We start from the raw sequence: 242,902 nt of genomic DNA on the forward strand, positions 1-242,902 counted from the left end.
CTCCCTCTCCTTAGGTGCTCTCTCTCTCAAGTAAATAATACAATCTTTTTTTTTCCTCTCAAGTAAATAATACAATCTTAAAAAAAAAAAAAAGTAAATATGTGACCTTTATAAAAATATAAAATAAACATGTATCAAAGAGTTTACTTAACTTGTTAATTAAAGGAGGGAACCCTGTAAGATGTTACTATCAGTTCAAAGGAGAATCCAAAGGTCAGACACATTTATAGATCAGAAATATTGAAATAAACTTGCAAATGGAAGCAAAACTGACTTTTCCACGGTGGGGGAGGTTTGTCCTTATATAAGAACCATTTGCACTGCTATCAGTTTTCTACAATTTACAGAGTCGTAAAAGAGTTTGAAGACAATAAAAGGCTCAGAGCCCCTACAAAATCAGAACCAGATAACCTAGAAGAGGGTGTTCCAAGGACACATAGTTTTCCATTGGAGAATCCAGGAATCTTTGTTGCATCATGCAATTTTCCTTCCACTAACAGCTCACAACTGGAGACAACCCAAATGCCCATCAGTAGGAAAATGGGTAAAGCATGGTATGGTAAGTTCATACAATGGAACACTATACTGTAACCAAAATGTTATTAATTTTGCATGCCACAGATGTGTGTAACAAGATGGACGAATCTTGTAGACCAAATGCTGTGTGAAAGAAGGCAGAAAGAATACAGGTTTCCCTTGTAGTCTGAAAGCAGAATATTTCTTTTTTAAAATTTTTTTATTGGTGTTCAATTTTCCAACATATAGAATAACTAACACCCAGTGAAAGCAGAATATTTCTATGAAATCTTTCATACACTGAAATGGCACAAAGCAAAGAAACAATTACCATAATTTATACAGAAAAAATTTTTGCATGCTCCCAGGCCCCAAAAATAACCTCTTAGGCTTTTCTTATACCTTAGGACACATCTTGCTAACAGATGCCCAAAACAAACTGAGATAAAGCAGAAATTCTCACAGACACATTTCAAACCTATGGCAACTCAATGCTGGGATGCTGAGTATACTTCCCATAGCAGGAGTTTGGCAATGCCACTCTTGCTGCTCAGAGTGCCCACCTCCTCAATAACTGCTAGCTGTAAAACAAACATCGCTATTAATTGCTTTTCACCTTTTCTCATAAAAGCAGAAGTCCTCTTTGCATTTCTTTAGGTTAGCAAAAGCAGGTAATGATGTATCTGTTGTAAATGTGAAGCGGCATTACACAAACTTTCAAAAAGCAGGGGATACCCATACAAACTTGTAGTAGGCTGAATAATGGCTCCCAAAGCTATGAGGTCCTAAATCCTGGAACCGGTAAATGTTACCTTGTTTGGGGAAAGGGTCTTCACAGATATGATAAATTAAGGATTTTGTGATGGGGTTTATTCTGTATTATCCAGATGGACACTAAATGCCATCACAAGTGTCTTCATAGGAAAGGATCAGAGGGATATTCACACATACACACACACACACACACACACAAGGTCATAGACAGAGGCAGAGATTGGAGTGACACAGCCACAAGCAAAGTATCACCGAAGAATGCAGGCATCCAGCAAATGTTAGAAGAAGCAGAGAATCTGGAGGAAGCTCAGAGCTCCCAACACCTCAATATCCGATTTCTAGTCTCCAGAACTATGAGATGATACACATCTGTTGTTTTAAGCCACCAAGGTTGCGGTCAGTAGTCTGTTACAGCAGACCTAGGAAACCAGTATAGTATGATTCCATTTACTGAAAAGCTCAAGAACAGTCCATATTAATCTTGAGTTAGATGTCAGAATGGTGATTAACTTTGGTAAAGACCTAGTGATGAGGGGAGTGTAATAGGAAGACTGCTAAAGTTCTTTTTTTTTTAACCTTCACTTTTTACATTTCATTGAGTTGCACATTTATTTTGTGTCCTTTGTATTTTTTAAAGATTTATTTATTCAAAAAAAAAAAAAAGATTTATTTATTCATTCATGAGAGACACACACACAGAGAGAGAGAGGCAGAGACATAGGAAGAGGGAAAAGCCGGCTTGCTGGAGGGAGCCTGAGGCTGAACTCTATCCTGGATTCTAGGATCATGCCCTGAGCCTAAGGCAGACGCTCAACCACTGAGACACCTAGGCATCCCTATTTTGTGTCCTTGAATATTAAAAAGTATTTTGGGGGCATCTGGGTGGTTCAGTCAGTTAAGCGTCTGCCTTGGTCTCTGGTCATGATCTCAGGGTCCAGGATTGAGCCCTGCCTTAGGCGCCCTGCTCAGCAGGGAGTCTGCTTCCCCTCTCCCTTTGGCCCTTCTCACTGCTCATGCTCTCACTCTCTCTCTCAAATGAATAAATAAGACTTCAAAAAAATGTATATTTTAACACATGTGTGGCTTTTCAGTATTAGTGAGGTGATGGCAGGTGCTGGGAATCAGACAGTTTTCTCCTGTTTCTGCCATTTGCTGGCTTGGTGGCCTTGGGCAAGTGGTATAACAACCTCTTTGAGCCTCAGTTTTGTCCTTTGTACAGTTTTCACAGGGCTGCTGCAAGGATCTAAGTCATGCTGAGTCCTTTTTGAACTCTAAATGCCCACACAAAAGCAACATTAATGTCCCTCACATTTGCTGGGCATTTCTTGGGTGTTGGGCATGTGCTAAATCTTCCTCAAGCATTATCCCACTTCTTTCCCTACAACAACTCATAATAGCACTCATTTTGCAGATTAAGAAAACAGAAAGGCAAAGACAGACAACTAGTAAGTGATGAAGCCAGGATGTAAACTCGGGCTGTCTGGTTGTGAGGACCATCACCATCATCTTAGTCCTACACTAGGGTTGAATGATTATTTTCAGAGATTAAAAGATTGTGGCTATTCTCATTTTAAAGAGAAGAGCATAGGTCAATATGTATAGTGGGCTACCATTTATGTTAAAGAAAAGAGAGAAGCAAAAGAATGTATCTGTTTATTTTGCATATTTGTTTATATTAAGTATCTTTAGAAGGTTATCAAGAAACTGAATACAGTTAGTTGCATTTGGGAAGAGGAACTTTAGGAATGAATGCCTTCTGAAATAAAATTAAAATAAAAAATCATAAGGGAAATTATATGAACAATTTATGCTAATGATTTTGAAAACAGCCATTTTCTTGCAAAAATATAATTCAGCAAAGGTAATACAGGAAGAAGCAGAAATTCTGTCTTGTGGCCTTTGGCTGGTTCAGCGGATAGAGCCTGTGACTCTGGATCTCAGGGTGGTGAGTTCAAGCCTCATGTTGGGAATAGAGCCTACTCAAAAAAAAAAAAAAAAAAAAAATCTGCCTAAATCTAGAGCCATTAATGAAATGGAATGCTTAAAGTCTGCATCCCATCCCCTCAAATATCTCAAAGCAGACAAAACTGAAGAAAAACACCAGGCCTGGATAATTTTATAGGCAACTTCAACAAACATTGAAAACTCCTCTTAATATATAGAATCTCCCAGATGACAAAATTTAAATTATTATAAATTAATCCCAAACCAGACACGGACAGTACATGAAAGCAAAGGCCAAAGTCACTTATGCACAAAAATGCAAAAACGCTAAGTAAAATACTAGTGAAGAGTCCAACGATGCATTAAAAGTTTATCAAGTTCAGGTTTTCTTTATCCTGGTAAACTAAGATGACGTAATACAAATTCATGTAGTTCAAACTAAGGAAAAAAAACCTGTGAGACAATTGTGACCTAACAGAACTTCCTTAACTTGATAAAGGACATTTAGCCTCGCGTTTCTGGTTGCTCCCAACCCCCGTTTAGGGTCTGTGTTCCCTGCTGCAAGGGGAGCGTCAGGCCTGCAGGGCTTGTGTGTTTACCACCACCGTGTAGCTCAGGCCTAGCACCGTCCTTGGCACACTGTAAACACGTGCTGCATGAAAGGTGGACCTTTAGCTGAGATAAGGCTTTGGGACCAGGGGGCGCTACACTCATCACCCGGCCCCGCCGAGCACAGCATTTCAAGAGCATCCACCACCCGCAGCTCCAGCGCAAACCCGACGCGTGCGTACTGGCGGCTGAAGCCTTTTTTTTTTTTTTTTTTTTTTTGGTCGCTGGCCGGGAGACAGTGCGCCTGCGCTACCCAGAGATGGGCGGGACGCGGAGTGGGCGGGGCCGCAGGCGCCTGCGCGACGGCGGGGTGTGGGCGGGGCCTCGCAGCGCCTGCGCAGTCGGCGGCGACTGTCTGGGGCGGGACAGGGGCGGGCCGAGGGCGGGGGCCGCGAGGGAGGCAGGGCGGGCCGGGCGAACGGCGCCGTGGGGTTGGCTGCTGCCCTGAGGCCGGACTCAACGGATTCGGGCCGCGCCACCGGGCGAGCTCGCCGCCCGGCCCCATCCCGGAGCCAGCGAGCGAGCGAGGCGGCGCCGCGCGGTAAGAGCCAGGCCCGGGTCCCCTGAGCGCGCTGGCGGGCCTGTCCATCTCCTCAGCGCCGCCCGCGCGGCCAGGCCCGGGCGACCCCGCAGACCCCAGCGGGCCCGCGCCTGCGCCGTCCCCCGCCGGGGGCCCCCCAGCCCGTCCCGCGCCTGCGCCGTCCCCCTCCCGGGCCCCCGGGCCGACCCTCGGGTCTGCGGGCCGCACCTGGCGGGGTTGGGGCCCAGGTGCTTCTGAGGCCCTCCGCCTGCTGGTCTCTCTGAGCCGAGGGGCTGAGCGTGACCCTCGCGCCCCAGGAGAGGCTGGGGCCGGCGCCCCATAACCCTGGCCCCCTGGTCCCCTTCCCCCGGCGGAGACTGCGCTCCCGGGGCCCCGAGGTCGCGGCTCGCCGAGCAGAGCAGCAGGGCCGCGGGCGGCGGACCCCGGGCCTCCCGCAGGCTCCGCTTCCGCCGGGCACGCGCCCCCACCCTCGCCCTGCGCCGTGGGGAGGTCGCCCTTAAGCGAGGCGAATTCCCTTTTTTTTTTTTTTTTTTTTCCCCCCTTCTTGAGACCTGGTTACATCAGGTTGGCTAAGAATAATGTGCCGTTTTGTTTCGGGAATTTTGCATTTCCCTCAATCTGGCAATTGTGTGGGCATCCGTGGTTATGTTCAAGACCTTGTTCATTGTTGGGCACCTCTCCTGGAGACGACTAGGAAATAAAATCCGTTTCCACGTAGTTTCATCTTCTTTACGAGACCAAGTAAGAATTCCTGTGATCTTTCAAATGTAGATACAGAGAGCCTTGCTTTTTTGATGCTCTTGATAATTTGCCGGCTAGTACCGAAGCGCCCAGGAGAAATTCCCATAAATTCGCTGCCCTGTATTGATTCCTGGAAAAAGGTGTTGTAAAAGGAGCATCTGAAGCCACTGATTGTGTTTTCTAGGTTTACAACAGATTCAGGGAACTAAAAAATACTGCGGAGCCCAAGAGCATTCGCTGTCAGCCAGGAGATGTATCTTGAGATGAAATCAGAGCTTTGTAGACATCAGCAGACATCAGCATAACACATGTAGGTTATGAAATAGTCAAACCAATACTGACCAGTATATCTGTAAGGAGAAGTAGGGTATTGATCTGGGGAAAATGTTTTTCGGTAAAGAAATAGCTCACTGATCCAGTAATTTTTTTTTCCTCTTTAAAAAATACCTTCTTTCCCCCTTTGATTTAGTGTACACCAAGTAAGAGTCTTTAAAGACTCAGCAACCTTAGGCAGCTGGAGAATGTTTCTTTTTTTTTTTTTTTTAAGATTTTATTTATTTATTCATGAGAGACACAGAGAGAGAGAGAGAGGCAGAGACACAGGCAGAGGGAGAAGCAGGCTCCATGCAGGGGAGCCCCACGTGGGACTTGATCCCTGGACTCCAGGATCACGCCCTGGGCCGAAGGTGGTGCTAAACCTCTGAGCCACCCAGGGATCCCCTGGAGAATGTTTCTTAACCTGCATATACTCTACGCATGTAGGAATCTTCTTGACATTAATTTTCAGTAAGAAAGTGAATATTGTGACATAGAAAAGCTTTAACCTTGCATTTTTAGGGTGGGTATCTCTACATTGTGTTGTCTTGCAATGAGATTTCTGTGAAGCGGAGGTTCTCTTTATAACCAGTTTAACACAGTATATCATTAATTTTACGTGACTTAAATGATAGTATTGCCTCGGTTCAAAATTACTACCAGGGTTGGGTTTTCATAATGTATAAGACTTGTCATATAACTATATACATATTTATTTTTATTTTATTTTTATTTATTTATTTTTAAAAATTTTATTTATTTATTCATGAGAGACAGAGAGAGAGAGAGAGAGAGAGAGAGAGAGAGGCAGAGACTCAGGCAGAGGGAGAAGCAGGCTCCATGCAGGGAACTCGACCTGGGACTCGACCTGGGACTCGATCCCAGGTCTCCAGGATCACGCCCTGGGCCGAAGGCGGCGCTAAACCGCTGAGCCACCCGGGCTGTCCCTGTTTTTATTTTTTAAAAGACTTATTTATTTGAGAGCGAGCATTCGGCAGTGAGTGGGGGAGTGGTGGCATAGGGAGAGGCTCCCAAGCAGACTCTGCTCTGAGCAGATACCTGGGCCTTGATCGCAGAACCCTGAGACCAGGACCCCAGCAGAAATCAAGAGTGGGATCCCCAACTGACTGAGCCACCCAGGTGCCCCAGACCATATACATATTTAAATCACATAGCTAACTTGTATTTAGGATTACGCAAACTGTCCAGCTCAGTAGAAGACGGATGACAGGGTATCAGCAGGCTAGAGACTCTCTTGGTTTTATGGCTTTGGACAAATCAGTTTTCCTTTCTGGATCTTCCTTTCCCTATCTGTAAAGTGGGGGGTAGAGGGGTGGGGGGAAGAGACGGAAAGGAACTTGAGTTGTCACTTCTAACACTTAATGGATCCTTGTCTACGGAGTCCTCTTCAACTTCCAGTAGAACTGAATCTTCTTACCAGTTTTATGGCATTATTTGTGGTTTGTCAGCAAAGACGGGGAGTGAGAACAAATCTTGGAGACTGTCTGTCAGATCCATGAAAGAGAGTGTTGAAAACGGAGAAAAACAAGGACAATGTGGAGAGATTTTCACTAAACTAAATTTATTCAATGAAAAGACTGCCTTTTCTAAAAAAATACGTCATTTTCTTGGTGTTGAAATTAATCATCTTTAGTGAAATGATGGTGATACTAAATGGTAGTATATGGTGATTGTAACTAGCGAATGAATACAAGGTTGGTTGTTTTATCACAATAAGGTATTTTTAGAAATAAACAGAGCCTAAAATCTTTTGTTTTGCTATTGTTATTAGGGAGTTTAAGAAAAAGTTCCTGGGGCTTTTGGTGCTAAGAAGATTAAAATGTAGATTATTTTTTAAGAGTAAATATGAGTTTACTTTGTGGCCATCTGTCCAAATCTACAGACAACTGGGAAGTTTGTGTTATATTTGCTTAGTATTAAATATGTTAATATTCTGATTATTCTTTCCTACTGGATATAAAATGTCAGGGTATTTTTTTGTGTGTGTGCTTGTGCCAACAAAATAAGCCTAGGCAGGGAAATTCCTCCTGGTGGTTGGAATTGTTAGTGGTGAATAGACTAGCTGCTGAGGTAAAGAACCCCCATGGGGTTTCTCTGTCAGCTCAGAAATCTTTTAGTATTGTGGCCTTAGTGTTTTGCTGTGAAACAACATGAAATTAGACTTACAGATTGTATTTCAGATATGCCTAGAGGAAGAAGTGGCAGTGGTTTGTTCCAAAGTGAATGTAGCAGATGATCTTTGTGTCTGAGAGAAGTCTTTGAAATTCATCCTGGTGTGCTGTTAATACCAGGTAAGATTTAGAGTCATTATAATTTTTTTTTTTTTTTGCATTCACAAAACTGTAGTATATCAAAACGTATCAAACACATTTTAAAAGTGGCTCAGCGGTTTAACGCCACCTTCAGCCCAGGGCATGATCTTGGAGACCCGGGATCGACTCCTGTGTCGGGCTCCCTGTGTGGAGCCTCCTTCTCCCTCTGCCTGTGTCTAAGCCTCTCTCTCTGTGTGTCTCTCATGAATAAATAAATAAAATCTTAAAAAAAAAAAGTCCTTTGGGTTAAAATGAGTAATTCAGTCTAATTCATAATTCTAATTCTTTTTTTTTTTTTTTAAGATTTTATTTATTTGTTTGAGAGAGAGCCAGAGGGATCACAGAGGGAGAGGCAGAGAGAGAAGCAGACTCACTGCTGAGCAGAGTGCCTGATGCGAGGCTTGATCCCAGGGCCCTTAGATCCTGACTTGAGCCAAAGGCAGACACTTAACCGCCTGAGTCAACCCAGGTGCCCCAGGATTTCATAATTCTAATTTTTGTGCTCAGAGGACTGATTGCTCTTTGCTGTCTCTAAATGCTCCATTTTCAAAGGATAATTGGGTAACTCCCAAAAGGAAATTTGTCCACTAGAAAAGAGTGCAGATCTGTCAATAGTGTTTTTCCTTACCTTTTCTCACATCATCAGTGTAGTTCTTTTCTGGTTAAATCCAGAGGTTTGCTCCTGCCTCTGTCTTTCCAAAATATATCTGTTCATAGTCACCCCACACCCTTACCACCAATTGTAAGTCCTTCAATGGCTCTCACTATCTTCATAATCAGATTTACTAATCCTTATCTTGGTATCCAGGACACTTCATCACTGGGCTCTGGCCTCCATTCTCATTCCCCCATCCCCCTTTTTTGGTACTTCACTGAGTTTTGCTAAATATCTCTTGGAACTTTAACTCTCTCCAATCTCCATGTCTCCCTCTGCTGGAATGTTCTTTTCTCACTTCATCCATTATCACCTTCATACTCACCTTAGATATTACCTTGCCTTTAAGGCATCCCTTGACCTATTTCCTGCATACTTGTCCAGCTCCCTGTCTAGTGAGGATTTGGTGCTCTCTGTTTTGTCTGTTCTCTCCACTAGCTAGTGACATCACAGTGCATAGCAGAGTATGTGGCTTGACCAGAGGTTGTTAAATCTGCTAGCTGTGCTATGTGCTAGACATGTCAGTGCTATCAAGCTATCAAGCTGGTAGAGATCACCAGTCCTTGTCCTTAGGAGTTCCATTCCAGGTGTACTTGACCTCTTCAGCTATAAGACATCCCCCAGTTGTTCACACCAAATTTGCAAAGTCTACTTAGTTGTATCTTAGTGTCTAACTCAAATCTTATTTCTTGAAGGAGGGGACTATCTTCTTTCATATCTGCATTATAATCCAGAAACTAGGTGGGCATTATCTTTGTTCCAAGCTTTGGAAGGTAAACATGCATTTGTTCTCTATTGCTTCCTCTTTCCCCTTTGGATATCTTCCACCTTGGGTTTTTTGCTTTTGTTTCAAGTTGATGTGTTTGGACAGTAAAGGTTTAAGAAATCAAGATATTAAATTGCAAGTTCATCTGTTGTGCATATAGCCTAGGGAAAACACAAATGAGAAAGGGAGGGGCACCTGGCTGGCTCACTGGGGAGAGCATTTGACTCTTGATCCTTGGGTTGTGAGTTTGAAACCCATATTGGGTGTAGATTACTTAGAAATAAAATCTCCCCCCCTTTTTAAAAGATTTATTTATTTGAGAGAGTGCGTGCATATACGTGCGTGCACACAAACAGGGAGAGCAGAGGGAGAGAATCTTTAAGCAGACTCCCTGCTGAACACAGATTCCCCACTTGGGACCTCATCCCATGACCCATGAGATCATGACCCAAGCCAAAACCAAGAGTCTGATGTTTAACTGACTGAGCCACCCAGGTGCCCCAAAAATAAATCTTAAGAAAAAAAAAAAAAACAATAAGGAGGAAAGTACGTTGTCTCCTGTAAAAAGGCCCCATATTATATACTTCTTTTCAAAAGAACTGAGGTTATACAAAGAAAAATTAAAAAGACCCTGCTTAAGCTTAGCAAAGAGGCACGCAGAAAAGCTGGCAGCACTGGTAAGATTTATAAAGAAATACTGGTTAAAAATTAAAGTCCATTTCTTCCTCTCTCCCTTCTTATATTCTTGGAAAAAATCCCAAGGCAGCCATTTTCCATTTGTACCGAATTCTTGAGGTGGTCCATTGGGGCTCATTTTTTCCAGAATCATCACAATTGGTCACTTTCTCCCAAGAGATGCTCCTTTTCTCCTACATAGGAGAGAGCCAGTGTCCTGAGTCCCACTCCCTCTTTCCCTGGAGCTTCTCCTTGTGGTTTGGTTTTATCCTACCAGGCTCAATGATTCTTGAGCAGGACTTACTGGATTTTTCTTCTTGCACATTTTTCTTTTTAAACTTTGGTGAGTTTGAGCCAGTCTTAAATCTTCTCTCCCTTGTTCTTTCTTTTCTCCCTCTCTGGCAGTCTGCATTTTCTGCAGTCTCCATTGAATTGTTACAGTTACCCAGATCTGTTGTGTCTCCCCCGTTACCAATTACCTGCCTACCTTTTCAATCCTGGCTCTCTCCTTTTATTCTCGAAGCTTACCTCATTGCAGGTTTATTCAGCCTTGCCCAGTCCCCCTACACAAGGCCTCCAGCCTTGCATGTTTTTAGTCTTTGTTTTTTTTTTTATCTCCTGTCCTCTGTGCCTCAAGACTTATCTCCCTTTCCTTCCCATACTCAATTCTTCATCATTCATGTATTCGAGTACAAGAATACCTTAGTGCTTGTATTCATTTGAATACATGACTGATGTATTCATGTATTTAATCATGTAGTCATTTGCAAACATGTATGTTTTAAAAAAAATAACAGGTTTATTGAGATATAATTCATATACCATAAAGTTCACCCTTTTCAAAGTGTACACTTCAGTGGTTTTAAGTATATCCTTAGACTTGTGTGTGGATCACCACTATCTAATTCCAGAACATTTTCATCACCTCAGAAGAAGACTTGTTCTGATTAATGGTCACTCCCCATCCTCTACTCCCTCCAGCCCCTGGAAATCCCTAATCTGCCTGTTCTGGGTATTTCATAGAAATGGAATCATATAGTTTGTGCTCATTTGTCTGCCTCCTTTCTTTAGCATGATGTTTTTAAGGATAGTATTCATTCCTTTTATGGCCAAATAATAGTTTATATTTTGTTGATTGACATTTGGTTTTTTTCCACTTTTGGCAATTATAAATAATACTACTGTGAACATTCATGTACAGGTTTTTTTTGTGGATGAATATTTTCAGTTCGCTTGGGTGTGTACCTCGGAGTGGGATCACTGGGTCATATAGTAGCTGTGCTAAACTTTTCGAGGCACCACCAGCTATTTCCCAAAGCTGCATCATTTTACATTCCCACCAGCAGTGTATGAGGATTTCAAGTTCTCTACCTCCTCATCGTTGTAAAGTTTTCAAGGTATACTTTTTTTAAAATGGGATTTTTTTTTTTTGACACTCCTGCTTCTTGTTTTCTTCACTTAATACTTCTGGAAATTCCATTAAATCAGCTAGTATCACTTTGACTCACTGTGATTAATGGCTTCATAGTAGTATTCCATAGTAAAAATACACCATTTAGTCATTCAGTTCAGAAGATATTTATTTAGTTTTCTTAAGTAAATCCTATTCCCAACATGGAGCTCAAACTCACAACCCTAAAATCAAGAGTCACAAGCTCTACTGAATGAGTCAGCCAGGTGCCCCATCAATTCAGCAGGTATCTATTAAGTGGCTCTTAAGTGCCCTGTACTCTTCTAGGCTCTGGGACAACAGCATTGAACAAAACCCCCTGTACTCTTAGAATTTACTATCTGATAGGGGAGTGTGTGAGAAGTCAGGAAATAAGTAAGTAATACAGATAGGGTTTTTTTAGTGCAGTTTGAGTCTGTGGCAGCTTTCTTAAAGATTTTTATTTTTTAAATTTTTTTATTCATAGAGACACACACACACACACACAGAGGCAGAGACACAGGCAGAGGGAGAAGCGGGCTCCATGCAGGGAGCCCGACACGGGACTCGATCCTGGGTCTCTAGGACCACACCCCGGGCCGCAGGCGGCGCTAAACCGCTGTGCCACTGGGGCTGCCCTTGTGTCAGCTTTCTAAGTAGTGTATATGAAGTACCAAAGGCTAGAGATTAACCTAAATATTACAGACTATAATATTTAATATTGCATTAATTAATAATAATTAACTAATAATAAGTTATTTTAATTAATAATTAATTAATAATAAGTCTGTATTAATATTAATCACTTGGAGGTGGAAAGTAGAAACACTTTCATAAAGTAAAAAATAGAAAACAACCAGCTGTAAATGTGGATGTGGAGTTTTTCTGGGGATAAACTGATGGGTCTGAAAGGTCTTGGTAGCAAAGTTTGCTTTTTTAGAAGTAGGTTCTACACCCAGCATGGACCCAGCACAGGGCTTGAACTCACAACCCTGTGATCAAGACCTGAGCAGAGATTAAGTATCAGAAGCTTAACCTACTGAGCCACCCAGGTGCCCCAGTGTTTGCATATTTATAAATTGTGTCCAAGCCCTCTTACTCTGGTGATCAGTAATAGACATCCTTGACCAAAAGCCAGGTAAGATATATGTGTTAGAAGTTTTTCATGGGGGACACTGGTTGAGCATCTGCCTTTGGCTCAGGGCGTGATCCCAGAGTCCCGGGATCGAGTCCTGTGTCGGGCTTCCTGCGTGGAGCCTGTTTCTCCCTCTGCCTATGTCTCTGCCTCTCTCTCTCTCTCTCTGTGTGTCTCTCATGAATAAATAAATAAAATCTTTAAAAAAACCAGAAAAATAAAAAAATTTTTGATGGATGCAGCCAAGAGTTAATTTTGAGGGACATGGCAAAACTTCCAGGCCTATACAACAGTCTTATTTTCTTTCTGGATTTTTATGTATTTATTATATTGCCCTGTGAATTATTGAGGTTGTCTCTACAGTAAAGTCTACTCTAAATTATTCATGCTGATCCTTAGGGAAAATAATCTGGGTTATCTAGAGTTGTTAGGCCTAGAGGGAAAATGATGTCCTCTCCACAAGGACAGATTTATTTTGATGTGGAGCCTAGTTGGGCCTGCACTAACCCCTCTTGGTTCGCTCTAGAAGTAATGCAGTTAAAATAAACATTTCAGTTCTGATTTTGTTTTTTTATATTGGACTTGGAAATGAAGTTAGAAATGCACACTTTAGCTACACATTTACTCAGCCTTCCTGTTACCTATCCAGTTCAAAGGCTTGCTTGGCCAGACCCAGCTTGATCATAATGGAATGCAAATCATTTATTAATAACCAGAATTTCATTGTGATGAATAAAATGTTTTGCAAAAAAGTTTTTTGGCATTTCACTTACTAACGTTCCTTGTTTTTAAATTAAAAAAAAAGCAACCTTGAAGTTTATGTTAAAGTCATATTTCTGAAGGTGTAATATAGAATATAAAAGTCAGGATGCTGTGTAGCTGTATTGGGATTCTTTTTTTTTTTTTTTTAAGATTTTATTTATTTCTTCGTGAGAGATACAGAAAGAGAGAGGCAGAGACATAGGCAGAGGGAGAAGCAGGTTCCATGCAGGGACCCTGATGTGGGACTTGATCCCAGAACTCCAGGATCACACCCTGAGCTAAGGCAGACGCTCAACCACTAAGCCACCCAGGCATCCATGTACTGGGATTCTTTATTTTTGTTTTTAAAGATTTTATTTATTTATTCATGAGAGACATAGAGAGAGATCAGAGTCATAGCAGAGAGAGAAGCAGGCTCCCTGTGGGGAGCCTGATATGGGACTCGACCTCAGGACTCTGGGATCACGACCTGAGCCGAAAGCAGATGCTCACCCACTGAGGCATCCAGGCGTCCCTATACTGGGATTCTTAATCACTTTCTTTCCTGCCTTTGCTCTGACTCCCTCTCCCATCATACATGTGCTTAGTTGGGTTACATTCCCAAACTTTATTTATAAAACTAATTTAATTCATAAGTTTTATGTAGTCTCTGTTAATAGTAGTGTGGAATCTGATGAGCATCTATAACAGCAGAGCTGAAAAAAACATACATTTCTTGTGTACCTTTCATGAAATATGGTCCTCTCACAACACATCTTGAGGCAGTTAGCACAACTATTATTTTCCTTAATTTTATAAATGAGGAAATGAGATTAAGAAGACAGAGGTAACCGGTGGCCAAGCTTGGATTTGAGCCAGGTTTCTGACTAAAAGTCTTAGGTTCTTGTTGTTGTATTATGCTGCCTTTCAACTAGAATACATTTGTCATAAGGTTGAAGAAACGACAGTGCTATTTATTTAGGCTGGAGAATGGAAAACTTAGGTGGGCATTGTTTCTCTTGTAATTGAAATATTTGATGGAATTTATTTTGGTTGCTTTCGCAGGTATTCTGGTAAATGGTAGTTCCCATTTGCACTGACATTTGGCTACATAAACTGCCCAAGATTTGTAGGAGCTACCCTTTTCCAGTTACTACCTAGTAACAAAGGGTGTGGGATGTCAAGGGTTGATGGGTAGGGGGATTAAATTAGATGTCTGACCTGAGTCCTCTCTCCTCTCACTCTCCTTTGCTTCCTCCCTCAGCATCCTTACTTGCCTGACCTCTCAGTTGGGCCTCCTGTCTTCTCTTTCTTGCCTCTTTTTCCTTAAGGCACTCAGAGGCAAGTTTTAAATGTTGGATGATCTCTTGATAAAATTTAAAGATAATTCTGGGGATCCCTGGGTGGCGCAGCGGTATAGTGCCTGCCTTTGGCCCAGGGCGCGATCCTGGAGACCCGGGATCGAATCCCACGTTGGGCTCCCGGTGCATGGAGCCTGCTTCTCCCTCTGCCTATGTCTCTGTCTCTGTCTCTCTCTCTCTCTCTTTCTATGTGTGTGTGTGACTATCATAAATAAATAAAATTAAAAAAAAATATAAAGATAATTCTGTTTGCCTATTTCATTTTTCTCACATTTGGAATATATCCTCATTATTATTTTATTTTACTTTTTTTTTTTTTTTTTAAGATTTAATTTATTTGACAGCACAAGCAGGGGGAGCGGCAGAAGGAGAACAGATGCAGGACTCAATCCCAGGACCCTGATCATGATGTGAGCCGAAGGCAGAGACTTAACGGACTGAGCCGCCCAGGCGCCCTATTTTATTTCTTTTTTTTTTTTTTTAAGATTTTATTTATTCATGAGAGACACACACATACACAGAGGCAGAGACACAGGCAGAGGGAGAAGCAGGCTCCATGTAGGGAGCCCGACGTGGGACTTGATCCTGGGTCTCCAGGATCACACCCTGGGCTGAAGGCGACGCTAAACCGCTCAGCCACCCGCTGCCCTATTTTATTTCTTATAAACATTTTATTTTGGGGGCCCCTGGGTGGCTCAGTGGGTTAAGTATCCTACTTGTGATTTGCCTCAGGTCATGATTTTAGGGTCTTGAAATCGAGCCCTCCGTCAGACTCTAAGCTCAGTGAAGAGTTGATTTTTCTCCTCTCTCAGCTCTTCCCCTCCCCCTACTTGTATGTACTCTAGGAATAGTAGTAGAAAAAATTATAAATTCCAAATTTATACTTTACTGTCACTTTATTTAAAATGATACGGAAGGAAGGAGGGGAGCCTGCCTGGCTTAGTGGAGCATGTGACTTGATCTCAGGGTTGTGGGTTCAAGGCCCATGTTGGGTGTAGAGATTACTTTAAAAATAGAATTTTTTTTAAGATTTAATTTTTTTTTAACTGGAATTGAAAATTGAAGAGTGGATACTGGTATGGTAGGCTAAGGAGAAGTTTATTATGTAAGTATGAGATTCTCTCATGAAAAGCTAATTCAGTGTTTCTCTCTCTTTTTTTTTAAGATTTTATTTATTTATTTATGAGTTACAGAGAGACAGAGAAGTAGAGACACAGACAGAGGTAGAAGCAGGCTCCATGCAGGGAGCCCGACATGGGACTTGATCCCGGGTCTCCAGGATCACACTCTGGGCCGAAGGCGGCACTAAACCACTGAGCTACCCAGGCTGTCCAGTATTTACTTTCTCACTCAAGGTTTCTATCCTTGGAGATATGTACCCAAGGTTCTTACCCTATTTTGTTCCCAGTTGTAAGTGATTGTGCAAAATTTTATATAGAAAAAGCTACATAGGCGCTGTGTTTGCCTGGCCAAAGGAGTTATATACTGCAGATGGGCAGAGGGGGTGGGTGGTAAGCAGTAGTAAGTTCCGTATTGACGTGAGTGAATTTTGAGAAAGAATCATTAGAATTCTTAGTCACTGTACATCTTTGAGAGTAGTTTCGAAGATTAGTGAGGTCAAGAAGAAAAAGACCTGTTATCTCAGACAGCTGATGAATTTGCATAGCAGTTATTGGTTTCTTTTGTCTAAGTGCTTAAAAATTTTTTTGTCAGAAGCCCAAACTTTAGGTATTTGTTCCATGATTAAGTCTCTGTGCCATGCTGTGTCAGAAGCTCGGCAGATTTCAGATAGCAAGGTAGCTGAACTGAAGAAGAGATTGGGAGATGAGCAAGTGAGAAAGTGAGCTAGGAGAATTCTCCTGCAGAAGTACCATACAATGGTTTTTAAAATAACTAAAGTTATCCTTATCTCACTGCTGTCTGGAGCCTTTAGAGATGAACCATTGTGAATATCTGATATCTAGCTAACTGAGGTTAGTGTAGGAACTTCCCATTTCTGCTGATGTCTGATGATAAATCAGCCCTCCCAGATCCATTGGAAGGCTTGTGAAGAGTGAGAAGGAGGATCCAACTTTCTTTCTTTCTTTTTTAAGATTTTATTTATTTGAGACAGAGAGAGAGAACATGAGCAGAGGGGAGGGACAGAAGGAGGGAAAAGTAGACTTCCTGTTGAACAGTAAGCCTGAGGAGGGGCTTAGTCCAGGACTGTGGAATCATGACCTGTGCCAAAGACAGAAGGTTCATTTGGTGTAGGGGCATCTCTGATTACTAGGTATCACAGAATCTGCCTCTTGATAACTTGTACTCACTAGTCCATCCTGTTCCTTTCTGGATCTTTTCAAATTTGAAAGCAGCCATATTTTTTAAACAACCTACTGAGTTGAAAGTCTCTCTCTCTTTGACTTATTTCCAGAGCGCTATATATATCAGAATTTGAAGACTCCCATTTTCTAAATTGGGAGTAAGATGCTGTGACATTTGTATGAGAATCTATTGTTCTTAATATCCGCTACTAGTAAGCTTTTACTGAAATTCAGTTTGCTAATGTCATGTAGCTGTGTTCTAAAATTTTACTTTTAAAAAATTGGAATGAAACAAACATATTTTACATATTCTATTTTCTTTTGTTTCTAAAGATTTTATTTATTTGAGAGAGCACACGTGCACATGAGAGGGTGGGAGAGCAAAGTGGAGCTGGGCGCAGAGGGAGAAGCAGACCCCCTGCTTAGCAGGGAGCCCGACGCAGGGCTCTATCCCAGGACCCTGAGATCAGGACTTGAGCTGAAGACAGATGCTTAACCGATTGAGGCACCCAGGCACCCCTCTATTTTCTTAATACCCAATTGGCTACGTTATATTGAAATTCTGACCTGTAATTGAGCTTTATTGCTTGAACTTGCAATAATTACTCATGCAGTGAAGAAAAACAGTATGATCCTGAATTGGCAACAGCAAAACCAGTGTAATTGAGTTATATGGTGTATCTCAGCATTTTAACAAGGAAGTATGTACCATGACATTTTGAACTCAGAAGGAAGTGCTTTCCCCGCTGTTTTCTCTTTTTCCCTCTTACGTCCTTATCCTACCACTAATGAGTGAGCCGAAGTTTTACATTGTTACAGGTATGTCTTAGAACAGAGGTGAACTGTGTAATAGGTGGTTAACTGGCCTGTCTAGAAAGAGTTTACTAGGATTTACTTATGATACATGTCCTTTTCAGCCTTGATTTTTGTCTGTTTTTGGGTGTTTGGTTTCGTCCTCCATAATAGTTATTAAAAGATATCTTTAAGGTACTTACTTACCATGCCTTGCCTCATAAATGGGCATTTGCATCCTCAGCGAGACCTGAGGGAGCAGTCTGTATACAACTGCCATCTGAAGTTGTGTTGATAAGTGCTGGAAGAGTTATAGTCTAAGTCATGAGGAGGGGGAGACCACGTGTGAGTTTTGGTATTGGTGCTGCTATAGGTTCTCTGAGCTAGACCTTGAGGCGACTTGAACTACGCTCATCCTTTGAGATTGGCTTTGAAGGAGGAGGCACTTTCAGTGAATGGACATTGGAGTTGGAGGAAGAACATACCAGTTGGTGGGAGCTGCATGAATAAGGCAGAGGTGACCAGCACTGGTTTTATGAAAATGAAACAGACCAGCTGCTCTAAACTTAGGCTGTTTGGAGCGGACTCCCAGAGAGTGGTTTTGAAATTAGGTCAGGCTATTTTGTCGAGGACTGATGTGAAGCAAGGGGATTCGGACTTTTAATGTTCTCGCTGAGTATGGCACAAGACTTCTACCGATCTTTTTTGTCATGGTTCACTTTGTATATTATTCCCTTTGCTTCCTTCCCTACTGCTACCCTTCCCCACTGCTGCCTTTCCTTTCCTCCCTATTTGAGGATCTGTGTGCCAAGCCTGAAGTTTCCAGAGAAAATACAAATGCCCAATTACATTTGAATTTGAGATAAATAGCAATTTTGTTGTTTAAATTGTGTACTGAATGTTGATAAACTAGTGTGAAGTGAGTGCTGTGATATAAATACCAGAAGTCATTTGAGTGAATCTTTTTTAAATTTTTTTTTTTAATTTTTATTTATTCATGATAGGCACACAGTGAGAGAGAGAGAGGCAGAGACACAGGCAGAGGGAGAAGCAGGCTCCATGCACCGGGAGCCTGACGTGGGATTCGATCCCGGATCTCCAGGATCGCGCCCTGGGCCAACTGCAGGCGCCAAACCGCTGCGCCACCCAGGGATCCCTGAGCTGAATCTTGATATGACATGTGAGCAGTTATTCCTCAGGCAAGAAGATGGTAAAAGGCTCTCAGGGATAAGGAATAGTAGGAGTAGAAGTGTGGGTATTTCAAAGAGCATGGCTATGTTTGTGTGTAAAATGGGAAACCAGGTCGGGAAGGTGGGTGGGACCCAGGGTCTGGAGGGATGTGTATTGGTCACTGGGGCGTTTGGTCTAAGGCAGTGGGGCATTACTTGATGGGAGTAGCAGAGTGGGCTTTGTACTTCAGTATGGAAAAACAGTTGTTTCTCAAACAGGAGCATTGCAGGCAGGGAGGTCAGAAGGCTGTGGTAGTTGTGAGGCTATATGTTTTCCCTGACACAGTAAGAGACTGGAGCAGGGCTGGTGGGGATGGAGAGGAGAGAATGCTGTAAGCCCTACCTACCATTGGTTGCCAAGACATGTCCTACCATAGTTAAACGTTTCCAAACATAGAGTACACCCAAGGCACTCTGTAGTCTCACTGTACAGGCCACCCCTTGAGATAAAGAAAGACAACACAGGGAGTTGCCCAGTTGTTGTGGAGAGGTGGAGGTTTGGAGTCAGACCTACTCAAATCCCTGCTGTTACACTTCCCAGCTGTGAAGGCTCAGGTTACCCTTTTTACAGTGGACTGACGATCATACCCATCTCCTTAGGTGAAGGAGAATTGAATGAAATGTGTGTGAAATTTCCAGCATAGTGCTTGTCATATAGTTGGCCCAATAGGTTTTACTTTTCCTTCTTTCCCTCTTGCCAGTGAGGTTTCAGAGGGATGGGAGAATGATGGACTTTAGCCATCCATTTGGGGTTATCAGTTTTGACCAGGGAGCAAGGGGACTACAGAAGGAGATACAGGTAAGCAGTGAGGCCCTGTGGCTCCTTTCCACATTTCATTCTGGGAGATCACAGACAGCCCTTCTTTGAGTTATCTGTCCTTTCCCAGGGAATGTGGATGGAAATCCAGGGGAGTAATAGGCCTGTGGCAGAGACATTTCCTTCCTGTCAGCCAATTCTGTTGAGTTGGCTTATTCAAGTCAACAGAATGTCTGTGCAGATATGGCCCTGTGTGTGGTAAGGTACAGAAAGATAGAGATCTTCCCTTTCCAGGTTTAAACCAATCCCGGTACACCTAGGTTTCTGTCTTGGCACTATTGATATTTTGGCTCATGTGGTTCTTTGTTGAAAGGGACTGTTCTGTGCATTGTAGGATGTTTGACCATCCCCGACCTCTACACACTCAATGCACCTCCACCCCATCGTGACAGCCAGAAATGTCTCCCAACAGTCCCATTGGTCCCCTATGGGGCAAAATTGCCCACTATTGAGACCATAACCTTTTTTTTTTTTTTTTAAAGATTTTATTTATTCATGAGAGACACAGAGAGAGAGAGAGGCAGAGACATAGACAGAGAAGCAGGCTCTTGGTAGAGAGCCTGATGTGGGACTCGATCCTGGGACTGGGATCAAGCCCTGAGCCAAAGGCTGACGCTCAACTGCTGAGCCACAGGCGTCCCGGAGGCCACAACCTTATATTCAGTAGACACAAAGAAAAAAGGACTCCTTAGTATTTTTACTAAATTTCATTTTATAGAACTATAGTTTTATCTAACTATGAAATGCTTGTTGAAAAAGATTTCATTTTTATTAAACCATATTGAAATTCTAATTTTTTTTTTTTTTAAGAAGGGGGTTTGGGAGAGGGGTAAAGGGAAAGGGAGAGAAAGAATCTACAGCAGTCTCCACACCTAGCACCAAGCTGGATGCAGGGCTCGATCTCACAACCCTGAGATTATAACCTAAGCCAAAATCAAGAGTCAACTGTTTAACTGACTGAGCCACCCAGGTGCCCCGTCTAATCTATTTTAACTTGTTTAGTTTAGAAAGACTTCCTTTATGCTATTAACAAAACAATTCTCAAATCTAAATTATTGGTTTTTTTAGTTGAGCATTTAGGAACTTTTTTTTTTTTTTTAACGGTTTTATTTATTCATAAGAGACAGAGAGAGAGAGAGAGAGAGGCAGAGACACAGGCAGAGGGAGAAGTAGGCTCCATGCAGGAAGCCCGATGTGGGACTCGATCCCGGGACTCCAGGATCACGCCTTGGGCCGAAGGCAGGCGCCAAACCGCTGAGCCACCCAGGGATCCCCTGTTTTGTTTTGTTTTTTAATAAGTTTTTCCGTATAATTTATATACAACAGAATGCTTCCATTTTAAATATACAGTTTGATGGGGTTTGAAACTGTATACAGCCATATAAGCAGCACCCAGTACAGATACACAGTATTTTCATAACCCCCAAAAGTTCCCCTTATATCTTGTGCAACTTACTTCCCCTTCTTCAACCCCCGGGCAACCGCTGATCTGCTGTCACTATAAAGAAGTGTGCATTTTGTAGAATTTCATGTAAATGGAATGTATCAGGCTTCTTTCTTTTTTAAAGATTTATTTAGGGCAGCCCCAGCGGTTTAGCGCCATCTTCAGCCCAGGGTGTGATCCTGGAGACCCGGGGTCAAGTCCCACGTCAGGCTACCTGCATGGAGCCTGCTTCTCTCCCTCTCCCTCTCCCTCTGCCTGTGTCTCTGCCTCTTTCTCATGAATAAGTAAAATCATAAAAAAATAAAATAAAATAAAAAAGATTTATTTATTATTTGAAAGAGAGAGCGCACGTGAGGGAGAGGGCAGAGGGAGAGAAAGATAAAGAGAAAATCTCCAGCAGACTACCACCCAGCTGAGCAGGGAGCCCAATGCTGGGCTCAGTCTCGTGATGCTGAGATCACTACCTGAGCAGAAATCAAGAGTTAGAAGCTCAATGGACTGAGCCCCCAAGGTGTTCCCCAGGCTTCTTTTATTTATCATAATGCTTTTGAAATTCATCCAGGCTGTTCCATGTTATCAGTGGATTCTTCCCCTTTTTTTGCTGGGTTTTATTTCATTATATAGCTATGCCATAGTTTGTGCATTCTCTTGTTGACAGGCATTTGGTTGTTTCTGATTTGGAGGGTTTTTGTTTTTTTTTTTTAAGATTTTATTTATTTATTCATTGGAGACACAGAGAGAGAGAGAGAGAGAGAGAGAGAGGCAGAGACCTAGGCAGAGGGAGAAGCAGGCTCCATGCAGGGAGCCCGATATGGGACTTGATCCCGAAACTCCAGGACCTCGCTCTGAGCCGAAGGCAGACTCTTAACCACTGAGCCACCCAGGCATCCCTGATTTGGAAGTATTGTATGTATTTTTAAAGAGCTGCTGTGAACATTTGTGTATGTCTTTGTGTGCATATATGTTTTATTCTTTTCAATAAATACCTGGGGCGGAAATTACTGAGTAACATGGTAAGTATGTATTTAAATTTATGAGAAACTGCCAAAATGTTTTCCAAAGTAGCATTACTGTTTTATACTTCTAACAGCAATGTGTGAGAGTTCCAGGTGTTTACGCCCTCACTGACCTTAGTCTGTCTCTTTCATTTTGGTGGTTCTAGTGAAGTGGTTCAAATCTCAAATTTTAAGCTTCTTTTTAAAATTAATTATTTATTTATTTAAATTAAATATTTATTTATCTATTTTTAAGTAAGCTCTACCCCCAGTGTGGGGCTTGAACTCACAGCCTGGAGATTGAGAGTTACATGTTCTGACTGGGTCAGCCGGGCATCCCCTTAAGTTTTGTTTTGTTTTGTTTTGTTTTTTTTAGATTTTATTTATTTATTTGACAGAGAGCACGAGTAGGGGGTGCACAGAGGGAGAGGGACAGATTCCCTGCTGAGCAGGGAGCCCGACTCGGCTGGATCCCAGGACCCCAGAATCCCTACCTGAACTGAAAGCAGACACTTAACTGACTGAGCCACCCAGGTACACCCTCCACCCCCTTAAGCTTATTTTTTTTTTTTTTCATTTTTTTTTCTTAAGCTTATTTTTTAAAGGATTTTTTACACTGTTACATTTGAACAATTTGTGAAATGCAAAGAAAAGCTTTCATTTTGTGTTTTGGATCAGAGTTTGTTATAAATGTAAAAATATATCAAATTGATGTTTTTAATTAAAAATAAGGCTGATGGTTTATTTTATGAATATAACATTGTGCAGTTGTGTAACTGCCTGCCAGAACTCCAAGCATAAAGCCATGGCTTGAAGGGGTCCTGAATAAACGTTTTCTTTTTGTAAATATTCGCAAACCTTGGGTTAGGAGGGAATGGCCAGAGGAGACAAAATTTTTTGCATTCTGGGAATTTGAACTTTGGGAGCCAATTTGTTTTGGACTAAATCTGGAAAAATCATTTGTGTACTGTAGCCAGAAATTCTTTTAGGCTGTCCTTTTCCAGCCTTCTCACTTGTCTGGAATGTTAAGTATTGTCAGTTTAACGGCCTTTCAGCAGTTTATATTAAAAAAGAGAAATCTCCAGAAATGGATCTGAAGAAGTCTTGGTATAAGATTAGGTTTTTTTGAAAAGAGAGAGGCAAACCAAGAACAGACGCTAAACTCTAGAGAACAAACTGATGGTTATGGGTGTGTGAGGGGGTGTTCAATAGGTGATGGTGATGAAGTAGTGCACTTGTGATGAGCACTGGGTGATGTATGGAAGAGTTGAATCACTATATTGTATACCTGAAACTAATATTACACTGTATGTTAACTAACTGGAGTTTAAAAAAATTTTTTTGGGGGGAGTCCCTGGGTGGCTCAGCGGTTTGGCATCTGCCTTTGGCCCAGGGCGTGGGAGTCCCGGGATCGAGTCCCACATCAGGCTCCTTGCATGGAGCCTACTTCTCCCTCTGCCTGTGTCTCTGCCTCTCTCTCTCTCTGTCTCTCTCATGAATAAATGAATAAAATTTTGTTGTTGTTTTTTTTATCTGGCAAGCAATAAAAAGGAGAAGATTTATGGTTCTAAGTTTGAAAAATCCAGGGAGCTTCTAGTTTCTAAAGATTTCCTTGTGTTAAATATTGTAGAGTCATAGAAATCATAAGTTAATACTAGTGGGCTTCTCTCTGGCCGAAACCAAATGGACATAGAGTTGTGCCTTTGAATTTTTGTTGCTGATAATTAACTCCTTAGTATCCTATCAGCAGCTGTGGTTTAATGAGAAGAGCTCAGACTTTGGGCAAGCTATTTACCTCCCTGACCCCAGTTTCTTCCTCCTTTCCAGCCATGTAGGCTGATGATGAGAATCAGGTGTGCTGGTGCAGTGCTGGCCTTTCTTTTCTTTTCTTTTTTCTTTTCTTTTCTTTTCTTTTCTTTTCTTTTCTTTTCTTTTCTTTTTTTTTTATTTTTTATTTTTTTTAGTGCTGGCCTTTCTTGTTGGCCAGCTGATGGCTGATGGTCTCCAGGCAGCTGCTTATATTTATTATTTTTTTTAAAGATTTTTATTTATTTATTTATTCAGAGAGAGAGAGAGAGAGAGAGAGAGAGAGAGGCAGAGGGAGAAGCAGGCTCCATGCAGGAAGCCCAACATGGGACTCGATCCCAGGTCTCCAGGATCACACCCTGGGCTGCAGGCAGCGCTAAACCGCTGCGCCACTGGGGCTGCCCAGCTGCTTATATTTAAACACCAGCAACACCAACAAAGTATCTCTACCACCTCATGACTCTCCCTTTAATGAAGCTAAAGTTTGGAAAGGTCTTTATCCTTCATCTCCTCAATTTTTTATCACATTCCACTGCAGTCTGACTTGGCCCTTGACCTTCCTTTTGGGCTGTTTGCCCTTCTTGCTGTCAACTCCTTATGGCTAACTTCAGTATTCACTTGGGCATGGCTGGTCAGTATAGCCTTTGTCCTTTCGATGCCCCCTCTGCAGAGCATGGCCAGATGGAAAGGAGAAAGCTGGGAGGGGAAGTGAGGGGAAATCAGAGAGGAAACTGTTTTTCTCTTCTTCTGTGACCATAGGGGTGTTCAAGGGTGGTATACCCCTACGCTAAGGAGAGGACACTGGGGCAAAGTTGTTTCCTTCTCAGGGTTGAAAGTGGAAGTAGAGGAAAGGTGGATCTGAATGCCACATTTCTCCCTCAGTAAATCGTAATGTGGGTCATTGATTTCTGGAAACAATATCATAACAAGACAAACTACCATATTAAACATGTACATTAGTTGATAATCACACCCTGATTTTAGGCATGAAATAAAATCGGTGTGGGGCACCTGGCTGGCTCAGTCAGAAGACCATGTGACTCTTTTTTTTTTTTTTAATATTTTATTTATTTATTCATGAGAGACACACAGAGCGAGGCAGAGACACAGGCAGAGGGAGAAGCAGGCTCCATGCATCGGGATGCCCAATGTGGGATTCGATCCCAGGTCTCCAGGATCGTGCCCTGGGCCAAAGGCAGGCGCCAAACCGCTGCGCCACCCAGGGATCCCCCATGTGACTCTTGATCTGGGTTGTGAGTTCAAGCCCACGTTGGGTGTAGAGATTACTTAAATAAGTAAAAAAGCTTTTTAAAATCGGTGTTAAAAATGAGAAGATATTGTGTTACAATAAAAATAAACATTTGAAAATTGTCAGTAGGCATTATAATTGTCAGCTGCTTAGTAAGCATTGTATTTTGGCCAGTAATGGACTTTTGTATGTGGATTCAGACTAAGCAGAGAATTGTATATCCAAAGACATTTCACCGAGGCTTCTTTCCTTCCTCTCTCTGTTTCATGCATCTTGCTTACACGCCCACTTGCACATGTGACAGGGCTCACGCTTTTCCTCTGAGTAAGCCTTGACTTTTTCAATGGACTCTCACTCGAGGTCCATAAAATGTGTACATTTAAATGTACTTTTTTCAGCATGTGTCATAATTCAGGAAAGAAGGGTTAGAAACATGTATGTGTTGAGGAATTCAGAGTTGTATCAGTCTGTTGCATTAGAACTTATCTAATTAAAACGTTTCTTATTGAATTTGTTTTCGGCATTCTATTTGGTTTTTGTAGGCCACGTGGTATTTTCAGATTGGTTTTTGGTTTTGATTCATTTAGTAACATGTAGTTACTGACTCCAGTGTGGCTAGTTTCCTAAATTTCAGTTTTCCCTTGACTGTGTGATGCTTTTTCCTCAGTGTTTTAAGTCTGTACTTAATTTACAATTTTAATATGATCCCTCCATTTCAAATATGGAGTTTGTGAAATAAGAGAAAGAAATGTATTTAGATAGTTGGGGTTGAAAACCTTTTTGGATTTTTTAGTGGGATATTTATAGGCATAAAAAAAATCATAGCTAATCAGCAGTTTCCTTTTTAAAAGTAGTTTTGATTCCTGGTTCTGAATGGTATAAATTATGGAATAAAATTTTTGGATTTCTGGGCAGCCCCGGTGGCCCAGTGGTTTAGCGCTGCCTTTGGCCCGGGGTATGATCCTTGGGATCTGGGATTGAGTCCCATGTCAGGCTCCCTGCCTGGAGCCTGCTTCTCCCTCTGCCTGTGTCTCTGCCTCTCTCTCTCTCTGTGTCTCTCATGAATAAATAAATAAAATATTAAAAAAGAATTTTTGGATTTCTGAAAGATCTTAATCCATTCTCCTTGCCTTATAAACAAGGCTCACAGAATTTAGCATGACTTATCAAGGTCATGCAAACTTGTCAGGCTTGTGACTACAGTTCAGGTTTCTTGATTATCATTCTAGTGAACTCTCTACCATATATTTTCAATATTTCCTGATATATAATTTTCAGTGGGAGAAAACCAGAGGCAAGTGTTTGTTGACATCTATGTGCAATGGTATATAATTTAAGTAGTGAGTATAAACAGTCTTTAGTCATTCCTTATAAAGGGTTTCTCTTACAAAGTGTCTTTTGAATCACTGCTTTTACTTTAATAAGGCATTAGTCATACTTAGGGCATGCAGTGTGTTCTTCTCTACATTATGATAGCTCACATTTATCCCATCTTTACCATGGGCTGTCACTCTGCTAAGCAGTTTAGGTTCATTACTTCATTTAATCCTCTCAACATCCTTATAAGGGAGGTAGCATCAGCAGCCCATTTTCTCTATGAGGAAACTGAGATTTCAGAGAGGTTGGGTAGCTTGCCTGTGGATACAGATTTGTTAGTGCAAAGTAGAGCAGTCTCTGGGATCCTGATTGTTTTAAAGGAGCACAGATTTTTTAAAGTATCAATTAAATAACAAATTTAAATAGTTTTAAATAGCAATACATTTTGTATAATAGGAGAAAAAGAGGTTCTAATTAGAGGTGATTAGGAGGTGTTCAAAGGAAAAAGTAGTGACAGTGTTAAGATCCTGGTGTGACTGTAGAGGAGGAAGAGATAGAGGATGCCTCTGGAGTTGCCATCAAATTCCTGTCCCACATGCTGCCAGGGCTGAAGGTGCTTCTTGCTGAGGGAGGGGCCTCAGCTCTCCGGCAGTTCCCAAGACAGTGTCAGTATTCTCCATGCAGGGTGTATCCTTCATGATGCAGTATCATGACAGTTAAGGTAAAATTTCAAGGTCCTTTGGCATTATTTTTGAAACTTGATCGGTGTGCTCTTCATAGGTGGGTGGTTTCTGAATCACTGAGATAAAGTGCCACCCCTGATCTTGGGTTGTTGCACTGTGTTTCTGACTTCTGTGTGTTGGAGAAGTGAATTCCCCTGGAATGAGTGTATCAGGATTTTTGTCCTTTAAATTTGTCTATACATGTTATTTTGTCCAAGAACTCCATAGTTAGATTTTATCAACCCTTCTTAGAAGAGAGGAAACAGAGTTGCAAAGATACAGAGACGAAGAGATCTGCCTGCAGTCACACAGCTTATATGGCAAAGTCAGAGCTTGAACCTAGCTCTGCTGATATTAGTTCAGTACTCTGCTACTGTTTCTGAGACCCGGAGGGAGCCTTGTCATGGCTCTGACCTACGTGACATTGTCATCAGTTCCATGAATTTTACTAAGTTAGAAGGGTTTTGGGGTCAGAAGGTACCTTCGAGATTCCTTAGAATCCAACGTCCTTGTATTGAAAATGGGGATCCTGGGTGGACCTGTGACTTAGGTTAAAGACAGCACTTGTTTGAGAGAGAACTGTGGGTTTTAAGTCAAAGTCAGAATTTTAAGGTATCCTAAATGCTGAAGCCTTGAGCTAAATGAAAGTTTGATCAGATATAGATGTAAATTTTTCAGAATATAAATTACACAACTATGAAAAGGAAAGCAGTGAGGTGTTTACAATTTCATCAGTATTTCTGTGTGTTTGGAAATTTTTGTAATAAAATGTTAGGGGAAAAAAGAGAAAAAGCAGCTTAGTGACTGTATGAAAAAGACAGGTGAGTATTAGGTAACTGTGAACTTAGTGTGCCTCTGGTAGCTCCTAGAAAAGCAGTTTTTCTTTAAGAGGAGCTCAGTGTCTAGATCAAGAGGATAGTCACACTGAGCTCTGCTTGCCAGACCAGATCTGTGTAGCATCCGTGTCCATTTCCAAGGGCCTGAGCGTGTCCAATGCTGATGGACAAATGGTGCTGAATCTGGAGGTGTGGCTGGAGATTCATGGAGCCATTGTGGAAGAAAGGCAGGTGTACAGTAGCACCGTGGTGGTCTTCAGATCCTGGGAGAGCTGTGGGCTGTGAGGTTTTTTTTTTTTTTTTCTTTCAAGATTTTATTTATTTATGAGAGAGAGCCAGGAGGAGGAACAGAGGGAGAGGGACAACCAGACTCTGCACTGAGCGGAACCCAACTAGGAGCTCCATCTCACAACCCTGAGATCATGACCTAAGCTGAAATCAAGAGTCTAATGTTTAACCGACTGGGTCACCCAGGTGCCCCAAGAGTGGTACTTTTGAGTGAAGAGAACTTGGAGTCAAATCAGAGGAAAGAAGTGACAGGGAAGGAGATGCCAATGAGGCATTCTCACGCCTGAGCCCCACCACCATATTATGTCCTTTCAGCCCATCCTCCACAACAGTGCTGGGTTCATCTTTAGGAACTACAAATCCAAGTTAGGGCTGCACTGACTTTAGTCTGTAGTTTGCCATCCTGTATTGGACAAAGGCCAGGGCTTGACTGGCCTGCTGGGCCCTTCCCCACTAGCCCTTTTGACATTTCTGTGTTCTAGCCAGACCCACATTCTTAGAGTCCTTCAGGTGAGCTTATGCTTTCTCACACTTCTGTGAGGTTCCCACCCGGTTCCCCAGAGGTGGAACCAAGGACTAGCTCTTTCTATGGCCATTGTACTTTGTTTATCTACTTATCTTGTTTTTTCAGTAGAATTTATGAGGGATGGGGTCTTCTTCACTGTTTATGTATCTTGTTTCTTCTACTAAACTATGAACTCCTTGAAAATAGGTGTTTTGTTTTAATTATCTTTATTCACGTATTTATTTATGTCTTGTCTGACTAGTATCCTAGAGAACTGGCATTTCCCATGGTACAGAGTAAGTAATCAGTGAACATTGAGTAAATAATGACTTGCTTCATAACTTTTTAGTGGTCAGTTTCCTCCAGCAGTAGATGCTTGTAACTAAAAGATTTCTTGTCAGTGGTGTTGCATGCAAGATTTCCTATAAATGGCCTCCAAAATATTTACCATTTTTAAGAGTCTGTGGTTTGATTTTTTTTTTCTCCAAGTAATCTCTACGCCCCAACATGGGGCTTGAACTCACAACCCTGAGACCAAGAGTTGAATGCTCTACCAATTGAGCCAGCCAGGCCCTCCTGTGGTTTGACTTTTTTTTTTTTTTTTAAAGATTTTATTTATTTATTTATTCATGATAGTCACACAGAGAGAGAGAGGCAGAGACACAGGCAGAGGGAGAAGCAGGCTCCATGCAGGGAGCCCGACGCGGGATTCAATCCCGGGTCTTCAGGATCGCGCCCTGGGCCAAAGGCAGGCGCCAAACCGCTGTGCCACCCAGGGATCCCTGTGGTTTGACTTTTAAGTAGTATTTTGTCTACTATATCTGGCAGGTAAGAGATGGCCCTTTGTTTTTTATTGTTGTTGTTGTTTTTAAGATTTTATTTATTCATGAGAGACACAGAGAGAGGCAGAGACAGAAGCAGAGGCAGAGACACAGGCAGGGGGGGAAGCCGGCTCCATGTAGGGAGCCTGACATGGAACTCCATCCCAGGTCTCCAGGATCAGGCTCGGGGTTGAAGGCGGTGCTAAACCGCTGAGCCACCCGGGCTGCCCTCTTCTGTAGGTTTTAATTATGTGATTTCCTCGTAGATGTAAAGGAAATTCAAGCTTCCTGTGTGGCTGTGGATGTGTAATTAGCTTTAGGCAGGGCTCCTGGAGCTGTAAATCCTGTCCTGGGGAATCCAAGTACAGGGACATCCTGGTGAGAGTTCTAGCCACCCAGATTGCTGTCTTCTAAGTGCAGGATTATTTCTGTAAAATGAGGGCAGTTATGTCTCTGCCCAGGCCTAACAAATTATTATTTTAATTGAAAAAGTAGTAGGTATCTATAAATCAATATGATTATAGCTAAGAATTTTATTTTTGCAACTGAAACTTAATACATATTTAGAACTGGTGATAAATTTTCTGCTCTAAAAAAGATAGATTTTATATTAAATAACATGACAATTAGTACCTTCAAAATGAAAAAAAATTTGGTCAAGTATATCAGCACTGGCTCAAATGATAAATGGATAAATCTAGAAGGGGCAGATTGAGCAGTATAGTTTTAGTGTTATAGTTTGTTCATATCTTGTGAAATATTTGTTGCAATGAAAACTGCACATTTCTGAAGTTCTTGTGTATGGTTGCACTGGGGACCGTATGGAGAGGCAGGCAGGGTGTGGGGTTTGGATTCAGTCTACTGTCCCTGAAGAATGGTAACCCAGGGAGAGTGAGTTATACTCTCTGAGCCTCTGTCAGTGCCTATATGGGCTCTTGAGAGGATTTAGTGGACTGTTCCAGGTACAGCACAGCTGGGACACAGTCTGTCCTGTAAGAGAGGCTCAAGGCCTTTGGTGCCGTTCCCTGTTTTGGAGGCAGTGCATCAGTGTTGATGTTTTAAAGAAATATTATTTGAGGAATACATCTGACATACTTCCTATATTTATTGTAGCTTGAGATTATTCTTAGTATGTATAGGGAGACAGGATCCATACTGTTATTGTGAGGAGAGCTACTTTTTATTCCTTTCAAACTTTGACTTCTCTGGACTAGAGGTAATGACAGGTGCTAATGACAGCCCTGAGCAGGATTGGGGAAGGGATAGTAGTTACTTACACCACACCCCTTTTTTCAACTTTCAGGTACTTGAAGTGCTGTGAACTGTGCTCATCCTTTCCCTCCACTCTGTAGTTGCTCCAGTGCTCAGGGGACTCAAGGCTTTCTAGGCAGGGCCAGCAATTCCTCCTTCTTAACCAGGTAGGGGCCAAGATCTGGTGAATTAGAATCTGTTTTTGAGGATCTTTGCCCTTAGATAGGGCTCATTTTAGAAAATCATGGAAACTTTCCATGATCTCAATGGTTGGTGGTTGCTTTTGAAATGTAGTAGGTAGGGGCATGGAATTTTAGACTCATTGAAGTGTTGGTTCCATAAAATCAAACTTTCCTGTGATCTGCTACAACTTTGGAATATCTTGCTGAATAATTTATGTAGATAGAAAAAAATGTTTATTACTGATCCTAGAAATTTAATTCCATTTTATACAAAGAAGGCATTTTTTAAGTGGAGTTTTGGTATAGATGGAATTTTCCAGGAATGCAGTTACTGTAGGCATTGAGGAGAAATTGTTTTCTTCTCAGCTTTACCAAATGGATTAGTCAGGGTTGTCCAGAGGAGCAGAACCAGTAGGACCTAGACACACACACACACACACACACACACACACACACAAAGAGATTTATTATAAGGAGTTGACTCACATGATCATGGAAGCTGAGAAGTATCAGGATCTGCAGTCAGCAAGCTCGAGACCTAGGAGAGCCAATAGTAAGTTCCAGTCTGAGTCTGAAGGTCTGAGAACCAGGAGAGTTGATAGTGTAAATCCAAGCCTGAAAGTTGGTGGACTTGAGACCCAAGAAGAGCCAGTTTTTCAGGTAGAGTCCAAAGACGGGAAAAGACCAGCATCCCAACTCAGTGAGTCAGGAATCTCTATGAATTCAAATGTTAATCTCATTCAGAAACATCCTTACACAACACATACACACAAACAAAAACAAAAAGTAAAGGGCAGCCTGGGTGGCTCAGCGGTTTAGCGCTGCCTTCAGCCCAGGACCTGATCCTGGGGACCTGGGATCGAGTTCCACGTCGGGCTCCCTGCATGGAGCCTACTTCTCCCTCTCCCTGCGTCTCTGCCTCTCTCCCTCTGTGTCTCTCATGAATAAATAAATAAAATCTTTAAAAAAAGTAAAATAAAAATTACGGATCTTATTAAAACAAAAAGAGACGACCTTATACCCAGAATAATTTAACCAAATATCTGCATTCCATGGCTCAGTCAAAAATTAACCATCCTTTTAGTGATTCATCCTTTTAGAAAATCACATGGTTGATAGCATGTATGATAGATGGCATGGTATCTCAGTTAGAGTACTATCAAGTGTCCAAGTCAAGACTTTGTAGTCAAATTCACAAGCATTTAACTTAAAGGTATAGATTTCTGACTCTTATTCCTCATATGGTCTTGCTTGAAAATTCATATATTGAAATTCACATTTGTTTTACTTACAAATTACTTTTATTTTTTATGTTTTTTATTTTTATTTTTTATGCCAAATTATGTAGATATTTTTAGAAAGTACTTGTTTGTATTTAATAAATAGGTTAGTTTTGGATTTCACTTCAGTAACAAAGATGTATTTACATATTTGTTTAGAGAAAGGGAGCTTTGGTTCCAATGTGGGTGAGAACCAGTGGTTTGAGATCTAAGATCTAAGCTGCCAGTCTCTTGGACCAGTGTATATCTCAGCATTTTTAAAGTTTTTGGCTGTGCTGCTTGTCTTCTCTCTGATCTTTGTAAAACTGTAGTTCTCTTTATCTTTTTGGGTATTTTATAATATTGGGATTTGCTTTCTACAAGTCCTTGTCTGATGTTCTTTAGGTTTGATTTTTTTTTAAGATTTTATTTTTAAGTAACCTGTACACCCAACTTGGGGTTTGAGCTCAGCCCCAACATCAGGAGTCACGTGCTCTTCCAGCTGAGCCAGCTAGGCTCCCCAGGTAGTTTTTATTTTGGTTTTTGTAACCACTTTATTAAGATACAGTTCATGTGCTTCACAATTCACCCACTTTAAAGTGTAAAATTGAGTGGTTTTCAGTATATTCAGTTTACAACCATTACCACAATCTAATTATAGAATGTTTCATTCCAAAAAAGAAATTTTGTATCCATTAGCAGTCAGTATCCATTCCTGCTACCCTAGCCTCTGACAACCCCTAATCTACTTTGTCTCTATGAATTTGTCTCTTCTGGGCAATATGTATAAATGGAATCATGCTCTACATGATTCCTTGTGTCTGTTTTTTTTTAATCTGTTTAATATTTTCAGGGTTGTACTATGTATTGGTAGTTCATTTCTTTTTTATGCCCAAATAATATTCTGTTGGATGGATATACCACATTTTGTTTATCCATTCATCAATTGGTAGACATGTGGAATTGAAACAAAAAGTTATCTTGTATGCAGAAGGCATATAAACACAAATAGGTTGATAGTAATATGTATCCAGTACATAGTAATATGTATCCAGTAACAAATACATGTTGATAAGTAAAAAGTAATTTAAATGTTGTTTGGGTTGTTTCCAATTTTGTGGCTATTATAAATAATGTGTCTGTAGACGTTTGTATATAAGTTTGTGTGTGATGGGCACCTGGATGGCTCAGATAGTTGAGCATCTGCCTTGGGCCCAGGTTGTGATATCCAGGTCCTGGAATCGAGCCCCATGTCAAGCTCCCAGCTCAGTGGGGGGAGTCTGCTTCTGCTTCTCCCTCTCCCTCTGCCTCTCCCCTTGCTTGTGTTCTCTCTGTCTCTCTCTCAAATGAATAAATTAAAAAAAAAAAAAGTTTGTGTGTGGACAAATGTTTTCATTTCTCATGGGCTTATAAATCCAGGAGTAGAATTGCTGGATCATATGGTAACTCTATGGTTTAACCATTTGAGAAACTGCTAGGCTGTTTTCCAAAGTGGCTGCAACATTTTATATTCCTTCTAGCTGCATGTGAGGGTTTTATTTACTGCAAATCCTTTCCAACATTTGTTACCATCTTTTAAAAAGAAATTTTTTTAAAGTAATTTCTGTGCCCAACGTGGGGCTTGAATTTACAATCCTGAGATCAAGAGTTGAACTCTCCACTGACTGAGCCAATCAGGCACCCCTCTATCTTTCTGATTATAGCCATCCTATTGGGTAGAAAGTGGTAATTCATTAGGTTTTAAGAGGTAGTAGCAGGAAAGGGACAGTCTGTTACATTGTTCAGTGTGGTAGTTACCATGTACCTTTAAGTTTAAATCAGTTAAATAAATCAGTTAAACCAGTTAAATAAAATTGAAAATGCAGTTCCTCAGTCACACCAGCCACATTTTCAGTGCTCAGTAGACACAAGTGACTAATGGTTACTGTATTGGATAGCACAGATAGACATAGAACATTTTCATTATTGCAGTAAGTTTTATTAGATGGTACTTGTCCAGGAAAAGTTCATTTAGCAGGAGCTGGATGAGTTGGCAGAGAATGGTAGAGGGTCTGAGTGGTGTAGAAAGGATTGTGGGCGTGGAATTTGGAGAAGAGAACAAAGAAACCTCAGGGAGCTATCTAAAAGATAGGAGACTTAGAAAAGAGCTGGTAAAAAGAGTGAGAAACTGAAGGAAAGGTTCTGAGGAATTTGATTTTTCCACAGTACTTTGAGTTAGCGATAGATCCAGTGTCATTCCTTCATTCTGTAGGTGAGAAAAGCGTACACTTGCTGCTGAGGTTTCGCTGTGTTGTGGTTGCTGTTAATAACAGCGTTCTTTTAGCTCAAAGGCCTTATCATGTTGAGGGTGGAGCAGAGCCCCCCTTCACCCTGTCTTACTGTTCTTGCCACCAAACCAGTTGGTACAGTTTGTATTATGTCAAGGCAAGATAAATCTGGAGTGTTCGAGCTCAGTCTAGATAAAGTATTCATTAAGGCTAGCTATTAAGGGTATTGGGACAAGCCTTTTCTTTTCCAAAATGTTATTCAGTAAGTTTATTTTTATTAGTGTGTAGAAATATTCACAGAATACAACAGCCTCTTTTTGTGCTCATTGTTGTTTCTCAGAATCATCATACACAAACTTTCTTACCTTCAAATAGGGTTTCATTTTTGTGAAAGCCAACCTGGCCCATGACATCTTTCCAAACTTGATATTACTGTAGGGTTTGTTTTTCTAGCATAGTTAGTAAAGATATATTTAAGGGTTTATATGGGTGCAGTTTTGTGTGCTGCAGTGTTCTTCTGAGTCCTCTAAGCTATGAAATCAAGCACAAGTTGCTTAGGTGGTAGACTTGTCACATTCCTTATGGGTATATAGATGGCCTTGTTTTCTGAACCCAAAAAATTGAAGTTTATGTTCTGATAAGGATTTTTTTTAAAGACTTTATTTATTTATTCATGAGAGAGAGAGAGAGGCAGAGACACAGGCAGGCTCCATGCAGGGAGCCTGACAGGGGACTCGATCCCCGGTCTCCAGGATCACACCCTGGGCGGAAGGCAGGCAGTAAACTGCTGAGCCACCCATGGATCCCCTCTGATAAGGAATTTTGATGCTGCCTCCTGATAAAAGAGATATGCTGGGAAATATATTTAGGTCCTGAATGTTGGAGTTTCTGGGATGTTCTCCTGGCTTGTATGAGGCTATTACAACATATATTTGAAATTAGGACTATACCAGATAGTTTGGAAAATACTATCATCCTTAAATATCTGCAAAATGGCTAATTCTCAAATACCAGGATGGTTAGTGCTTCATTAAATGCTAAAAATAATGTATGCTGTATTGTATTTAGCCAGTTCCATTAGAAATCTAGAATTTTTATTTTGTTTTGTTTTTGTTTTTTAGAGAGCACATGTGCACACATACAAGCCCCTGCGAGTGGAGGGGGGGCAGAGAGAGAGAGAGAGAGAGAATGAATCTTAAGCAGGCTTCAGGCTCAGTGTGGAGTTGGATGGGGGCTCGATCTCAGGACCCCTCGATCCCAGCCAAAATCCGGAGTTGGATACTTAACTGACTGAGCCACCCAGGTTGCCCCTAGGGTACTCCTTTTAATGACTGAACTAGAATGCACAAAATAGTTTCAAGCTAGTAATGTTCAAGGAGAAAGACTTATATGTGGAGTATATTCTGATTAACAAGTCTAAGAGCTTTTCAGCCTTTTATTTTCTGTATCAACATCTAGCTTTCAGACATTTTTATGTATTGCATGGTAAAATTTTTCAGAAACAAATTTCTAAAGAACTTTCTTCTACTTGTGTTCTCAGTATAATGACATTTCTTTCCACAGATTTGCTTGTAAATGCATCACGAAGAGGCAACCCAGAATGAAGAAAGCAAGCAGGAGTGTTGGCTCAGTGCCTAAAGTGTCTGGGATAAGCAAAACGCAAACAGTAGAAAAAACTAAACCTGAAAACAGCTCTTCAGCATCTACAGGAGGCAAAGTCATAAAAACTGGAACAACAGCATCATTGTCAAAGGTATTAATGTGGCGGTGTTTGAATATGTGATGGATTTTAGGATGAGTGAATCTTAATATGATGTTTGATTTATTAAATAAACATTATTCAGGGTTCGCCCTCTGCTGGTGCTGGGAACACACAGTCTTCAGAGAGTTCAACAGTGTGGTAGACTTGGTGTGTTTGGTCTGGCTTTATAAATGAAACCACATAGTAGACTTGTTCATGAAACAAATATATCACTGAGCACTTGCCTTGTGGCAGGGTCTTATGCTAGTGTGAGCTGGAGGTAGAGTCTGTCTTCAGACTTGTGGTATAACGGGTAGAGATTGTCACCTGTGCGCATAATTCAAAATACATGCAAAAAAGTCAGATTTCCTGGGAGAGCCAGGAGAGCAGCGTAAGAGTTTCAGGAAAACATTGTTTCTAGCCTGGGAAGGTTTTATGAAAGAGCATGTGTGCTAGGTCTTAAAGGACGACCAACAATAACATTCCTGAAACCCCTAGATAGGGTTTTTTTATTCCCATTCCACCGCCTTGTACACCATAAACTTACTGATATCACCCAATTTTAGTGGAATTAATACAGGATCAGTTGTCAGAACTGATATTAATTTAGTTAGAGCATAACTGGTTTCCTTACACTCTTTTTGAGGCTGGTTTAGTTCTTGTTGGTACAGAATAGTGACTGTGGGCTTCAGGAGCAGACAGATCCAGGCTTTGTATGTGTGTGCTTCATGGTCAAGTGGTTAGCAGACAGTCTGGCACACGGCAGGTGCTTTGTAAATGACAGGTAGTAGTATTTTTTTCTTTTAAGATTTTATTTATTTATTCATGAGAGACACAGAGAGAGAGAAGTAGAGACACTGGCAGAGAGAGAAGCAGACTCCATGCAGGGAGCCCGATGTGGGACTTGATCCCGTATCCCAGGATCATGTCCTGAGCCTAAGGCAGACACTCAACTGCTGAGCCACCACCCAGGCATCTGGCTTTTTTTTTTTTTTTTTTTTTTTTTTTAATATTTATTTGACAGAGAGAGCACCAGCAGGGAGAGTGGCAGGCAGAGGGAGAGGGAGAAGCAGGTTCCTGGAGGAGCAGGGAGCTCAATGCGGGGGGGTTCATGACATGAGCTGAAGGTAGATGCTTCACCAGCTGAGCCACCCAGGTTCCCTTGTAGTAGCATTTTTATTGATTATCTCTAGGAACTTTTACCAGCTCAGGACTGATTTTTGAAGAGAAGAGTCTTTTCCTTTGGGTGCTCTCAGTGTCTCTGTTGGTTTGGACTGTCCAAGGGACAAGATGACTCCGGGCCATCTCTCTGCTGGTCAGATATTGGATATATTGCATAGGGATACAGAGTCTTGTTTTCCAGGGAATTTTGTATTTTGAGTAGAAACTTTGTGGAGAAAACCTGTAGAGTTTGTGCTAGTCTGATAGGGAGAAACAAAGCACTGCTTGAAACATGATCCATTCAAAAGCCTTTTGTTCAGGCAGGGCTTTGATAGATCGTGGCTTAATTATTTTAAGAAGCGCCTCAAAGAACAGCTGATGAGGGACTTCCTTATATGTGTTGAAAGATCTAGGTGGAAATGCTGGTTTTTCTGTTCCAGGGTTGCCAAAACTAAACCCAGACTTACTCCATAGGCTTGGAGGTGCCCCCAGATTTTTTCCTTGCTACAGCTTTGATAAGCTGCTGGGTGTCCTCCTATGGCCCAGAGCATGGTACCAGGAATAGACCTTTGCCCTACTTCCATTAGTCAGAATCAACACCCTGAATTACTTCCTTGATGACAGTGCTACCACTCTTTTGTGTAAGATAGCTGGCATTTTCTGACCTAACTGGTTACTCACTTGCTGGGGGCGTCTTCAGAGCAGAGTGCCTGTGTGACTGGGTGAACTGTTATTTGTGTGACTGGAAGAACAAGTTGAAACACTGGCATTAGATGCGTTCTACTGCTTTCCTTCTGTTGTGTCCTCATCAGTGGCAGTCAGGGTCTTTGAAGGTTTACTATGAAGTGTGCCCTGAGCAGGCATGTCAGATCTTCAGAGGCCTATATCTGAAGTTGATGGTAGTTTGGTTTTTAACAGTGAGTACTTTTTCATTGTAAAGCAAAACAACTGTACACCTGCTGTGTGCCAGAACATGCCAGCTGTCCACAGATTTGGCTTTTCTTTTTTGGCTCATTTAAGTAGGTTGCGTGTGTGTGTGTGTGTGTGTAGTGAGGAAGGTCTTAGAACAGGTGATTTTTTTTTTTAATTTTAATTTTTATTTATGATAGTCACACAGAGAGAGAAAGAGAGAGAGGCAGAGACATAGGCAGAGGGAAAGCAGGCTCCATGCACCGGGAGCCCGACGTGGGATTCAATCCCGGGTCTCCAGGATCGTGCCCTGGGCCAAAGGCAGGCGCTAAACCGCTGCGCCACCCAGGGATCCCAGAACAGGTGAAATTATTTGGGAACACTATGTAGACTGATGCAACTGCTTTTATTTAAGAAAAGGTCACTGAATAGAAATTGAAGTAAGAAGACAAAGAAGGAAAGAATAGTGAAAATGAACAGAAAAATTGAAAAGATCAAAAGGTTTTGGAGACCTCACAACCTTAAGTGTTATTTTATTTTCCTAAGTTTACATATTTCACTGTGCTTCTTTAACATTTGGACACTTCCCACAAATTAAATTTCTGTAACGGTGATGAAGCATTGATGATTAACCAGATAAATGAAGCCTTTCACTTTTAGTCATGTAGACACCATGTACACATACTCACCCACTCATGTGGACAGCCACATGTGTGTTTCTGTCACGGCACAGTATTCAACATTTTCTTATTGTGGCAGGACATGGGGATATACCTTTCTTTACCTCTCTCATTTCAAATGTTATTTGAGGCTAGATCTAGTTGATGTGTAGGAGAAAGGACTTTTTTGACAAGAGCACCTCACTGCTGTTTGGAGCTTTTGTAAATATAAAATACAGCACAACTGCCGTTCAGTGAGTTTTGAAGAAAAGTTTCCATTCTTCTGAGTAGCTGTGATGTCTGGTTTGGGGCCTTCATATGGTTATCTGTCACAGTGAGCAGAGAGGATTATTTGCCGCATAGGTATTGTCTTATATATGCCTGCACTTTGCAGGTTTCACACACTGCTCAGGTGTTCCTAGTTAATCCTTGTAGAAGTAATACACTTTTTCATTGTCCCAAGAATACTTTTTTCTAAAAGTTAATAGATGAGAATTGGTAAATAGCAGTTACTTCAGTTAGAATCTACCTAAATAATTCATGACTCAATGATTATTTGTGAGCATACCTTTCCAGTATGAAAATTAGTAAACTATATGATTGAACAATCCATCTCTGAAACTTGAAAAACAAAATTTAAAAACTAACCTTAAATTTTGAGTTGATGATGCAGACATGAAACTTGGGCTTTATGAAACTTAGAAGCATGTATATGTTGGTTGTATTATTTCATCATTTATATCTAGAAGGGATTTTTTTACATTCTTTTTTATTTTTATTTTTATTTTTTAAGATTTTTATTTATTCATGAGAGACACAAAAAGAGAGAGAGGCAGAGACACAGGCAGAAGGAGAAGCAGGCTCCATGCAGGGAGCCCGATGTGGGACTCGATCCCAGGTCTCCAGGATCATGCCCTGGGCCGAAGATGGCGCTAAACCATTGAGCCACCCGAGCTGCCCTACATGCTTTTTTTTTTTTTTTTTTTTTTTTAATTTATGATAGGCACACAGTGAGAGAGAGAGAGAGGCAGAGACACAGGCAGAGGGAGAAGCAGGCTCCATGCACCGGGAGCCCGACGTGAGATTCGATCCCGGGTCTCCAGGATCGTGCCCTGGGCCAAAGGCAGGCGCCAAACCACTGCGCCACCCAGGGATCCCCCTACATGCTTTTTTTAAAAAAGATTTTATTTATTTATTTGAGAGAGAGAGTGCACAAACAGCGTGAGCAGCAGGCAGAGCGAGAGAGAAAAGCAGGCTCCCCACTGAGCAGAGAGCCTGATGCTCAATTCTAGGACTCTGTGATCATGACCTTAGCTGAAGGCAGATGCTTAACCAACTGAGCCACCCAGGTGCTCCTAATCATTCTCTTAAAATTCTTTAAAATTTTATTTTATTTTTTTTATTAAGTAATCTCTATACCCAGCATGGGGCTTGAAGTCACAACCCTGAGATCAAGAGTTGGATGTTCTACTGGCTGAACCAGCCAGGTGCTCCTCTAGCTAGAAGGTTTTTACCAAATGATTTGCATTTTGCATCTGTTATTGAAAAGTAGGCTAAAAATCTCTTCCCTTCATCAATTTCATTTTTTGGACTGTTGTTGATGAGGAATATTTATGTGTGGAAGTGCATATGTATTTGCAGAATTGTGTAATAAACATTGAAATAGGGAAAGATACCAGCCTGCAAATAGCTTCATGTAAAGAGAAGTTGGAAAGTATAGAGTTGGTTTTTTTTTTGTTTTGTTTCTAACTTTTTTAAAGGGTATTTATTTATTTTTAGTAACCTCTGCACCCAGCCTGGGGTCAAACTCATGACCCCAACTGAGATCAAGAGTTGCATGCTCTTTCTTTTTTTTTTTTCCTAAGGTCGGCCTCTCTTTTCTCTTTTCTTTTCTTTTCTTTTCTTTTCTTTTCTTTTCTTTTCTTTTCTTTTCTTTTTTTTTCTTTTCTTCTTTTCTCTTTTCTTTTCTTTTCTTTTCTTTCTTTTCTTTCTTCTTTCTTTTCTTTTCTTTTCTTTTCTTTTTTTTTCTTTTCTTTCTTTTAAAGATTTTTATTTATTTATTCATGAGAGATACACAGGCAGAGGGAGAAGCAGGCTCCATGCAGGGAGCCCAACACGGGACTCGATCCCGGATCTCCAGGATCAGGCCCTGGGCCCAAGGCAGGCGCTAAACCGCTGAGCCACCCAGGGATCCCTCTTTTTTTTTTGTTTCTAAAGATTTTATTTGTTTATTCATGAGAGACATAGGAAGAGGGAGAAGTAGGCTCTGTGGGAGTGAACATACTCTGCAGCTTCCATCTATGTCAAGGAGGGGCTGAAGTGGTTGGTCAAGGAGAGGTCTGAAGTTGTTTTAATTTGCATTTGCATTATTATCCATGGGATTAAGCGCCTTTTCATGTTTTACCTTTATATGGTTTATGGGCAGTTATGTATCCTCCTTGTGAAGTGTCTATTCAAATCAGTTGCTCATTTTGCTACTGTATTATCTATCTTTTCAGCTTTTTTTTGGTGGTAGATTGATTACACATAACATTTTTCATCTTAATCACTTTTAAGTGTACTATTAGTACATTCACCTTGAGCACCCATCACCACCATCCATCTCCAGAACTTTTTCATCTTGCAAAACAAACTCTGTCCCTATTAAACAACTCCCCATCCCCCTCCCCAGCCCCTGGCAACTACTGTGGTATTTTCTGTTTCTGTTTAAGTACCTCATATGAATGGAATCACACAGTATTTGTCTTTTTTGTCACTGGCTTATTTCACTTAGCATAATGTCCTCAGAGTTCACATCTATACTGTAGCATGTATCAGAATTGCTGCTGCTGCTGTTTCTTCTTCTTCTTTTTTTTAAAGATTTTACCTTTTTCAGGTAATCTCTACACCCAGTGTGGGGCTGAAACTCACAACCCTGAGACCAAGAGTCTCATACTCCACTGACTGAGCCAGCCAGGCACCTTTTTAAAGACTGAATAATATTCCACTGTTTGTAAATACCACATTTTGCTTATCTCTTCTTCCATCAATGGACACCTGGATTGTTTCCACATGGACTTTTGGCTGTTGTAAATAACACTTGTGAACATGTATATATAAATATCTCCTAGAAGCCCTGCTTTTAGTTTTTTGGGCATATACTCAGAAATGGAATTTCTAGGTCATACAATTTTTTGAGTAGCCTCCATAACTGTTTTCCACAGCAACTTCACCATTTTCCCTTCCTACTAAGGAATTCTCTTCCCAACAATTTTTCCACATCTTTACCGATACTTTTTTTTTTAAATAGTAGCCATCAAAATGGGTATAAGGTGGAGTAGTGTGTTTTTTTTTTTTTTGTACTGATTTATAGTTCATTGCCTATTCTAGGTGTGAGCCCTTTGTCATTTATGTGTTGCACATATGTTCTCCCACTTTGTGCCTTCTCTTTCTCCTTCTTTAATGGTATCTTTTGATAAATGGAAGTTCTTAATGTTACTATAGTCCAGTTTGTTAATCTTTTGTTTATGGTTAGGGGTGTGTATGTGTGTGTTTATAAAATCTTTCCCTATCCCAAGGTCAAGAAGACAGTCTCCTATATTTTTCTCAAGAGTGTTGTTATTTTACATTTTATATTTAGATCCTCAATCTATCTAGAATTAATTTTTTAAAGATTTTTGTTTTTTTTAAAGATTTTATTTATTCATGAGAGACAGAGAGAGAGAGAGAAAGAGAGAGAGGCAGAGACACAGGCAGAGGGAGAAGCAGGCTCCATAAGGGAGCCTGACGTGGGACTTGATCCCGGGTCTCCAGGATCACATGCTGGGCTGAAGGCAGCACTAAACCGCTGAGCCACCTGGGCTGCCCAATTTTTTAAAGATTTTTATTTATTTACTTGAGAGAGCACAGAGGGAGAGGGAGAAGCAGACTCACTGCAGGGCTTGATCCCAGGACCCTGAGATCATGACCCGGGCCAAAGGCAGTCGCTTGACCAACTGGGCCACACAGGTGCTCCTAGAATTAATTTTTAAAGAGCTTTTTATTTGAATTAATTTTAAACTGAAAAGTTGAAGAACTAGGACAGAGAATTCCAGTATGCTCTTTACTAAGATCTCCTACCTGTTAACCTTTTATCATGGTTAGTCATTTTACCGTTATACTTGCATACTACATACATATATACACACATACATACATATATTTATATATGTATATAAATTTTTTTTGAACTGTTAGAGTGTAAGTTGTAGAGATGATGCTCCTTTACTGCTGAGTATTTCACTGTACGTTTCCTAAAAAACAAGAATGTTCTCCTTTATAACCATAATACAATTATCAAATCTGGAAGTGAATATTGATAAGATGCTAGTATCTCATCTCTAGACTTTAATTAAATTTCACCAATTGGGGATCCCTGGGTGGCTCAGTGGTTTAGTGGCTGCCTTCAGCTCAGGGCGTGATCCTGGAGTCCTGGGATCAAGTCCCACATCAGGCTCCCTGCATGGAGCCTGCTTCTCCCTCCGCCTGTGTCTCTGCCTCTCTCTTTCTCTCTCTCTCTGTCCCTCATGAATAAATAAGTAACCTCTTTTATTAATTTTTTTTTTTTAATTTTTATTTATTTATGATAGTCACACAGAGAGAGAGAGGCAGAGACATAGGCAGAGGGAGAAGCAGGCTCCATGCACCGGGAGCCCGACGTGGGATTCGATCCCGGGTCTCCAGGATCGCGCCCTGGGCCAAAGGCAGGCGCCAAACCGCTGCGCCACCCAGGGATCCCAATAAGTAACCTCTTTTAAAAAAATTTTTTCACCAATTGTGCTCATGTCCATTTTAGCAAAAAGAACTTTTTTTTTCAGGTCCAGCTTTCAGTCCAGGATAATGAGTTACATTTAGTTGTCACTCTCTTCTTTTCTTCTTAAACTTGGAATAGTTCTTCAGTCTTTGTCTTTTGTGACCTTGACGTTACTAGGAATGTAGGCTAGTTTGTTTGGTAGACTGTTCTCCAGATTTAGGTTTCTCAGTGTTTCCTTGTGATTAGGTTTGGGTTATGGGTTTTTGGCAGAAATCCCACAGAAGCCACATGTCCAGCATTTCCAGAAGCACATGGTGTCAATCTGTTCCATTCCTGGTGATATTAACTTAATTTGGTTAAGGTGGTGTCTGGTTTTTCTGCTATCAGGTTATCATGTTTCCTTTTGTAATTCAAAAGTATCTTGTTCAAAATACTTGGAGACTTTGTAAATATCCACTTTCTCATCAGACTTTCACACCCTAGTTTTAGCGATTCTTGATTCTTTCTAGGATCAGATATTAGTATGGTTTTTGTCAAGTGGTAGTTTTCAAATTCTATAATTCTCTTTTTACATGTAGTAGCTGGCATTTTACTTACAAGAAAGAGTTTTCACTTTTGCCCCACCTATATATTTGTTTGTTTGTGTGGAATAATGGATTCTTATTCAGTGGGCTGTTGATGGTTAGCATCATTTATTTTGATGCTCAGACTGACCCTATTTAGTGAATCAGGGGGCTTTGGTGGGAGTACCTTCAGGCCGGCTCCTGTGTCCTTTCAGTATGTTCCTATTCTTTTTTGAGCAACCCCTCAATTTCTGACGTGAGAAGTTTTTGTTTTCCAGCCGTAGTCCTAGAGTCAGCCTTTTCTTCATGAAGGCTTTGTTCCTTTTAGTGGAGGATGGCACTTAAAGCCTTTGGAACCTAATTGTGCTTGTTGCTTTTGAGTATATTGTGTTTCTTGTTGTTTTTAAAAAGATTTTATTTATTTATTCATGAGAGACACACACAGAGAGAGAGAGAGAGAGAGAGAGAGAGAGGCAGAGACACAGGCAGAGGGAGAAGCAGGCTCCATGCAGGGAGCCCGACATGAGACTTGATCCCGAGTCTCCAGGATCACACCCTGGGCCAAAGGCAGACGCTAACCGCTGAGCCATCCGGGCTGCCCTATATTGTTGTTTTTAAGCCTGCTCAGCAGACAGAGAGGAAACAGACACATGCACACACATGCAGGTGCACACACAAGTGCACACCTGCATATCTGTATCAATTTCTGTCTGTTTCTCTTCATATATAATAAAACCTGTGAGTTCACGCTATTACTTCCAGGTCCATTTGACATACAGTTTAGAGTAAGTAGCCTTTTCATTTTCTCTAATTGTAATTCCAGTCTTCTGACAGTGAGAAACCTGGCTTTCATTATGTTTATTTTCTCAATCTAGAATATGTAGGCACTAGTTATAGAATTGCTCACCATGTCACTGCCAAAAACAGATCTATCAGCTAGAATTCAGAATATATAATTTTTGGTCTTTAGCTTGAGAGTTTGAAGATTTATGGTCAAAATACAGTTTTCAGAAGATATTTGGATTCTTCATCTATCTTCCATCCTGTGTGGCTGTGTTACTTTATTTGAAATGTAGTTGGGTCCATTTGTTCCTCTTGTGTTCCATTTTAGGGTTTCCCCTACCCCCTTGTTTAATTAATTAACTGCAAGCGTGTGAAACACTACCAGGGTTCAGTAACACACGTCAGACTTAGGAGATGTGTTTAGAGAAGTGCCCCTCCACTCCCCTCCTCCATTCCTTCTTACTCTGTCCCCACCGAGCCCTAGGAGGTGAACAGTCTAGTTGGGTTTTTGTTTTTATACTTCCTGTATTTCTTTTTGCATAAATGATCAGATCCATGTATATATATTTATTGTGTTATTTCCCCTTTGTTACACAGAAGTTGCCATAGTTAGATCTGTTTCTACATTTTACTTTTTATCACTTAATGTATTCTAGAAATCTCTATACCAATTTATAGCAAGCCTTCTCATTCTGCTTAATGTATCTTTGTATGGATGTACTATAATTTGAGTTCTGTTCTGTGTATGGGCATTCAAGGTGTTTCAATATTTTGCGATTTTTTTTTTAAGATTTCATTTATTTATTCAAGAGAAACACAGAGAGAGAGGGGGGCAGAGACATAAGCAGAGGGAGAAGCAGGCTCCAACCAGGGAGCCCAATGGGGGATTCGATCCTGGGACTCCAGGATCACACCCTGGGCTGAAGGCAGGCGCTAAACCGCTGAGCCACCGAGGAATCCATCCAATATTTTGCAATTAAAGACAATGCTTCAGGGGTGCCTGAGTGGCTCAGTTGGTTAAGCATCTGCCTTCCACTCAGGTTATGACCCCAGAGTCCTGGGATCGAGCCCTATATCGGTCCCACTCCCAGCAGGGAGTCTGCTTCTCTCTCTCCCTCTCCCTCTCCCCTTGCTTGTGCTCACTCTCTTACTCAAGTAAATAAATATAATCTTAAAAAAAAAAAAAAAGGCAATGCTGCATTGAGTAACCTTATGTGTGTGTATTTTTGTATTATTAAAGGTATGTCTTCAGGTGAAATTCCTAGAGGTGAGTTTCTGGATATACAGTAAATGCATTAAGTAGTTCTGTTAGACATTATTGGATGCCTTTCATAAGGCCATACCAGCTCTGTTCTCACCAGCAACTTACGAGAGTGTTTGTTTCCCTTACACCCTTCACAAAGGAATGTGTGTCATAACTTCTCATTTTTGCCATTCTGAAAGGTGAGATGTATCTCAGTGTTGTTTAATTTGCATTTCTCCTATTGTGAGTTAGACTGGTTCTTTTTTTTGTATCGTGTATGCATTGATTATAGTGATTGTTTATTTTGCTCACTTTTCTTTTTTTAAAGATTTTACTTAGTTATTAATGAGAGACACAGAGAGAGAGAGGGAGAAGCAGGCTCCATGCAAGGAGCCCGATGCAGGACTCAATCTTGGGACTCCAGGATCACACCCTAAAGCCTAAGGCAGATGCTTAACCGCTGAACCACCCAGGCATTCCTATTTTGCTCACTTTCTGTGTTTTTTACTCCTTGATTTCTAAGAGTTTTTTGTAATTTAAGGATATTAGTCCTTATTTATTTATTTATTTATTTATTTATTTATTTATTTATTTTAAAGATTTTATTTATTTATTCATGGGAATACACAGAGAGGAGAGAGAGAGGCAGAGACACAGGCAGAGGGAGAAGCAGGCTCCATGCTGGGAGCCCGACGTGGGACTCGATCCCGGGACTCCAGGATCGTGCCCCGGGCCAAAGGCAGGCGCCAAACCACTGAGCCACCCAGGGATCGTGATATTAGTCCTTTATTTGTGAGATGTTGCAAATATACTCTCCCAGTTTAATTTTTAAAACTTTGCTTACAATGATTTTTTGGATCATGTACAGGATATTTAAATTTTTTAAAGATTTTAATTTTTATGTAGTCAAATTTATCAGTTCTTTGTTTCATCATTCAGGATTTTTTTTTAAAGATTTTATTTATTTATTTATGACAGACACAGAGGGGGAGAAAGAGAGGGGGAAGGACACAGGCAGAAGGAGAAGCAGACTCCATGCAGGGAGCCCGACGTGGGACTCGATCCCAAGTCTCCAGGATCACACCCTGGGCCGAAGATGGCGCTAAACCACTGAGCCACCCGGGCTGCCATCATTCAGGATTTTGAATCATAGTTAGAAAGCCTTGGGATTTATTTTTGATATGGTGTGAAATAGGGCTTGTTCATTTTTTTTTCTTTTGTGAGTATGCAATTGATCTAGTATCATTTATTGAAAAACTCTTTTTTTTCTGTATTCCTTCTTTGGTCATAAATCAGGTGTCTATATATGCAGTTTCTTTTTGGATTTTTTTCTATTCCACTTGTTTATTCATGTTCCAGTATACCATTAACCATAGTTATTATGATAATTGCAGAGTTTTTGACTTGGTGCTCTAATGTATATTTAACTTTGCCATTACCCAAAGACAAACTGTAAAAAGAAATGTGACGATTAAGCCATTTTTCACATGACTGTGTAAGGTGGTTTTCAGATGTAATAATTATGAAAGAAAACATATTTAATTTATGAAGAAAGATAAACTACCTCAAAGCTCATTTTAACAGAATATAAGAAGTGATTTGAAAATATTTGGTTATATTGAGTTTATTTACTGATTAATTGATGAGGGACAAATTGACAGGAAGGAAGTAGAACTTGATTTACAAATTTACATAGTTGATGACCAATTTCATAAACAGGAACTATTCTTTTTTTTTTTTTTAACATTTTATTTATTTATTTGAGAGACCAGGAATGAGAGCAAGCAAGGAGGAGGAGGGGAAGAGGGAGAGAGTTAGAAGGAGAAGCAGGCTCCCCTCTGAGCAAGGAGCCCGACCAGGGTCTTGATTCCAGGACCCTGGGGTCATGACCTGAGTGGAAGGCAGATCCTTAACCAGCTGAGCCACCTAGGTGCCCCAGAAACTAGTCTTAATGTGAACAGTCCTTAATGATCAATGTAGTATCCTCCTTTCTTGTTACATATAACTAGATTTTTTATAATGTGACAATCCTAAATTACCAAAGCTTAATTAGTTTAATTTGTTTAAAATATTAATCCTTTTCTACCCTTAGTAAGACAGATTGATGTAGCTAATGGTATTATAACTTTTATAATTGAATGATGAGAACAGAATCTACTCCACTGACATTTAGAACGGGAAGAAATTTTAGAGATTAGTAATTTATGGACCGTTTTAATCTGTAGAGATGAATTTATTATGATTGCCCAAGAATTTATTATGATTGTGTGGCTCCAGATAGATAACAGTAATAAATCAGTTGGCTAACTTATGCTTTCACCTTAAAAGGACAAAACTTTTTGGTTCTTTTTTATTAAAAAGTAGTTTTTCTTGGGGTCTCTGGATGGCTCAGTCGTTGGTTGAGCATCTGAGTCTAGATTTCAGCTCAGATTATGATCTCTGGGTTTGGGGACTGACCCTCTCATTGGGCTATGTGCTCAGTGCAGAGTCTGCTTGAGATTCTCTCTCTCTCTCCCTCTGTACCTCCTGCTTATGCTCTCTCTCTCAAATTTAATTAATTTTTTTAAAAGTAGTTTTTCTTTTTTTCAGTTTTTTAACTCCTCTATGTTCTTTCATTCCTAGAAGTAAAAAGATTTTTTCACCATTTTTCTTTAATAATTTTATACCCCATCACATTATCACCCCATCACACAGTATTTGTTTTGTTTTTGTTTTAATTGAAGTATAGTTGATGCTTATATTCTTTTTAAAAAGCTCGTATTTTCTTCAGTCTGTAAAATATAAATAAGTATTACAAAGGCTCTTTCTCAAGCAATATGATCATTTAGGCTGACTAACCCTCACTCTAACCTTAAATTCCCTAGTTTTTATTTATATATTACCTAAGCTTTAAAAAAAAAAAAAAAATCTTTCAATTTTGGCCTAAATTAGACTGCTAAAAAAATTAGGTCAGGTGAAAAGAGTAAATTTCAAAATAATGGCTCCATCAGTGCTTTACTTTATTATTATTTTATTTTTAAAGATTTTATTTATTTATTCATGAGAAAAACAGAGAGAGAGGCAGAGACACAGGCAGAGGGAGAAGCAGGCCCGATCCCAGGTCTCCAGGATCACACCCTGGGCCGAAGGTGGCGCTAAACCGCTGAGCCACCCAGGCTGCCCAGTGCTTTACTTTAAAGCAGTAAAAATTATTTCTGATTCCCAGGGGTATTTCTCTCTAGAAATTACAGGATGGCATTTTCTGTGGCATTATAGAACTTTTCCTCAGAGCCTGTGTGGTAATGCTCATATGATTTAAAAGTCCTGTCCTAGATGAAAGAGTAACAAAGAGGATGTCTTCACTGTTTCCTATCTCTCACTGACTGGCACGTGTGGGTGCCCAGTAGGCTTCCATAAAATCTTCGATTACATATATGATTTTCATATTTCATATGTGTGATTATTTATAAACCAGTAAAGAGGTTCTTTTTCTGAAGTGCAGTATGAAGTACTGCTTGGTAACTGTCAGAAAATCTTTATAGAGCTCTTGATCTTGAATTCGATGTAAAAACCAAGAGCTTTGTTTAGTCTTAAAATATTATTTACTTTTGCTTCATCATCTAGTCAATTTATTTTCTGTTGCCTCTAGACCAAGAGCAGTGATGACCTCTTAGCTGGAATGGCTGGAGGGGTGACAGTGACTAATGGTGTTAAAGGAAAGAAAAGCACCTGCCCTTCCACAGGATCTTCAGCCTCGGCCCCTGCCATGACCACTGTGGAGAACAAGTCCAAGATCAGCACAGGTATGGGCAACATTCAGAGTAAGAGTTAAACTGCTTTTTTGTTTGAATGGCAGAGTACAGTGGTATTTAAGGGGTTCTGTTGATTAAAGAAAATATTGGGCATGGACAAAAGTATTTGTATTTCAACCCCATGTACTCATCACCCTTATCAACTAATGGCCAGTCTTAATTTCTTGATACCCACTTCCCTCATTATTTTGAAGCAAATTCTAGGTGTCCTATAATTTTATCCACAAATATATAATTATTTTTGAAAGATAAGGATTCCCCTAAAAATATAATCATGATGCCATTATCAGCCCTTAAAATAATTATTAATCATTCCTCAAATCATAAATATAAAGAAATACTTATTCAAATTTCCAACTTTTTCATAAACCTTTCTTATGTATAATTAACTGTGGATCAGAATTCACTTAAGGTCCATATATAATAATTGTTACTCTTCCTTAAACCAATTCTTTTTCTTACAATTTAAATTTTATAGAAACTAGTTATTTGACTTACATTTTCCTGTGACTTGGATTTTGGTGTTATATCCCCTTGGTGTCCTTGATCATGTTCCTTTGTTCATTTACTGTTAATGTCGTTGGATCTAGAGCCTTGATGGGACAGATTCAGGTTCCTTTTTCTCCCCCAAAACTCCTTCATACATAGTAGTTGTCTATCCACCAGTAGCACCTCATTTTGCTGTCTGTCTTGCCTCAATGTTAGCAGCCTTTGACGATCAGTGCCTGGATCCATTCATTCCTGTTCTACCGTTTGTTCTTCATTCATTAGCAGCAGTTTGGCTTTAGATTGATGGAGTCCATAAGTTAACTCCTCCTGTAGTCTAAGGAATAACACTATCAAATTTTACTTTTCTTTTTTTTTAAAGGTTTTGTTTGTTTGTTTATTTATTTATTTATTTATTCATGAGAGACACAGAGAGAAAGGCAGAGACATAGGCAGAGGGAGAAGCATGCTCCATGCAGGAAGCCCAATGTGGGACTCGATCCTGGGACTCCAGGATGATGACCTGAGCCAAAGGCAGACGCTCAACCGCTGAGCCACCCAGGCGTCCCTATATTTTACTTCTTATACTTACAGAAAAAAACTTCAGAAGTTCCAGGAAACACAAGATCCACATGTTTGTTTGTTTGTTTGTTTATTTTTTAAAAGATTTTATTTATTTATTCATGAGAAACACAGAGAGAGCGAGAGGCAGAGACACAGGCAGAGGGAGAAGCAGGCCCCACACAGGGACCTCGATGCGTGACTCGATCCCGGGACTCCAGAATTAAGCCCTGGGCTGAAGGCAGGCACTAAACCACTGAGCCACCCAGGGATCCCCCTGTTTATTTATTTAAATGATTTTATTTTGAGGTAATCTCTACACCCAACATGAGGTTTGAACTTACAGCCCCAATATCAAGAGTCACATACTCTACTCCACTGGCTGAGACAGCCAGGCATCCAAAGATCACATATTTGTAATGCAGCTGATGGAAGCACATTGTCAAAAATGTAGCAGACCTTCTTTATCATCATTATTTAGGCTGTTAGCTCCTTGTGTGTGTATTAGACTTTTTCCTAACCCAGGTGTACCTACTGTCCTCTCTCCTGTTTTGACCTTCTGTGGACTCATCCTTCTATCTCAGATCATGTTCCGAGGTTAATTATATTAGTCATATGGTATGATCACAAGGAGGAAACATGGAAGGCACTGTTAACACCAGGCACCGTTCCATTTTATCCTCACTATAGCCCTTTGAGGTAGAGGCTGCTATCTTCATTTTAGAGATGTGAGAGCTATGCTTCAAGCACTTAAAGATACTTAAGTATCTTGCCTAAGGCCTTGCATTCATTTGTTCAGAAAATATTTATTGGGTACCGTAATAGTTTGTACCAGGCTGTAGAGCTGATGGAGTAAGGACTGTCCCTTGAGTCTTTTACTTTCAAGCCTGAGGTCATCGCCACACTTAACACTGCAGCTTTTGTGGTAAGAAGGAAGATAAGTACTCTAATACCATCTGTATCTTTTCCTATTTCCAGCTTTTAGAATCTACTGGGAGAGATACCTCACATTTGGACCCAGGTTCCCCACTGACAAATGCTACCTCCCCTCACAGTCTGAATTCACTTATCTCCTCCCTGTATGTATTGTCCTACCGGAGGCAGCTTTGTACCTCTGTATTAAGTTTGCTGGGGTCCCCTAACAAAATACAGACTGCATGGCTTAAATAACAGACACGTAGGGATGCCTGGTTGGTTCAGCGGTTGAGCGTCTGCCTTTGGCCCAGGGCGTGATCCTGGGGTCCTGGGGTTGAGTCCCGCATCGGGCTTCCTGCAGAGAGCCTGCTTCTCCCTCTGCCTATGTCTCTGTCTCTTGCTGTGTCTCTCATGGATAAATAAATAAAATCTTAAAAAAAAAAAAATAATAACAGACACGTAGTTCTCACCAAAACTGGCTGGGAGTTTGAGATCAAGGTGTCCGCCGGTTTGATTTCTTCTGAGGCCTCCTTGGCTTGTTGGTTGTCTCTTCATTGTCTGGTCATCCCTCTCTCTGTGTCTGTGTCCTGGTCTCCTCTCCTTATAAAGATACCAGTCAGATTGGATTAGGGCTCACTGTAACAAACCCCATGTTAATATAGGTACCACTTTAAGTTATCACTCTACTCCCAAATACAGTCACATTCTGAAGTACTGGGGGTTATGGCTTCAACACATGAATTTGGAGGACACAATTCATCTCCTGAAAACATCCTTAACTCTTCAGTGGATCTGCTGTACGTTTATGTACTCCTCGTGACTTCTCTAAGACCTGTTCATGTGTCTGTAACTCACATTCTTCATCTGCCCACTGGGCACACTAATCCCAGATGGGAAGCTTGTCTTTGTTATGTTCTGTCTCTTACTTTCTTGTTCTTTACCTCTCCTTTCCTTTTGGGGTGTTATCAGTCCCTCTCCTCATTACTGACTGCTTTTTCCTTTTTTCTCTCAGGCTTGCCCAGATCTTTTCCTTCTTAGGATGGGTTTTGGTTTGGAAAAGAAGGATGTTTGGTACTGTTTACAGAAATGGGGTAGAGAATGAATACTTCTGGTTATACCACCCTTTTCCTTTTTTGGTCTCCATTTGCAATTGTTTCTCATCTTCTTTCTACTGCGTAAATCTGTTACAGATGTATCATTCCTTCTCTATTCTTGCAGAGATCCCCATCTCACTCCCCAAATGTAGGCCCTCCTTTACTCTAACTGCTCTGCCTCACCCCCCTCCTCCTTGGCCTCTCTTCTTTCTCAGAGGTTTCACTTAGCAGCCTCTGGGTTCATTTTCATAAAAATGCCATTCCCTATATGTCTTCCCTGCTCCAGAACATTTATTGAACATTTACTGTGGAACTCACTAAAAGTTCCCTTGGCGTTCAGGGCCCCATAAAAACTTCCCCTGCTGCTTGCATTAATTGTGTGACCTTACTTTTCCTTACTATGTGTCTTGTTCACTTCTGCTTCCTCGTCCTGTCCTGTGGCTGGCCAGAATGCCCTCCCCTGCTTTACACCTGATCCTTGCCAGAATTAGTGGCTATTTCCTATACCATATCAATCTTTTGCTTCCTCATACTTCTGTAGCCTGGTGCCTGCCACATAAAAAACTAGCAGATTCTTACAGAATTCTTACTGAATAGGTCTAGATTTTATTTTTCAAAATAAAAAGCAGCAAATTATTTCTTAAATGTTTATAGGTAAGCATATTCTTGTTCTTTGTGTATTAAACATGTGACTATGTCAATTTTCACAGGTTTAGAATTTTAGTAGTCAGGTAATAGTGGTTCCTGTAGCATATTTGATAATATGCCATCATTAGTTAACATAAATAGTTATTGTTTTCTAACATTTTGGGAGGCAGCATAAAATACTACTTACTTAAGTTGCAGATTCTGGAGCCAGATTCCTTGCCTGTTTTTGAATCTTAGCCCAATCACTTATTACGTGTGAGATGTTGGCAAATTATTTAACATCTCTGTGTGAGTTTCTTCATTATGTTAACAATGAGACTTCTATAAATTAATGAATATGAGGTGTTCATCTGTGTTTGTAAAATAAATGCTAAGTAGCTATATTATAACTAATGTTATTGGTACTATTATGTGGCATTCTACGATGTGAAGAACTTTTTGCACTTATTTTTATCACACTTTTTAAAAAATTTTGATCATACTTTTGTGTTTATTGTAGGTAGCTTAGATTTTTGGTTTGTCCAGAGGCTGCCTTTCCCTTATTGCTCATCTCTGATCTTTCTTTACCATCTGATTTACAGTTAATTTGCTACCTGACTAGTTAATCCTAGCGTCCGCTTCATCTGTCTAGCTTGCCCTGGAATGTTAGGTCCCTGGCTACCTGTTTAAAACCATGGTTTAGGATTTGAGTTAATGTGTAACTTTTTAATTATAATTTTAATTTATTGAGATACTATTCACATTTTGTAAAATTCACCTTTTGAAGTGTCCATTTCAGTGTATAACTTCTTTTTCATTGATAATTAAAAGATGAATGATCTGGTCTTGAGGAAATAGAATTTTACAGTAACCAGAATATAAGACAAGATTAATGTGGGTCAGAATCCACGTGAGGGTCTCTAGATTTTCTCTGATATAACCTGTATGCCTCCTTGCTAATGTTTTTGCCTTACATTCTTTGTTTTAAACATTAAGGCACAAGTTCTTCAACCAAGCGGAGTACTTCCATAGGTAATAAAGAATCCAGTTCTACTAGAGAAAGATTACGTGAGCGAACCCGACTAAACCAGAGCAAAAAACTACCTTCGGCGGGTCAGGGAGCTAATGATGTGGCATTGGCCAAGCGTTCCCGCAGTCGCACTACTACAGAATGTGACGTTCGTATGAGCAAGTCCAAGTCGGACAACCAGATCAGTGACAAAGCTGCTTTGGAAGCCAAAGTGAAAGATCTTCTCACACTGGCAAAAACCAAAGACGTGGAAATCTTACATTTGAGAAATGAACTCCGAGACATGCGTGCTCAGCTGGGCATTAATGAGGATCATTCTGAGGGTGATGAAAAATCTGAGAAGGAAGCCATCATTGCTCACCAGCCAACTGACGTCGAGTCCACTTTACTGCAGTTGCAGGAACAGAATACTGCCATCCGGGAAGAACTCAACCAGCTGAAAAACGAAAACAGAATGTTAAAGGACAGGTTGAATGCGCTGGGCTTTTCCCTAGAGCAGAGGTTAGACAATTCTGAAAAACTCTTTGGTTATCAGTCCCTGAGCCCAGAAATCACCCCTGGCAACCAGAGTGATGGAGGAGGGACCCTGACCTCTTCGGTGGAAGGCTCTGCCCCTGGCTCAGTGGAGGATCTCTTGAGTCAGGATGAAAATACCCTCATGGACCACCAGCACAGTAACTCTATGGACAACCTAGACAGCGAGTGCAGTGAGGTGTACCAGCCCCTCACATCGAGCGATGATGCCCTGGACGCACCATCGTCCTCAGAGTCCGAAGGCATTCCGAGCATAGAGCGCTCCCGGAAGGGGAGCAGTGGCAATGTGAGCGAAGTGTCTGTAGCTTGCTTGACAGAACGGATACACCAGATGGAAGAGAACCAACACAGCACGAGTGAGGAACTTCAGGCAACTCTGCAAGAGCTAGCTGATTTACAGCAGATAACCCAGGAACTGAATAGTGAAAATGAAAGGCTTGGAGAAGAGAAGGTTATTCTTATGGAGTCTTTATGTCAACAGAGTGATAAGTTGGAACACTTTAGCCGACAAATTGAGTATTTCCGCTCTCTTCTCGATGAGCATCACATTTCTTATGTCATAGATGAGGATGTGAAAAGCGGACGCTATATGGAATTAGAGCAACGTTATATGGATCTAGCAGAGAACGCCCGTTTTGAACGAGAGCAGCTTCTTGGTGTCCAACAACATTTAAGCAATACTTTGAAGATGGCAGAACAAGACAACAAGGAGGCTCAAGAAATGATAGGGGCACTCAAAGAACGCAATCACCATATGGAGCGTATTATTGAGTCTGAGCAGAAGGGTAAAGCAGCCTTGGCAGCCACATTAGAAGAGTATAAAGCCACAGTGGCCAGTGATCAGATAGAGATGAATCGCCTAAAGGCCCAGCTGGAGAATGAAAAGCAGAAAGTGGCAGAGCTGTATTCCATCCATAACTCTGGAGACAAATCTGATATTCAGGATCTTCTGGAGAGTGTTAGGCTGGACAAAGAAAAAGCAGAGACTCTGGCTAGTAGCCTGCAGGAAGATCTAGCTCACACACGAAATGATGCCAATCGATTGCAGGATACCATTGCAAAGGTATTGTTTAAGTAGATAAAATGTTCTGGATCAGCATTATGCAGCTTCAGTACACACCACGCTTACTGAAAACTAGTATTGCTTGGGTGATATGTCATTCACTTTTTTAAGGCAGATTTTATTTTATTTTTTTGAAGGTTTTATTTATTCATGAGAGAGAGGGAGGCAGAGGCACAGGCAGAGGGAGAAGCAGGCTCCACGCAGGGAACCTGATGTGGGACTCGATCCCAGGACTCCAGGATCATGCCCTGAACCAAAGGCAGACGCTTAGCCGCTGAGCCACCTAGGCATCCTGCTGATTTTGTTTTAAAGCTCGAGAATGGTTTTTCTTTTATTGGGATACAATCGAAAGTATTTTTTTTTTTTTTAGATTTTATTTATTTGAGAGAGAGCACTAGTGAGGTGAGGGGCAGAGGTCTAGAGGTCAGAAGCAGACTCACTGCTGAGCAGGGAGCCTGATGCAGGGCTTGATCCTGGGACTCTGGGATCATGACCTGAGCTGAAGGCAGATGTTTAACAAACTGAGCCACCAAGGCACCCCCAGTCTAAAGTATTTTTAAAATAGTTCACTTTCACTCACTTGTGTTTTACTACTGTTTTCCTACCTCTGAGATAAAGGGACTAAAATGACAACAGAATTTTTCCTAGTCTGGGTGTGCCCAGGGGATCGTGTTGTGCAATTTTACCTCCTTATCTCGAATGTATTTTGACAGAGAAAAGATAGAGCTAGCAGTTTAGTCTTTGGGATCAGCAATGTCTACCCTGTCTTTTCCTGTGGTTATAGTTTTTCAAATAGAATTCTGTTGTGAGTTTAAAATATTTTTGGAGTACAGAGGCTCCTGTTCCTTTTTTTAAAAAATTATTTATTTATTCATGAGAGACAGAGAGAGAGAGAGAGAGGCAGGCAGGCAGAGGGAGAAGCAGGCTCCATGCAGGGATCCCATCGTGGGCCTCGATCCTGGGTCTTGATCCTGGGTCTCCAGGATCACGCCTTGGGCTGAAGGCAGCGCTAAACCGCTGAGCCACCCGGGCTGCCCGCTCCTATTCCTTAGAGGACTAGGTCTTATTGGTGGTGAGGACCTTAGAGGTCATGGGTCCAGCCCCCTTGTTTTACCCCTAGCATGATAATGAGGACTTATGCAGAACCTAGAGCCCGGGGTTGCTGGCACACCGGCCAAGGGTCTGTGCCACGTGTGATTGCCGGTGTAGTGTTTGTTTACATGAGTTATCCAATTATTCTATCTTACATTTTATTTCCTATTTTAGTGCAGTGATTTTTAAAGTAAGACACATTAATATATCTTTGGACAAAATTTAAATAATTTAGATCTTAATTTTTTAGTGATGACGTTTAGTGATACAGTTTAGGGGATATATTATTTGTTGGAGCATGTATGTTGGAGGGCACTTTGAGCTGATACTTTTGCAATGACAGTATTTGAGAATTTGAGAATTTTTTTCCATTTTTATTTTGGTAATGAAGCTGTCACACATCAGACATCTTTTTATTGTTGTTGGGAATGGATGTTAATTACTAACCAAATGCTTGCCTTTGGTCCAAACTTTGGAGAAGAGAAAATTTCCAAAATTTCCTCATAAATAATCTAGTTAAGTATAGTGTTATGTTAATATAATTTGTCAGTGATGTAGCAACAAATATGCTTACACATATTGCATAAAATCTTATATTATTGTACTTTTTCATACTTTTAAACAGTTATACAGGTGGTTTTAGTTCATACCTAGGAATTCATGTTTGGCTTTCTTTGGAACAGTGTATACTTCCATTCTAGAATTTATCTTAAAGAAGCTCTTAACTTTTCTAATCCATGCTATCAATTCTATATAGGTTGAAGATGAATACCGAGCCTTCCAAGAAGAAGCTAAGAAACAAATAGAAGAATTGAATATGACATTAGAGAAACTAAGATCAGAGCTAGAAGAAAAAGAGACAGAAAGGAGCGACATGAAAGAAACCATCTTTGAACTTGAAGATGAAGTAGAACAACACCGAGCTGTAAAACTCCACGACAACCTTATTATTTCTGATTTAGAGAGTAAGTGATAGGGGAACTTTTCATTCCTTTTTGTTTTGTCCTTCCCATGATAACGAGTGGGGATAGTTCTCATTCAGTAAACAGAATGAAAATTGGTCACTCTGTGCACTCTGGTGCACACACGGTGGCCCGCAGAAATATGCATGTGGCAAAGCATATTTCATACATTAGGTGATAGTCTTGTTCCTAAGGAGAAACTGTTAAGTGGAACCATTGCTTTAAAACTGTGCGTGTTTATGGAAAGTTATTTAACGGAAAAGCTGATTGTTAATATATTTTTCTAGGTCTTAGGAAAAGCCATTTATTGTTTACTTCTAGTGATTGCAAACACACGAAGACAAAAGAAACCCGTTCTTCATAATCTTATGTGTAAGGCATAGGTTTTTATTTATTATCTGATTTTCCTCCCTACCAAGGAGATTTTATGATCTGATAGAATTGAAACTCTGATTTTAAGTTGCTTTAAGTTTTTTCAAACTATTTTATCATTATTTCAGACTTATAAAAAAGTTGCCAGAATAGTACAGAGCATTTCTGTGTTGACAGTTTGATGAGGAGCAGAAATTCGGGTGATCTTAAAATGTCTTTCCACAGACTATTTATTATGTTGCAAGTGAGGAAAAAGAAACAACCAGAAATTATACAGTGGAAAAATTGGGCAACACTGGACTGAGTGATTGTGTAAGTGACAGAGGCACACAGAATTGGACTCAGTATCAGCTGGGCCATATTCTGGCTGAGGCATAACTTCAGCTAATCATAAAGAAACATGAAATAGACAAAAAATAAGAATGTTTTACTAAAAACACAAGATGTCATAAAAGCTATGGAAAATTCCGGATTAAAAGGGCCTAGGGAGACATGACAATTAAATGCAATACCTGTGCCTAGCCTGGGTCTAGTGCTGTAGGGAGAATGCCATAAAGGATGGTATGACAAAACTGTTCAAAAGTGGATGCTAGATAAACATGTATAAATTTATGAAGTTGATATCTATGCTGTATTTCTGTTCCTATACTTAGGAACCACACACAAAATATATCTAGGGGTAAAGGACCATGATGTATATCCTTAAAGGGTTCAAGAAAAACATCAGAGATAGATAGAGACTGATAAATAGGGATACAAGATAGCAAATAATGAAAACAGGTGGGTAAACTGTTAACATAGGCAAATCTGAGGAAAATGGTATATGGGTGCTTTTTGTACCAGTTTTTGCAACTTTTCGTAAATTTGGAATTATTTCCAAATAATGCATCTTAGATTCCTCAAATGTTAGCAGATTTTAAGTTGTAATACACTTTAATGATACCTAGGTGGGGACAAAAAGAATGGAAATGATTATTTTGGATACATTGGTTAAAGCTTTTAAATCTTGTGGTTCATGATACTGCTCCATTGGGCTCTGACAGTGTATTTTTCCTTGACAGCAAACACAGCATTGTGCCAGATCTCATGTGCTATTGCTGCAGAGGTGGGGAGGTTTGAACTAGTTCCAGGAGAGAGTGGGTCATCTGCAGGAGTCCTCCTAAACATGTCTTGAGGCAGTTCTGAGCTCTGGCTAGTTGGCCCGGCTTTTGTGGTTTGACCCCAGGGTTATTTGGAACATTCTGAGACATTTGGATACTGAAGTAGCTGACCGTAGACTGTTTTCTTGGAGACAGTGATAGTCCTACAGATAAAACTTTCTTATCTGAAATTTTTAAAAACTTCCAGTTTAACATTTATGTCTAGTCTGTATTTCATTGTTTCTGAACTGAGAGGAGTTATCTAACTCTATTTCCTAAATGTAAAAAGTTCTAAATTTTTTCAGATTAACTTGGAAGTTGAGTGCATTTTCCGTTAAGTACTGATAACAGCTTTTTCCCTTGCAAGACTTTTGATTTGAACACGGAAAGAGTGACATCATGTGGTTATTGGGGCAATAGGTAGAAAAATGTTAGCTGATCAGGATTCCTGGGATGAAAAATCATTGTGAAAATAAAAATTCTGTTAACTGTATGTGGATTTTAATTATGAAGTGGCTGAAAATCCTGAATGAAATTTCTTCTTAGCCATGTAGCCCCCCCCCAATTATTTTGAAATGAAAAGTTCAAATATCCAGAAATCTTGGCAGCATGGTACAGTTAGCACCCATTGCCTAGAATTGATAGTTATTAATGTTTTGCAATATTTGCCTTCCGTGTGTGTGTGTGTGTGTTAACAACCAGCTAACAGCAAATTATAGACCTCATGACATGTAGTATGCAACCCCTAAATATTCTTCTCCTAATCATATCTAGTAATATTTGGCATAATTCCATAATTCTGATAGCTCATATTCACATTTTCTCAGCTGTCCCCAAAATGTCTCTTCTAGTTTTCTATAGGAACCAGGATCCAAACAAGATTTATGTATTAATTGAAACTCGTTATTCTATCTCTATAGTCTGATAAGAGTTAATTTATTTCTTAGTGAATTCTAGCACTTGGGGATTGATGGATGCTAAGTCAGCACTTGGTATAAGGGACTTGATAACGGGGAACGCTGTTACTTGAGAAATTGAGACTTTCTTTTTTTAAGATTTTATTTTTAAGGGAGCATCTGAGTGGCATAATCGGTTAAGTGTCCGACTCTTGGATTCAGCTCAGGTCATGACCTCAGGGTCCTGGGATGGAGCCTCATCTCAGGCTCTGTGTTCAGCACCAAGTCCACTTGAGATTCTCTCTCCCTCTCCTTTTGCTCCTCCCACTTGTGCTGTCTCTCTCTTTCTCTCAGATAAATAAATCCTAAAAAAAGATTTTATTTTTAAGTAATCTCTACAATCAACATGGGGCTTGAATTCAACCCCAAGATCTAGAGTTGCACACCCCACTGAGTGAGCCAGCCAGGTGCTCTGGAAAATGGAGATTTTTCTCCTGTAGAATATTTTAGCATACATTACCATAGTTAATTTTAGAATTTTTTCATCACCCTAAAAAGAAACTATGCATTAGTAGTATTTTATTTTATTTTATTTTATTTTATTTTATTTTATTTTATTTTATTTTATTTTTTTATTTTATTTATGATAGTCACACACAGAGAGAGAGAGAGAGAGAGAAAGAGGCAGAGACATAGACGGAGGGAGAGGCAGGCTCCATGTACTGGAAGCCTGACGTGGGATTCGATTCCGGGTCTCCAGGATCGCGCCCTGGGCCAAAGGCAGGCACTAAACCGCTGTGCCACCCAGGGATCCCCCAGTAGTCATTTCTCACACCAATATGACCTTGACTTTGGAATTAGTGGACAGGCTTTTATTTATTTTTATTTTTATTTTTATTATTTTTTATTATTATTTTTTTATTATTCTTTTAAATTATTTTTTAAATATATATTTTTTAAATATATCTGAGAGAGAAAGAGTGAACAAGTGTCCAAGTGGAGTGAGGGGCAGAGGAAAGGAATTTGAAACAGACTTTCTGCTGAGCAGGGAGCCCAGTGTGGGGGATCAGTCTCACAACTGCAAGATCGTGACCTGAGTCGAAATCAAGAGTGGGTTGCTTAACTGACTGAGCCACTCAGGTGCCCTGTGGACAGGATTTTAAGGCAGCTGTTGTAACTGTACCCAGGACATTGAGGAAAATCCACTTGCAATGAATGAATAAATAGCAGATATCAGCAGAGAAATAAAAACTGTTAAAAAAGAACCTGATATGTATCCAGATAATGTCAGTGCCATATTGCTTAGACCTGGCCTGCCATACTTTTTCATAGTATTTGGATTTAACATTCCAAACTAGAAAGATCTGTTGTAAAATTCATTCAGCAATACTGTTGAGACTTTTGGTTCAAGACAATGGCCTGAGGCCACACATATACTTCCTTTCCCTCCCAAAGTCTTAGTGACTTGGTCCTGCCATGTAATATAAAAATTACAATGAGCCTAAATCAAAGATAGAAAGTAGGTGAGGGGTTTCATCAGTAGATCCACAATTTTGAGTAACTTCTGGAAGATATATAGCAGATGGAATTGGGAATATCGAGAACTCAAACAGCAGAAAAATCTGTGCAGGAGAATACTGAAGCTATAAGTAATGATGTTCCCAGTTAGACTTTGGGGATTGGGGTACTAAGACCTTCTCAGGAATCATAGGGCCTGGGACCAGGAGCAGTTTCAGGCTGTGGTATAAAGGATTGCCAGAAGTTGTACCACCCTCTCCTCTGTAGAGTGCTGGCTCTGGTGTTTGCCCCGAGGCTTGAATTCTTTTTCTAAATAAGTTGGGGAATATGGTGCCAGGGGCTCCTGCCATGACTTTGGTATCAGAAAGAGAAGTAAAGCCATGCCTGAGGTAACGACAGGCTGCCATGTTGTCTTGAAACGAAGACCACACATAGGGAAAGACAGTTTGGCCCAGCAGTGAAACAGGTGCACACACACACATACACCCACCCCTACCCGTTGCCTTTTTTGTTTGTTTGTTTTTTAAAGATTTTATCCATTTATTCATGAGAGACACACACACAGAGAGAGGCAAAGACACAGGCAGAGGGAGAAGCAGGCTCCATGCAGGGAGCCTCTTGTGGGACTCAATCCGGGGTCTCCAGGATCACGCCCTGGGCTGAAGGCGGTGCTAAACCGCTGGGCCATTGGGGCTGCCCCGCTGTTGCCTCGATTGAAGCCATCCATTGAATGTCCCTGTACCTCTGGAAGAAGATACCCTGTAGGCATGTGTCATCAGCAAAGCCTTTAGCCAGTCGTTGCATTGAGGAGAGAGGCCGATGTTTAGAACAGTAGCTTTCATAATTGTTGAGAAACATGTAGAAGTCGAAGTCACTAATATTAGTTATCCCTGTCCTTTGTAAGTAAGTAAGGCCAACCAGGACTTGGACATTTTAGTATCTTAAAAGAGAAATAGCAGAAGGAAGCAACTCAGCTGAGCCCAAAGAAATGAAGTTAATGATTTGACTCACTATTAGTCCAGCAAACCAAAGCTGATTGGTGTTGAGGGTAGTGGTACCAGGGAGATCGCAGGTATGGCTTGAGTGATGTACCCATCAGTTACAATGAATTTACTTACCAACCACTTAGTGTTTGTGTAGTAATGCTCTGTGTGTGCTTGCAATTATGTATAGCTTCTTTCATGCCTGCTATAGTTCCTGAGATTGGGGGCTGGGGCCTGACATCTAACACAGGTCTTGTACTTTCACATGGAACACTACTTACAGTGGTGAGCAAGGGTGGCTTGAGAGTAGAGAAGTAGCAGAAGGAACAGAGGAGAGTTGTATAATTCTGTGGTGGGAAAAGCTTTTTTTAAAGAATGTTAGGAGGAGGCACTTGGGTAGCTCAGTCCGTTAAACATCTGACTCTTGATTTCAGCTCAGATCTTGATCTCAGGGTCATGAGTTCAAGCCCTGCATTGGGCTCCAGGCTAGAGCCTACTTAAATGAAAAAATGTTAAAGAATACTGGGAAGCCATAAAGGAAGTCTCATATTTGACTGTATATAATTGAAATTTTCAGTTCAGCAAAATGAAAGTACCATAAATAAAGGACATTGGGAGAAATTGGTAACACATATCAAATATATAAGGAGATCCTATACATCAGTGATATTATGATAACCCATTAGCCAAAAAAAGTATTAATAGGTAAGCAGAAAAGGTACAAAAAGACCCTCAATTTCACTAAAAAAAGCAAAGAAACTCAAAGTAAAGCAGGATGCCAATTTTCACTTAGCAGGTGTGGAAAATAAAAGAGATTGATAGTGTGTAAGAGAGGAGAAAAAGACCCTCTCATGTACTGTTGGAAGGAGTATCAATTGCTTTCAGCCTTTTGGAGTATTGTTCAAAATTAAAGTAAGCAGTACTTTAGCAATCCACCTACAGAAATCTGTTCTTTTTTTTTTTTTTTTAAGATTTTATTTATTTATTCATGAGAGACACACAGAGAGAGAGAGAGAAGAGAGAGAGAGAGAGGCACAGAGACAGAGAAGCAGCCTCCGTGGAGGGAGCCTGATGTGGGACTTGATCCAGGGTCTCCAGGATCAGGCCCTGGGCTGAAGGTGGCGCCAAACTGCTGAGCCACCCAGGCTGCCCCAGAAATCTGTTCTTTAGAAACATTCTTATAAGTTTGCAAATATAAACTTAGATATGTATGTTGCAGAATTGGTGCTTACTACAAAAACTTGGAAACTACCTATACTTTCAACAGTTGAGATCTAGGTGAATAACCCATGTGCCCAGTGCATCCCTACTATGGCTGTCATTACACCAGTGAGGACAAATTAGGCAGGTGTGTGTGTATGGCACAAAGTGCCATAGATGGAATAAAGAAGGTAATGGGACAGTAGAGTATGAGATGTATTACTTCTGTAACTAAAATCATAAAAGTTGTAAATACAACATTATGCTGAAACGGTGGCCAGCATAATGTTGTTCCTTAAGAAATACTGATTTCAGTGTATTCTATGCATTAAATTTTATAACATGGTGACTTCTCAAAAAAATTTTCTGCATTCTTGAGCTGGAACCTTCTAACAGATTAACATGCATCCTGTCGATAGTTCAAACGGTCCATTACTTCTTCCTCTTCTAGAAATGTGCCTTCACGTAATATATGAACAAGTTTGTAAAGACATTTACCATGTTTATACCCAAAATTGTAGAACCATTCTGTTTGCTAATAGGAGGTTGTTAAAACAAATCATATATCTGACTGAGGGAGTACTAACACAGCCATCAGATAGTGCTGCAGATCTGTATTTATTGATAAATATCCATTTATCTGTTGTTAAGTTGAAAGGCTTATGAAGAAGTATTTAAATACTATAATCTCATTTTAAGAAAAAGATTTACCACATGAAGTCTGGAAAGATATATATGCAAATGTAAATAATGAGTAATCTTATTTATTTTATTTTACTTTTTTAAAGATTTATTTATTTAAGAGAGAGAACACATGAGCCAGGGGTAGGGGGGAGACCTAGGGAGAGGGGGAGAGAAGCAGATTTGCCACTGAGTTTGGAGTCTTAGGACTTGATCCCAGGAACCCTAGATCAGATCATACATGAGCCCAAACCAAGAGACACTTAAGTAACTGAGCCACCCAGCCACCCCATGAGTAATACCAATTTTGCAACCCTTTTCTGTTTCCCAGACTTTTTGTTGTGAGGATACATTACTTTTAGAATCAAAGGGGAAAAGTTCTATCTACTTTTCAGAGGATATGGAATAAAAACAAAAATAAAAGTAGCAGGGGTGCCTGGGTGGTTCAGTTGGTTAAGTGTTGCCTTCCGCTCAGGTCATGATCCCAGGGTCTTGGGATCAAGCCCCATGTTGGGCTCCCTGCTCAGTGGGAGAAGTCTGCTTCTTCCTCTCCCTCTACCCCTCCCCTTTTTTCTGCTCCCCTCAACCTACTCTCTCTGAAATAAATAATAAATAAAATATTTTTAAAAAATTCTTTTAAAAAAAGTAGTAAATGGTTCATTTTAAACTCATCTGTGTCCCCTTTTAGCATCAGGAATTCTGGTTTGGGGATAAAGCTGTGGCCTGGTGGGCTGGATAGACTCCGTGGTGCCCCTAAGGCATGATATTTTAATTGATTATTTACACTTGTCCTTTCCCTTTTTCTAGAAATTACACCTGATATTAGTTGGAGGGACTTGATTGGATGTAAGGGTATGACAGCACTGGGATATTAGTACCCTGAGGGTTTTCTTGGATTTGGAGGGCAGGAAAGGTTGCTTATGAGCTTTCATTGATTTTACAGACCCAGGAGTCATAGGTTGAGCTTGTGATTATGGTATTTGCCTAGTGGTAACATCAGCATGTGTGATAGGCATGTAACTGGGCCAGAATGAAGGCCTGGTTGTTTTTTCCTTCTTTGTCGGGAATGAAATGTCTTGGTGGTAAAAAGATTATGAATCCCATTATTAAATGGGCAGGGCAGTGCCCAGAATTGTTTGGAGCACAGTTGGTCTAATACCAATGAGAATAGCAATTACTTGATTTCTAGAATAAAAATAACATTGTAAAACTGAGTTTTAATTTATAATTAAAAATGAGATAATAGTAGTTCTTCTGTTCTTTGATAGAATGTAATGTTGCTTTTGAGTTGAAGACAGTAGATGGCAGTGTCCCTCATACTAGAAAAACTTGGAGGAGGAAGGAAACTGCATTTAGTGGCCCTAGACTTGAAGACTAACATTGCCCATTCATATGATCGTTAATTGGGCCAAACGGCAGTTTTGTTAAGCTAGTCTTCAAAACAAGAGCATACTTAGAGACTCCTTTGTTTCCGAGGAGGAAAAGCCTGTTGTCATTTTTAATACTTTATGTTACAAAGTGGAAATACAGTTATGGTTCATGAAGTTTAAGTCAAATTGCCTAGAGACACTTTAGTGTACTTTATTCTGCCTAAATATGTCCATTGGCTGCCAGCTTCCTTTCCTTTCTATTTAAGAGAATTAATAAGACATAGCCTGAGTACGGAAGAATGCTCTTTTAAAAGCAGTGATAATGTGGCCATAAATGTAGAGTTCGAGAAAGAGGGAAGAATAAGAACCAAAGAAATGAATGAAGTCTGGGATTTTATGACCAGTCTAAGATGGCCAAGTGGCTTAAAATGTCACCTGAGAATCAAGATAACACCAGATGTTGAAAGTGAGCCATAGTAAGATTTGCTGTCATTTGTCTAATGTGAATTATCTAAAGATAGATAGATATACATCCTTTGTGACCAGAAAAGGAACACTTTTTAGCCAAGGAGGAGAAATTCACTCTCTTTTTTGCTTGCCTATTTTAATTAGAAAAATTGATTGCATTTAAATATAGTGTAAATGAAAGGTGTAACTCCTATGTTCCCAACACTAGAAACTGTCATTCTAATCTGAGTCTGATAATATCACCAAGACTTTGAATTCATCTATATGTAGGTCATATGAGAGCCAAGGATCCATGCTGGTTTGAGTCATACTTGGCTCCAGAAGTAGGGGTCAGGGTATTGGACTCACTCACTGGTGTCCACTTTGCCCTCAACCAAATTGAATGGCCCTTCTGACCCTTAGTTTCTAGATTAAATGAGGTCAGAAGCAGCTTATACAGAGATGGACTTTAAAGTTTATTCCTTTTTGTATGAAAACATCCTCTTTTCTGTCTATAAGAGGGTAAGGATTGTATCCTTTTCCCCTTTCCCTTGTATGTTAAACATCTAGAAAAAAGCTGGCTACAAAGTAGGTACCTATAAGGTATTTATTGAGTTAATGTAAATTTTGAACCCTTTTTATTTCAAAGGCCCCAACTTTGTTGAACAGTTTTGTGATGATGAATGAGAGGGACTTAACTACTGGCTACCAAAATTGGCCAGTTTTTCCCCCATGTTTTATCTCCTTTATTTTTTTATCCAGCTTTAGAAAATATATCATCATTATATATTTGTAATAATTATTACACATATAATTACATGTATATAATATCTGAGGGCATCTCAGTGGCTTGGTTGGTTAAGCATCTGATTCTTGATTTCAGCTCAGGTCATGATCTCAGGGTCATGAGATCAAGCCCCGTGTCAGACTCTAGGCTGGGCACGGAGCCTGCTTAAGATTCTCTCTCCTCCTCTTCCTCTGTGCCCCACTCCCTGGCTCATGTGCTCTTTCTAAAAAAAAAAAAGAAATTAAAAACTATTAAAATATCTGAACATGAATGTATCAATATTGAATTAAAGGTATCATGTCACAGAGGTTACAGCAGAACAGGTTTTTGATGGAACTGAGAAGGGGAAGATGAACAGTCTAAGAAAAGACAACACACTCCTACTTAAGAGTGTTGATTAAAAGCTAATAATTTTTTTAGCTTAAGGAAGATTTTTTTAAGCTTTATTCATTTGAGAGAGAGCGAGAGAGTACATGAGTACAGGGCGTGTGCAGAGGGAGAGAGAGAGAAGCAGACTCCCTGCTGAGCTTTGAGCTGACGGGGGCTCCAGCCCATGACCCTGAGATCATGATCTGAGTTTAAATCAAGAGTCAGTCATTCAACTGATTGAGGCACCCAGGCACCCTAGGAAGATTTTTTTTTTTTTAAGATTTTATTTTTAAGTGATCTTAAACCCAACATGGGGTTTGAACCTACAACCTGAGATCAAGAGTCTCACGCTCCTCCAGCTAATCCAGCTAGGAGCTCCTTAAGGACAATTTTTTGATTGCATATGATAACCTCATGCAAGTGTTCACTATGCCTAGGTTCCTGCTACTAAGTAAGTATAAGGAATAGGAGGGAATATTTACTCAGACACACTAGTATCTGTGGTGGTGATATCCCTGATAATAAAGAGTACAGTTCTGTCAATGGAATATTTTTTTTTAAACCCTAGGTTCTAAAAACAACAACAACAACAAAACAACAACAACAAAAACAAAACAAAACAAAAACCCTAGGTTCTGATTTTATTTTTTTATTATTTTTATTTTATTTTTAAAAAGATTTTTATTTATTTATTCATGAGAGACACACAGAGAGAGAAAGGCAGAGACACAGGCAGAGGGAGAAGCAGGCTTCATGCAGGGAACCTGATGTGGGACTCGATCCTGGGCCAAAGGCAAGCACTAAACCACTGAGCCACCAAGGGATCCCCCTAGGTTCTGATTTTTGTATTGCTTCTTCTTGCTCCCTCCATTAGCTTACGTAGTTATACTTTATTCCATTTTGTATCTCTACCATGTGCCAGGTGTTAGGGCTGTGAAGTCACCACATAGCTCCTGACTTTGAAGTGTTTTCAGTCTAGTGGTAAAGACAGATGTGTAAAGAAATATAAGTGTTGGCAGCAACAGTCACAGAGTTGGAACACAGAAAGGATAGGGCTCTGCTGGAGTAGAAGGTGACAGGTAAAGTCAGAATATTTGTCACCAGATGTCAGTGCCTTTTCTGGTGCTTAGACCAAAAGAAAATGCTCAGTCCCTAAGCTGTCAAAGTAACCAACTGTGATAAATTTACTGGGTGGCAGTTACCAATGGGCACCTCCTAAAGCATTTCCTCTTAAGCATGGACTTTTGAACAGAACCTCCAAATAGAATGTGACTTCCCATGTATTTCTGGTTCCAGGGTCACTGGGCCTCACTGGGCCTTTTTTTAAAAAAGATATTTATTTATTCATGAGAGACACAGAGAGAGAGAGGCAGAGACACAGGCAGAGGGAGAAGCAGGCTCCATGCAGGGATCCTAACGCCGAACTCTATCCCGCATCTCCAGGATCAGGCCCTGGGCCACAGGTGGCGCTAAACTGCTGAGCCACCTGGGCTGCCCCTGACTGTGCCTTCGTGTTTGCATTCCCACTCGGTCTAGACCGGTACTTTGCATATTAGTGGTACTCATTAAATGTTTACAGTGACAATGGAATTGTTTGAGGAAAATTCATATTCAAGAAATAATTTGAGAAATTTTGATTTATTTTATGAATATATCACTTACTTTAGAAAAAGACTTTTCCATAGAATTAATGTAAATAGCTCCCCAGGATAACTAATTAAGCTTATAAAAATTTTGCTAATTCACTACTTTTCTGGAATTTATTCCAGTGTGTAAAGAAAGTTATGCTTTCATAATGAGTTTAGTTTAATAACCCTTTTGATTAGAAGTTCACATTTTAATAGAAATCAGTGTTATTTTGATTGGTTATGAGCCAAAAATGTGTGTGTTCTTAACAATTGATTTTACTTAACTTTTTGTTTCATAATTAAGACACTGAGGAAGGAAGCAATCCAGAAATTGTGATTTAAACTTGATATTTTCCTTAGAAAGTAATGTTGGTTAATACTTGGATTGAACATCCTTTTTTCTTTTTAAGTTTTGTATTAAAAGGTCTTTGGGCAGGATGACCTTTTTTTTGAATGTCATACTTAAATACCTCCTTCCTTTATATTAATCCTTGGGACACAGCTTTAAGAATAAATATTTAAACTTCTGTGCTGTTTTCAGATACAGTTAAAAAACTCCAGGACCAAAAACATGACATGGAAAGGGAAATCAAGACACTCCACAGGAGACTTCGGGTAGGATAAATCCTCATGTATTATCTCATTAGAATACCTAGGTTTCTGAAAGTTGAATACAGTGTAGTCCTTGACCATGTTAGGATTCATTTTAAGCTTCAGATACAGTTAAAAACACTGATCCCACTGGGCTTTGGACAGAAAGCAAATGCCATCATTTCAAATTGGGATTAGTGCTGGATTCTAAATAGAAGAATCTACGAGTAATTTATGAGTGGTAATTTTAAAAGGATGGACTTAGGAAGCAAATGTTTTATTTTGGAAAGAAAAATTATTTGCTCTTGATTAGAAAGTGTCTCAAACCAAACTGTTTTCATCTGGGTTTTTTGTCTTCTATGAATTTGATCAGCTTGCTGACAGCAATGCCACTCTGATGCATAGGTGGGAAGAGTTCATTAAGTTTGGGTCATGCCTCAGTTACTCAGGCTGTATGAATGGTGTCTGAAAATTGCTTTGAGGTGACAGATGCCGGACCTAGGACTAGCTGTGGCTCTGGTGGAGGTGATGCCCTAGGGAGGCTTGCCCACCTAGCCACACCCTCATCCTTCACGGCTGTGGGAAGTGGCAGACCGAACAGTTCTTAGCTCCTCTCTTTGTATGATTTTGTCTACCTAGTTTGAGTTGAGTGTTTTTCTTCTGGCTTCCTCTTCCTTTTCCTTTACTTTTGATTTTTTTTTTCCTGGTAGTTTTTGATGTCAAGATATTTATAGTTTTTCAGTATAAAATCTCACAGTATGGTTCACACACCATTATCTACTTTCTTCAGCTTTTCAGAGGTAAAGTGCTATAAATTTTTTTTTAAGTGCTATAAATTTTGAATGATGTGTTTATTTTCATTAGACTTACAAACTTGCATAAGGAAGAGAGGCTTGACATTATTGTCATTAATATTGATTGAGCACTCTGGTGCTTGATGCCTCAGCAGGCAGATCAACAGAAAGTCTCTTCCTCATTAAGAACAAGTTCACTACTAATAATTGTATTACCTGTTACCTATTAGAAATAATAATAGCAATTCTCTGGGATTTAAAAGAAATTAATCATTATTTGGGACCGTGCATTACAGTCCAATCATAAACAAATTTTATTATTTTTAAGTAAGTATTGCTCTCTTTTGGAAATAAAAATTTAGTTTTTTAATGTAGGAAGAATCTGCAGAATGGCGGCAGTTTCAAGCTGATCTCCAGACTGCTGTGGTCATTGCAAATGACATTAAATCTGAAGCCCAAGAGGAGATTGGTGATCTGAAGCGCCGGTTACATGAGGCTCAAGAAAAAAATGAAAAACTCACAAAAGAATTGGAGGAAATAAAGTCACGCAAGTATGTTTTGAAAAACCAATTGTGTACTTATATTTTCATAGAGAACACTTAAAATCCCAATTTTATGATGTGGTATTATGGAAAGAATGTGAAATTTGACTCTAGTGTGAGTGTGGATCCTAGTGGAAGTTATTCAACTTTTCTGGCCTCGTTTTATGACACCTGTAAAATAGCAGTCTATATGGATCTTTCAGAGTTGTTGTCAGTATCCATAATTAACAATTTGGGGGAGGGGGAAACGGCCGAATGGTCCCTGGCACAAGGTACCTTCTAGTTCCCTCCTTTCCTGTATCACCACACTCCAGCTGTTACTTTTCTTTAGATTGATAGCCTCTGATTAAGAATGTGTACTGTGGAGGCAGACAGGCTTGACTCCTATCTAGTTCTGCCTCTTATTAGCTGTGTGATCTTGGTTAGGACCCTTAACTTCCCAAAGCCTCATTTTGCTTATTGTTAACATGGAGACCGTACTACCTGCTTTACAGTGTTACTATAAGGCTTAAAGGAGATCTCTCTGCACAGTGACCAGGGCAATGATAAGTATACTTTAATAACTAATATTATTAGAGACCCAAGTAAAGAATGTGAAGTGAGTTTTTCTCCATTACTCACTTTGAGGAGTTTTCACTTGTTTTATACTTACAACACTCTGAATCTCCATAGTAATACTTTTTCCCATCTAACAGAAATCATTGGGAACCAATATAAAATATTAGGTGAGATGACATTTGTGATATGCTCTGAGTTCCTCAGTGAGATTCCATCTAATGAGTAGTGGGGAGTAGTTTTTGTGTTGAAGTTATTATTGAGAATTTAGTTATTCAGGGGCACGTGACTGGCTGAGTCAATACAGCATATGACTTAATCTTGGGGTCATGAGTTGGGGCCCCAAGTTGGGCATAGAGTTAACTTTATAAAAAAAGTATTTGATTATTCACCACTTTAACTAATTCTTAGGTAGACATAGGAAAAATTTTAGAAAAATATTTTTGGGGTGCCTGGGTGGCTCAGTCAGTTGGGCGTCTGACTCTTGATCTCAGGGTCGTGAGTTCAAGCCCCCATGCTGGGTGTGGAGCTCACTTAAAACAGGATATTGTTGGAAAGTTATCGTGTTTTATTGTTGCCTAGCTCTAGTGTATGGTCCAGAGAAAAGTATTACTAAACCATTTTTCAGGGACGCCTGGGTGGCTCAGCGATTAAGTGTCTGCCTTTGGCTCAGGGTGTGATTCTGGAGTCCTAGGATCAAGTCCCACACTGGGCTCCCTGCATGGAGCCTGCTTCTCCCTCTGCCTGTGTCTCTGCCTCTCTCTCTTTCTCTCTCTCTCTCTCTCTCTTTCTCTCTCTCTCTCTCTCTCTCTCTCTGTCTCTCATGAATAAATAAATAAAATCTTTAAAAAATAAACAAACATTTTTCTTTGGTTTCCTTAAGTAGAACATGGAATGCAGTGGAAGATTATTGTTTCTCCACTTGGTAAAAGACTCATATGTTACATTACCTTTTTTCCGTATACTGTTAAAGGAATGGTGTATCAGAAATACTTCATTCTTTTTAAAAAATGATTATTTGGGAGAGAGAGTGCTCGGCGGGGAGGGGCAGAAGGAGGGGAAGGAAGAATCTCAAATAGACTCTGTGCTAAGTGCGGGAGCCCATTTGGGAGCTCGATCTCAGGACCCTGAGATCACAACCTGAGCCAAAACCGAGAGTTGGATGCTTAACCGACTGTGCCACCCAGGCACCCCTGGAAATGTTTCATTCTAAAGGTAACCTGAGTGAGATTCTTCTCTTGAAGAATCATTCCATCAGGTCCTAAAGATATCCTTGAAGAAGCAGTAAATTAATTTTACTAAATCTTGGTCCTTGAGTATATATACTCTTTTTAGCATTCCTTTTTCTAAATTTTTTTTTAAAGATTTTATTTATTTATTCATGAGAGACAGAGGCAGAGACATAGGCAGAGGGAGGAGAAGCAGGCTCCAATGCAGGGAGCCCGTTGTGGGACTCGATCCTGGGACTCTGGGATCATACCCTGAGCAGAAGGCAGATGCTCAACCACTGAGTCACAGGCGTCCCTCTGTTTAGCATTCCTTGTGATGAATGAGAAGTATACATAAAGCACTTCCGCTGTATTATTGTATATCCAGGCATGAGGTTGTCTCAAGGAGAGTGCTCTGTGGTTATTTTAGTTTAAGCTGTTTTCTGACTAACAAACAATAGATATTTAGACTTTGCTATTTGGTGGATATTCCTTAAAAATGAATTAAGAGAGACTGTCACTCTTAGGGAAAGGAAAGGAAAACAACTGACTGTATTTGTTGCCAGTGCTAAAATGTGGGCTTTCAAGTCAATGTTAGGATTTTAGAAAACTTGTATCTGCCATCACAAGCTTGGCAGCTTCGTATATTTAAAGAGTTTCCTGATGAGATCATTGGTGATATTAACAAATGTGACTTTTAAATAATAAATCATATAATGACAGATGTCAACATTTGGAAAATTCGTGTAACTCAGTAAACCAATATTTTCAGTATGACTAATGCGTAATGTTACACAGTCACATGTCGGTAAAAGATCCATTTCAAGTATAAGATAGACTAGAGGATTTTTAATGGACAGAGTAGGAAAAGTTTATTTATATGGTTTCAAATTCCACATTGCAACTAACTTTTAAGTAATTACCACTTACTACATTTTGGTATAGTATCAAGGAAAATGGCCTCGGTTGTCTAAAAAGCCACAATTATTTAAGATCATTAAAACAGTCTTTTCTTTTTCAACTGCTGTGTATCTGTTAGCCTTGTTCTTTTTTTTTTTTTTTAACCTCAGAATAGATTGAATACAGAAGAAGAAATGAGAATGTAACAGTATTCTGTTAAGCCAGACATTAAAGAGATATGCAAAAGTGTAAAAACGCTGCTGTTCTTCTACTACCTCTTCTTCCTTTTTTTTTTGGTTTGGGAAAATAATTATTTTTCATAAAAATATTTTATACTGATAAGTCCTGGGTTTATTTTTGTTTTTAGATGAATTAAGTATTTTAAATATGTCTTAGTTTAAATTTCCATTATGATAAATGTCAGTAGACATAGGCTACATAAAGAAAAGCTTTTTGGGATCTTGAGTAATTTTTAAGAGTGGAAAGGCTGGGAGGTGGCTTAGTTGATTAAGTAGCTGCTTTTGGCTCAGGTCATAGTCCTGGGGTCCTGGGATCAAGCCCCTTGTCCGTCTCCCTGCTCAGCAGGGAGTTCACTTATCCCTCTCCCTCTGCCCCTGTTCATGCTCTGTCTCTTGGTCACTCTTTTCAAATAAATAAAATCTTAAAAAAAAAAAAAAAAAAGTGGAAAAGGGCTCCAAGGCCAAAAAGGTCTGATAATCACTGTTAAAGAGTCTTTGTTAAAACTTCTAAGCATGAGACCTTATGGTAGATCTGGAGGAAAAAAAAACTGTCAGAAGAGTCAAATAGCTACCAAATAGCTACCATCTTCCCAAGGACTGGCTTAATTTTGTCCCCCTATAAACTTACTTGATGGTTATATGACATGTACAAACTCTGCAACTGAAATCTCGTTCCAGATAAAAACTGATGTGTTAGTCAGCTCAGTGAATTAGAGTTGGCCAGAAATAAAATGTAATTGATTTTTTTAGATGACTCATGATCCATCACACTGAGCATCTCGGAGACTCATGTTACTAATATGGGCCCAGATTTTTTTTTTCCTTTGTAGAAATTCTATTTGGAGACTACAGCAGAGTTTTTTTTTTTGTTTTTTTTTTTAAGAATATGAGCTTTGATTTCATTTCTTTTGTATTTCCATATCTATGCATGGCATATTAGATAGGGACAGTATAAATAATCCGTATACTGGTGAATTTTCAGACTCCTTAGAGCAGGACAGAACCTCAAGATCCACAGTTCTGTCAGGATCTTTTTGGCTAGTCCACTTTCCATTTTACTACTAATTGATTACCGATGTCCTCACCTTACACTTACTCAGATGAAAATGGATTCTGATGGTTACTTTTAAGCCTATTTAGTACAACCTGATATAAAAATTTTAATATCATTTCCTGGAACTTATGAAACAAATGAGAATATTAGACTAGGTAATTTACTCAGCTTCTACTAATATTGTCTTTTTTAAAAGTGATACTTTTTAATGCTTTTCAGTAGGGAGGTAAAAATGTGTATTTGCTAGTATATGTGTAAAAATGCCTGATTTCACTATCGTTTTCAGGCAAGAGGAGGAGCGAGGCCGGGTATACAACTACATGAATGCTGTTGAAAGAGATTTGGCAGCCTTAAGGCAAGGGATGGGACTGAGTAGAAGGTCCTCAACTTCCTCTGAGCCAACCCCTACGGTGAAAACCCTCATCAAGTCATTTGACAGTGCATCACAAGGTAATTTCTTATATCTTATGCTAAAGGCAGGCAGTTGTCATTCACTTACCATCTGTTCTCTGATCTGGTTTGGTATTCTTTACCATCTTACTCTCTGAGCCTCATCAAATTTCATGTAGCATTAATGACTTAGTCTTACTATCAGGTGAATTTTAGGAGACTTGGGATCTATTCAGCTTCAGAGGATCTTGCTCTCAGACTTGGTGCCTTGCCTCTCACAGAAATGTCTTCATGTAGTTCTGGGGCTTTGAGTGTCTTCTAAAAGAAATGCCTGAAAACTCCAAATGTATGAATTCAGTCCTTTCCCTTCCTCTGAACTCCTGTAGGTGTATAAATCCAAAGGCCTCCTTAACATTGACACTCAGGTATCTCCCAGATGTCTTATGTCCAAAACTGCACTCCTGTCCCTGAGCTTCAGGCTTCCCCTGTGTTCCTGCCCAGTTACTTAAATCAGAGATTCAGGAATCTTCCGTCTCCCTTAAATCCTTCTTCTTTTCTCACCTCCACATCTAATCCATTAACAGGTCATGTGGATCTAGCCTCCAGCATGCACATCTTTGCTCTGTCTGCTTCTATCTCTAGCACACAATCAACTGCTAGTACAAGCCACCATCAGCTTCTAATTTCAGTGACCTCCTAATTAGTCTCTCCATTTCATTTCATGACAGAAAGATCTTTTGCTTAAACTCCTTTAATTGCTTTATTATAGTTACAATGAAATTCAGATCCCCAGATGCCTGCATAATCTGACCCTGCCTTCCTCTTACTGCAGTTGAGCCACTCTTCCCCTGCCCTTCTTCTACTCCCACCACACTAGACTTTAGGTCCCAAAACAGACCAGGGTTCATATAGCACAGGCTTCATATCTTCTCTACCTGGAAGCTCACTCTTCCCACCTTCAAGTGACTGGCTCCTTTTTATCTCTTTAACCCCTTCAGCTTTGGGAAAGGGAAAGGGTTGTCGTTTTTTTTATTGTTGTTGTTGTTGTTTTTAATAAATTTATTCTTTATTGGTGTTCAATTTGCCAACATATAGAATAACACCCAGTGCTCATCCCATCAAGTGCCCCCCTCAGTGCCTGTCACCCAGTCACCCACATCCCCTTCCACCACCCCTAGTTCGTTTCCCAGAGTTAGGAGTTTCTCATGTTCTGTCAGGGATGTCGTTTTTAAAAAAAACTAAATGGAGGCATCCATCTGGCTCAGTTGGTAGAGCACATTACTCTCGATCCTGAGGTTGTGAGTCTGAGCTCCATGTTAGATGTAGAGAATACTTAAAAAAATAAAATCTTGGGTTACCTGGGTGGCTCAGTCGGTTAAACGTTTGACTCTTGTTTTTGGCTCAGGTCATGATCTTATGGGTCATGGGATTGAGCCCTGCATCGGGCTCTGCACTCAGCGGGAGATTGCTTTCTTTCTCTTTCAGATAATTATCTTTTTCTTTTTTTAAATTTTTTTATTTATTCATGAGAGACAGAGAGAGAGAGAGAGGCAGAGACACAGGCAGAGGGAGAAGCAGGCTCCATTCAGGGAGCCGGATGTGGGACTCGATCCCCGGTCTCCAGGATCACACCTTGGGCCGAAGGTGACGCTAAACCACTGAGCCACCCGGGCTGCCCTCTTTTTTTTTTTTTTTAATAAATCTTTGTAAAAAAATCTTTTAAAAGTGGAGGGGCACGTGGGTGAGGTAGTTAATTAAGTATCCGACTCTTGGTTTTCGCTCAGGTCATGATCTCAGGATCATGAGATTAAGCCTCAGGTTGGACTCCACACTCAGTGCAGAATTAGCTTAACTCTCTCAAATAAATAAATCCTTAAAAAAATTTTTTTTTTCCAGAAAAATAACTGAATGTAATGTGTCCTAAAAGTTATTTTAAAAATTCTTTAAACTTCATGACAGGCTTTATTCTAATTCACTTAATAGTAGAGTTTCTATAATCTGTATTCTATGACTACACACAAATTAGTTTTCTTTGGCTTAAAATCAGATCAAAAGTCACATACTTACACTATTGATACAGATATTTTGGAAGACAGTAACTTCCAATTTACAATGCCATATTCATAGATCCTGAAGTTCTTATACATCATACAGGCACAAGTTTATAAAGATATATAGATATACATATAGATACAGATATACACAGAAAGTTTTCAGTATAGGATTGTTTGAAAACCTAGATATTGCTCAAGTGCCCATTAAAAACATTAATAAGTCAGTTATGACCCATTAGTACAATAGAATACCGTGCATTTTTTAATAAGGTTGAGGTAGATTTCGAAGTACTGATGTATAAAATACTGCAGTCCTTTGTAATAAGTTGTAGACCAGTATTATATAGTGTGATCTCATTTTGTTTTTTAAGTACATAGATTTTTGCATTAAAAGTACAAGAAAGATGATGCACTTGGAACTATTGTTAATGGCTACCTCTGGGTAATATGATGGGATAAAATGAAAGAAAGGCTCACAAAAATCTGTGCTTCTAAAATGAAATGATAATGGAGTGCTTTACTAAATTTAAAGTCATGTAGTTATTCAGAATATTAATGAAATGAGCTTTAATGCAAAAAGATAAATCTGCTCTATTCCGATCTTTTTTAAAAACATTATTTTACAAGATATATCTAAATGACTCAGCAGTCCCACTGCTAAATTATATACACAAAAGTAGTTAACAGAAGTCTTCAAATAGTTGTACGTGAGTGTTCATGATAGCATCATTCACAATAGCCAAAATGTGGAAACAGCCCAGATGTCCATCAATGGTTAAACAGAATATGGTATATCCATCTGATGGAATATTATTCAGACATAGGAAGGAATGAAAGAAGTACTGATGTATACTACCATGTGTAAGACATGCTAAGTAAAAGCAGCCAGACACAAAAGGCTGTGTATTATAAGATTCCACTTATATGAAGTATGGAAAATAGGTAAGTCTGTGCATAGAGACAGAAAGCAGTTTGGCTGTTGCCAGGGACTGAGGAAGAGATAAATGGAGAATGATTGCCTAACAGATACTGGAATATTTTGGAACTAGGTAGAAGTGATGATGGGTGTACAATATTGTGAATGTACTAGATGCCATTGAACTATGTACATTTTAAAATTATTTACTTTCTACTATGTGAGTTTTTTTTTTTTTTTTAAGATTTTATCTTTTTGAGAGAGAGAGAACGCATAAAACACCACAAACAGTGGAGAGAAAGAAGCAGACTGCCCATTGAGCAGGGAGCCCAATGTGGTGCTCAATCCCAGGACCCTGGCTGGGATCATGACCTGAGCTGAAGGCAGACCCTTAGCCACCTAGGCACCCCTATTATGTGAATATTATTTCAATAAAAGAATGCATCTAAAAATAGCAAATTAAATATAAGTACTTGGTTGCATAAAAAGGTCCACCATGATCTACTTCTTCATGTTTTCCCCACTGTGTGACATGCCTGATTTTGTCTTTGTGTCCCATTTTGATTTTAATTTAGCTTCAAACAAATAACCATTTTTTATGCACCCTCTACCAAAATCTGTGCCAAGCCTAAGTATCTGGAAGTGAATAAATTATGGATCTTACTTTTGCATAGTTTAAAGAGGGATACGGAGGAGTAAGTGAATAATTGTACATCTATGCATTAAATGCAAATCAGAAAGTACTTGTGAAGTAAAGTGATGAACCCCATAGGAAGAGATGAGAAAAGATGAATGGGAGCCCAGTGTTCCTTCATTTTTGTTTTTATTTTCCAGTGTTCCTTCGTGGAATGCACACCGACCGTGGGCTAGGCTTCTCGCCTGATGCAGTTACAGAAATACTCCTCTTGGGTTTTTTGAACTTATATTTCATTGGCTCGTGGAGCTCTTTAACTACCTAAATTAATGAAATGGCAAAAACGAAATGACTGGCATAATCAGGTTGGGAATCAACACAACTACTCTAAGGAACAGAGAGTCCACCTAGTGGCAGGAGAAGCATCACCTGCCAGGCACAGCTGTGAGTGTGCCATAGATGCTAGGCATCAGTCAGAACAGTTTCCAGGGGAGCCTGAGCATTGAATGGTCTGGGGGATCCTTTACGGGAGACCAGTTATGAAAGTTTCCACTCTACCATGATACATTCAATGTTTGTTTGTTTCTGTAGTACCAAACCCTACTGCGGCCGCGATTCCTCGCACGCCTTTAAGTCCAAGTCCAATGAAAACCCCTCCTGCTGCAGCAGTCTCACCTATGCAGGTAAGTGTCTGTTACTGTAGAGGCTGTGGGGTCCTTAGCATCTGGAAGTCTGTCCTCCGAAAAGTCCTTTGCACTTACATTAGGGGGGCACACCTTGTGAGGAATGTAGTTAGGGTTGTAAAATCATGTAAATATCCTTAATTGAGATATATTATGAAAATGTCCATTGTGTTACTAGTCTTTTGAAAGTCTCTAGTAATAATGATAGCTAACAAGTATTGAGCACTTGCTATGTGTTCTACACTCTTCCAAATGCTTTATGATGTGAATTCATTTAATCCTCACAACAGCTCTATTGGTATCAGGTACTATTCTTACCACTAGTTTTCACATGTGGCAGCTGAGGCCGAGAAAGATTAAGCAACTTGCTGAGGGTCATATAATGAAGAAGTGGTAAAATGGGATTTGAACCTGGGCAGTGTGGCTTCAGGCACCATCAGAGTATGTAGTTGGCATGTGTCAGCCTCCACTACCTAACATATCACTTCAAAGCTTAGTGGTTTAGAACAGAAATTTTCACATTTCTGTGTTGACTAGGCAGTTCTTTGCTGACTTTGTGTGGGCTCACTCTTGCAGCTGCACTTAGCCATAGGGTGGACTGGGGGCTGGGCTCAGCAGGGATGGCTGGGCCACTCTCTCCATGTGGTTCGTTCGTGGTGTGGTGTCTCAAGCTCCAACCACGTCATAATGCTAGTCCAGATTCAGAGTGGAAAGGTTCTGCAGAAGGTTCAATATGGGCCATTTTTCTAGCAGTCTAGCACAAGGGCATTGCTGGTCCATTTCAACAAATCTCTGAGGTCGCTTTTCTGGTCACTATGGAAATGGAGACCACAACAAGACAGAAGGCTATTGCTCTGTCGTGCTCATGAGGCCCTCTCACTGTGCCCTTGTTGGTCAGGTGCTTTTGGAAACAGTGGCTGTGGTAGAGTTTTTCCATGTAAGTGAGAGTAGCCAAAGAAAAAATGGCCTTAAACCTAGTACTCTTTGATACAGGGTAGTCTTGGCCACACCTCTTCCCTAAAACTAAAATAGGGTTTGGGGGCATTTTATTTTTCAGTGGAGATTTTTGTGCTTTGTTAACTAGTGGCCATGTATTTTACAAGTGAATCTGTTGGGGTTTTTTGTGTTTTGTTTAACCTTTTTTTTTTTTTTTTTTTTTTACTTTTTAACTTTTTCCTGTGTGCAGTTTAGGGTAAAAGTACAGTCCTTCTGCATTTGTAATTTACAAATCAATGGTTCTGCATTTGCATGTGTATAGAAGGTGTTTAATGCTCTTAATTTACAAGGAAGGCAAGGGAATTCCAATCCCACTATAGATTTAATGCTTTTTATAGGCTCACTATTAATCAAATTTTTCTGTAGACCCCAAGATGTAAAATATAAACTTCAAATAAGGTGAAATTTCTTTAAGTGGTATTTGTTGGTTAAGTTTAATATTCAAAGCATGACTTTGTATATCTTTGTAAAGATAGTAGATGAAAAATCTCATCTAACTTGAAAAAAGTTAACAATTATAAGTCACATTCAGTAGCTTTTTAGTACTTGGTTAGTTAGCACAATGCTTCTCAAACCTAATTGTGCATAAAAACCATGTGGGAGAGGTTTTAAACACATGGATTCCCAGGCTTCATCCTAGTGAACGAGAATCTCTAGGGAATAGGGCCTAAGATTGGGATTGTTAGTTTTTCAAAACTCCCTGAGTGGGAATTCTACTGCTGGTGGTGAGGGAGTGACAGGCTGGATTACCCTGCCACCTCAGGCAGCTCAAACACTGGCCAAATTATAGGAAGCAATTATATTCAGACATGTACAACAGGCAGTAGGAGACAGTGGTTTTTGAATAAAAGTTTAAAAATGGAGAAAGTCGGGGATCCCTGGGTGGCGCAGCGGTTTAGCGCCTGCCTTTGGCCCAGGGCGCGATCCTGGAGACCCGGGATCGAATCCCACGTCGGGCTCCTGGTGCATGGAGTCTGCTTCTCCCTCTGCCTATGTCTCTGCCTCTCTCTCTCTCTGTGACTATCATAAATAAAAATAAAAATTAAAAAAAAAAAAATGGAGAAAGTCCTGCTGGGCTCTTACTTTTCCTGTTGGGAGGTTCCACATGGTGGTGCAGTAGGGGATGAAGCTAGATGGGGCCAGGAAGGGGGAACTAGATGGGTCTGAAGAGACACAGATCATTGTTCAGGAAGAATGAGAGTGCTAGAACCTTCAGGGCAGAGGACCTGGGAGGAGGAAACTACACACAGGAAGGGCCTCCGCAAAGGCATCCCTGTGAGTCTTTGCTTGAATGCCAGTCTGCACGGGCACAGGGTGAACCCCCACAAGGCTAAGTCAGAACAGTTTCTCAGGAAAGAAGAATTACCAGGGAGCTGTTAGGTAAACACTTCCTCCCATAGTTGGTACAGGGCAGGGAATCATTTGAGTTCCTGCTGGTCACCATGGAGAAATCTTGGAATACTTGGAGTATTCCTTTGAGACCCCTTAGGGCCACACTATAAAGTAGAACTGCATTGCAGCTCACAGGTAAATAGATGCTAGACCTGCCCTAAAAGACCTTAAAAATTAACCTCCAAAGGGCCAAGGAGATCCATAAGTAACTGGGGTACTCAGCCTCTGAAATGCTTCTCAGTGACTTTCACTTCCTAGAAGTCACACTCTTATGGAATCCACTCCTCTTGAGTGTTGGCTGGACTTTGTGATTCACTTCTGATGAAAATAGAGTATGGGAAAAGGGGTGGAATGTCACCAGGTAGGGTTATAAAAAGATTAGCTTCTGTCTTGAGGATTCTTCTTGCTCTCTCTTAGATCTAGTCACTCCAGTGAACAATTGAAAATCAAAATAATTAGCAGTATATTTAATAAAATGCTATGCAATATCTGTATAACGGAAAGTATAAAATATTGCTGAGAGAAATTAAGTAATAAATGGAGAGATATATTTATGGACTGGAAGACTCAATATTATTATCTTACAGCTCTCCCTCACATTGATCTGTAGATTCAACACAATCCCAGTGACAGTCTTGCATGCTATTTTGTAGAAATTGATAATACAATTTTAAATTTGTGTAGAAATGCAAAGGATCCTGAATATCCGAAGCATTGGGGGATACAAAAGGAAACAACTTTGGAGGATGTATACTACCCGATTTAGGCACTTAGAGTAATCAAGGCAGTAGGGTAATGACTAAGTTTATTTATTTGTTTGTTTATATGAAATCTTCATTAAGCTGATAAACTCCCTATCCCACAAATAGCCAGAGTACCAGCAGCTGCACTTACTGATGTAAGTTTCAATGTAGACATCATACCAGTGGATTATATAGAAAATCCAGAAAATAGGTAAATGGATTTTCAGTAGAGGTGCCAGGGTAATTCAATGGGAGAGAGGTTGCCTTTCCAGCAAAGGATTCTGGAATAGCTAGAATCCATATGGAAAAAAAAAAATAACGGTTGAGGTAACCACAACTGTTATGTAATGGCATTTATAAAAATTAATTGTAGACCTACATGGGAAAGCTGAAATTACAGAACTTCTAGATGAAAACATTAGAGAAAATCATTCAAGAAGGCCAAGATTTCTATTTAGGACACAAAAAAAAAGGAGCCATGAAAGAAAATTAATAAATGGGCATCAAATTTGAAACTTCTCTGAGAGACATTAAGAAAATGAAAGATAAGTTCTAGACTCAGAAGAATGTAATCACAGTACACTTATCTGTCAAAACACTGTATTCCAAGAAGATGTCTTCAACTTGATTGAAGACAAACCAATAAATAGTGAACAAAAAGATTTTTAAAGTTTTTCTCTTTTTTTTTAAGATTTTTTTTTTTTACTTATCTGTTTGAGGGAAAATAAGAGAGCACAAGCAGGGGGAGGGGCAGAGAGAGAGAGAGAGAGGGAGAGGGAGAAGCAGGCTCCCCGATGAGAAGGGCGACCCCCTCGTGATGTGGGATTCAATCCCAGGACCCTGGGATCATGACCCCAGCTGAAGGCAGACACTTAACTGACTGAGCCACCCCGGCATCCCTAAAAGTCCCTTCCTAGGAGAAGATGCACAAATGGCCAGTAAACACATGAAAAGATGTTCAACATCATTAGTTGCTGGGGAAGGAAAAATTAGATTCACAGTAAGATCCCACTATGTACCTTTTAGGATGGCTAAAATTAAAGGCAGTCTTTAAGTGTTGGTAAGGATATGAAGAGGCTGAACCTTGCACTTTTCTGCTGGGAATATGAAATGAGTAGTTAGAGGTTGACTAGATAAAAAAGGGCTAGGGAAAAGCCGGGAAAATAAGCGTGACAGAAAGGACAGTGATGGTAAACACCATGGTCTGTGTGGAAGTGAATAGTTTAGTGGTATTTGAGCATTACACAGAGGTGGCAGGAGATGAAACCAAGGAACTGAGAGATTTTAAGTATTTGTGGCAGATACTTGTGGCTGCACGCAGAGGATGCATGTATCCGACCGGAGATGAGGAAGCCAGTGGCAAAGCCATCGTAGTGGCACTGAATTAGATGATATGTTTTACTGGGTCCCTTTTAGTAGGAACACTTCCATATTTCGCCAGTTGGTGCATAAGAGTTAAGAATTCTCTTTTTTTTCAAATTATTTTCTTTTCTATTCTTTTCTTTTTTCTTTCTCACAGACAGAGAGCACAAGCAGGCAGAGTGGCAGGCAGAGGGAGAGGGGGAAACAGGCTCCCCACTGAGCAGGGAGCCCAAGGCAGGGCTTGATCCCAGGACCCCTGAGATCATGACCCGAGCCAAAGGCAGATGCTCAACTGACTGAGCCACCCAGGTGCCCCAAGAATTCTCTTTAAACAAAATAATGAGATCACACTCAGAATACCAGTGGTTGCCAGGGGTCAGTGCTCTGGAATTGGGAAAGGGGGGGAAGGTATAATTATTAAAGGGCCATCCTTGTTCTGTGTCTTGACTGTATCAGTGTCAGTATCCTAGTTGTGATAGTGTGGTATAAACGTTACCATTGGGGAGAACTGAGTAATGGGCACAGGGGGATATTTCTGTATGAATTTTTAAAATAGTATATTGATCACATTATATCCGTGTGTGTGTGTGTGTGTCTGTGTGTGTGTGTTTTAGTCTTACTATAATAGTATGGAAAGAATGATGCAGATTCATAACTAAATATTACTCTCTGCAACACTGACTTTATTTGTGGGTCCCAGCTCTAGATTTATCCTAACATTGACACTGTGTATCTTATGATTTCAGAGACATTCCATAAGTGGACCAATATCTACATCCAAACCTCTGACAGCGCTGTCAGATAAGAGACCAAACTATGGGGAGATCCCTGTTCAAGGTATACCTCATATGTCACAGTATTTCACTTCTGCTTTTAATTTTTTGAATCTTCTGGCTTTTTTTACTAACTAAATTGTGATTTTCTTTGTTCTTGACATGACTTCAGCTGATCTGATATACATCTTTATCAGAAGCTTACTAATAATATGTCTTCTTTGCAGATAGGGAGTTAGTTATTGAATGCATCTTGGAAGACAGCTTTCTCATACTATTATGATAGGTAGTGGAGAGTGCACGCCATTACTAGGCACTTTATTTTCATAGTTCTTCGTGGGATATGTACTGTTATCCACATCTTATAGATACTAAAAATGAGATTTTAGAAAGTTAAATAAAATAGTTAATGAGCAGTAGACCCAAGCAGCCTGACTCCAAAACCCATTCTTTTAACCTCTGTGCTCTGTCCATAAGAGGACACTGGAACTCTGAAACACAAAGTCCGGATGAGGTCCATTCTTTTACGTACTTATAAAAGGGGCTTGGCCGTTTTCACACAGCTTTTATGGTAGAGCCAGCCAGCACCAGAACCCATGTCTCCTCCCTTTCAAGGTCAGAGTTCCTTCTCTGACTCCATATTGCCTCTTCCTGCATGGTGCTGAAGTACACTAGAAAAATGGTTTGTGGCATTGGGGCATGGTGCTGTGAAGTGCACGCTTAATTTGGGGTAGGTGTGGACGTGGTTAACAGAAATGTATGCCCCTCAGGAGCCTGGGGCTCCTCTCAGTTGGTGTAGACTGGTCACCTCCTTGTGTTGCTCTGTGCATTTTCTTGGTTATGGCAGTTAGCCTTGATGCATGTGACTGCAAGGTTTTAGCAGGTATGGGGAAGAAATAAGCAGACTTATGAGAATTAGTCCCTTAAATAACCTAGAGGATGTTCTGTGGGCTCCAGGGAGCACCTGTGTAAGAGGTATTCAGTTTGGCGGTGGGACTGGCCCCTTACCTGCCATTCACAGGTATACCTCATACTCAGATGAGTGCACACATTGAGGGATAATGGTACACAAGACAGTGCTGCTGCTACCTTCCCTGCACAAGGGCTTGCCTTCCACCCCTACTTCTTGGTTCTAGAACATTCGTCATTCATGACTTGAGGTCTTTTCTCCCCTCAGAAGGTGCTCTTGTTAAAGGAAAAAATAGTGGAAGGTGTCAAGTCTCTCTTTAAATCTTGACTGCATTCCCTCTCTTGCTTCCCAGATGGATCCATTAAGGATTATGTATGTGTCAAGTGTGTATATCACTGACCTCGTACGTCCTGTCCCCTGAGACTGTCTCCTCGCCTGTGAATTGGAAATATTCACAAACTTCTTAAATCCCTCTCTTCCCAGGTCTTAAACCCTGCAGTCAGACTCTTACCCCCACCATTCCACCCAGAGATGCTTCTGATGGAGGTTATCAGTGATGTTGTGCGCTAATCTAGCTCTCAGTCCTTGTCTGCTGTGAACTATAGGCAGCATGTGGCCCTGTTGAACACTCCCTCTTCTGGGATGTTCATCTCGATTGCCACAAAGCCACACTCTGTGTATTCTCCATCCCTCCCTGGCTGTTCCTCCATCTCCTGTGCTTGATCCCCCTTCCTGACCTGTAAATGGTGGTGTACCTCTGAGCTCAGTCCCAGGACCTCCCTTCTCTGTCTGCACTCACTCTGTTACTATATTCTTTCTCATGGCTTTAACTGTTATTGCCAAACTGATATCTCTAGCCTCTTTCTCTCCTGTAGACTCATATACACAGTGGCCTACTCGACAGCTCCATCTGGATGTCAAATAATCTCAGACTGAGTGTGTCCAGAAGATTTCTGCATTTTCTAATCTTGTCCTACCTGTAATTTCTCTTCTCCATCTCAGTTAATGGCAGTTTTATCTTCCAGAAACCTTGGAATCATCCTAAACTCCCTTCTTTATCTTAGACCTTATACTGCAAATTTTGGGGTTTTTTTTCCCCATGATCAAGTCAGAGAGTGTGTGTGTGTGTGTGTGTGTGTGTGTGTGTGTGTGTGAGAGAGAGAGAGAGAGAGAGAGAGAGATAAGTAGGCTCCATGCCCAGCGTGGAGCCTAACATAGGACCTGAACCCATGACCCTGAGATTAGGACTTGAGCTGAGATCAAGAGTCAGATGCTTTTTTTTTTTTTTTTTAATTTTTATTTATTTATGATAGTCACAGAGAGAGAGAGAGAGAGGGGCAGAGACACAGGCAGAGGGAGAAGCAGGCTCCATGCACCGGGAGCCTGACGTGGGATTCAATCCCGGGTCTCCAGAATCGCGCCCTGGGCCAAAGGCAGGCGCCAAACCCCTGCGCCACCCAGGGATCCCAAGAGTCAGATGCTTAACTGACTGAGCCACCCAGGCACCCCAATCAAATCAATTTTTTAGTTGAAATGTAAACAGCATGTAACATTATATTAATTCCAGGCACACAACACAATGATCCACATTTTTATACATGTTGCAAAATTATCACCACAAAAAGTATAGTTACCATCTGTCAGTTCACAAAGTTACAGAACTCTTTTGTTATTCAAGAAACTTCATTGGCTCTTCATCCAGAGTCCAAACATTGCTCTTCCCTCTGCCACCACCTCCTTGGTCAAGACACCATCATCTCTCACCTGGTTTCTGCCAAAAGATTCCTAACCCCTCTCACGATCTATTAACCCTACAGTCACCATAATCCTGAAAAATAGAAGTTGGAACACTTCATTCTATTCAAACCTTCCCCCAGCTCCCTGTTTCTCTCAGAGGAAAAGCTAGAGTTCTCTTAGTGGCCTGCAGCCCTCCCAGCATGGCCTTGGTTACCTCTCTGGCCTCCTCATGTTTCTGTCCTGGTCACTCTGCCGAGCCACACAGGCTTCCTTATGTTCCCTGGGCATTCTGGCACTCTCTCAACCAGGGAGCCTTGCACTGGTGCTTCTTCTGCTGGAGTTCTCTGCCACATGTCCACACGGCTCACTCTGGCCCTCCTTCAAGGCTCTGCTCTCGTCCCCCTTGGCTGGTGAGTGCCATAGTTAAAATTGTCAACCAACTCTCCCCCCATGCCCCTTTCCTGGACCCCTCTCCCCTTTAAAAAACTTTAACTAAGTACTTATCCCTTGGGGGATACTACATAGTTTACTTGTCTATAACGTTTATTGTCTGCCTCCCTAGTCAATGAATTCAGGGATTTATGTCTATCTGATTCACTGAGGTATCTTAGCACCTGTCGTCATGCTGGGCTCTTGATAATAAATTATGAGATGAGTGAATGAAATGCAAGTTAAAGCATGTAAAGGGCTTAGCACAGATTTTAGTCCACCGTAAATGCTCACTGTTAGATTTTATTACTGTTAATATAAGAAGTGTGAACTTCTTAGTAGCACAAGTAGCAGAGAAAGATGGCTCTCTATTGTCCAAACACAAGATTTTAGTTCATTGCAAGGCCACCAAGGTGTTTAGGATTTTGCTTAGCTGCTGACAAGTGGTTGTGAGAAAGCATCATCACTCATTACGTTTTGGACATATTAAGGCTGTAGGCACTGAGGACAAAAATGGAAGCCAAGGAGTAACCCCACTCAGATGCCTATTGTGTGTTCCCCTGTTCTATCAAGTCAACCTTTTGATCTGCAGTCAGCACCAAGTACAGTTGGAGCCAGGATGCCATAGCCTTTGAGAGTATATATAACTTTGGGCCTGTGACAGCTCTGTGGGAGAGACCCCTGACTGGAGAGATCAGATAAAACTGAGTCCTCAGGCCCCAGTTGGCTTCTGAGGATGGTAAGGATGCCCCATGCTCCAGTGAGAAATGACTCCGAGCCTTCTCCCCTTTCAGTAGCTACCTTCCAGACTCTTCTTGATCGGCTTACAGCAGGACAAGGTTTACTGAGGAAAGTGAATACCAGCAGCGTTTCTCGAATTTACCTGTCGATAAGACTTAACTGAGTCATTTCTTAAAGTAGGGAATCCTGGGCTTCACCTCAGGTCTATTGCCAAAGACTCTAGGAAAGGGAGCTTAGAAACTTCATTTTCAGAAACATCCCAAGTAATTCTTTAAAAAGGACAAATTGGGGAAACTGGGCAAAGATTACTATTTAATTTTTTCTATTACCTTGGTTTCGTGGGTATGGATTGGAAGTGTGGAAGATCAGTGTGACAAGGTTTTTGACACAGTAAATGTTTTTTCTGGGGCTCTGCTGAATGAAACCTTTCCCTGGCTCCCCTTGTTTTCTTATCTGGTAATGTACCAAATGATAATGCTCTTGGGGGTGTGTTAATGCTGGTCTGCTTCTCCACTTCAGTCCATTATGCCTTCATGGGACTTAGCTGAAGCAGTGCAAATACAGGAGAGAGCAGGAAACACTTAAGTGAATTTTTGTCTGAGAATTTGTTGATAGTGTGATTTTTTATTTTAAACAGTCATTAGAGAAAGAAACAACTTATGTAACTAAGAACAACCAAGTGATTCTTGGTTGGAAAAAACCACCATGGTTATCTAAACTGTGAAAAGAGAGTAGGATTTTCAGGCCCTCTCTGAAAATGCTTCCTTGATTGTTTCTTTTACCATGGCGTTAATCAAAGAAGAGTCTATAATTTTTATTTTGAAAGTTACAGTGGCTTCATTACTGAAAATTTAAAAGGGGCTGCCTTTTGTTTTACACTTAAATTAGAGAATTTGGTGTTTTTTCCAGTTAAGTATATTATAATAGGCATAGGGGTTTTTTGTTCTATTTTAGCGTCATGCTTTATATGTCAGTTACAGGAAAATATTTCAGAGCAGAGAAATCTTATTATAAATGAACTGATCAGATGCTCTTTTGTTGGTATTATTGGCTTAGGGTCATGATTGTGCCACCTCAGTGACACTTTGTAGATAGGATATGAATTAGTTTTTTTGACCTAATAAACAGGAAAGGATAGATCTGCCTGCTAGCTACATGGATACAGGTGGTTGAAAAAGTCTTTACTGATCCCTTGCACAGTGTGATCTTATAGGGTCCAGAGTAGAGTGTTAAGCAGAGACCTCAGCTGAATGTTGCAGATGGTTGGTGAGCCTGGGTTTTTGCCCTGTTTTAGGGTGACTTTGTCCTGTGATGTGGCTCAGACACTTGGTTATCTGAGAAAGTTGATTAATTCAAGTGTATTTATGTTTTGTAAAGAAATTCATACTCTTGGGGCACCTGGGTGGCTCAGATGGGTAAGCCTCTGCCTTCAGCTCAGGTCATGATCATAGGGTCCTAGGATCGAGCCCCGAGTCAGGCTCCCTGCTCAGTGGGGAGTCTGCTTCTTCTTCTTCCCCTTTTCCCTCTGCCCTCTCTTCCTGCTTACCATCCCCCACACACACACCGAACTGCTCGTTCTTTCTCTCTCAAATAAATAAGTGAAATCTTTAAAAAAAATAAATTCATATTCTTATCATCTAAATTGTATTACTTGAGGCTAGAGATGTAAAAAGTTTTAAAAACACAGTATTTTGAAGACATTGGTTTATGGTAATATTAGGTGCGTATAATGTGATATAAAGAAGATTTCACTAGAAAGCCAAATCTTTGTTAAATGTTATAGCCTAAGTTAAGTAAAAGAAAAATAGCTTTCTATTTAATATTTAAAAAGTTTCACAGCAATTTTCATTCTCTAGAGGGTAGATCTAAGTCAAATTCCAGCCCAGCCCTAGATCCCACCCTAGTGGGGAAATTCCTAGGAGAAATTCAGATAGAAATCCTACTCTTTTGTATTTATAGTCTAATGAATGTCTACCCGTTCACTTCTAAACCTTCCCCTCTCCCTAACCCTTTCCTTTTTTTCTCTGTGGTTTTGATATTTGTCTTGATAAACTAGAGTATCTAAGCTCCTATTTTTTTCCCAACATACTATTACTGAAACTTTCAAACATACAGGAAAGTTGGAAGAAACTGTATGGTGGGTATCCACATCCTACTGTTTAGATTCTATAGCATTTTGCTGTATTTGAGTTAACCATGTTTATCCATCCCTCTATCCTTTCAGTCCATCTAGTTTTTTTAAATGCTTCTCAAGGTAAATCTCAGTTGATGCACTTGAGCATGCATTGCAATATTTATTTAAGGTGCTCTCTCAGTCTTTAAACTCTTGAGGTAAGTTCAGTCTTACAGAAGAGTTGCAAAAATATTAAAGTGCCCTCTTACACCTTTCCCTAGCTTCCCTTACATGAACATCCTACACAGCCATAGGGCAGGTACAAAAATAAGAAATCACAAACATTGTTAACATACCATTAACTGAACTACAGACATTGTTTGGATTTCACCAGGTTTTCTACTGATGTCTTTTTTAAATTCCAGGATCAAATCCTGGGCCCCACTTGGCTTTTAGTTGTCTTACTGCCTATTAAAGCCCCTACCGGTTTATCAGTCTCTGTCTTCGTGACTTTGACACTTTTGAAAAATACTGGCCAGTTACTTTTTTAGAATATCTCTCACTATGCGTTTTTGTGGTATTTTCCCTTGGTTGCATTGAGGTTATGGGCTGTTGGGAAAACAGCTGTGTCAGAAGTGAGGTGCCCTTCTCAGGTACCATAACAGGGGCACATGAGTCAATACATATTATTACAGGCCATGTTGGCCGTGATCACTTGGTTAAAATGATTGTCTACTAGTAATTAATAAATATCCTATTCCTCTTTACACTTTCTCTCACTGATTTTAGCATCTGTTTGTGTATTTTGCCTGCAGGAGTTATTACTGTGGTGTTCCGTACCAGTGATTTTCTGTTTTCTCATTCTTTCTGTGGGAAATTATTTATATTATTATACTTACTGTTTATTTATAACATTTATTTGTATTAGTATAAGCCCGTGGGTATTTATTTTATTCTTTGGGTTGTAATCTCTTACTCTTACTTTCTTTGTTGCTCAAATTATTCCAGCCTGGGAGCCATTTGGAACTCTTTCACATTTGACTCTTTGCTCTTTTGATGCACCCCCCTACCCTCCAAAAGCACTTTCTTACTTTTAGGTACCCACAAGGTGATCCAGATTTATTCTTTTTCCTGCACCAGATCTAGAATCAACCACTTCTCCAAGGAGCCTTGGTTACTTTTATTAGAGAATAGTATTTAGAAAACAAGATCTGAGTGCTAGATGCTCATTGCTCCTGAGGTTTCACTGCCTCCATTCCCTCTCTGGATAAAGCTAGGAAAACTTTGTATGTATACCAACGCATGCATACATACACACAAGTAAGTGTTATTTCTATATCTATGAAAACCCATGACTACGCAGATGCCTCTGACTCTAGGTCAGCACCAAAGGGTGCGTTCTGACCTTTTCCTGTTCCTTATTTGTATATTTTTTCTCCTGACAATGGAAAACCCGGCTCTCATTGTCTATAATATACTTATTTGTTGAACCTCCTATACATGCCTAGTAGTTTCAAAGTTGCTATACCATACCCCTGTGAAAAGCAGATCTAGGGAATACAGTGAGTACAATTCATTTTGTGTTTACCCTTAAAGTATCCTGTCAAAACACCTTTTTTCTACTTAAGTCAGCCCCCTTTTTCACTGCTCTTTCAGTATGGTTATATCGTGCTTTTGTAATACAATTAGATTAATTTTGTTCCGTCTGCATTTCATCCCCTCATCCCCCAATTCTGGTTGACTTTTTAAAAAAAATTTGTATCTTAGTAAAATTCATTGTGTTCTGTGCATTGTAGGGTGTTCAGCAGCCTCCCTGGCCTTTACCCACTAGATGGTAAGCACCTTACTGCCCCAGGTATGACAATGAAAAATGCCTGAAGACAATGGCATATTGGCAAATTTGCCTTCAGTTGAGAATCAGAGACGTGGTTCTCACAGTTTTATTTGTCTAATTTCAGCAGAAAGGTGGAAACTCTAAGCAGAGATCAAATAGGAAAGCCTAATTAATCTTGTATGTTTGTCTACTATTTCTATCAGAGGCTAACATATTCATCATAGACTTTATTTTTTTTTTTTTAATTTTTATTTATTTATGATAGTCACAGAGAGAGAGAGAGAGGCAGAGACAAAGGCAGAGGGAGAAGCAGGCTCCATGCACCGGGAGCCCGATGTGGGATTCGATCCCGGGTCTCCAGGATCGCGCCCTGGGCCAAAGGCAGGCGCCAAACCGCTGCGCCACCCAGGGATCCCTCATCATAGACTTTAAAGGCCCTATTAGTTCCACATCTCTGCCATGTCTGAGTCTGGTTTTATTGATTACTTTGTGCCTTGACATGGTGAACTCAATATACTGTTTTTTCCTTGCTTTTTGTGTATTTTGGACGTCTTTGTTGAAAGCTGAACATCTTGTAGAGAGTAGTAGATTGGTTTTATGTCTTGACATGGGCCCCTCCTTCCGGTAGGTGTTTAGTGTGGGATTTTGAGTTGATCTGTTCAGGAGCTGAGCTGGATTTCAGTTTATTAAGTTGCTCTCCTCCTTAGTGCCACAGCAGTTTATTAAGTTGCTCTGCTCCTTAGTGCACAGAAGACTTCCGACTGTTCCACTGATCCTTGTGTTTAGAGAGGGCTGGTGTTTGGAATGAGTGTTCTCAGTGTCCACTCCAAGTTCAGCTTTTGGCTGCCTTTACATATTGCATCTCAGGGAGCACCCTTTTCACACTCTTGCAACTCTTTCAGCTGAGATGTCTCATTTGCTTATTTAAGCATCTTTAAAATTCTCTTTTGCTCATTCATTCCAACATGGGTCATCTTTGGGTAGGTTTCTATTTGTTTTGACTCTGGGTTGCTTTTTTGTCTTTCTTTGTATGTCTACTAGTTTTGAATTGGATTCTGCCTGATGTGAATCACATGTTGTAGAGATTGTTTTCTGTTTTGTTCCTCTGCAGAAAATTGGTTTTTGATAGCCAGCAGTTACCTTGGCTCACCTCAAACTCCATCCCACCTCTTTTTCTTCATCTTAAATACCTGTTCAGTTATTTTGCCCTTAATTCAGCTCCTTGGAATCTGAGTGCTTGTAGTTTTCAGAGGTCAGTGAGAGATTTGGGCAGTCTATATACAGAATTTGTGATTCTTTCTGCTGTCACCCTACTCTTCTCCCTTTTCAACAGTTTTGGTTGTCCTGAGATCTGTCTTCTGCTTCTCAAAGCAGTAAAGCTGTAGGCTTCCTACCAGCCCCCCTGTATGGCCTTACCCGGAGCCTGTACTCATGCCTATAGCCATAATCTGGGAAATTACCTGTGTTCTTTCATTCTTCCCAGTGTTTACTCTTTTCCTTTTCTGCCTGCTTTTGGATTCTCTTCAGTGCCTTGAAGTGGTTGATTTTTTATTTTTTTCAGATTTTATACTCGTTTTTGGCAGGAGCATCCATCCATTTGGAACTAGTCTGAGGAGAAGTTGGCTCTTTAGGCTCCTATTTTATTTTATTTTATTTTATTTTATTTTATTTATTTTTTAGGCTCCTATTTTAAAGCCCACTATTTTGCCTTTAAATTTGTTTTGGGAAATAATAAAGGGACAACTGCTTGTACCTGTTTATGTATGTGATTTCTAAAATAAGAGAGAATTAAATAGCAGACCCAGTATGCTTCTGTTACTGCTGCCTGTCTGTCAGAGGTGAGCAGAACATCTCTGTAGGTTTATCCCTTTCTCTGAGGCCTTGATCTTGTCCCCATAGGCTGTCACAGATGGTGTTAGCCTCGGGCTATGATCCCCTTCTCCTAGATCTTCAACTTTACCCTGTCTACTGGCTCTCTCCCACTGTCATTTAAAAATGCTCACATCTGGGGCACCTGGGTGGCTCAGTTGGTTAAACTTATGCCTTCGGCTGAGGTCGTGATCCCAGGGTCGTGGTATGAGCCTGGGGAGTCTGCTTCTCCTTCTGACCCTCTTGCTTGTGCTCTTTCTCTGTCAAATAAATGGATAAAATCTTTTTAAACAATACTCACATCTCTGCTAGGTTAAGAAAAAGAATTCTCTCCCTTCCTTACCTCCTGCAACTACTGTATTCTTTCTTACTCTTGTGCAACTTGTCTCCTTCCTCTCTGATGCTAGCTCCTCAACATGTTTTCACCTTACTTTTGTCCCCACCAGTGTATGAAATTGCTCTAATCAAGGTTACCATAGCCTCCATGTCATCAAGTTCATTCTCACCCCATCAGCTACATGCTGATAATTTCCAAAATACCACATCCCCTCTGACTTTTCTTCTGAACCTCTTGTAATTGCTTGCTCTGCGTCTTCCCCTGCATATCTCAAAGGGTTCTCAAATTCAGCTTGTTCTCATCTCTCTTTTCCCATAATACTCTTTGCCTTTCTTATCATTGTACCTGGCACCTCTTTCTTTGTCACTTTCATATCTCATTGGTCAGCAAGTCTGTTAATTCTGCTTCATCAAAGAGCCCTTGAACCTGTTTACTTCTCTCCATCCCCCCCTGGTACCACCCAAACCCAAAGCCTTCCTCACCTCTCCTCTGTACAGGCTAACATACCATCTTTCATGCAGTGTGGCTTCTTTACTCCACTGCAGGCAGCCACAAAGATGCTCCCCTAATAAAACCTTCATTGGCTCCCCATTGCCCACAGGGTACAGTCCAAACTCCTTAATTTGGCCTGCATTGCCTGCATACTTTCCTTTGCCTGCTCTGATCCTCCCAGCCTGCCTTTACTGCCTCATCTGCTGCTCTTTTCCCCTATCCTCTGAACATTGATGCCCTGGAGTTGTTCTGGTGTGTGCTGAGCACTTAGCTGGGAACACACTCTCCCCTCCAACCTCTCCTTTGCCTGTGTAAAAGCTATTAATTACCCTTCCCATCTGAACCAAGATGTCATTTCCTGAGGAGGCTTTTCCGGACCTCTCCCCAAGAGCAGGTCACGTCCCCTGTTGTGTTTCCAGAGCCCCATGCACTTGTTCTTTCCTAGCATCCCTCACTTGTAATGATTTTTTTTTTTTTTTAATGCCTGGTTTCTGCTCTAGATTGTAAGTTCCATAAGGGTAAGTTTCTTGCCTCCTTCCTCTGACCTTTTCACCAAGCCCAGTGCCTAGCGAGTAGTGGACGGCCAAATGATATTTGTTTAGTGAATGGATTAAAGACAAGAAAAGCTCCATATGGCAGTAGAATAGACTTTGTTACTATAAAATAAAATCTCTCCTGCTTGCCACATTTGTTTTCACTTTCTTTATTTGCTGTGTTCTTTGGGAAATGAAGATTTTAGGGAAATGACTAGGTGCATAATTGTAAAATGGAAATTTTGATTAAAAATGTTGACTTCTGTTTCCTACTATTTCCATGTTCTACTAATTTTGTTTTGTCTGTCAGACTTTGTGCATAATATGCTCTTCCTGTGAGGATGAATGCCAATTGCTCACGGGGTTCACAATTCTGATTGGTGCTTGCTTATGGGCTCTTCACACAGAGGTGATGTTTGTTCATGTTTGGAAAGATGTAGTGAATCTAGGCTGTGTAAATCCTATCTTCCTTAAGAAAATAAGTTCATCCTTCCCAAAGTTGTGTGTAATGACAACCAAATGTTCTTCATATACTTAGAAAATAGATTTTGGAATAATAAATGCTTGAAATCTATCCTTGAAAGATGTCATATGCCATTATTTTTGACATCATGATATTTGAGAGGAGCTATTTTTTAAATTAGTTCTTAAAAAGAAGTGGTGAATGACCTATTAACATATGTTTGCTGTGGGGCCACTCTTGGTCAGTGAGGCTAATAGTCTTCAGTAAATTTAAGAGATGGTTTTTTTCCCTCAGGCTAATCACACATCCTTAGCACATGGCAACCAGGCAAAGCACATCTAGTCCATCTGTCCTAGTGCTTGGCCTTGTTAGACTTGGAGCCCTAGGAACCTAGACCAGAAGGGTGATGAAGGTAGCCGGCCTACAGAGGGTATGGAAGAGGAGGATAGGAAGCAGGGGAGCAGCTTGTGCCAATGAGTGAGGAACTCCAGAAACTACCAAGGAAGGCTGCTTATGTCTAGAGAGCATGGGAAGAGTGGAAGAGAGCACAGCTGCAATTTGGGCAGTAGAGGCAGTACCTATCTGTGTCCTTCCCTCACTCACAGAACCATCTGGGGTTTCCTTGTTGCCTCAGACCAAAGTCCACATACCAGGTAACCAAGGCTCTTGTTAGCCTCATCTGCCCTTCAGAGTCCCTTTTCCTGCCACCCTCTCTGATTTCCATATGGCCCAAGTTGAGGCTACACTAGCATTTTATTGTTTTGTAACTCAGCTTATACGTTTGTTTGTTGTTGTCTAGCCCTGAAATACCATTCCCACTCCTCTCTACTAGTAAAGCCCAGCTTAACATCATGTTGAAGGCCTCCCTGCTGCCTGAAAGCCATATGAATGGCTTCACACGCTGCGGTTTGATAATCCTTGTCATTCTTATTCTAATTGTCCTTTCCTGATTTTCTCTGGTGGTGTATATGTATGGCTTCCCCACTGTTGGTAGGCACAGAAGGGCAAGGCTTTGATTTAGTTTGTACTTTTAGATCAACATACAGTAGGGGATCTTGAATTTTGGTTTTAAATTGTGTCAAAAAGTAGCAGTTGGTGATTTAGAAACATTCATCTATGTCAAATATCATCTCCAGAATCGGAACATAAATGAAATGTTTTCCCACAGTCCTTGTCTACAGAAGCTCTTTTGTAGATGTGGACTCTGTGGGGAATTGTTAAGAGTACCCTGGACTGAGAAAGAAGGATGAGCCTAGGAGGGGGAAGGAGGAAGAGGAGAAGAGCTCACTTTCTTGCTACCTTTGTTACTTTGGTTCAGTGTCTCTCTTTTTTTTTTTTTGACCATTTTGTGCAGAGCATCTATTACGAACCTCTTCAACCAGCCGACCTGCTTCTCTGCCAAGAGTACCTGCCATGGAAAGTGCCAAGACCATCTCAGGTGATGACTTTTTATCTGGAATTTCCTTTAGAAAAACTCTTCCAGAAGTTTTAGTAATGGTACCAAACACTTCCTGTCTGTCTATCTATCTATCTATTTTAAAGGTTTTATTTATTTATTCATGAGGGACACACAGAGAGAGGCAGAGACATAGAGAGAGAAGCAGGCTGCCTGCAGGGAGCCTGCTGCAGAACTTGATCCAGGACGCCAGGATCATGACCTGAGCCGAAGGCAGATCATCAACCACTGAGCCACCCAGCATCCCCAAACACATTCTCTTTAGACTTACTTAATTTTTCTTCCCTCTTTAGCTCTTGAGTTGATTATTTTTCTTTTTTTTTAAGATTGATTTATTTTTATTTCAGAGAGAGAGTATGCATGAGCGAGGAGTGGGGAGGGGCAGAGAGAGAAACTCAAGCAGACTCTCCGCTGAGCAGGCCTGGCATGGGGATCCATCTCACAACCGTGAGATCATTACCTGAGCTGAAATCAAGTGTTAGACGCTTAACCAACTGAGCCACCTGGGTGCCCCTTGAGTTGATTATTTTTCACTCTGAATTTCCTCTGCTATATCTTCTAGATTCTATAGAAATCACACTCAGGGTATGTACAGTTCAGTGCATATCCCAACTGCTGTACCTTTTTTACAGTTTTCTTAGTGAAAGAAATAAATCCTTTCAAGGTTACCAGTATGATAAAGAAAATGTTAGTTTTTCCTGCTGTATGATAATTTCTGCTCATTTTGGAATCTGCTGAAGAAAATGTCTCAAGAACTCAATTTAAAAGTGTTTTATAAAAGTAAATGTTTTTCTGCATTTATACAAAATGCATAATGACTATTTCTCACAATCAGTGTCTCGACGAAGTAGTGAAGAGATGAAACGAGACATCTCTGCACCTGAAGGAGCATCACCGGCCTCTCTTATGGCTATGGGAACTACATCTCCACAGCTTTCCCTGTCCTCTTCTCCCACGGCATCTGTTACCCCTACCACCCGAAGTCGGATAAGGTAGCGAACAGTTAATACTGATGCATTTCATGCTTACCTCTCTTGGCCTTTGGAGATTAATGATCAGGTTGTAAATAATGGCAATCAAGCACTGATTTTTCTTTTCTTTGTGTTATTAAATGTTTTATTCTTCTTTGCCCAGAATTGGGTAAGATGGTATAATAAAAAGCAAGGTAACAGGAAAAGGTGATTCATTTCCCCAAAAGTAAGTTTTGTAGAATCAGAATACTGGGCTTGGGTGGAGGGTTAGGGAAGGCTTCTGAGAGGAGTGGTGTCTGGGTGGGGAGGATGGGTTGGCGATTGGAGCCAAAGTACAGAAGGGTGAGTAACTGAGGGTTGGGGGAGCTGTGGATAGGTGGTACTGCAAATGCAAATGCACAAAGGATGGGTACAGAAGGCCAGAGAAAGGTGTGGACCTACCACATCCAGGGGCTGCGGAAGAAAAGATTGACAGTAGGGTATAACTAGGCATAGAACGATTTAAGTCACTTGGATATGGTAGTAGCTATGAAGTGGGATTAGTAAATCAACATGAGAAGGTGATTCAAGGATTCTTCTGTTGTGGACAAAAGTTTGGGAACACAACTAAAATAATGTGATGTTCCTGGACAAAGATACCAAGTCTGGATCTTTTTTTTTTTTTTTTTTTAAGATTTTATTTATTTATTCATAGAGATACAGAGAGAGAGAGTAGCAGAGACACAGGCAGAGGGAGAAGCAGGCTCCATGCAGGGAGCCTCTTGTGGGACTCAATCCCGGGTCTCCAGGATCATGCCCTGGGCTGCAGGCGGCGCTAAACTGCTGCGCCACCGGGGCTGCCCCCAAGTCTGGATCCTGATGATAGCAGTGGAAATGGTGAAGGGAGCGTGAGACTCAGGAGCCTTTTCAAAGGGAGAGATGATTGATTTTGGCAATAGATTTCTAGAAAAGGAATGAAAGAAGAACTACCAAAGGGGACTCTAATTGTTTTAGACTGGAAACTGAGAACATGACGCCACATTGATCACTGGTAAACAATATCTGAAAATGTAATAGTACATTTTATTCATATTTCTCATATGTCAGAAGTCATTTGGGACAAAGAAGTCATTATCATTTAGAGGGAAAAAAACATTTAAGAAACACAGCATATATTGTATATAGGGATGAGGAAAACTGTTGAGTTATACTGAGAAGAAGGAGGGATAGGAGTGAGTTTCAAAACTAATTTAGCTTTATATTGACTTAGAGGTATGAGGATAAAATGGAATAGTTGGCCTCTCAAACTCAAAATATATACTTACGTTTTGAGCCCTGCCTCTAGAGGCCCAGCCTCTTAGAAATAGTGGTCCCATAAACAGTGCACCATCAGAGCAAGTAGGTGTACAGTGATGAGGGTGGTTGTCGCTCTGCCCAGGCTGATGTAGGGAGAGCGCTCACTGTGCTTGTGTCTGTCCTGGGTGGTAGGCTACCTACAGTGTTCCTGTGGAAAGGGCACCCACTCTTCCTAGCTTCCCTACTCAGAAGCTTTGACTTCCAACAAGGCATCTCCTGGAAGGTGTCTTCATCTTACAATGAAAAAGTTATAAGAGATGACCTTCCAGCTCTGAGAGGCTCTTTTTCTGCTGCTTCCTATTATAGACCATAGAATTATTCTTTGATGCTTTTTAAGCTGTTTCTGTAAACAAACAGACCTGATGTGAGCCAGAGTAAACCGTTCACACTGATTATAGTAGTTTTAAGCATGATGGAGATTTATTTATTTATTTGGCTCGCTTTTTTGTGTTTGTTGACATATCTTAACTTTATGTTCATTCTCTTTTCCTACGTTCAGTGGTATTATAACAAACTTCTTTGAACTTTTAAACCAAAGCAGGTGTCCGGTGGGCTGGCATGCAAGCATTAAAGTATATTTCTTCAGGGCAGCAGTCTTAACTGTTTTTGGAAATTTTTGTATTTTATTTCTGGTTCTAAGATAAATCAAACTGGTGCTGCTTCAGTGCACCTCTCAATTGGAAAAGCTTCAATTCTAAGCTGTACTCTTTGATTTCCTAACTTTGAAGGGTGAATACAGATAGAATCAGTGCTAAAAATACTAAGCCACTTATAGCATAAGAACCTTTAGGTCAGTTATTGGACTAAGTTTATGGGGTGTGGGGTAAAATCTCTGCTTTGTTTATAAAGTAATCCCTAAAAAATACACCAAGCTTTCAAGGGCATGCCACTTGTCAATGAGCAGGTTATTTTAGAAGTACTCTCACTCCAGGTAATCTGAAGTACTTACCAACAGGAAGGATTTGGTTCAGGATATACAGGGTTATATACCTCCTTTGCATCAACACAAGTGATCACAAATCTTTTCTCTTTCATTGTCTCATCTAGAGCAAGATATTTGTTCTGCCTCTGAGGAAATTGAATAGTACCCAAAAGTACCCTAGAATTTTAAGAAATGAGTTATAAGTAACCATTTTGGGTTCGTCCGTCCTCCCTCCCTTCCTTCTTTTCTTTTTCTGTGGTATATCTATCTTATAGTAAAATCTGAAGTTCTTTGAGGGGGCAGGGCCCCTGTGTTTTCACTACCCATTGCCCAGTGTATAACTTAGCAATAAACACGTTTGAGATGTTTTATGGTTGTTTGTTGCCATCTGTGTCTTATCTGCCTTCCCCAGTTGTAAGCACCTTGAAGGTAGGAAGTATGCCTTATAACCCTTCCCCTTGCGTAATCTTGCCTTTTGTATTTATAGAAAGTGATTTGTTTTTTAAAAAGCGGAAATGAGGGATCCCTGGGTGGCGCAGCGGTTTGGCGCCTGCCTTTGGCCCAGGGCGCGATCCTGGAGACCCAGGATCGAATCCCACGTCAGGCTCCCGGTGCATGGAGCCTGCTTCTCCCTCTGCCTATCTGCTTCTCTCTCTCTCTCTCTGTGCGACTATCATAAATAAAATAAAAATTAAAAAAAAAAAAAAATAAAAAAAATAAAAAAAATAAAAAAAATAAAAAAATAAAAAGCGGAAATGAGGGCAGCCCTGTTAGCGCAGCGGTTTAGTGCTGCCTACAGCCTGGGGTGTGATCCTGGAGACCTGGGATTGAGTCCCATGTCGGGCTCCCTGCATGGAGCCTGCTTCTCCCTCTGCCTGTGTCTCTGCCTCTCTCTCTCGCTGTATCTCTCATGAATAAATAAATAAAATCTTAAAAAAAAAAAAAAGCGGAAATGATTGAGGACATAAAAGGAGACAAAAATGAGTAAAATAAAAAACTAAAGCATAAAGATCATGGAAGGGTAAGATACTGAGTGAAAGACAGCCATGACAGCTTTCAGATGCTGCTGTGTCAGGTTATCTTTCCTCCTTTTGAGCATTCTGGAATGTGTTCCATCAATTGTGGATGTGGATTCACTGTACTGAATCTTTGCCAGTTTCCATGTGGATAATAAGAGTCCCTCCCTTCAGATAGCAGAAACCCCCAACAGTGGTAGGTCTCTGAGGGCCCTGTAAAAATTGACAAGTAAAATCAAATGAATGAAAAGATACATCTTGCTATTAGATGCCTTACTGTGTGCAGTTATCCTATTCAAAAATGCAAACCAGCACTCTCCCTTGTGGGGTTTCTGGTTTATAATGGTGCTCAAATAAAGTATATTTTAACTTTCAGTTCCTTATTTTCACGTAGGGAAGAAAGGAAGGACCCTCTGTCAGCATTGGCGAGAGAATATGGAGGTTCGAAGAGGAATGCTTTGCTAAAGTGGTGTCAGAAGAAAACAGAAGGCTATCAGGTAATCAGTCATATCGGTTCCTTTGTCCCACTTGAGCAGTGGCCATACCAGGGCTCACATTAAATGGAAAATCCTGTACTGAATTTCAGGAATACATTCAACACAAAATCTATCCCAAACTTGGCCAAGTGTCACTTGGGTGGCATCAGTTTTTTACCTTTCCAGAGTAGCTAATCTTTCTAGTACTTTTATTCAGCTGTTCTATAATACTTTAATTAAGTCCTGTTAACTGCCTTCATTGAGGTCTCATCTGGACTAAGAGTGAAAATAGATTTATTTTACTTTAATATTTTCATTAATGGCTAAAATGATAAATTTTATATTATATATTTTATGTATATTTCACTGCAATAAAAAATTACACAGCAATAAAAAAGGTAAATGATCAGGATATAAGTAGATAGAAAATCAACAAGGACATGCAAGACTTGAACTTGATACTAGGTAGTATTTGTGTGCGTGTGTGTATGTGTGTATATAACTAATTAGACCTACCCAACCACAGCAGAGTAAAGATTCTTCTCAGGTGCACATAGAACATTACAGGATAGGATATATGTTGGGTCATAAAATGTCTCAATAAATTTGAACAAAGATAGAGATTAATCAAGTATCTTTTCTGACCACAGTGGAATAAAATTAGAAATGTATAACAGAAGGAAGATTCACAACTAAGTGGAAATTAAACACAATTAAATTCTAAATAACCAGTGGGCCAAAGAATAAATCACAAGAGGGGCACCTGGGTAGCTCAGTGGTTGAGCGTCTGCCTTTGGCTCAGAGGCATGATCCTGGGATCCTGGGATCCTGGGGTCGAGTCCCACATTGGGCTCCCCACAGGGTGCCGCCTCCTCCCTCTGCCTATGTCTCTGCCTCTCACTCCGTGTCTCTCATGAATAAATAAATAAAATCTTTAAAAAGAGAGAGCAAGAATAAGTCACAAGGGAAATAGAAAATAAGGAGAGTGAAAGTGAAGCACAACATACTGAAAATTACAGGAGGCACTGAGAGCAGCTCTCTGAGAGAAGTTTATAGCCATCTACCTTTAAAATGAAACATCTCAAATCAATAACCTGACCTTTCACTTTAAGAAAGTAGAAAAAGAGTAAACCAAACTGAAGCAATCAGAAGGAAAGACATAAGATTAGAGCGAACAAAACAGGCAAGAAGATTAATGAAACCAGAAATTGGTTATCTTAAAAAATCAACAAATTGACAAACCTTTAGCTAGATGGACAAAGGAAAAAGAGAGCTGGCTAAAAATCCGGAATAAAAGAGGGGATATCCCAAGTGACCTCACAGAAACAAGAAATATTTATTTACTTAGTAAATAATAGTAATCATAGGAATATTTAAAAGGAAATACTCTGATCAGCTGTACACTGACACATTGGGTAACCTAGATATGAAAGGACAAATTCTTAGAAACACATTGTCAAAAATCACTCAAGAAGAGGGTACCTGGGTGGCTCAGCTAATTGGGTGTCTGACTCAGTTTTGACTAAGGTCATGGTCTCAGAGTCCTGGGATCAAGCCTCATGTTGGGTTCTGTGCTCACTGCAGAATCTACTTGTTTCTCTCCTTCCCCCTCTGCTCCTCCCCCATTTGTGTGTGCTCTTTCTCTCTCTTTCATATAAATAAATCTTTAAAAAAAGTCTCAAGAAGGAAATATGAATAGATCTATAACAACAAAAGAGATTGAATTAATAATTAAAACACTTCCAACAAAAAAAAGCCCATGACCAGATAGCTTCATTGATGAATTCTGCCAAATGTTTAGAAGAATTAACACCAGTCTTTCTCAAACTTTTCCAAAAACAGAAGAGAGAACACTGCCTCATTCTGTGAGGCCAATATTACCCTGATTAACCAAGCCAGAAAGAAAGTCATAAGAAAACCATGTGTTGGGGATCCCTGGGTAGCTCAGCGGTTTAGCGCCTGCCTTCAGCCCAAGGCGTGATCCTGGAGTCCCAGGATCGAGTCCCACATCGGGCTCCCTGCATGGAGCCTGCTTCTCCCTCTGCCTGTGTCTCTGCCTTTCTCTCTCTCTCTCTCTCTCTCTCTGTTTCTCATGAATAAATAAATAAAATCTTTAAAAGGAAGAAAAAAGAAAACCATGTGTTAATATTCCTTATGCAAAAATTCTCAACAAAATACTGGCAAACAATCCAGGAGCAGATAAAAAGAATCCTATACTAAGACCAAGTGGGATTTATCCCAAGAATGCAAGGTTGGTTCAGGATATGATAAATCAGTGTAATATATATCTCAGTAGAATAAAGAGGGAAAAAAACAAGATAAACTTGTCAATAGGCAAAGAAAGAATATTTGACAAAATTAAATACCCAATTCTGATTTGAAAAAAAAAAAAAAAAAGCAGCGAGCAATTAGGAATAGAAGGGAACTTTCTCAGTCTGTTAAAGGGCATCTGTGCAAAACCTGCAGCTGATAGCATACTTCATGGTGAAAGACTTTGGAAGCTTTCCCTCTAAGATTAGGAACAAGAAAGGATGTCCCCCTCACCACCTTTATTTTTAAAGATTATATTTATTATTTATTTGACAGAAAGAGGGAGCATGCTCACACAAGCAGGAGGAAGAGCAGGCAGAGAGAAAGGGAGAGGCAGGCTCCTTGCTGAACAGAGCCTGACTTGGGGCTTGATCCCAGGATTCTGGGATTATGACCTGAGCCAAAGGGAGACACTTAACCATGTGAGCCACCGAGGTACCACCCCCCTTACCACTTCTATTCAGTGTTTTTTCTGGAAATTCTAGCTAGAACAGTTGGGCAAGAGAGAAAAGTTATTGAAAAGGAATAAATAAAATCATCTCTGTTTGTAGATAACATGATTTATGTCTAGAAGACCTTAAAGAATTAACATACAAACTGTTAGAGCTAATAAACGTTCAGCTAAATTGCAGGATACAGGTCAGTATACTAAAATCACTTACATTTCTTTTTTTTTTTTTTAAGAGAGAGAGTGAGTTTGGGTGGGGAGGAGCAGAGGGAGAGAGAAATTTGTAAGCAGGCTTTATGCCCAGCACAGAGTCCACTGTGGGCTCAATCACATGATTGAGAGCCCACATGAAACTCAGGTCTCTGAAGTCATGACATGACCCAAAATCAAGAGTTGGATGCTTAACTACCTGAGCCACCAGGCACCCCATCACTTGAATTTCCTATATACTAGTAATGAAAACTGAGAATGAAGTTTTGTTTTTGTGTGTGTGTGTGTGTGTGTTTTAAGGTTTTATTTCTTTATTCATGAGAGACACAGAGAGAGAGAGGCAGACACAGGCAGAGGGAGAATCAGGCTCCATGCAGGGAGCCCGATGTGGGACTCAATTCCTGGGCCCTAGGATCATGCCCTAGCCAAAGGCAGACGCTCAACCACTGATCCACCCAGGCACCCAACTTTCTATCTCCATATATTTGCCTATCCTGGACATTTCTTCCTTTTTTTTTTTTTTTTTTTTTTTTTTATGATAGTCACACAGAGAGAGAGAGAGAAAGAGAGGCAGAGACACAGGCAGAGGGAGAAGCAGGCTCCATGCACTGGGAGCCCGACATGGGACTCGATCCCGGCCAAAGGCAGGCACTAAACCGCTGCGCCACCCAGGGATCCCTATCCTGGACATTTCATATACATGGAATCATTTATGTGGGCTTTTGTGGACTGGCTGTTTCATGTAGCATTATGTTTTCAAGGTTCATCCATGCTGTGGTCTGTGTTGTCAGTACTTTATTCCTTTTTGTGCCCAAATAATATTCCATTGTTTGGCTATACCACATATTTTCAGTTCATCTATTGATGGACGTTTTGGTTGTTTTGACTATTATATTTATGCTGCAATAAACACTGTGTACAGGTTTTTGCATGTACATAAGTAATTTTCCTTATCCTCATGTCCATCTTCTACTCTGCTGCAAAACTGGTTTAAAATCGTGATCTGGGGATGCCTGAGTGGCTCAGCGGTTCAGCTCCTACCTTCAGCCCAGGGTGCAATCCTGGAGTCCCAGAATCGAGTCCCACATCGGGCTTCTGCATGGAGCCTGCTTCTCCCTCTGTCTGTGTCTCTGCCTCTCTATATATGTCTCTCATGAATAAATAAATAAAATCTTTAAAAATAAATAAATAAAATTGTGATCTGGAAGCTACTTCCTCTTTGCCATGCAGTTGTAGCCCAAGATCCTCAGTATGGAGAACAAGATCCCCTGTGATCAATTTGACCCTTGCACGTAGCCTTATTGACTCCTCATTCTTATGAACTCCTCAGTTTCATCTTGATCCTGAATGCTTCACCATCCCCTCACTCCACTCCTTCCATCTAGGGAGTGTCTGTTCCTTCGGATTTGAGAACAGCATCTATGCAAAATAGTTTGTGCACCTGCTTCACCGCTGCAGGGATTCATTCTTCACATGTGCTCTTCTCTACTCCCTCCTCACAGAAACCGGGGAGCCAAGTTCTTTCTTGACTTCAATCCAGGAGAATGTTTGCTATATTTTAGGGCATATTCTTTGGGGGTCTTTACATCTGTAGTTCATTTTCCCTGTGTTCCCAAACTCTACAGAATGTATCACAAGGGTACTAAAGTTGTTTGGATGTCTGTCTTCCTTTCTAGCCTATGAGCAATCTGCCATAAGGCTCAGGACATGACAAAGCTAATAAATGTCTGAGCCTGTATATTGAGTGTAATGGACTACAATAGAGGTTCATTTTTAGAACTGGGGTTCTCAACCCCGTGTGTAAAAACCTGTGAAGATTGTGGGGGAAAAGCAGATTCCTGAGAACCACAACTAAAGATTTATAATTCTAACGGTATAAAATGAGACCCTGGGATCTGCATTTTTACAAATACTGCAGGTGATGCATAGATCACACTGAGAATCACACATAGAATAGTGATTAAGACCGTGGATGTGAGTGTCAGGTAAGTTTGAGCGTCACCTCTGCCCCTACTACGTGACTTCATGCAAATTACTTAGCTTCTTTGAGCCTTACTTTTTTCTTCTGTAGAAATGGAGGAGTAACTGAGGCAGTCATGCACATTTTCTAGTTTAATAGATTTTTAAATTATTATTTTCTTTGATGGTAATCGGGTGCTGTTTGGTAATATAAATTCTACATTTTCCCAGACTGCTATGTAAGTTGAATAATTTGAGGTAATTATAAATTACTTCCCATAGGCTATAGAACTTTGCCATGTATAAAGTTGATTAAAAAGTTAAATAATCAAGTTGATTGAGAGGATTCAAGCATTAAATCAGTGGCTCTTAATTCCTTCCCACCTAAATTCTCTGGCTCTGTGATTTTAAGGGACATCATATTGGTTAAAAAACAAAACACAAACCTGGGGGAATGAGAAGAGAGGCTAATTGGGGATGCTTTGAGGAAACCTTCAGGGGGACCTGGAGGTTTTCCCTGCAAACTCCATGCATGCTGCTTAGTTTACAGTGTGGGAATCCCCACAAGAAAACCCTTGAGGCTTAGGTGAATGTAGGCTTTGTTGTGTAGCTGGTTCCAGATGGTTCCCCCATTAAGACTTTTAGAAATGGGCATACCAAAGAATTCCTCTTATCTTTCTGCCGTGTAAAGTGGACATTACACAGATATCCCGCACCTATTGCTGCTTTTGTAAGGAAACATTTATTAAGAGGTATTCCAACTGTTTAAAAAAAAAAACACAAATCAATTCAAAAACTTGAAAACTTAATTGAACACCAATAAAAAATTAATTTATTAAAAAAAACTTAAAAACTTCAATTAATAATTTCAAGTTTTTTTTTCCTTTAGTGGGTACTTACATACAGGAGGAAATATGGAAAACAGAATAGTTAACATACAGAAAGAAAAGCCTTTCTGGACACTAGACAGTCTTCTGCTACAAACCCAATTTCCCCTTTCTTTGCTTCCTATGGACACTTTTGTAATGATATATACGTATGGCTTTTTTGTTTGTCCTGCTTTTGTTTCCTGCAGACACATCTCTATTCTTGCTGTTCAAAAATAGGATGCTGGTTCTTTGATTTCAAAGTCTGTGAGTTAAAACTGGACAGTCTGAAATGCATAATCTTTTTCTAAACAGAAAGATAGATCTGATAGAGCTCTTAATTTGTCAAGAGCCACATAAGCAGCGCCAGAGCCTTTTCCTTATCTAGCTATAAATATGGATGAACATACCCATCCTTTGGAGGCAGCAGTTTGGGACCAATTTTTTTGGTCTCTGACTACTCAGAGTCCGCAGGAAAGGGCAGATTGTGACACTTGACTAGCTCACGAGAGCAGGAACTGTTACGTGACACTCAGCACATACTGCTCTCTCAGGCCCCAAATGCAGCATTAATGCTTGGACCATGCATGCTTTATGTCGTAGGAGCTGTCTCATCAGCAGAGATAGATTCCCTAATACCATATCATCTTCCTTTAACTCTCTTAGGAGTCATCCTAAAATAATTGTGCTAATCACTGTAACTTCATTAACCATCCATTACAAAATAAGCCCTTGTGAGTTTGCCTTTCATCTAACAAATACATTTTCTCTTTTAAATTGTGTCCTGCCACTTATTATTCACTGAAGTCTTAGAATACTAGAATCATTACTGTTGAAAGGACCTTGGCATTCTTATTTACTGTCAGGTTTACAGATGTGGGACTAAAAGCTCCACTGGATAAATGACGGCCTTAAGGCCATCTCATGAGTCCGTGGCATCACATAAACAACCTTCAGCACTATTGCTTTAATGATTAAATCTTCCTTGTTTTTTAAATTAGTGCCTCAGTTTGTACCCATTATGTTTTTATTTTTTCTACGGTTATGCTTTTAAATTTAATTTAAATATGCAGCTAACATTAATAATTCTTAAGTGCTTATAGGGAAAAGTGCTAATCCATTGTTCTATTTCATAACCTCTGTAATTTCTGCTTCCCAGAGGCAACTGCTTTCAGTTCTTCTGGCTGTTTGTTTAGGGATTGACAATATCAGATTGATAAGGAAAATAAGAAAATAATTTTTACTTTCAGTATATATTTTCTTCTAAAACTTATATTCAGCAGCTTCTGCTGTACCATTGTTTTCTTGTCTGGAAAAACTTAATTGAATACAGTCAAGGGGCCTCTAAAGGTTAATTTAAGAGAGCTTTACTTTGGATGAAAAATCTTTTTTTCTGATAAAATGCCAGACCTACAATTGGATTAGTTAATCCAAAGGATAATGAAATCACTTAATCTAGTACAAAATAGTTTTAGTAAACAACAACAAAAAAAGCTTTTAGAACTGCCTGAGGTAATTTAATCTCAAATAAGCATTAAGAATGCACAGTTTTATTGAGGGATTTGGTCACTAATGCTTGGCTAGAGAAGAAAAGATTGTACATGTCTTAAGTGGGGATAGGTGGAGGCAGAGGAACTGACAGACTTGAATGATTTGGAAGTGATGTTTTATGTGCTGTGCTTTGCTTGCTTTCCAGCAGTTTTTCCTGATAAAAAGTAACTTGTTACATACATACTAAGGTGTGTGCCAGATAGTGCTCTGGGTGTTAAAGCAGAATCAGGAGATAAAAAGACGTTTTCTCTTCTCAGGATGATTATGTACTAGTCAGTAAAAATATAGCAGTAATTAAAACTAAATATGAACTTCTGTTTAGGTACAGTATCAGTCTCTACTAGAGAACTATTATTTTGTTTAAAATAGTTTGTGTGTATATCTGTGTGTGTATTTGAAAGTATTGAGAAATAACCTAGGCAGCTAAGACCAATTTGGCAGGAGCCAAAATTGCAGAAAGAACACGTTGAATTGAGCCCTGTATTCACCCCTATTTTTTTAAACCCTTGGTTGGCTAATGAGGCAGAGACCAAACAGAAAGCAGTGGTCCGGAGCTAGACTCTCTGAGTAGGGATGCTAAGGTTCAAATTTAAAGCTACTAAGACAGTCATGATCTGGAGGTCCTAAATCCCAGGGAAAAGACAATGCCAGAGTAGCAAAGTCAGTGCTTGACTTAGCTTTTGCCCTCAAGTTTGCCTGTCCTGTCCTAAGGTGTGCTGAGGTCAGTTTAGATTCAGCAGAAGCTGCTGCCAGGAGGGTAACCACTTCAGCCTCATTTTATTGAAAAATCTCCTTTCCGCATTGAATGGTGTTGGGACCTTTGTCAATTCCTTTGACTATTACACAGTTTATTCACTTATTTCCTTGACTATTTAAAACGTAATGGTTTGTCTCTGGTCTCTTTATTCTACTCTATTCTATAGGTTTGCCTCTGCTGGTACCACACTATTTTTATCGCTGGAGCTATGCAGTAAATTTTGAAATCAGGAAGTATGAGTCCTCTAGCTTTGTTCTTACCTTTTTAAGATTGTCTTGACTATTCAGGGTTGCTTGAGATTCCGTATGGATTTTAGGAGGGTTTTGCTATTTCTGAAAAAAAAAAAAAAAAAAAAATGTCCTTGGAACATTGGTAGAAATTGCATTGAATCTGTAGATTACTTTGGGTAATAACACCACAATAGTATTAAGTCTTCCAACCCATGAATCTGGGGTTTTATCATACAAATCTTTTACCTTCTGTTTTTTTTTTTTTTAAAGAGCCAGGATGCTCTGGTCTTTTTTTTTTTTTTTTTTTTATTTATTTATGATAGTCACAGAGAGAGAGAGAGAGAGAGGCAGAGACATAGGCAGAGGGAGAAGCAGGCTCCATGCACCGGGAGCCTGACGTGGGATTCGATCCCGGGTCTCCAGGATCGCGCCCTGGGCCAAAGGCAGGCGCCAAACCGCTGCGCCACCCAGGGATCCCAATCTTTTACCTTCTGGATTAAGTTGGTTCCGAATTGTTTTATTCTTTCTGGTGCTCTTGTAAATAGAATTATTTTGTAATTTCCTTTTTAGGAAATTACATTGTTCGTTGGTCATTGTTACTGTATAGAAATGCAGCTGATTTTTGTATATTGACCTTGATTCTGCTACTTTGCTGAATTCATTTATTAAATCTAACTGTTCAGGGTTATCTACATAGAAGACATATCATCTGCAGACAGAGATGATTTTACTTCTTCATCTTCAATATGGATGCCTTTTATTTCTCTTTCTTCCCTAATTGCCCTGGTTAGAACTTCCAGAACTATGTTGAGTAGAAGTAGCAAAAGTAGATGTCCTTGGCTTGTTCTTCCTCAGTGTAGAAAAGAGCTTTCAGTTTTTCACCATTGAGTATGATGTTTGCTGTGGTTTTTTCATATATAGCTTTTTATAGTATGGAGGTAGTTTTCTTCTATTCCTATTTTTCAAGTATTTTTATCATGAAAGGTTGTTGAATTTTATCACATGCTTTTTGTGTATCAACTGAGATCATCACATGGGTTCTTTCCCTTTCATTCTGTTAATGTAGTTAGTATATCACATTAGTTGATTTTTGTATGTTGTGAACCATCCTTGCATTCCAGAAATAAGTCCTACTTGGTCATGGTGTATAATCCTTTTAATGTGCTGCACTAAATTTGGTTTGCTAGTATTTTGTTGAGGATTTTTATATCAGTGTTCATAATGGATACTGGCCTGGAGCATTGTTCTCTGGTAGTATCTTTGCCTGGCTTTGGTTTCAAAGTAATGGTGGCCTCATAGAATGAGATAGAAACTATTTCCTCCTCTTCAGTTTTTTGAGAAGTTCTTTAAATGTTGGGTAGAATTCATCACTGAAGTGATCAGGTCAAGGGCTTTTCTTTACTGGGAGTGTTTTGGTTTGGTTTGGTTTGGTTTGGTTTGGTTTGGTTTGGTGTGGTTTGGTGTGGTTTGGTGTGGTTTGGTTTGGTTTGGGTTTGTTTTTTTTTTTCTTTTTTTTTTCTTTTTTTTTTTTTTGGTTACCGATTCAGTTATCTTACTAGTTAAACATCTATTCAGATTTTTTGTTCTTTTTTTTTTTTAAGATTTTATTTATTTATTCATGAGAGACACAATTTGAGAGAGAGAGAGGCAGAGACACAAGCAGAGGGAGAAGCAGACTCCACACAGGGAGCCTGATTTGGGACTCGATCTCGGGACCCCAGGATCACGCCCTGGGCCGAAGGCAGGCGCTAAACTGCTGAGCCACCCAGGGATCCCAGATTTTCTGTTCTTTGTAATTCAGTCTTGATAGCTTTTGTGTTTCTGAAATTTTCCCATTTTATCTAGTAATCCAGTTTGTTGGCAGACAGTTGTTTATAGTACTGTGTTATAATCCTTTTCATTTCCATAGACTTGGTATAATATTCTCACTTGGTTTCATTTCTGATTTTAGTAATTTGAGGCTTCTCTCTTTTTTCCTGAGTCAATTTAGCTAAAGTTTGTCGATTTTGCAACTTTTGATTTCATTGATTTTTTTTTCTATTTGTCTATTCTCTTTGGTTTATCTCTGCCCTGATCTTTACTTACTTTCTTTTACTAGCTTTAGGTTTAGTTTGTTCTTATTTTTCTGGTTACTTATTTTAAAGTCAGTTTGTTGATTTGAGATCTTTCTTATTTTTTAATATGTAAGAGTTTATTGCTATAAACTTCCCCTAAACTGCTTTCTGTGTGTCCCATAAGTTTTCGTATGTCACGTTTTACTTTTACTTTTCCCTAATTATTTTCTAATTTATCTTGTGAATTCTTCTTTGATCCATTATTTGCTTAAGATAATTTATTTTTAGTGGTAAAGCAACCTTGCATTCCTTGGACAAACTCCACTTAGCTATGATGTATTATCCTTTTTAACAAGTTAAATTCAACTTGCTAAAATTTTGTTTTGAGTTTTAGCATCTGGAGTGCCTGGGTGGCTCAGCGGTTGAGCGTCTCCCTTCAGCTTAGGGCATGGTCCCGGTCCAGGTTTCGAGTCCCCCATCAGGCTCCCTTTGAGGAGCCTGCCTCTCCCTCTGTGTCTCTGCTTTTCTCTGCGTGTCTCTCATGAATGAATAAATAAAATCTTTTAAAAAGTAAATCAAATTTTTGCATATGTGTCTAAGAGATATATTGATCTGCAGTTTTCTTTGTTAATAATCTCTTTACCAGGATTTGGTATCAGTAATGTTGACTGTAGAATAAGTTGGTAGGAATTCTTTCTTCTCTAGGTTTCTGGAAAAGTTTATTTACAGTTGCTATTTCTTCCTTCTTAAATATTTGGTAGAATTCCCCAGTGAAGTCATCTGGTCTGGTTGTCTTTGTAGGAACATTTTAACTACAAATCCAGTTGCTTTAATAGAGACATAGGGCTATTCAGATTATCTATTTCTTCTTGAGCGAAGTTTGGCTGGCTGTGTGTTTCAGGGAATCTATTCATTTCATCTGAGTTGTAGAATTTATTGGCATAATGTTCATAATATTCCTTTCTTATAGGTACCAGTAGACTCTGAAGTGTTGTTTCTGCTCTCATTCCTGATAATGCAACTTGTGTATTTTCCCTTTTTTCCTTATTAATCTAGCTAGAGGTTTATAAAATTTATCTTCTCAATGAACCAGTTTTTTAATTTATTTTCTTTATTATTTCTGTTTTTCTGTCTCATTGCTTTTTTTCTCTGGCCTTTATTATTTACTTACTTCTGCTTACTAATCAGGTTTTATTTGTTCTTTCTCTTTAGTTTCTTATGGTAGAGTTGTCATCATTTGAAGCTTTTCTTCTTTTCTGCTGTAGACACTTCTTGCTAGAAATGTTTCCCCTAAGTACTCATTTGGTGGCATCCCACAAATTTTGATTTTGATTCATTTTCATTCAGTTCAAAATACTTTTCTGTTTTGATTTTTTCTTTGATCAGTGGATTATTTAGAAGTATTTCATTTAGTTTCCAAACACTTGAGGATTTTTCAGAGATCTTTCTGTTACTGATTTCTAACTTATTTTGATTGTGGTCAGAGAATGTACTTTCTTATGACTTGGATCTTTTTAAATTTATTGAGACTCATTTTGTGGCACAGAATATGACTACCATTTAAGAAAATGCTAATCTGCTGTTGTTGGAGAAAGGCTCTATAAATGTTAATTAGATACCATTCATTGACTATTGATCATATCTTCGTATCTATTTTCTAGCTACGTATTCTATCAATTTTTGATAAAAGGCAACATTACAGTCTTTTGATTATAGTTGTAGATTTCTCTATTTCTCCTTGTAGTTTTAACAATGCATTTTTTTCTTAATTTTTATTTATTTATGATAGTCACAGAGAGAGAGAGAGAGAGAGAGAGGCAGAGACACACACAGGCAGAGGGAGAAGCAGGCTCCATGCACCGGGAGCCCAATGTGGGATTCGATCCCGGGTCTCCAGGATCGCACCCTGGGCCAAAGGCAGGCGCCAAACCGCTTGTGCCACCCAGGGATCCCAACAATGCATTTTAAATTATTACTGGTACTTAAATATGAAGAATTATGTCGTCTTGAGAAATTTACCTCTGCCGTTATAAAATGACCTTCTTTATCCCTGAGAATATTCTGTGCTGTGAAATACTTTCTTTATATTAATATAGCCAGTCTGTCTTTTTCTTGATTATATTTAATGTGCTATACATTTCTCTAGTGTGTGTACTTCTTGCAGGTAGCACATGGTTGAATATTACCATATTTTTAAAGTTATTCTTCTAGTGAGTCTTCTGAGGATTACAATACACATCTTATCCCCGTTGATTTAAGGTTTTTCTGCCTTAATATGGTGAAATATAGCAACTTTTTCTCCAGTGCAACTTTTTCTTCCCTTTTCCTTTGTGCTATTATTATCATATGCATTATATTTGTGTTATAAACCCAGTAGTACAGGGTTATAATTATTGCTTTACTCAGTATTACTTTTTTTTTTTTTTCTTAAATAAAAGAGGAAGACAGATGCGAGCAATTTTAGGCATGAGGGCTATAGACTCCCTGTTCTTACCTGAAATTATTTGCCTTTGATTAATTCCCAGAGCCCTGAAATTATTATTTTTGACAATTTTGTCCAGTTTTATATTTGTTTTTTACAGGGAGGAATTGTGGACCTCTCTTCCCCCACAGCTGGAAGTTTCCTTGCATGCTTCCTTTTTGGATTTCTTTTCCCCCCACCCTCTTTCACTAAGCAACAACAACAAAGGAACACTTAGCCTTTCTTCTCCCAGAATTGTGTGTCCCCGTGGACTGAAGAATCAGTAGAGTAAGAACTAGTGGACAGATAAAAATAGCTCAGTCTCCCACAGCTTCCTTTGAAATATTAGACTGCCTGTAGACAAGTAGGAGAAAAGGAAGTTCTCTTAATAAATTTATGAAGTGTTCATATGATACGTGCTAGTGTCTACCTGGGTAGCCCAGGCTTCTGGCGTTTGCCACATTCCCTCAGGCCACTGCATTTCCAGCATTCTGAAACTTGTGGGGTGAGTGGGATTCTTTGTAGAAAGTAGCTTTCCTAACCTGAAAAGCTCAGATTTCTTGTAATTCCTCTTGTTCGCTGCATGCTGAGACAGGGAATAGAGAAGTGTCCCCTGCACACGCAACCCCCGGCCCCTGGTCTATCCAACACTGTCCAAATGGTATTTCTATTGATACTCCCATTCCTTTTCGGCGAGGTCTTCAATCTCACAAGCCAGAAACATCATGGAGTGCCTCTTCCCCTCCAGTCCTTCCTTCCCTGTCTTCCCTCTCCATTTTCCTAGCGCCCTGTCTTCATGATACCAGTTAGAACTGAGGCAGGGGAGGGTGGAATGAGAGAGATCAGGAAAGCCGGGAGTGCCGCCAATAAATAGAGTGCAGTTAAAATAATACATTTGGAATTCCTGATAGTCAACGCAAAGCTTAGATGGTTTCATTTCCTCTTCTATAACTGGAATCTTAGGTCACAGGAATGACTTCCCAGAGTTAAAAAATCAAAAAGGTGCAGGCAGTAGATAAGGGTTTTGATCGGAATTAAATCTAGATTGAAAGTCTAAATTCTTTTTTAAATTTTACATTGTCAGTTTGGTTGGAAACTTAAGTTTCATGCAGAAAGATCTTATTGTTTGTAAATACCACTGTGTTCCAGGGGTTAAAAATACTTGAACAAAGGGAAAGGGAATGGCAGGTTTGTTGTAGTCCTACCCGTTCTTTATGTGGACTTCCATATACTCACCCACTCTCTCCAGGCAGCTTCTCACACCTGCCACACCTGCCACAGCCTGGTCATTCATTCTGTGCCTTCTTGTCCAGGAAGCTAGCAGCAGCCTGGCATGAAGTTCACATGTCCACCGAGAGCTCACATCTCAGGGCTCTTCACAGGCCTGTGTCCTCTGATGCACACGGTGGAGGTTAGGCAGATGGCCTCATGGTCACAGTGTAGTAAAAGAGTGGTTTCCTGTTTTCAGGGGATTCCCTTTAATGCCAAACATAGCAGCTGGGAAACAAAGTTTTCCCAGAATCACAATGTACTTCTTGAGTTCTGTTTAAACATAATTTGACAGCCACTGTTAACATCTATTTACAGAAATGTCAAAGCTATAATTTTTTTAAATTAATTGCATAATACCATTACAATACATTAGTTTGATCAGCGATCTTGTGTGCCTTAGGTGACACTACCTAGTCAAGATTTATCTCCCTCCCCCCCACACTGACACCAGTTCTTAAGTGCTGATGTTTACTTTTCTCATTGAGAGCATCATTCAGAGCTGCATTTGGGGCCCGTGAATGTGCAAGGATACTCAGGCATGGTGGGCTGCACACGGCGATAGCAGTCTCACGGGTTCCTGTCATGGTTCCATTGACAGAATGGGCCTGTGGAAGTGCGAGAAGCGAGAGGGACCTGACGAGTTTGCACGGATCCGGAGAGGCCTGTCCTCCTCTGTCCGTACCTCAGCAGTCTGCTCCTCTTCCCCTCATCCTTTCCCCATTGGACTCCCAGCCACAGAGAAGACCTGCTGAATGTAGGAAACGGTTGATTGTCAGTGTTCTTGGTTAGCTGTAAGATGATGGTCTCACAAGTTCATTTGCTTAGATAAAATTTGAAGTACTTAATTTGAATTAACACCCACAATTCCACTCTCAGAAGTTGGAGAACATCAGACTTGCAGTGACCCCTGGGAGTCCTGCAGATGGAGGTTTGACTTCTTAGGTGATGGGATTGCAAATCAGAGAAGTGTCAGGCTTGCCTGAGATCATACATCTGGGCCCCCAAACACCCAGCCCTGTGTTCTCTCTACTGACCATCCTGCCTCCCTAGCAGGGTCCCAGGCTCTTCACTAAGTTTCCAGTAAATGGGTATTTTTATTATGAGTAATGCTGAGAAATAGAAGAGAAATCAAATAAGTAACATTTTCAGGAGCTGCTTAATTATTTTGCTAAAAGCAGAATCATTAAATTATCTGGGTCAAATAATCTTTATGTATCAGATAGCACACACGGTCCTTTACTGCCTTACATCATGAGAAAATTGTGTGTGTGTGTGTGTCTTTGTGTTTCATTCACTTTGGATGGGATGCCAGCATAACAATATGAAGTCTACAGAGGAGTTGAAATTTGACAGGTTAATTTTATTATATACATGATGCTCTGGCTTTTCACAAATGAGTTTAGCCTGAGGTCATTCAGGAAATTTAGGGTGACCTCTCTGTTTGTAGAAGCAGGTAATTTGTAAAGATGCTCTATTGCTGCCTCCTGATATATAATTATGGAAAGGGTAATTAACCATTAGATACTGGAGGGAGGAGGAAAGACACACTAGTTTCCTTTACAAATGGGCTCTTTAGATTCAGGAGAAAGGAGGCTGGTCTGGTTACCTACTGCTACATACATAACAAACAGCACCCCAAAAGTTAATGGCTTAAAATAATGATGACATTTATTTTGCTCATAAATCTATAGGCTTACTGGGGACATCTCCGGTCTACTCCATTCAGCTTCATCTGAGGCTCCTTCCCTCATCATGTCTGGTGGCTGACGGTGGCTGAGATTTTCTCTGGGCCGGGACCAGAAGCCTACACGCAGCCTCTCCCTGTGGCCTGGGCTTCCTCACAGCATGCTGGCTGTGTTCCAGGGCAAATGTCCCAAGAGAGAGAGATGAGCAAAAACCCCTCATTTTTTTTTTTATGACTTAGGAGTCACGCAACATCTCTTTCTGCCACATTCTGTTAGTCGAGTCAGTCACAAAGGCCTGTCCAGTTGCAAGAGGAAGGGAGCTAGATTCCACCTCCTGATGGACGCAGCAAGGTTCTAGAGAGGATATAGGGCCAGAAATACTACTGCTGTGGCCTTTTTTGAAAAATCCAATCTGCCACAGAGACTGTTGTCTTTTATTTAAGTAGAGCAGCTAATAACAGGACACTAACCTGGCATACCCTTATAATGATATTTTTTAAAAATACTGCCTCACAGGTGAGAGGGAACCTGGGTAGAGTAGGGACAGTCTGGCGAAGAAGTCCACCTTACGAAAGCTAGATGTGTTTGCCTGTACAGTTCTGCGTACCAAATCACTTGGCGTCCTGAGAACTCAGGGACGTGACCGTCTTCCTTCTCAGAGCCCACCCAGGGTGTGAGTGCCATCGGTCACTTGAACTGTCTGGTTCCGCCGTGGTTTAACTGTGAACCGCTTCACAGTTACAGCACTGTGAAACACTAGGAAGTACAAAGCTTAAAAACGGAGAGAACCTAGGTGGGCAGCTAAATGTGTTTGTGGCCCTGGGATCCCTTGTTTTAAAAAAACAGTTGCATTGAGGTAGAACTGACATATAATCAGCTGCACATATTGAAAGTTTACAATTTGATGATTTTTGACATATATATATATGCCTGTGAAACCATCCCCACCCACAGTGAGTATATCAGTGTCCGTAGAAGATTCCTTAAGCCTCTTTGTACCCCCTTCGTCCTACCTTCTCCCACCGCCACCCCCCTGGCAACCACGATCTGCTATCACTGTGTAGTGTTTGCATTTTTATAATTTCATATAAATGGGACAATAGTGTGTATAATTTGGGGAGGGTTCTGGCTTCTGTCACTTAGCATAATGATTGTGAGATTTATTCATATTGTGTATATCAGTAATTCATTTCCTTTTTTTATTCTGAAGAGCAAGTCCATTTTATGGAGACATCACCATTTGTTTATCCGTTCAGCTCTTGTTAGACATTGGGTAATCTCCAGTTACTGCTTTTAAGTAAAGCTCCTGTGAATATTCATGTGCAGGGAGTTTGCACAGACATCTAAAAAATGGATTGGCTGGATTATGTGGTAGGTATAGGTGTCACTTTTTTTTTTTTTTTAAGATTTTGTTTATTCATGAGAGACACAGAGAGAAGAGCAGAGACATAGGCAGAGGGAAAAGCAAGCTTCCTGCGGGGAGCCTGATGTGGGACTCGATTCCAGGACCCTTGGGATCATGCCCTGAGCAAAAGGAATGCTTGACTACTGAGCCACCCAGGTGTCCCTAAGTGTCACTTTTTAAGAAGCTGCCATACTATCTTCCAGAATGGCTGCACCAGCAGTGTGCGACAATTTCAGTTCCTTTACATCCTCACCAAGACTTTGTGCAGTCTGCTTCAGCCACTTGAATAACTGTGTGGTGATACCTCATCATGGTTTTAATTTTCCAGTCGCCTGGGAACTAATGGTGTTGAGCATCTTTCCTTGTGCTTTTTTTTTTTTTTTAATTTTTATTTATTTATGATAGGCACACAGTGAGAGAGAGAGAGGCAGAGACACAGGCAGAGGGAGAAGCAGGCTCCATGCACTGGGAGCCTGATGTGGGATTTGATCCTGGGTCTCCAGGATCGCGCTCTGGGCCAAAGGCAGGCGCTAAACCACTGCGCCACCCAGGGATCCCTCCTTGTGCTTATTTGCCATCCCTGTATCTTCTTCACTGAGGTGCCTGTGCACAACCAGAATGGTCAAGTACAAGGAAGGATATGATGCAGTCTAGAGCATGACCTTTGCCCTCAAGGAACTTTCAAAATTATTTCTGAAACATAATAATATTTCCAGGCCTTTTAAAATGATGCCTTTTCCTGGGCATAATTTAACCTTTTTAATGACTCAGATTTGTAATCATAAGCATTCATGACTGTACTGTGTAGAATCGTTTTGACTAGCCTTTATATTTATACTTTTGCTGCATCACATCCTTCCTTGTGACCCTCAACCCTCTCTATCTGGCTGTATCCTAATGTGTTTTAGAGCAAGAAACCACAAAAAGTGCTTGTAACCAACTTGCATGCAAAACAAAACCAGAAAAGTCAGTATGGGGTCAGGAGTAAAGTGCCACACACAAGGCCCTAATGGAACGCAGGTTCCTCCCCTCCCTCGTAACAGCATCATGTTCTCCCACTGGTGGTATCTGATGATATTTGGTCCAGAGTAAAGTGTTTCACCATTTCCCTTCACATTTACTGCACTAATGGGAAGGTAAGGGGCGCCTGGGTGACTCAGTTGGTTAAGTGCCTGTCTTTGGCTCAGGTCACAATACCAGGGTCCTTGGGATTGAGCCCTGCATCGGGTTCCCTGCTCAGTGGGGAGCCTGCTTCTCCCTCTCCCTCTGCCCATCCGCCTGCTTGTGTTCTCTTACACTCTCTGTCAAATAAATAAAATCTTAAAAAATAGGGGGGGGGTGGTAAGTAAACCACTGAGTTTGGCTGTAGGAGAGGGTGGTTCCATAGGTGTGATACCTGTTTTGAAATGTTTTGCCATTTTCCCTTGCCAAAATGGTAGATGTAGAAACAAATACCCTGACAGATTTAAAAGAACACTTTAATCCCTGCCATAAGCAATAAGATAAGTTCATCTTAAGGTGAGTATACGCTTGAGCATCCCTTTGCTCAGATCATTTCCTTCCCAAGCTACTGAAAGACCACAGCCACTTCGCAAACAGGCAGCCTTGCACTTCAGTGTTCTGGGTCAGACCAGATACATTCCCTATGAAAGGGAGGTGCCATGCTGGGGAAGACCAGTAGTCCTTCTAGGCTCATGTTCTGTCTAGGTATGTATCAGAGAGTGTTCTGAGGGGCAGGAGATTCTCCCCTGAAATGTGAGTACCGAGAGGATAATGATGCAATCAAATGCCCCCTGCTAAGGGCCCACTACCAGTGCAGTGGTCTAAATCTTTGCTCTGTGTAGAATTAATAGTGTCTTGTGGTCTCCGTGTGGTAGTATCCTTCTGTGCAAGAATTACATTTTTCAAATTTAAGGTATTTGGGTGAGTCTAGGTATACTTAGTGTCTATCCTTCATGCTTAAGTGCTGTCTTCTAGCAGCCCTCATCTTTAGAAGCTGAAGCTTTTTTTTTTTTTTTTTTTTTTTAAAGACCTACCTCCATACTGAACCTTTCAGATCCTCTGGACTCTTTTTCCCCCTGAATTTCTCTACTTTCCCTCAGAGCTTTCTTTTTTTTTTTTGTTTTTTTGTTTTTTTGTTTTTTTTTTTTTTCCTCAGAGCTTTCTTAAACGAGCACATTATTCAGCAGTATTCAACAAACCTTTGTGAAGTGTCTGAAGAGTGTGCTAGATCTTCAGGTCAGTGTTTGGCAAGAATATGCCTGAAACAGGGAAATTAAGTCATATAAGTGCTATTTGTTGCAATAGGCACAGGGAGAGCTGTAACAGAAGCCTGTGTGACTGTCACAGAGCCATCAGATCTTTATCTCCGGCCCAGACAGCAAGTGTCCTGAAGTTCCAGGTGTGAACTAGTAGAGTAGACAGCAAGTGTCCTGAAGTTCCAGGTGTGAACTAGATGTGAACGTGGAACCAGCATGGCTGGCTTCTGGTACTCCAGGGCTTCTCCTGGGCGGGAACAGAAGTCTGCTGTCTCACACTTATTTGTGGTCTAGAACGTGGGATCAGCACTATCTTGGGGGAGGTAGGAGAAGGGGACAGGATGTGCCAAGCTCCAGCCAAAGGCACTGTTTCATGTACCTCACAGACTCTGTCTTAGTAAATCCTCATAATTGGGTTATCTTTCCCATTTTGCATACGAGAGAGTGCAGATTTCTCCAGGTAAACTGCCCCCACAGTCTTGGAACTATTAGGGAGTGGCCCCAATATTCAAAGCCCAGGTCAGCGGGACTCTAAAACCCATGATACTTCTATAACACCACTCTGCTTTTCCAGAGCGGTGGCTTTCACATCGGTATAAAGAATTTCCTAAGACTTAAAAAAGGAGGAGCACAGTCAGCCTTGCAAGGTAAAGAGCTTATTCCTGTCATCTTTTCTCAGAGAAGGTATTTGAATAGGGTCTTTGTGTGAGCCATGGCTTCTTACATGGGGCAGCTTTCAAGGCCCACACCACCCAGATTGGCCTGCATCCATCTGTTTCAGAGCCTGAGTACAAAATTGGTGGCATTTGTTTTAAGGATAAACTAAGGGAAGCCCTCCTGTGGATGTTTTGGAGTGCCTGATTTTCTTGCCATCAGACACACAAAATCTCAGGAAAGTTGTTGGGGGTTAGGACGAGAAGATACAGCTTCTCTCCTCCTCCACCAAGCCCTTCCCCAGAGCACAAGCCATGGTAAATGTCGCTTGAGGATTGCTATGAGTGTGTCTCCTTTAGTTCAAATTGCATTTTAGTGAGTAATAACCCCTGCCAAGGCTAAACTAAATCTAGAAAAGGCAGGACTAATTCCTAATCTTCTCATAAGACTACTCACAACATGCCCAAGGCTCATGAATCAGTTATGACCTAGCCAGCAATTCTGGCCTACTGTCCATTCCTAGTGGCAGTTTTCCTAAATTTTCAAAAAAAACAGGCATCCTAGTTCCTGCGAAAAGTCTCCCTTTGGAAGGGTTTATGGGAATCATGGGGACTTAATCTCATCTCTTAGGGTGGCATTTGCTAACTTATCCTGAATTGTTCCCCCAAAATAGGTTCATTTGACTAAAACAATTTATAGCACATTAAACCCAAAATGTAATTATACTTTAAATTTTGTTTTTGTGAAGCTTCAGTATAGTTGGAGCTGTATCTTAGAAGTATGCTTGCTACTTTGGGCAGCATCATTGTGGTTAAATCTGGCTACCTCACCCAAGGAACCATGGTGGCCTCGCTCCTGTGACTTTGGAATGACCGTACACAGAGAATGCTGTATCATGTTCCTTTTTGGTTACCGCAGTTACTCAGTTTATCCTAGAGGTGAGGGGAGCAGCTTGATACCCTGCCTCCTATGTTCAGCTACTTGTTTGTTTTTAAGAATTTTTTTTTTTAAGTAGGGCCATAAAAATTCCCATAAAACCCACTCTTGAGTCGTTACATTTAAGCAATGTATGTTGAGTGCACACTCGAGGATAAGTTGGTTCCTTATGAGATTTACTCAGTGTATAGAGTTTATTGAGCATGAACTACTTCAGAACATCTGCCAGTTGTTTTTGTTTTGTTTTGTTTTACTGTGGTAAAACAGACGTAACCTAAAATTTTACCATTCCAGCCATTTTTTAGTTCACAGTTCAGGGGCATTAAAGTACATTCACAGTATTATGCAGCTATCACCACTGTCTGGTTCCTGAACTTTTCTTTACCCCAAAGGGAAACCCCCATCCCCATTGGCAGTCACTCTGTATTCCCAGCCCCTGCCATCACTCATCTGCTCTCAGTCTCTGGATCTCACTGGTTTGGATACTGCATATAAATGGAGTCATGCAATATGTGGCCTTTGTGTCTATCTTTCTTCTAGCTAGACACAAAGAATGTTTCAAGATTTATCCACGTTGTAACATGTATCAGCACTTCATTTTCTTTAATATTATATTGTATGGACATACCACACTGTGTTTATCTATTTTCTTCCTTGGTAGATGTTTGTTGCTCGGTTGTTTCCATATATTGGCTATTGTGAATAATGCTGCTGTGAACATTCCTGTGCAGGTATTTGTTTCAACACCGGTGTTCACTTCTTTTAGATGTATGCCTAGAGTGGACATGCTAGGTCACCTGACAGTTCTCTGTGTGACTTACCAAGGAACTGCCACAGCAGCTACAGCATTTTACATTCCCATCAGCAGTGTGCAGTTCTCATTTCTTTACATCCTTGCCAGCACTTGTTATTCCATTTTGTAAAATAATGTGTGTCCTGTTGGGTATGAAGTGGTAGCTCTTGATGGTTTTATTTGCACTTCCTCCTGACTGATGGAGTTGAGTGTCTTCTTGTGTGCTGTTAGCCATCTGTCTGTCATCTCTGGAATAATATCTGTTCACATCCTTTGCCAATTTTGCATTTGGGCAGTTGGGTTGTTTGTCTTTCAGTTGGGTTGTTGAGTTGTAGTTTGGTTTTTCATGGAAATTTTCAGATACCCCCTAAAGTAATGAGAGTGGAAAAGGGATCCTGTGCACACATCCCCCAGGCACAAGTCATTGCACACAGTCCTTGAACTCTCCACCCCCCACCTGGAGGCTTCCAGAACAATTCCCAGCTATTGAATGTCCTCTCACATTTAGTTTAAACTTCCCAGTTGAAGTATGGTTTTATAGTTGGTTTGCTAGAATTAAGGTCTAGATAAGGTTCACACATTGCATTTGGATAATATACTCCTTTTAAGTCAATCTAGAAAATATACCCTCTACCTCACCCCCTCCCCTTCAGTTTGTCTTCTTGAAGGAACATGTATCTTACAGAACTACGTCCCTGTGTTGTTCTCTCTGGTATAAGCTGAAGATAGCACTAGAAGTTAGATCTGATTCCAGTTTCAGTGTTTGGCAGAAACCCCTCAGCTGTGGAGTTGTGTCCGGCTCTCCAGGTAGAGCAGAGCAGGACCGGTTCTCTCAGGTGGCACTGGCCACTTATCATCGTTCTTGCCAAGCGACGCGTTTCCTTTTCTGCCAATCACTCTTGCTTCATTATAATTCCTCCTCATAGGCACACTCCTTTGTCAGCTGTTTAATGGCTTTGCTGTGCAGTTTGGTCAGGAAAGTTCCATGTGGTGCTTGCTCCTCTCCCTTGATTTCCTAGCACTGGGGATCGTGAGTGGTTTCTAGCTGGGCTGGGTGTGCTTCTGTGAGCATCACCATGGACTCCAAATTTGACCTTTTCAATGTTCCCATCTGCTGCATTTGTACCCATCAGTCTTCAAATCAGTGGTCCTGGCTCAGGTCATCAGGAGACCTTTAAAGAAAATAATGTCCAGACAGCTGGGTCGGCCTCTGAGGTAGACCTGAGCATGCTGCTTTGAGAAGGCTTTGCAGGTGATTCTGTTGCACAACAAAGATGGAAGGTCCTTGTTGGAACCTCCTCTCTGACAAGGGGCATAAGATGCAGGGCCGGGTCCTCAGCATTGTCGACTCACCCTGGGCTGTCTGCCCTGGCTTCCTTCCTTGCTCCCATGTTACCCCGTAGTTCCAACACCTGGACTTCATGATGAGCAAGGCTCACGGATGTGTGCTGCCTGCCCTCCCCTCCCCGGCTCTTTCCTCCCCTCCCCTGACCTAAAGCAAAGCTTGGCTAAACTTCATAAAGGAGACAGCACTAAAGTCCCCAGGGAAACACCCTTAGATCTGCAGCCAGAGTGGACCTGCCAGTTTACACCGAGGCAGCCTTGGGCACCAAGTAGGTTTTGCTTGTTAACTTCCAGAGTCTTCTGGGGCCTTCTGTATTTAACACTACCAGGAGTGGTAAATACTGTCTTTTGATGTCTTTCTCCCTCTCTTTTATTTTTATTTTATTTTATTTTATTTTAATTTTAATTTTTAAGTTTTTATTTATTCATGACAGAGAGAGAGGCAGAGACACAGGCAGAGAGAGAAGCAGGCTCCATGCAGGGAGCCTGACGTGGGACTCTATCCCAGGTCTCCGGGATCACACCCCGGCCCGAAGGCGGCGCCAAACCGCTGGGCCACCCAGGCTGCCCAATCTCTCTCTTTTAGACATCACATCCCCCTTCCATACCACCCAGAAAAAGGTCCCCCCATCTACTTTTCAGATTTCCCTCCAGATCTTGCCCCCATGGTCTGGGGCTGAGGCAGTTGGCTAGGGGTTTTGTTTCTAATGCACTTGTACCTCTTGAAGGCTGGGCTGTGACCCCCCAGCAGGTGGCATTCCCAGCATCTTCAGTCATGGGAAGGACTCTGCCTCTGCCTGTGTTTGGGCCAGTGACACCACTGTCAACTGTTGAGACGGGCCTAAGGAAATCGGTGTGAGCAGGAGGGTGAATCATGGTGTTTGGCTTCTTGCCCTATGCCCATAAAAGTGGCATTTCCTTAAATAGATCAGAACCTTAATAACTATTTAAATAACATGTGGTATTTGGGGGTGTATTTTATGGCCCTTAATTAAACAGACAAATTAAAACATTTCTAAGATGTTTTATGACTTTTTTCATCTTTTTCTGTGGAGATTTGTGTAACGTTTTCTGTCTCTTTCTCCACCCCTCAGCGCTCAGTGTGTGCAAGGGCACGAGAGTGGGCCACCTGAAGGCCGCATCTGATCTTAAGTCCTAGGAGCAGGAGAGGGATTGTGGCTCAGCTCCGGAAGGAGCAAGTGGGAAACGCCCAGCCAGTCCTGTGGAGGGGTGGGAGGCGTTGGGCGATTTTATGAGTCTAGGTCTGTGTTTTTATGATAGTGGAAAGGACAGCAGATGGGCTTGTGAAGCAGGCCACGTCCATCTGCCCCATCAGATCTCTCAGTGGACATTTCCTGGATGGGAGGACGTGCGCCTCAGTTGAGTCTGTGCTGAAAGCTTTCTTGAACTTTTGTTCCTGCACATATCATAGCCCTCTTGTTCTTGTCCGCCTAATCCAAACATAGACTTATCTGGGAGAGTAGAAAAGCCCTGAATTGACCTGAAAACCAAGTGCAAAATCTGAATTTATTAATTAGAAACTTGCATTATAATTACTAGTATGTTCCATTGACTCTATTAAAAAGAAAATTATTTTCTTCCTAGAGAGCTTGGCACCATTGCCTGTGAAGAATGACCAGTAGAAAGTCCTTCCATTAGTGTGCATATTCACCTCAAAACATCATGTTTTGGGCTTTAAGAGTAGTTTATTTTAAAGGTATTGGGTGGCCTGCGGAAGAAGCTGTCTGTGTAGGGGTGAGGCCCTTGACCCTGCCGCAGCCCTGCACTGATCTGCAGAGTGTAAATGGGTCCTTCTGCCCAGAGGGAACTGCACATAGGCTTTACCATTAAAGACTCTCCTTAGGCATCGAAAATGCCACTTTTTAAAAATAAAGAGGCCACTCCTAGACAACTTTTGTGAGAGAAACATGTCAAAAAGCATATCTGTGAATGTCAAGACCATTACAGATAATTGAACTTTGTGATGAAGTGGCTTCTTAAAACTAAATTAATAGCTGCAAAAGTAAGAGCTCCAGAGAAGCCAGGGGACCTTTTCTGTCTTCCCATCTGGATTTTCTAGCACTCTTTTTGGCCTCAGAGAACAAGCTTTGTTGTTTACATAGACTTTTCTCTGTTCAGTCTGCATTATTTCCTAGTAGTTTGCTTTTTTCAGCCCTGAGCATCAGAAACAATGAAACAAGAGGTAAGATGGGGAGCAGAGGGGGTGCAGGCCCTGCGCTGCTGTGGTGGCAGGGGCTGGCGGTGGTGGCAGCCTTCTCTGGGGCCTGCTTTCTCATTCTCAGCATTTTTCCACCTCCCTTGAGGCCCTGGCCTCATTTTCCCCCAAGGTCTCTCTGGAAGGCTGAGGAGGTGGAGGGATGGTGGCAGAGCATGCAGAGGTCTCACTTGGGTTCGGTACGGAGTGGCCTCTCTGTCCTCTGCTGGGTACAGCACCCAGACTGGCTCCCTCCAGCTGGGGGAAGAGTGACACCCGCCAGCCTGCCCGGGCTGGGACTTTGTTTTGATTTGGAAGTTTGGCTGTCAGGTACTTCAAAGTTAACTCCCCCTACCCTGGAACCCACGAAGCCATTGTTTCCTCATTGTTTAAATTTCTTTGGCATGTTTTGTAAATGAAGTCACTGCTCAGCCTGGAGGTTCCAGGCTTGAGGTTGGGTTTGTGTTAAGGAAGCTAGGGAAGGCTGGGGTTCCCACAGCTGGGGAGCTGGGGCGCAGTCGTTTCCTCTGGTGCAGGAGCCTTTGCCTCGTGGTGTGGGGAGGCCAGGCACGTAGGCGGCTCTGCCAGACACCCGCCTTTCAGCTGGAGAGGGGGCTGCGGCGGCAGGAAATGGAGATTTGTTTTCCTCCAGAAATGAATGTAGCCTCTGGGGGCAAGGGTTGAGAGTCCTCAGCAGCCACATGTTGCCGTTTGCCTTGCACAGGGCTTGGACACGATAAGAAGCTGCTTGCCCTGCCATCCATGCGATGGTACGCTGTGCCCTCGGCTCTTTGATCAGGGTGCTTGTCATGAGATCTAGTTGGGATGCTAGGAGGAGCCTGGACGGGCTTTGGACAAGCCTGAGTTTGAATAACCACGCAGATCAGCTCTGGAACCTGGGCCTCCTTGAGCCCCAGCCTTCTTACCTAAAACTGCTCCTGGGTAATGGAATTAAAATGACACCCTGTCCTCCCTGCTGCCAGCCCAGCACCTTGGACAGGTCACTTCCCTTCGCTGGTTCCAGTTTCCTCCCAGATGGCACAGAGGCCCCTGGCTGGCTGCTTCCTGAGATTCAGATGAGATGAAAGAGGCCAGTTTGCTATGGCAGCAATCAGCAGTGACTGTCGGACACCTCTGGTTGCACGGCGCCCTCGCAGGAGGGGTGACTATCATCGTCCACTGGAGTGAGGGCCTGTGGAGAATGAGACAGGAATGCTTGTTTGGACTGTGTCTTCACACCAGGAAGTGTGAGGACTACAGGCTGGAGGCAGGGAGGACCTGCAGGCCCTGGTGACGGGGGTGGGGGTGGGGGGGGTTGCTCTTAGAGGCTGAGTCAGATGGCCCTGAAAGCTTACTGAGACCTTCCCTGTGACTCTTGGCAGGTTTGCATCCTTTTGTGCTTTAATCTGGTAATTTTTCTCACCACAGTTTATGAACAATGCTTTCAGGCCAGATAGGCGAGACCGTCCACCCCAGATAATCAGGTTACAGAGGGGAAATGACCTCTGGAATAACTGCCCACAGAGCTGCTGCCTTTTTGAAGACTTGTATTTGAGTAGAAGCCCCCCACACAGGGCAGCATTCTGAGTGTCTGCAGTCAGGGGTCAGACCAATCATTTTGATGATGAAGCTGATGAGAAGTTCAGCCCTGTGCACTTCCACACTCCTTGCTGCTTTTGTAAGGGGACTGACGGAGCACTGGGAGTCTGGACTGAGGCTGTCTTCCTGGAAGGGCCACTTGCCAGCCCGGTTCTATCCTCCCCACCTGCCTCTTGTCCATGAGCCCCAGGTCCCCTACTTGGCAGGAGGACCTGACAGCTTGAAAACCTGGGGTGAGGGATTGCAGAGGTTTTAAACTCTATGCGTACGCATAGTATTTGTGTTGCTGTGATCACTTGTCCCCGGGAGTAGTGGGAACCTGTATCCAGGAGTGGGTGGTTTGCCTTCTCTAATAAAACGTGGGCTTTCCCAGCCCCTAGGAGCTGACCATTGATGCAGTTGAAGTCTGTGCAAAGGAAACTGGGGCCGCAAACAAGAGATACTTGGGAAGTGCCCTCTTGCTCAGTTTGCGGCATTTATATAAAATGTGTGAGTTTCCAAAATTTAACTGTGGAGTTTCAACTTTAAAAGAACTCTTGCAAATAAGGGTAAAGGCTACTTATCAGCCAGACTGTGTTATCAATTAGTCAGCTATTCTGAATATGTTACTTTTATAGTTGCAAGTAATTTACTATGAATGTGGAAAGTAGGAGGAAGTCCAGGTGGTCTGCGGAGCAGCTCTTTGGGAAAGCACAGAGCCCCAGCGTGCCTCGGCTCCCAGCGTCTCCTAAGGCAAGAAGGCAGCTGTTGACGTCCTCAGAACACACAGGTTTTGATGGACTGTAAATCTGCGCCTCGAGGCTGAATCATAACTTCTTAACATAGGACCTCTGCTCCCCAGGGCCCCACAAGGCTGCTGAGCTGCCAGACGAGCTCCCTGCGCCCACGGTCCTTCCGTGAGGGGGAGATGGCAGTGACCTGGGGGTGTGGGCAACTGCTGAAAAGGCTGCCTGTCCGTCTTGGGACGTGGCCCCCTTAGCCCACTGTGCCTTCTCCAGAGCCTCCCCTGCCTGGGGTTCGGAGGCCATGTGGCACTGAAGCCTCCTTCCCCTCCTCAGCATGCTCCTGAGAAGATCACAAGGTGTGTTACTTACATGTTTCTTTCCTTTCCTTCAGAATATTGACATTACAAACTTCAGCAGCAGCTGGAATGACGGGCTGGCCTTCTGTGCTCTCCTGCATACGTACCTTCCGGCTCACATTCCGTATCAAGAGCTGAACAGCCAAGATAAGGTAGGCTGGCTGTGAAACAGCCCAGCCCCTGGCGTCCTTACCACACAAGAGAGGCAGGTCCTTACAGCAGCAGGGCCCCACCATAGTGCTGGCTCACAGCAGCCCCATCCCAGCTTGGTCTTATTCTGGGATTGAGTTATTTGTGCTGAGCCAGCCCAGTCTGCAGTCAGGGGGGTAGGTCACAGTGTCCTGACCTACCTTGTGTGGGACATTTAGTGGGTTGCAGCATTCCCCAGGTTACTACATTCCCAGTGGGACTGGCCAGCCTTCCTTGATAATGACATTTAGGATGGGGGGTTTACCAAGAACTGGCCGCCTAAGGCAGGAGTGGTCTGGGTAGTGCTTCCCGCATCAGGCCAGCCTCCTGCCAGCCCCCTGTAGTCCAGTCCAAGTGTCTCACTGAGGGAGCTGCCCAGGGACAGGGTTGGGGACAGGGTCGGGGCAGCCCCTGTCCAGATGGGCGCTGGGAGAGGTCCCAGGCCTGAGCCCTTCTGTGGTCTGCTCTTGCCTTCAGATAACACTTGAAGATGCCCCCCCCCCTCCTTCCCCTGGGGAGAGAGCTCACCTGACAGGCGTTTCTGATCAGCTTTTGGGGTCTGGGTCCAGGCGGCTCAGGACTAATGTATCGAAAGTCCCCTTTTGCACAGTGAGGAAAAACCGAGTATGTAGAGACTGCTCCATGGCAGGTCACAGGAGGAGCGGGTAGGTCCTACAGAGAGGCAGTCTGGGTCCATGGGGGGTACTGGGGCTCCGCTGTAGGGCTGTTCTGGTACCAAATGGAAGTGGCTGTCACCTTGCCTAGCATCATGAGTGGCGAAAGTCACCTTCTCCTGATCTTGCTCGTCCACTCTGGTCACACAGTTTCTTTTACAGCGAAGGAACTTCACGCTGGCCTTCCAGGCGGCTGAGAGCGTCGGCATCAAATCCACACTGGTGAGTCACTGACCGGGCCCCTCCTTTTTGTTAGGAAGAGTTTCCTTCTCATTAAGGGAGATCCCGGGTGGTGTGGGGGCCTGATGATCAGGAGGCTGCTGGGTGGCGAAGGGGGTGCATGCAGGCCCTGGTTAGCCGAGTGAGTGTCCCGTCGAAGGGGCACAGGCAGGGCTTACCTCAGTCCTCTGGGTGTTTCGTGCCTCACGTGAAGCACCCTGAGATGGGTAGTGTCATCCTGACCACGGCCCCGGCAACTCTGACTTCTTTAGAGTCACCTTTTTTTAGTTGAATCCTGGATTCAGAAGAAAAATGCTAACCAGTTTATAAAAGTCATTGTCAGAGGCACATTCCCACAGGTGTGTCTGCCTTTTGTCAAAGTAGAGGGAGAGGGGAGGTGAGTGGGGCGAGGAAGGAGGCACTAGAGGCCGAGCGGGGGCTCCTGGCACTTCATGGGGGCCGTGGCAAACGCTGCTCACGGCGTGAGAAAGGAGTTGTGGAAAGCCTACGTGTTTCAGGGTCGTCAGGCCTCTGCTCAGTACGCGCAGTAGCTCACAACAGACGTGCTCCTCTGTCAGCTTTCGCCTCATCACGGTGTCCAGATGCAAAGCCAGTCCTTCCACACCCAGTGACACTTACTTTATGTAAACTCGGTCCTGCGGTGTCAGCCAGGGACACGCAGCCCGGGGAGTCCCGCAGAGTGAGAGCTCCACGGGGCCAGGTCACTGAGCCCAGGCACCCCTCACCTGACTTAACAGCTGGGTGGCTTTGAAGAAGTGTTTACATTCGTATTCACCCCATAGGAGTGTTCCCGTAGAGTTCCAGAAGTGTATCTTCTGACTTGATAGAAGAAATAGGCTTGTTTAGGGTGACCTCTGTTCAGTTGTACAGAGAGAAAGAGAAGTTCCCATTATTGGAATGTTTTCTGGGTTCTGGGTATGTTACAACACGTGTAAAGTTCCAACATAAAAAAAGTAGGCCATATCCCCACCCTAAAAAACTTTTAGTCAGAATCTTATATTGAACAAACATGTTTTCTTTTTTCTATACCAAGTCACCAGTGGGTGGCCTATTCCATCCTGCTGGTTGTGGCCTCACCCGTGGAACCTCTCAGAGCAGCGCCTTGGAGCATGGCTCCCCTGGAAAGTCACAGATGTTCTTCAGCAGCAGTGGTCTCTTTGGGGGGCTTCCCAGTCCCATATCCAAGTCCTGGGTTTCCCACGTTCATTTTCATCAGCTGCATCTCACAGAGGACTGTTACTCTGCAGGATACAATTAGAGAACAGTGTCTTTGATGATTTCAGATGGTTGCCATGGTGAAGGGCATTGGAAAGCTGAGTTCTGGGAGCCCTGGGCCCACAGAGACCCTCCTAGGACAGAGACTGGGGTGAGGGAGGCTCTCAGAAGCCACCAAGGAAAGAGGCAGGCAGGGAACAAGGCCCCAGAGAAGATGACAGCCAGCTTGGGAGGGCCGTGGCCAGAGACAGGGGCGCCGTAGGGTGGGGGTCGGGGCAGGGCTTGGGCACAGACAGGCATCTTAGGGACTGTGTGGACACTTAACGGGCACACTTGGTAGCAATGGAGCAGACATCTTGGCCAGGCCTTTGGCGGGTATGATCGGCTTGGTCCGGAGTCGGAGGCCCTGCCTGGTGCCAGGGCCTGTGCAGCTGTCGGGGAGCTTGTCAGGGTGGGCCCCGATGTGACCCGGGATTCTAACCTGGTTCTTTCCTTCTCCACCAGGACATTAATGAAATGGTGCGGACCGAGCGGCCTGACTGGCAGAGCGTGATGCTCTATGTGACGGCAATCTACAAGTACTTCGAAACCTGAGCACACCAGAAGGAGGACTCTTCCCCGTTACCAAGTGACACCAACACCATTAGCTATGCACCCCGTAAAGCTTTCAGCGACTCTCTGGGCTGCCCTGCAGCGTGTGAGCCTTCAGCCAGGGACTCTGAGTCAGGAGAACTCGGGCCTCCGTGGCCCATGGCTCATGGCTGGCTCCTCGCACTCAACCCACAGGTCGGTGTGGGCCCAGCGCACATCACACATGCTGTTTGCCACCAGGGTTTTTCTCTGAAGGGAATATCGAACTACATTAGTGCCGTGGGGTGTGAAACCCAGCCCACGCACAACTGAACTTGGGGAAGGGGTAAAATTATGTGGGCAGCTCACAGGGAGTTAGTGAAAGCTTTAGCCACAGCTCTTCTCGACTACTCGCCAGCACAGGGTCTGTCACCCGTGAGAACCAGACAGGAAACTCGGCGTCTGGCAGAGACACCCCACGAGCAGGCTGCGGGCCTGGACGTGGGCTTGCTTTCAAGGGGTGCATCACCACAGCAGTGGGACGGGACTGTCCTGGCCCACATGACCTAGGTGTTTGCAACTTGAGCTAACAGATTGCAACTCGAGTTCCCGCTGGCAGGTCCTCCGCTGCTGAATGGTTGGTTTTGTGGCCGGGGCCCGTCAACAGGAAACAGCCCCAGGGGACCCCTTGATGCCACACTGCGGACCTGTCCTTAAGCCCGGAAGGGGCTTGGAAACCCAGCTCTGGCTTTAGGTTTCTGGACAAAAGAATTGGTCAAAAGGAGTTCTAGTTAAAATGTTTTTCTCTTATGAGCAATACTGGGGGGAAATAGCCCCTGTTCTGTTAGTACCAAAGTTAAATCATTTTAGTAAATCTAGAGATAAAACACAAAATCTGGACATTAGCATGTTGTGAAAGCCAGAAATGAAGTCAGAGAGCTGAACAGCTGGAGGGAGCCCAGCAGGGTAATTTAAAGTCACTGCATCACTCAGAACAAACCCTCCTGGGCAAGAATTTAAGGAAGTGCCTTAAGTCTCCTTGCATGGGTACACCGGCCAGAGGATCTTGGAGGCCGCCAGGACCACAGCCACAGCAGGTGGTGCCAGGGCGCAGCCCAGCGATGGAGTTGCTTTCCTGCCACGCCACCCTCCGGGTTCCACATGACGGGCAGCCGCAGCAGCACCCCTTCCGTGCGGTGGAACCAAAGCCTTATTACGAGGGATTCTGGGGAGATGACTCTCAGGCTGGGACTCAGCCCTTCTTGGGAACAGGGAGCCCACGTCTCATGTGCGCCTAAAACTGGTTTGAACATTGTCAAGACTTGTTGCTTCTAGAATACAGCGTGTTTGGCACCGGCAAAGTAGCATGAGGAAGAGCTGCCACCAGCGGAAGCAGGTCGCTGCCCCCACCACAGGATGCAAGGAAGGCTGCCCAGCCAGCACGTGGGCTAGAGGGTTCTGCATTCGAGCATGATGTTCTAGACTAGGAGTTTGACGTGTCTGTAGCCTAGGAAAGAATGTGTTCGTTGTGAAATGGGCTCTGTGTGTGTGTGTGTGTGTGTGTGTGTGTGTGTGGCCTGCTGGCCCATAGCCCCTGGCTGGCTGGAAGTGCCCATCAGCCCTGCCCAGATGCCTGACCTGGCAGCTCTGGCTGCTGCCCTAACTGGAGGCTTTTTGTGAAATGCCTGTTTTCAGCTAAGGCGGGAGAGGCTCAGTGAGCAGAACCCAGCCCCAGAGCGCACGGGAAAACCCTGGCGGGGACCTGTCCCCATCCTCCCTGACCGGGTTCTGTTCTGGCCTCTCTTGCTCTGTTGACAGTTGCCGTGCTGTCAGACAAGGGACTGTTAGGTGAGAGTTCCTGTTTTTCACACGTCTCCGCTCGGTCTTCCCGAGTCCCACTGTTGCTCTCATTTGCCCTCATGGAAGCCTCCGCTCCTGATTGCACCCAGTGGGTCTGGTCTGCGGCCATGTTTTTGTTTATTTATTATTGTTGGGGGGGGGGTGCTTTTTTGTCCTATGAAGGAGAAGACTTTCTCGGGTCTGCAGTTCACACATCTGTCCCTTCCTAGCCAAGTGAGCCAGCCCTAGCAGCTCCTGCTGGGGGGCATGGGGCCATGCCCACAAGGCTGCCATTGGGGCCAGTGACGGGAGAGGGCGGCCACAGGGAGTGTCTGGACCAGGCCCAACCTGTTCAAGGGGCCCATCTCTGCCTCCCTGATAAGCTGTGCAGGCGAGCCTGGCTAGGCCACCTACATTTGCACGTGGGTCCGCAGGCAAGAAGGTTCTAGAAGCATAACTTCTTTTTCTAATAGGATCCTTTTAACACTATTGGCTTTATGGGATAATTCTAGATGGTCATATATACCTGAAAGTGCTACTGTGAGGTGCTTTTAGTCCAGTGGCACTTAACACAAAGCCTCCAGGAAGTCATTTTGCCTCTTCTCCCTTCAAGCACAAGCTTTACTGCAAAAGGGCCAGTTACATTTCTGTATCTCTGAACCACGGGCTTCTGCTGACTGACAGTACTTTTTAATTTTGTCCTATTAAATATTCTTGAATGTATTAAAATTGCTGAAACACATCAGGCGTGGGCTTTTCTGGCTCGACACGTCCAGCTGCCCCTCTGACATGGTATGAACAGGACCCCGGCCGCCTCTGGGACTGGCTGTGGCAGGACAAGGGCACGTGAGCCTGGGCTGCATGCCCTCTGGCCGCCCCTCCCCTGCAGCTCCTGGCCCCGAATGTTGTGGGGGAGGGACCTGGGGGGGGCAGTGCTAGTGCCTGTTAGGTCCCTCCCCGGGCTGCCGCGCAGAGCTCCAGGCCAGATGCCCAGGCCTGAGACCCCAGAAGCGCTGCCCAGGCTCCCCCACGGGAACAGAAGCCCTGGCATTCCCCAGCGGTAGCCCAGACACGTGCTGTTGCGGGGAACGGAGGGGTGGCCGCGGTTCCTTGAGGGGTTATTTTGTTTCTAACAGTGCATCATCTTGGAGATCGTTTTCAGAATATATAAAATCATAGAGGAAAAATCGATAATTACACCACTCAGAGCAAGCAAACCGGTCAAGCCTTTATTTCTTGTGCATCTTGTGTGCAATGATTATGAATCCACAGAGCGCAGCCCAAGACAACACGGGGCCTTGTCACATTGCACATTACATGTCACCTGCAGAAGGGCCTGTGGGGCCACCCCTTGCTATGCGCTATGTGACCTAGGGGGCCTTTCCTGGGCCCGACCCCTTCCCCGGGCTGGCGTCTATCCAGGAACTCAGCTCACACTGGGGAGCCAGAGTTGAGACGTGGCCTGGGAGAGCTGACGATCACGGGCATCTACCAAGGCCAGGTTTCTGGGGTCACAGCACGGGAAAGCCTGTGCTGGGACTGGGTGTTTCCAGCTTCTCCCCTCCCCGGCTGTGAGGCCTGGGGCGCTCGCTCAGACCCGGAGCTACTGCCCTTCGCTGGAGTGTATGGAGGTCATCCTACGAGCCGCATGTTGGGCTCTGTGCGGGGGGCACCAGCACCGGGCACGGCGGCAGGAGGGGTGCCTTCCCCAAACATCCCTCCTGCCTATCTGTCATGCCAGCTGCCGTCGGAGGGGGTCCTTCCTAGCCCGACTTCCTGGCCTGCTCACAGCCTGGGGCCCACTGGGGCCACCTGGGGGCTCTGCTTCCCTAGACATAGCGCTTCCCGTCCCAGGGCAGCACTGGGGGGGGGGGGGGAGTGGGAGGGGGGACTCTTTCCACCCTGACTTAGGGAAGGTCCTAGAACCCCTTTTGGGGAGAGTGGATGGCTTTAATGGGTGGAAGCAGGAGAGAAGAACCAGAAAGGATCTCACCCCCCTCCACAGCCTTGTAGGGCTGACGTCTTGGGCCATAGGTGGCCTTGCCCTAGTGACACAGTGACCACCTCTTCGGCCCTATCCTTGCAGGGCTGCACTTCCCACACTCTTGGCTCGGCCTGAGTTCTGTTTTAGGTTGTCCTTTAAATGGGGGACAAGGCAGGTAGAAGAGGTCTTCCACGTAGACCGTGGATTCTAGTTGGGCTGCCCCAGGGTGTTGGGAAGGCAGGAGCCTGAGATGGGGGGGGTAGTGCAGGACGCAGATGGGGCCTGGAGCGCGCCAGCGAGCTGGGGGGCTGGGAGGCAGGTGGGAGAGCTGGGGGAGGGACATCACAGCCTGGAGCCAGACCCGGAGCGAGGAAAGGCCCCCCGGCCCCCGGCGTCCCTGGAGGATGCCTTCATTATTGAGCGTGTGCCTCTAGGCTCCTTAGGGGTCACCGTCCTGGGAGGAGGGCTGGGGGAGAGCACAGGACAGGCATGTCACCAGGACCCACTGGGCAGGAAGCAGGTTGCGCCCAGCAGGAGTTGGGATACCGGGGTTCCCCTACCCCCAGGTAGGACCAGCCTGCCACAGACTGGGCCCGTCCCACCTCTGCAATATGACGGGCCCCCAAGATGCCCCTCCTTGGTCCCTGCTACCAGACCTGATCTTCGTGAAGTGGGGGAGGGAAGCGGCCGGCGGGGCATGGGACGGGGGTGCAGGGCGCTGGTCTGCCGCTGGCAGCTGCTGCCTGCTGGTGCCCGGGCTCCCGGCTTAGAGCCGTTTGTAGGGTGGTGAGTGACCCGCTCTGGCCCAGGGCCAGGCCCCACTTCTGCCTGGACCCTGTTCCCACATCTACCCAGATGTGCCCAGATCAGCTCAGAGGCAGAGCTCCTAGTGGGGCTGCTGGGTGGCCCCCAGAAGCTGGCGTGGGCTGGAGGGTCAGGGCTGCCCTTGGGCTGCTGTGCCTACAAATGGCTCGGGGAGCTTCCTCCACCGTGACTCTGGCCTCTTGGGGCCTGCTTTAGTCTCCGTGTAGACTGGAGCCCTGCGAGGTCCCCCACTTCCTCAATCCCAGAGACCCAGGAAGTGTGCGGTTCCCCTCCCATTCAAAGGAGAAGTTGGTGAGTACTTTGGGGTGGCCTCGTTGGTTCACAGGATGCTGGCCCCTGCACCCCAGGTGCTTGGTCCTGGGTCTGCCATTGCCTAACCCTCATGTGGTCCAGCTGGCCCCGAGCAAACGGTCAAGGTCCAGAGGCCACCAGGTGCATCCTGGACAGGAACAGAGCCTGCGGGGCGTGGGCGTGGGGTGGGGGGCGGTCTGAGACCACAAATCTGGAGCAAGAGAAAGCCCAGCTGCCCCCATGGCCGGGCCTGAGGAGCCTGGGCTTGGACGGAAGGAAGGCCCGGCGCCCGGAGCCCTCGAAGCCTGACCCGGGCTGGGCAGGGACACCAAGGCCCAGAGGTAGACAGTGGGGCCCGCCAGGGGCCTCCCCATGCCTGGGGACCGGCAGGCTGCGCCCCGCCCTCGGGGCTCCCTCGGGCCTGCCCAGGGGCCTCCCCTGTGGCCGAGACACCTGAGCTGTTCTCCAGGCTGAGGAGGGCACGACCCCGGAGGGGGTGCAACAAGGCCGACAGGGTGCTGGAGGGGCCCCGGTGTGGGAAGGCCGGGAGATGTGGGTCAACCACGACACGTCTGCGGCGGGGGGGGGAGCAGGGTTTGTGCCGGGCCCTCCCCCGAGCCGTTTCCTGTCATTGCTGAACCGGACGCTCCTGGGTGTGTGTGCTGTCTAGGCAATGGCTTCACTGGGGACCTGGACAGAGGCACAGGACAGATGACACAAGACCATTGGAGCAGCTCCCTCTGCCTCTGGCTGGGGAAGCCAGGGCTGGGGACCTGGTAGCGCTGGGACGTGGGCGGGGCCGCGGGGCCCCGGGAGCTGGCTCCGGAGTGGAATCACCGCCTGCTCAGCCACCTCTGGCCTGAGGACACATGTAACGCCGAGGAGTTGGGGGCTGGCAAGTGGCCCCCAGGAGCGAACTCAGGGCTCCAGCGCTCTGGCCCTAAGGACCAGCTGGAAACAGGAACCTTCATTCCCTGGGCGTGGGGCCCGTGTGGTTGCAGACAGGTGCGTGCAGGGCCAGGTCACGTGTGGGGAGGACTGGGTGGGCGGGGAGCTGGGCCCCGACTGAAGGGCAGGCAGAGACTCACGGGGCCCACGCTGGGGGCTGGAGGGGCAAGCGCAGCCACCACCCTCCCCGCCCACTTGCCCCATGAAACCCCACAGTCCCTTCTAGGCCCCCAGTGACTCAAGACAGCTGTTTGCTGGCATATTTGATGAGTGAGGACTTGAAGGATCATGGGCCCAACAGATGTGGGCAGGAGGCTTTGGTCTCCACTCCAGGAGTAGCTGATCCCACAAGCTGGCGCAGAAGCAAGGGGGCAAGCCAAGGGCGCCCCCAGCCGGCACCTCACAGTCAGACTCGGCTCAGGGGGCGGCAGGGCAGAAACCACACGGCCCGGCTCGCTGTGAGGCAATGAGGGCCTGGGGCAGAGGGAAAGCCACAGCACCTGCGGCCGTGGGCAGTCCCGGGGCAGGGTCCGGCCTCGGGGGGAGCTCCTCGCTTTGGTCCCCCATTACCCCTCACAGGAGGGCTACAGAGGCCTAGGCCGGCACGAGGGGCCACGGCGGGCAGGGCCAGGCTGCAGACGGGAAAGGCCTCCGGATTCTTCCCAATCTGAGAAATCTCCTCTGCGCCTCAGCAACAGCGGAGCTGTCCTGAGCCCTCCCACCCCACCCCGCCGCGCCCCGCGCCCCGCCGAACACCGTGGATTAGGGAGCGTGGGGACCAGGGGGCGGGAGCCCGGGCTCAGGAAAGGGCTGGAGGCTCCCGGCAACGCAGGCCCAACCGGCCAGTGGTGGGTCGGCGGCCGCGGCTGCTGCTGCCCCTGGGTGGCCGCCCCACCCCCCGCCCGCGGCCTGCACAAGCCCCCTCCCGCCCCACGGGGCTCCCACGAGCCCTTGGCCACCGGGCGGCCCTGGCTGGCCGCGGCGCTTCCTCCTGCGGCGCCCGGAGCGGGGCTCCCCGGCCTGCGCTGCTGCGAGGCTAGAAGGCGGTGCCCTTCCATGGCTGGACGGGGCCACTCGGAGGTTGCTCCCAACGTGGCGTCTCCAAAACGTGGTGCAGGGGGCACGGGAGGTGGATCCCCAGCCAAAGGGCCTGAGACTCCGGGTCCGCGGGTGGCGCAGAAGGCGGCTCCTTCTCACTTTGCTCAGGGAAGCGGTGGGGGCAGGTCCCACCTGGGCTCCGGAGGCTTGGAGATGGGGAGCACAGAGCCTGGGCCGGGCAGTCAGGGGGGGTCCCCGGAACTTGGGGTCAGGCCCCTGGAGGCATCCCGGAGCTGGGGTACACCCCCACCCCCTGGAGGGGGGCCTCCGGCCGAAAGCCTGGAAAGGCCAGGGAAGGAGGCTGCGCTTGAGTTCAGGACCGGGGGCCGGAGACTCGAGGAGCAGCAGGCCCGGGCACCTGCCAGATGACAGGGGGTCACGGGGATGACACGCAGGCAGCACCCCAGCTGGGCGGCGGCGGCAGGGGAAGGAGCAGAGCCCGGGGGCAGCAGGGCGGCAGGCAGCCCGGTCCCCGCAGGAAAGGCAGCGCGGCGGGGGCGGGGGCGGGGCGGGGCGGGGCGGCGGGACGAGGCGGCGGCCGTCGGCGCGCGGGGCGGCGCAGCAGGTGGCCTCGCCGGGCCCGGCAGGGCCGCCGCGACGTCCCGCCCGCCTCCCCTCCCGCGCGCGCTCGGGCCTCGGTTTCCCCGCTCGGCGGGGCGGGGCGGGGACAGAGGGCCCGGAGGCCGCCTGCAGGGGGCGCCCGTGAACGAGGCGGCCGGAGCCGAGCCCGAGCCGCGGCGGAGACAGCGGGAGCCGGCGCGCGAGCCGCAGGTCAGCCGGGGTCTCGGGGCCGGGATCCGGGGGGCGGGCGGGCGGCGGGCGCCGTCGAGGCTGCGGGCCGCGGGGGACGGGAGGCTCGGCCCCCCCGGGCGCCCCCCGGGCCGCCCCTGTCTTCCCGCCTCCGGGCCGGGGTCCGAGCTGCACCCCGCGCGGGGACGGAGCGGCGCGCGCAGGGGCGACTCGGGCCGGGCGCCGCGGCCTCAGCCGGGCCGGGGTCCGCCCAGCCGGGACCGGAAGGTGCGCGGGGCCGGCGGGAGGGCGGGCGGCGCGAGAGCCCGACGGCCCGGGCGGCGGGACCCGCAGGTGGCGCGGGGGACACCCGTCGGGCCGTCTGGGCGCCCCGGGCCGGCCCCTGGGCGCGGCCAACCTTCCGGACGCGCCCGGCGCGGCGGGTCGGACCCGGGCGAGGGCGGGCAGCGGCAGGTGGGGCGGGGGCGCGGGGGGCCCGGGGGCCCGGGGGCGCGGGGGCGGGCGCGGGCGGCCTTCCGGGGCAGCGGCGGGGCTCGGCATCCCCGTCCCGGAGCTGGGGCGCGGCGAGGGGGGCGTCAACGGCCGGACCCGGACTTGGGGGCGCGGGGCGGGGGGTGCCCGCCCCTGGCCCGGGCCGTCTGTCCGCGGGGCCGCCCCGAGCCGAGGTAGGAATGGCGGGAACGGTGGCGGCCCTCGAGGGACTTGGGCTCCATCCCGGAGGCTCAGGGAGGCGCCGCGGCCGGCGGAGCCCAGGTCCCTGCCTTCCCCGCACCGCTGCGCCGCCTTAGACTTTAATTTTCCGGGCGGTAGAACGGGAGGAAGGGGCGGGAGGAAGGGGCGGCGAGGCGGAGGCCGAGGGGAGCGGGGGACGGAGGAGAGGCCAGAGCCTGGGCCTGGACGTGCCCCCCCGCGTCGGGCCGCCCCGTCGGCCGCGCTCCCTCCTCCACGGGCCCCGGCCCAGCCCGAGCTTGCCCCCGCCCCCGCCCCCGCCTCCGGCTGCCTGCGCTGCCGCCCCGGCACCCTCCAGAACACGCCCCCGCCCCACCGGGGCCGCCCCGCTGGTCCCCGCCGTGGGGTGGGCCGAGGAGGCCGTTGCGGGGTCAGGGGCCCCCTCTTCAGTCCCGCGCTGGCCGCTTCCGAGGCCGTGGCCTGGCTGGGGGGCTCCGCCCTGTGCGCCAGCGGGTCGGCGACCCGGCTCCTTGCCGAGGCTTGTCTGCAGGTAGTGGTGTCAGCACCTTCCAGCTCCGTCCTCGCCCTTCAGGGTCTCCCCGGCCCTCCCCGCCGTCCAGGGCCCTCAGCGCACACCGGGCTCCGCGCTAGGCCCGCGTCTCCGTTCATAACCCCAGCGAAGCTGAGCGCAGCCCAGAGACGGCGGCGGCCCCGGAAGGCCTTGGGCCCCTCAGCCCTCAGGATGGTCCGGGAGGTGCAGGCCTCCCACACAGGGCTCCTGCCCCCTAGGAGCCCACAGCCCCGGGGGGCAATGGCTGACCTCAAGGGCAACCCAGTGACAGCAGATTTCGGAGCCCAAACCTGGGTTCTGGTCTTGCGTCCTCGGCGCGCTCGCGGTCTCGTGCCACAAGCATGATGGAGTGGCAGTGCTGGGCTGTGACGCCGAGTCCACGAGAGGTGGGCACGAGAGGGGCAGGTCGGAGCAGAGGACAGGTTGGCCTCCGTGCTTGAGCGGGGGGGAGGGGGGGGACCCCAGGGAAGCTGCGGTCCTGGTGGCATGGGGGGACACTGCAGGGGATCCCTGCGGCCAGAGGAGCATGGGGACTGGAGCCGGCTTGGCAGCAAGCGCTTGGCTTCAGGGCAGCACCCCGGGCTACATCTCGCCTGTCTCACTCCTGAGCTCCATCACCCCGCGAGCTGGGACTGCCAGCCCGACCATCTTGTGGCCTTTGTCTCGTCTGTCGCCGCTCAAACTGAGCACCAAGATGCGCAGAGGGGAGCTAGGGAAGGTGCGCAGAGGGACGGCCACAGCATGAAGTTGTCAGGGGCCGCGGAGGACACCGCTGCAGTCAGGTGCTGAGCCGGCCAAAGGAACGAGTCCCACCCCCGGGGGAAGGGGTCTGTGCCGGGGGAAGCATCACAGCCACAGAAGTGAGGGGTGACTTCGTTCCCCGGGGTTTGGATGCAGTAGTTGGGGTGCAGAGCCTGAGGGCAGTACCTGGAGGTCCGCACTGTGCCAGGTGGGGAAGGGAAGTGCGGAGGGCGCTTCGGGGCAGGCGGAGGCCCCCCGGGGCCTGGGGACTCTAGGGGGTACAGTAGTGGCAGAGATCCCCCGCCCCTGCCTGCAGAATCATAGAAGGGCCCCTGCGGCATGGGGTCCCCCAGACTGTGCTGGAGACGGGGAAAGTCTGCAGGAGGGGGAGACAGGGCTCCAGCTCTCCGGGGCCCCTCGGCCTTCTCCGGGGTCTGAGCCTCACGCGGGCTGCAGTGTCCGCCCGGAGTCCCTCCCTGCGTCCCTCTCGCTTTCCCTGTCCTCCCAGGCCCGCCCCAAGGGCCCCCCTCTGGGAAACCATCCAGATTGCCTTGCGCCCAGACCCTCTTCTGCAGGACGGCCGGCCGGTCTCAGAAGCTGCTGGGCAGGGGCTGGCGTGTCTTTCTGTGGCCCCCGCTTTGCTGCCCCCCCAGCTCTGCCCTGGAGGAAGGGCTGCCTTCCTGTGCCAGCGAGGGTGGGCAGCACCAGCCTGGGGCCTCTCCTGCTGTGGGGGCTGGTGGTCTCTGCCTGGCTCCACCTCCCGCCCTCGCGGCCTTTGCAAACCGTGAACCAGGTACAGGGGCCGCGGGGTGCAACGGGGAGCAGTGGCGGAGCCGTGTGGCATCTGGTCCGGCCACAGGCCGTGCTGCCCGTGCTGGCCGAGGCTTCGCCCTCTCCCTTCAGCCTCCAGGGCTGCGTCATCACGCCTTCACCCCAGGGGCCCCAGGTGTGGGTCAGCCTCTCTCCCATCCTCAGTGGGGCCACCCTCCAAGGAGCTCCTGCCCTCCAGCAGGCCAGCGCTCGGCCAGGACCCCACCAGGGCCATCTAGGACCCGCGGCCCCGCCCCCATGTTCCCTTCAGGCATCATAGTGCCTGTCATCCCACCATCAGAGGGCTCTTTTGAGGGAAGCGTGCGTACCAAGCCTGTCCCAGGGTGCCATCTCGCAGGAGCCTCGGTACAAGGGTGAAGACCTGCTCAGGATCTCAGAGAGTATGGGATGGAGCAGGACTGGGAGCCCCCTGAGCTCCTTCTACCACAGATAGGCACCCAGCCCCTGGTGTGTGGGGTGACCTCTAGAAGGGGGGCTGTCAGATGAGGTGGCCGTGAGGGGGTGAATCCTCAGGCTGGGAGGATACAGACTCTCCCGGTGTCTGGCCTGGATGCATGGTGATGAGAGAGGGACTCCAGCCGCCCACGGGGAAAAAGGAGCTGGGGCAGGCCCTATGGCCCAGGAGCTGATGGGGAGGCTGTGCTAGGGGCCAGATTCAGTTCAGGGAGCAGTAGCTCTCTGCCACTTCCTGCCCACCTCCTGCCCGGGCTGAGAGCAGCAGCCTCCGGAGAGGTGGGGGGGAGGGGACCACTGGGTGCCTGCCTGGCACTTAGGGCCCAGCCTGCCCCAGGTTCCCGAAGTTGTCCTGCAGGGAGAGGAGGGAGGGAAGAGGCACCAGTGCTTTGTGCTTACTCACCTGCAGGCACCACTGGAAGACGCTTGCCCCACTCCAGTTGGTGGCTTTAGAGAGGGGCTTTGTGGGTCCCCAGGCCCTGGGGTTCTGGGAGGCTCATGCCCAGGCCTGGGCCACCCCAAAGAGCAGTCATGGCAGAGCCAGTGGAGGGCTTGTGGTTGAGAGCAGGAGCCCAGCTGCCTGTCCGGCTGTTGCTTCTTTGCTTGTTGCCCTCTCCACGCTGACTGCGCTCCTGGGACCCCGTGTCGGTACTTCGCCATCTACCTTCTCTCAGCTGGATCTCCTCATGGACTTTGTGTCTTTGTGAAGCTGCTGTGCTAATTCCTCAGTGCTGATAATCCCTCAAACGCCCAGTTGTCTCCAATTGTGTGCACGCCTGAAGCGCATCATGTGGATTGTGTTCTCTCAGTCTCTTTATTTTTCATTTTGGGGGTTTTATATTATTTCTTGTTCACGTTCACCTGTTCTAGTTTCATTTCTGCCAGTCGAGTGATAAGTTCTCATTCTTGCTTGTGGACGTGGTTCCTTTTTTCATCTCTTTAAAGATCCTAAATGTCTTTGAAAAGCATTATTAGATTATTACCTTCCTCTCTTCCGAAATGAACGAATCTGCATATTTTGGGTGCTGTTGCTGATCTTTCTTAGCTTGAGTTTTTCTCTTGTGCTTTGAAATTGTGGTTTGCAGGGTCATCTTAAGTGGGAACTGCGGCCCTGGACATGGGGAGTGACCGGCACAGCAGGGTAGCAGCTGGCTCTCAGCAGTCTCCTGGGGCAAGTCCTCCTTCAAGGTCCCCTGCTGTAGGCTCAGGACTCTTCTGGGGCCAGGCTCAGCAGCATGTGGCACAGAGTAGGTATTTGTGTAACATCTGCTATGAGGGAGGAATGGAAGAGGCTCAGGCCAGGATCCTGGAGCCCAGGAATGGGCTGAGCATGGTTATGCCAGGTCCGAGTCCCTACACTGGGCCTGGTATGTTGCCCTGAGTGGCACCCAGGAGCAGAGGTACAGGGTCCTGCCTGGAAGCAAGCAGGCCCCTCCATCCAGCAGGCTCTGGGGGGTACAGCCACCATCTGGGCATGTGTACAGAAAGCCTCTCTAGTGTGACTTACAAGGAGCCACAAGTGGGCCAGAAAATATGTGGGTTTTGATTAAATGGAGTTTCAATTAAGGTGGCCAGGTCGGTGGGGGTGAGGAGGAAGGCCAGAAGAAGCAGCCGTTTTGAATCGACTGCAGGGAATCCTGCAGGGTTGTCCTTTCAAGGCTCATTGAGCACGTTCCCCAGCACGTGTCTCTAGTTTGTATGGGACAGCTTCTGCCCTCTGCCCTGTCCCCAACAAGGGATAATCAGAGGGAAATATTACATTATTAACATTTAATTTCCTTTCCTGGCTAGCAACAGATGACTCAAGAATTAATTAGATAGGGCCAACAGAGAGGGATAGGAAATTGCCAGATCCTGGCTCCGCCCCTGGCCCCCTCCCCTTGGGCCTCCAGACCTTCCTGTCCCTCTAGGAGGCCTCTGAAGGGAGGGAAGCAGAGAGGGGCCAGGAGGCCCCAGGAAATCTTCCTGCTGCTGTGTTTTCCATGGGCATTTCCCTCAGCTCTATTCCACCCTTTCATGGTCTCGGTAAGGCTGGGAGAGGTCAAGGCTGGGAGAGGTCGTTAACCTCTTTAGGACTTAGCTTCCTCATCTGTAAAATGGGGCTCAAGGAGACAACGGGAACACAGATGACCCCACTGTTACCATGGCCTCATATATCGTGAACTCCCAGGCAGGCTGCACAAGCTGAGAGGGTCTGGAGTAGAGTCCTGGCATCTAGGGAGAGCACAGGGCCTGGTGGCTCCGCAGTGGCCAGAGCCCAGTGTCAACAAACTCTCTTGAGCTTTGTGTGCTAATTCCCATTTCTTGTTAGTGACACATTAGTAGCTTGAAACTGGCCATACTGGGAGCATTTCTACCATGGAAGTCTGGCAAAGGCCACAAGTTAGGGTGCCCCCACCTCCTGGGTGGATTTGTCCACCTATGGCTGAGAAGCTCCCAACCTTACCACGCAGCAGCTCCAGTAGGAGGCTGTTGAGCCTTCTTCCTGCCCTGTCACCTGGTGCCTTGGGCTGAACTGATGTTCTCTGCTTGGGGCTGGCACTCTGGTTTGACAGATGCCCAGGTTGCCTGTGGGACCAGGCCAGCCTCACCCCAAGATATGCTGGCAGCAGCTGGAAATGTCCACACATATGCTGTAGGAAGAGCAGATGGGGAGCCAGTGTGCAGAGGCAGCCTTTTAGGACCCAGCTGTCAGCGGCATTAGCTCCTTGGGGCAGGAGGATCTGTGACCAGGAGGATCCACTGTATCCGGGGAGATTGGGAAGGCACCCCAGGCATGGTGTACAGCAAGGTGGCTTTAGTTCAGTCAGGAAGAATGTTGGTACCAGGTGCTGTTCACCATGGGAGCCCATAGCGCCACGGTAGGGCGGCCCGAGGACTAGGGGTACGCAGGCAGGTACCCGGGGCTGCCAGGAGAGCCTTACCAGACAGACGGCTGGCTGAGGGCCCTTGAAAGCCCTTCCACTCCAGGCTTCCCGGCTCACAGAGTCAGCCTGACCTCATCAGGGCTCTGGGCAGGTAGGGCAGCCCGGCCTTAGCTCCACAGAAATGTGATGTGTATTTGGGTCAAGTGGACCACACTGGTGGTCCCATCTCATCTCTCCCCAGGAAGAGCCCTCTGAATCTGGACAATGGTCTGGGACCAAGTCAGGCTTTTAGCCTCGGCTGATCTGATTGGCAGAGGCTGTGGCGCCTCTCAATGCAGATTTCCCTGGAGAGGCTAAAGTCTGGGTAAGAAGGGTGGCAGGTGATGGTGAAGAGGCTAGGAGGGCAGACGGCCCACTGAGAGGGGGAGGTGGGATTCCAGAGGCTTACTGGACCTGGCCTTACCCCCCTGGACAGTGGCTGCCGCTGCTACTGCTGGGCCTGGGAGGCCCCTAGGTAGGCCCCAAGGCAGGCAGTCTTGGACCTGTCACTTCCCTTCTGCAGAATAAAAACTAGACCCTGGACACACAGCTTCTGCGTTTGAGGGGTGCCTGGTGACTGCTGCTTTAGGCTGTAGGCCAGGGACACTCTATGGCCAGGGAAAATAGCAGGAGACTTGGTCTGGTCCTTCTCTGCCAGTGACAGGCTTTGTGTGCAGCTGGTTGGCAAGTACCCTGCATATGGAGGGGCTTGGGATTCATTCATGGTCCCTTGGTGGTGGGCCCCTGCCAGGCCTGGGAGAAGCCCATTGGATCTGCTGCAGGCTGCAAGAACTCTCCATTTCTCAGGGACTTTGCCGCCTCTTCTCTGTCCTGTTCCGTGGTGTTGGGTGCTCCGTGTGAGCCTCCCGGTGGGCACAGGGAATAGCCCTCAGGTACAGTTCCAGCCTCCGGAGGCACACTGGAGTTAGAAGGAAACGTGGTGCTCCTCCCTTGCAGCCCCCGTCTCCTCTTGCATGGGTGCAGGAGCCTGGCCCTTGGAACATGACAAGGGACCATGAGTTCACCTTCTCCCAAGGGCACCAGCTCTATCTGTTGTGTCCTGGAGGAGGGAAGGAGGACACAGTCTCCTGAGCCCACGTCTGGGCAGCTGAAAGGCAGTTTTGGGCCTCTTGTCCCCATGCAGGCAGCAGCTGCTGCCCATGTGTATCTGGGGCCCCGTGAGGGCCCAGGACTGGAAGAGGGGGTGGATTTGGCATGAGGGGACACCATGATGCAGCACGTGTATGATGAGGTGGGAGCAGAGGCAGTGGGGAGGCCCCCAAGCTGGTAGGGGGAGATGGAACCCTGGGGGTTTGGACTGGGGGAGATCAAGACCTCAACTTCTGCTTGCGCTCCTGCAAGTGTAATTCCTTACAATTCTATGATGCCTGGACTCTGGGAGAGCCCTTTAGATCTGTTTATTTCCTGCTCATGGAATTGTGAGTGAGCTACAGTGGTCCCCAAAGGCTATCTGGGGTCCAGCCTCCCCATGGTATCAATGAAGAAACAGGCCTAGAAAATAACACTGCATCCTTGCCCGCAGTTGCCCAGCAAGCCCTGGCTGAGCACCCTGCTGTCTCTCCAGCACCACACTGAACTTGTCTGTCCTGTCATCAGCCAGGCAGAGGAACAGGTTGGGGGGCGGGTGCAGGAGGAGGGAGGGGAGGGGGGGAGGTGAGGCCACTCCCCTGCCCAGACGTGCAATCAGCTGGCAGGGGCTGCTGAGGAGCGGGCTCCCTTTGTGCCTGTTCCTCCACTCGGTGCAGCATCACCGGCTAGGGCACGAGGGCTTACCTGCCGGCAGTGGGAGACAGCACCAGACGGGCCACCCCAGTCCTTCCAGAGCAGAACTCTAGGGGTCTCTGGGCCTCTCTTTAACCTAGCAGCTTAGGTAGGTACTGGCAGTTCCCAGGGAGAGCTCTTGGGGGATGGAGAGGACTGAGGTTGGTCAAGAGAGAAGGTAGGTGGGCCGGGGAGAGCCGAGCAGTGAGGGGGCCTTACTGGAAGGAACCTGGGGGTAGCAGTAAGCTCAGGGGCCCAGGAGAGTGGCAGGGCAGCCACCAAAGACTTAGGAAGCTGAGCATGGGGGGTGACACAAGCGACTTAAATTTAAAAGATTCCTGTGTCTCCTAGAAAACACAAGGGCTGAGGCTGTGTCCACGGCGGGAGGGCTGGGGCACCAAGGGTTGTTCTCTGGCTGATGCCTGGCCTGCAGGGCGGGCCTTGGTGACCGGCCCTGAGAGCTGCCCCTGGGATCTTCGACTTTGCTCCCTCTGCCTGCGGTCCAGCTCCTCACAAGGCTTCTCCCTTGGCAGGTGCCTCGGGGACTATGAAGCCGAGCTGAGCCAAGATGCTGCGAGAGCCCCTGAGGAGGGCCCAGTTTCTGGAGACTCAGACTTGGCAGTGAAAACGCCCTTGGGGAGCCCCCGTCACAGGCAGGGGCGCTCTTGGCTCCTGTGAAGAAGGGGCTCAGGGGCCTGGGCAGGGCCAGCGGCACTGCAGCTATGGACCGTGAGCTGGCCCGGCCCGTGTCCTTGCTGACCCTGCCCGTCTGCAGCCATGTCCACCATGGGCTCCTGGGTGTACATCACGGTGGAGCTGGCCATCGCTGTGCTGGCCATCCTGGGCAATGTGCTGGTGTGCTGGGCTGTGTGGCTGAACAGCAACCTGCAGAACGTCACCAACTACTTCGTGGTGTCACTGGCGGCAGCCGACATTGCCGTGGGAGTCCTCGCGATCCCCTTCGCCATCACCATCAGCACAGGGTTCTGTGCTGCCTGCCACAACTGCCTCTTCTTTGCCTGCTTTGTCCTGGTCCTCACTCAGAGCTCCATCTTCAGCCTCCTGGCCATCGCCATTGACCGCTACATCGCCATCCGCATCCCACTCCGGTGAGCTGGGCAGTGGGGGTGGTGGGTTGCCCGTTTCTTTTCCCGGCACGCCTCATGCTGGGGCTCACATCTCTGAAAAGGCTGCCTGTGCCCAGCCAGGGTCAGGGTGAATCTGGGGACAGGATTTGGTCTTGGATGTCTGGGTGTTGAGCTGAGGACGGGGCCCTGGGGCTCAGTCTGGGGCTGCCCGGGACTCAGTACACAGCCAGCAACCATGCCACTCCAGTCGATCCCTGTGGGCACAAGGCACCCCAGCCCTCCTCGGTCTTCTGTGTGGTGGAGGCTGCTGCTTTGGCTGTTGGCAGATGTGTGTGGCCCAGGTCTGGGCGGTGCATCTGGGTCATTTTCTCACACAGCACGATGCCAGGGTGGGGCAGGGCACCAAGGGAAACCACAGGCCCTCAGGCTAGAAGCCCGCGCGCCTGCCCACCTCCAGCTCCTCTGAGCCAGCTGCACAGTTTGCACATTAAAAAAAAAAAAAAATGACCCAGAGAGGGGAAGTGACTTGGCCAAATGCCACAGTGAGTCACTTGAACCAATATGCAAATTTTGTGCTCCTCAGGTCAGCCAGTACTCATGATCTTGGAGAGAGCCTGTGTGCTCAGCTAGTGGAAGGGGTTTTTACGGTGAATCTTTTGTGAAGTGATTTCAGCCCTGGATTGTGTAAATGAAGACTTTCCCTGAGGCTGAGTTCATTTAATGTGGCCGCCACCTACAGGGCCAGGGCAGATGGAAGCTAGGAAGTTACCTCCCTCCCCCAGAGTGTGTGTGGCAGGGAAACCTCCTGCCCCACCCCCTCGACCCTCCATCTGGGAGCTGGGTTCCACAGCCTGGGTGGCTGCAGACCCTGAGGGAGGTCTCAGAGGACCAGGGTACCTGGCCGTGTGGTGAATTCTCCCAAACAGGTGCAGCGCCTACCTATGCAGCAGGCCTCAGCAGCCTCTTGCTGGCCGAGTGCACCCCAGCTGAGAAGAAGAGCGGGTTCAATGAGGAATGGAACTTTAGAATGTCAAATGCAAGGAAGCCCTTAGAGGTCATTTCCTCTCATCTTCTGGATGGAAAAATGAGGCTCTGAGAAGGGAGCCAGCCCTCAGGGCCACACAAGTTGGCAGTACAGTTGGGACTGGGCCTGTGAAGAAATGTGGCCTGTCACCCACTGCAACTAGCCTTTGGGGAACGGGGTCACAGGGCGGCCCTGATCTCCCTGACCTGCACCAGGTGGCCACTCCTGTCACCTGAGCTCTAAATGGGAAGCAGGTACCCTCCTCATGCTGCTCAAATGAAGGAGGGAGCTCGGGCCCTGTGTGGCCCTACAGGATGCTCAAGTCTCAGGAGAGCTTAGGACTCTTGTCCAAGAGGCGACTGGCCAGCCTCAATAGATGACTGGCCAAATAGTGCAGAGCAGAGTCCGGAGTCCAGGCTCATTGAAGGACAGCTCAGAACACAGGGTCCCAGATAGACAGAGAGCAGAGAATTGGTGTCTACGTTAGGGCCAGGTTGAGCATCAACTGGGCCTGGACCAGCCCTGGTAGGAATGCTCAGTGGGGAAGCAGAGATGTCACTTTCACTTCCTTCCCTTTTTCAAAGGGCAACAGCATTCTAGGGAGAGATCAGGGCTCAAATGAAAGGGTCTTGACTTCTTTTTCTTATTTCTCTGTGTTCTGAGAGTCAAGAGAATGATTCCTGATGTAGGAGTATGGGACATGTTGTGTGACCATAAAGTCAGCTGTCCCTCTCTGGGCCCACTTCCATATCTATAGAAGGAAACAGGCTTCTCTGTCCTTCTGAGCTCACAAAGGTGTTGTGAGGGTCCAGCCAGCAAATGGGAGTGATGGGGCCCTGAGAAGGGAGGGTTGGTGGGATGGAGCAGGTGGGGGGATTCAGCTCTTTTATGAGCTGCTGGAGTTTCAGAGCTGGGTCCCTGATGGAGCCTGGACCTGCCCCCACCCCATCTGTATCTCCGGTTCCCACCATCTTCCAGAGGAGGACCTAGTTCCACCCAGACCCTGGCTGTTTGATTAAAGCTTGATAAAGCCTTGGAGGGTCAGTCTAGATCTCTTGGATCTGGGGTTTGTTGGGGATGGCGATGCTGCTGCTGCTTATCCTCCCCCTCAGGCAGAGCACTTCACAGTTGCCAGAGGATGTTAGTGTAGTTTCTCCTTTGATCCTCACTGCCTGGCATTGTGGCCAGGGCGGATGTTATGACCCTTGTGTTACTCATGGGGAGGCCAGAGCCAGAGAAAGAAAAGTGTCTACTGAGTCGGGGGACTCCATGGCCCTTCACGAAGTTCCAGGCTCCCTTGCGTCCCTCTACTTTTCTTATTTCTCAAGGGCCCTGCCCTGGGGAGAGCGAGGTGCAAAGGGGGATGAAGTGAAGACAAATGAGAACCCTGGCAGCTCTGGGGCCACTGCCTGATTCAGGCTGCTTGCTCCTGCCTCTCCCCCTGTCCCCTGCCAGCTAGAAATCTCCCCTCCTCTGCATAGTGTCTTCTACTCCACTCAGTAGGTGCATTTGGCTGCTCTGAGGTGTCCATCCCCTGACTGCTCACCTCAATGTCTAACCCCAGGCCTGTATCACTCACCCTTCATTTCTCTTTTTTTCCTTCTTTTCCTCCCTCCCTCCCTTCTTTTCCTTTCCTTGCTTTCTTTTCTTCCTTTCTCTTTCTCTTTTAATATTTATTTATTTATTTGAATGAGAGGTCGAGAGAGCACAATCCAAGGGAGGGGCGGAGAGAGAGGGACAAGCAGACTCCCTGCTGAGGGGAGCCCAAAGTGGGGCTGGATCCCAGGACCCCAAGATCATGACCTGAGCTGAAGGCAGACACTTAACCAACTGAGCCATCCAGGTGCCCCTCTCTCTTTCTTTCTTTAAAGAATTCAGTTTCAGAAAAATCTATGCTCCTTCCCAAGTGCAGGGACTCTGGTGGACTATGGCAGGGCTTAATCAGGAAGCCAGTGAGAAGCAGCCTGGCCAGAGGCAGAGATGGGAACCCTCAACATCCCCAAAGAACAGACAGCCTAGGGTGAGGGACTCTCTTATCCTAGGAGACTTTTGTGCCCCTTGTCTCCTGCCTCTCACATTAGACCCTGGTAAGCACTTGCTCTCCTTGGGAAACAGGCTGCATATGGAGCAGCACTTAGTGCAAAGACCCAAGGTATATGTGGTGAATCACCCCATGGGGAAAAAAACAAGTATCCTGGCTCCTAAGAGAGGGCTCCCTGGAGGAGGTGATGCTGGATGAATCTTGCAGGATTGGTATGCATAGGGGCAGGAGTTATAGGAGTGGGCCAAGCCTGGACAAAGGCCCCAAGTAAGGAATGAACATGTGGGCCCTGGGCCCGGGAGAGGTGAGACAGAAGACCAGGAGGTCAGGGAGGGTGTGAGGCTGGCTCAGGCCTGCCTGTGCCCAGGAGAGAGTTTGGGTTTCACCCCTGGGCCAGTGACTCTTCTTCAGTTCTTAGATCACTGACTCCTTCGCACAATTTAGGAAAGCTCCACCTTCTCTCAGCGTAGGGAAAATGCACATGAAGCCTCACGTGGAGTTGTGGGTGGTATTCCTGGATCACAGAGTGAGCCCCCAACATGGGTAATGGGGAGACCCCAGGAAGGGACAGCCTGTGAGCTAGGAGATGTAGGGAGGCAGAGGTACCTCCAAATGCGGTGAGCAGTGCTCTGGCACCCGCTCCCTGTGATGCCTCTAGGGTGCCCCGAATGCCAGAGTGTTGTGCTGGATGCCTTTGGCACCGCTTCCACTAGACACTCTATGTCTGGGGCCCAGGAGGCCAAAATGTGACTACCATCAGTCATAGACGCAGCCCAGGGGATGCCCCTCGGCCAGGCTGTGGCTTGGCTGTTGTTCTATTTGGGCCCTAATGCTGTTCCAGTTCCCTGGGGGCCTGGGTCCAGGGCTCTCAGCCTAAGGACTTTTCTTCTGAATAACAAAATTAATCTGTTTGATGTGTATCTGTGTGTGTGGGAGGGTTCTAAAATAAAGTATTACCTGCACGTACTAAAACATAAAAAAAAGAACAACAGGGTATATAGTGAAAAACTGCCCATTCTGTCCCCTGCCCTACCTTCAGTTCTCTTCCTGGAAGTCAGTGTTGGGAATCCTCTCAAGAGATATTCTTTGCACGCTTAGCCAAGTGCTATTAATGTGTTTGTTTCTGTCCCCACAGGGGGCTTTTGTTTTAAAATGCAGTGCCGGGGATCCCTGGGTGGCCCAGCGGTTTAGCGCCTGCCTTTGGCCCAGGGCGCGATCCTGGAGACCCGGGATCGAATCCCACAACGGGCTCCCGGTGCATGGAGCCTGCTTCTCCCTCTGCCTATGTCTCTGCCTCTCTCTCTCTCTCTCTCTCTCTCTCTCTCTGTGACTATCATAAATAAATAAATAATTAATTAATTAAAAAAAATAAATAAATAAAATGCAGTGCCACACCTTCCCTCATGGGCTTCCTGGTCTGTAAAAGCAGACAGTTGGACAGACCAGGGATTTTCAAACTGTCCTAGAAGCCTTTGGGCTGGGCCCTGCTGTCCCCACCAGCTCATTCATTCAGTGAATATTACAAGCTGCCTCCCTTCCTCACCAACTTACTTCTGTGATTTCCTGGGAATGCAGGCAAGACGGTCGGCTGCTGGTGGACAATTTGAAAATCTCCAAAACAGGTGGCTTCCAGGATCCTCTACAGCATCCCTGCAACTGTTTGCTTCTGCTTGGTTGCCTCAAATGACAGGAAGCTCACTTTGCCCGAAACAGCCCATTTCTTATGTGAACAGCTGAGCTGAGAAGTTCTTGCTTAACGTCACTAACAACCCACCTCCCTGTAATCTCTACCCACCGATTTTACATTATGCCCTCATGGGACAGCGCTCACAGGCCCTGGATTCTTTGTCCCATTTTACAAATGAGGAAACTAAGGCTCAGAGATGCAGAGTGACAGCACATGACCAAACAGGAACACAGCAGCGCTGGAACTCGGAGGGATACGCTTTTCTCAGGAAAAACACCAGCATTAAAATAGTCTCCTATTCAATGAGATTATATAAATTATAATTTGTAGGGTACTAAAAAAAGTGCCTGGCACACAGCAAGTGCTCTGTAAATATTAAGTGTGGGGTCAGGGGAAGCCTGAGACTTTGTGTTTGAGGCTCCAGAATAGGAAACAGGGCAGCGTAGGCTCTCTGTGGCTTGGTGGAAATGAGCAAGTCCAAGCCCCTTTGCAGCATCCAAGGCTCTGCTAAATGGGGTTGAGGGCTCCTGGGAGTGGCCCTTCCCAGTTACTCTTTGGATTCAAAACTGACATAGATTCAGAATTGACACACTTACCCTGGCCCAGGGTGCTCCGGGCTCCTGAACTGTCCACCACAAGTCTGTTCCTCTCCTTAGGCTTCAGTTTTCCCATCTATAAAATGAGTTGGTTGGATTAATTAAGAGGTCAGAGGCCACCAGATTTTTTTTTTTCTTAATTTGAATTTATGGACAAATGTAAACCATGGACAGTTTCACTGAGAAAATCAGCTCCCCAGCCCCTTCTGAGGCCTGGCAGCACTGAAGCTCACCCAGCCACTTGGGTAGGGAACTCCTCAAGATCATTCTCAGCCACGTCCTGAGGCGACGGAAGCCCTTCAAGGCAGGTGGCACCAGTGCCCGTGCCTCGGCAGCTCATGGCGGTGATGGAGAGCAGATCAGCCTCCACCTCAGCGGCCATACTCCTGGGGTGTGGGCCAATGGTAGCGCCCCCCCATCCTGGGGGCTGAGCGGCATCAGCCATCTCTTATACACATAGTACGTGTCCTGCCAGCCTGCCTCACACATTTCTTACCTGTAGGCCCATGTTTGCCACCCATGCACTAGATAGTTTCTGTGGATGCTTCTGATTCTGGAATTAAATAAAAGGCATCCACTGTATGTCCTTTTCTCAATGCTGGCAATGCAGAGATGGATGTAGAAAAGCCCTGCCCTCAAGGGGCCCCTGACCTGAGGGTCCCAGATGGAGTAGGGATTAGGTGCACTTGGGTAGGGAACTTCTCAGGGAAAGATACCCAGCCTGAACGTGAAGGATGGGTAGGGTTTACCAGGTAAAGGGGAGGGCAGTCTGGTGTTGCCCGAATCAAAACCATTAAGCAGATGGTCATCCCTCAGAGATGACCAAGGTCACCTTCTTCAATCAGGAAGATGATTTTTTGATTGCCTATTCTCTTTCTCTTTTTTTGAGAGAGAGAGAGAGTGTGCATGCACGCGTGGGGGGGATACGGGGTAGGGGCAGAGGGAGAGGGCGAATCTTAAGCAGGGCTCAGTTTCACAACCCTGAGATTGTGACCTGAGACAAAATCAAGAGTCAGGTGCCCAAATGACTGAGCCACCCAGGTGCCCCAGACTGCCCATTCTTTTAATAAAGTCTATGCCGCCTTTTCTGTGGGCCTGGGTCCACATCCTGGTTGGCAGATCTGGTCACACTCTGAGTCTGGGAATAAGTCTGGCTCTCTAGAGTCCTGAGTGATTTCAGGCAGATTACTTTTTCTCTCCGGACCTCAGTCCCTCATGCAGTTCTTTCCTCTTGAATGTTAAGACTACTATATAAATGTTAAGACATACTGATCTCATGTCTCTCCAGAGGACTGTGAGTGAATTTGGAAGGGAGAGAGGGTATTTGGTTCCCAACCTCTACCTCTCCTTGGGGGCTTCTGGAGACCCTAAGTCAAGTGGGAAGAGACATCAATCGTCTTCAAGTCTGGTCTGGCTGGTTCTGCCCCCAGCCATTGAGTCATTCCTGACCCATTCCCACGCTAAGGAGAAATTTTCTAGCATCAACTGAGACCAACATGAAGGTGATAAGTACTCTCACTTATAAATTCCCTCAAACTGAATTAATTGAGTCCTAGGACTATTTGTAATACTATTCAGTAATCATCTGAATGTCTATGCAGCGGTTTCCTTTCCAGGGGGCCTGCTCTCCTGTTATCTCCTATGGGAAAAGGCAGGGCTTGGACCTCCACTGAACAGAGGAGGATACTGAGGCTCGGAGGCAGGAAGTGACCGGTCCAAGACCTTATAGCCAGGGAATGGGGGCTGGGGTGCTTCTCTGGGTTTCTGACTCTTGGCCCCTCCTAGCCTTGATTTTTCAGACCTTTGATGCTGGTCTCCTTTCCCCAGGTACAATGGCTTGGTGACTGGCACAAGGGCCAAGGGCATCATTGCGGTCTGCTGGGTGCTGTCGTTTGCCATTGGCTTGACTCCCATGCTGGGCTGGAACAACTGCAGTCAGCCAAAGGAGGGCAGAAACTACTCACAGGGCTGCGGGGAGGGCCAGGTGGCCTGTCTCTTTGAGGATGTGGTGCCCATGAACTACATGGTGTACTACAACTTCTTTGCTTTTGTCCTGGTGCCGCTGCTGCTCATGCTGGGTGTCTACTTGCGGATCTTCCTAGCAGCTCGGCGACAGCTGAAGCAGATGGAGAGCCAGCCTCTGCCTGGGGAGCGGGCTCGGTCCACGCTGCAGAAGGAGGTCCACGCTGCCAAGTCACTGGCCATCATTGTGGGGCTCTTCGCCCTCTGCTGGCTGCCCCTGCATATCATCAACTGCTTTACCTTCTTTTGCCCAGAGTGTAGCCATGCCCCACTCTGGCTCATGTACCTGACCATCGTCCTCTCCCACACCAATTCTGTTGTGAATCCCTTCATCTATGCCTACCGCATCCGTGAGTTTCGCCAGACCTTCCGCAAGATCATTCGCAGCCACGTCCTGAGGCGGCGGGAGCCCTTCAAAGCAGGTGGCACCAGTGCCCGCGCCTTGGCAGCTCATGGCAGTGATGGAGAGCAGATCAGCCTCCGCCTCAATGGCCATCCTCCTGGGGTGTGGGCCAATGGCAGCGCCCCCCATCCTGAGCGGCGGCCCAATGGCTACACCCTGGGGCTGGTGAGTGGAGGGATTGCCCCTGAGTCCCATGGCGACATGGGCCTCCCAGATGTGGAGCTCCTCAGCCATGAGCTCAAGGGAGCATGCCCAGAGTCCCCTGGCCTTGAAGGTCCCCTGGCCCAGGATGGAGCAGGAGTGTCCTGATGATCCACTCAGTTTGCCTCTTCCTACAGGAAGGAAATCTTTCTCTTTGGTGGATAGAACCAGTCACATTGGGAAAAGAATGAATGTGCCTGGAGACCCTTCTCGTGGCCAGTTCCCACTTTGGACTGAGAGGAGGGAGCCCTGGCTGGAGCAGCATGTGGCCTAGCAGGAAGGGTTTGGAGTCCAAGAAAGTGGACGTTTCACATCAGAAGGCCCAGCATCAGGTCAGGGCCACAGCACAGAGCATCTTGGCTGGGCAGGGCCTGGTCCCCCACTCTGGAAGCATCTAGAAGTACCATCCTGATGTGGCAGGGCAGGCTAACTGGCCCTGAGGCTGTGGGGGTGGCTCCAACAGGCCCCCTACCACACACAGACAACACCCTCCCCAGACTTTTCAAGGATTCAGGAGCTGCTATGCCCAGAGGTGGCGTTTTTCATTTCTTTCTTTCTTTTTTCTCTTTTTTTTTTCCAGGAGAAAATGTTAAACGTGAAGAATGCCTTTTTTTTTTTTTTTTAATTATTTTCCTTCCCTGGTTGCCAGGTCTGTTGTCAGTCCTGCTGCTAACCTAGCTCCAGGAGTCAGCCCAGGGAGTCCCAGACAGCCCTGTCTGGCTACCATGAACTGCCACGCACTTCTTACACCATCAGTCCCAGGGCCATCTCTTGGGGTCACAAAGCTGGGCTCAAGGACAGGGAGCTGTAATGGATTTGCTGCCAGACTGTGGGCTCAGGGGAGGAGATCGGGACTGGCTCACCATGCGGTGTGCCTGGGTAGCTCAGAGCTGCCCGGTCAGAGGCCCTTTCTAACTGCCTTTCCTTCCGAAGGGAATGTTTTTTTCTGAGATAAAATAAAAATGAGCCATGTTGTGTTTTAAGTTTGTCCAGTGAGAACGGTGTCTGAATTCCTTTCCGTATTCCATAGCCAGGCCTGGCAACATAGATATGGGTGTGTATTACATGTGTGAAAAAGTGTCTGCATCTGTGCATATAGACAGACACACCCTGCCTGACCGGGGGTGCCTCCACAGGTTCCCATCTTCTGAGGGAAAAGGCTGCCCAGGATGCACCAGAATCCAAATGTCCATGAGCAGCCCCCAGACCTGTGTTCCTGTGAGAGGGGGTTGTGGGAAGATGGGCTCTTCCCAGCTGCTCTCCCTCCAGAGGCCATGACCCCCCCAGACCTAGCCATTCCTGCAGTGTGGGGCGTGGCTCCTCCCTTCCTCATTGCTTCCTAAAGCCCCCTGAGAGGAGTGCCCTACTTTCCCCACGCCCTGCTCCACCCCTTAGCTAATAAGAGGGCACAGAGAGATCTGGAAAGAGATATAGGTGAGGATTCAACTGCCTTTCCCTTCCCCTCTTGTTGGGAAAGCTATCCCAACTCCTGCTCCCAACCAACAAAGAAACCTATAAGGAATGGGTGTTTCCTACTCTGAAGCCTGTCTCTGGGGCCATGTCATCTTTCCATGTTGGACAAGTTTGAAGCCTAGGGGGAAGTTAGCAACCTGTCGCAGCCTGAGGGCCAATCTGGTCTCAAGTCTCATAGGTATACTCGGGCAGGGAGGGGGAAGGGGCGTTTGAACTTCACAGGTAATCCTCACAGAGCCCTGGGAGCCCCATTTTACAGATGACTAAACAATCTCTTTTGAACAGAGAGGTTAAGTAGTTGTCCCAGGTCACATAGCTAGTAAGTGACAAAAATAAATTTAAAACACAGGTCTGGGGACCCCTGGGTGGCTCAGTGGTTGAACATCTGCCTTCAGCTCAGGATGTGATCCCGGTGTCCTGGGATCGAGTCCCACGTCAGGCTCCTTGCGTGGAGTCTGCTTCTCCCTCTGCCTATGTCTCTGCCTCTCTCTGTGTGTCTCTCATGAATAAATAAATAAAATCTTTTTTTTTTTTTTTTAAGATGCATTACTCTTACACACACACACAACCCAGGTCTAACTACAAAAGTCATGCTCTCATGATGAACTCTTTCAATCAAACCAAAGAATATGAAATAATACTAGGCCCTTACCACTCTGGTCAAGAAATGAACCATTACAAATACAGTGAAAACATCTAACCCCTCCCCATAATATTACCCTGCTTCCTGTACCTGGAAACAACCACTTTCCTAGGATTTCATTTGATTTCACTGCAAATCTTTATACTTTTACTACACGGATGCATATGTGAGTATTTCTAAGCCAACACACATTTGCTTTAGCTATATTTTACTGTTACATCAATCAGAGTCCTCTAGACTGGCTGCACAGAAGAGACTCTTAGGGTACATTGAAAAGCACAAAGCCTAACCCCTTGCCCCAGAGATGATGAGTGGATCTAGGCAGTACCCCAGGGGTTCTTATGGACAACCAGGGCTAAGAAGCACGAAATAAATGCACAAGCCCATCCCTGTTCACTCCAGCTTCCTCCTCTTTCCTACACAGCCTTGCTAACTATGGGCTGAGGGTGGAACAGTGCCTGGGTTGTGCCTAAGGAGGCCAAGAGCATTGGATGCTATTGGTCTTCATGACCAGTTGGTGGGAAGAAGCCAGAAAGAGAACCACAACAGTAGAGAAGGAAAAATATTGTCTCTCCTGTCTTTACTGAGGCTCCTTAGGAACTGAGCTTTGGGTGCTGACTACACAAGTATAGGCTATGGGGCTAGGGAGGGACAGAACCAGGGGCTCAGGAAAGGTTCCCAGGTACTACTGATCCACAAGTGCTCTTAGGGACAGCCTGTAGCCTGGTTCTGGAGCCCAGACAATTCAACTTCCTCAGATCCTCACAGGGCCCGGTATCCATACCACCCCATGCAGGCTCCCACTGAGTCATGCCTAGAGGAGAAGAGCACATGCATAGACATAAACAGATGCATGTGTCACTCCCGGACCATAAGAGAATACACGTGTGTACACACAGACATACACATGGGTAAAGCCTACTTCAACAGAAGTAGGCACCCACAGCAGCAGCGTAAGGCTGACATGAAACCTGGCCCAGCCCTGTGGAGTGTAGACACATGTCTGCCCCGGGCCAGGCTGCCAGGAGTACTATGAGGGCTGTTCTAAGCCCTATAGCTCTGTCCAAGGGTCCTTCTGCCCTTTCCATGCTCTTCCCAAAGGGCTAGGAGTGGCCATGCTTCACTCAAACCTGTCCTGAGCACAAGGGTCCCATCACAGAACCTATCCTGGTGATGGCCCAAGCCCCTCTCCATTGCAGCAATAGCCAGAGTCTCCAGGGAGGCCTGTGGGCAGAAGTTTGGTTCGGGCTGGGCTCTGGTTCATCATCACTGGCCCTCATGAGCGACAGGCCCTCTGACAGCTTCCCCTTTCCCTCCTCCACTTGAAACCCTTCCTCTGTGGCTCTCCCCATTTGGATTAAAATCCTTTCCTCTAGGAGACCTCACACAAAATGCTCTGGGATCCAGAGATCCACTTGGGAAGTGAGGTAGAGCCTCAGTTCCAGGCGTGCTGACAAGGGGCAAGCTCTGGTGACAAACCACAGCACCGCAGGGATGAGAGACAACCTGGAGAGTAAAGGAAATGAGTGATGATGCCCTCTGGATCTATTTGCCTGAGACTTGGCATCCCAGAGCTGGGACCATGGCCTTCTTTTCCACTGTGGTGGGAAAACAGGGACCAGTGGCTCTCAGAAGCCAAGTGCCCTGGGAGAGGGAATGGTTCTGGGCAATCTGTCCCCATACTTGGGGCTAAAGGAGCAACATGGCATTCTGTGCCTAGAGTGCAGCTCCTATCCTGTTGCGCCATATAACACCTGCCATGGGTGCTCTAATGGGCAACCGCCAAGATACTGTGCTGGGCTCAAGTGCTGCCCAAGACTGGCAATACCCATCTCAGATAGGAGAGGTTATATAGGTGTTGGTGGCAACTGAGGTCTGCTGTGAGACAAGCTATTCCCTCTCAGGTCTTTACTTACTCTGAAAAGCAGACAGTGCTCTATAAGAGTATCAGACTGTCACCTCTCCCCCCACATACACCAACCACTCCTCTGTCCCTAGGCACCCCTCACTGCAGCTGTCACTCATCATTAGCCGTGACTGTCACTGTTGGGACAGCCCCTGTCAGGCTGCAGAGCCAGGAGGGGGCAGGAGAATGTCAGAGGATTCAGACAACCTCAAAGAAGAGGAATGGACACACAGAACCTAAAGCCTAGGTGCAGGAGGCACCTTTCTAGATGCTCTGCCCTGGCTCCTTATTTTGCCAGAGAGAAAGAGCAGGTCAGCAGAGCTTTCCCACAAGCCCCTCTGCCCTCCCACTAGTCAGGCTTAGAGAAGGGCTGGATGCTGAGAGAGGCCAGGCTGAGAGTATTGTCAGCATGAGGCTGGGCAGGTGACAGGTGAGACAGCCAGTGTTCTCTGACAGAGGGATTTCTTTCCTGTCAGTGGAAAAGGCTGCGCATGGAACCACCCATAATTCTTTGCCTTGCCTAACGGAAGTGTCCATGTGTGTATGTATGATTTTGCAGAATTAGCCATCAGACTAGCACCTAATGACCAGCTAACTTCTCAAAGAAGGCTGGGTTAGGACAGAGCAGGCTAGAACTTGAGCTCCATCTCCTGACTCTGTTCCACTCTCATGACTTAATGAGCCCCTACTAATGAATGCTAAACCTTGGAGGAGGTGGGCAGGGGTGCACAGGGAGCCAACAACCAATTTAGGAAACTAAGCTAGATGCAGCCGGTCAGGGCAGCCAGAGGTGAGGGCCAGGAGTGGGACATAAGCAGTGGGGGTTCAGAGGAGGAAGAAGTTTCATTCAACTAGGCAATCAGGTGGTTGAATTTGAGTTTGCCTTTTAAAGGCCAGCGGTCAGCTCCAGGGCCCGAATCTTCAAGGTGTTCAGCAGGAGATAAGAAGCAGCAGCAGCTGAGTAAATGTGCTCCTGATTTACATCTGCCTACACAGAGGCAATTTTCAAGTTAAAATGTTGTCAGAGGGTTGTCACAGTTTTGATCTTTCCTTTCTGTTCTTTCTCAATCCACCCACATTCTCTAGTTGGGTTGGAAAGGGGAGTGAGGGGGACAGAGCTTGGTTTAGATTCAGAGATTTTTTGGAATTGTTAAACAGGACTTTAAAAAAATGATCTAGTTTTCTCTTAAGAAAATTCCGGCCTAGAACTATCACAACTGTCCTGTCTGTCCATTGCAGAGCCTTCAGGGGGATTAGAGAGAGGAGGTCAGGAGTTCTGCAGTCATCCCCAGACTATTTCTTAGTGTTGTAGCTTGATTCTTTTTCCTTCCTAGTTCCTTCCTAGTTCAGGGATGCCAAATAATCCCACTCCTTCCAACCACCACCCTGCTCCACTGAGCTCTAATGGGGACACAGCACCAGGCTCTACCCTGGCTTTGGCGTTGACTTCTACTCTGACTGTGGGCAAGTCATTCTCTGAGCTGCCATACTCACTTTCAGATAAAACATGGCAATATTTTAGCATTATCATTAGTGCTAACCATTATCATTAGTGCTATAACAAAACCATTCTCAGTTCAGAAAACACAAGAAGGGAAGCAATCATAGCTTCAGTGTTCTGGACACCAGAGTAGAAAGGAGGCCAGAAGGGAAGAAACAGGGAAGGGGGAAAAGAGGGCTGCTTACCTGGTTTCGATACTCTGTTCACTGATATGGCCCAGCCATCGCCACATAAAGAAATATGGTGAGTGTGAATTTAAACCAGGCACCTGGTGTCTGTGAGGCCCAGGAGGTGGGTGTGGGAACTGCAGACAACTTAAGGAAGGGGCACGGACTATGGATTTCTCTGTCTTCGTCCCCATCCTGTCCCATATTTTCACTAAAGTCTTGATTCCCAGGAACTGAGGCTTATCAAAGAGGTGAACAGAGAAGGGATATAGTAAATGAAAGAATAAGGATTCAAAATTACATCAGGAGGCAGACAGATAATACTGAGCAAAGATCAGTGTAAAGTCCCACACTGAGTTTGAGAAAGCAAACGTGCAGGAAAAGACCAATCATTTTGTGTCAAAACAACATGGATATCTCAGCTGCTAAGTTCAGCACAGGCTAGCTCCATGGGAAATGCCTGAGAGAGGAGGGCCCATGGCCTCAAAGGGTATCACATCACAGTCCCTCGGGGCCCCAGGCAGAAGACTGGTGCTGTTCTCGCCAACACAGATGATCACTGACAAAATGAAATACCATATGTGACTGTGCCTACCATGAGATGGAAGTCTCTGAGCTACACCTAGCAGAAGTAACAAATGGCTGAAGGGAGGTGATCACAATGGGGAGGGTCTGGAAACTGGAAACTGAAAATGGGAGGAGAGGACCTAGTGCTGTGGCAGCAGGTGGGCGGACCAGAACAGTGAACAAGCTTCGTGCATGATATTCTGAAGGGTACAATTTGGCTTGTTTAGAATAACCTATTGGGAGTTCTGTGGCTCACAGAAGCTCTGGTGGAATAAGTAGGTCATGTTTGAGGCTACCCTTAACAGCTGGAGACCCATGGATAAGTCTTCAGTGTATTCCAAGAGCACTGAAGTGCTCACACTCCTAGAAGGGGCGTGGACACCCTTGCGGACCCTTGAGGCACCTCTCCTGAACCTCAAGAGCACAAGGCCAGGTAAGGATGGCTCATCTTTATTGGCCAGAATTGCCAGTTTTAGGATCCTAAAACCTGAAAGCAGGAATGGGGGATAGGACAGGTGAAAGAGGGAATGACAAAGTATTAAAAAAATAAAATGATTCCTTGAATTAAGTTTATATAGGTGGGAGGCGATTCCCTGGTTGTATCAATGGAATACACCCAAGGCCTGAATTCCTCCCACCAGAACCACCTGTGGTGATGGCATTGTCAACCCAGCTGAAGCACACTGCTGTCTGGTGGAGGTAGCATGAGATTTATTGGGTCAGCCTGTGGACATCTGGTAGAGAAGCCAGAGGGACTTGGACATGGGAGAGATAAGGTTTTGCCCAGCACAGGGTTAAGCAAACTTTGCCAAGTTACAAAATGCTCTCACCCAGGCAGTGAGTGCCAGGGGGTGAAGTATAGGAGGGTCCTTACCCACCTCCTCCCTTCTACCCTTGACTTCCCTTTGCCACTTCCTAACTTCCCTAATCCTATCAGTGTGGGGGTGGGGGGTGGGGGAGGTTGGAGGGGTGTTCCTTGCTTTATTTTCCCAAATCCAATCTATTGCATCCTTCCAATTCCTAATTCTTGCAAACGTCTTCTGAATCTGTTTCATCCATTCTACCCCCAAGTCACCCCTCAAGTCATCGTGTTAGCTGAGGCCTCATCATCTCTCACCCACCTGGATAAATTCCACACTGACTTCTCTGAATTTGTTTCTTTTGTCATAATTGATTTAGCCCACGAGGTCAGATAAATCTGCCCCCTTGGGACGCCTGGGTGGCTCAGTGGTTTAGCACCTGCCTTCAGCTCAGGGAGTGATCCTGGAGACCCGGGGCCGCGTCCCACATCGGGGTCCCTGCATGGAGCCTGCTTCTCCCTCTGCCTGTGTCTCTGCCTCTGTGTGTGTGTGTGTGTGTGTGTGTCTCTTATGAATAAGTAAATAAAATCTAAATCAATCAATCAATCAATCAATCAATCAATCAATAAATCTGCCCCCTGTATACCTCTCGTCATGTCCCTTCCTTGCTCCAGAATATTTAGGGAGCCCTAAATGTGTATCAGGTCAAGCCTCATTCTTTAGTATGGCATTAGGGGTCACAGCTTTACTCTCCAGCCTTGTCTCCCTAATTATCATTCTCCTAACTCCTTCCCTCCCCTTCCCTTTCAGGAAGGCCTCTGCCAGGAGTGATGTCCCTCTGAATCTCCCCTAAACACTTCTCATGTTTCAGCTACCACCTGAAGAGCCCTATCTACCACAGGGCCTTTCTGAACCCTCTGGCTACAGCCTCTTCTCGCTCTTCTGACTTTCCTTAGCACTAAGCGCCTGTCTTATGCACCAGAAGTTTGTCACCTACTTGTGGTTAACATCCCTTCTTCTGCTACAGTATGACTTAGCTTCTGAATAATATGGCTGTTTTTCACAAATGTCTGTTCTATCTCCCTACCTGGTCCATAAATTCTAATCTCAACCATAGATTCCCAGAGAGTAGAGAAGGGATGGTATCTCCTCCATCCCAGGGCTAACCATCGTGAGCACTTGATAAGGCGTGCTGACCAGATGTGGTGAGGAAGAGTAGCCATGAGGTCAAGAGACCTGGGTTTTACTTTTTCATTTCATGATGGTTCATGTGACTTTGGATAGAGCCGGCAAATTTCCTTCCTTGCAAAATGATGAAGCAGATGGAGAGATGCAAATGTCCCTTCCAGCTCTGGTATTCTCTGAGTCTAGATGACTGGGTCTGGCTAGGGAAGAAGCAAGAGAGGCTATGGACCAGCCTTTGGAGGGAGAGAGGGAGAGGGAGATGGGGAGCTAATAGCTCTGGAGGAAGGAAGGACATGCTGGGCTAATGGGATAATTGGATAATCCTCAGAGCTAGGGGCTGCCAGGCTGGGGCCAGCTGTTAGAAGCAGACACAAATAGCACAAGCAAAACAAAAGCGCTGGTGCAGGAAGCACTTTGCTGAGACATACGGGGGAGGGGTGGTGGTGGCTAGACAGTGGGGGAGGGAGAGGGAAGGAAAACTGGAGCCCCCATTCTGTGGGTCCCCCTTAGGGATCTTTGGTCTGATCCTATAACAAAGATTCCATTTAGGGGCTTTGGATCTATTTCTGCATTAGGGGACATTCTTGGAGATCTTGGAGTTATTCTGACCTCAAGGGTGTCCCTCCACCAAGACAATCCTTAGGGACCATGAAGCCCTCATCCCTGCCTATTGAGGGTCATCTGCAGATGGACCATCTGTTTGAAATATCTGTGAAAATATTGCTGGACTCTTGCAAAATAATAATTTTGGATGTAGGTCTCAGGGTTTCCTTCATTTCAGACTAGTAAGTAAGTGGATCTGTCAGTGGGGTTGGACATAAAACAAAAGAAATTTGAAAGGGGGTTCAGGTCTAGGAGTCAGAAGCCCAGCTTTTAGTCCCAGTCACATAACTCATGATGGGATCTCTCCGGACCTCAGTTATCCCATCCATAAATGGGGGCAATAAGCAATACCCTCTCTACAGAGCTGTTGTGGAGATAAAATGAGATCGTGAGTGGGAAGCAATTTGAAATTTGTAAAAAAACTACTTTAGTCTTGACTCTGTTTCTAACTCTATATCATTTTAGAAGGCTATTTCCTTTCTCTGAGGTCTAGTTTTTTCCACTATAACATGATGAGATCAAATTGGATGCTCTTTAAATTCCTTCCAATTCTAATGACTCTGATCCTCAAAAAAATTAGTATGTTTACATCTGTAGATATTTTAAGAAAAGCATGAGAAAGGAAAATAAAGCCAATATTATTCATGAATGTAGAAATAAAATACTCAATATTAACAAACCATATCCAGCAATGTATAAAAATAATATAAATCATGACTCATTAGGGTTCATCTCAGGAATGCAAGGATGGCTTAACAGTAGATAACAAATCAGTGTTATTCATATTGATAAATTAAAGAACATTGCAGGAATTTCTCAATAGATGGAGAAAGTGATTTTGATTTAAAAATCCAACATCCATTCATAGTGAAAACTCTTAGCAAACTGGAAATATAAAGGTGTTTTCTTAACTTAATAAAGGGTATTTTTCAAAACTATATAGCAAACATCATACTCAATGGTGGAATCTTAGAAGACTTTTCTTTCTAGTAAAGACCAAATCCACTGTTCTATACAATATTGTACTAAAGGTCCTAGAAATCACAATAAAACATGAAAAGAAAAGATGTGAGACTGGAAAAAGAAATAAAATGATACTATTTGCAGATGAATTAACTATCTATATAGAAAAATCCAAAAAACTTCTTTGGAGTATTAATGGAACTAATGAGACTTCACCAAGGCTGCTGGATAGATCAATATTTTAAAAAAATCAATAGTGTGGGCAGCCCGGATGGCTCAGCAGTTTAGCACCACCTTCGACCCAGGGCATGATCCTAGAGACCTGGAATTGAGTCCCACATCAGCCTTCCTGCATGGAGACTACTTGTCCCTCTGCCTGTGTCTCTGCCTCTATCTCTTATGTATAAATAAATCTTTAAAAAATATATCACTTATAACAGTAACAAAAAACTAAAAGGTACCTTGGAATAAATCTGACAAATATACACACAAAAGAAGACTCCAATCAATGAAGATGGGCCATGATCATGGATAGGATGAGTCAGTATCATAAAACACAACGATCTCCAAATCAATTTAGACATCAAGTACAATTCCCTTAAAAATCTCAATAGGACTTTTCATGAAATTTGACAATTTGGATCCAAAAGATTGTGTGAAAATAAAAAGGGTCAAGAAGACCCACAATAATTTTCTTCCTATTGAAGAGCGTTAAAGTTTGCCCTAACAGATACTTAAGCATAAAGCCCAAGTAATTAAAATAGCATGGTACAGGAACAGGCAGAGACCGAGCAAATGGGATATAAAGGTTAGATGCAAACTTGTATGTGTGTGGAAATGTGTCATATTGTAGAGGTCACATCACAAGCCACAGAAAAAGGAAGAAGTGTTCATTAAACAATTCTAAGAAAATGAAGTTTTAATATGGAATAGCAAAACTGAAAACAAAATACAAGTGGGAAAAAAACTGATACTTTTAAAAGAAAATATCAGAAAATATCTTTGTGATCTTTGGGCAAAGATGGATTTCTTTTTTAAAGATTTATTTATTTGAGAGAGAGAGTGTGTGTGCGAGCAGGAGCAGGGAGAGGAGCAGAGGGAGAGGGAGAGAAATCCTTGAGCCGACTCCCTGCTGAGCATGGACACCATTCCCACTCCCCCCCCCACCAATATGGGGCCCAATTCCATGCCCCCGAGATCATGACCTGAGCTGAAATGAAGAGTCAGATGCTTAACCAACTGAGCCACCTGCAAAGATGGATTTTTTAACACACAAAAGCAAATGCTATAAAAGCAAATGTTGCTAAATTAACTAATTGAACACTTTAAAAACTTTTTTCCCCCAATGAAAACAACATAAAGCAAGGGCAATGAAAACCTATAGACTGGGAGAAGGTATCTGCAATGCATATACTCAGTAATCACTAAAGGATTAGTGTCTATAATATATAGCTTTTCTGAAAATAAAAAACCTATTAGACAAATGGGTGAAATTATGATCAGGTAATTTAGAAGAAGAAAACTAAATGACCAATAAGCATATAAAAGTAAGTTCAAAGCCCTTATACATTATTTGTGGGGATGTCAATTGATGCAACCACTATGGAAAACAATATGGGGTTTCCTCAAAAAATTAAACATAGATCTCCCTTCAATCCAGTAGTTCTACTTTTGGATATCTATCCAAAGGAAATGAAAACAAGATTTCAATGAGAGATCTTCACACCCAAATTTTTTATCACAGTATTATTCACAATAGCCAAGATATGGAAACAACCCAAACACCCATCAACAGATTAATATAGAAAAAATAAGGCACATATACATAATGGAATATTATTCAGCTGTCAGAAAGGAAGATACCCTGCCATTTGTGACATGGATGGATTTTGAGCACCTTATGCTATGTCAAGCAGAGAAAGACAAGTAGAATATGATAACACTTTGATAAGTGGAATCTAAAAAAGTTAAATCTGTAAAAAACAGAGTAAGGGCACCTGGGTGGTTCAGTGGTTGAGCATCTGCCTTTGGCTCAGGTGGTGAGGGTTCTGGGATCAAGTGCCTCATCAAGCTCCCTGCAGGGAGTCTGCTTCTCCCTCTGCCTATGTCTCTGCCTCTCTCTGTGTGTCTCTCATGAATAAATAAATAAAATCCTTAAAAAAAAAAAAAAAGAGTAAAATGGTGGTTTATCAGGGGCTGGGAGTTGGGGGAGATAAGACTGATAGGGTTTAAGGGTACAAACCTGTAACAAGTAGTAAATAAGTCATAGAGATCTAATGCACAGTATAGTGAGTATAGATAATAAAACTGTATATATGATATAAATCATATTATAATATATAAATCATATTTCAATATATAAATGTATTGAAGTAACCAACCGTGTATCTTAAACTTATACAATGTTACACATCAAATGTATTCATTTAAAAAGAAGTTTAAAAAATTACAAAGAAAAGAAATTCAATCTCACTAGTAAGTAGGGAGAAGCAAATTAAAATACATTTTGCAGCCATTCATGTTACTCAGCAAATAGTGTTGGCTGCGTCCGATCGTGTGATTAGAGTGTTGAGGCTTTAATTGTGACCTTCAGAGAGTGGAGAGGGCTGGACACTGAATTCAACAAGCCTATGTAATGAAAGCCCAATAAAAGTAAAACACTAGACACCAAAGCTTGGGTGACAGTGAGCACTTGATAAGGCATGGTCCCGGGTTAATAATCCTCGGTGCATGCTGTTATACATTGATGTGTTGGAGGGCAATTCCTCTTGACTCTATGGGGAAATGACACAGAACTTTCAAGTTTGGAGCCCTCCCAAACCTCACCCTGTACATTTTTTCTTTTGGCTGGTCATGATTTGTATTATTTTTGTCATAATAAAACTGAAATTTAAAGTTTAAAAAAAATATTGGTGGGGACATGAGGAGATAGAAATATGCCATAGGTGAAAATGTGAATATCCTATGACCTGCCATTTTCCACTTCTAGGCTTCAATCTTCAGTAAAGACATACAATACAGACACACATATATATAAATAAATAAACCATGCACATGGATGTTCATTGTGTCAGTGTAATACTAAAAAGCTGAAGCAAAAATAAATAAATAAATAAATAAAAATAAAAAGCTGAAGCAACTCTCAGAGGTGGAATGGATATATATAAACTACAGTCTGTCCCTTTAAGGAACTATCATATGGAAGACAAGATGAATGAGCTTTATATATCAACACTTACTTTGTACTCCAAGTTAAATTTCTCTAGCTACTTCTAGACCATGCTTTGAATTTCTACCTTTTGTGCCAGTGCTCATGGCTGTTGTCCTTTTCCTCACTTTTAGCTCAACAAATCTTAATGATATAATTTACATGCAGTTTCCTTTTAAAACATTCCTGGGTCCTTTTAATTCTGACATTACAGATGAGAAACCAAAGACCTGAAAGGGCTGAGTCATGCTAAGTCCACATGGCTGATGACTGGCAGATTAGAATGGGAACCCTGGCCTTCTGACTCCTTGTATGATGTAAAGCTACGGATAATCTCAGAGAATGGTAAATACAGACTTATCCCACTTCCCAGTGTGGAGTACTTTGTTCCTCACATAACCCTAGATAGCTCTGGCCTCAGCTGCTACCACCTCTTCTGGCTGGTGAAGTGTTTGGTTCTGACTTTACCACTAACTCCCCATGTGACTCAGTAAGTCAAACTCTGCATCTCGATTTCTGCATCTGGTCGATGCCAATCATCTCTGCCTGGCTTCCACATGAGCTCATTAATAGAATCAAATGAAACAAAAGATAAGAAAATACAAATGTATGAAATAGTGAGAAATTAACTTTTTATTATTCTCCAGACGCAAAATGCCTGTCTTCTGGCTAAAAGGATCATGGGATGTCCAATTTGTAAAAAAATAAAATAAAATTGACGTGGAGGGTTTTGCCATTGAAGATGAATGAAGCATGGAGGTGGAGTAGGGGGGGCCCTGGCCTCATATCAGAAGCAGCCCTCTGGAAGCTCTGCTCCCTTCTCCTGCCTCCTCCTACTTATAGCCTCTGGGCCACTAAGTTCCCCAGCACAGGAACACTAAGCAGGCAGTCTGGAGTCCCTTGAGGCAGGGCTGGCCAGCCCTGACAAAATACTGAAGTTAGCCAAGTTGGTCTTCTACATTTCTTCCCTGTGCCTTTTCTCCTGGTCTAGCCTTTGATACATTTTTCCTGAGTTACTGAAGGAGAGGTTGTATACAACCAACTCTCCTTCTCCCAACCACCGTTAGGCTTCCCACTATTTAAGACCTGTAAGGACCTTGAGGTTGGGAACTGTGCCTGGCTGCATCTTGGCAGAGAGTCCATACTCAACAGATGTCAAACGGAGCCAAAGGGACTGCTGCCTGTCTTCCTTCTTAACCAGAAGCTTTGTGCTGAGCTGGGCTTCCTGCTCACAAGGAAATGTCTGAAAGGTCCCTTCCCACAGACTGTTGGGGACTATTGCCTTGCACTCCCCTCCTAGGCTAGTTGCCTTTTCTAACAGGCCATGGGAAGTGATGGCAAACCCCAGGGGGATGGTCACAAAAGGCAGTGAAGGAAGGAATAACCAGAATGTATGTGCTGGGGTACTCTGCTCCCTGCCCTGACTCCTCTGTTGTAGACCAGAGGTCTCACACCACCATGTTGCCCAACATGGGCAGGCAGGTAGCCAGGGGTTCCCCATGGACAGGGCTCATGCTGAGAAAGACTTTGAAGTTGAGCAGACTATGCTATCTCTCTTTTCTCATTTTTAAAATAGAGAAATATCTCCTATTCTCTTGCTTCACAATGCTGTTAAGAATTAAACATGAATTAATTAATGAAGAATTAAAAACTAAATGTGAAAATAAGGAAGAAGAGAAGTGAGAGATGCAAGACATCTTCAGAGCCAGGCTGATTTGCCAGGCTCTTCTGCCCATTATCCTTGGACCACTGCTAGCTTGGACTTCAGTCTAATAGCTCAGGGCCACCTCTGATGATCCTCTTCTCACCTGGACCAGGGACATGAGGACCATATACAGGAGGTCTTACCCTTATCAGTGACCTTTTATCTACACAAGACTGTTTTCTCTGCCAAACAGACCAAGAGGAAGGAAAGCCAGCAGGACATTAGTTCTTTTCTTAGCTCCTAAATGGCTGACATTTCAGGAAACCAAAATTCTGAATGGGACCAGAGGGGATTTCAATTCATCCTGCCTGTCTACAGGCAGAGTCAATCTTACACAAGGACTCCATTACACAGGATGTACTTTCAGAGGTTCAAGGGATTCCCTTGCATAAAAATCTCTTCCGAGGTGCCTGGGTGGCTCAGTTGGTTAAGTGCCTGCCTTTCGCTCAGGTCATGATTCTGGGGTCCTGGAATGGAGCCCTGTGTCGGGGCTCCCTGCTCAGTGGGGAGTCTGTTTCCCCTCTGTCTCTACCCCTTCCCTCCTGCTCATACTCTCTAGCTCTCTCTCTAAAAAATAAATAAAATCTTCTAAAAAATAAAATAAAAATACATAAGAATCTCTTCCAAATTTACTTGCTCATGCTTGAAAATGCATCATTAGAGCTTTATTTCTTTGGCACAAACCAAATGTAGGTTTTGTCTCCTATACAATTGCCCAAATCACACATATAAAATCATATCAGTCAGCTCAATGTGAATGGAATATATTGGTCTTTTCCTGAGAACAGGCATGGATAGAAAGGAGAGGACTAGAACATTGTAGGCAGCAGCCCCTAAGGCTGGGAGAGGGAAGATGGGAAGATATAGAAGAGAAAGGACATAGTAGGGAGGTAGAGCTGGTAAAGACTTTCTACCTGGACAGTCAGGTATAGCCTCCAAAGTACCCAGAAAAACTATATGTAAAAAAAAAGCCAGCACCTACCCTCCCTTCCCAAAGATCACACTCTGTGATCACACTTATATCTAGCAAATGCAAACTATAGTGACAAAAAGCAGATCAATAGTTGCCTGGGAAAGGTTGGGGGTAGATAAGAAAGAGGAATGACAAGGGGCATAGGGGAACATTGAGAGGTGATCAATAGCTTGATTATGATGATAGCTTCAGGAGTGTATACAGGAGCCAAAGCTTACCAAATCATACAATTAAGTATGTGCAGTTTACTTACTGTATTTCAGTTATAACACAATAACATTTTGGGGGAAAGAGTGAAAAAAAAATCCCAAAAAACTATGTGAGTGCAGTGTGTCACTGCAGAGTGTGCAGTCTGCCAAATAATCCATCTCACATACTTCTGGTAAATTATGGCAGAAACAAGTGTTTTCTAAGAGCACATCTCATCTGAGAATCAGGTAGTTCTTTCTGTAAACTGATAGAGATGAACTAGACAATACCAAGGTCCTATCCAGATATCATGGTCTAGATTGTAAGGGTCAAACATGTAAACCAATAGAAAAACATGATTAAAGCCTAAAGGAAGGGTGCCTGGGTGGCTTAGTGGTTGACCATCTGCCTTTGGCTCAGGTCATGATCCCACGGTCCTGGGATGGAGTCCACTGGGCTCCACAGGGAGCCTGCTTCTCCCTCTGCCTATGTCTCTGCCTCTCTGTGTCTCTCATGAATAAATAAAATCTTAAAAAAAAAAAAGTCTAAAGGATTTGATACAAATACAAGGCAGGAATTATTAATAACCAGCATATAGAGAGATATTAGTAAAGAATGGTGAATGAAATACATGCATCTAATTTCACTATATCTAAAACTCCATTAAGAGGGATCTTTTTTTCAAGGGAAATGGGAGCTCTTAGAAAGAAAAACTATGACATCAGAAATGAAAAAACTTAAGGGAAGGATTAGAAGACAGATTGAGGAAATTTTCCAGAAAATAGAGTATAAAGACAGGGACAGAAATACGAAAGAACAGATGAGAAATCCATCCAAATAGCTGAATCACAGGAGTTTTAGAAACACAACAAAGGATACAAACTAATTCAAGACAACACTCCAGAATCAAAGGTCATGAGTTTTCAGATTGAAAGGGCCACTGAGTGGCCAGCACAATAGGTATGTCACTGTGAAATTTCTTAATACGGGAGACAAAGAAATCCTACAAGGTCACATGCAAAGAAGGCTTGGCCTCAACAGCAGCCCTGGAAGCTAGAAGACAATGGAGCCAGGCTATCAATGTTCTGAGGCAGTCAGACACACAAGATTTCAAAAAATTTCCCTCTGTGAACTCTCAGGAAGTTCTAGGAAATATATGTCATCAAAAAGAGAGAAGAAAGCAAGAAATGAGAAGATACAGGATCCACAAACAGGTGATCCAACACAGGAAAGAGGCAAGGGAATTCCCCAGATGGTAGTAAAGGGAGGTTCCAGGGTGGCAGCTTTGCAGCCTTCCCCACCTCTAAGCAAAAGAGAAGGCTCCCAGAGACTTTCCCAAGAATAAACTGAGAAGATACCTGGGTAACTGAAGTGTTTAAGATTAATCAGTGGCAAAATCTTAGATAGAAACCAACGTGAATGAAAAAACAAAATAAACAAAAAGATATGCTGTTAAAGAAAAAACAATCATGTAGCTTAGCTGCAAGTGGCATTACATTGTCATAATAACAAGTGCACCAATTATTGATCTACCAAAAATAACTGTATAACTATATTGAGAATAAGGGGTCCTGGGAAGTGTGCATGTGCATAAAAGCAGGGAATGGAAAAAAAGGAGCTGAATCCTCACCTCCCATTGTGGGAAGTCAACAGATAACGCCTGAACTGAAAAATCAGGAAGTAGCAATACAAACATGTTATTTATAGATAGGTAAAAGAATTAGTTAAGTTGAAAATGGTCCCCCTAGGGAAGGGGAAATGGGGGGAGGAGAGTGGGTGGAGAGAGGCTGAGGATTGCTCTTTGTCTTAATTAACCTTGTAGAACTGGCTGGACTTTTTAAATTATGTGTCTGGTATGACTTTGATAAAATTTAAAAAATAATAAAAATATTAGTGTGGTAAATGAGTAGTGAAATAAACACTAAGGGCCTGTGTGTCACCAGGTGTTTCACACACACAGATAACCCACTTGGGGCCAGATTTTCTGAGCTACTGCAGGTCATGAAAAACAGATGTGTGAAGGTGCTTCCATTAGAAGAAGAAACATGGGGTTAATCCCACACCTGTGCTTACTACTGCCTCAATAAGTTACTTAGCCTAACTCTTAGCATCTCACCTTGAGAAATCCTGTGAAGGTTTTGTGTGAATAAATGACTATAGAATACCAAGTGGGCAGGGCCTAGATCTACAGCCTGGCTGTTTCAGGTCCTAATTTGGAGAAGAGCAAGGGTTAGAAATGTAGTGAGTGGGACAGAAAAATATGTGTCCTGCTAGTGACAAACAGACTCTGGAGTTGGCAGCATGAAAAGAACGGGGTTGGTTCATACCCAGAGCATCAGACTTTGATTCCTATACACTTGTGTCTTAAATTTCAGTGAAAACTGCAAAGTTTCTGCTTCTGGATGTTGAAATAGAGACTCCAAGGGGGTAGTTACTGAGTCCTATTGTCAGCTACCACCATCAGGGGTGATGGCACAGCATGGAACCAGATCTCAATACTAGGTATTGTGTAGTAGAAAAACACCCTAACCTAGAAAAGACCCAGCCTCCCAGATCCCCCTCTGACACTCATTGCTTTGTGACCCTAGATAGCTTGCTCACCTTCATGGCTCACTTTTCTCTTCAGTAAAAGGACCTGACTAGATGATTTCAAGGGTCTGTTCCTGGCACGTAAGAAAGTAAGCTCCCTGAGGGCAGGGACTGTGTCTGTCTTGTTCTTCGTGGACTGCATATTGCATTCTATAAACCTGTTGTGCTCCCAAAGAAGAACCTTTTGAGGGTTTTTCTTTCCTTTCTTATTTTTCATTCATGTTTTCTCTTCTGTTGTTGTTTTCTGTTGGGAGGACACACCCAAAGATCCAAACTTGTATTAAAAAAGAAATGGAGGGATCCCTGGGTGGCGCAGCGGTTTTGCGCCTGCCTTTGGCCGAGGGTGCGATCCTGGAGACCCGGGATCGAATCCCACGACGGGCTCCCGGTGCATGGAGCCTGCTTCTCCCTCTGCCTATATCTCTGCCTCTCTCTCTCTCTCTCTCTCTCTCTCTCTCTGTGTGTGTGACTATCATAAATAAATAAAAAATTTAAAAAAAATAAAATAAAAAAATAAAAAGAAATGGAAAAAGAAAAAAAAAGTACCTAGCACAGTGCTGGCACATAGTGGATACTCAATATCTATTTGTTGAATGAATGAAATGGAAGATAAAGACAGTTCATTAGACTCTTCAAACCAGAAAATGACCCCAGTCAATGAAATTAACTACAGATGAAGAAACAAAAGCCTCGTGAAAAGGAAAAAAGATCTTTGTGGTCACCCCAGCTAAAGAAGAATGGAACTGATCCCAAGTCCCAACACTGTGGGAGCTCAATAGACGGTAGGTCACCACAGATTAGACAGGAAAGGGAAGGAGCCACATCTCGGAATATTAGAGGAAAGCATCAGTGTAACAAGACACTATTCTGAACAAATTGGTAAAGTTTGGCAGTGGAGCAAGACAAGGTAAAAAGAGCACAGAGCATTTGGCTCAAGGTCCACCTGTGTGACTTGCCTGTGTGATTTTAGGTCGGCTACTTGATCTTTGAAGCTGTTTCTTTTTTAAAAAGCAGGGATAAAGATAGCCTTTACTTCACAGGATTTGGGTTAGAATGGAAGTATGTTAGATGTGGCATGTGAAGAAAATGTTTTGCAAATTATAAAATGTAGATTGTTGATCTGTTTGGCCAGAATCCTCCCTAAGTAATCTCTCACTAACACACATGGATCATTAACAATAGGGTGGTTTGTTTGTTTTTTTTATTTCACCCAATCTAGTTGTCACTTTGAAAATCAAGTGGAAGGATGAGTAGTGGATGAGGCAGATAAGTTTTGATGGAGGAGGGCAGGAGGAAGAAGATGCAGGCAACTAGAATCTAGGTAGGGATGCTTTCAGGGGTTGGGCCTCAGTGGTCAGGAGTAGATAATTCCAAGACTGAGTATAAAGAACCCCAGGAGCCAGAAACTGGATTCTAGACTTTGTGATTGAGAGAACCTGGGAACCCTCATCTGGATGTTTCCTCATCTATAGAGGAGAGGTTAATTGCCACCTCTGCTTTCTTGGAGGCTATTATAATGTCACATGACACAGCTGATGTGAAGAATTTTTAAGAATTATCGATCGTTATCTCTGTAAATGGGAGATTATCGTTCCTTCAGAGGAGTATGGACGAGGTGATAGAAGCACATATATAATAAACCTTGCCCACTGTCATGGACTGAATTGTGCCCCCCACCCCAGATTCTTCTAATGAGGTCCTAACCCTCAATGGGACTGTATTTAGAGACAGGACCTTTAAAGAGGTGATTAAGATTAAATGAGGTCATAAGAGTGAAGCCTTAGTCTAATAGGACTGTGTCCTTATACCATGAGGAAGAGACACCAGGGATGTGTGTTCACAGAGATAAGGACATGGGAGGGACGCCTGGGTGGCTCAGTGATTGAGGGTCTGCCTTCGGCTCAGGGTGTGATCCCAGAGTCCCAGGATCGGGTCCCACATCGGGCTCCCTGCATGGACCCTGCTTCTCCCTTTGCCTATGTTTCTGCCTCTCTGTGTGTGTGTCTCTCATGGATAAATAAATAAAATCTTAAAAACAAAACAAAACAAAACAAAAAGGCCATGGGAGGACACAGCAAGAAGGTGGCCATCTGCAAAGCCAAGGAGAGAGGATGCAGGAGAAACCAAACCTGCTGACACTCTGATCTTGGACTTCTAGCCTCCATAACTGTGAGAAATAAGTTTCTGCTGTCTAAACCCCCTGGTCTGTGGTATTTTATTATGGCAGCCCTAGCAACTAGTTCACTTACCTAACAGTTCTGCTTCTTTTACTCCCTTCCTCAGAACAAATTCTCCTTCAAACTGAAGAATAATGCACAAAAATGGTTCCTAGAGGCACTCTGGTCAGCCAGCAAAAGGAGGAGGCAGTGTGGCTAGAGGCCAGGACCAGGTGTTAGGAGCTTGTCCTGTCTAGTTGCGGATTATGCTCCTGAATTGCTGAGTGAATGGAAACCAACTTTGTCTGCTTTGCCTGCTCTTAGACACTAAATTTGTCTTCTTTCGCCTATATACCAAGATTCTGAAGGTCAACAGAATGATAAACTGTTCAAAGAGCTTGTAGTTGGAGAGAAAGATGTAGGCCCATGAATAAGGCTTAACTTTCCTCTTTGTTATGTGCTAGGTAATTTGAATAATGATACCTTAGAAATAGGAGACAAAGTTTAAATCTTGGTTGGGAGCTCCAGGAGTAATTATGTGGGCTTCTTTTAAGGTTGAATTCTGTCAGAATTAAAAAGATAAATCTGGCAATTCTGCATTACTCCTTACACATTAACTTCATAGGTTTATTCATTCAACAGGTTTTCTTGATCACTTAACTATATGTCAATTTCTATTCTAAATCATAGAGATATAATAAGAATAAAATAGACATAGGGGCACCTGGGTGGTTTAGTCGATTAAGTGTCTGCCTTTGGGTCAGGTCATGATCCCAGGGTCCTGGGACCAAGCCCCTGTTTGGGCTCCTTGCTCAGCCAGGAGTCTGCTGCTCCTTCTCCCTGTCCCTCTGCCCCTCTAGCCCCCCACTCGTGGTCTTTCTCTCTCAAATAAATGAATAAACTCTTTAAAAAAAGAATAAAATAGCCATAGCTCTTGTTCTTACAGAGCTTACAGTTGAGTGGAGGGGGAATAAAAACAAGAGCCTGAGGATAAAAATAAAACTCTATGTCCTGGCATTTAAAAATGCAGTTCAGGGCAGCCCGGGTGGCTCAGGGGTTTAGCCCTGCCTTCAGCCCAGGGCATTAGCCTGGAGACCTGGGATTGAGTCCCACGTCAGGCTCCCTGCATGGAGCTTGCTTCTCCCTCTGCCTGTGTCTCTGCCTCTCTGTGTGTGTGTGTTTCTCATGAATAAATAAATAAAATATTTTTAAAAAATTATAAATAAATAAATAATAAAAATTCAGTTCAGTCTGGCCCAGTCAACCTCTTCAGTTACCTCTTATACTCCTACTCAAATGCCTTGCTCCAAACAAATCATCCCAGTGAATTTCTAAACTCTGTACTTTCATTCCTATTCCCTATCTGGATTGCTTTCTATACCTTATTTTAATCCTATCTACCCAGTAAGGTGTGGTAGTTCACTCCTAAGATGACCCCCAATGATCTCTGCCTCTTGGTGTTCACACACTTGGATGTGGGCTGAACCAAGTGAGTTGTTTCTAGTGAAAACAATCAGCAACAGTGATGGAGTATCACTTCTGAGTAGGTTACAAAAGAACCAAAACTTCCATCTTGGTTTCTCATAAATCTTTCACCCAGGAGAAGCCAGCACCAAGTCTTAAAGCAGCTCTGTGGAGAGAGCTGGCAATGACTACTTCACTGGGCTTGAAATTATTTTCTCCTCTACCTTCCCTGTTCAGCCTTTAGGCTGGGAGCTTGACTGCAATCTCATGAGAAATCTTGAGCTAGAGGTGCCCAACTAAACTGTACCTGGATTCTTAGCCCACAAAAACTGTGAGATAATAAATATTTATTGCTTTAAGCCACTAAATTTTGAAGTAATTTGTTACTCAGTAATAGACAACTAATACACAAAGTTGGGTAATTTTTTTATGGTGATAGATAACTATACACAAGACCTGGTTCAAATTGCTTCCCTGAATTGGCTTTGACTTAGCCTTGCCCAGAGAAGCTTCTGCCTTCTTTGAACTTGATGTAGAACTGTTTATTTCACTGGTCATTTTATACTTGTGCAACATTAGTGAACTCTTGTCTGTTTCTGGTCCTTTCCAGATAACTCAAAAGTTGGTAGCTGCTTAAATTACTTGCTCAGAGTAAGTATTTGGTGAGGTAGAGAAAGGTTTTGAGAAGCTAGAATTTTGTATCAGAAAGGAGTTTTAGTTCATTTTGGTGGCTGACTGATAAATGTCTTATAAGGTGGGAAGCTGAAGAAGAAGCTAGAAGAGGAACACAGCTTGGGAAGAACTAATTTTTGGTCATCATCAAAGTGAGGCATCAGCAGCCAATACTAACAGCCAGTTCTCCTTGTAAATTCTTTCTAGTGATTTCCTTCTTATTGTGTAAGGAGCTCAGCTTTCTGTTGGCAGTTGTGAGAGGTAACAGGGGGTGGCTCTGGGGCACTGGGGTCACTTCAGAGGAGGGAAGCCAATTGTTTTCTCAGGGCCCCTCTCTCACGTTTATTCTTTTCAGGGCCTCCATAGCAGGACTGTGCTGAAGCCCATTTCCTACACGTAGCACCCTTTATTTAAAACACGCAGCACATATACACAAAAAATCAAATGCAAAGGAAGGGGGGGCGGGGAGGATGGCTGCTGAAGACCAGAGTCACTAAAAGTTCAGGCTAAGAATAGACAAGGAACTCTGAGAGCTGCTTGGCTATGTGACCTCCTGCAGGGGCTTGGCAATAAGCCCAATTCAGCTTTGTTTTTAATATGCCTTTACAAAGGAAGAGCAGTAGCTTGGGAGTCAGGAGACCTGGGTTCTAGGCCTGGCTCTGCCAGTGCTGCCATCTGTGAACTTGGGTGAATTCTTCTCCTTTCTAGGCCTCAGTTTCCCATTCGTAAAATGAAAGGGTTAGACTAGACCCCAAGATGTTCCAACTCCAATACTGAGAGAACACAAAGGAAAATAAAAAGAATGCTGTCTGGCCTGTGAACTAGGAGACCTGACTTCTTATCTCAGCTTTGTCATTAAGAACCATACCTCTTTGTGCCTCTGTTTCCTCATCTATAAAACAAGGTGATCTATTCATTCATCCATTCTTTCCACAAATATTTCTTGAATATCTACTATGTACCAGGCTTGGTGCTGGAGATACGTCGGTGGGCCAAAATAGACATGGTCTATGTTCTTTTGAAATTTCCAGTCTATTGAGGATAGAGGAGAGGAGAAGATGAACTGCAGGCAATCACATAAATGAGGCTGTTATTAATGGAAAGGTAAGTATGACAAAGGAAGGATCATACTTGGTTCTTGGTGACTGGGGGATGGCATAGTCACAACTTCTATCAGTTTCAATGTTTGGTGATCCAGTAGGCATTTCTGCTGAAAGGTGAAGAGAACCCCTTTGGAAAAACTTACATCTCAAAAAACAAAAACAAAACAAACAAATTATATCTCATACCATAGCTATTTTTCAACTCAATTAACCCAATCAACCATCTTATTGTATATTTACTACAAGGAATCAACCTCCCAATTCCTGTCTTCCTGGAGCTTATACTACTGGGCAGAATGGATTCATAAATTGACAGAGCTACAAAATGTCTCACATCATTCTCTGATTACTAATTATATGCTTTATTTTTTATATGCTTTAAATAATAATGTCTATAAGAGTTAAGAATCAAATGGGGATTTGGATGTGCTAAGGCAATCAGAAACATTTTCTTAGAAGTAAAAATTGAGATAGGTGAAGGTTTGCTATATGGTTTAAGATAACCCCATTCCCTACTAGTAAGCAGTATAGGTACATTGGACATACAAGAACAATCTAAAGTGGAAGACTCCTAAACCCCTTTTGCCCAGAGAGATTCAAGCCTCACTTTTTGTCAAGGGGCAAGAGACCTCTTCTGTGACCTACTCTGATTACCATCCCTTGGATTAGTAGGCCTGCTTCTGATTGGGCATCCTGCCTTGGGGTGGCTACCTTACCTCTGTGAGTCTGTTATCTCATTTTAGAATGAAAGGATTAGATGATATCCAATACCCCTTGTTGACTAAAATCTGATTTTTTATAAGAATTTCTATTATTTTATAATTATTATTTTTTTTTATTATTTTATAATTAAACTGGTGTTGCTGCCATGGAATACTAGCTATGGGATCTTAGACAAGTTAATAAATTTTCTAAATCTAATTTCTTTTTTTAAATTGGTTTTAAGAATAAAAAAAGTAACACATGCACATAATTTTTAAAAATCAAACACTATAGTGGCACCTGGGTGGCACAGTCAGTTAAGCTTCCAACTCTTGATTTTAGCTCAGGTCATCATCTTAGGGTTGTAAGATTGAGCCCTGCTTTGGGTTCTGCACTGGGCGTGGAACCTGCTTAAGATTCTCTCCCTCAGGGGATCCCTGGGTGGCGCAGCAGTTTAGCGCCTGCCTTTGGCCCAGGGTGTGATCCTGGAGACCCGGGATCGAATCCCACATCGGGCTCCCGGTGCATGGAGCCTGCTTCTCCCTCTGCCTGTGTCTCTGCCTCTCTCTCTCTCTGTGACTATCATAAAAAAAAAAAAAAAAATTAAAAAAAAAAAGATTCTCTCCCTCTGCTGCTTAAGATTCCCTCCCTCCTCCCTCTCCTCCCCTGTCTCCCTCTCTTAAAAAAAAAAATCAAATACTACAAGAAACTATTACAATGGTTACAAAGTTTCTGTTTGGGGGATAAAAAAGTTTTGGAGATAGACAGTGGTGATAGTTGTACAACTTTGTACAACAATAAAATGTTTTTATTTTTTAAAGATTCTATTTATTCATTCATGAGAGACAGAGAGAGAGAGAGAGAGAGAGGCAGAGACACAGGCAGAGGGAGAAGCAGGCTCCATGCAGGGAGCCTGACATGGGACTCTATCCCAGGTCTCCAGGATCACGCCCTGGGCCGAAGGTGGCGCTAAACCACTGAGCCACCCAGGCTGCCCCTAAATCTTAAAAAGAAAAAAAAAATCTATCTATCTATCTATCTATCTATCTATCTATCTATCTATCTATTATCTATCTATCTATCTATCTATCTATCTATCTATCTATCTCTTGGGTTGTTGCATATCAGCACATGCAGATCTACTTTATTCTTTTATGCTCCTGGATAGAATTCCACTGTAGGGACTTACCACAATTTATTTAATGAGCTCCTTTATTGATGAAGATTTTGATTGTTTTTAGTCCTTTTTATACAGCAAAAAGTGTTTCAGTAAATATCCTTGCACTAATGGCTTTAAGTACATGCTTGAAGATCTCATCTACAGAATAAATTCCTAGTTCTGGTGTCACAGTGTCAACATATTAAATATGTGTATTAAATATTAACATTGCAAAAAAATTAAATAAATAAATAAATAAATATTGACATTGTTAAACTGAGTTCTCTAGAGTCTATACCAATTTATACTCTTACCAACAATGCATTCATTCAACCAATATCTGGGTGCCTACCATGTGCAAGCCCTGGAAACATCAAATGAGCAACAAGAACATAAAGACAATATCCATTTCTTAATGGAGCTTACTAGTCTTGTAGAGGGAGAGGACAAACAAAAAAAGTAAAATATGTAGTATTTAAGGTAGTTAAGAAGTGCAACATCTAAAATAAAGTAGAGAAAGGAGTATTGGCTAAGGGTGGAGGCTGATGCTTTAAATAGGGTGGTTAGGGAATGCGAATTACGAATTCTAAGCTTCAGTTTTCTTATCTGTAAGATGGGACAATTAGAGTACCTATCTCATAGGACACTACTGAAAGAATTCAGAGAGATTATGTCCAGTACATAGTAATGAACGTTTCCCAAATGGAAGCTATTGTTATTATAAACAAATGTATAGTTAGGAAAAACTGTGCCCTAGGGAAGAATAATTTGCCCACAGCCCCAAGGAAACTTGTGGTTGGGTAAGAATCAGAACCCAGGCCTCCAGACCACCAGTGTACTTTCAAATACACCAAAGGACCAAAAGCACTAAGAAGCCATCCCCCAAGGATTGCTAATTGGCAACATGGTTTTAAATTGAAGAGCTCTCTGAGAATGTGATTTTTGACATTAGAAAGAGGGGAGGGAAGATGTGGGAGTACATTAGGTTCCTCTTCAAGGAGAAGCAGGCCAACTTCACTCTGGCCTAAGGCTGAGCCTGCTGGGGTTTACTCACAAGACATTCTGATCCAGGGTGGTGCTCTCAGCCAAAGGCAACAAGCTTTCTGGCTGTTGCTGGCCCATCTGCTCTGATGAGACTCTTCCAAATGCTGATCTCCCACTGGTTTCATTCCAAGGAATCTCCTGGAGGAAAGATAAGCAGCAGTTATTTCACAGCTGTAGAAATAGTAAGTTCTAGAGGGACTTTTGTATCTGTTTGGCTGGGTGGGATTTTGAAGTAGGCCAAGGATGCAGTGGTGGTCTCTCAATTCTCCCTGTGCCTTTTACTCACCCTGTGGCACTTCCTCTCCTTGCCCACAAGCAGGTACCCACTGCTTGACTGGTTCCTCTGCATATACAGAGCCTGCTCTCTGCCTGGGTTCTATCCTTTCTTCATTGAGAGTCTCATTCCCTTCACTCATCCTAACCCCTCCTTTAAAAGAAGATGCTCGCTAGTTTAACAGAGTCAGTAGGAAGCAGGATTCACAGAAATCAGCATTCTGGGCTTGACCTTTGTTAATGAGTGTTTGTACAAACTTGGGCAACTCAATTATCTTTCCTGGGGATGCCTTAGTAGCTCAGCAGTTAGGCATCTGCCTTTAGCTCAGAGCATGATCCCGGGTCCAGGGATTGAGTCCCACATTGGGCTCCCTGTAAGGAGCCTGCTTCTTCCTCTGCCTGTGCTCTGCCTCTCTCTCTCTCTCTATCTCTGTCTCTGTGTGTGTGTGTGTGTGTGTGTGTGTATGTCTATGAATAAATAGGTAAAATATTTTTTAAAATTTTATAAATAAAAATAAAATAAAATAAAATAAAAATAAATAAATAAACTTTTATAAATAAAATATTTTAAAAATTATATTTTCTGGGCCTCAGTATCTTTATCTACAAAAATGCTATATGTCATATGGCATTTCAAGTACCATGGAGTAGATTATTTTGCAAAGGGCAGAGACCCCAGTGATCTACCTAAAGACAAAAAAGTACACAAAGAAATAGTGAGGCCAAGGGCAGAAATTTTCAGAGTGGAGATGCCAGGACCCTTAAAACACTATTAAAAGTTATGTTGGGGATCCCTGGGTGGCTCAGCTCTTTTGCGCCTGTCTTTGGCCCAGGGCGCGATCCTGAAGTCCCGGGATTGAGTCCCGCATCAGGCTCCCAGCATGGAGCCTGCTTCTCCCTCTGCCTGTGTCTCTGCCTCTCTCTCTCTATGTCTATCATGAATGGATAAATAAAATCTTAAAAAAAACATTTAAAAAAAAGTTATGTTATGATGACCAGTGTCTAGTGAATGGCATCTAGGATCTAGTCCTGGGTCAGCAAAACGGAGTTCTTCCCTAGACAAGAGGCCTAGATTTTAAAGTCTATTCTTGTATTGAGTAAGCCTCAGGGCAAGGAAAAATCCAGACCAGCTTTGCACCATACCATGTCCCCTCTTGAAAGTGCAAACATAAGAAGGAGAAAGAGTTTTGGCCCAGATTACCAACGGTTACTTGAACATCATGGTGGAGGATTGGTTGCAAGTTTCTTCTGCAAGGTTAAAAAGAAGAAGAGTGAGAAATATTTGATCAATAATAGAAGGGATCTTGAACTCAAATTGGGAAAGTGACATAAGAACGTTTCAAAAGAAATTAGAACTATAAGCAAATGTGTGGGTGTTTCCACTTTTGTTTAAACTGGGGTCAGTTACATTAATAGATGAAGCTTCTGCTGGGATAACTTGGGAAAACGTAAAAATCTTAGTGACTATCCCTAATATGTGCTCTCTCTTAAGGTAGCATCCATAATCTTAACTTTACACACAGAGAAATGCATGGAGGATAAAGACAAATTCTGAAAATCTGACAGTCACTACATCATTGTTCCTGCCTGGAAAAACGATACACACCCCCAGCTTTTCTTCTTTGGTGCCCCACAGTTGGGTTGACCACAAACTCTCACAGGCTTGAGTCATGCAACATTCTTGGCATAGAAGAAGCACCTGCAGACACTGAGTACTTGGGTCGGTAAATCTACCAAGCCTTCTTAGATCCTCTTCCTGCTGGAATGCTAATAGAGTTAGACCTCCAGAGTCAGCGGTATATCCCAGCAGAGAAACACTGAAGGAGGGGTGGCACTGTTTTCACGGAGTCTTCAGTGACTTTCCACTGAGCTGTGGGAAAATTTGACAGTTGACTGTGGCTGAATCATAACTCAGAGGTCCTGACCACTCAGATCTTTGAAGATTCCTTTCATTCCTTTCCCAAAAGGGGAACCTGGCAAACTCCAATTGGTTAATTCCATCTACTGAGGTTGCAAGGAACATAAGGTAAATGGAACCTTACTGTTGTCAGATATTTTTTATAGATTTTTTCACTGAATCTTTGTAACCATTCAGTGGGTTATTTACTATTAGTATTCTTAGTTGACAGATGAAAAAAACTGAGGCCCAGAGAGGCTAATAACTTGTCCATGGTCATACAACTTGGGTATGAGATGCTGAGATAATGTAGCATCCTGACTCCAGAATTTGTGCTCCTAACCACTATGTTATACCATATCTAAAAACCAGCACAGATACTCCAAGCTCAAAGATACTTCAGATAGCATAGATTAACCCCTAGATTTTGCAGCTGAAAAAACAGACCTAGTGGGATGATGGGAATTGCCTAGCGACAGAGTCAGGATCCAAGGCAGGTCTCTTCACTCCAGGGTTCAATGCTCTCCGTTGTATCAGAAGGCCTTGGGTTCTCTGCACCATCTTAAGAATGTGGAGTTCTTTGATACTTCATCCCTTATTCTTTAGGGAATAGGAACTTCAATTTATATAAACATAAAAATACTTTCATATAGTTTTTCTAACATATACTGATCCTCCAATTCTTCATATCCCTTTTTAGAAGTCTTTTTTTTTTTTTTAACTTGGCTCCTTTTTGCCTTCTCCTTCTTTTTTTAAATCCCAAAAAAGTGAAAGCATTTTCAGATAGGATTAAAAAAAATCTTTAAAATCTTTTCAACCTTCCCTTCTTTTGCCAAAGCATTTCATTTCACTTTATTTTTTTGAGAGCAGGGAGAGGGAACGAGAGAATCTCAAGTAGGCTCCATGACCTCCAGTCTTTACTGTATCCACCATCATTACCTTCCTTTTTTTTTTCCTTTTTTTTTTAAAGATTTTATTTATTTATTCATGAGAGACAGAGAGAGAGACAGAGAGAGACAGAGACAGAGACACCAGCAGAGGGAGAAGCAGGCTCCTTGCAGGGAGCCCGATGAGGGACTCGATCCTGGGACCCCAGGATCACACCTGGGCCGAAGGCAGACGCTAAACTGCTGAGCCACTCAGGGATCCCCATCATTACCTTCCGACACAACTCCACTTCACAACCCTGAGATCATGACCTGAGCCGAAATTAAGAGTTAAATGTTCAACCGATTGAGCCACCCAGATGTCCCTACCAAAGCACTTTAAACACTGCTATTCAGGGATCCCTGGGTAGTGCAGCGGTTTGGCGCCTGCCTTTGGCCCAGGGCGCGATCCTGGAGACCCGGGATCGAATCCCACGTCAGGCTCCCGGTGCATGGAGCCTGCTTCTCCCTCTGCCTGTGTCTCTGCCTCTCTCTCTCTCTCCGTGTGACTATCATGAATAAATAAATTAAAAAATAAATAAATAAACACTGCTATTCAATGATTATTTCTGTCAATTATCCAATTAGCATTTTTTAAATCTCCTCACACTACCCTCCTCTGTTCCCTCTTCTTTGGAGATGACCAATTAAGGCTTGGTATGTCCCCTCAGCTCCCTGTGTCCATCTCCAGGCCTTACTCTTCTTCACGTCCTGCCTCTTGTCATTGAGATACTATCCTTACTGCTTCCCAGGCAGTCTCAATACAGTGACCTTGGCCTCATTCTTTCCCACCTTCTAAATCTGAACCAACAAATTTTAAAGAGGTCAGAATGAGCCTGGAAACAGCAACATGTGGCAGGCAAGTGTTTGGTCTTTATAGTCTAACAAATACTCATCCCTCTGGGCAAGTTAGTTAGCCTTGCTGAGCCTCATATGTCAAGTGGAGAGGAGACCCCACTTCAAGGGGATTATGAGAATGGAATGAAAGAATGTATAAAAGTGTTAGGAGATAGCTTAGCACACAACAGACACTGCCTTCTCCCTCTTCTGGCTCTTTCCCCCTTTTTTCACAAAAACATTCAAAAGAGCTTCATTTTTTTTAAAAAAAAACAGATCTTATCCCCAAACAATGAACTATTCTTTCTCCTTCCTGTCATTCCAAGCTTATTCAAAGGTTTCTCCTCACAGTTGGTCCTTCCTTCTCCCTATTCAATTCATTTGGCTACTATATATTGGACTACTAGGGACAGCTTAGCCCATTTCAATGCTCTCCTAAACCCTGAATTCAATACACATTTGTGAATTGAACCCTCAAGTGTTAACTACTACGTGACACTCTGATCTTGGTGGCCTGCTCATTTCTGCATCTCCTCTAACCTCTCTGAACATTGCTGTCTCAGTCACTTTTTAACTCTCATCTTCCTGCATCCTGTGTCCAGGTGATCTCTTCCACTCCCATGGACTCAACTACCACTATTTACTAAGATTCCCAGCTCTCTCTTTCTCTAGTCCAAATTCCAACCCTTAGGCTCCAGACCTGAATTTCCATCTCACAGGGCTATCTCTATTTGGAGGTTCCATAGGTATCTAAATCTCCAAATTTGCCTTTTTTCCCCTCATGGCTCATGTTTCCTAAATGACTCCACCATCAAACCAATGTTCAAACAAGAAGCCTGAGTCATCTTGAGTGTATCATCTACACTCCATACTCTGTATTTGAGTGGTCACAAATCCCTTTTAATTCCCACAATGCCTCCTGAATTCACCCTATTTCCAGTGCCTTACTTCAGGTCTTTGTCATGCCACAACTAATGCTCCAGACTGAAGTCCCTTACCTCCGGTCACTCACCCAGTTCACCCTCTGCTCAGATCCATGATTTATCTAATTAATAGATCTGAGCATTAATCACCTGTTCTAAAGTCTTCCATAGCAGTGACCATACAAAATTCTGTTTATATCTCTAGCTCCCCATTAGAATTGAGGCACCTCTTATTAATTATTGTATCCCACTGCCTACTAGAGTCATTAAATATGCATCAAGAAAGCACAGTAAATGAATGAACACAAGCCCAGAAAATGCCATGGATAGTAGAGAATATGAAAGAAGTTAATATGATCCGGATCATCTAGGAACTTATACTCTTTTTGGGGTGACTGAAGAAACATAAGAAACTACAATATTAAGTACCTAGACTGAGATATGAACTCCAAAAGCCAGAGGAGCTCAGAAGAGAGAGGTGAGTGTATGGTGGAACTGCCTAAATAAATACCTAAAACAGGGGGAAAGACTTCCTGAGGACTTTAAAGGATGGGTGGGGTTTGTGAGGGCATGGTGGAAGGGGCAAGATGCTCCAGGGTGGAAATGGCTAGTAAACAGTATGGAGTACTGGTTGGATAAAAAGGAGCATGGCCAACTGGAGATGGGAGACTATGTCAGGGGACAATGAGGCTAACCTGGAGAGATAAGGTGGTCCAGAAAACAGAAACCCTCAAAGAGTCAGGAAAAAGGGAGTTTACCTCGAATAACAAAGCCATATTTTTTGAGTGTTCTAATAATGCAAAAACAATCATATACAAAAGCTACTGTTACATAAAAGCTACCTTTTGATAACACACACATACATACTCTTTTAAGGCAGCAAGACTTTGAGAAAGATACTATTATCACCATTTTACAGATGAGGAAATAGAAGCACAGAATAGTTATATAACTTACCTGGGGCCACGCAGCGGTGTGCAAGGCCCTGTACTAAGCACTGCTGGCACAAACAAAGAACATAGTTCCTGTTTTCAAAGATTTCAAAATCCAACCAGATACAGGTACTCAAATTAGTACCTCATAAATAATTATTTATAAAACAATGTGTTAGGTATTGTAACAAATACATATACAAGATAGGAGTGTTATTTTAGGAAAAGTAATCTGTAACACCTCTATTGGGAGACAAAAGAAATCAGAGAAATGAACTTTCTAGCTAATACAGTAACCCAAGCCAGCTCCAGCAAGAAGGTAATGATGCTGGATACAGTAAGACTGGAAAAGGGGAAGAATGCAGGACATTTCCAAGGCAGAAAGGACAATAACAGGTTCAATGTAAGAAAAAAGAACCAGACTGTAGTTTTGTTGGTTTTTTTTCCAAGATTTTATTATTTATTCATGAGAGACACAGGGGGGGTGGGCAGAGATAGAGGCAGAGGGAGAAGCAGGCACCCTGGGGGAGCCAGATGGAAGACTTGATCCCAGGACCCTGTGATCACACCCCGAGCCAAAGCCAGATGTTCAACCACTTAGCCACCCAGGCACCCCATGTTTTTTGTTTTTTAAAGATTTTATTTATAAGTAATCTCTCCACCCAACCTGGGATTTGAACTCACAACCCTGAGATCAAGAGTTGCATGCTCCACTGACTGAGCTACCCAGGTGCCCCCAGACTGAAGTCTTTAAGTCTGAGAAGCTGAAAGAATGATGTTAGTAAGAGAAAGACATCTTCATTTGAGGGTATGCTGAGTTGAAGACAAAGTGGGACTGCTCTGCTCCAGGAGAATGTAATAGGCCTTAATATAGTATGATTTAGAAATGTGATTTTTAAAATTGTTAGTACCCAGGCTTGAGTTGTATATAAAGAAAGAATTTTAAAACATTTTAATTAACTCTGTGGCAGTAGGATGGCCTCTATATATTTTCTACGGTTTTATTTTCTCCTCACATTCTGCTAGTCTCTATTATCAATGCTGCTTTGCATCATCCTTTCCACAGAAATGAGGTATGATTATAATGTAATAAAGCTGACGTTTAAACATACAAGAATTTATCTATTTGAGACCGATTCCAAAAAGTGTTTTTGTTCAACATTTTTCTGGAAATTCTCTGTTCTGGAGTTGCTTTCATGATCAATCAACAATCCAAACTTACTGACATACTTTGTTAACATCTCAAATCTGATCACCCATTAACTTAGCTCTGAGTTAACTTTTCTTGTTTTTGTTTTTTCAAAAATAAAATCTACCTTCAGGAACGCCTGGGTGGCTCAGTGGTTGAGTGTCTGCCTTCATAGCTCAGTGTGTGATCCCGGGGTCCTGGGATCGAGTCCCACATTGGGCTCCTCACAGAGAGCCTGCTTCTCCCTCTGCCTTTGTCTCTGCCTCTCTGTCTGTCTCTCATGAATAAATAAATAAAATCTTTTTCAAAAAAATCTACTTTCAACCTTCCCCACCCCAAAAACAAACTAGATTTCTTGAGCATCAGCATTAGAAGTTGTACCACAGACTCTAAGCAATTTAGGGAGAGGCTTTCCGACTATTCTGAGGAGTGGCAATATCACTGTGGGGAAGGGTTGCCCCTACTGAGAGTGGGGCATTGTGCTGCTAATTATTTTACAGATCTGCTTTTCATTTAACCTTTGAAGAAGCCATTCATGCAAGTCCTATCATCTTATGCTAAAGAAGAGGAAGAGAAGGTCCAAAAAGTTAAGTAATTTGTATTAGTTATAAAACTAATACATAGCTTTGTCAGGGCTTTTAAAACTTCTGATTTTGCTACCATACTGTGCTCTTCTGATAAAATAAGAACCTTGCCTCCCAATGGATGGTAAAGGATATCAATACTGTATAATCCCATTTCACATAGCCATAACCTTCATACTCTTATTTTTCTGTGTTTCCCCACTGTTTCTGTAATCTGTTAGCTCAGGAAAGTATAGACTAGCCATGAAAATTTGTCATAGAACTTGAATTTAGTCTACCTTATAGAGATATAGAACACTAGAAATAGAACAGTTTTTAAATCATCAGGCCTGGGACGCCTGGGTGGCTCAGTGGTTAAGTGTCTGCCTTCTGCACAGGGCATGATGCTGGAATCCCAGGATCAAGTGCCACATCAGGCTCCCTGTGTGGAGCCTGCTTCTCCCTCTGCCTATGCCTCTGTGTGTGTGTGTGTGTGTGCGTGCGTGTGTGTGTGTGTGTGTGTCTCATGAATAAATAAATAAAATCTTAAAAAAAAAAGGAGTTAAGTTTTAAAAAAAATTAAAAAATAAATCATCAGGCCTGACTCCTTCAGATTATAATATTACTATATGGTGTTAAATATGCTGTAATCCCGATCAACAAGCAAATAGTATTTCCTTGTGTTTGTATAATGTGTTCAGTTGAAGGCTGTTGTGTATTTACCATCAGGGGTTTTATTCATGCACACTCAGTTGAATACGGACAGTAAGTTTTACTTATTCTTCTTTTAAATTCTACTCATTCACCACTGGAATGCCATACACATTTATATATAGCAGACGCTTCTACTATCTTAAACTGAATTGGAAGCCTGCAGGCTTGAATTATTTAAGAGAAAAACATTTCCACTTGTCCTGCCAAACACGTTGATCAATGCTCACTTAAGTGATGTAATCATCTCTCATTTTGTAAGGACTACTCTCTCTCTTCAGGTGACTAAGCAGTCTGCAATCTTCCTTCCTTTAATTGGATAATTTTCAGGCTTGTCTTATCCTTCTGGTTTTTACAACTTCATGCAATCATTTTCTCCTCTGAATATGGTTAATGGTTTCATGGCTAGAATCTCTCTCTAGCACACATATATCTAGAACTATCTAGACATTTTTCCATACACCAGTGCAGTGCAACCCTTTATCTACTCTGGTGTTCCAGACAGACTGGCTACTCTGCAATGGTCATCCTTTTCTACTGGAAGTCTTCCTTTTCTTTCTTTCTCTTTCTTCCTTTCCTTTTTTTTTTTTTTTTCCCCCTGGATTGACCTTCTTATGTCCTCTACACATCCTCTGGCTCAGATGTTTGTTCTCTCACCTCTGGACCTGTGTGGCACTTTCAGTAATGTTATCACCTAATATTATAAACACAGCTATTGTTTATCAAGCACTAACCATGTGCTATATCTGGAGCCTTATGTATATAATACAAACTACCCAGCTCTTCCTCCTACCCCTTCATAACATACTTTCTGTACCCTACAAAGTCTCTTATAGGCCTAGTACAGTGCCTGGTACATAGCACATGCTCAAGAAATTTCTATAGGAGACATTATTATGATGATGCAAACAAGTACCACAATCTACTCATATTTCACTCCAGTGCCTAGCACAATGTCTGGCACATTCAATACATGTTTATAAAACTAATCAATGAAGAGAACAAATATTAAACACCTCGAAGATCCCTATAAAACAAGCTATACAGGCTGCTATGGACTGCTGAAACTAACTCTTTAGAGTCCAGACAGGAAAAGTACTCAGTTATTAAGTTAACAGAGATGGGGCTGGGGAGCCCAGAAGCACAGCTCAGAAGGCCAGGAGGACACATGACATCAGGTTTCAGGAAGCTCTTGTTGGCTAGTGGCTGCAGAGGCTGAGTACAGAAGATGGGCTTCTGTGGATTGCTCTGGCATGGGCCAATATCAGTTTGGCTCCCCCAAGAGCAGATGGCATGATCAGACCAACTCCCTTAATTGGGGAGAAACCTGGGACTGTAAGAAAGGCTCATGACAATGAGGGGGACTCTGATTCTTAGAGAACTGAAGCCTCTATCTGCAGTACCCACAGAGATCCAAAGGTGAGGCTCTGGGGCTGTGAGATTTAACAGTTAGCAGTCCAGGAAATAGACAGTGTTAGAGTCTGGTAAGAACTAGCAAGGTCCAGGGGTGCCTGGGTGGCTCAGTCAGTTGAGTGTCTGAGTCTTGGTTTCAGCTCCAATCATGATCTCAGGATTGTGGGATCGAACTCCATGTCAGGCTCCACACTCAGTGAAAAGTCAGTTTGGGATTCTTTCCCTCTCCTCCTTCTGCCCCTCCTGCTGCCTGTGCACTCTCTCTCAAATGAATAAATAAATCTAAAAAAAAAAAAAAAAAGACCTAGCAGGGCATAGCAACTAGAGTGAGACTCAAAATCTAGATTCAAAAAAAAAAAAAAAAATCTAGATTCAAGTCTTTGGCAGTGTACTGGGATGTTAGAGAGACCTGGGTTTAAGGAAACAAAATGTAGCTTACTTACTATACTATGCTTACTATAGCTGGAGTGCAAAAAAACTTAATGCTGCAAATATAGTAGACAAGTTATCCAATTTGGGGCACTCATTCAGGCAGGGCTAGCAGCAAGGTTGAAAGATGAAGTAGGACTCAGACCCTGGGACTAAGGGCAGAACTTGTCAATGGTAAGGTTGGTTATTGGTGGGGCAAAGAGCCTGGTACCTTATTACAATACTGCAAACACTCCACAATTGATCATTAGCACACATTACAGCCTCTCAGAGAGCACAAAATCTACTTTACTTCAGTGTTAGGATTTCAAGACGCCAGTTATCTAAGGTGGCAAATAAAGTACAGAACACATCTGTTTGGCTTGGCTTCCCAAATATCTAATTCTTTCTGTGTATTGTTTCACCCTTAGGCTGTGTACAGCTGTATACCTGCTTGGTCTCTTAATCCCCATACAGTGTTTTTCCCCCACTAATGGAGCCCCAGCCACTTCCAAGTTGAAATTACTTTTTATAACCACAAATTGGTTGTTTCATCCTCTGATTCTGTGACCAGAATTCCAGTCAACATTAGGTCCTAGAATCTAGGTCCACTCACACTAGCAGTAAAAATGGTCCTTTTCCTTTAAAACCAATCAAATACTACTAATATTTTTTAAATATTTTATTTATTTTTAAAAAAGATTTTATTTATTTATTCATGAGAGACAGAGAGAAAGAGAGAGAGAGAGAGAGAGGCAGAGGGAGAAGCAGTCTCCATGTAGGGAGCCCGATGTGGGACTTGATCCCAGGACTCCAGGATCATGCCCTGGGCCAAAGGCAGGCACTAAACTGCTGAGCCACCCAGGGATCCCCTAAATACTACTAATGCTAACAATAAAATCTTCTTCAGTAAAATCACACTTGCTTTCACTTTTTCAGATACCAAACTGTCTTGTATTACTCTATGGTCTATGTATGGTTCTTTGGATTTAATATGCCTAAGTTTTTTGTTTTGATTTGGTTTTTGGTTCATGTTAAACAAATACACACAAATCACAGACTATCAGGTTCAACGACCCATCTGGTGACTGACTTTCTCTACAATACTCCCACCAAGTGGTCATCTGGACCATCCCTGAATACCCAGAAAGACCGAGCACTCATTGCCTACAACCAGCCTATGTCATTTAGTACCACCTATTGAAAATAACTGCTTTGGGTTGAAATATGCCTCCTTGAATTTCTATCTATTGACTCCAGCTCCACTCCTTAGGTCCAAATGGAACTATAAACCTCTTATTTGTGGCCACCTTCGGGTATGTGAATAAAGTAACAATAATGTTCCTGACTTTGTTTGCTTTGTTTTGCTAGATTAATGTTCCCAGAGCCTTTGACTATTTGTTGTTGCTGTTAAATGTTCTCACCAACATTACTCTTTCTTTTCTGGATGTATTCAGGATGATTTATATGCCTGATAAATTTCAGGTGTGCTCTAGACACTATACCTCTCAATATTCAACGTAAGGCCATAACAGCTTTTTTGGCAGCCACAACACACTGTTGGCTCACACTGAGATTACAGCCAACTATCGCTAAATGCCACATGTTTTGCTGCTAAGCCCATTGCATATTTATATACTTGTTTTAGGGGGAGAAGGAGGTAGAAAAGAGGTTGGGGTTTGTTATGTTTTTTGAGAAGAAGCTTTGTTTACCACATTGGTATTTCATGAAATTTGAGTCCCAAAAAGTCAACCTGGGATTTTGCATTCCTAATGACACGTAAGTATGTGCTTCGTTTGCTAGCCTAAATGATTAACAAACTAGTGATGTTTCATGGACTAGATTTCAATTTCAGCTAGTCAACTTTGCTTTATTTCAGTCTTCAGCTTTCCTCAAAAATTACTCAATGTTCAAATTGTAAGCTATTTATCACCAGAAGAACTAGTGGAAAGAGTATAAGTGATTTAGTGCAAAGGCTTATAACCACTGGAAAAATACGTCAAAGATAAGTATCCAATACATTAAGGATGGTATGTAGATGGTTTCCCATGGGAATATTATATTAAAACACTTTTCCTCAATTAAAAATAATTATCTTACAGAGATAACACTGTATAGATTTTCAAAGATATTTCAACTTAGTTTATTTGATTCTTTCAAATCAAAGGAAGTGGAATGGGTATTATCATCCTCATTTATAGATAAAGAAACTGAGGCCCAGAAAGGTCATGACTTGTCTATGGTTATATAACCAAAAGGTATAGAAACAGAGTTGAACCCCAAGTCCTTGGATCTCTAGTCCAGTGCAGCTCCCACTGTACCACGGCAATCCGATATAAGCGTGGACCAGTTCTGGCTTTAAGGTGCCAATATCCAAGGAGTTCTCCTGCAGTTGTTAGGCACATGTGCTCTACTTGCCCTCACCATCGACATAAAAAAATAAAAAGGTCTCAATGAAAACAGTTGTTATAACACTTAAGAGATGTCAAATCCTAGCAATAATAAAGTCATAGAATTTATGAGAATTAGTCCAATACCTTTAAAATAAGAGATTTGGAAGTGGTATCAAGTAATTTACCTAAAGCTGCAATTACTTAATAGCAAAACTGATTAGAACCTGTTTATATATCCAATTCAATGTTCTTTCTGTTAGGCTGTACTGTTTCTCAAAATACAAGCAGGCAGCTATCTATTACTTATAACTAGGACTTTCTGAAAATGGGATCTGAAATGTATTATCTATAACTCAAGAATGTTGTGGTCAAGGATCCCACCAAATTCTCAATCCAAGAAAATATGAACCAGGAGGCTAATTAGAGATGGATGAACCATGACATACTGAACACCAACTTCCCAGTAAACAGAGCTGTGTTAATGTGAAGTCCCCAAGGATGGATTCCCTCCCCCAATACCTATTGTTGAGAGTTACTCAAGATTTGGACTACTTGTATCCTATATGATCAGGGTACAGCAAAGACAGCTGAGAGTCTTACTGAAAGGAGAGGAACATGAATCTGCCATAGCCAATTGTGGTCTTTCTAAAAAGCAGGCTAAATAAGCAGCTGAGTTAATATATGTAAAAAGGACTCATCAAGTGACTGTAAACATTTATAAATATTTTTTAATGTTTTTTTCTTTTAAAGATTGTATTTATTTATTCATGAGAAACACACAGAGACACAGGCAGAGAGAGAAGCAGGCTCCATGCAGTGAGCCTGACGTGTGACTGGATCCCGGGACTCCAGGATCACACCCTGGGCCAAAGGCAGGCGCCAAACCGCTGAGCCACGCAGGGATCCCCCAACATTTATAAATATTGATATGATATTCAATTTGGTTCAACAATCATTTATTGAGCTCCAGTTATATGCAAAGCTCTGTAGATCCAAAGACATGTCATACCTCTGACCTCAAGAAACTTCACAGATTGAATATTATGGCAACACAGAAGTGGTGGGAATTTAGGTAAGCCTGAAGGAGCCAGGAAAGGCTTTATTGAAGTGATACTTGAATCTTAAGGTTTAGGTAAGAACTATATAAGCGAAGAAAGAGCTGAGCCAACACAGAGATGTGAAATGGTATGGAATGTTTGTACAAATAGAAGCAGTTTCACAATATTGGAGCCCAAAGTATAGGGTAGGGGAAAGTGATAGCATGAAGTGATGTCCAATCAGAGGGCCTTATTCTATGTACTCTTGGACTGCAGACTGAACTAATCGAGTGCCACTGAAGAACAGATTACCCTGGGAACCAAGACCAAGAGGGAGTCTGAAGTTGGGAGGCAGAAAGATTGATTATGATGAGTTGAAGTAATTTAAGAAATGATGAGAACCTGTACAAGAAATGTTTAAGTAGCAAGAAGAATGGAAAAGATGCATCAGGTAAGTCGTATTCCAGAAAAAATTTGAGGCTGTTGAATGATGTTATCTGAGGGGTTGGGTTTCCTAACCTAAATATCTCTTTAGGGCCTCTCGTATGCCTGACACTTTTTTTTTTCTTTAATTTGTGATAGTCACACACAGAGAGACAGAGAGAGAGAGAGAGAGAGAGAGGCAGAGACACAGGCAGAGGGAGAAGCAGGCTCCAGGCACCGGGAGCCCGATGTGGGATTCGAACCCGGGTCTCCAGGATCGCGCCCTGGGCCAAAGGCAGGCGCTAAACCGCTGCGCCACCCAGGGATCCCCACTTCTACTATTAGAGGTTCCTTCTGCAGGGTTTGAAGAGGCCCTTACTAGAATGGAGTTGATCAGTGCATTTTAATGTTGGTCAACTAACATTAAGGTGGATTATGGAAGTTTAATGAGAGTAAAGAAGCCCTCTTGCTGGAAGGAGAAAGAGGACAGGTGGGATCTCTGTGTCATGACCCTTGCAAAGACTGCTCACCAATGATTACCATAAAATTTTAGTTCTTCATATGTGATAAGCAGACGCCATAGCACTTTAAACATTTTCCTTAAGAATTAACACACACTGTCAATTTAAAAGTAACAACTAAAAATAGACACCGTACCTTTCTAATAAATGAGCTTTCTATAAAACCAGTTTCTAGAACTTTTTTTTTTTTTTAAAGATTTTATTTATTCATGAGAGACACACAGAGAGGCAGAGACACAAGCAGAGGGAGAAGCAGGATCTCTGCAAGGAGCCCAAAGTGGGACTTGATCCTGGGACCAAGATCACACCCTGGGCCAAAGGCAGATGCCCAACTGCTGAGCCACCCAGGCGTCCCTAGAGGAATTTATATATGACTAGCTTATTTGAATCACATTTTTTTAGAATTAGGAAAGGCTTAGTTCATCTCTATAAACTGTCTTCCCAGCCTCTTCCCCTTACCAACCTTTCCTACAACAGGAAAACGGAGATAAAAGTTGAACCCAGACTAAACTGTAGATTTCCTGACTCCTGGTCTAAGGCTCTCTTCTATAAAATAATTTTAATAAAATGTTTCAAATATAAATAAAAGCATAACAAATACCCAGATTTTTTTTTAAGATTTTATTTATTTATTCATGAGAAACAGAGAGAGAGGCAGAGACACAGGCAGAGGGAGAAGCAGGCTCCATGCAGGGAGCCCAACGTGAGACTTGATCCCAGGTCTCCAGGATTACTTACGCCCTGGGCTGAAGGCGGTGCTAAACCGCTAAGCCACCCAGGCTACCCCAAATACCCAGATTTTTACAATGTTAGTATCAAATGCTTCGAATCTTTTTTGACAAGAAATGGCACTCTAATACTTTGAATCTTTTAAAAAAGTAATTAAAATATATCAGCAGATGATGTCCATTCCTCTAACCCTTTCCCCTATCTCCTTCTCCAGACATAACCACCGTATTGAAGTGTGGTATATCCTATTCTTCCTGTTCATGTTTGTATACACTCAAATGATTATATATCCATAAATCACACCATGTTGCCACAAAATGAGTTGGTCTTCAAAACAAGGAGGAGTCCCTCACTCTAGCGTGCTTGCATGCAAGTAAAACCTTTGGTGTTTGGCTGGGTATTTCAAAAAGAAACTAGGGCAGAGTTTAAAGTCTTTTTTAATAATTACCAGAGAAGGATCTAGTGATGTGTCTTACTATTTAGAGTGAAAAATAAATTAGGCAAATATAAAAATTTAAATATGATTTTTTTAACCCTTTTTCAGTTAGCACTTCATATTTGTGAAACTCTGGTTTACAATGACCTAGTGTGAATGACCTGTCATTGAACAATAGGGAAAGATGGATTGAGCAATTTAACTAGTAATAATAGTTTCTACTTCTGCTTCAAGGTCCAGCTCAAATGTCACCACCTTAATGAATCTATCTTTGATCCCATCAAAATTAATTCCTTCAGTACTCACTTATTGAGTGCCAGAGCCCCATAGATACAAAAGTAGATCAGATCCAGTTCCTGCCCAGGGCTCAGAAATAATTACACAATAGTTTTTGATAAATGCTCTAATAGAGGTATCCATAAAGGGTTAGTGAAATCTATATTTTTCCTGGAGCAATTGGAGAAGACATTACAGAGGAGGCGATATTTGAGCTGCATCTTGCAGACTGAGTAGGAATTCACAAATAGAAGATAAAAGGTCATTCCAGGTAGGGAGACACTGAATGAGAGGGTTCAAAGGATGGTAAGGTATCAGTTTTAGAAAGACAACTAAGGATAGACATCAGAGATACAGGGATAAGTTAGATGCCTAACAACAATTCAAGCAGAAGATGACATGATTGTAGGCATGAGGTGGGAGGGGGAAGGATTTTAACAAAATTTAGGAGACAAATTTAGCAGAATTTGATGCTTCTTTGTATAAGGGAAAGAAAGAACATGGAGGAGCTGAGGATGACTCCCAAAGGCTAGGCAAAATGAGTGGGCAATAAGGCCATTAACTAAAATAGGAAATACCACACAGAAGGTGAGAACAGGCCTGGTGTGTGGGGGTGTCATTTCCTTGAGGCACTTGAGGTCACTTCCTTAGGCCTTAAACAATTTCCCTTTCTACGCCAGAAACCACCCCTTCCTCTGAATTCCGTAGCATAATGTGTACCTTTCCACATCAGATTATTTAAATAAATATTTATAAGTCTGTCCCTACCTTAAACCATGAAGAAAAACTACTAGCTCTTTTTTTTTTTTTTTTTAGATTCTATTTATTTATTTATTTATGAGACACACAGAGTGAGGTAGAGACACAGGCAGAGGGAGAAGCAGGCTCCACACAGGGAGCCCGATGTGGGACTCGATCCCAGGACTCCAGGATCACGCCCTGGGCTGAAGGCAGACGCAAAACCACTGAGCCACCCGGACATCCCAAACGACTAGCTCTTATTCTCTCTGTATTGTCCTTATCTCTGACCCTTATATACAAAAGCCCCTCAAAGTTTGCATTCTTGAAAAGGGAGCTCCAGGAGATACGAGAGACACTGTTAATATTTATCAAAACAATGGCCAAAACTTGTGAGTTATTGACTTCCATAAACTATCTAAAGCATCTGGTCTATCTACGGTACCTCATTTTAGATTCTTTTGTGCTCACCTTTTTTATTTTTTAAGTTGACTCTACACGCAGTGGGGAGCCCGACACAGGGCTTGAACTGATGACCTGAAGACCAAGACCTGGGCTGAGCCAAGAAGTCAGAGGCTCAAACCAACTAAGCCACCGGGGCACCCCTGTCTTATCTTACTTGTAAGCAACCCTGCAAGGTAGCTGTAGTCCTGTTTTACAGATAAAGCAACCGAAGGCCAGGACAGAGGGCCAAGGGCGTCTGAACAACCTTCCCGCGGTCACAAGGTTTGCGAGTTGCCGAACCCAGTCTTGGGCCGACCGGTTGAGCTGCTGTCCTGACTCAGTTGGGCGGACAAGCGGACCCTCTTCTCTGGATCTGCGGGGACTGAGAGAGGGGCCTCACCCCGTCACCTCCGCGACAGCCTAGAGCGCCCTCCTCAAGAAAGCGCCCACGCGGGCACACTCACAGCGGCGGGGGGGCCCCGCTGCCCGGAGACCCCGCCTCCGCGGTATTCGCCAAAGCACGTGGCGTCACTCGACCCTTTGCTCCAGCTCCGCCAGCTCAGGCCAGGAAGCCCGGGGTGCGCGCGCGGTCGGGCCTCCCAGCCCGGCCTCTGGGTGGGGAGAGGCGGGAGGCGGGGGGGAGGGGCGAGGGAGGGGGAGGAGGGGGAGGGGCTATGCGCTCTCACAGACGCCGGGCACTGCCGACGGTGGTGCGGCCGCTGCCCTCGGGACACTAAAGCTCGTCCCGTACCTTCTTCCGCTGTCCTGTGCGGCGGGCCGGCTCCGCGAGCAGCTCCAGTTCCGCCGACCGGACACCGAGGGCGGAGGCCGGGGCAGGGAGAAGCCCCGCCCAGAGGCTGCGGCGGGAACGGGCCCCGCGAAGGTCCGACAGGACGCGGCAGGCATTTACCTCAGACCGCGCCGCTGCCTCCCGGAGGCCGCGCCCAGGCCTCCCTCACCGCCTCCAGGGTGCTCGGTCCCTCCCGACACCTCGGGCCAGGAACCGGACGGCGAGAGAAGGGGACAGGGCAGCAGAGGGGGCCTCCAAAGGCCGCAGGCAGGGAGCGGCGGCAGCCGGGGGCCGGCGGCCGAGGCGCGAGGAAGGGGCGTGTCCTGGCGCGTGCGGAAGGCGGGGCCAGGGGCGAGGGGCGGGCTAACCCGCGACGCCCTGGGACGCTGATTGGCTGCACAGCGTGGAGGCGTGAGGAGGGGGCGTGTCCGCACGTGAGCCCTCCGGGGGGCCAAAGGTGTCCGGGTAGGGAGGAGGGCGCGTGCGCGGACCTTGTGGCCGGCTCCTCCTTCCCCTCTTACTGGGTGGGGGCAAAGGGTAGGCCGTGTTAGTCTGGACATCAGCCCCTCATCTGCGCCTGCGGACTCTGGCCATGGCGGGATCTGAGTGGGAGTCGCTGGAGCAGTGCTTGGAGAAGCACCTGCCACCCGCAGACTTGCGGGAGGTGAAACGCATTCTCTATGGCAAGGAAACCAGGTCTGGGGCCCAGAGGATTGGGGGGTGGGGAGACCTTGGGGCCAGAGTGTGTGAGTCGGAGGAACCAGGGAGAAGGCTTTAGGATCTGAAGGGTTCTGTGGGAGCAATGAAGATCTGAGTTGGTAAGCAGAGGCCTTAGGATGTCTAGATGTGATGGCTCTGGGCCTCAGGGGTTGCACAACCCTCAAGTGACCCTTTACAAGCCACTTTGTCCCTAGTTGCCTAGAACCCAGAAAGGAAAAGCATCTGGAAGGAAAAGGACAGGTTTTTATTCTCTGTAGCTTTCTCTGTGGCCGTCAAGCTCTCCTTCCCTTCTTCCAGGGACCAGCTCCCTCCCCAGAGCCAGGCTTGTGCTCTGGGTGTCTGGGTTAGTGCCTCCAGCAAGTCTACTGATTGTCTAGGCCCAGCCCCTACTTCCTGCAGTGACTGGGCCTCTGGCAGATCCTTGGAGGTAGAGGCTAGCTGGATCTGGCTGGAGAAGGAACCTTTCCTGCTGGCAAGCCACAAGAGTTAGCTACCACAGTCAGTGCAAATATTTTTCCACTCCCAGCCAGTTGTGTGCAATCACTAGGACTTTCTGAGGCTGGTGCACTGCTGGACACTGGGGATACAATGCTAAAGAGCACTTTCGCTCTTGTTTCTCTTCAGTCCACTTTTCTCCAAGCACCAGAAGATGTAAATTATATCTTGTTGCTCCTTTGCTTAAAACTCTGAAGGATTCCCATGGTTTTGGTTTGGAAACCCAAACTCTGACCCAATGAACTCCTGACTTAATGTCCTTCCACTTTCTTGCCTATTGGTGGACTCCCCGTGAGCCGTCCTGCCCCCCTTCCCCAAGGCTACTTCCTGACCTTGTGGCTGTGACCTTGAGGCCGGAAACTGATCAACCTGAAACTCGAGGGTGTTGATTGGATCAGTGGTTCTCAGCCACTTGCTGTAGAGGAGTTATTGCAGAGAGGTCACATCTCAGATCTCAGAGAACATAAAGTGAACTTTACCATCCACTAGTGAACATAGCTAGTGGTAAAGGTAGAACAACTGCCTTTGGGGGGTAGGAGTGGTACAGAACTCTGTCGAAAAGGGCTCTTTACCCAAAGAGGGATACTGGGGACTGGATGACCTTCAAGGTTCCTCCAGTGAAATCATATTTTCGACCACACTTGTCAAGAGGGAAGCCTCTGAGAGTTGAAGGTGTCTGCCATTTTTTTAAAAGATTTTATTTATTTATTCATGAGAGACAAAGAGAGAACGGCAAAGACACAGGCAGAGGGAGAAGCAGGCTCCTTGCAGGGAGCATGACATGGGACTCAATCCCGGGTCTCCAGGATCAAGCCCTGGGCTGAAAGTGGCACTAAACCACTGAGCCACCAGGGCTGCCCTGAAGGTGTCTTAAAGCAGAGGTCTCAGGTTGGGAACAGGTGTTGTTTTTTTTTTTTTTTCTTTAAAAAAAATGAATTAGACATGTTCTTCTGGAAAAAGAAATGGAGAGAGTTTGTGGTGTCAAAGAGAGGTTAAGCGCAAGAGTCTTAGGAAAAGGGAAATTTCTCATACAGGTGACTGGCTGGAGCACATTCTAAAAACTGGGATAAGGACTGCCTTGCTAAAGGGAACTTATGGAGCATTTGGATCTCTCTAGAGTGGGGAGGGATTATAATGGGCAGTAAAATGGGAGCCAATATCTATTGGCCAGTAACGACTGGGCCTCATCCTAGGGCTGGCTTATAATAACTGTTCATGAAAGGTTCTCTTCCACTCAGCACTGAGGCCTTCCAGGCTTTACCTCGAGTGTATTATCTTCTATATTTGCTTAGTCCTTGCGATTGGGTGTGATTTGACTATGCACAGGATTGTGAACTGAAGATGGAAAATCATTGGTGATTTAAAAACTCTTTTCCCGCTTAAACCCCTGCTCATTCCTCATAGCCTGACTCGGACATGGTCAACTCTGTGATGGCCTGGTGGGACCCCTCAGCCCCTCCTCGGGCCTCCTGACTGCATTCCACACAAGACCACCTTCTCTCCCAATTCCTTGCTGTGCCAAACACAAAGACGATGCTTAGTAAAAGTTTGCTGAGTGAATGAGCTGAATGGGGTTTTGCCTGGGCCAGGTAAATTAAATCCTCAAAGAACACGAACTCTCAACTTTAAGACAGCCAGAACCAAGAGGCATTTATTAATTCAGCAAACATTTATTGCACGTTTACTTTTGTCCTGAGCACGAGAAGTACAAGGATGAGTAAGCCATGGCTCCCTCCCATCCTGAGGGGCTTTCTGCCTCTTGGTGGTTGTCCTACATGGTGAGAGAAGGATGCAAGGAGAGCTATAGAGAGCGTATATATGTGGAGGTGGGGTTGGATCAGGAAGGTTTCCCAGGGGCGCCATGCTTGGACTGCATCCTGAAGGAGATGGAGAAGTTGGTTTGGAGACAGGAAGGACACAGGTACTCTGAGTCAAGGCCCAGACACCAAGGAGCATGCTCATTTGGGGACTGCAGGTGTACAATGCTGTAAAGAGGAGGCAGAATTAGCCATGGTAGATCCAGGGGCTCTGTACACCATGCTAAGGCAGTGGGACCTGTCCTAATGGTAGTGGGAGCCTTTCAAGAATTTGAAAAGAGCAGGTGAAAGATGAGGCCTAAAGTAGAGTGCCTGGGGGCCAAGAGGAGGAAAGATTCCTCCCGAGGCCAAGGTCTTAGTAGGTCAGCAGGCAGTGTAGCTAGCCAAACATAGCAAAGGAGGCGGATCATGCCAATTTCTGGCTTCAGTCAGGTGGCTGGTTCATTCATCTGACGGGGAGTAGCTTTGGGGAAATCTGATGAGTTGTATTGGGGATGCTGTTCAGTTTCCTAGGGCTGCTAGAACAAATTACCACACACTGGTGGCTTAAACCAAAAGAAATTTATTCTCACAGTCCTGGAGACAGGAAGTATAAAACCAAGGTGTTAGCAAGGCCACACTTCTCCAAAGGCTCTGGAAGAGAATCCTTCCTTGCCTTCTCTAGTTTCTGGTAGCTTCTGGCATCCCTTAGCTTGTGGCAGCATCACCCCAATCTCTGCCTCCAACAAAAACAGGACCAAGGAAACCTCTGCCTCTCTGTCTTCATATGTCCTCCCTCTCTGCCCCCTGTCTCCTCTGGGCATTTCTTATAAGAATACCTGTCGGGCAGTTTGGGTGGCTCAGTGTTTTTGGTTTTTTTTTTGGCTCAGTGGTTTAGCACCACCTTCAGCCCAGGGCCTGATCCTGGAGACCTGGGATCGAGTCCCACGTCGGGCTCCCTGCATCCCTGCATGGAGCCTGCTTCTCCCTCTGCCCGCCCCCCTCTCTGTCTCCCTCTGTCTCTCATGAATAAATAAATAAAATATTAAAAAAAAAAATACCTGTCACTGGGTTTAGGGCTTGCCTGGATAGTCCAGGGTGATATTATCTTGAGATCTTTAATTACATCTGCAAATATCCTTTTTCCAAATAAGGTCTCATTCACAGGTTGTGGGTATTAGGATGTGGATGTTATCTTTTGGGGGGAGCCACTTTTCAGCCCACTACAGGGTCTATGCAGAGGTGGTCCTCATCAGGGGAGGCTGGGCTTGGGATTGTCCTCATTCCAGGTGGAAGAGTAGATGCAGAGTGGGACAGGCCCGAGGAGGGACTCAGGAGAACCTGATGTTAAAAGAATCAGAGGAAGTAGAGACTTTGCATGTTTCTCCAGAGTTGAGGAAGTAGGGAGAGGGGGCCCTAGGGCAGATATCAAGGACACTGAGCAGGATAGGGACAGAGTGTTAGATGGTATAGGGAGGTCTAGAAGGATGAAAACAGGAGTGTGAGTCTCTCCCATTGCTAAAGAGGACCAGAGGCCAGTAGCGATTCGGCGTGGGGGAGTGGGCCCCAGGAAACGGGGCTGAGGAAGGTGAGGGAGGTGAGAGCTTTCAGGAAGCTCCCTACAAAGGGGAAGTGATGAGAGCAAGTGGTAACGAGGCACCTGTGGAGAGTGTCTTCTTTTTTCTCTGTTAATTAATTAATTAATTAATTAATTTATTCATTAATGGGAAAGACTCAAATAGCTTGTGAGAGAGAGGGAGAGAGAGCATGAGCAGGGGGAAGGGCAGAGGGAGAGGGAGAAGCAGACTCCCTGCTGAGGGCAGAGCCTGAGGCAGAGCTTGATCCCAGGACCCTGAAATCATGACCTGAGCCAAAGTCAGACAGGTAACTGACTGAGCCACCTAGGTGCCCCTCAAATAGCTTTAATGGTGGATGTGGTAGGTCTGTAGGAAACAGGAAGAGATGTCCAAGCTATGCATATTGTTTTTTTTTTGGTTTGTTTTTTTTTTTTTTTTTTTTTGCTATGCATATTGTTAAATAAAAAAGGCAAGTAAGGGGAAGAGCAGAATATACAGGACACCAATGTAGTTTACACACATATAGGAAAATATCGGAAAGCTACCTACAGCATTGTTCAGAGAGATTGTCTCAGGTTTGGGGCTGGAGCTTAGGGGTGGAATGGAGAGGGGAACTTAGTTTTCACTTGGTATCCTTTTCACTGTTTGCATCCTTTCTCCCATGAGCATGTGTTTCTTTTGTAGCAAAGCTCTAGTTTAATTATTTAAAACACTGATAGTAAAGAGCTATTAGAGGGGAAAGATGAAGTAGTTCTAGAAGCTAGAAGTTGCAGAAGAGGCAGGAGCTGGGCTCCCTCAGGTGAGGCCTGCCTTGACCCTGGTTGGGGAGGGGCCCAGGAGAGAATATTGGGGCCAGAACAGGAAGTATGGGATTTCCTCCTTGATGTTAGAGGTGAGGCCATGAGGGGCTTTAGTAGCAGGATAAGGGGCGGAAGGGCAGAAGGCTGGCTATAGGAACCAAAGCAGGATTTCCAGCAGCATTGTGGTTCATCTACTGATCTCTGCCCACCCTTACTCCACCCCTCCAGGCCATGGCTGGTCTATGTCCTACCACATCCCTGTGCCAAGCCTTTAGTGGGCAAAGTGCTCGTTTATGGGTTGGGGCTCGAGGGTCTGTTGGGTTCTCCAAGAATAGACAAGACAGGACATGGTGATAGACCAGCTAGATAACGGGAGGGTGGAGGTGACAAGAGGGTAGTTCTCTATATGTGAGGTTGGAGTGGCCTGGCCTGCACCAGGGGGAATGAGTGTCCACAGGGAATGGGGTGGGGGAGGTGTGGAGGCAGCACTCAACTTAGTGACAAGGCAGGGAGGCTGCATGGCACATAATAATGGGGCTCATGGTGGTGGAAAGATGGGGAGAGCCCAACAGCTGTGGGCATTGGATGAGGAAGGACAGCCAGAGGCTGAGGAACATCTGTCATCCAGGTGACAGCTACAGGTAGGCTTGCAAAAGTGAGACAAGATCTCTTCTATCTGCTCTCTTCCTGGGATGAGACCCAGACTGAAGACAGGCCCACCAAGATGTGTCCCAAAGACAGTCTTGCTCCCCCGCCCAAGGGCCTGAGGGGAAATGGACACACAGAGAACGGTTCTCCTTCTTCCCCTGTCCCCCACGGTGACTTATCCTGGGGCTGAGTTCTATAGTGGGGGAGCCCTCCGCTTGAGGACAGGAGGACCGTGTCTGAGGCAGTCACGGCACAGGGAGGTGCGGTGTGGGCACTGCTGCTATTTCTAACCTGCTAAAGCGAACGGAACCCTGACTAGTTGAAAAGCAGGCTGATTGTCAGGGGTGGAACCGAACTTGGAGCTGTCAGGGCCGTCACATGGAAACCGCCTGGCAGGGGGCGGCGACAGGGGGGCTTGGGCTGACAGGGCTGTGATTTTGAAAGAAACGTCTTTAAGAAAGTGATTTAAAGTAGGAGAGAAATATTATTATTAGATAATGGCTGTCAGGTTATTTTTTGATGTGTTCTCTGAGTATTTCATAACCATCTTGCCCCTAGATGGTAAGGCCTTCCTGGCCAGAGGCCGTGTCCCGTGCACGCGCCGGTTTCACCTCCGCGCATGGCACACATCCAGCACCGGGAGGCATTTCCTGTTTGGCCAGTGGTCACTTAGGTAGAAGGTTTTATAACTAATCCATTTGCCTTTGTTAATAAACCACAAAACAGGATGAGTGCCTACATCTTTGGCCTGGACACCTGCCTGGACACCTGAGGCTCACCAAGCGCCCCCCCACCTCCTGCCCCACCAGCACCAGGCATGGGACTGCCCCTGGCTGGGAGCAGCAGCAGGACAGGGAGGTGGGGCTCACCAGAGACTTGTAACCCTGAGTGGCAAATGGTCACAGGACCCGCCCCCCCTCCATGCTTCAGTCCGGGCCCCTCCACCCAGCTGTCTCCTAAGCCCTGTTCTCAGCAGTAGCAGTGCCTCTGTCTGTGGCAGCCTGCCCCACCCCCCAAGCTCAGCAGAGCCCTCTGATTCTAGTCCACAAACATTTTTGGGAATCCATTGCCTCTCTTCTTCTCTGCTGACTGCTGAGACTTACATCTCCACCCTGAGGTCAGCAGCTCTAAAAAACATCAACCTTTTGGCCAGTCACCCTGCAGCCCTTCCCACTGCTCCCCCACTTGGCCAGGCCTGACCACAGCGCCTCCCTGGTGAAGTCCACGCTCAGTGTAGTGTCCATTCTTCTCACCAGGCAGGGCCCTCCATCCTCCTGGCCCCAGCTCTAGCTTCCCCACGACTGGGCCTTGGCACTGGGCTGCTCTGTGTGCCTTCTTGCCAGATGCCCCCACCTCTTCTCTACCTGATAGATGACTATCAGGGCGGTTGGAGGGGAATTTTAAATTTAGCGGATCTCATGCAAATTGTTTCCCTTCTTTCCTGCCCATTTAGGAAGCTTGATCTGCCCAGCAGGGCTTTTGAAGCCGCCTTGGAAGGGGACTTTGAGCTACAGGGATATGCCTTTGAGGCAGCAGAGGAGCAGCTGAGGCCACCTCGGACTGTGCGTGTGGGACTTGTTCAGAACAAAACTCCCCTGCCTGCAGATGCCCCTGTGGCAAAACAGGTGCAGCCTCTTTTGACCATAAATACGTAACCAGAGCCTTTGGCCCACTCTGTGTTTTGAACACATCCACAGTCCCTGGGTGGCCACTCACTACAGGTCCGTAGGCACTATGAGTGGCCACCTAGATGCTTCTGCCCTCACCACTCCCTTCCCTGAAAGCTTACATCTCTGGCTCCTCTTTCTCTTCTGGCTCCTACCCTCTTTCTGCCTGCCTTTCACTCCTCACTGTTTTTTCCATCTTCCCCTCCACATCCTCTCCTGCGATTGATCTGAAGTTCCATTTATCAGTTGGGAGGGTGCCCTTTTGTCTGGCTCAGGCTCTCTCTGGAACTCTCTCTCTCTCTCTGTCTTTTGCCAGAAAGGTACCTGCCAGCATACACCAGTCAGGACCCGTCTGTCCATCCGTGATCCTGAGGGTGGGGACTCACTAAACCCAGATGTCTATCAGCTGATGGTGCCTCAGGGTGACAGGAATATGATACGCATTTCCTTATGACCTTACGGTTAATATAAATGTGACAGCATCTTGTATGTCCCTAAAGAAATATGTTGTCACAGACACAAGTGATTTGTTATATACACTTCTTCACAGCATTCCTCCAGCTGCTCAAACTTTTAAGACTTTCTCTGCAAAGGTTTCCTGGGGATACAGCATGCCCCAGAACTCCTAAGGATTCTCAAGAAAAGGTCAATTGGATTCCAAGGCCGGTTCTGCATCATCTTTCACTTTGGTCCTTCTGCTTTTGTTGGATTAAAAGATCTCTGGTTTCTCGGTTCACTTTTTGTCTCTGGATTGGATGACTGTGAATATGTTTCCTCAACCATCCCAGATTGTCAGGGGGCAGAGACACTGTTCTCACCCCCATGGCACCTACCTGGGAGCACACTTCACACCCTGTCAGGACCTAGCAAATATCCATGGAGTCTTGGTGTGCGGTCTCACAGGGGAGAGACAGCATCCTAAAGAGTGGGTGCTGTCTGGGTTTATCAGCCTGGTTCTTCTGGTCTTTCTTTGAACAAACACTTCTGAACATCTCCTGGGAGCCAGACATTGTGCTGAGGACACCGAAGAAGATAAAGACACTCTCCTCCTGCCCCTAAGGAGCTTGTGGGCTGATGGGTGCACAGTGCACAACCGCACACCAAGACTCCATGGATATTTGCTAGGTCCTGACAGGGTGTGAAGTGTGCTCCCAGGTAGGTGCCATGGGGGTGAGAACAGTGTCTCTGCCCCCCTGACAATCTGGGATGGTTGAGGAAACATATTCACAGTCATCCAATCCAGAGACAAAAAGTGAACCGAGAAACCAGAGATCTTTTAATCCAACAAAAGCAGAAGGACCAAAGTGAAAGATGATGCAGAACCGGCCTTGGAATCCAATTGACCTTTTCTTGAGAATCCTTAGGAGTTCTGGGGCATGCTGTATCCCCAGGAAACCTTTGCAGAGAAAGCCTTAAAAGTTTGAGCAGCTGGAGGAATGCTGTGAAGAAGTGTATACAACAAATGGTGGTGGAGGAGCACAGCAGCACAACAGGACCAGTGCCATCGTGGGGACCCACGGGGGAGTGCTGAGGCACCTCTTGATGCTCAGCCCTTTGCTGGGAAAGTCACTCCTTTATGGGTGACACATGATATGAATAACACATCCAGGGAAGATTAGGTGGGGTGGGGAAGTACATTCCTGATGGAGGACACACCTGGAAAATGGGATCTAGTCATTGAATGATAAACACACAGGAAAAAAAAAAAGAAAAGAAATACATAGGAAAATGGAAGTGGCGAGACAAGTCATGCCAGAAGCCTTGAGATCAGATGGTAGAAAGTGGACTATGTCCTGAGGCAAAAGGAGCAGTTAGCCCAGGGGATGGCCAAGGTGTGCACTGGGTGTGGGCCCCTCTTACAGGAAATAGCCAATAAGCTATGCATTCCTCTGAGCACCTCCTTGGAGTAGATGGTGCTCTCCCCATTCTCCAGGTGATGAAACTGAAGCTCTGAAAGGCAACATCGAGTGTGTGGGACCCTAGAGCCTCTGTATTTCCACCTTTTATTTTGTTATTTTTTGTTTTTTGTATTTATGTATCTATTTAGAGCAGGAGAAGTGGAGGGGTGGGGGGACTCTCAAGCAGACTCCCCAGTGAGCACAGAGCTTGATGCAGGGGCTGATCCCACAACTCTGAAATCATGACCTAGGCCAAAAATCAAGAGTCAGACGCTCAATGAGCCACCCAGGCACCCCATGCACCTCCACCTTTGACTGTAGCAGATTTTGGAGTTAATGAGAGAAGGATATATCAGAACCTCCCCACTCTACTCATCCTGTTGCAGCTGCCTAGGTGGGGGGTTGTTGCCCAAATATGGGGCTGAGTTCTGAAACTGATCTCAACCAATAGAAGAAAATGGGTTCTAATCCTTGCTTTTTGAATTTGGCCAGGTCACTGCCCTTCATAGACGCATAGAAGCCATCGTAGAGGTGGCTGCAGTGTGTGGAGTGAACATCATCTGTTTCCAGGAAGCATGGAGTAAGTCTCTTTTGGGGTGCTTTCTCTGCTGCCTTCAGACAATAGTGTATTATCTCCATGTCACCGAGAGGACTACTTGTTTTTTTTTTTTTAATTTTTATTTTATTTTATTTATGATTGGCACACAGTGAGAGAGAGAGAGAGGCAGAGACACAGGCAGAGGGAGAAGCAGGCTCCATGCACCAGGAGCCCAACGTGGGACTCGATCCCGGGTCTCCAGGATCGCGCCCTGGGCCAAAAGCAGGCGCTAAACCGCTGCACCACCCAGGGATCCCGGACTACTTGGTTTTAAAAAAATCTTCCCTTCTCTCATCTATAGAAAGATTCTTTTGTCAACCACATCAGAAAGTCAGGAATCCTGGCTTCCATGTACCCCAGTCTCGTCTGGTCCTGCCAGTTCTTCCTCCGAAATTGTTCTGAACCCATTCAGCTTTTCCTCCCCATCTTCTCACCACTGCCCTGGTCTAAGGCACCATCAGCTCACACCTTGGCTTCTGTAACTGCTTCCAGTACTTCGGCCCCTTCTAACTGGTTCATCACACCTTCTAACAAAGATCTTTACAAAACTCAACTCTGTACTGCTTAGTCTCTTCCTTCCCCCACCTCTGCAACCTCATCTCTGCTGAGCTCTGCCCTGACCTCCCTGATACTTCACTCCCCTACAGCACCCTCTCCCTCCTTCCAGGCCACAGTGCAGCAGCTGCTCCCTCTGCCTGCCTGGCCTTCATCCCCCTTCTGCTTTTCTTGCCCTTTAGACCCTGTCCAACCTTCGCACAGAAGCTGAGAGCCCACCTCCCTATCTAAAATTTCCCTGTTACATACTGCTGGTACCATATACCTTTATTTAATTTTTATCCAAGTTATACATGCTCATGGTTGGGAGTCTAATGGTCTGCAAGGTCTTTTACCAAAAACTAGCTATCCTCCTTCCCAGAGGCAACTACTTTCTACTCTTAGTTGGTTCTTTGAGAATCTGACTTTGTGTTGCTGCTTCCTGATTTTTCAGTTTTGCACCATCTGTTAACTTCCTCCTATGGAAGAAGACAGCATCGGTCCTTTCCTCCTCTATCTGCTCTCTTACACATACCCTTCCTATCCTCCATCCATTCTCTGCCAAGCCATTTTGTAGATTTAGATTTCTTTTCCTGAATCGCTTTCTCTTTTCCCCAGAATTTGCTTTGTTTTCTGCACACCTACCCCAAATTCTATCCTAAACTTCCTTCCAGCTTCCTCAATCTTCACATATTTAGACATGTGAAGCTGTCTGTTGATTCCATCTCCTTTTTTTTAATCGTTAAGTTTTTATTTTAATTCTAGTTAGCTAACATACAGTGTTATGTTCATTTCAGGTGTGCAATATAGTAATTCAGCAGTTCCATATATCACCTGGTGCTCATCACAACAAGTGATTAATTGCCATCACCTGTTTCCACCATACCCCCCCCCCCCCCCCCCATGCTGGTTCCATCTCCTTGAAGAAATATGTTCCCAGAGCTTTCTGACTGCTCTAATCTGAATTAGTTGCCCCCTCTGCTGGCTGCCTGGCTGTCATCCTGGGATTTCCCTTCACCATCATGCTGGGGAGTTCCTTTGTCTTGTTCTTGTGTTTCTCCTATCCCATATCTTCCTCTTTCTTCATTTTCTCCCTCTTTTTGGTTGAGTAGTGTTCTGAGAAAACACATAGGAGGTAACCTTTTGGAGACCTTGCATATCTGAATATATGTTTCTCCTAAAACTAGCTTGATAGTTTAGTTGGGTATTGAATTCTATGTTAGAAATAATTTGCTTTCAGAAGTTTAAACACATTGCTCCAGTTTCTCTTGGCTTTGCGTGTTGTTGACTAGTAGCCATTTTGACTGATGACCCACTCCCTATGATCTGTTTATTTTTCTCTAGTAGGTTATAGAATTTTCTCTTTTCTAATGCTTTGGAGTTTCATAATGATATGCCATCGTGTGTATCTATTTTATTTTTTCATGAAGTTATCAAATATTTATTGAGCACCTACTATATGCTAGGTGTCACCATAGGTACTTGAGATACAGCAGCAAGCCAAAAAGACAGACATCTCTGCCCCTAGAGGTGTCTTCTCATGGGGAATGGGAGACAGTACATAATATGTATGTATTTTAATCCATTATTCTAGGAACTCAACGGGTTCTTCTAGGCTAGAAATGTGGGTCCTTCAGATCTACTATTCATTAGTGATTTTCTCCTCTTTTTTCTTTCTTCTTTTCCTGTTACTTCTACTATTCTAATGTTAGAACTCTGGACTAGGTCCCTAATTTTCTTAAGTATTTCCTCCTATTTTTCATCTTTGTCTTTTTGCTCAGTTTTCTGATAGATTTTATCTAATTTGCCATTCATCCTTTTGTTTCTGCTGTCATACTTTGAATTTACAAGAGTTCTTTTGGTCTGAAAGCTCCTGTTTTATGACATCTTGTTCCTATAATTGCAGTACTTTCTCTTGTCTCTGAGGATGTTATGTAGCATTTTTTTCCCTCCTTCCTTGTTTCGTACTTACTCCAAATTGGTCTTTTATCCCCAGATGAATTGGGGGTTAAAAAACTGCAAGCTCTGAGTTTGTGGGAAGGGCTCCTCCCCATTGAGCTTCATGATAGGATGACTTGGTTTAGCTGTTTATTAGCTAATCCCCCATAGTAGTATCTTTGGGTCATTCTCTTCAGGCTGGCCAGAGTCCCCAGAGAAGATTCTTCTTATCTCTTGCCAAGAAGAAAAAGAGGATAGGGGTCCAGTGTGCCAATGTTTACTGAATCCCTCTGTTTTTCATCTTCATCTGTCCTGGCTTCCCCAAGGCCAGAGGCATTCTGTTTAAGCACCTCCAGGGAAAGAGCCTCTAGCCTTCTGCTGAGGTGAGAGAGAACTCATGCCAGCCTTGTGCAGGGAGGAGGGATCTGGGTTTCCAACTGCTTCTTAAGCAGATTTCTGACCAATTTTTGTTTGTCACCCCTCCCTGCTTCCCCACCTTCAGAGCCACGTGGTGCTTCTTACTCCTAAACTCTCCAGGGGTGGGCAGCAGCCCAGCATGTGATCCTGGGGACTCAGGATCAAGTCCCGCGTCAGGCTCCCTGCATGGAGCCTGCTTCTCCCTCTGCCTGTGTCTCTGCCTCTCTCTCTCTCTCTCTGTGTCTGTCATGAATAAATAAATAAAATCTAAAAAAAAAAAAAACTTTCCAGGGGTATGTGGTGGAGAGCAAGGTGTTTCCCGCTTCCTCTACTGCTGGGAGCCTGAATTTTCTGAGCCTATCACAATATCTACCCTCATCCTTCAGCTCTCCAACCTCTTGTGTTTTGTTGCTCTTGCCCTTCTCTCTGTGCTTCATCCTCCTGGGTTTGTACCTTTGCCTAAAAATCCCTTTATTGGGCAGCCTGGGTGGCTCAGGGTGGCTCAGCAGTTTAGCACCGCCTTCAGCCTAGAGCCTGCCTGATCCTGGAGACCTGGGATGGAGTCCCACGTCAGGCTCCCTGCATGGAGCCTGTTTCTCCCTTGGCCTGTGTCTCTGCCTCTCTCTCTCTCTCTCTCTCTCTCTCTATCTCTGTGTCTCTCATGAATAAATAAATAAATAAATCTTTTTTTTAACTTTTTTTTTTAATTTTTATTTATTTATGATAGTCACACACAGAGAGAGAGAGGCAGAGACACAGGCAGAGGGAGAAGCAGGCTCCATGCACCGGGAGCCCGACGTGGGATTCGATCCCGGGTCTCCAGGATCGCGCCCTGGGCCAAAGGCAGGCGCCAAACCGCTGCACCACCCAGGGATCCCAATAAATAAATCTTTAAAAAAATCCCTTTATTGTTATTTGGTACAGTTGCAAAAAAGAGCAAAGGTGTGCCTCCAATTTGCCATCTGAACTCAGAAGTTCATTTCATTTTTCATGTTCCTGATTACTTATACTTTCACTCGTTTGGGCAACACTTTTGATTTGTCTGCCTCTTCCATTAGACCATAAACTCCATGGGGTCATTGTCTACATGGTGTTAGTTTATTTTTCCAATTCTAATTACCACCCCTATTTTTTTTACCACCCCTATTTTTTAACATTAAAAAGATTTAATTGTGGAAAAATATATATAACATAATGATCACTTTAACCGTTGGTAAACGTACAATTCAGTGATATAAAATTCATTCACAAAGTTGTATAACCACTATCTATGCCCAAGACTTTTTCAATATCTCCAGCAAAAAATCTGTACTCAATTAATAAATACCCCTTTATCCTACACCTCTGATAAGCTCTATTCTACTTTCTGTCTCTGAATTTGATTACTCTAGGAACCTCATGTAAGTGGAATCATATAGTATTTATCTTTTTGTGACTGGGTTATTTCATTTTAGGATAATGTTTTCAAGGTCCATCCTGCTGTGGCATATCTCAGAATGCCTTTCCTTTTTAAGGCTGCATAATATTTTACTGTATGGATAGACCACATTTTGTGTATCCATTCCCCCCACCCCTGTTTTGTCTTTAAAAAAATTATTTACTTGAGAGAGTGTGCACAAGCAAGGGGAGGTATGGAGAGAGAGAGAGAATCTCAAACAGACTCTCCATTGAGTGGGAAGCCTGACACAGGGCTCCATCCCACAACCCTGAGATCATAACGTGAGCTGAAATCCAGAGGCTGACACTTGACCGATTGAACCACTCAGGCTCGGTTTTATCTTTAAATGTTTTATCGTTAATGAACAGTCCCTGCTACATGACAGACAAAATGTTTATGGTGGTTTAAGCAACTTCTTCCTTTTTTTGGATCTGGAAAGCTCTCACTCATCCATTAAGACCTAGCACAGACATCCCCTTCTTTGGGGGACCCTGGGAACTCCCCTGCATAAAACTGAGCACTCTGATACTGTGCAGCCACTCAAGGTTATAATTCAGTCCCCCCATCTAGGCTAGCAGCTCCTGAGGGCTGGGCTAGGTCTAAATTTAAAGCTTGACTCCTGGAGTGTTGGTTCAATAAATAGAGAATCCTCTTCCCCTCTAATCGGAAAGCTGTAGTTGGACTTTGCAGCCAGCCTCCCCCAACCTCCATTCCACATTCTTCTTTGGAAAGTTTGTTTACAGTGGTTAGGTAAATAGGAAAAGAAGCCATTAAAATGGAAATAGAGAAACTTGGAGGGTTTAGCAACCTGAAATGAAGTCAGAAAGGGAGGTTTTATTCTCTTGGGTACATGAGTCTTTCCTAATGTGCTGAAAGCTGAGAATAAATGGTCATTAAGGATCTTTTTTGTCATTAACAGCTTTTTTTGTTGACTTCCTTAAAATAGTTCATCCCTCTTTCCTGAAGGCAAGCCTGGAGAGTCTTGAGCCTGGTACCAAGGCTCCTGGGGCTGTTGCTGGCAGAACTGTGGTGGCCAAGGTGGTGGTGGTACCATTGGTAGCCTCTTCACACTGGCGCCATCTTAGAACCAGCCATCCTACAACTGAAAGGAATTGGGAGACTGATTTTTTTCATCTTCCTTCTCTGTGAAATGAAGAGAGTCTCCCCTATTTCAGAAAGATATGGGGACCAGCTGCCTATTACTGGGCCCATGACCCATGTTTGGGAAAGGCTGGCTACAATTAGTAGCCCCAAACAGGCCCTGCCCCCACTTAAGACACTTGCCATTCACATCACACTGCTTCCTCCAAACCCTCCCTGCGGGTTACTCAGTTCTGAGTGATGTGAACCATAGCAAGCATCTGGAAACTTCCAGGAGGTTAATCCTCCTGAAAGAAATGGACTTAGGTCATTGGAAGGAGAAAGGTCTAAAGAGTGTACAGAATTGGTCCAAATAAAGAATTCAGTACTCCAAAGCAAGAAGAAAAAACCAAACAGCCCACTAGGAAATGGGCAAAGAGTAGGAACAAGATTGCTTCAAGGATGAACCCAGAAAGGCCAGTGACCATGTGGCAAGGTGCTTCACCCACAGGTGATAATCTAGTATATATATATAGTATATGGATTAAAACCGTGGTACATCCAGTGGGGATGAGAAGTGGTGCCAGTTCACAACATCAGACCTGTGGACACTAGAGAGTAGGCTGGGGAGGAATGGAACACATGTAGCCAAAAATCCCTGTGCCTACCTCCATTATAGCCCCCATCCTCCCCCACAAAAGCAAGCATCATCTTGAACCTGGTATGTGTAATGTTCTGTGAACTGTTACTACATATGTAGGTACCTGCTGTTTGAAAAATAAAAAAGCAAACAAAAATCAGTTTATGAATTTAATGAAATTTCTTATTTAATTAGCCCCCTGATGGCATCTAGCCAGAGAACATGGGAATAATGCATTTATCCTTGGGGAACATTCAGTCCATCATCCAGCGGTTCTCAGACTCCTTATGGGAGTTCATTAAGTGAGTGGCTTTTCTTTTCTCTCTCCTCATGAGGGGGAACATTTCTATGGTGATGTGCTCAGGGTACCCAGTGCCATCCTCAGTGGCCCTCATGCTTTCCCCAGGGAGTCTTGGCTGTGCTTGTACCAACCCACAGATTGGCCAGCAGTTTGGAATCTGCAGTAAAATATACATAAGATAACTCTACCATTTTAGCCATTTTTATACAGGTCAGTGGCATTAAGCACATTCACACTGTTTTGCAACCATCACAATCATCCATCTCCAGAATTTTTTCCTCTTCCCAAACTGAAACTTAGTACTCTCCCGCCCAGCCCCTGGCAACCACCATTCTAATTTCTCTTTCTATGAATCTAGCTATCCTAAGTACCCACATATAAGTGGAATCCTATAGCATTTGTCTTCGAGCCTCACCCATATTATAACATCTGTCTTCTGTTTAAGGCTAAGATTCAGTATAAGGCTGAATAATATTCCATTGTATGGATACATACCACATTGGGTTTATCCAATCATAAATCAATGGACACTTGGGTTACTTCCATCTTTCAGCTGTTGTGAATATGAAATGATTATGCAGGTACCTGTTCAAGTCCCTGAACTGTTTCAATTATTTTTAAGACTGTAGTAAAGAAGTTTGGGGCAGCCCTCTGTTTTGCTATGAAGCCTAGAAGGTTAGAGTCTGCCTGGCACCCATATTTAAGGACACAGGACACAGTAGCCAGGCTGAGACACTCGGGAGCCTTGTTATCTTGTGGAGACTCTAGCTCCTGCCAAGGAGCACCTCCTCAGAGGCCATGAATGTTGAATGTGATTCTGACTCTCTCCTCTTCACAGCTATGCCCTTTGCTTTCTGTACAAGAGAGAAGCTTCCTTGGACGGAATTTGCTGAGTCAGCCGAGGACGGACCCACCACCAGATTCTGTCAGAAGGTAGGACATTAACTGCTCCTATGACAGCAGCTGCCAAACATGTACAGGTCACAGAGCACGGCCCCAGCTGCTGGGTGTGGCCCTTCACCATGGAAAATGCACCCATTTGGTGCTTGTTTTGCCAGATGAGATTAGATAAGACTATTTGCTGCCCTTTTTATAGTGTACTTTCATTTAAAATCATAGAATTTCAGAGCCAGGAGGGCTCTTAATGGCTCTTTCAGGTGAAGGAGCTGCAGCCTAGGGAGGGGGGTGACCTCTAATGGTAGGTTCTGCAACCGGCAAGTGGCAGAAGTGGCCCTTGGGGACCAGGGATGAGATTGATTTCTTGTCCAGACCTCTGCTAGTGCCCTGCATTATGTAAGCTTCTCTGTGTGGCCAGTCTCATCAGCACAGAGATGAGTCTTCATTTTTCTTTATTAAAACCATATAATGTTGTATGACCCCATGGATATGAAATGTCCAGAATAGGTAAATGAATAGAGGCAGAAAGATGTAATTGCTAGGGGCTGGACAGGGAGAGGGGTTGGGGAGTTGCTGCTAATGGGTATGGGGTTTCCATTCGAGGGTGATGAAAATGTTCTAAAATTGGATTGTGGTCATGGTTGCACAACTCTGTGGATGTACTGAAAACTACCCAGCAGTACACTATATTTTCCCCCTCACCCATCAGCACTGACCTGAACAGCATACTTTAAAAAGATGAATTTTATACCATTTGAATTTTATCCTAATAAAGTAGGTATCACACAAAAAAAACCCCAACTCATAACAACAAAGAGGTTACAAATTATGCCTTATCCTTATTCTTAACAAAGCACTTTTTTCACTTCTCCATGTCCCATTTCAGATTTTATATATATATTTAGGGATTTTTTTGAGCAGAACTGTAATCACAGTGATTCGATCAAAACTTAGTGTAGTTCCAAACATCAGTGGTCTCACACTGTAAGAAAAAAAAATCTGTCATCTACCAGGTTGTTGATTCTGTGCTGTGGATAAAGGAGGAGGGGACTGGTTAAGTGGTGACTGTAGATGACAGATTTGAACCATGGCCAAAGGAAGAGAAAAGAGGGAGTGGGGATGTGGTGCCAGAGGTTACCTGTCTCATAGAGAGGGGCCCAGGGCCTGTGATGTTCCTTACACCCCTTACATGGCTTGGAACATCATCTTCTTCCCATTGTGCCTTTCCTCTATCCATCCATCAGTAGGGCCAGAGGTAGTGACAGGCTAGTTAGAGTTGAGGAAAAATGACCCTCTGGAGCTGCTTGTCCTGATGATCACCAGTTCCGTAATGTTCTTATTTGAGACAAAAGGAAGTCAGCATCAAAGAATTTGGTTTGGCTTGGTTGGTATGATGAGAAGTATGATGAATGTTCTTTTTTTTATTGTAGTAACACATAAAATTTACCATCTCAGCCATTTATAAGTATATAATTCAGTGGTGTTAAGTACATTCACATTGTTGTGAAACAGATCTCCAGAACCTTTTCATCTTGTAAATCTGTACCCATTAAACAATTCTCCATTCACCCCCAGCTACTGGCAACCAATATTCTACTTCCTGTTTCAATGAATTTGACTACTTTAGATACCTCACATAAGTGGACTCATTCAGTATTTGTCTTTTTGTGACTGCCCTATTTCATGTAGTATAACGTCCCCAAGGTTCACTCATGTCAAGGATGATATCCATGTCATCCATGTGATGGCAAGATTTCCTTCCTTTTTAATACTGAGTAATATTCCATTGTATGGATATACCACATCTTTTTTAAGATTTTATTTTTAGTTTTTATTTTATTTTTATTTTATTTTTTTGTTTATTATTATTATTTATTTTTAGTTTTAGTTTTTAAAAGATTTTACTTTTAAGTAATCTCTGCACCCAATATGGGGGCTTGAACTTACAACCCTGAGATCAAGAGTCACATGCTCTACCAACTGAGCCAGCCAGATACCCCAGATATACCACACTTTATTTATCCATTTCTCCATCAGTGGATTTTTAGGTTGCTTCTATTTTTTGGCTCTTATGAACAGTATTGCTATGATCGCTGGTGTCCACTTATCTCTTCAAGGTGTTCTTCCAGATACATACCTAGAAGTGGGACTTCTAGATCATACGGTAGTTCTAGTTTTAAGTTTTTGAGAAACTGCCATACTATTTTCAGCTGTTGCACCAGTTTACATTTCCACCAGTAGTGCACAAGGATGACAATTATTCTTACTTGGCTAAGCTTGGGGATCCGGACAACACTGGCATTCAGTCTTCCAGAGAACAAATACAAATGATAGGTAGCTCTGAACTAAGTCTAATTATTTAGTAGGATCATTTAATTCTTCAATTAAAAAAAAAACTATGACCATTGATTTAAAAGTATGACTCTGCTATATTCCATTATTTTTCCAGCTGGCAAAGAAGCATGACATGGTGGTGGTATCCCCCATCCTGGAACGAGATAGGGAGCATGGGGACATTTTGTGGAACACAGCCGTGGTAATCTCCAATTCTGGAGCAGTCCTGGGAAAGACCAGGAAAAACCACATCCCCAGAGTGGGTGACTTCAATGAGGTGAGCTGGCCCTACGAAAACTAGCTCAGCTTGTTGGCCCTTCTGTCCACACATGCCTGCAGATCTTTCTGTGAGGGAAATTCTATGCTGGATTGTGTCTCATCACACAACACTGGAACACAGTGTGGCTGTAGTGCTCTGGGGTATCCTGCCATTGTCATGTATCACATAGACAGATGGGATTCAGATGGGATTCCCAGGTGAGTCCCAAACACCAAGCACAGGGGGATATTTCTTTTTTTAATATAACCTGACTTGGCTTTCTGAAATTCATCTTTGAGGTTAGTAGTATATAGATTAAACCAAAATAAATTGTGCACAAACATGAAATGATTCCTGCAGCTCCTTTCAGACTCTAAGCTTGTCACCCGTCATGGTCTATCCCTCGTTTGGGAAGTGGGAATCTTTGTTCGTAAGTCACATGAGGTTTTAGCCATGTCAATGTGTTGGATAGCAGGGGTAAATGTAATCAGGTAAAGCTTTGTGCCCATGATCAAGGTATAAGTCAAGAGCTATTCTGATTAGTTAATGCCAAGGCATGAGTGGGTTGGATGAAGAGGGGTGGACGTTTGAAGGAGAGAAGTAAACTCCACCTAATACCTAAGATAGGAAACCTTAACTTGATCTGCAATAAATACAGTTGTTCAGAATGTGATATCCCCAGTCCTTTGCTACTCTCCCTGATTGTGGAGGTACCAGCCATACTCTCAGTCTTGTCAGGAAAACAAGGAGGCATCTACAGAGCTAGATGACGTTCCCTAGGGAGAAAAAAACAAAACAAAACAACCCTAGTGTTTCTTAGTGACAGCTGGAGGGGGGTGGGGAGGAGGGGGAAGATGTGCTCATCACCTGTTTACCCTGGGATTAATCTTTAGCTCCCAGCAGATAGTGAAGGGCTTGTCTCAACACACCAGGATCTAGTCCAGTGTCCACCACATGTACACATCCTGGTTGCTGTCTGACCCTAACAAATTCTGAAATTAATGGGAGGAGGCAAAATGTTCTGGGAGTAAATCCATTTGGGACCTCAACGAGCCCTCTAGCTACCCACCCCCCAAGCCAGGGCCATCCATGAAAATATCCCAAAGCGAGCACCCCGAGGGGGGCAGACAGAGAGGCAGACATAGTAGGACTATGTCCCATCTATCTGCCCTGAAGGGACATCCCTAGTCCTAGGCAGGATGCCCAGGGAGCTCTGTGGAGAACACTTTCAGGGTGTGAGTTCTAGTCTCAGATTAGCCTTCATCAGGGGCACCTGGGTAGCTCAGTGGTTGAGCATCTGCCTTTGACTCAGGTCATGGTCCCAGCATCCTGGGATCAAGTCCTCCATCAAGCTCATCATGGGAAGCCTGATTCTCCCTCTGCCTGTGTCTCTGCCTCTCTCTCTCTGTGCCTCTCATGAATAAATAAATTAAAATCTTGGGATCCCTGGGTGGCACAGCGGTTTAGCGCCTGCCTTTGGCCCAGGGCGCGATCCTGGAGACCCGGGATCGAATCCCACGTCAGGCTCCCGGTGCATGGAGCCTGCTTCTCCCTCTGCCTGTGTCTCTGCCTCTCTCTCTCTCTCTGTGACTATCATAAATAAAAAAAATTAAAAAAAATCTTAAAAAAAAAAATTAGCCCTCATCAGCTGAACGAGTCACATAGCCACCAAAGCCGTGATGTTCCCCTGGCAAGCAAGGGTTGCTCTGGATGAGTTTTCAGTCCCTGCAGCTCCGACATTCTTCACAGGAACATGTGGTTGGTAAAGACATTGACTAACTAACTCGTGTTAACATTGACCAAACTTAACCATTAGTTGTACCATGACTGAAACCTAACCAAAGTTTATTCTTAAAATACTGTGGGAAATTGCTTTGGGGATTTTTTGGACATGCCATGAAAGAAATTTTGGGTAAATGCTTCAGCCATGGTGATTTCCCAACTGTTGGCTTATAGTTATTGTGTCTGGTTTCTTAAATTTTTCTTTTTTTTTTAACATATTGAAGTTTTGGAATTTAGAGTCATAGCCAAGATTGTTACTTTTGGGGGTACTGGCAATATTTTATTTTTTCTGTCAGGTCTAAGGAAAGAGAAATCATACAGCTCAGAGATTTTCATATATGGCCCTTTGTTTTTCAGTCAACTTACTACATGGAGGGAAACCTTGGACACCCGGTGTTCCAGACTCAGTTTGGGAAGATTGCAGTGAACATTTGCTATGGGCGTCACCACCCTCTCAACTGGCTCATGTACAGCATCAACGGAGCTGAGATCATCTTCAACCCGTCAGCCACTATCGGAGCACTCAGGTGTCTCAATAGGCAGGATCTGGGAGGGTTCTTGGGACCTCACTATCTTCTGCCTATGGCCAAGCTGCAGGGTTCAGAGCTGGGTTTAGTAAACTATAGCAGGCAAGTGCGGCCACGAGGTTGTCTAACAAATCTGAGACATGGGATTGTGTGTCATATATTTAACCAAGTTTTCTGTGGGAAAAAAAAAACAAAACTCAACATCAGTTAAGACCCCCCCCCCCCCCCCAAAGAGCTACTCTGCTATAAAATGCCATTTCTTTGCTGTTATTCTGGACACTGAGATGATAACAGTCCCCCTCCACTAATGCCATAATTGTCAGGATTCCAAAGAGCTCCTCTTCTAAAGTGTCCAAAGCATAGTAGGTGCCTGGCCAGCATTAGCCCCCTACCCTGTCACAGTCACTGTTTCCCTGATAGGGGGACTGCAGATTCCTAAGCCTCTTGTCTGCAACATCCAGCACATGGAGGACAGATGCCTTGATGATAGAAGGAGCAAATGAGGGAATCAAAGCTGAGAAGGTCCTTAAGAGATCAGCCAAGTGGCTCTGGAATTTGTTTTTAACCAGCAGTGTTATAACACCCAACATGCATTTAGGTGTTAGCTTCATCCTGAAACAGATAAATCTATTCTGATGAAGGCAGTGGGATGGGCCCTGGCAGTCCCTGGGCTCCTGTGCAAGACCCCTGGGGCCCTTCATTTAATAATGGCTGGGAGCTAAGATGATCCAGCATGACTGCACTTCCGCTGCTTCTCTCTTCCCCAAAGGCTGAGTATTTGGGTGGTTTCCAGTTTTACATCATTAACAAGTACCAGAGCTGTAGGAATTTATGTGCAAATATCTTTCTTCCCAACTCACTTCCTCCAAGGCAGGATTCCTGGATAAGGAGGTTCTGCTGGCTTTCGCTCCTGGTGGCCAGTGCCCTAGCAGTGGGATGCTGGTGGTGGGGGAGAATCCCTGGTCCTTCTTTGGGGGGCAGCTGGGGCAGTTCCAGTGGGCAGCTTTGAGTTCTCTGCTGGCCTACACCTGTCACTCTTCTCTTTTAACTAAATTTCAGTTGAATTTTTTCTGAAGGTCAGAATGTGACATTTACTTTACCTTTTCTTTTAAGCACGGTGCCCCCTTCTCAAGAGCGACATCCCCACAGCATTCTGATTTGCACAGCAGGTTCCTCAGTGAGCCAGAATGCAAACCTAGTGGGGCCACCTCAGGTCAGCTGCCCCCTCCATGCGCCTAAATTTCCTATCTGTATGGAGGAGGGGCACTGTTGAGCAAAAGGGGAAAATTTCCTCTTCGACATTCTTCATCCCCAAAGAGTCTCCCTAGGGCCTCATGGCAGCTTGGTTACTATGACAGAGTCCAAAGGCAGCTGTGACGTAGGGTAATTACTGGTCATCTAGCATCCGGACCTGGGTAGAACTTCCAGGCCACCTCCGTGGGGCAGCTTCCTCCTGCAGGCCATGTGTAAGGCATTCAGCAAGCGCCATCTACCTGCAGGGGTCCCTTGAGGAACCTGAAGCCAGTGTCCTGAGCATCTCTGCCTGAACTGGCTCCTGGGCCAGGGCAGGCAAAGCTGCGAACTCAGATGGCCGCCTCCCTGACCTTATTCTGTCGGGCTTTTATCAGCCCCAATTAAGCAAACAGAAGCACCTCAGTGTAATATGCACATAACTGCTTGTGTCTTCAGCAGCCTATTAGGCTTATTAAAAATTATTGATTTTCCTTCCTCAACCAACAATCATTCAACTCATGCCTTTCAAGGGTGTGGTGAGGCTGGCAGTTAAAATGATAACAGGTCCTTTGGAAAGCAGTATGTTTCATGAGCTCCCAAAATGTTCACACCCTTTGACCAGATAATTATACTCTTAGAACTTTACCTGACAGAGTATCTAAAAGAGGAGGAGAAGGCTGTATGCGTGAAGATGTTTCTGGCAGCTTTATTCATAATAATAAAAGAGCTAGAGGCGAGAGAAATGTCAGGGTTAGGTAAATTTCAGCCCATCTCTTCCATGTTAGGCCACAACACACTGAAAAGTCATTACGAAGATAATTCAGCATCATGACAAAAGCCTGTGAACAAAGAAAGATATTTCCAGGCTGTGGTCAGAACTCTGTAAACATATTTTGCCAAGGATGGGTGTGGAGTGTGGAAAAATTACAACAGATGGTTTATTAGGTTGGTGGGATTTCTGAGTGATTTTCTTAAAATGATAAATGATTATTTGTGGAATTGATGGAGACTGTTTTTCAGCACAAGGCCAGGCAAATCCCCACCAGCTGCACACAAGCAATGGCTTCTGGAACCATCCATTCCTTCTCTGGCATGTCCTGTCCTCTCATTACATGTGCTCTGTGGGTTGGTAGGGTGTCCTCGCTCATTTTGAGGTCCCACAGTTCTAAGCATACAATAGACTTGAAGTGTTTTTTGATGAACTGAACCGTCCTGACGGTGCCATGCAGCCTGTGTGCTTGAAGATTTCTGCCATGTATGTGTGTTAATAGGAGAGTGGAGATTCCATCCCATTGATGCATGTCTCCTTCCCACTGTGATTATTTTTAGGGGCTAGTGTAGCCACAGTGGGAATAACGCAGATGGCCCCATGTCCCAGTGGGCTCTCCGTGATTCCCGCACACGCTGGGCTCTCATGAACCTCCAGCTTCCTTTCCCTTGCTTGTTTTGAGAGCCCAAGTTTTATTGCCAGCTGTGGGTTTGAGTCCTACGCAACATACCCTCCCAGGAGAATTTCAAGAAAGATGTTTTATGGCACTCACCCTGCAACTGTCTATTTAATTCCTGAAAATGTCATTTACGGGTGTGTTTCTATAAAAATCCTTTCTTAAAAGTTTTGTCAGCTTGGCTTAGCAGCTGGGGCGAAAAAAGCAGCAAAATGAGTCCCCTCAATCAAGCTTGTGATTTTTTTCCCCCCAGATTCATGAATCCTCCTGAGAATTAGGCTTGTGACAAGCACCCACTCCCTCCACCTACTCCCGGTTTAAACCAGGTGCACACTGACAGGAAGGAAGATTCTAGGGCATTTTTCTCGCAGTCACTCAGTATTTCTAAGTGGGCATTACACCTGTCAATCCAGAATCTTAATGATGTTGTTCCTCAGACAAGAGATAATTAGCACCAAGAAGGTCCCCTGGATTCCGTGGCACATTGTAGTTAGTGGGCTGGAGAAGGACAGGGTCTTCAGTTGGGGCAAGATTTCCCATCATGTCCCACGTATGTGGGCACCGAAGTGAGGAAGTCCCGCAGCTCAGCTGTGCCCATGTGGTGCCTCCTTCCTGGGCCAGTAAGAGGATCAAGGAGCCCCTGCTTAGAGTCTCAGGGTTCAAAGGAGGAAAATAAGAAGGCACTGGGATGGGGACCGGCTCAAGGGAGGCGACATCTGCTACAGAATCCAGTTACCCCTTCCAGTTACCTAAATTCCTTTCAGGTTTACTCTGTTGGCTTGACCTGAAATCTCTCCCTCTGGAGACTGCTTTACAAGTCAACAGAGCAGGGTAGGAATTAGGCAGCAGCTTGAGCCTTCATGGGTGCATGAGCCCCTAGGCCTGCAGCTTCCTTCTTACATTTGCCAGGTGAGGCTCTGCCCAGCCCGGAATATAAGTTCCTCACCTGACCCAAGAGGAGGGAAGGAGAGAGAACTAGCAGTTAGGGTGCTTCTGCCTCATAGCCCCCTCTAGAAGCTTCACGTCAATGGTCAGTCTTTACAATATCCCTTTAAGGAAGTTTCAGAAATGGAAACTGTAGTTCAGCACTGCTTCGGCCTGCAGCAGGCCTGGCCCCAAAAGGCTGCTTGGGCTTAAGCATGGGACAAGTTGGCCTGCTTGTGGGTTTGGGACACCTGCAGCCACAGTCTCCCCGGCCATCTCCACCGCAGACCTGAGAAGGCCGACAGCCTGGGTGGAGCTCAGGGCCAAGCACCCACCCAGTCTGGCCGGGAAGTCAGCCACCTGGTTCCTCTCTTTTCTCTCTCACAGCGAGTCCCTGTGGCCAGTTGAGGCCAGAAACGCAGCCATTGCGAATCACTGCTTTACTTGTGCCATCAACCGTGTAGGCCAGGTAAGTCCCAGCAGTCTGGCTGGGCTTGGTCAACCAGGTGTGCTGGGGATGGGACAGAGCTGCTAGGAAAGCTACCTGCCCAGAGGGGGGCCTGGCCTCTTTGACCAGCAAAGGACACAAGGGAAGCAACTGCCTGCTGGCCCCGGTGGGGACACATTACACCTCTTCCCTCTGTTCCCTCTCTGTGTGCGTGCCACAAACCCTAGGGTTCTAGAAGAGGGGAGACTGGCTTCATCTGTTACTTTTAAAGGTAGTACTATGTTTCTCTTCTGTTTTGGTCTGTTTTGGTCTGTGGCTGAAACCCTTTTGAAAGGCTGTCACCCTGTCACCACCAAGTCTCCTGTTTCGTATTTTTCCCCATTGACCCCGTGCACTAAGCAGTCTTGACTACCAAACACAGTACGTTCATTATGTAATAATACTCTTCCTCATTCTTATTAATCGGATGTCAAACTCTAATCAGAGCATCTGCTCAGGCTGAGATAGCCAAGGTTTATATACAATAAGTTGGCCCAATTTCTGATAACATGAAGAAACACAGTGCTTTCATTAGCCTGTGTCACACCGTCACAATTTGAGGTAGTTTCCATTAGGCTTTGGGGAACAGACTAAAAGCAGTGTGTGAGCACCCCCGTTCGTCCCTCCAGAGACCCTAAGTTGGGGCTTTATTTCCCAGGCAGACAGACCTCAGCTGCCTGCCGCAGCCCTGAGAACCACTCTGCACAGTCTTTTTCTTCCCTCTAGGCAGATTATCAACTCCCCAGAGACGAAGTCCAGGTTTTTACCTTGCCTGTCAAATTCCCTGCTGGCCGCCTGCGTTGGCCCAGTGCTCAGCAGGGACATTTCATAAGTACTTGTTGATTGCCCGGCCAGTACAGGCCATTCTTTTTCTCCCTTTAACTGTTTCTTCCTTCAGTCCTCCTCAGCCTGACTTTGCGGTGGACGCGGTGGTAGTGCCACCTATAGGTTTACCTTACCTCGGTTTTCTTTCACAGGAGCACTTTCCCAATGAGTTTACCTCTGGAGATGGGAAGAAAGGTATGTTCTAGGAATTTCCGTGATTGGCTGCTGCAGAGGAGAGGGCCTCACTGTGCCATTATCTGTCTGCCTCCTCCGGGCAGGGGGCAAGGTCAGCCCCACAGACTGTTTCTGCACGTGTGGGGTGCTGTTGGAGGGGCGCACTTCTCTCCTGACTATGGCTGGGTCCTGGGCTTGTGCCCACCTCATTCCCCAATTAAGGATGAAAAGGCTTAGGGTTAGACTCCATCCCTCCCCTGGGACTGGTAAGAGAATGGTCCTAGAAGACATGGGAACTCCTTTGTGCACTCTTTGAAAGCGGGGGTACTTTACTCACCCCACACATCTCTCTCTTCCTTTGTCCTTGTTCACCTGCCACCACACCCATCCCAAGCTGCACAAATGTCCCAGAACATTGGTGTGGACTGCCTTGGGTTCCTCGAATTCACAGCTTGTTTGTTTTTTTTTTTTTTTAAGATTTATTTATTCATTCATTCAGAGAGAGCAAAGAGAGAGGCAGAGACACAGGCGGAGGGAGAAACAGGCTCCATGCAGGGAGCCCGATGTGGGACTCGATCCTGGGTCTCCAGGATCACACCCCAGGCTGCAGGCGGCGCTAAACCGCTGCACCACCGCCACCGGGGCTGCCCTCACAGCTTGTTTTGATCTGAAGGCAGGTACCACCTCACCTCTGCTAGGAATCCCCCACTCACTGGTCCCAACTCCGGCTGGGAATGTGGGAGGGAGGTCTCGGAGTTAGCTTAGAGTGTCCCCTAGAAAGGCAGAGAGGACTGAGCAGGTCTGTTTTCCAGAAAAGCACTTTCTAAGAGGGTTCCAGGGGCACCTGGGTGGCTCAGTGGCTGAGCGTCTGCCTTTGGCTCAGGTTGTGATCCCGGGGTCCTGGGATTGAGTCCTACATCAGGCTCCCTGCAGGGAGCCTGCTTTTTACTCTGTCTATGTCTCTGCCTTTCTCTGTGTGTCTCATGAATAAATAAATAAAATCTTTAAAAAATAAAACAAAAAGGTTCCGGATCCCCTCACGTGAGGCCCCAAATGTCCAGTCTCCAATCCCAGTTAGCTCCCTACAGACAGAGATGCAGAAAGGCAGGGGAATGAGGTCCACTGGGTGGCTGCTGTGCCCAAGCCCCTGCTAGGCCCTGCACTGTGCCCACCTGCTCCTTACTCGCCTATGGTGTAGCTCTTAGTGCCACTTGACTTGTGAGGGGACCCAGGCGTGGAAGGAAAGTACGACAGACACAGCTGGTGAGGCAAGTGAAAGTAGAGCCTGTAGCTCACCATGTTGGGCCACCACAGGAAGCAGACACACAAGAAGCTCTGGAGAGCTATGTGACTCCCTTGGGCTGAGGGTGGCTAATGTTGGAAATAAGGGCTAACACTTATACAGGGGTGACCTTTAACAGTTCCCAGGGGCAGCGGTGAGGGCTGTGAGGGTGACTTTGCAGCCTCAGGCCTGAGGAGGGAAGCATGTCCTTTGTGTGTGTGGGGGGGGGGCACAGACACTATGCCTACCCCTCTGCAGAGTCCACCATGTGCCTGTACAAGCTCACAGGGGATTACTTTCACTTCTTCAAAGCTCACCGGGACTTTGGCTACTTTTATGGCTCGAGCTACGTGGCGGCCCCTGACAGCAGTCGCACTCCTGGGCTCTCCCGCAACAAGGACGGGCTGCTGGTGGCTGAGCTCGACCTGAACCTCTGCCGGCAGGTGAATGACATCTGGAACTTCAAGGTGGGTCCCCAAGTCCCCTGCTGTTGCCCCGCTCTTCCCTTTGGGCCCCCATTCTGCTCCCAGAGCTGGAAACCACAGCCACTGGGTTTGCTCTCAGGAGCAGCCAGATGAGGCTCCAAGCTGAGCAGAGGGCCAGGTCTCTTCCTCCCAGGGCTGGTGTGCAAGGGAGGAGCCACTGGGTCAAATGATGCCAAGGCGGAAGACCTTAATAAATTCTCCTCTTGTCTGATTTAGATTCTGGGCGCCTTCAAACAAATTAATCTCAATTTCATTTGTCCAGAGAATAGAGTGGATTGGCTTCTCTAATCCTTTTTTTCCTTTCCAGGCATTTGCACTTATCACAAGATAAATGTGGGTGTCTGGCTCTGCCTGTGGCCTGGCCCCATGGTCTAGGCCTTGACAGGAGAGGGAAATGGGTCACGCAGAGAAATGGAATCTAGGCCTAGCTCTGCTAGTGCCTTTCTCAGTCACCCTAAGCAAGACCTTTCTGCTCCGGGGCCCTAGTATGCCCATTTGTAAAACAGGAAGCTGTACTGGAAGGCCTCAAGTGGCCTTTGAAACCTAATACATGTGACACCAGGGGCCATGGGAAGAATGTAAGTGCCTGCCCTCCTGGAATGGGGTGGTGGCAGCCGTGGCCTAGAAGCCCCTGAAATATACCCTCTCATCCTGGATGCAGGTGGAGTTTGTTACATTAGTGTCCAGCAGTATTTATACCGACTCAGAACCCATTTATATGTGCAAATGAATGTCCTTATGACTGCGTGACTTTGCCCAGGGTGTCTGGGAGAAACTACTTTCCCTGTTACCTGAGCATGTTTCCTGAGTCTCAGATCCTCATCGGACAAATAAGGCATTTCCCACATGAGTGTCTTCCTCTGAAGCTCAGACTCATGCAGGATTCCACACAATAAACAATGCTTTCTCATTGGTAACTTTCTGAATGCAAAAAGCCACCCCCCAGACAAACTATGGTGATGGGCATGAGGTCCTGTTGGGTTTTGGGAAGGAGAGATAGAAATGTCTGGGTGTGAGCTCCCGGATAGGTTTTCCAGCCCTGCCCCAACTCTCTCCCAGACCCGGAGCCAGAAGACCAGGGTGCAAATCTCAGCAAACTCCATTGCTGCCTGGGAACCTGGAGCAGGTCACTTCCCTCTCTGGGTTGTACGCTGTTCTGGGGTTCTGCAAGACCTCAGGATAACCCTCCTCCCTTCTGCCTTGGGGCAGGTCTCGTCTTTGGGATGACAGGTCACAGAGGTCTTCTAAAAAGAGGAATCAGCGTGTGTGAATCATCTCGGCATCTGTCATCTTTGCTATCCACTGGTATCAGTGCTGAGCCATCATCACACGGGAGTTATTTCTCCAGATGCTAGTCTGAAACTGCCCTGTCCGCTAGCCTTCCCGGCAAATTTCTGGCCCATGGCTGCCCTCTAGTGGCAAGAGGTGGTGGTGAGTAAATGAGGGGCGTGTATAAAACCTAATCTGCCTGTTTTGCTTTCAGATGACCGGCAGATATGAGATGTATGCTCAGGAGCTTGCAGAAGCCATCAAACCCAACTACAGCCCCAATGTCGTGAAAGAGTAGCTGGATTTTAGCTCCTGCCTGCCAAGGATGGCACCTCTGCCCCTAGCAGATCTGCAAGTACAGCAGGCTTTACATGTGCAAGTTCTCCCCGGTGGTATCCTGGTAACATTTCTGTCCACATAGGTTTAAAAACACCTAGACACGGGGAGATGCCTGGGTGGCTCAGCAGTTGAGCCTCTGCCTTGGGCTCAGGGCATGATCCTGGAGCCCCAGGATCGAGTCCCACATCGGGCTCCCTGCATGGAGCCTGCTTCTCCCTCTGCCTATGTCTCTACCTCTCTCCTTCTGTGTCTCTCATGAATAAATAAATAAAATATTTTTTAAAAAAAGAAAGAAAGGAAGAAAAATGCCTAGATAGGGAGGGTATATTGAAGAATAACTGTCCAGTGGGTATGAGTTTCCTTCCTGGATGATGAAATCTTTTGGACTTACACAGAAGTGTTGCTTACACAACATTGTGAATGTGCTAATGTAGAATGCCACTCAATTGTATACTTTAAAATGGCTAAATTTATGTCATGTGAATTTTACCCCCATTAAAAAAAAAAATCCGGAATGCCTGGGTGGCTCAGTGGTTTAGCGCCTACCTTCAGCACAGGGCGTGATCCTGGGGTCCCGGGATCGAGTCCCACATCAGGCTCCCAGCATGGAGACTGCTTCTCCCTCAGCCTGTTGTCTGCCTTTCTCTATGTGGTTGTGTGTGTGTCTCTCATGAATGAATAAGTAAAATCTTAAAAAAAAGGAAAAAAATCCCAGGCACTTAAGGTGCTGGCTGATTTGTAATTAGACACATAGGATGCCCCAGTCCTGAGATTCCTCTCTTCCTGTTTAGACTGTCAGCAACCTGAGGGTAAAGGTGGGAGTGTATGTGTGAGTAGGGGAAGCTGAGGCTGATGCAGAGTCGAGCTACTGAGTGGCTGTGGGCAGGCGAGATGGCCATTAGATGTGTCAACATGTCTAGGCTGCAATGTCCAGGTATTCAGTCAGATGCTAATCTGGATGTTGCTATGAAGGTATTTTGTAGATGTGATTAAAGTCCATAACCAGCTAACTGAGCAAGTGAGATTATCCTAGATAATCCAGGTAGGCCTGATTCAATCAGTCAGAAGGCCCTCAGGAGGAGAGCTGAGGCTTCACCAACAAAGACAAAATTCTGCCTGTGGACAGCAGCTTCCCTGCGCCGCCCCCCTCCCCCCCCCCCCCCCCCCCCCCCCCCGGCGCCACCCCATGCCTGAGAGCTCCAGTTGGCCCTTCCTACAGATTTCAGATCTCACGACCTTGAGATCACCACCTTACAGATTTCAGACTTGTCCATCCAGCCCCCGCCATCACTTAAATCAGTGCCTTGCAATAAATTTCTTAATATATATCCTACTGTTTCTGCTTCTGGTTGGACCTTCATGATACAGATTCTCATCCCGGAAGTGACTCTAGAGGAACAGAATCTTCAGGATGAGTTTCCTGCATTGGTGCTAGGTTTTCTGGAATTCTTCTTTAATTTGGTTGAATTAAAGGCACTCACGGCTCTATCTGCAGTGTTAAAGAGGAGGGCATGGTAGCCAATGGTGTGATGTAGCAATAGAGATTTATAGAGCAAGCAGACCATCAGCCTGTGCCCGCAAGTCCCAGCCTGCCGTCCCTTGGTGGCCTGTCCCTTCTGTGGATTTTAGGCTTGGCTAAACAGCCTCCATCATCATGTAAGGCAATTCCTTGCACTGAATCTCTCTATATTTATATATATACAGATACATCTATATGTATGCATATGTATGTGTGTGTGTATATATATATACACATGTATGTATCTTCTGTGTATATAAATATATCTGTATCCCCTTTTGATTCTGCTTCTCTGATTGAGCACTGACAGCCTGACTGACAGGGCAGGTTGCCCACCTCTCTGCCCCTTGGCTTCCACATCTGTAAAGTGGGACCATATCCCTTCTTCTGCCTTATGTCACAGGACAGTGGTGAGAGACAGACTAGATGAACCAGGGGACTTCTGTGGGCTGTGTTCCTTGCACCACACAGCAGAAATCCCACCTGTGCTGGGGGTGCCTGGGTGACTCAATTGGTTGAGTCACCGACTCTTGGTTTCAGCTCAAGTCATGATCTTAGGGTGGTGATCTCAAGGTTGTGAGATCAAGCCCTGTGTCGGGCTTCATGCTCAGTGGGGAGCCTGTTGAGACTCTCTCTCTCCCTCTGCCCTTCCGCTGCTTGCTCTCCCTATCTCTCTCTCAAATCAATAGATATTTTTTTTAAAGAGCCCCAACTCTGAAGTCTCAAACCTCCACAGTCAGCCACCGTGTTGGAGGTGGAAGTGGGATCCTCAGGTTCTACCCTTCTTGTGCCCAGTTAGAGAAGGCAGCTCATTCCTTCCCTGACCCAGCAGCTGAAATGCATGAACCAACCCCATGTCAGGGCTGGGGTACTCCCAGACAGCCACGTGGGGTGAAAAAACTGGTTGCAACTTCCTAGCTCTGCTTTAACCCCCTTAACCTTTCTGAGCTGCAGGCTTTTCACTTCATGTAAAAACCCCTTTTGTATTACTTTTTTCATAGAATCCAGCCCTGCAGATACAGTGAGTTTTTCTGTCTGGCCTCCAGTGTCCACAACCTTTGTGTTTGTGGTTTCTAAAAGGAGCATGTAGTCAATCTAATACAGCAGCCAGCTTAGATAACAAGATAGTGCATTTATGAAATAGGCACTAATACACCAGAAAGGATTTGATCATCCACGTCTCTCACTCACTGCCTAGAATCAAAATGTTCAGTTCTGCCTCAGAGTAGATGGGCCCTATACACAGGGAGTCATTTGAGGGTTTAACTCACGCCTGGAATGTTTAGATGCTCAGCAAACATTTGTTGACTGAACCTAGGGTGGAAGTTTTTGTTTCTGTGTGACTGTTGCTGATGCCACAGAAGATAAGTTGCAATGGATCAGTGTATGGGGCCTATGGCCCATGGGTGGAGTCTTCTGACTCTCTGAGCCTGTTTTCTCACCTCTAAAATGAGAGGTGACTGGGTTTGAGGTTTTCAGGTCTCTCCAGCTCTGCAGAGAGCATTTCTGCCAGCCCACAGCTTTATTGCTAGAATCTGAGGTATCAGGGGAGAGTGGTGCCAAGCCACAGTGTGCCCGGCAAGAAAAAAGCAAAGACATTCCAGGATAGGCCACATGTAAGGCCACAAAACAAGTCATGATAAATATTTAAAGATTGAAATCAGGGATCTCTGGGTGGCACAGCGGTTTGGCGCCTGCCTTTGGCCCAGGGCGCGATCCTGGAAACCCGGGATCGAATCCCACATCAGGCTCCTGGTTCATGGAGCCTGCTTCTCCCTCTGCCTATGTCTCTGCCTCTCTCTCTTTCTCTCTCTGTGACTATCATAAATAAATTAAAATTAAAAAAAAAGATTGAAATCACAGGAAATCTCTTTTTTACTCACACTGGAATGAAACTAGAAATAAATAGCAAAAGGAAAATTCAAAAATATTTGAAAATTAGACCACATGTTCTTGAACAACCAACCAATGGATCAAAAAAAATCACAAGGGGCAGTCCGGGTGGCTCAGCAGTTTAGCGCTGCCTTCAGCCCATGGCCTGATCCTGGAGACCTGGGATCGAGTCCCACATCGGGCTCCCTGCATGGAGCCTGCTTCTCCCTCTGCCTGTGTCTCTGCCCCTCTCTCTCTCTGTGTGCTCTCATGAATAAATAAATTAAAATCTTAAAAAAAAAATCACAAGGAAATTAGAAAATGTCTTGGAACAAATGAAAACAAAAACAAAACATACCCAAACTTATAGGATGCAAGGAAAGCAATGTGAAATGGAAATGTATAACTATAAACACTTACTAGAAGAGGAGAAGGCTGGCACCTGGCTGGCTCAGTCTGTACAGCATGTGACTCTTGATCTCAGGGTCATGAATTCAAGCTCCACATTAGGCTTGGAGTTAACTTTTAAAAAAATTAAAATTAAATACATGAAAATAAAAATAAAGAAGGTTTCAAATCAACAACTGATTTTTACATTTTTAAAAACAGGATCCAGGATCACACCCTGGGCCGAAGGCAGGCACCAAACCACTGAGCCACCCAGGGATCCCGAGTCCAACATTACATTAACATCAAAGCCAGGCAAAGACATTGCAAAAAAAAACAAGACCACAGAGCAATATCCTTTATGAATATTGATGCAAAAATCCTCAACAAAGCATGGTTGACCCTTGAATAATGCAAGAGTTAGGGATGAGCACCAACTCCCTACACGGTCAAAAATCTATGGATAGGGATCCCTGGGTGGCGCAGCGGTTTGGCGCCTGCCTTTGGCCCAGGGCGCGATCCTGGAGACCCGGGATCGAATCCCACATCGGGCTCCCGGTGCATGGAGCCTGCTTCTCCCTCTGCCTGTGTCTCTGCCTCTCTCTCTCTCTGTAACTATCATAAATAAATAAAAATTAAAAAAAAAATCTATGGATAACTGTTAACTTCCCAAACCTTCATTACTAACAGCCTACTGTTATCAGAAACTTTACCAATAACATAAACAGTTGACTAATACATCTTCCATATGTTATATGTATTACATACTGTATTTTTATAATAAAGTAAGCTAGAGAAAAGAAAATATTAAGAAAATTATCAGAAAAAAAGGAAAATACAGTACAGTACTATATTAAAAAAAAATCCACCTGGACCTGTGTGGTCCAAACCCGTGTTGTTCAAGGATCAACTGTACTAGTAAACTGAATCCATCAGCATATTAAAAGGATTTATGGCCAAGTTAGTCTTATTTCTATTGTTTCTTTTAGGATAAGTTCTAAGAAATAGAATTCACTGTGTTAAAGAAACATGAACATCTTGTCAAGAACTGGGAAGAGTCTGAGCTCTTACCCTGTCTGGAAGCTGACAACTTAGCCGACATCAGTTCCATGGATGCTAGCAGAAGACACAGCACTCCTCAGAGACAAAGGAGTTTAGGACAGTAGTAGGAGCAGCTAGAGTGCCAGCACTGTCTTGGCAGCAAGACAGCTGGACCTCAATTCCCCCAGGACAAGACAAAAGAGGGTCAAACGACTCCTGCATGCACAGTGGGTTGCATTAAGAAGAGAAAGGAAAAGAGGGAGAGAGCTTAGAGGATTGGAATCTCTTACATTGGAAAGTAAAGCATGCCTGCCCCTTGCTCGAAAGGCAGACAGACACTATCTCTGTCTACCAAGCTTGCAAGAAGACCTGCACTTTGCTCCAGAGGGAGACTTAGCTCTAACTTCTAAGGCTATTGGCTCTGCAAGGATCCTTGAAAAGACAGTCCAGGACACAGTCACACATGGTTTTAGCTCACAAGTCATGCAGCAATTTGAGAAAAGTGAGAGACCCGTAGCAATAACTTCCAACCAGTATCCATTTCAAATTTATGCATCATCTTGACTTCTGGCAGTTTCCCCATGATAATACTACTCTATCAGTCACTCTGATTAATTTGACTGACAGAGGCTGGCCCAAATCAACTCCATTTGTCTTTTTTTTTTTAAGATTTTATTTATTCATAAGAGACACAGAGAGAAAGAGAGGCAGAGACACAGGCAGAGGGAGAAGCAGGCTCCACGCAGGAAGCCCGATATGGGACTCGATCCCAGGTCTCCAGGATCACATCCTGGGCTGAAGGCAGGCACCAAACCGCTGAGCCACCCGGGCTGCCCCCAACTCCATTTGACTTGTAGGATTTCATTAATTTTATCCACAGAACTTCAAGGAGCAGAATGAACCCAACCTGCAAACTCCCCTCAGTCCTATCTGCCAGGGTCCTCAACACAACAGGATGGACAAATTCCATAAACTATCAAGGTCTACCTTAGAAAGTCAAGTGGTTGTCTCAAATATTGACCTTTCCACTTAGCCTAAGTTACTTACTAATCCAGGAATGGCTCTAGGTATTAAATACTCCCCAGTCTCCACCTTGGTTCCCAGGGAGGAAGTCTAGGCCAGCCTATTATCTATACCAACCTACCCAGTGGCCTAACACTGATCTGAAATGCCCCCCAGGGCCAAGGTGGTAACATTGATGACATCACATAAAATCGGGGCAAATGTTGCATCACCTTTTCTAATCAGATGACTACCATCAGGGCAGCCTGGGTGGCTCAGCGGTTTAGTGCCTGCCTTTAGCCCAGGGTGTGATCCTGGAGACCCGGGATCAAGTCCCACATCAGGTTCCCTGCATGGAGCCTGCTTCTCCCTCTGCCTGTGTCTCTGCCTCTCTCTCTCTCTCTCTCTCTGGTCTCTCATGAATAAATAAATAAAATCTTAAAAAAAAAAAAGTGACTACCATCATGAGGATATCTACCCACAGAGTGCACATAAATAATGAGTCAGTTCCTGATCCAGGAACCTCCCTTGAGTAACTAAGGCTAGCCCCATTTTAGCGAGATTTCCACAGTTGTCTGTGGGCCGCCTTATCTATTGATGGTATTTGCTTAAACAATTGAATGGACCAAAGACCTAAAGGTATTTCTCATTCTCATCAGCTATCTTCATCAGCATTGCAAACCCAGCTGGAGGTAGTAAGAGCTCACATACTGATCAGTACTTCTCTGGCTTTCTTTTCTTTTCTTTCTTTCTTTCTTTCTTTCTTTCTTTCTTTCTTTCTTTCTTTCTTTCTTTCTTTCTTTCTTTCTTTCTTTCTTTTCTTTCCTTTCTTTTCTTTCTTTTCTTTCTGGCTTTCTTTTTTTTTTTTTTTAAAGATTGTATTTATTCATGAGCGACGCAGAGAGGCAGAGACTAGGCAGAGGGAGAAGCAGACTCCCTGTAAAGAACTTGATGCGGCACTCGATCCCAGGACCCCAGAATCACTCCCTGTGCTGAAGGAAAATGCTCAACCACTGAGTCACCTAGGTACCCCTCATTCACATTATCAAGCACCTATGAGGTGTCAAGGCTGGGTGCTACAGTAGTGGAGACAGGTAGACAGGATGATGTGGTTGGAGGTGCAGGAAAAAGTACTCCTTTAAAAGTGGTGACACTGAGCAGAGCCTTGAGTAAAGAAAGGACTTTGGCAGGTGGGAGGGACAGAGAGGATGCCAACTTGGCCACCTCATGGGTCTGTTGTGATCTGTGGATGTCAAACTCTTGTAAATCAAGGGGCTCCAAACAGCTTGGGGAGACTGGATCACCAGATCTCCCAGGGGCTGGGTGGAAGCCCAGCACTGGGCGCAGATCCTTAGGAAGCAGTATTCAGGATACATGTTGGGGCAGGCAGCCAGAGAGAGATACAGAAGAGGGAGACGGTCGGGAGTGGGAGGAGAGGATGGAGAGGTCACTGGAGAGGCCACTGTGCTGGGCCCGTGGGAGTCTTAGCTTCCATTTCCTGGCACTGAGGTTTTCCCATGAACACTTACGTCCATGTTGGTCCCATCACTTGGCCCCTGGGACCAGCAGCACAGCAGGATGATGTCTCAGTATCTTCCTGGTTTTCTTATTCTGTCCTGACACTGGAGGGTGGGGGCAAGTCTGTGATGTGCATCCCTGGATACTGTAGCTGGAGGCAAGTCAGCAAGGAGAACAGGATCTATGCCCTTCCAGAGTATTGGGACCACACACCAGGCTTTCTACCCAGAGGAAAAATCCCGGGGTGGGGGGGTGGTCTATGGCAGCCCATCTCTAGCTCCAGAACTCAGAGTTCACTTCCTGGCTCTTCTGGCTTCAGCTCACCCCTACAGGGTCACCAGAGTTACTTCTGACTATGATCTGGGCTGAGGGTTGGGAAAACAGAAATGGTAGGTTTGAGTTTAGCTCTGTTAATAGCTCATTGAGTAATGACCCTGGGCCAGTTGCTCCCCTCTCTGGGCTGCACTCCTCCATCCTTGGACTAAGCCAGTGGTTACCCAAGTGTCAGCGTATTTCACAGAATAACAGTATTACACAAGAACTGTAGTTAAGTAACTTGGGGAAAGCCTAAATGAAGGGAGTCCCCTTGCTACAGGATTATACAGAGCCTTTCAGCACATCCTAAATCCCCGAGGGGACTGTAGCCTGCAGTGTTTGCCAAGCTGACCTGACCAGGGCACCCCATTACACACAGCTTCTCACCATTGGTATTCTGAAGGCCACACCTCAGGATGTGCTAGACGAGGTATCTCCAGGGGTGTTCCTAACTGTTCTGAGATTTAAAAACATAACCACCAGACATCCAGTGATCCTTGCCTCCTGGTATATCCTTGCCCTATGCAATCCCTGGTGTATGCTGGACTTACTGATGCACTTCTATTTAAATAGAGTATTGCGGAAATGATAGGATGTCACTTCTGAAATTAGGTTATTAAAAGGCTATG

At 44.3% G+C, this 242,902-nt stretch overlaps 3 protein-coding genes across 14 annotated transcripts; all 3 read left to right on the forward strand.

The window, feature by feature from the left end:
• Positions 1 to 4,227: 4,227 nt before the first annotated feature.
• Positions 4,228 to 137,010, forward strand: SPECC1L (sperm antigen with calponin homology and coiled-coil domains 1 like). Of its 7 annotated transcripts, XM_049101919.1 has the most exons (18): positions 4,256 to 4,384; positions 7,642 to 7,752; positions 22,492 to 22,649; positions 36,182 to 36,371; positions 50,077 to 50,230; positions 54,919 to 56,549; positions 58,399 to 58,606; positions 70,535 to 70,608; positions 71,754 to 71,929; positions 76,163 to 76,326; positions 80,462 to 80,553; positions 85,793 to 85,883; positions 98,632 to 98,715; positions 99,569 to 99,725; positions 103,372 to 103,474; positions 131,577 to 131,693; positions 132,567 to 132,626; positions 134,364 to 137,010. In XM_049101919.1, exons 4-18 carry the CDS (start codon positions 36,219 to 36,221, stop codon positions 134,451 to 134,453), a joined length of 3,354 nt encoding a protein of 1,117 aa, XP_048957876.1. In that variant the 5' UTR covers positions 4,256 to 4,384; positions 7,642 to 7,752; positions 22,492 to 22,649; positions 36,182 to 36,218; the 3' UTR covers positions 134,454 to 137,010. The 7 variants fall into 7 exon arrangements, with proteins under 7 accessions (XP_025330484.3, XP_048957876.1, XP_025330477.3 ...); XM_025474692.3 differs by lacking the exon at positions 22,492 to 22,649; XM_049101920.1 differs by lacking the exon at positions 7,642 to 7,752 and having other exon boundaries at positions 4,258 to 4,384.
• A 13,884-nt stretch (positions 137,011 to 150,894) lies between these two features.
• On the forward strand, positions 150,895 to 160,162 carry ADORA2A (adenosine A2a receptor). Of its 2 annotated transcripts, XM_025474705.3 has the most exons (3): positions 150,895 to 151,226; positions 158,381 to 159,143; positions 159,317 to 160,162. In XM_025474705.3, the coding sequence occupies exons 1-3, from the start codon at positions 150,895 to 150,897 to the stop codon at positions 159,368 to 159,370; spliced, it is 1,149 nt and encodes a 382-aa protein (XP_025330490.2). In that variant the 3' UTR covers positions 159,371 to 160,162. The 2 variants fall into 2 exon arrangements, with proteins under 2 accessions (XP_025330490.2, XP_048957879.1); XM_049101922.1 differs by having other exon boundaries at positions 158,381 to 160,162.
• A 43,135-nt stretch (positions 160,163 to 203,297) lies between these two features.
• UPB1 (beta-ureidopropionase 1) lies at positions 203,298 to 235,134 on the forward strand. Of its 5 annotated transcripts, none has more exons than XM_049101925.1 (11): positions 203,298 to 203,598; positions 210,573 to 210,704; positions 211,300 to 211,471; positions 213,904 to 213,991; positions 221,196 to 221,290; positions 223,704 to 223,865; positions 225,987 to 226,156; positions 230,146 to 230,227; positions 231,223 to 231,265; positions 232,785 to 232,993; positions 234,495 to 235,134. In XM_049101925.1, the coding sequence occupies exons 2-11, from the start codon at positions 210,664 to 210,666 to the stop codon at positions 234,576 to 234,578; spliced, it is 1,146 nt and encodes a 381-aa protein (XP_048957882.1). In that variant the 5' UTR covers positions 203,298 to 203,598; positions 210,573 to 210,663; the 3' UTR covers positions 234,579 to 235,134. The 5 variants fall into 5 exon arrangements, with proteins under 5 accessions (XP_048957882.1, XP_048957881.1, XP_035562073.1 ...); XM_049101924.1 differs by lacking the exon at positions 203,298 to 203,598 and adding an exon at positions 203,764 to 203,903; XM_035706180.2 differs by lacking the exon at positions 203,298 to 203,598 and adding an exon at positions 203,764 to 203,903 and having other exon boundaries at positions 232,839 to 232,993.
• The last annotated feature ends 7,768 nt before the right edge of the window (positions 235,135 to 242,902 follow it).

Source organism: Canis lupus, chromosome 26 (genome assembly GCF_003254725.2).
Source record: "Canis lupus dingo isolate Sandy chromosome 26, ASM325472v2, whole genome shotgun sequence".
Taxonomy (NCBI): domain Eukaryota; kingdom Metazoa; phylum Chordata; class Mammalia; order Carnivora; family Canidae; genus Canis; species Canis lupus.

What these genes read in the sequence shown, in the direction of transcription:
- SPECC1L (XM_025474699.3), top strand. Translation starts at nt 36,219, where the DNA reads ATGAAGAAAGCAAGCAGGAGTGTTGGCTCAGTGCCTAAAGTGTCTGGG. An exon ending in CAACAGCATCATTGTCAAAG is followed by an intron (nt 36,372 to 50,076) that starts GTATTAATGTGG and finishes TGTTGCCTCTAG; the next exon opens with ACCAAGAGCAGTGATGACCT. An exon ending in TGGGGAGATCCCTGTTCAAG is followed by an intron (nt 85,884 to 98,631) that starts GTATACCTCATA and finishes CATTTTGTGCAG; the next exon opens with AGCATCTATTACGAACCTCT.
- ADORA2A (XM_049101922.1), top strand. Translation starts at nt 150,895, where the DNA reads ATGTCCACCATGGGCTCCTGGGTGTACATCACGGTGGAGCTGGCCATC. An exon ending in GCCATCCGCATCCCACTCCG is followed by an intron (nt 151,227 to 158,380) that starts GTGAGCTGGGCA and finishes TCCTTTCCCCAG; the next exon opens with GTACAATGGCTTGGTGACTG.
- UPB1 (XM_049101923.1), top strand. Translation starts at nt 204,403, where the DNA reads ATGGCGGGATCTGAGTGGGAGTCGCTGGAGCAGTGCTTGGAGAAGCAC. An exon ending in CTCTGGAGATGGGAAGAAAG is followed by an intron (nt 231,266 to 232,784) that starts GTATGTTCTAGG and finishes ACCCCTCTGCAG; the next exon opens with AGTCCACCATGTGCCTGTAC. An exon ending in ATGACATCTGGAACTTCAAG is followed by an intron (nt 232,994 to 234,494) that starts GTGGGTCCCCAA and finishes TTTTGCTTTCAG; the next exon opens with ATGACCGGCAGATATGAGAT.